This window comes from Spinacia oleracea, chromosome 2 (assembly GCF_020520425.1).
Source record: "Spinacia oleracea cultivar Varoflay chromosome 2, BTI_SOV_V1, whole genome shotgun sequence".
Lineage (NCBI taxonomy): Eukaryota > Viridiplantae > Streptophyta > Magnoliopsida > Caryophyllales > Amaranthaceae > Spinacia > Spinacia oleracea.
Window position 1 is genome coordinate 112,416,189 of NC_079488.1, and position 284,263 is coordinate 112,700,451.

General features: G+C 35.2%; 31 protein-coding genes and 2 long non-coding RNA genes across 51 annotated transcripts; 16 read left to right on the forward strand and 17 right to left on the reverse strand.

Moving 5' to 3' along the window:
* Positions 1–11,851: 11,851 nt before the first annotated feature.
* Positions 11,852–14,710, reverse strand: LOC110801366 (cyclin-D4-1). Of its 2 annotated transcripts, none has more exons than XM_022006815.2 (6): positions 13,881–14,710; positions 13,331–13,417; positions 13,139–13,234; positions 12,654–12,855; positions 12,380–12,525; positions 11,852–12,280 (listed from the first exon to the last, which is right to left on the reverse strand). In XM_022006815.2, the coding sequence occupies exons 1-6, from the start codon at positions 14,265–14,267 to the stop codon at positions 12,038–12,040; spliced, it is 1,161 nt and encodes a 386-aa protein (XP_021862507.1). In that variant the 5' UTR covers positions 14,268–14,710; the 3' UTR covers positions 11,852–12,037. The 2 variants fall into 2 exon arrangements, with proteins under 2 accessions (XP_021862507.1, XP_021862440.1); XM_022006748.2 differs by having other exon boundaries at positions 13,139–13,237; positions 13,881–14,709.
* Positions 14,711–37,451: 22,741 nt separating this feature from the next.
* LOC110801278 (protein CutA, chloroplastic) lies at positions 37,452–45,652 on the forward strand. Its single transcript, XM_022006648.2, has 6 exons — positions 37,452–37,679; positions 37,900–38,003; positions 38,975–39,037; positions 44,364–44,395; positions 44,632–44,726; positions 45,263–45,652. Exons 1-6 carry the CDS (start codon positions 37,480–37,482, stop codon positions 45,342–45,344), a joined length of 576 nt encoding a protein of 191 aa, XP_021862340.1. The 5' UTR covers positions 37,452–37,479; the 3' UTR covers positions 45,345–45,652.
* Positions 45,653–46,753: 1,101 nt separating this feature from the next.
* Positions 46,754–54,230, forward strand: LOC110801139 (phosphopantothenate--cysteine ligase 2). Of its 3 annotated transcripts, none has more exons than XM_022006495.2 (10): positions 46,754–46,913; positions 48,405–48,578; positions 48,672–48,798; positions 48,897–48,941; positions 49,329–49,414; positions 49,735–49,787; positions 49,928–49,987; positions 52,618–52,719; positions 53,293–53,412; positions 53,774–54,230. In XM_022006495.2, the coding sequence occupies exons 2-10, from the start codon at positions 48,431–48,433 to the stop codon at positions 54,023–54,025; spliced, it is 993 nt and encodes a 330-aa protein (XP_021862187.1). In that variant the 5' UTR covers positions 46,754–46,913; positions 48,405–48,430; the 3' UTR covers positions 54,026–54,230. The 3 variants fall into 3 exon arrangements, with proteins under 3 accessions (XP_021862187.1, XP_021862254.1, XP_056693865.1); XM_022006562.2 differs by lacking the exon at positions 46,754–46,913 and adding an exon at positions 47,367–47,522; XM_056837887.1 differs by lacking the exon at positions 46,754–46,913 and adding an exon at positions 47,512–47,648.
* Positions 54,231–55,059: 829 nt separating this feature from the next.
* Positions 55,060–78,439, reverse strand: LOC130468124 (uncharacterized). Of its 5 annotated transcripts, none has more exons than XR_008928529.1 (6): positions 78,186–78,439; positions 78,021–78,090; positions 77,853–77,938; positions 59,542–59,818; positions 59,201–59,465; positions 55,060–55,890 (listed from the first exon to the last, which is right to left on the reverse strand). It is a non-coding gene; the product is annotated as an uncharacterized lncRNA (long non-coding RNA). The 5 variants fall into 5 exon arrangements; XR_008928533.1 differs by lacking the exons at positions 55,060–55,890; positions 59,201–59,465; positions 59,542–59,818 and adding exons at positions 70,886–71,022; positions 71,128–71,229; positions 71,336–71,482 and having other exon boundaries at positions 78,186–78,432; XR_008928532.1 differs by lacking the exons at positions 55,060–55,890; positions 59,201–59,465; positions 59,542–59,818 and adding exons at positions 70,886–71,022; positions 71,128–71,482 and having other exon boundaries at positions 78,186–78,435.
* LOC110801052 (probable receptor-like protein kinase At5g24010) lies at positions 55,299–58,325 on the forward strand. Its single transcript, XM_022006398.2, has 2 exons — positions 55,299–57,495; positions 57,817–58,325. The coding sequence occupies exons 1-2, from the start codon at positions 55,299–55,301 to the stop codon at positions 58,134–58,136; spliced, it is 2,517 nt and encodes an 838-aa protein (XP_021862090.1). The 3' UTR covers positions 58,137–58,325.
* LOC110800964 (probable receptor-like protein kinase At2g23200) lies at positions 59,151–62,321 on the forward strand. The gene is made up of 2 exons (XM_022006301.2): positions 59,151–61,417; positions 61,759–62,321. The coding sequence occupies exons 1-2, from the start codon at positions 59,245–59,247 to the stop codon at positions 62,076–62,078; spliced, it is 2,493 nt and encodes an 830-aa protein (XP_021861993.1). The 5' UTR covers positions 59,151–59,244; the 3' UTR covers positions 62,079–62,321.
* Positions 66,689–70,814, forward strand: LOC110800877 (14-3-3 protein 1-like). The gene is made up of 4 exons (XM_022006230.2): positions 66,689–67,405; positions 68,803–68,925; positions 69,702–69,815; positions 70,639–70,814. Exons 1-4 carry the CDS (start codon positions 66,704–66,706, stop codon positions 70,657–70,659), a joined length of 960 nt encoding a protein of 319 aa, XP_021861922.2. The 5' UTR covers positions 66,689–66,703; the 3' UTR covers positions 70,660–70,814.
* LOC110784251 (agamous-like MADS-box protein AGL61) lies at positions 71,478–74,125 on the forward strand. The gene has a single exon (XM_056837888.1). It carries the CDS (start codon positions 73,178–73,180, stop codon positions 74,045–74,047), a length of 870 nt encoding a protein of 289 aa, XP_056693866.1. The 5' UTR covers positions 71,478–73,177; the 3' UTR covers positions 74,048–74,125.
* Positions 78,440–79,840: 1,401 nt separating the features above from the next.
* Positions 79,841–82,804, reverse strand: LOC110795971 (uncharacterized). Its single transcript, XM_022001310.2, has 5 exons — positions 82,456–82,804; positions 82,159–82,236; positions 81,932–82,007; positions 80,530–80,600; positions 79,841–80,437 (listed from the first exon to the last, which is right to left on the reverse strand). The coding sequence occupies exons 1-5, from the start codon at positions 82,558–82,560 to the stop codon at positions 80,366–80,368; spliced, it is 402 nt and encodes a 133-aa protein (XP_021857002.1). The 5' UTR covers positions 82,561–82,804; the 3' UTR covers positions 79,841–80,365.
* Positions 82,805–85,359: 2,555 nt separating this feature from the next.
* Positions 85,360–92,917, forward strand: LOC110800798 (glucose-6-phosphate isomerase 1, chloroplastic). The gene is made up of 14 exons (XM_022006147.2): positions 85,360–86,013; positions 87,233–87,349; positions 87,721–87,819; positions 87,914–87,997; positions 88,617–88,760; positions 88,838–88,903; positions 89,421–89,489; positions 89,596–89,703; positions 90,765–90,817; positions 90,932–91,070; positions 91,529–91,685; positions 91,810–91,888; positions 92,189–92,255; positions 92,623–92,917. The coding sequence occupies exons 1-14, from the start codon at positions 85,474–85,476 to the stop codon at positions 92,755–92,757; spliced, it is 1,857 nt and encodes a 618-aa protein (XP_021861839.1). The 5' UTR covers positions 85,360–85,473; the 3' UTR covers positions 92,758–92,917.
* A 3,382-nt stretch (positions 92,918–96,299) lies between these two features.
* On the forward strand, positions 96,300–107,785 carry LOC110800718 (uncharacterized). The gene is made up of 23 exons (XM_022006057.2): positions 96,300–96,593; positions 96,712–96,790; positions 97,211–97,825; positions 99,280–99,482; positions 99,577–99,648; positions 99,792–99,926; positions 100,548–100,666; positions 100,753–101,061; positions 101,264–101,351; positions 101,430–101,535; positions 101,624–101,737; positions 102,005–102,168; positions 102,273–102,393; positions 102,836–103,060; positions 103,275–103,465; positions 103,926–104,093; positions 104,175–104,280; positions 104,514–104,651; positions 104,866–105,027; positions 105,383–105,583; positions 105,905–106,099; positions 106,185–106,256; positions 107,189–107,785. Exons 2-23 carry the CDS (start codon positions 96,743–96,745, stop codon positions 107,339–107,341), a joined length of 3,705 nt encoding a protein of 1,234 aa, XP_021861749.1. The 5' UTR covers positions 96,300–96,593; positions 96,712–96,742; the 3' UTR covers positions 107,342–107,785.
* A 639-nt stretch (positions 107,786–108,424) lies between these two features.
* Positions 108,425–112,760, reverse strand: LOC110800579 (uncharacterized). The gene is made up of 6 exons (XM_022005976.2): positions 112,132–112,760; positions 111,475–111,565; positions 111,222–111,382; positions 109,606–109,633; positions 109,380–109,488; positions 108,425–108,725 (listed from the first exon to the last, which is right to left on the reverse strand). Exons 1-6 carry the CDS (start codon positions 112,384–112,386, stop codon positions 108,644–108,646), a joined length of 726 nt encoding a protein of 241 aa, XP_021861668.1. The 5' UTR covers positions 112,387–112,760; the 3' UTR covers positions 108,425–108,643.
* Positions 112,761–114,671: 1,911 nt separating this feature from the next.
* Positions 114,672–127,294, forward strand: LOC110800304 (rho GTPase-activating protein REN1). Of its 4 annotated transcripts, none has more exons than XM_022005760.2 (24): positions 114,672–114,883; positions 115,008–115,064; positions 115,280–115,363; positions 115,650–115,695; positions 115,946–116,022; positions 116,602–116,672; positions 116,920–116,998; positions 117,992–118,097; positions 118,722–118,841; positions 119,069–119,146; positions 120,078–120,133; positions 120,221–120,290; positions 120,537–120,621; positions 120,772–121,018; positions 121,572–121,805; positions 122,641–122,955; positions 123,097–123,146; positions 123,770–123,830; positions 123,925–124,008; positions 124,689–124,802; positions 124,915–125,078; positions 125,218–125,278; positions 125,806–125,979; positions 126,422–127,294. In XM_022005760.2, exons 2-24 carry the CDS (start codon positions 115,017–115,019, stop codon positions 126,950–126,952), a joined length of 2,955 nt encoding a protein of 984 aa, XP_021861452.1. In that variant the 5' UTR covers positions 114,672–114,883; positions 115,008–115,016; the 3' UTR covers positions 126,953–127,294. The 4 variants fall into 4 exon arrangements, with proteins under 4 accessions (XP_021861452.1, XP_056693867.1, XP_021861337.1 ...); XM_056837889.1 differs by having other exon boundaries at positions 114,674–114,883; positions 114,986–115,064; positions 117,992–118,136; XM_022005645.2 differs by having other exon boundaries at positions 114,674–114,883; positions 117,992–118,136.
* A 107-nt stretch (positions 127,295–127,401) lies between these two features.
* Positions 127,402–129,172, reverse strand: LOC110800503 (NAD(P)H-quinone oxidoreductase subunit N, chloroplastic). Its single transcript, XM_022005838.2, has 4 exons — positions 128,633–129,172; positions 128,176–128,292; positions 127,764–127,849; positions 127,402–127,673 (listed from the first exon to the last, which is right to left on the reverse strand). The coding sequence occupies exons 1-4, from the start codon at positions 129,050–129,052 to the stop codon at positions 127,610–127,612; spliced, it is 687 nt and encodes a 228-aa protein (XP_021861530.1). The 5' UTR covers positions 129,053–129,172; the 3' UTR covers positions 127,402–127,609.
* A 550-nt stretch (positions 129,173–129,722) lies between these two features.
* Positions 129,723–130,669, reverse strand: LOC110795154 (heme-binding-like protein At3g10130, chloroplastic). Its single transcript, XM_022000443.2, has one exon. It carries the CDS (start codon positions 130,442–130,444, stop codon positions 129,824–129,826), a length of 621 nt encoding a protein of 206 aa, XP_021856135.2. The 5' UTR covers positions 130,445–130,669; the 3' UTR covers positions 129,723–129,823.
* Positions 130,670–131,114: 445 nt separating this feature from the next.
* Positions 131,115–140,464, reverse strand: LOC110794259 (serine decarboxylase). Of its 2 annotated transcripts, XM_021999537.2 has the most exons (6): positions 140,321–140,464; positions 139,269–139,588; positions 138,149–138,380; positions 134,323–134,516; positions 133,254–133,390; positions 131,115–131,987 (listed from the first exon to the last, which is right to left on the reverse strand). In XM_021999537.2, the coding sequence occupies exons 2-6, from the start codon at positions 139,540–139,542 to the stop codon at positions 131,421–131,423; spliced, it is 1,404 nt and encodes a 467-aa protein (XP_021855229.2). In that variant the 5' UTR covers positions 139,543–139,588; positions 140,321–140,464; the 3' UTR covers positions 131,115–131,420. The 2 variants fall into 2 exon arrangements, with proteins under 2 accessions (XP_021855229.2, XP_056693868.1); XM_056837890.1 differs by lacking the exon at positions 140,321–140,464 and having other exon boundaries at positions 139,269–139,637.
* On the forward strand, positions 135,687–137,167 carry LOC130468125 (uncharacterized). Its single transcript, XR_008928534.1, has 2 exons — positions 135,687–135,901; positions 136,901–137,167. It is a non-coding gene; the product is annotated as an uncharacterized lncRNA (long non-coding RNA).
* Positions 140,465–141,210: 746 nt separating the features above from the next.
* Positions 141,211–147,197, reverse strand: LOC110784159 (serine decarboxylase). 3 transcript variants are annotated; one of them, XM_056835616.1, is made up of 5 exons: positions 147,088–147,197; positions 146,540–146,763; positions 144,358–144,551; positions 143,099–143,235; positions 141,213–141,852 (listed from the first exon to the last, which is right to left on the reverse strand). In XM_056835616.1, the coding sequence occupies exons 3-5, from the start codon at positions 144,476–144,478 to the stop codon at positions 141,523–141,525; spliced, it is 588 nt and encodes a 195-aa protein (XP_056691594.1). In that variant the 5' UTR covers positions 144,479–144,551; positions 146,540–146,763; positions 147,088–147,197; the 3' UTR covers positions 141,213–141,522. The 3 variants fall into 3 exon arrangements, with proteins under 3 accessions (XP_056691592.1, XP_056691593.1, XP_056691594.1); XM_056835614.1 differs by lacking the exon at positions 144,358–144,551 and having other exon boundaries at positions 141,211–141,852; XM_056835615.1 differs by lacking the exon at positions 144,358–144,551 and having other exon boundaries at positions 141,211–141,852; positions 147,108–147,195.
* Positions 147,198–150,914: 3,717 nt separating this feature from the next.
* Positions 150,915–159,047, reverse strand: LOC110800227 (serine decarboxylase). 2 transcript variants are annotated; one of them, XM_056837891.1, is made up of 6 exons: positions 158,721–159,047; positions 155,999–156,392; positions 154,567–154,801; positions 153,618–153,811; positions 152,265–152,401; positions 150,915–151,562 (listed from the first exon to the last, which is right to left on the reverse strand). In XM_056837891.1, exons 2-6 carry the CDS (start codon positions 156,381–156,383, stop codon positions 151,020–151,022), a joined length of 1,494 nt encoding a protein of 497 aa, XP_056693869.1. In that variant the 5' UTR covers positions 156,384–156,392; positions 158,721–159,047; the 3' UTR covers positions 150,915–151,019. The 2 variants fall into 2 exon arrangements, with proteins under 2 accessions (XP_056693869.1, XP_021861246.2); XM_022005554.2 differs by lacking the exon at positions 158,721–159,047 and adding an exon at positions 156,482–156,608.
* Positions 156,657–157,830, reverse strand: LOC110784068 (14-3-3-like protein). Its single transcript, XM_056837892.1, has one exon. It carries the CDS (start codon positions 157,426–157,428, stop codon positions 157,144–157,146), a length of 285 nt encoding a protein of 94 aa, XP_056693870.1. The 5' UTR covers positions 157,429–157,830; the 3' UTR covers positions 156,657–157,143.
* An 11,011-nt stretch (positions 159,048–170,058) lies between the features above and the next one.
* LOC110783987 (wax ester synthase/diacylglycerol acyltransferase 11-like) lies at positions 170,059–176,761 on the forward strand. The gene is made up of 7 exons (XM_056837893.1): positions 170,059–170,403; positions 171,534–172,148; positions 172,652–172,718; positions 173,154–173,263; positions 174,429–174,638; positions 175,297–175,434; positions 176,138–176,761. Exons 1-7 carry the CDS (start codon positions 170,155–170,157, stop codon positions 176,306–176,308), a joined length of 1,560 nt encoding a protein of 519 aa, XP_056693871.1. The 5' UTR covers positions 170,059–170,154; the 3' UTR covers positions 176,309–176,761.
* A 585-nt stretch (positions 176,762–177,346) lies between these two features.
* On the forward strand, positions 177,347–179,905 carry LOC110783905 (uncharacterized). 2 transcript variants are annotated; one of them, XM_056835617.1, is made up of 3 exons: positions 177,347–177,728; positions 177,886–178,669; positions 179,180–179,905. In XM_056835617.1, the coding sequence occupies exons 2-3, from the start codon at positions 178,009–178,011 to the stop codon at positions 179,749–179,751; spliced, it is 1,233 nt and encodes a 410-aa protein (XP_056691595.1). In that variant the 5' UTR covers positions 177,347–177,728; positions 177,886–178,008; the 3' UTR covers positions 179,752–179,905. The 2 variants fall into 2 exon arrangements, with proteins under 2 accessions (XP_056691595.1, XP_056691596.1); XM_056835618.1 differs by having other exon boundaries at positions 177,347–177,712.
* Positions 179,906–181,535: 1,630 nt separating this feature from the next.
* On the reverse strand, positions 181,536–183,109 carry LOC110800152 (aspartyl protease AED3). Its single transcript, XM_022005464.2, has one exon. The coding sequence runs from the start codon at positions 183,030–183,032 to the stop codon at positions 181,707–181,709; it is 1,326 nt and encodes a 441-aa protein (XP_021861156.1). The 5' UTR covers positions 183,033–183,109; the 3' UTR covers positions 181,536–181,706.
* A 2,666-nt stretch (positions 183,110–185,775) lies between these two features.
* LOC110799937 (pentatricopeptide repeat-containing protein At4g15720) lies at positions 185,776–188,506 on the forward strand. The gene is made up of 2 exons (XM_022005245.2): positions 185,776–186,873; positions 187,666–188,506. The coding sequence occupies exons 1-2, from the start codon at positions 186,066–186,068 to the stop codon at positions 188,316–188,318; spliced, it is 1,461 nt and encodes a 486-aa protein (XP_021860937.1). The 5' UTR covers positions 185,776–186,065; the 3' UTR covers positions 188,319–188,506.
* Positions 188,507–189,348: 842 nt separating this feature from the next.
* Positions 189,349–193,611, reverse strand: LOC110800014 (universal stress protein PHOS34). 2 transcript variants are annotated; one of them, XM_022005329.2, is made up of 6 exons: positions 193,298–193,611; positions 193,118–193,218; positions 191,262–191,380; positions 190,911–191,002; positions 189,847–189,938; positions 189,349–189,724 (listed from the first exon to the last, which is right to left on the reverse strand). In XM_022005329.2, the coding sequence occupies exons 1-5, from the start codon at positions 193,491–193,493 to the stop codon at positions 189,871–189,873; spliced, it is 576 nt and encodes a 191-aa protein (XP_021861021.1). In that variant the 5' UTR covers positions 193,494–193,611; the 3' UTR covers positions 189,349–189,724; positions 189,847–189,870. The 2 variants fall into 2 exon arrangements, with proteins under 2 accessions (XP_021861021.1, XP_021861083.1); XM_022005391.2 differs by lacking the exon at positions 189,847–189,938 and having other exon boundaries at positions 193,298–193,609.
* An 8,790-nt stretch (positions 193,612–202,401) lies between these two features.
* On the forward strand, positions 202,402–210,823 carry LOC130468126 (uncharacterized). Its single transcript, XM_056837895.1, has 2 exons — positions 202,402–204,816; positions 210,673–210,823. Exons 1-2 carry the CDS (start codon positions 203,643–203,645, stop codon positions 210,699–210,701), a joined length of 1,203 nt encoding a protein of 400 aa, XP_056693873.1. The 5' UTR covers positions 202,402–203,642; the 3' UTR covers positions 210,702–210,823.
* A 5,536-nt stretch (positions 210,824–216,359) lies between these two features.
* Positions 216,360–226,300, forward strand: LOC110799863 (ubiquitin carboxyl-terminal hydrolase 16). Its single transcript, XM_022005158.2, has 11 exons — positions 216,360–216,995; positions 218,734–219,988; positions 220,072–220,160; positions 221,724–221,809; positions 221,936–222,098; positions 222,204–222,324; positions 222,415–222,572; positions 223,174–223,258; positions 223,378–223,590; positions 224,074–224,135; positions 225,391–226,300. The coding sequence occupies exons 1-11, from the start codon at positions 216,658–216,660 to the stop codon at positions 226,103–226,105; spliced, it is 3,285 nt and encodes a 1,094-aa protein (XP_021860850.1). The 5' UTR covers positions 216,360–216,657; the 3' UTR covers positions 226,106–226,300.
* Positions 226,301–238,306: 12,006 nt separating this feature from the next.
* On the reverse strand, positions 238,307–240,137 carry LOC110799774 (AT-hook motif nuclear-localized protein 28-like). Its single transcript, XM_022005070.2, has one exon. The coding sequence runs from the start codon at positions 239,706–239,708 to the stop codon at positions 238,674–238,676; it is 1,035 nt and encodes a 344-aa protein (XP_021860762.1). The 5' UTR covers positions 239,709–240,137; the 3' UTR covers positions 238,307–238,673.
* Positions 240,138–246,926: 6,789 nt separating this feature from the next.
* LOC110799691 (AP-4 complex subunit mu) lies at positions 246,927–258,041 on the reverse strand. Of its 2 annotated transcripts, XM_022004996.2 has the most exons (13): positions 257,841–258,041; positions 253,777–253,871; positions 251,346–251,549; positions 250,936–251,052; positions 250,707–250,835; positions 250,202–250,328; positions 249,996–250,099; positions 249,790–249,894; positions 249,501–249,595; positions 249,158–249,245; positions 248,961–249,021; positions 248,778–248,851; positions 246,927–247,352 (listed from the first exon to the last, which is right to left on the reverse strand). In XM_022004996.2, exons 1-13 carry the CDS (start codon positions 257,896–257,898, stop codon positions 247,254–247,256), a joined length of 1,356 nt encoding a protein of 451 aa, XP_021860688.1. In that variant the 5' UTR covers positions 257,899–258,041; the 3' UTR covers positions 246,927–247,253. The 2 variants fall into 2 exon arrangements, with proteins under 2 accessions (XP_021860688.1, XP_056693874.1); XM_056837896.1 differs by lacking the exon at positions 257,841–258,041 and having other exon boundaries at positions 253,773–253,871.
* A 1,901-nt stretch (positions 258,042–259,942) lies between these two features.
* On the reverse strand, positions 259,943–262,505 carry LOC110799454 (basic endochitinase). The gene is made up of 3 exons (XM_022004750.2): positions 262,070–262,505; positions 261,097–261,247; positions 259,943–260,444 (listed from the first exon to the last, which is right to left on the reverse strand). Exons 1-3 carry the CDS (start codon positions 262,473–262,475, stop codon positions 260,033–260,035), a joined length of 969 nt encoding a protein of 322 aa, XP_021860442.1. The 5' UTR covers positions 262,476–262,505; the 3' UTR covers positions 259,943–260,032.
* A 1,994-nt stretch (positions 262,506–264,499) lies between these two features.
* LOC110799546 (PWWP domain-containing protein 5-like) lies at positions 264,500–270,102 on the reverse strand. 2 transcript variants are annotated; one of them, XM_022004904.2, is made up of 9 exons: positions 269,801–270,102; positions 268,262–268,573; positions 268,074–268,165; positions 267,957–267,999; positions 267,756–267,812; positions 267,611–267,665; positions 266,256–266,317; positions 265,450–265,594; positions 264,500–264,823 (listed from the first exon to the last, which is right to left on the reverse strand). In XM_022004904.2, exons 2-8 carry the CDS (start codon positions 268,406–268,408, stop codon positions 265,469–265,471), a joined length of 582 nt encoding a protein of 193 aa, XP_021860596.1. In that variant the 5' UTR covers positions 268,409–268,573; positions 269,801–270,102; the 3' UTR covers positions 264,500–264,823; positions 265,450–265,468. The 2 variants fall into 2 exon arrangements, with proteins under 2 accessions (XP_021860596.1, XP_021860538.1); XM_022004846.2 differs by having other exon boundaries at positions 269,797–270,102.
* A 2,570-nt stretch (positions 270,103–272,672) lies between these two features.
* Positions 272,673–274,626, forward strand: LOC110799368 (uncharacterized). Its single transcript, XM_022004657.2, has one exon. The coding sequence runs from the start codon at positions 272,846–272,848 to the stop codon at positions 274,211–274,213; it is 1,368 nt and encodes a 455-aa protein (XP_021860349.1). The 5' UTR covers positions 272,673–272,845; the 3' UTR covers positions 274,214–274,626.
* A 1,271-nt stretch (positions 274,627–275,897) lies between these two features.
* Positions 275,898–283,841, reverse strand: LOC110799295 (uncharacterized). Its single transcript, XM_022004559.2, has 8 exons — positions 283,823–283,841; positions 283,514–283,596; positions 279,972–280,031; positions 278,428–278,581; positions 277,437–277,505; positions 276,923–276,998; positions 276,751–276,815; positions 275,898–276,312 (listed from the first exon to the last, which is right to left on the reverse strand). The coding sequence occupies exons 4-8, from the start codon at positions 278,560–278,562 to the stop codon at positions 276,229–276,231; spliced, it is 429 nt and encodes a 142-aa protein (XP_021860251.1). The 5' UTR covers positions 278,563–278,581; positions 279,972–280,031; positions 283,514–283,596; positions 283,823–283,841; the 3' UTR covers positions 275,898–276,228.
* Positions 283,842–284,263: the final 422 nt, after the last annotated feature.

Consider the following 284,263-nt stretch of genomic DNA (forward strand, 5'->3'; position numbering starts at 1 on the left):
CTAACAGCTATGTTTTAGGCTACAATCTACGTTATTTCAACTCTTTTGTTTACGTCGTGTGCCCTTGTTTGACATTCGCCACGCTCACGGAGTTGCAACCCTTACAAGTACGTAGTATCTTCACTGCTTCCTCCGTTTACCAATAAGTGTAACACTTTAATTTTCTTATTCGGCCGCTTCAGAATGAGTGGAACACTTTCTATCATGTCAGCTTTAACTTTTTTTTTTTTATTTCTACTAATATAGAATTGAGCTAGTGGTTAATACTAAGAGTTTGTGTACAATATTTTATTGTTACTACCTATGACTTCATGTTGTGTATTACCATACTTTAACCTCGTTTTTGTTATGCCGTGCTTTTTTCGTGTCAAGCCTTGACAACTTTAATTTTGGTTGGGTCGAGCCCAGTCCCACGTCAAGCCACTATGTATCGGACCGGGCCAAAAAATTCAAGATATGTCATTGCCTCACATTCTGTCGTATCTAAGGTAAATTTACTAAATTTAGCCTGTTTTTCCAGGAAAAAAAAAATGAAACCCAAGCCCGGTCCATAACTTCGTACTCATGTCAGGCCGTGCTTCTTTTTGTGTGCTCGTGTCAGGCCGTGCTTTTTTTGTGTGCTCGTATCAAGCCGTGCTTTCTTCGTGACGGGTTGTATCTAAGACAATTTATAAAAAATAGAGGGTGTATTTAAAATAAGGAAATAGGGAGGGGGACATCTCCATATTATTTCTGGCGTATGATTCAGTTTTATTATTTTGATTGAAGTAATACATGTCACCAAATAGCTGGTGAACTCTGATCAACTTCCTATCGGAAGTCAGAGATCTTACATTATCCAAGACGTATACTAATTATTTACACTTTACACCCCCATATGGCCATACCCATAGCCAGCCCATATAAACTTCTCAACCAGCATGTGATCTGAATCCCAAAAACGATCGCTACAACGGCATAACTTTGCCGTTGTAGGCTTGTGGGGATCATAGCTTCACGTATATTATTGTATTGTTGGTGAATTGATTGTCTATGTTAAACCTTTTATGGACTAAGTCAAGTCAATATTGAAGGAGAATTTAACCACATATAATAAATACACCTGATCAAGTTATATGATAGTTTTGGATCGGGCCATAATAAAAATCATTTCATCATGTTGGGTCGGGTAGAACCAAACATTTGGGCACTTTTTTATGCAATAAACCTACTATTTCAAATAAAAAGTAGCGGGCTTTAAGGTTATTTTCGGACTAGATAAATTTTATAACTAAAATCCCTGCTTTGAGCTTCCCAAAAGCCGTCCCAAAATTATTAAAGCGGATTGGGTCTGTCCAAAAAAATTTGCCCAAAACCCGCTATTTTTTGAGTCGGCCCAATGGGTCATGATGATCAGGTACCGTATAACATATAAGTCTAAGAAAGTTTCATCCTAAAATCAATTGGAAGACGGGTTTGGACCACAACCGTCACCAAGAGAGAGATTCACCCAACAAATCAAGGCAGTTTCCTCTCAAAACTATATGGGCATATGTAAAGATGGTTGTGGGTCGGGCCAGGCCGGGTTCAGGCCGAGCCCACGCGCCGTGGGCCTAAATTGACCGGGCCCAAATCAGTCTCAATCTGTATCGCGTTGGGTCGGACCGGACCGGAAAGTTCAAAAAAGGGCCTAGGCCCGGCCCAAGCCCACGGGCTTTCGTGCCGGACTGTTCGGGTCGTCGTGCCTAAACCTAATTTTACTAAATTTAGCGTGCTTTATCGTGCTGGGTCGAGTCGTGTCGCGTCTAGTCGTGCTTTTTCCAAAAAAAATTCACCCACGGCCCACAACTTCGTGCACGTGTCCGGCCATGCTTTTTTCGTGAGGGGCTAGCTAAAATTAGAATTTGGTTGAAAATTCTAAGAAGGTACGATAGTTTTGGCCAAGTTGAGCCTTAAGAGATCTCTTAACGGTGAAAATTTGCAAAGTTGAGACCCCAATGTTGAGCTTAACTCAAGCTTTGGTCTTCAATAGTGTGCAATTAACTAGGAGACGAAACTTGTAAAGTTATGAAAATTTCAACGCATATTTTAGTACTCTTAGAACTTTTTAATTATGTTTTATATCATGAAAAAAATATTAAGGTTACAAATTTAGAAATACGCACATTTATTATCAGACGTCAAGGATTTAAAACTCGCAAAAACGCAAAATTACACCATAAATAAATAATTAAATTATACCACCAAGAGTATTGTTGAGCTTGTTATTCTGTTTTGACCAATTTCCACCACGACAATTCCATAATGAAAAATCATCTTAAAAAAACCAGCCTATATTAAAAATTACCAAATATTATTTGCTTCATAAAAGAAATATTATCAATGATATGCTGATGTGGAGATCGGACTGTCTCCTTTTGCATTCTTAATTACTTCGTACGTATTAAATATTGTTAATTAAAAAGATGAAATTTTAAATTCCAAAATTCTTAAATTAAAAAAGAAAAAAGGGCAATTATATAAAATTATTTCGACCTTCCCGCGAAATGTTGGTAGGTATTTATATAATTTTGTTGTCATCAGCTACCATGCACGTGTTTCCTCAACTTTATTCATAGAATCTTACTCTTAAGAATTTTAGCAAATTGTTTCTTAGTTATAAATTCGTTTCCTCTTTTGGTCATCAAATTGATTAATTAATTAGTTAGTATTATCTCCCATTTGCCCTTTTTGAGTGTCATTATGTCAATTATTCTCATCATTTAACATGCCTCACTTTGTTCATTTGGATCTTAATTACCTTCTGTGACTTCTACCATAAGCATCAAAGACCATTGATCATACATGATAATGTAAAAAAGATGAAACATGATTCTACTAGTAAAGTTATATTAAACGTAAAAATTACACTGGAGACAACGTTTGTACTTATCCTAACCTAAATCCCAAAATTTAGCGATATCTGCATCACTTTGCACTCGTACACTAATTAAAAACAAGGTTGTGACTTTTTCTGATGGTATATACTTTTATGACAATCTTATTTTGATATTTGATCAATTATAATAAGCTAAGAAAAACATAATGAAACTTTGCTTCCTTAAAAGAAAAAGAAATATAGAATCATTGTGGATTGTATATGGCTAATAAGTAATCTTGTTTCCCCATCAAATATTTATCCTAAAATTTTCATTATAGATTAAATTTTGTTATTTATCAACTTTTTTTTTTTCTTGACATTGATAATTTTCTTATTATTATATTGAAAATTGTATGGCCTACAAATTAAATAAAATATATATATATATGTGGGTATGATAAGAGCCCAAGTAATGTTGCAAAAGTACAATTAGTAAAGATCATGAATTGTAGAAATAATAAAGTGTAGTTGGGAGGTTAATTAATTAAGATTGGATCTACAAATAAGCATCACATCTATTATCACCTTTAAGAGACAGAAGCCTCAAATGCATCAAGTTGATGGTTTGGTGTGGCACGCGTACTTTGTATAACATTTTTAGCAACATTTCCTCAATTCAATTATGATTTGTATTTCCCTAGCTAGAGTTTTCTATTTACCTTGATGAACTTTTACTGGATCCGAAAACCCGATCCGATCATAACTCAAACAGGTGTTTTGATTTGACTCCCGAAATAATTGAAAAACAGTTAAACCCGATTTGATCATAACTCGAACAGGTGTTTTGAATTGACTCTCGAAATAATTGAAAAAACAGTTTTGACCTAAAAGGGAGATGAGAATCGAGAATCAACCAATTAACTTAAATATGTCCAACTTAGAACCAACCGGAAATTAATTTCTTCTTGACTAGAAAGTCATGTAATGGGGTCCACAACAAGTTAACAATTGAATTGAAACAATTAGCTATTTATTCTAACTCATCACGTGAACTCGTTATATCACCAGAAATTGATTTTCTGCGTATACTACATTGATTTTGATTTTTAACACCTCCTTGTTTGTAGAACACAACGATCATGATTTCAGAATGAGTGTGCCAACACTGCAGTATTTCCTATTTTCGAAATTATAAAAATGTGAATTGAAAATCTTAATATGAAATTCGAGAAAATAATCATGATTGATATGGTTTATTGATGGTTACATAGTTGCATTGACAAATTACTAGTCTCTAACCTAACAAAACCACCACATCTAAACCAAATTCTATAGTAAAGTAAATGAATTACTATTAGTAGTTTATGATTAGAGTTAAAATAGTAGCAAGACAGCAAAGCAAACATTTATGCCGACAAATTAAGGCACTAGCTAGGTGTGGAAATTCCATGGCAATAATAATGTAACCTTCCCTTTTCATTTGTTGTTTTATTCATTTTTTTTTTTTTTTTGGTTACAAAGCATAATGGACAGTTTATAGTTTCAAGAATGTATAAATACACAAATTCTATATGTATAATACTCCGTAATATACAATATAATGTATTAATGTGAATACATTTAAGTATTTAACCAAGCCCAAAGGGCTTTCATGTGAGGGGCGTGGTAGAGTATAACACTAATATTGGGATCAACCATCAGCTTAAGTTGTTGGTTGAGTTGTTCCTTTGACACAAACGTTGACCTGTATAACTACTAACTAGGTCAATTATAACTTATAAGTATCGGTTCAGTATGATCCTTCATCTTACCTTACTGTAAAAAAACAAAAACATAATGCATTTACCCTTCTTGTAACCGGTGTAAACCGTACACTTTATTTGCAAAATTGCACCAATTGAGGTTGGCATGAGTGGTTAAGGGTCTCTTGCTCCTTAACCAAGGTCTCGGGTTCGAGCCTGGGGAATGGAAAAAATCTCAACTGGGAGGGATGCTGCCCATCGAGGTACCCATGCAAACTCCCACGGGAAATTACCTCGCCGAAAACGGTGGGAACTCCTCGTAATAGAACCAAAAACTAGAGGTATCTTTTTAATTGGTTAATTAATTTTAATTTTCTAATCATTATCACAAAAACAAGCCGTTGGTGATTTAAGGATGTTATTTTATCACAAAACTACCTACGACTTTGAAAATTAAACAAAGTACACCCTCTACTGTCATTTTGTTTTCAAATGAGCCCTTGATTAATAAAAGTTTTCACTACTTGACATGTTCTTTTGTATTGTAGTCGGGCCATGGCTAAAATTATTTATAAAAGGTCTACACGTATCCGATGTACATTAAATTTATTGTATATCAGGGTAAATGTGTACCTAGTATTTGATAACTTTTAAGATATTTTGATTAACTTCATAGATCTCGTCGAAAAAGCAATGTTGCTTGGATGGTTCAATTAGATGGAGAAATTAAAGAAATGATAGGTTAATTTTGTTCAAAATATTAACAACATTAGGCTAGGGTTAAAATTTGTTATATAGAATTTGATTATCGAATTGATTTCATGATATTTTTGTTCCGAGAATACCTTACTAGTTTCCTCCCTAACACACTTAGGTTTTATGTATCGACACAATAAGAACACTTTCATTTAGTCAAAACTTCAACGGTGGAAAAAATCAACCTTATACGTATTCGGGTTTAGAAAACGATTTAGGTTTAGTAAGTTTTATTGATCTCAATTGAAACAAATTTGAGATTTCAGAGTTATGATACATTATTCATGACCTAATTAGGAGTTTATATATTACTCCCACAACAAGAATAAAATACAAATTAAAAGTAGTGAGATCCCCGTATTGAATGGTTTATAGGGGATATATAAATTCAAGGCATATTATAACAGTAATGTAGTTGGTCTTATGTTAAAAGGACGAGAAAATTTGTTGCCCATCAAGCCACCACCAATTAGTGTCGTTTGGAGTAAAATAAGTACGGGAAAACCATTAATGTATAGGGGATAATCTATCCCTATGTATTATGGATGAATTATAATCATACTAATCTTCCCTAAAAGAAATCATATACTTTTGTTTTCTCTAAACAAAATTTAAAAAGAAAGTCCCAAAATGAAAGGGTGGTGTAAAAAACAAAACATGTGCTCCTCTTTGAGTCCTTTCCTCTAGCCAAAGGCGCCATAGTTGACCTTTCCCAAACTTTAATAAGTGTGATTAATGAGTAGAAGTTTTTGTTAAAGAAAGAGAGCAAGATAATGAGGTGGATATGCATTCATCAAACAAAGAGGACAAAAGAATAACAAACTAAAATAGAACTATGAAATATTCTTTAAAAAATTGCTACACATCAAATAAAAGGAAATACAAAAAAAACTCACAATGTTCCATTATTTTTTAGACTTTTTGTTATCTTTAAGATTTTTTCAAAAGCCATCTTATTGTGTGGCTATAGAAAAACAAAGTTAGCTATCAATGTTGTAGTGTTTATCATGGTTATACAATTATGATCATCACCATGAAAAGCTTTTACTTTTACCTTTGTTGGTGAATTTTATGGTTCTTGATGAGTTTTTACTCATGTGTTTTCTCCAATGTTACCGTTTCCCCTGTAATCTAGATTAGATGTACCAAAATAACAAATTCGAGTGCTTAAGACATTTGTGATCATGTTGTAACATAATTGTTACCCTTATGGCAACATATAACACAATCGATTTTAATGTGGAATCTCCTTAAACTTATAAGTGGACCGAACTCTTTTTCTTATATGCGACTCTGAGATGTTTTAGGGTTTGTTTCTGATCAGTCGATCACATTAAAAACTTACTATATAATTTGTCTTTTTTCCTCACAAAGGGGATAAAATATTGTAATAGATCATTTCTAGACAAAAACACATACTAGAAGGAAAAAAATCAAGAAAAAATTGGATAGAAAATCTTGGTGTGGTTGATGAAATCATGGTGATGGGATCCCTATGGAGGAAACAAAAAATTTATAGCCGTTTTGTTTTTTTGACATAGGAGATCGGAGACTAATAAAAAAATACTCATATCAAGCTAATGTCTAAAAAAAATTCCTAAAAAAATTAAAAATCCCTAAACAATGACATATAACATGTTGAGTAAGAGACATAAATGTGTAGTGGTTTGATTGAGCCCACAATAAAACAGGTTATGCTGACAACAATTTAAACTTATGGTCCTTTACTCTTCTGTCTTTGCAAGATAATAGTCCATTTTATTTGTGGTGTAGTATTGTGAATTATCTAGGCATAGAGCATCCTATCTAGGAAAGAAATATACTTTTCTCTTTTCACAAATATTACACCATGTAAAGTTTTATGTTTCCCAATACACGCCTATGCCCGTTCGTATATATGATCCTCGATTCAGTTAGTTGGTTATGCGAATTTGCAAAGGGTATCATCATTCGTTACAGTATTAACGCATGAATTTTCTCAATTTTATGATTGAGTCACGTTCGTGATAAGTTGAATTGAGACAACGAATCGAGGCTGCATCAAATTATCAGGTTTATGCCATTGGACTCGGTTATTAAAATTGAATATATCGTAGATGTTGTATGACTTTGATTAATGAAATTTAGTGTTCCTTGAAACTCCCTTGAAAAAATAAAAACATAAATCGCTACAATTATCTTAAAATCTATGAAGATTATTGAAGAAAAACGTAATAGAAACACGTATTCTCTTCTTGATGATATTTTAACTTTGTTGTAAAATAGATTGAATAACACCATTTGAAGTTGAGTGCATCACTATTAATATATTGATTTAGCAGGAATATACTTTTATCACTACAAGAATTTGTATCTTTAACAACAACCTAATTACGACGGGTTAAAATCCCGTCACAAAAGCCTTTTACAACGGGGCTAACAACCAAACAAAGACGGGAACAACCGTCGCAAATGTCTTTTATGACGGGTTAACGACGGGATTTTCCATTACTACGGCCCTTTTTATGACGGGTTCACGACAAGAAATCTCGTCATTAATCAACGATTATTGGCCTTTAGCGATGGAATTTTTCGTCACTAATAGTACAATTTTTTATAGTGTATGATTATCCCGTGCATTAGCATGAACCCAAACTAGTTTTTCTTTATGGATAAATATTCATGGTGTAGTAACCATAAAGCAACATATAGGCAAAAAAAAAACAGAGAATATGTAGATATTTGATATTTGGGTGACTTTATCTTATTTCCTCCCGCCTTAATTTCCCGCTGGCGCGCACATGAAATTTTATGTACTTGTTAGGCATTTCCATTTCAAAAATAAAAATATAAATAAGAATGAAGTTTGTACATCAGGAATCTGTTGATTTTGAAAGTACCAACCCATCATATTGCACTAATTTCTTAGTTTGTTATAGGAAATGCTTAGTTGTTGGTGCTACTTTTGTTCTCATCTTTATAATATACTTATATAAAGAAATTATTAAAAAAAAAAAAAAGGAAATTGTAAAAAGGTAAGATATTTGGTATCAATTATATGGATCTAATCTATGTGTTAATAAACTTAGATTAGTGTAACTATGATCTAAATCTAATGCATTAATGTAGATCAATTTGCAGATTCCTTGTGTCTTGACCCTTCAATCGAGTTTAATCGAGTGAACTTGTGTTATTGCTCAATTATTTTTCACCTTGAACAATAAAGGTTCAACCTCGATAAGTTCATACAGAACAGACATGAATAATAATTTTAATGAAGCGTGGACATCAAATAAATTCTTATGGGTTTAGTTTTGAATTAATAAGTTTAGACAAGTTGAACTTTAGTTGAAGATCAAACTAAAAGTTATAGACAAGTTTAAAGTCAAAATAAGGCACGGCATCTTAAGTATCTTAAACATACATAGTAAATACGAAGAAGTAATTAACAAAATATTATCTTATGTTTTAGTTTTATGTCGTAAATTCTGGTAGCTAAATTAAAAAATTTAAAGTTATGGTATTTTGTATGCCTAGGATGCTCTTATATGTACAACTATAGTAGTAACATTTACATAACTAATAGTCCATGACAAATCATGTTATGAAGTAGGTTGTAATAATTCAAAAGCAAGGCAGAACTTCTACTAGTAAATCATTTTTTTAACATGGCAAGCTATACACTTTGTTTATACCCTTCAGTTGACAAAACTCTGGTTCGAATAATTTGGCTTAAAAGTAAATTCTACCTCAAAAAAGATTATTGATACGTACAAACGATTGTATCATGATCGCGGTAAAACTAAAGTTATTTCTTTGACCACATATTAGCTTGGATTTTTGAACACCTTGTCTGATGTCTCTAACAATAGTTCGGTTATATCTTGCAAGATACAACCAGTTATACGATGAAGATTTTTCAGATTTGTTTGACTTTGATGTAATAACTAATACTCCCTCAACTCCATCCTACTTTAAATTTTTAATCACTACATTTTGACATTTGCATTATTTATACATTATATTTGACCATTTCTGTTTGATGTGGTAAGGAGTACCAAAAAACAAAGGGGGTTTATTCGACGTCCTAATTTGCTAAAAACACGCACGTATTCCAGATTAAATTACACAATTACCCTTTATTATAAAGTTCACCCCCATCCCCAATCACCCATTCCCCTCCACCCCTTCCCCCGTTGGTGGACATACAACTCCTGTGGCGCCCCTGCCCGTGCTCCTGTACCCTCACCTCCCCTGCCCGCACCCGCACCGTACCGCACCTGGCCATTGCACCCAAACACCTCCCCGCACCGCCCCTGCCTCTGCACCCTCACCTCCCATCACAGCCGAATATCCTAACACCTCCACCTTTGCCTCGCGATCCAAAACAAGTCCACCAACAAGGGTATGCCGTTTCCCCTGCACCCACCCTGAAGAGAAGAGAAATTGAACAAGAGGAACGACGAAGAGGTAGTCGGAGATGCTGCTAAAGAGGTGGACAATGCCCTTGCCGTCCCAACCTCCGCCTGCGTTGTGGCTTCGAGTGGTAAGGATTCCATTTTTTTTTTGAAATTGACCGTGCCGCCCAGAATTGGCGTCAGGGGCCATGGTCGCACGCCCTGGAAAAGCGGCGGCGACCATGGTTCAGCCGCATATTTTGGGCGGGTGAATGTTTGTGGTAAAAAGTGAAGAGGTGGGGTAGATTTTATAAGTGCACAAATGTCTTTTCATGTAAAACACGCGGGCGTTTTTAGCAAACGAGGACGTCGAAATCCATTAGGTTGGTGTTTGTATCGAATTATGCGCTTCTTACACGAGTCAAATAACTTGATTTGAATCGAGCTTATACCTGAATAGACCCAACCAGAATCTAATGTTTGAATCAGTTATCCACACCAAGTTAATTCTTAATAGACCCATACACTTACCCCGTAAGTCTACTGACCTAATATTATCCGACGTGAATTACCCCCGACCTATATTGAATCTAACAACTAGTAATAAGGTTTGACCCAATCCCATTTGGGGATTTTCAATGGTTGTGTATTTTGTACTCCCTTCACCCCTTTTTGTTTGACCCAATCCCATTTGGGGATTTTCCTTTGAGATTGACTCATACTTAAATGGTAAGTTTTTCCACTTATTTTCTCTCTATCTTTTCCCACATAGGCTCACTTTATCAACTCACATGCGTATTTGACGGAGGAAGTATGTGTTATTTTTTTTTATTGGTAAGAGGAAGAACCCTAGCTGAACAAACACTTGTCTCAGTCATTCAACACAACTACGCTATACAGGTCAACACTTGAGAACACGGTGGATGGTAAGAGAATACTAACTCCCTAACATAAAACAGATGATGAACTTTCAAGGCGTGTTCGGCGGTAGCATTTGAGTTAGTGTGTAGCGTTTTGAACTAGTCAAGACGTTACTTTTAAAATTTGTAAGTGTTTGGCAAGGTAGCGATTTAGGTAGCAGTTAGCGGTAGAAGTAGCGGTTGGATAATTTTTGTCCAACATTAAAATTAGTAGCTCCTAAGGTAGAGGGTAAAGTTTTAAACAATATCCTCGCTTTTATTTTAATTTAATTATAGCTTTTATTTTATTTTACGATATTAACCGTTATTTTGACCAGTTACCCGATACTTTGACAGTTAACTGTTACTCCACTACCATTCACCGCTACCCACTACTCGACCGCTAACCTCTACCGCTAATTTCGCCCGAATAGGACCTCGAATTAATGAGTTTCAAGTCACAAGGTAATTTCTCCACCAACTCATTCGGATCCTACTACATGTACACCTGTACACGGCATACTTATCAGTTGAAATAACATATTTATTGTCTTTTATTTTTTCTAGTAGGTTTTTCCAATTCATTCAATTGTCCCCACGTGGCCATTGAAATTTGATGTGGGGCCCACAAAAATCAAAAGAAGGATCAAGTCCACCCAAAAAACGGGTCAACTAAAGGCAAGTGAAAAAAATAAAAACAAAGGAAGAGGCGCTCCACCAAGGTATTGTTGGTTGGTAACTTGGTATGACAAAATTTGATTGTATATTGCATTCCCAAAGTTCAAAGTTAATTTTTTTTTTTTTAGCAGGTTTTCTTATCACCACCAATCAATGGCTGATTTTAAATCACCTCCTAATTTTTAAACCCAAACTCATTTCTCTTCCCATGGACCAGACACACAGTCAAACACTGCCCTGCCTTCCGTATAAAGCAGCTACCCCCCACTGACATCCTTCTTCAATTTTTATTTTTCATTTTATTTTTCATTCTTTATATTTATTTTTACATTAATTCTGTTCACCATAACAGTTTTTTGTCCCATCTATTTTCATGTTTTTTCTGGTTCTGTAAAAGTACAAGTACTACTACACTCCTCCGTTCCTTAAAACGTTTCCTGCTTTTCTAATCGGGCGTTCCTAAAAACGTTTCTTGTTCAAAAAAGACTCGGTTAAAATTACTTTTAGTCTTGTTTTACTAATCGAGCGTTCCTAGAAACGTTTCTTGTTCAAAAAAAACTATGTTAAAATTATTTTTAGGTCAAAATTTTTATTAAAGCTCAACTCTCCTCTCTTTTTTTTTTGTCTATTTTCTTTGTACTAAATGTATTATCATCATAAACACACCCAAAAAGGAAAAAATATAAATTAAAAAAAAAAAAAAAAAAACTCAATTTTTGTGTTTTTTTTTCTTTTCATTTCTCTCTCCTAAAATTCTAATTGAGAGGTCCTGTCTAGCTTCCTTCTCTTGGGAGGTGGAGCAGAATTTGCACAAGATCCAGATGGTGTTGTTGTTGTTGATGATGTTTCATCACTCTTATAGCTTAAACATGCTGAAGCATCAAGCACACCAATTGGACTTTGTGGTACTGATGTTGAAGCTAATACACCGGTTGTTCTGTTCTCCGTTCTCATATCATTCACTATTTCCACACACTTCTTCAATCTCTCCTGCAAATTTCATTAACAAACCAATCAATTTTCCGTTGTATAAAGTATAAACCCTGTAATTAAGATTCTTAAAAGACAATTTAAAGGGGTAAGCTTTACCTTTTCTACAAGATCAGTAAGAAAAGAGAACGCTTTATCAGTGAGTTCAACTATTTGAGATTCTTGTTGTTGTTGTTGGTGTTGTGTTACAGAGATTGCTACTGCTGCAGCAATTTCTGAAGGTCTGAATTCCATCAACTCAATTACTGCATTCAATTCCCTCAACCAAATCAATACCACCAAACATTCAAACTAAATAAATTAATTTAATTTCACCAACTAATATTGAATTTATTATTAGTATTATTATTGTTGTTATTAATTATAGTAGTACCTTTGATTGTGCTTAGAATGAGTTGGATGGCTTGAAAAATTAGACTAATGTGTGGCATTTGATCCCCACTTAGTTTATAAAGGAAATAGTCTATGAATGAAAATGGTGTCACTGATTGCATTCTCCACTTCAATGTGCTCAACACTAAAAGTTCCATTCTTTGTATTGTTTTTGCTTCAAATACAAACTTGCTTTCTCCCACCTGCACATTTTTATTACCAATCAATCAATATGATCCATAAAAAGTCATCTAATCTTTGTGTTACATATACAAATTGGTCCAGGCCGATTCGGACCTGAAACCTATCGTACACAGGCAATCAGTCTTAACCACTAGGTCAATAACTCATTGGTACATTATCGATTTACATTAATTCTTAACAATTTCTAATTACACTATCAATCTCAAATTCTTAATCTAATATAGGTAGATCAAGGGTTGATTATGATTTATGTGTGTATGTAATTATGTTTGTATGACTCACTTGTAAATCCAAGATGAGAGGAACATCAGTCTCATCAACCTTGGCAGCTAGAGATAAACAAGCAACACCAAGCAATTGCATCATCCAAGCTTTGCTCTTCTTCAAAAACCAAACATATTGAAATTAGATTAATCAGATTTAATTAGTAACTAATCATTGATGATTAGTAGATTGGATTAGTAGATTGCTTACAGGAAGTTCATAGGCTGAAAGGAAGCGATCCAAGTAGTTTACAGAAAGATAAACACAAAGGGGTCCAAAATTGTAGTGGGATTGAACCTGTAAAGATCAAGATAATAGTGTGATTAGTGATCTAATCAACGATAATTAAGATAATCAGAGTGTTAATTAGCTCAATAATGGGTAAAAACATGACAATGTGGTTCATCATTTGCAAAAGAACATTACTTTCAAGGGAAGGTAAGAAATGCCAAACATGCTTAGCAAAAAGTTGTACCCCCATAAAAACAAGATTTTTATTAAAAAGTGGAATTTAATCAAACTTACAAGTAATTAGTCCCACTATAATAATTATAATAAAACCCCACCAAAAATAAACATTAAATAGTGAGAATAAAAAGGAAGAAAAATCCCATTTTTCATCGGAAATTAAAAAGGAAAAAAAGACATCCAATCAGAAATTTAGGGTGCGATGGTTTTTGATAATGGAATATCGGAAAATAAAATTAAAAAATCCAATAAATGAAGAAAAAATTGGAGAAAAAAATGGAGAAAAACCCACCTTATGAATCCAATCAACAACCAGATTTCTAGCACCCAAATCCAAATCACCATTTCTTAACCTCTTCAAGTAATCAAGACCCAGAAAATGTTGCCTTTCATTGTCAAACATGGAATCTAAACACTCCCGATTCGCCACAAAAAACCCAGAAAAGAAAGCTTCAAAGTTGTGTTCTTGATTATTGTTATTGTTATAACTAAGATGATGATGATGATTAATGTTAATATTATCCAAGTTTCGTAGATTCTCATGTTGGTGTTCTTGTTGTTGCAAGTTACAAATCTGGAAAACATCATCGTCAACAACAACCCCATAATAGTTATCATCAACTTCATCAAAGATACCAGAGTTATCCTCTGCACACAAAAGATCAAAACTTGGTGCCATTTTTTTTTTCTGCTGCCCCTCTGCTGTGCTTTAACTTTCTCTCTCTAGAAAACCCAGAAAAAACTCCCTCTTTCTCTCTCTAAAAAATCCTCAGAGAATCGATTTTTTCTGCATCTAACTGGAAATCTGAGTACAAAGATTACAACTTTTTTTGTTTTGGTTTTCTGGGTAGTTTGATAGATTGGGGGAAAAAATCGATTCTTGATTGAACAAACAAAAAGGGGAAACAAATGAATCAAAAAAATGGGTAAATTAAAAATAAAATTAACAAAAAAAATGCAAAATTTATATTACAGGGATGAAGAAGAAAGTAGTGTCTGGAAATGGGTTTTGTGGGTTGAAGAGACTGCTGAGGTGAGGAGAGTGGGGGGGTTATGTAGGAGGAGAAATGACTCTAGGGTAGTGTGGAGTGAAGAGAGAGAAAGAAATAGCGTTTTAGAGAGAGAAAAATGAAAATGGGTATAAATATTTTTGGTTGTATCATCAAAATATGGGGTGATTACACGTACTCTACTTGTTTGTATAAGTGGATACTGAAGAGTGTATTCTACATACATGGTATTGTATTCATTATACAAGTACGGAGTAATTACTTGTATTTTCCCGTAGTTTATATACGTTGCAATTAGACGTGTCAAATTAATTGGTTGAGTGACTCGAGTTTGATTAGGGTAAGTCAACTTGATTTTTTAGTTATTTTCCGGTAAAAAAAATTCACTCGAGTTTATACACGTTGCAATTAGACGTGTCGAATTAATTAGTTGAGTGACCTGAGTTTGATTAGGGTAGGTCAACTTGATTTTTTGAGTTATTTTCTAGTAAAAAAAATTCACTTAACTTTTGTCGAGTTTAGTATAGGTAGAGTAGATACTTCAGTTCAACGTTGGTCAATTGAAGTCGGTTACATTATACAAATCTAGAGTAATTACTTGCGTGTCAAATTAATTAGCCGAGTGACTCGAGTGTGATTCGGTAGGTCAACATAGTTTTTCGAGTTATATTCCGGTGAAAAAAAAAATATCCAGTTAACTTGTGTCGAGTTAAGCCTAGGTAGAGTAGATATTTCAGTTCAATGTGAGTCAACTATAGTCGGTTGCATTATATAAGTGCAGATTGCGGAGTAATTACTTGTATTTTCCCTAGTGTATAAACGTCTCCATTTTTTATTTGTTCCAATTAGACGTGTCTAATTAATTAGTCAAGTGACCGAGTCTGATTCGGGTAGGTCAACTTAAATTTTCAAGTTATTTTCCGGTGAAAAATAATGCAGTTAACTTTTGTCGAGTTTAGTCTAGGTAGAGTAGATATTCCATTTCAATGTGGGTCAATTATGATCGGTTGAAGTTTAGGTTTTGACTTTTGTTATGTCACAAATTTATATCTATATCTTTTACTGTTAATAATTTCACTAATCCGTGGGTTAATTATGGTCGTAGTAATTAATAAAGCGGCAATACGAGTATAAAATGTTGATTCTTCAAAAACATTATTTATTCGAACACAAACTCTACAATATTTCACGTTACTGTTTATTATTTCGATGCATAGTATATACTGTTCGGAATTATTGTTGAAATTTGTGAAGTTTGACTCCTAAAAGACTAATGTTGCAACTAATAAGAAGTCGGAGAATGTAATTGTTGGAAATGATTATGGAAATCTTTTAAAAAAATCTCAAAAATCATTGTAAATTTCATTTTCAACGGTAAAGTAGGAGTCTAATACCTCTAACCTGTCAAAATCATAATACACCTTTTTCTCATGTATTTTGTATGACTTTTCCTTAATTGAAATATATTTTTGGATGGTAAATTATAGGAAAATTTATCATATAAATGGTAAGTTTATATCTCCCAATAATAATGTACAAGATGCGACAAAGGATCAAGAGTAACATTGAATCTCAATTAAATGCACACGTTCGGTTCAACCCATCTAAGTGATTTAGCCGAATCGTTGCATAGATCTTTCGATCTCTTCATTTCAATTTTGCAATATATCAGATCATTTAAATATATAAATATAAATAAATAATCTATGTCAAAACTATTCTTTTTTATTTAATAAAATGGATGTCAAAATAAAATTATATAAAAGAACATAATTCAAGAGTCAAGATAAGTAAACATGGCACCATTTAGATTATTGTTGACCTCATCAATCTTGTTCATAAATCATAATACATATTTTAATTTTGCCACACATACGTAGTACGTGTTATGCAAAATAACAAAATGAATTTTGCACTACGTATTAGCAATGTTATCGATGCTACAAAAAAATGTGCTTGCACCATTTATCTATGATTCAACTTGCAATTTATCTTACAAATATTCATTTATTTTTGTAAAAGTAAAATTATTTACAAGCAAACCATGTCGTTTTCATGTAACAGGGACCCTCTTTCACATAAAAAATGCATATAATAGGAACGTAACATAATACGCCGTGTGAATATTTATCAAATTTGAATTATTTTGATTTTATAAAACTACAAGTCCTTAGTAAATAGTTATACTTTGTCTGGATGTTACTTAAAATGTACATTAAAAAGACGTCATAGTGATTTAAAGTTAATGTTATAAATAAATCATGTTCAAAATCTATGTCTTTCGACCAATTAAAACTTCTAAAATCAAGATTAGCGTCATTTCAAGACTATCCATGTTAAACTAGTCTATTGCTTCTATAGTTGTAGATGAGACATATACAACTTATATATATTATTCACACGTAAAGTAACATGTTCACTTAATGTATCATATGAAATGTTTTACAATTAGGGCTAAGCAAACTTACATTAATGTTGGTTAATTTAGTATCCAAATTATGGTGTTTCCAATTCACCTATTTTTCAATTGTCGACTTATTTAAACTTACTATAACTTATTAGAATTTATCTAAATTGCCTTTTTAATGTAATGAGTGAACATAAGGTTTACAAATAAGACATTATATTAAACTTCTTATATTTAACTCGCATTTTATAGCTCAAATTAGATCATATTTGGATCAAAAATTCAAAATATATAGTTATTTTAATCCAAATTTGTTTGGAAAAAATATTTAAGTGATGAGAATAACCAAATAACTAATGATAGGTTACATAAATTGATTTTGACTTTGATTATCATATATCAACATTGTTGCACTACAAGAATTTGTATCTTTAACGACAACCTAATTGCGACGGGTTAAAAGTCCCGTCGCAAAAAGCTTTTGCGACGGGGCTAAAAACCAAACAATGACGGGAATAACCGTCGCAAATGTCTTTTACGACGGGTTTACGATGGATTTACGACGGGCTTTTCTATTAACGACGGCCCCCTTTTATGACGGGTTCGCGACATGAAATCCCGTCGTTAATCAACGATTATTGGCCTTTCGCGACGGGATTTCCCGTCGTTAATAGTACAATTTCTTGTAGTGTTGTTCCATATTCAATATCATTTGATCGGGGTCAAAATATTATTCTGATTTTAGTGTGAGTCCAATCAAACCAAATTGAATATGGATCAACAATGTTGACGTACATCCAAAAATCAGAAATCAAATCCGAATTTTAAAATCAGTTTACACATCCAATTTCACTCACTTTGTAAATTCGATCAAATCAAATTGAATATGGATCCACAATTTTGATATCCAAATATTGGATAGCAAATTCGAATTTCAATAAGGGTTAGGATACCAAATTATAGAAAAAGCGATTTGATTGATCTACTAATAAGAACAAACATGGAAGAAAAAGGAAAAGACTATAGATCGTGGGAACGTGTCACTTGCGTAAAAATTGAAGTTCAAAGTTTTATCAATGCCAACTCTTTCAAGTTCCCACTCTATTGTCTTATTAAAATAAAGAAAAAGGGGTCACACACATTTATTAAAACATAAAAAAATAAAATGAGACATGACGAGGAGCTTGTACATTTTGGGAGTTGATCGAGTATGTACATAATGTATTTTTTTTTTACTAGAGTTACTCCGTAATTATTTAATACGAATTTTAATTAAAATCATATTACCAGTATAAAATTAACAGTGTATCTCATGTGTGACCAGTCACACCATCAACTTCATGGTGTGACGCACACAACTAATATGGAGAAAGTTATAGACGAGTGTTACTTGACTTCTATGCTGGTGTTACTCATACATTGTATTCGCAGTTACTTTTTTTTTGTTTTACTGCAGTTTCTTGAATTTCATGTTAGAGGTTGCTTGTATAGACGAGTGTTACTTGATACTCTATGCTGGTGTTACTTATACATTGTATTCGTTGTTATTTTTCTTATTTTATTGCAGTTTCTTGTAAGAGGTTTCTTGTATAGATTATTGTTACTTGACTTTCTATGGTGATGTTACTTGTACGTTGTATTCGTTGTTATTTTCTTGTGTTTACTACATTTTCTTGAATTTCATGTTCGAGGTTTCTTGTATAGACTGGTGTTAATTGATCTTTTATGCTGATGTTACTTTTAATTATTGCATTTTCTTCAATTTCATGTTAGAGGTTCCTTGTATAAACTAGTGTTATTTGAATTACTATGCTGATGTTACTTATACCTTTTATCCGCGGTTATTTTTTTTGTTTTATTGCAATTTCATGTAAGAGGTTCCTTGTATAGACTATTGTTACTTGATTTTCTATGGTGATGTTACTTGTACGTTGTATTCGCTGTTATTTTCTTGTGTTTACTACATTTTCTTGAATTTCATGTTCGAGCTTCCTTGTATAGACTGGTGTTACTTGACCTTTTTTGCTGATGTTACTTTTAGTTATTGCATTTTCTTCAATTTAATGTTAGAGGTTCCTTGTATAAATTGGTGTTACTTGAATTTCTATGCTGATGTTACTTATACCTTGTATTCGCGGTTACTCTTTTTGTTTTATTGCGTTTTCTTCAATTTCATGTTAGAGTTTCTTTGTATATACTGATGTTACTTTATTTTCTATGTTGATGTTACTTTATTTTCTATACTGATGTTACTTTATTTTCTATGCCGATGTTACTTTGTTTTATGCCTTTAACCACATTGGGTTTATTTATAAGTATGAACATGTCACACCATCAAGTTGATGGTGTGGCTGGTCTCATATAAGACTTGAGGTAAAATTACAGCTACACTCTATTATCAGTTCTATTTTATAGCACTCTTGTCAAATGGTAATGCTTTTTTTTTTTTTTTTTTAAATGTGTTATGTTTAGTTAGTTATCTTTTCTATAAAAAAAATGTTTAATGATAAGATTCTCGTTTTAATAGTTATAGTTTAGGGTAAATTTATGATTGTGTGTTATTAGTTATAAGTTTCGTGTAAACAGTTACGATATGTGTTAATAGTTATAGTTTTCTTGTTAATAGTTAAGTGTTATCATGTTGACATTAGTGGTCTCATGAAAATAAGACGGTTTACACAAAACTTATTCACCAATTGATATATGAACCAATGATGTTTTGGCCTAGTGGTTAAGACTGATGAGCTATGCACGATAAGTCTCAGATTCGAATCCCAACTCTCATTTGTTATTTGTATTGCTCTCTTGGCTTTGTCACCAGTTAAATAAGCACATAGCTAACTAGATATCAACTAGTTTCATTATGTTTCATAGTTTCAGGGATATTATTTATAACCTGTGATCATTCTCGTTTACGCGCGTCATTACTTTTGCGACTATCTCTATACCGTGGTACATTTTATTTTATTTTTTACACTAAGGGAGCGTTTGCTTCACCTTAAAAAAAAGTTTCAAGTCCCAATAAGTTAAGATATGTTGTAGTTAGATCAATATATAATTTTCAATCAGGTCTAATAAATTCTAATCAGATCCAAATTTCAATCAGATCTCATAAGTTTACTCTTTTCTAATCAGATGTAATCAGATTCAATCATATACTTTGCATACAATAAGGTTTAATAAATTCATATAAGCTCCGATCTTATCCAATGAGAAGAATGCCTCTTGAATAAGATTAATTCTTAAGTCATGGGCCTCATGGTTGTAAAATGAAAATAAAAAGGGATGTAGGAAGAGTCAAAAAAGTTTAACTGGGGCGCCAAAAACTAGACAAAACAGTGCGATGATGATTATAGTAAGCACAACATGGAAATTAGCGGTCCAAGATGCTTAAGGTAAGTGTATTACCACTAATATTCAGTCAAAACTAAAAACAGAGAAGTCTGTTAACTTGCTAAAAGCTGCATAATACGTTTCTTAATCTTATTTTGGATTTACGCTAACATCAACTAGTAACCGGTGTCTATTGTTTAAGCACGCTTATTAGTTATTATTATTTCATGTTACAAACAAACAATAAGAATAACTCTGTTTATGTAAACCCAATCATATGGTATTACTGTATTAGTGACCATGAATAAGGCCCAAATGATCATTTATTTAAGTACTACATACTTCATCCGTTCCATAGTTACAGATTTGTTTTTCTTATTAGTCGTTCTAAAATTATAATCTTGTTTCTATTTCTGGTCATTAAATTCTCCACTTTTTCAGATCCTATAGTAATTAAAAATGCACTAAAAACGCGCGCGCACACACACACACACAAAATGCCGTACAATATTCTATTTTCCCATGCACTATATTCTTCTTTCTCACGTACTACTCCATATTCAAACCCACATAAGTTGGTGGAATCAGGACCATCTCTAGAAATTTGAAGGCCTTGTTTTTTTTTTTTTTTTATTTTATTTTATGTGGAGGCCTTTTACTTAATAAAATGATTATTAACACTGAAAAAAAATGTACATATTGGGAGTTGATCTCATAACCTATGAAATATTAAGAGAAGGTTGTACCATTGATCCACAAATCAATTAAGTACTCCCTCGGTCCCGGAATACTTGACCTGTTTTCCTTATCGGGCCGTCCCTTAATACTTGACCTGTTTCTAAAAATGGAAATATTCTAACAATATTATATTATTTCTCACTCCACCCCTATTAACCCACCTACCCCCTACTCCATACAAAAAATAATTAAAAATTCAACCCCTACTCTCCCCCAACCCCACCTCTTAACCCACCTCCCACTAACTACATTAAAATAATACCCCACTATCAACTACTCCCTCCGTCCCGGAATACTCGACCCGGTTTGACCGGCACAGAGTTTAAGGGACTTGAATTGACTTATTTAATTTAATAGGTAGTAGTTGATAGTGGGGTATTATTTTAATGTAGTTAGTGGGAAATGTGTAAAGGGATGGGGTTGGGGGAGAGTAGGGGTTGAATTTTTAATTATTTTTTGTATGGATTAAGGGGTAGGTGGGTTAATAGGGGTGGAGTGAGAAATAATATAATATTGTTATAATATTTCCATTTTTAGAAACAGGTCAAGTATTAAGGGACGGCCCGATAAGGAAAACAGGTCAAGTATTCCGGGACGGAGGGAGTACTACCTATTAAATTAAATAAGTCAATTCAAGTTCCTTAAACTCTGTGCCGGTCAAACCGGGTCGAGTATTCCGGGACGGAGGGAGTATCTTCTATTTGCATGATTTATTATATAACCAATAATTGGGATGTATAAGTTACCACTAATTTTTTTGGGGCCCCAAAAATTTGGGGCCCCAAAAATTTGGGGCCCCTGTGTTGGAGGTCCTATCAGACCTCTCTATAGACGACCTTGCCGCCTTGGGTGGAATTGGTGGGGAACTCCATCAGCTGCGAAATGTTTTAGGAGTGGCTCAAGTGAAGACCTGCGTAATTGGGTTGAGTAACCTGTGTTAGGTGATGGTTGAGTAGGGTTCCTTCTTCTTACCTTTTTCTTTTTAAAAAAATGTAATATATTTTATTTTTTATGCAAACCAATCACTATCAAATACCAATATACTACTCCGTATATTCTCTATTCTTAAAATCCGTGTTTTTTATGTTAAACAATACAATAATTATAGGACGGAAGAAGTAACAAAGAAGTCGTAATACAAGTTAGTCATATGGTTGGATAGTAGTACGTAGTACTTCGTATAAGTTAGTTATATGGTTGGAATTTCAATAGTCGCGAGATAATATAGAAAAACAATTAAGGAGATAATGTAAGAAATTATAACGGGACTTTGCTTTGTCAGGCTTCTAATTGCATTTGTTATTAACTTATAATTGATATTTTATTCTAGATTTTAATTGGAAAATGAATTAGAATAATTATTAAAACTATGGGCATTCTTATTACTCCGTATGATTTTAAGATTTTTCGTGGAGATCGATACTTTTACAAACTAATTTAACAGTTTTTGTATCATAATTTATTTGTAGTATTAAAAAAATGGTAATTTGTTTGGCAATAATCTTAATTTAATTGTAGTACGAGTATTAATTACTTACTGAGTATAATAATAAACAATTGAAAGATATACTAATATACGAAGTATAAGTTTTTGTTATTTTCACCTAGTCTGATCTGATTTTTTTAGTTTATGGTATCTTCTAACCTGTTTTGGATTTTTTTATGAGTGTTTTTTGCTTTTTCTAGTCTGATTTGATCTGATTTTACTGGTCATATATAACAAACAATAAGAATAAGGTGAATAGAACAAATCATAATTGAACCACGTAGTATATGAGAAGAACGCAACTCTATTAATCATTATGTACAAATGTTTGATGGATGCAATATTATAGGGATGCCATTATAGGTGTGAATATTTGCTATACGTAGTACGGAATAGTTACTAATCAACTACACGACCATTGAAAATAACTCCATGATAATTTGATCATGTATTCTCCATTCTCCAATGGAGATTGAATAGTATTTAAAATCTCTTGTGAACTGGTGTAATGACAACAATGGTGAGCCTTGGATCGAGTAGATCGAGTTGCTTTCACTCTTAATTTCTTTTAATTTGTTAAATGGGATAATTGTAGCATAGGTTAAGCATTAACTAGTTAATTAAGTGTGTTGTTCATGGTTTGCATTTGGTTGAAACTTCATTCTAGTAAATTCAGGAAAAATGAGGGTTAACAATATTGGGTGATGATAAAGGTCACAAGTTGCGACAATATTTAGTTGTCGCAATCTTACGTGTCGGAGTTTAATTGGTGCATATAGGCGCCACGTAGGCTATGAGTCATCATAATATTTTTACTACCAATGCAAAAAATTTACTATGAAAATATGTAAATAAGGTAATCGGCATAAAGAAAGAAACAAATTAGAATATTAATATTTTCCTACCTTTATTTTAAACATGTATAATAAGATATATAAATTAAATATTTTAGATTCCAATTTAAATCATGACACATAAGCATGCCATGTCATCATTGTGACACGGCTTAAAGGTCGCATGTTGCGACCTTTATCATTTTCGAACAATATAATTAAGTGTGTTGTTCGTGGTTTGCATTTGTTAGGTACTTAGGTAGGCTATGTTATGTTTATTTAGATAATTCAGCTAACAGATAAAATAAATTCAGGAAAAATAAAGATTACCAATTATAATTTATACACCTAAAATAAGTTACGAAATATTATTAGTTTAGATATGATAAGTTCAGGAAAGTAAGTAAAAATTAGGTGAATATAAGACACTCGTATTCTTATTTTGCATTTAGCAAATGGTTTAATTAGTATTTCACCTCTCTGCCTCCGATCCTCCCTAATTACATTGCATATATCACATCCCATATGATATCTTAAACGTTCATTTTTCAAAAAATTGATCAATTAAAGCTCAAACTCTTAACTTGTCATTTGAAAAATAAATGCATTACCAATTGATACATGAAAAAATACTGTTAATTAATTTAATCAAAGTAACCTATAGTATCATCTACTCCGTAACATAATTATAATTTTGTCACTCATCAAACCATGCATTATGTCAAAAATTACTTCATACATGATACATTATACGGTTGCAAATATGCTACGAAGAATGACATGCATGGAAAATCGTTATATATGAAAATGACATGGAAAATCGTTCGAGACAGTAACTAATTATGAATTAATTAACCAACTACAAAACTTGAAGTACTTAATTATGGTGTTTAAAATAAACTCTGTAATTATAATTATTGTTGGAATTCTTATTAGTAAAATCAATTCCATTTATATATCAAATAAAAGAAAACATTAATTTATTGAGTTTATTTATTAGTAAAACCAACCAATTAAAGTCAATATAAATTCTCCACATGCAAATTCTCTCCAATTTTGACCTAATCATTTAATAATTTTTTTTTATTACAATTAGCAAGTAGCTACTCACTTTAATACCAAATAAATGTCATCCATGCTCAAAATTTAGATCAAATTACACCCATTCATTTCTACTCAAACACCATTACATTGATCACAAGTTATTAATTGATATCCTCTCAATCAAACAAGATGCATGTTTGTTGGCTAGTAACTTAATTACCTTGTATATACAACTATACAAGAGGGATAACATTATTATTACCCCGTTGAAGATCAAGGGTATCAACTATATTACTTGTGGTCCAACAAATTAATTAAAGAATTTGTGTTTTTTCTATTATTGCATTTTTACTATTTGCATGAACACATTCAAAATAAGAACATATATTACGTGTCCTAAAGCTGTAAAAATATTCCCACATAAACATATATTCCAACCTTTGCATCGTTGGCCTAGTAAAGATCGATATTATTCATCGTACATACACGTACGTACTTTTATTTGACGTAAAAACATCATCTATCGTATAATACCAATTAAGTACGTAGTATCAAAACATATACTCCGACCCGCTTGTACTTCATTTGTTTTGTTTTATTATTAATATTTGTAATAACGTTTCCCAACCAACTATTCCCCCGTTTCTTTTTGTTCTTTACGTTTGGCGTTTTGTATGTTTATTAACGATTAATTAATGTGCATTGAGATTCCTCTATTTTTTTTATTTAAACAAAGAAAATTACGTTTCTTTATAATGTTCCACTCTTATCAAAATTCTGATATTGGGGAAATGAGAAAAATTTAGTGTCTCAATAGAAAAGTGTGAGAGATTAAATGAATCAATGAATTTAATTGGTTAAAATAATTATTCGACACAAATTTTGATAGAATATTAAAGCATTTATGTGATAATATAAAAGGAAATGTAAAGAACATTTTGAGACAACAAAAAAAGAAAAACCTAAAGAACAAAAAGAGACGGGGGGAGTAATTTCCTATCGCACCGTCTGAGTCGTTCACATCTTTAACAAGAACCTGTATTATCTCCCATAAAAATAAAAAAGAATTTGTATTATCGACCCGCCTTATATTCTTTTAATCATCTGATGTTAAATTTGTTAACCATTAAAAAATTACCATTGCATAATAAATCGACTAGTCGAGTACCAGACTATCTGGATAAAGATGGTTGTGGACCGGGCCGTGGTCTTGAACAGACCCGGCCCACACCAAGCCCGCTCGTATCATGTCCAACCGGGTCAAAAAATTTAAGAATGGGGTTCAAGTCTCCGGACTGTCGTGTCTGAGCCTAACTTTACTTAATTTAGCGTGTTTTGTCGTGTCATATTATTTACAAAAAAAAACAAACTACCAAGACTCGGCCCGTTACAATTTGCTCGTGTTGGATCGGGTCGGGCCTCGACAAGGCCCACAACCGGAACGGGAGAGCAAAATGCATGACAGCAAGACCAATAAGTCAAGTTAGTGTGTGGTCTAAGTGAGGACTTCAAATCAAATGATGAGAGAAGAAAAATCTGAAAATGGCAGTAACTAAAACTATTTTTTTTGCATGGTAAAGACTAAAGAGGGTTCTTCTGTACCTCCTTGACAAAGAGAATCGCAAAGTAGAAGTTACACTTTTAACTTTTCAAGCTTTTGGGCCGGGTTTACCTCTTTTCAGACTTTTTTTAATATTTTATTGATTTATTATCCAAAAGTACAAATTCCCTCAGAATTGATTCGTTGATGATACTCCAGTATTTAGCACCAGTACAAATGTACAATCATGCAGTTTATACTTAACTAACTCTTTAATATAAGATAATCATGTGTTAATTAATAATGACCATTGTTATTTTTGTTTAATTAGCATAATAAGGCTGTGTGTAGAAGTATCTATATGTACAAATTAAGTACAAAACTATCAATTTTGGATGATTATGGTCGATCATGGTTGTGAATGCGATTTTTTTTTCCGGGTGTGAATTCGCCACAAGGGCGGCGGCGGATCATCTGTTTTACGAGAGACCGGTAGAATAATTAAACAATATAGTATGAAATTTATGCTTATCTTAAAATTTTAGGGGTCTAAAACTAAAAATACACTACGGAATTTTTCGCGCCATTGCACAAAGACAAATAAATGGGTACACAAACTCTCATTCTTAACCATTAAACCAAGACCTCATTAATAATCCTACGGTGAATATATGTTATTCTTTAAATTTAATTATTGTATTACACATACTTAGTTTTTGGTGTTGGCACCCGGTTCACCCTTAGTGGCTAATCCAAATTCGGGCGCGAGTTCTAGGTGGATAGGTTTCAGTCCCCTTTCAATTGTTGTTACGGAGGATCGAATACGAGTTCTCCCTACCAAGTTCAGGCCCAATCACCATTGACCGCTGAACCAACATGCAATTGCTTATTACACATACTTAGTAATCGTATGAGTTTTCGTTAATCTTGACACTAATTAACTTCATAGAGATTCCTGCTTATTGAACTATTAAATAATTAGTCAAACGTTAGTTCATGTTTTATACTCCATACAACAGTCCAATTCAAGGGAATATTGCAAAACGGGCAAATAATTAAACGTGTTAAAATAATAATCCTTCCGTTCTATAATGATATTCCAATTCAGAATTTTGACACTATTCACAATTAAAAATAATTTTCTAAATTCTTTTCAATATATAAGAAAAAATGTGTCCGTGTATAATTTTTTTATTAATGTAAAATTAGAGCTAAAATGATGTAAAATGTGCGCGTATAAGCATGCGGGAAAATTAAAAACCGAAACATTATTATGAAACTGAGGGAGTAATACACAATAATACAATATGCTTTAACAAAAAGATAATGATATAATTGTACCACCACTTTTTATACACTTGAATGACTTGATTCTTCATCGACCAGCAAATTCATCGGCACAAATAGTAATCCGTATTTGTTTCAACCTTTTTTTTCTTCATCTTTTCCGGATTTTGAGATCTATAAATGTAGCAGTAAAAATTAAATATAGTATCATCAAAATGTCAAAATACACAAAATTCAGTTAAAAAATTGTCAAATTATGGAATATACCGGCATATTACAAAGTACAAACCATTGAGTCTGATTTTTTATTTTATTTTATTATTACTAGTATCACATTTTATATTCTTGATTAGTCCATTGTAATGACATTACATATTTCCAACTTATAATCAGAAAACAGAAGCCAATTAATTTTATCCCTCGGATTATATATTGCACGTCCTCTCAAATTCAATTCTATAATACCTTTGTTTATTACTTGGAAAGTTGGACATGAAATTGTAGATTTTGAAGTTTCAATCATTTATTTAAACCTCGAATTCGTGTTTTAGCTTAATTAATTTTGTCTTAAGAAACAAGCATAAGTGTGTAGTTTCAAGCGAATGTAAGATATTGTTAGATTGGTCTCGGTATGTATTTTCTGAATATCAATTTTTTATAATTTTTTCACATACGAAATTTGATATATATGATGTTAAATATTGCATTGGAATCCTTGCAAATAGTAACTGTAGAAAACTTTCTGAAACGGAGGTAGTAATACGTACCTTTGTTTATTACTTGGACATGAAATTGTAGATTTCGAAGTCTCATTGATCGATCTTATTGTAGTACTAATTTTCAATCATTTATTTAAACCTCGAATTCGTGTTTTAGCTTAATTAATTTTGTCTTAAGAAGCAAGCATAAGTGTGCTAACTTGTGGAAACTCAGAGAATCAGAGAGGGATGTCAAGAAATTAATAGTCAATTTATAGTGTTTATCAACGACAATCGCATCGTAAAACATCAATAGTAAGTACTACTGAGGCAGGATTCATGCCACCTTTTAATCTAAATAAATTACTTGGATTTAACTAATGAAGATCCAAATTAAATTAATTATGTAATTATATATAGATGATACTTCTACTATAAATTAGTACGTCCTATGTTGTATTTTATTAAATTTAATATACTAGACATCGTATCTATGTTATATATGGTTTCTAGGGTTAAGGTCATTTCCAATTTCCATACATATATCATCGTACGTTTGTTGGAATTTGTTATATGCTTTTTTTAAATTATAAAACCTATGGTATGTTTATTACTACCCGTAAAACGCCAAATATTCAATAAACAATGAATGATTAAGGTAAAGCAACAATCAAATACAAAGTAGAAGTTTAAGGTAACTAGGTAAGTATATACAAAATACGTAATATATAGAACAAACACTTAATTAGACGTTGAACTTATATGTATGTCATAGGCAGCTAAACATAGTATATGCTGCCAAAAGCATTCACGGTTGTGAGACCCATTTAAATCATGATTTAAATGTTTCTCGCCTGTTTATAGAAACCTGCTTATTACCACAAATCAAATAAGCTAATTGTTAGATATTTTTTCTATTTCGAAATGTATCAAGACCGTGGGTAGTTGTGCTCATTACTTTGTTAATAATGTTAAATTACATTTGGCTGTCCTAAGATGCTATCTTCGATAGTAGCTAGCATACATAAAATAGATCAAATCATGGCATTTCCAAATAATTAGTCAAGTAATCCTTAATAAAGGGCCTATTAATATTGCCTATACATGTTTCATTAGTGTAATTATAAACTTGTAGCATTAAGTGAATAAGTTCAAGCATTATTGGTTAGGTAAAGTCATTTGACCTTATCTTGCTTACAATGCAATCATACCCTTAAATACAAGCAAATTACATTGTGGTTTTACCGTTTTGAAGTTGTAAGCTAAGGAAATCTTTTGATATTTTTCGGGTGCAAATTAACGAGTCATTGGGCTGAATACGAGGGATTTAAACACGTGGATCGTGACCTGTTGTACGCAAACTCTCAGTCTTGACAAATAGGCCATGACCTCATTGGTAAGGAAATCTTTCAATTCTTAACAATTTAGTTTTTCTTGGAACACATTATCAACATTTGTTTTACCATCTCAAGGGCAAATTTTATTAAACATTATTCCTAGTGAAAATGGACCACAATGCAAATAGTTTATGTTTTTTTTTTCCAATATTTATTGTGTTTTTTGAGAAGTATGAACATATAGAGATCATACATTGGATGCTTTTTCTTTGCATTCAAATTCATCAACATGCTTAAAATTTGTAGGCTTTGTGACTTGAAAAAAAAAGGAAGAGCTTTTAAAAGGGATACGTAGTATATATTTAAAATTGGCACAAAATTCAAATCCTTTTTTGGCAATATATTCCTTGAAATCCAACTTTTTTGTTCACCCCATCCGCTTCTTTATTCTCTTTTGCAGTTGTATATATTTGCTCAATATTTTCTGAGAGATGCATGCTTAATTATATAGTTTTATTTATATAATTAATTCCTCAAAGTTTCCATTTCACTCTTTTTTAAGGCAATGGCACGAGTGAGATGGCATGGTCCGACCCCTCTCTGCTCTTATTAGGACGAACTTTATCTTTTTGGCACAAAAGATGATGATCATAACTAGGAAAACTAATTAGTTAATTATCGGAGTACATTACCGATCATGAATACAAATTCTTATAAAAGATCTTCTAATAATTTATAGATTATAAATGTTCATACCAATTAAAGAAGTGTCGGGTGGTCTAATATGAGACTAGATGTCTACTTCGTATTAGAATAACAACAACCATGCATCATGAATTAATTCAATTTGCATATATATACTTAAATTTACTGGAAATAATAGCTAGTTAATTATTACATACAGATTACAGAGTACATATATGTATATGTATATATATACTACACATTATTTAAAGATGTCCGGGGAAAAATTCTAACATTTTCAAAACTATAATGATATAGTACGTGATTGGTTTTACTAACATATTCATAAGCTCGATGTTGTAAACAGGGTCATGTCAACATAGTACATGGAATGCAATTGAACACTAACAAGAATAGTATCTTCTTTACTGAAATTATACTATCAGAAAACCCCGATCACGACTCAGGATCGCTTAAGCATGGAATTCAAGTTTCAACTCTCAGCATCAGATCATTTTTTATAATGCGAATGAGCCATAGGGCAATAAAAATTACAAATGGGGGCGGGGAAATTCGAACCTGATACATATCGTACAAAAATTCTCAATCGTAACCATTATACGAATACCTCATTGGTTCAGAATCGATCACGAACATGGAGACTATTTGTTATTGATCAAATATTATGAAGACCATATTAATTGTGGATTAATTAACAAAATTTTACCGTACATATCCACATACTCCACAAGACAACACTATAGACTTTTCTAAGCATAGGTTTCATACACATAATTGTGAGATCCAAGCTCACTACCAATACAGAGTGTCCCTCAATAAAAAAAAATTAACCTTTTTCTTCTTTTTAGAGTTTTAGAGTTTTAGTTACTCAATTTACAAATAATTCCAAGATATCCTTTTTATTAAAATTATTATATTTGCCTAAAATAAGAGAAACACAACAGTAGTGTCGTTTACAAGTCCAATGCTAGAGCTAGACCCACCCACGGCCCACAAGGCCCACAACCAAAAGTCACGTGTTTGGCATGTGACCACTCCTTTGTATCTCACACATTACACATACGAAGTACGGAGTAGCTTTCTCTATCAAATCGTTTTCCTCTGAGGAAAAAGGCAGAAGAATCCAATTCCTCACACACCAAAACGAACCCACAACCCTTCGTGTGTCCGTGAATTTATTTATTGTTGGGGAATTGGGTGTTAGATTTCATTATTACTATTATTCCGCAATATAGTATATACTTTCTCTGTTCATTTTTACTCGTAACGTTTGTTATTTTTATGTACGTAAATACACAACTTTGATAATCAATATCTTTAATTCTCTTTTAAGCAAAAATTATAAAAAGTCCAGATTTAGAATATACACATTAAGACGAATCTAACAAGATCTCACATGACTATGTTTTATTTTACGTATAAATCATCAACAATGGTCAAAGTATAATATGTGAATAGTGTAGAAATTACAAACGTTGCGAGAATTAAAAATCGGAGGAAGTATCTCTTTTTGTTATGCTTATCAGCTTATGCAACATACTCCGTACTCCGTAGTATACTTTACCATATAGTTATACACAGACTTGGTAAACTGGCCGAATCCAAGAAGCATATTTGATTGATGCGATCTGTTATTCGATTTTGACCTGAAACCAACCCGTATCCCAAATTGATCTGAATAGAAACCGAAACTAACTTGAAATTGATTTAATTCGAAATGACCTGTTACTCGAATCGATCTACACCAAACTTAAATTTTAGTTTGAGGTGAATGTCAAACTAAAATTCCGAAGGAAAAAATGTCCAAAAGAATGGTCCCTAAAAACATTTGAGAAATTGTGAGGTGAATGTTTACAATTGACTATTCCCTCTGTCCCTTAATACTCGCACCGTTTTGACTTTTTGCACTATTCACATAATTCACTTTGACCCTATTTTATTTATAGTATATGAAAACAAATGTTAGTATAAAATATATTGTTGGCTTCATCTTGATATATATTTTCAAATTATTAATATTTTTATAAGTTTTTATAATGTGTAGTTAAAGATATTGGTGGTCAAAGTTGTACATTAGCAAACGTGTCCAGTCAAAATGGTGCGAGTATTAAGGGACAGAGGGAGTACATAACTTAAACTTCACATGTATAATACGAAGTATTAATTACATTACACTACGTTGCAAACAGAAAATCCAAATCCCAGGTCACACATTTTACATTTGTCTCCATCTGAATTTCTAACCCATTAACCTTTTCTATTCTCGTACTAACTTTAAAAATAATACGAAATTCAAGTACTTAATTGTATATACTATGCTCCACTATTATTTTACGTGTAACATAATACAAATATAATAACAAAATTATATCATAATAACAACAATATGTCAATATTTTCCACCAAAAAGTTATATAAGTATAGGTGTTTTGCATTTTGCATAATTGCGTCATTGTACGGGCAAACGCGACCGACGACCATGCTAAGCACCCGTGGTCCGCCACCAAAAGAACATCCGCCGTACTATCTTCAACGTCTTTTTGTTTAATTACTAATAAAATCTTTAATTAGAAGATTAACTTTAGGTGGAAGTTAATTAAGCCCACTAATAGTACTATATATATGGTCTACATCTAAATTGCAGTGGTGTTGTTGCAAGATCGTGGTTTATAAAAAACAAATACGAAGTAATACAAAATATTTTACTTTACCCAAAAAACATAGCTTATTGGACAGGCAAAAAATAGCTTGTTTTATGCTTAAGCTAACCTCTATTTATTTTTTAAATTTTAATAAATAATCCCTAGAGTTGGGCATGTGTCAGACCGTGTAGGCTCACATTTTAAGCCCGCATGCCTTGTATCTGGAATGGGCCAAGGGAAATCATGTCGTGACGAATTTATGTCTCAATTTTATAAATGAGGTTCATGCACGATCGAACCACATGCAGACTGGGTGGTGTCGTATCGGACTAGTAGCCACCTTTACTAATTTTGTTAACCGATTAAAAATAAGGGTGCCAATGTGCGAGGCGGTCCATCTTGCTCATAGCAGACTTGTGTTAAGTTTCTAAAATGATGCCATGAACGACTCATGCTTATCGGCACGTGTGCCTCTCGTGCTGTGTCGGATTTACAACGGGCTTACTTCGTGTCATTAAGGGCTCGGACAACCCGCGTACCAGCCCGTCATATGCTCATTTAGTCATATTTAATAATCCCCTTAAAAAATAACAAAAAAAATAAGTTAGTGTGTAGTGTGTTTGTGCTTTAGGGGGCTCAATTTTGGGCCTACCACTTAAGAGAGCACGAGACAAAGGTTATACTGCTCAGAATTTAGAAGTTATTATCTAATTTATTTGACAAAGATTTTTGTAGGTCTATGTCAAAATTTCAATACCTAATTTCTTAAATGCACCGTCTATATAGTATAAATGATGATTAATTGTAACACTTTAGAGTTTTGTGAATGATTATTTGTTTTTTAAGTTTTAGATTTGTTGTTTAGTGAGTGAGTGGTTCCTGCTAAACTCATGTTCCCCTATTATTTATGACTTTCTATACACTTTGCTAGGTTTTAGTGGTTAATTTATGATTTAATTATAACTTACCTTGAATAATGAAAGTAATGGCTTAATGATGCTCACAATAAATGTCATATTGTCATATTGTCATATTGATATCCATAAATTTTGGTATCAAAGATCTATTTGCTTTTCAAATTACTTTTTTTTTTTTTTAATTATGTGTTAGCTCATATATTGAAAATAAATAAACTAGAGTCGACACTTTTAACTCGGAAATCTGGATGGTTGATCGATTCTTAAGATAGTTAGCATTAAGGTCCAAAAAGCCCAATGAAACCCAACCCGTCTAAGGTTTGAAAATGAATCATGATCCATCGAACAAACTCCGTATTGTGCCAAAATTACAAAATAAATTTCAAAGTACAAATATACAATTACTCAGCTTGTTAAACAAGGGCTTGGACCGTGCACATCAGGATGAGTGAGAGCCCACCATCTTAAAATCATATGGCAATAAGCAAAGAGAATCACCCTTGGCCTTGTGACGTCTACGATTATGTCTTATTTTATCAACGTACGTGTGACACTCTAATATGATGTGTTACGGGCCAAATCTTAACATCACTTGCTAATTTTTTTAAAATTAGCTTTAAAGACCGAGCTAATGGGTTAGGGGGAGGGAGAGGGCCCATGGCTGTCAAATCGGGTCATCGGTCGGTTACAAGTCCGGTATAATCAGTTCGGGTATAGTCGGATAATGTAGTTATGATGGGTCATTGTGCTCATGCGGATTGAATGCGTGATTTTTTATTTTTTCTCGGATTAATTCGATTTTTGTTAGAAATCGGTTGAATCGGGTCAGTTTTGACAACCCTAAGATTTTTTATTTTTTTGGTTTATGTACTAGTCGTTGCTAAATAACAAGGATGCCAGAACATCGAGGATATCTTTTATGCCTTTTTTTCTACTTGTTGTTTGTGATAACAAGGATGCCCCCATTACAATATGAACATGGCAACTACTTTTGCAAACACTAGATCTTTTAAAACTAAAACATTAGTTACAACTGTTTAGTAGAAATAATTTTAGATTTAGTTACTTTGAGAATGTTAATAAATAATTTAGATAAGATTTGATCGCATGTCATAAATATCACCCTCTATAACTTTCACCAATTAACATAATTGACACCCATTTTCTTCTTCGTATAGTATAATAACATTACTTTTAACATTGACACGTAAAATTGTAAAATTATTTTTTTTCTTTGTTTCTTCGAACAGTATAATAACATTATTTTTAACATTGACACGTAAAATTGTAAAATTATTATTTTTCTTTGTAATGGAAAACCATTGCCAATAACATTCACAATAGTATAAAATTTGTACTATTGTGAATGTTAATTGGCAATAGTATAAATGATGGTTATTTCTCCATTGATTCTATTGAACGTGTTTGCGATTTATAAAGGCTAATCCAAATCTTGGATTATTTATGACTAGGGCTTAAATGTTAATGTTATTGATTAATAAACTAGTTCGCCTTTTCCCTCAAAAGGAAAATGACAATGTGATGACTATTGGAATTGTGATATAAGCAAAAACAATATTGCCTAATGGAGTTGTGTATCTAATTTATTGCAACTTAATTAGTAGAAATTGGTTACACTCACATAGTTGAAGTATTGTAGAAGACAATGACGCAATTGATAGACTAGCAAACATAGATCACGAAATCTTTCATCCACTTGAGCTGTCTTGTTAACGTTTTTTTGGATTGTGGACACATTCTTTTATTATGATACTCCCTCCGTCCCGGAATACTCGACCCGGTTTGACCGGCACAAAGTTTAAGGGACTTGAATTGACTTATTTAATTTAATAGGTAGTAGTTGATAGTGGGGTATTATTTTAATGTAGTTAGTGAGAGGTGGGTTAAGAGGTGGGGTTGGGGGAGAGTAGGGGTTGAATTTTTAATTATTTTTTGTATGGATTAGGGGTATGTGGGTTAATAGGGGTGGAGTGAGAAATAATATAATATTGTTATAATATTTCCATTTTTAAAAACAGGTCAAGTATTAAGGGAATACCCGATAAGGAAAACAGATCAAGTATTCCGGGACGGAGGGAGTATCTATGCTAGATAATGTATTGAGATAATAAAAATCCAATCTTTTGTTTTTCTACTAATTTTGTTAAGTTTTAATAAAGTTTTTTTTTTTTATTCTATTATGAGGAGTTCCCACCGCCTCTTATTAGTGGACTAATTTTTCGCGGATGTGCGCATGTGGTTTTATTTTGAACTAGCTTCACCAATCACCATGATTCAAAGAGATATTATAAATGAGATCAACGATACAGAGTTTTTGACAGTGAATTATTCAATTTCACTCTCACGGGTTAAAAGTAGGGGTGTACGTGGTCCAGATCTGGTGCGGTTTTGGTATATAACCCAAACTAAACCGTAATATTACGATTTAACGTTTTTTCAAATGAGAACAAACCATAATATATGTAAAACTGGACCAAACCAAACCGCATAAAAACAGTTTGGTGTCAGGTTGACGGACCATCTGATTATTGTCACTGTGGACCTCCTGTGTCACGACTAACTGCTTGGACTCATAAAAACCAAGGTCGGAAATTCATTATTTGCAATACTATGATCGAGAAACCGGAAACTAAGATATGCAAATATTTATGTTGCCTTGATTTGGATAGCACTACATGATAGAGGGATGTCATAAACCAACTGTTATAGGAAGAAAAATTGAGATGAATATTATGACGAACGAGATTGAAGAGTTGAGCTGTCAAAAAAAGGAGTTTGATACTTTGATGAATGAGGTGGAAAAGGGTAATAGGCATCGGTGGAAAATTTGCCAAAATGACCTTTTATAACTCAAATTTTGCGAGAAAGGATCTTGTATTTTATTTTTTTGTGAAATGATACCTTAATGTAATTTTTTTTGCGAAAGACAACCTAAGGGAAGTTTCCGACATTCGGCCATTGACTTGCACGTGAGCAATACGTGTGGCTTAAGTTGGCTAAAGACACTGATTTCCCCGAGTCTTGAATTTCCAAACTTGGGTTTTTTTTCGTTTTCTTTTCAACTTTAGGTTTTAAAGCTTTGGATTTTGGAGGAAAATTGGGCGTGGTTAGCAAAATAAAGCCACGTGCTTCTCACGAGCAAGTCAATGCCGAAAACTTCTTTTTGGTTGTCTTTCGCAAAAGAAAATTTACAAGGTGTGCTTTCACAAAATGAAAATTGTATAAGGTCCTTTCTCGCAATTTTTTTGTTATAAAAGATACTCCCTCCTTCCCATAATTATCGTCCCGTTTGACAAAAAACACGGATTTTAAGAAAAGTGGAATATAGTACATGAAAAAGTGGAATAAAGTACAAATGATGATTGAGTTGTATGGAAAAGTGGAATAAAGTACATGTGAAAGATAATATAGTACATAGTAAAGTGGAATCTAGTACATTGGTGGGGTTTTCAATTTATTTTTAATTAATATAGTACATGAAAAAGTTGAGACTTTGGTAGCCAAAATTAGAAACAGTACTATAATTTTGGACCGTCCGATTTAGAAAACAGGACAATAATTTTTGGACAGAGGAAGTACTTCCTCCGTCTTTTAATACTTGCAACGTTTGGACTTTTGTCACTATTCATATAATCTACTTTGACTATTTTTAGTGTCTTTTATATAAGATAAAACATAGTCATGTGAAATCTTGTTAGATTCGTCTCAATGTGTATTTTCAAAATATCAACTTTTTATAATTTTTGCATAAATAGAATTTAAGATATAAATGATCAAAGTTTTGCATTGGCATGCGTGAAACTAAGGAACGTTGCGAGTATTAAAAGACGGAGGAAGTATTTTTTTAACAAATTTGCCAAAACTTTATTCAATTTCAATGATAGAAAGTAGAGATGGTATCACCTCTTTGCTCCACCACTTCCAGACCCTCTTTCTCGTTGTCCTCGGTGGTGCGATCCTCTACACTACGGCGTAGGTTTCCAATCGTAGGCGCAATTTGTGTTCTCACTTTTGGCATCTCCAGTTTCTACCCTTCAATTTCATCTCCTCTCAGAACTAGCTTCGCTCACTCTCTCTCCTCCTCTTCCCCACGGTAAGCGGTAACAGTCTCTCCTCCCCCAATTTCATTTCCGATAGTGCCATTTTCATGTTAGTTAGTTGAATTATGAATTCCAGTTCACTGAATTTTTCGATTTTTTTGATTTCAATGCCTAATTCGATAATTATAGAAGAAGATTTTAGCAATTGATTGCGAGAAATTATGAAATTATGTTGATTTGGTTTTGATTTGATTTGTGTTGGTGGTGTTTCAGACAAAAGGAGCAATCAAGAAGCTTTCATTCTACTATAATGGCGGCAACTAGCAGCACTGTGCCTTGCATTGTTGTTTATGTCACTGTTCCTAACAAGGAAGCAGGTTTATTTTCGTGATCATCGAACCCTTGCTGTTTTCGTTTTCCCGATATTTTGTGATTTTTCATTCTTCTTATTGTCGTAGAGCATAATGCAGCTATTGCCTTTACTTTCATAGTTTCATTTTATGTATTGGATTGATTTTGTTTAGGTGAATGTTTTGGTGAAGGTAGATAACACATATTTTGAGTTGGAATTGCGAATTAACGACGTTTTTATAGTATGCGAATGGGGTGAATGCTACTTGATTAGGTTTTAATTTCCTAGCATATAATCAAATATATGACATAATCTTAGTTTAGTTCTACAGTTCTGCTTTCAATTAAAAAACATGTCTCCGTCGTGAAATATTGGTTTCTGTTGTTGTCAATCTCTTTCAAAATGTATTGATAGGAATTGTGCTTTGGAAAAGCGATTTTCAGAAGCAGATTGACATGAATCTGACATTATTTTAAAATTTGATTTCAAAAGCCAAATGTAGCAGTTATTCAAGAATAAAAAACGAAGGCAACATTTCTTATGTTTTACTGTATTTGTTTGCTCATATGCCTAGGGTGTGTTCTATTCACATGGTTTTTACTTATTTTTCCTTGTCTTATCTTAACTGGTTAGAACTTATCAACACGTATTTAAGTTATAAATTGTACTTTTGAACTTAACTTATCTGAACTTATGTTTCCTAAAATAAGTGAAAATAGGTGGAATAAGGTGAATAGAACAGGGACTTAATCCCATGCAATGTTGATCTACAAAAAGACTTGATATCAATATGTGTGGAAGTATATGATTGTTATGCAGAGTTGGAATGTTAGTCTCGAGAATCAATGAATCATAAATATTTTATTTCTATCTAAAAGGAGGCTGTTTTTGGTGCTTCTGCGTACAAGGCTGCTATGTTGTATGTTGCTTTGCATTTGAATGTAATAGGGATGCTTTGTATAAGAAATAATGACGGGATCTCTAATTTACACGCAGGAAAAAAGCTGGCAGAAAGCATAGTAAAAGCGAGACTTGCAGCATGTGTAAATCGTGTACCAGGTACATATTCATGTATTCGTAGCTCAAGCTCAACCCATTCTAATATTTTCCCTTAAGGCTACTTACTTGTAACTCTGTCCACATTAGCCATCTCTTTCCTGATCATGATGATGAGGGAATATAATTGACAACATACATTCTTACTGTTACCTGTGATATGTTTTATACACTTTGTTATAGTATCTGTTGTTACTAATGTGTAATGACAATTTTTTTTTGTAGTTTAAACTTTAAACACCATATTAGGGTCTGAAAACTGGCCATGTCTAGTTGGCTGCCACTGTATATTGTCATTTTGTTTTAATTTGCATGGAATGTGCTAGCTGATATGAAGTTATTATCTGTCACTACTACTGACTACTGATTTCTGGATAACTGTTTACAAGTTACTACAACAGCCAAGCCCTATAGAGGTGGAGGCTAAGCCACATTTGAGGATACTAATTTCTAGGTCAGACTATAGTAGCTTTTGCATTTTTGTTTGAGCAATTGAGCTTCCAATCCATGTTTATTTTCACGATTAGCAGATCTAGATTTCTTAAAAGAAGGATAGGCTGTCCTCATCGTATAACTACTTGCTGGCTGGTAGATAATGTAGCCATGTAAGTCTCACCATCCATTCTCATAGCTGTCCACAAAACCATTTTAGAAAGTCTACGTTGCTAACCACTATGTTGTTTCAATAAGTCGGCTAAAGGAAAAATGTAGCTTCATTGCAAGTAGACAATAAGACGGAAAGCATATATGATCAGCAATATAGCAATTAGTATAACTTCTGCATGTTGTGACTGAGAAATTGAATGTATTGCTGGAAAGTAAGAGGGGTTGATTACTATCCTGCTGGAAAAAAAAAAATGAAAGATTGCACTTTATTTAGTACTACTATTCTATCCGTTTCTTTAGATTTTTCTTTGCTGTTATATGTGTGACTACAAAGTTGAAGATACATGGATAAATGTTAAATTTCTCCAATGAAGTTACCCCATCCAATAATGCGAGTCCTTAAGTTTGTCTGTTTGGAGTCGTGTATGTGCTGCCATCGTAACGGAGAATGATGGGATAGCACAATCACAAATTTTCTTTTTGAATGCCATTAAGAATCTTGCATATGCTCTATCTTCATTTTCTTAAGTAAGGATGAATGTTTGTTTCTAGTAATGGCAAGAACTAATAAGTTTCTAAGGAAAGCTCAAGGATGTACTCTCAGGAATTCACTGCATTTATACGCTTCTTAGAAGATGCACCTCTAGGTATCATATTCCTTTTTTCCTTCAGCAATTCTCTAATTCCATGAATTCCTCTTTTCCCTTAGATCATGTTTTCCTACTGGTTTCCTAACAAGGTTTTTAACGAGGCAGTATATCAGAGCATATAATTATAAAAGTTGTACTGTTTTCCTTAGCTACGGTTTTTAATGAGCTAGAAAACTAGTACCCCGTTAAGGATGGACATTCAAAGGGGAGTGTTGCGATTGAACGGAGAATGTCCAGAGTAGTACTGCAATGTTGAAAATGTCTTTACATAACATTAAATGATTAACGTTCATTTTTCCACCACCTATGTTAGTATTTTAGTACTTCGTAATAAATACGAAGTAGTAAGAGTATTTGGTTCTATAAATACCAATTCATCATCTCGTATTTAACACGCACAATTAAACAACCCCGAAATATAAAGCAGAAGTTACGTGTATTGTTACATGACGTTATCGGGTAGTAAAACTTCCGTTCTTTCACATTACTTCACACAATACATTGTTTTTCTGTTTTGTTTTAGTTTTATTTTTTTTAGGGCGCATGTCCACCTGATTACTACGTTGGTAATAACTATAAAAGTATGTAAACATGTCACAATACACTACACGATTAAAACGATAATAATACCACTACACGAGAACACAAATAACTTCACCCAAAGGCTCAAACTCATCAAACCCTCTTCCCTTGTCACTTCAAAATCTATTTTTTTCTTATAAGAACTTATGTAAGGTCTTATGTATAAGACCAACTTATTACCAACTAGTTGTACTTTTAAATCAATTAGTTACACATTGTTATCAAATAGCTATGTTCTATTAATTTTAATTTCAATTTCAATCAAACTGTTATATCTTCTAATTAAACATTTATAATTTCTCTTCAAATAGTTTTATTTTGTCATCATATAGTTATATTTTTTAATGTGACATCAACATTTTTATGTGAGGCGGTCTCATAGAAGACTTATTCCTTTCTTCTTTCTTAGCATTCTCCATCGCATTTCCTCCATCTTTTCGCTATTTTTTATTCAATTGATCTATTGTGTGGGGTGAAGTTCTTTATTAGAAGCTGAGCATATTGTGCTACCACACGGAAAAATGATGGACGATGTTTTAGGTGCTCAAAACATCATCACAACAACACTGTCACCCCACCACTTCCCCCCAAAACTCCGCTTTATCGGCTTCATACCTTTTAAGGAAGTATTCTCTAAGATTCTAGAAAGTTCCCATATTGGGGAAGGAGAGAAGATTTGGTGTAATACGTTTGATTAAACTGTTTTAATTACTGGGGTTTTGCATAGAGAAGAGGGGACCAAAGAAGCACAACAGGTGTTTGATGAAATGTCGCATAGAAGTTAAGGTGATGTAATGTTTTAATTACTAGTGTTTTGAATAGAGAAGAGGGGATTAAGGAAGTGCTTTGATGAAATGTGCTATAGAAGTAGGCACTGCTGTGAAGCTTGGGGAATCGGGGAAAATGTTTAAATTTGTTGAGTTACTAGGAAGGAGAAAAGAGTTAGTGTAGGTGGGTGTGTTTGATTATTGGATTGAGGAGGACGAAATGCCTTGGAGAAATTTGTTTTTTGCAATGACTATATTTAACGGAGTGTTAGGTGAAGGTAAAATGAAAGTGGAAAATGGGAGTGATAGAGAGGTTTGATAACGGAGTGTTAGGTGAAGGTGAAATGGGAGTGATAGAGAAGGACGGAGGAATGGTTTTGATCGCTTTTTAGTTAAGGCAAGATGATAATGGAATGCCAAGGTTTCACCTGCTTCTTGCTATTGGGATCTTCAATACACGAGAAAGAGTTGATTGATTGGACTATTGGAGCTTGAATTCGAATTCCATTGGAATGACATTTCGAAGAGCTTTTAGATGACTTCTAGACCTTGCATCGGTCTCTAGCAGCAATAATGGGAAGAGTTTCAAGAAGTGTTGTCATTAGAGCAAGTTGTGGAGTATTTTGGGTTTGCTACAACTGAGAAAAGGGGATAAATTTGGGAACGAAGATAACAGTGGAAGAAAACTTGCACGAAGCTTTAGCACTCGAAATATAACACCCCAAATTCTTAAAACCAACACAAGTAAGAGAAACTTAGGGATATTGCCGCCATATGATTACGTTAATTGCTAAACAGAATCAACTAATGTAACGAAAATTACTTAAAAGTGCTTATCTGTATTAGTAAATAAATAATCGAAACATTATGGTATGTATCCGAAATATAATTCGAACCAAAACCCTAAAATCTGAAATACTTGAACAACTTAATTTAGAACGCTAGCGCTCTCCATTAGAATTGTTCAAGGGAAGTATGTAAAACATTAAATGGAATGAATTCGTGAGGGAAACCCAACCCACTCTGTTTAGGCCCATTATACTTGAATGTAGTTTTCATAAATCTTTTATTTCACAAACCTTTCATTTGGTTCAAACTTAATTTATTTTAAATCATAAAAGATTTATTTTCCAAGGAGAGGAACCTTCCACGAATAATAAGTTTTTCTCGAGTATACTCCTAAACTCTCTTTCCCTAAGTTCGATAAAACAGAAAGTTGACGGCTAATTGGCTTCTTAAAGCTGGGAAATGGGTTACTAGTGATTTGTCTGTTAAGAGGAAGATAGATTGACACGCCTAGGTTCAAAGATGTGAAAGGTATTAACACTGTTGAGTAGTTTAAGAAAGTGAAACGGGCTGACTCTATTGAGAGTTACTTAGATGAATTCGAGGATTTAAAATCAGATGTATTACAGACAAAATTTCTTCGTCTCCGTAATCTCCAAATTCAACTGTGAAACCATTCGTGGAAGCATTTAGACCAATCAATATCACTGAGTTAGTTGGAGAACAAATGATGACATTTACCCAAAAAACAAGTAGAGTAGGTTTGAGAGACTGGGTTTGGTTAAAACTACAACCATACATGCACGCATCAGTCCATCATCAAAGGTGCAACAACAAGATTTCTCCCAAGTATTTTGGACCGGCTACACATGTTTCTCAATAGCTCTATGGTCAAGATTCTACAACAAGGTAGACTCTTGTAGCAATTATGGGCAGAAGGGTTCGGAACCAAGCTCAAGTGCAATACTTGGTTAAATGGCTGATTTTCCAGATCACGAATCATCTTGGGAAACAACTACCCACTTTATTGTTGGCGCCAAAATCAAGCTCTTTGATCTTTATTTTTCTTTACTATAAATACTTATATTGATCATTGTACAAGGTATTCAATAATCAAACAAAATCTTCTACTTCTCTCTCGGTTCTATCTATATTTCTTATCTCCATGATTGCGAGTCAGCAAAGAGCTTTGAGCTCCTGCATCAGCCTATTTATAGGCCCCTTAGGCCTTAAAACATACTATATGAGAATATTCTACAACCTCCTACCCAAAGAGTGTTCAATAATAATTCTAGATTCTGCTCTAATCTAGAATGTTCCCGTAACCAAAGGAACTACATACAAGGAGGTTAAGTTTGTACAATATGGTTCTAGACAACTCCTAGACAAGACTCCACTAGAAGTGCCCAAGTGCTATCTGAAATACTCTTGAACTTTCCGGAGAGCACCACCTAAGAAGCTGCCAAACCAAGTCACATTTCCGATCTCAACTAGATCATTATTTTTATTGGGCCAAAATTTGATGGACGCAAAAAATCAGCCCGATATTAGCCCGCTTGGTCTTATTATTACGTTACTGCAACTTGGATGTTCACTAGGATTTTTTAGCCCAGCCAAAATATTCCTGTATAGGGAGAGGCCATGGCACACGCTCCTTTGAAAATTGAATAGGAATTGTGCTATTTGCAGGTAGAGGTTTAAATGACCTTCTTTAGGCCTATTGTATGAGATTTAAAATTATTTTACAAGGACGCCAAGGAATTTGGAATCAGTTTTCGAACTACAATGGTCATGTGGTGTAATTACATTTGAATTGAACATGGACTGGTACCCTAACCCCAAATTTTTGGGTGTCTGTTGCTACTCTGCTCTCTGCTCAAATGTTCAGCTGCTCATCCTTTTTGTAATTACTTACTAAGTCTCTATTCATGTATGCAGGTATTGAGTCTGTTTATGAGTGGAAAGGAGAGGTAAGGATCTTATCCTGTTTTATTAACAGCAGCAAAAATAAGAATTATATGTTGTTCCTGTACGTAAACAGAAAGTCGGAAACTAGTCTTCTGGTTGCTTTCACCTTTTCCAGCACGAATGTCGCATCATTTTTGTTTAGTTGCTAGGATTTTGGAACTTTTGTAGTGTTTGTGTTCACTCATTTTTCCCTCTCTTTTTCCTCTCTTAACCTAACATGGTTTTATTTCGATAACAGATACAGACTGATTCAGAGGAGCTACTTATAATTAAAACCAGGGAATCCCTCTTAGATGCTCTGACTGAACACGTTAAGGCGAACCATGAGTATGAGTAAGTTACCTCGCTTCGTCTTTCTAGTTTAATGAGCATCCTATTGTTATCAGATCACAACCTGCCATGTAAATATCTATCCCAGAAATACTGAGTATATAGGGTTTCTTCGACCACATAACATTTTGTTACTTACGTCATCCAAGTAATACTCTGGGTTCCTCAAGCAGCATAGTTTGAAAATTCGAGAATTTAGGCTCTCTTCTTTTCATCTTATTTCCACTTATTTTTAGGAAAAATAAGTTCAGAATAAGGTCTGATCAAGTACAATTTATAACTAAAATAAGTTTTGATAAGTTCACTTAAGTTCAGTTAAAAAATAAGTGAAAATCACGTGAATAGAACACACCTTAGAGACTATCTTTATTTTTGGTAAGTGATATAGTCTGAGATTCTAAATACAATTGCCTAATCAGACACGACTATCAATGAAATTCTTATGTTCGGTTGTTTGAAGCAATATTGCAACCAAATGTGATGCCTAATTTATTTAGGGCATGAAAGAGCTTATGTTTTCTCGTTTATTATTTGAGCAGGGTACCGGAAGTGATTGCTATGCCTATCATTGGCGGAAATGCCCCTTATCTTGAGTGGCTCAAGAACAGCACTAGGGACTGAATCTCTGCCATAGAGCTGAAACATTAACTACGTAACTTGATGATGGATCGTTCATTGTCAATAGAAACAATCCTGGTTTGGTTTAATGTTATCTCATGATCATTTACTTACACTGTCGATAGAATCTTAGATAGTCTTAAAGAATGGCCACCATCAAAGAGGCTCCTTGTTTAATAATTTGATGCATAATTGCGTTTAGTAGTATGCAAATGAAAATTATAGCACGAGTATGTGGATTGAAAAGAAAGTTTTTATGTACAACTTTGTGACAGATTTGTATCGATAAAAGATGTCATATTCTCTCTCAATGGCGGATTTTCCCTTTGCCTTAGGTGACCCCCCCCCCCCCCCCTAAAATTTGGTATAATAGTGTAAATTTCACTGTATTACTGTATTCTTCTACTGGTTCCTCTTACTCCGTAGCTCGTAAAGCTTTTTAAGATCAACCATTAGTTCTCTTGATCATCGCCACCAAATACTTCGATGACTGCTCTTACATAGGCCATTCAAGAGTTACATCTTTGTACTTATTGGATCTTAAAATGTGAGATCAATCTTACGAATACCACAAAAAAGGGTTCATATACAGTTACATTTTAGTTCGTAAATTGGGTAAACGCACTAGCAGACTAGCTCTGTGCTTATGTTGATTTATTTCAAACAAAATAAGTCTAGATAAGCTCAGTTAAGTTTAGATAATATAAGTTCAGAAAAAATAAGTTTTTTAAGACAATTTTACACATAAATAAGTTTATTTCAGACAAAATATGTTTTTTTCATATAAAATAAGTTCAAACAAAATAAGTCGAATAAAACGGAGCCTTAATCACCAACCATTAATATAACAATCAATTAAATGTTCTATTCACATGAGTTATTTGACATTTAAGTATTCTCTTTAAATATTTATTTTATATTTACTAACGTGTTAAAACTGCTAAAACAGAAGAAAGTAATTAATTCTACGCAGGACTAATATGGTATTTTAGTATAGAATACAGTACTCGACACTCGTAAGTTTTTTTAGGAGGCAAATTTACTTATTTTGGTTAAAAAATTACTCCCTTCGTTTCTAAATACGTGTCCAGTTCCCATTTATGGCGTTCCCTTTTATGTGTCCACTTTCCGTTTTTGGACATACACATTTCCCACTTTTCCCACTTTTCTATACATCATTATTACTTTTTCTTACACATTCTACACATTTCTCACTTTTCAATCACCACCTCCACTTTTATTTATACTTTATCAATAAACAATTATCTACTTTTTTTTCTTTCCCAAAAAAAATACATTTTCAATCATTACCTCTTATACACTATTTAATTTTATTAATTATCGTGTACATGTCCAAAGTGGACACGTATTTAGGAACGGAGGATTACTTATTTTGGTTAAAAAGTACAAGTAAATAAGTTCAGTGTCATAATAATATTCTCTCTCTTCAAACTCCAAACTTGTGCTCTGCATCTCCTTTCTTGTTCCTTCCTCCTCTTGTAGTTGCAGTTGTATTTACAGTCGTCGCCGCCTCTGCCAACCACCTCTCCTTCTCTTCTGCTGCTATTCTCGGTAATTATATAAATGTATTCTGTGTCGATTTTTCTGTTGATCTTTATTTGAATTTTGATTGATTCAAAGATGTAGTTTTCTAAATTGTCAAATATATTCTGTTGGGTTCTTTGTTATCTTTGTTTTGTTGTTGTGAAATTTGTATTATACGTTTTGATTTGTTTCCATTTTTCTGATATGATGGGTTTCAAATTGTTTAATCTATTCTGTTATTAGTCATTTATTATGAAAGCAATTAAGGTGGGTATATGATAATTTAGCTCATATTCCATGTTGAAACTTGAAATGGTAGGATTTGAAGGAACAAAGGTAGAGGAGAGAGAAAGTCAATAAAAAGTTATGAAAGCAATAACTTATTCTATTAGCATAATTTGATTCACTTTGTTCCACTTAAAAGTATATTGGAATTCTCCCACTTATCTCCCACTTATCTCCAGTTTTAATTCCTATTAGCATAATTTGATTCATTTTGTTCCATTTAAAAGTATATTGGAATTCTCCCACTTATCTCCAATTTAAATTCCTTGATTCCATTAGTACTTGGATGCAACAATTGTATTCCTAGCTAGTTCTTCAACAAGTTTTCATTTTGGAATTATTTATATTTGGGTAAAGATTACACCTTGTCGATTTTTCAAACTATCTTGAGAAATTCATGTGTGTGTTTTTCTGAAGTACAATCTATGCACATAGATCATGTCAAAAATCCACTGTGAATTATTGATATCGATGTTGGTAGGTGGTCATGTATTAATACATAAATATGGAGTTAGATTATGATCAGTTAGATATGTTTCCCCTTAGTCGCAGAAGTGTCGGTTTTTAAAATCATTGAGTTATGGCTTTTAATTGTTACATTTGGATTTTATCCACATTTATGTGATACTTTAATGAGTAGACATTATTCGACGTTTATAGCTTAAGTACTAGCAAATTAAATGGCTTCGATTTTTGAAGCTCTCTTTTAGTTGTAACTTGTAAGTTTCCGGATTACATACTTGTCTAGAAGCAGTGTATTGGCTCATAATAGCTGCTGCTACAAGATGGAGCTAGGAAGAAGTGATCTTCAAAGAAACTTTAGCTGGTTTAAGGCCTTGTTCTCTTCACCTGATCTGGTCTGATTTTTCTAGTTTCGGTCTAGTCTAATCTAAATGTTTTTTGTGAGTGTGTTTTTTGTTTTTCCTGGTTTGGTTTGATCTGATCTAATAAGCAACAAGAATAAGGTGAAAGAACAAAGCCTAAGTCAATTGATTCCCGTGAAAGCGTCTCTGGGAAAGGGCCTGATTTGTGTACCTACTCAGGTCCCTTGTGAAGTTGTCTACACTCTATCAGTTGCATGTAGTGTTTTAGTTTCTTGCTTATTGCTCGTGGACATGCTTACCGCTTACATCTATGTTGTTTTGATTTAAGTAGATTTTGATGTAAAGTTATGCCATCTTATTTCATGTTGTAAATTCAAGTGTCCTAAACTTTTCATTTCCATATCTACAGAGTGGCTGAAAAAAGATCAGAAGTTCATGTCTTCAAATAGCAGGTCTTATGACCCTGAAGAATCATTCATGACAGATGTTGCAAACTTTTTTGATACAGCACCGCCTCTCAAAGATCGTTCTGTCATAAGCAAAAAGTTAAAGGAATTTATTAACCACAATTCTCATACAGCAGGTGAATTCTTGTTTGTAGATTGGCATAATGGCATGTATTTGGTAAAATATGACTTCAGCTTTAGTAAATTGAGAATCTATATCGTCTTTTTAGGAAATGGAGCATCTATGAGAAAAATTGTTTGTGTAACATCTGGTGGTACAACTGTTCCCCTTGAGCAAAGATGTGTTCGTTATATTGATAACTTCAGTTCAGGCCATAGAGGGGCCGCATCAACAGAGTAATGATCTGCGTGCTTTACCATCTGCCTACTGTTTGGTGCTTTTGAGGGTTTTGTATCTGGTAATTGTTAGTGGTGACAGAATGTTTAGCGTACAGGTACTTTCTCAAGGCTGGATATGCTGTTATCTTCCTCCGCCGGAGGTAACTATTCATATTTCTTTCATGCATCCCGTTTGAATATGCTTTGAATCGGTCAAACCCCTACCCTCTAGGTCATAACCTAGTTGTAATTTTGTAATCTGTACTCCTCAAGATCAATAAAACTTTCCTCTCCACAAAGACATTGTTAGTGAACTACGTTAAATCTTTGTTATAACACATCCCATTGGTAGCTTTACTATATTGAAGCCATTTGTAATTCTGTAATTTGTAATTCTCTAGATCAATAAAATTTTCCTCTCCTCTGCCCGTGGACGTAGCTAACACATTGTTAGTGAACCACGTTAAATCTCTGTGTTATTTATTTATGTTATTTATAATCTTTCTTGCTTCCGTTATAACACATCTCATTTGTGAAAATTGGTACAGAGGAACCTGCCAGCCATACTGTAGATCACTTCCTGATGACCCTTTGCTTGAATGTTTTGAATCAACTAATGACTCAAATATCCGAGGTTAGTCTCTCCCCACTATAACTTTCTTCTTATAGCTGTTATTTGTGGCGGTTCCATTTTTGGTACAGCCACAAGAAAATAATTAATTAGTGCGAAACCATTTGCTGCTTGCCTGACATTTTGAAACGTTTCGGATTGGGTCATTTGATCAGCAAATTCTATCCCTCTAGATTTTCAGTTCACTTGTAAAGTAGGCCCCTGAAAAAAGCACACATTTAATATATTTTTTTACTTTGATCCTTATCCAACTTCATCACCATAAATCAGAATATATATGCTCTTTTGTGTTTGTTGTGTTTTACATCTCTGTTATTCTTCAGTGCAGCAATCACAAGCTGAGGCAGTAAAGAAGGCAATCTCTAGTCATCATGCAGTACGGACTGTTAATTTTGTTGCTTAGAGTTCGTATATACTATGCTAAAGCTTCGTTTTCCTTCCTTTTGCTAACTCTTGAAAGAGCAAAAGGTCAAGATTGATGGTTATTATTGACTTATTGCGGATTATGGATGGCAGGCACTGGAAGCAGGGGTCTTATTAAAACTTGAGTTCACAACCATATTCGAGTATCTCCAGGTTAGCTTCCTTATTTTTAACATTACCCTTTTATCATCTTCAAGTTATATACATCTTATACGAGCTTTTAAGGAAATACAGCACTAGTCTTTGATGTTTGGTTCTTTTAATGACATGCATATGAACTATCTTTGATGTATGGTTTTGTATTAGAACTTTGGGGGGTGGAGGAAAGGATATGCTTAGTTGCTCACCATTTTATGCAGTTGTACTAGTTAGTGTAAGGGGATCTTCATGTTGTCATGTTTGTTTTGACTTTTGAGTTAGGGAAAATCTTTTTGATTATGTTTGAACTTGGATAACTTTTACTCTCTGAGAATTTGTAGTTATAGTCCTTATAAATGAGATGATCATTTTGTAATAAGATCGATTTAATCACAGAAGTGGTAGTCTTACAATCATCTGTTGCCCAGTTCACTTTGTGTACCATACTCTACTGTCCCTTCGGTTGCAAACCAACATCTTGGTTTACCCTATGCCTTATAGATTGAAAATGATAGCTACAATCTATAAGGCACAGGGTAAATCAGAGCCTACACACTCAAAAAAAAAAAAGGAAAGAAAACTGAATGCATGCCAAACCAAATGAAAAGAAAATTTCATCAAAAATGAGATAAGGGTAGCAGAAAGCACCACAACAACCGGAGAACAATAAGTTATATAAGATTGACCGTTAGAAACAACAGTTTTTGCACATTCAAATATCTTATCCAGCATAATCTATGCCCAACAATTTTTTTAAAATTCTTCAAGTGTATCCACAATGTGGAAATTAGATTGAGGACCGAAATCATCTGATGGGGCGGAAACAAAAAAAACTTATCATGTGAAAAGAAAGCAATTTTCTATAATGAAGTTTTGCCTCCTTAGTGTTTATGGTCATATTATTAAAAACTAAAATCACGCTTGATTTGTGGACAACCCGTTTGGATTTAGTTTTTCCATTTACACAATTGTATCTCTCGTCAATGTTTTGAGCTTTTTTTTTCTTTTTTTCGTCGCCCATCATCAGAAATATATTTCTGGCACAAAGCAAAGTACCAAGAAGACATCCATAAATGACGACCTAGGGGGAGTGTTATTCTCTCCGCTCTCCCTTAACCTAGTAACTCCAGCTATATCAGTAACATCGAAATGAATTACTTTATCTTTTACTCTAAAAGACTTGTTATTGACATCATAGCACACAAGAAATCTGTGAACCAGGGAATTAGATGTGAACTTATCTTTTGCACCAAGTAGCGGATAAAACTATAAATCTGCCATTAGCCTTTTCTTATCATGCATATTTTCAAAATCTAATTCCTTTCATGTTGCAGCGGCAATCAAATTTCATCATGAAAAATAAATTCACATTGTATATTTATTTTCCAGGATGAAATTTGACTGCTGCTGCAACATGAAAGTCCTTACAGACTTAGATTTTGAAAATATGCCTGATAAGAAAAGCGGAGCCTAATGGCAGATTCACATTTTTATCCGTTACTTTGTGTAAAAGATAAGTTCGCATCTAATTCTCTGGTTTACAGATTTCTTGAGTGCTATAATGTGAATAACAAGACTTTTATAGTAAAAGATAAAATTATTCACTTCGATATTACTGATATAGCTAGAGTTACTAGGTTAAGGGAGAGCGGGGATGCTAGCACCCCCTGAGTCGTCATTTAAGGATACCTTCTTGGTACTTTGCTTTGTGCCAGATGATGGGCGACGGAAAAAAGAAAAAGGCTCAAAACATTGCCGAGAGATACACTTGTGCTAATGGAAAAACTAAATCTAAACGGGTTGTCCGCAGATCAAGCGTGATTTTAGTTCTTAATAATATGACCATAGATACTAAGGAGGCAAAACTTCATTCCAGAAAATTGCTATCTTTTTACTTGATAAGTTTCTGCCCCATCAGATGACTTCGGGCTTCAATCTAATTTCCACATTATGGATAAACTTGAAGAATTTGAAAAAATTTGTTGGGCACGGGTTTATGCTGGATAAGATATTTGAATGTGCAAAAAATGTTGTTTTTAACGGTCAATCTTATATAACTTGTTGTTCTCCGGTTGTTGAGGTGCTTTCTGCTACTCTTATCTCATTTTTGATGAAATTTTCTTTTCATTTGGTTTGGTGTGCATTCAGTTTTCTTTCCTTTTTTATTGAGTGTGTAGGCTCTGATTTACCCTATACCTTATAGATTGTAGCTATCATCTTCAATCTATAATTTTTCTTGTTAGTGTTGCAACCTATTGGCATAATTTTGTTAATCCCTACATGAGTTGCACTAGAAACTTTATTGGTCGATAGTCTATGATTCTACTTTGGCATATTGCATTTTTCTTCCATTTGTGTCATTTTACGGACATTTAATTCTTCAGATACCAAGACTGATTATAGAGCTTGAATTGGCAATTTCGCCAAGTAGCAAGTTTTACATTCTTGTTTTTGTGGTATAGCTCTTATTCACAACGTGTTTTTAGGGTCATGCACCATCTGTTTTCATTGTGAACATGAGGAACTGCTTCAGCGAGGGTGAAGCATTGTCATAATTTTAGTTGCATTTAGAGGTTGTCTACCTATTTTTGTTTCAGGTACTCATCATTCTTGCATGACTGAATTGATTCTTGCTTTAACCTCAGATGCTGCAGATGACCGCGGTTGCACTAAGGGATCTTGGGCCACGTGCTATGTTCTATCTTGCTGCTGCTGTTTCAGATTTTTATGTCCCTTGGGAGACCATGGTAAATACTGGTGTAATGAGCAATCGAAGTTCATCAATTTGTTACTTATGACAGAACACATTGGATAGCCAATCTGAAACCCCCCTTTTTTTTTTCCAGTATTTATAACCTTATCGAAACTCGATATACCCGTACCCCACAAAACTCAACAGTAAGACAGAGAATATGCAAAGGTGGTTATACTACCCCTTTGATGTGCTGTAGGCTATTTGATCTCATATAATTGTTAAATCATAGTATTATTGATTAGACTTCGCATTTGGGGAAAGATTACATGCACGTATAGTAGGAAAGTGAACTAAAATTCCTCGTATTCGGTCAACTAATTGATTGTTCAGTAAATGGTATAAGTGATGAGTCTGATCACAATACCAGTGAAAAGTTTCTGATATGTTTGATTCAAAGTATTTGCTGTTTTGTCTGTTTCATACTTGCATAATTCAAGTTTTTATTCCTAGGTGAATGGGTGCAGTGATTATCGAGTTTTGAATGCTAATAAAAAGGCTTTGTAATAAATTACCATCTCTTTTTTTTTCTTTCTCCATCCTTTACTCAGCAGAATACATTTTGCAGGCAGAACATAAAATTCAGTCCGCGGCAGGACCCCTTGATATGACTCTTGCTCAAGTGCCGAAGATGCTCTCTGTGCTAAGAAAGGATTGGGCTCCTCTGGCATTTTCCATTTCCTTTAAGGTTAGCCTTGTTCTATTGGACTTATTTTGTCTGAACTTATATTAGCTGAACTTATTTTGTCAAAAATTAACTTATTTATGTGTGAAAATGTATGAAAAAAACTTACTTTTTCTTAACTGAACTTATCTGAACTAGTCAAAATAAGTCGAACAGAACTCAAGTCTCACAATTTCGTACTCCGTAACAACTAATTATTTTTGTCCCTTGCTTGTATGATTTCTGCTCTGTAAAACAAAGTTCTTGCATCATATTGGTTTTTAAGATGATTCTATTTTTAGATACAGGGAAAAACGCGAAAATTGAGATTGAGCTATACATTCTAATTGCCTTTTTTTTTTCTTGTTTTCTGAAACATGATCAGTTAGAAACAGATTCTCAGATACTTTTGGATAAAGCTTCTTCAGCACTAAGTAAGTACAATATGCATGCTGTCGTAGCAAACGAACTTGCTACTCGCAAAGAAGAGGTCACGGTTGTCACTCTTCACGGGAAAACCTGTATTCGTCGTGAGCCCGGGACTGATATAGAGAATGCGATCATTCAACTTCTTGCAGAAAGACATGCAGCCCATATTCAGGATACCTTGCAAAATCAAGCAGTATCATGTCAATGATCATTGATATATTTACCAAAATGACCTCAGTTTCAAACTATTCTGAAAATTTTCATTTCTGTTGCCAGATTTGGTCCAATTGTCTGGAAATTTAAGTGTTTTTGTAAGGGTTTGATAAATGTATGCAGGAACTTCTATGTATCAAGGGAATGAACAGCTGACTTAGTGTATTAACTTGATTTTGCAAAAGAAACAATTACATGAATACTCCGTGCTTAGAGTGACATTTAGTGGATTCTGAGCTTAAGAGTTCCACATCAGCTTTTTATTAATTTTTAGTTTCTCAGATTCTAGTAAAGATCTTTTAGGCTGATGATTGAATTCGCTGCTTAAACATTTGAAACAGAGTCTTTATATATCAAGACTTTTGCTTAAACTTTTGTCATACTTACCACTCACTTAAATAGGAGGTCTTATTTTAATACTCAATGAGACTTTTGCTCGGACTTTTGCTTAAACTAGTGCTAATTTTGTTCTTATCCCTTTATTTTGATGTGCTCCTAGCCTCCTACTAACTTCTACTTGTATTATTATTTAAGGCCCTACAATTAATAATTTAACAAAAAACTTCTATTTATTTATTTTAAAGATAATAGTAGCCTGTTAAAGAATAAGCCTTTTGTTTTAAGTCCTTCCAAAACACTCTATAGTATATTACTTTCTAGATTCAATAGGTTAAAATTTGACCTTTCTCTAGAACCATTAATTATGTCCTTAACTAAAAATTCCAAAAAAGACGAACTTGGCATTGGTTTTACTCAATTTCTTTGAAAAATTAGATTTTTTTTTCTTAGAGAAGGTTTTTCTACTATGACGGCTAATAAAGAGAAAATTCAACTACGACCATTGGTTGATTCAATTTCAATGCATGAGAAGTTGGGTCACGTAACCGCACTTTGCAAAATAAATAAAATACAAAGTAGCTTAATTTTGGTCAAGTTTCATTTTGTTAAAGAAAAAAATACTAAATTTTAGTTGAATTTTCAGTCGTTATTAAATAGTGACCCGTGTACCCGTTACACATAATTTCTGTATTTGCCACTGACTACGACTGTTTTTCACCTTTTCATTACATAATTCTTAAAACATGGTTACAGACTTACAGTAAGTAGTTGTACAAATTAACTAACTTCCAAGTCAACAAAAGTCAACACAAACAAAAGTGTTAGTTATGCAGTCCTCTTCAAAAATAATTGCAATTTCTCACCAATCCACAACCACAGAAATACAGAAATCAAAATGAGCTGATCAAACTCCCCTCATCCATCCTTCCATGGAACTCATTCATTTCTCACTCTTCCAAATCTTACTTCCTCTTCTCCTCTTCTCCTCAGCTTATACTATCACTGCTCAACCACCTTACTTCATCAACTGCGGCTCCACCGCCGCCGCCGCCACCACCACCACCGGCCAAACCTTTGTCGGCGACAAAAACACCGACAAAGTCCGCTTCTCGGGTCACGGAACCAAAGCCGTCAAAGACACCAACCAATCAGAATCCTTGTACCAAACAGCAAGAGTTTTCAACAAACCATCAAGTTATGACTTTGACATCACACAAACCGGCACTTATTTTCTGCGCTTACATTTCTGTCCCTTCTCTTCTTCACTTTCTGCTGCAAAATTCAATGTTTCAGCATCAGGAATTATGCTGTTACCTGAATTCACCCCTGTTAGGAACAATGTTACAGATTGTTCAACCAATACTAAGGAGTTCATCCTCACAATAAGTAATGTTAAACAGAAGTTCAGAATCTATTTCGTGCCAAGTTCATCGTCATCTATAGCTTTCGTTAATGCGATAGAAATCTTCAACACAACTTCAAACATTACAGAGGGTGTTAGTACTAGTCCTCTTGTAACACCTGCAGGAAGATTGGGAAATTACAGGGGTAAAAAATCAGAAATTCTGGAAACATTTTACAGGATTAATGTTGGGGGTGAAGAGGTAAAACCATCAAGTTACAATCTTTGGAGAAATTGGATTCCAGATGATGAGTATCTCATAAACAAAGGTGATGCAGAAAATGCAGCTGATAGAACCAGTAGTATTAACTATGTTCCTGGTGAAGCTACAAGAGATGATGCTCCACCGTCAGTTTATGGGACCGCGAAAATACTAAAAACTCCTTTAAGTTCTACCTTGATGATTCCTAACCTTACTTGGCAATTCAGTGTGAAGAAAAGAACACGGTACTTTGTTCGGGTTCATCTTTGTGATATTATAAGTGATGCAATTGGAATTTATAATTTTACCTTCTACATTTACAGTAATTTTAGTGAGGTGATTGATCCGTTAGATATTACCGGGATTGATAATCCGTTTTACAAGGATTATGTTGTTGAGAGTGGTGATTTAGGGTTCCTGAACATTAGTGTAGGACCAAATAATGCATCAGTAAGTAGGACTTATCTTTTCCTGAATGGGTTAGAAATTATGCAGGTGAAGGATGAAACTGCTGTTGAGCCTCGAGTTGACAGTGGGTCCCCGTCCCGTCTAGTTCTTGTAATCAGCTTGGTTGCATCCATAGTTGCAGTTATGGTAGTTTTGGCAGTTGTTTTCTTGCTTCAACAGAAAAGGAATAGGAAAAAGTCTGCTGAACTGCCTGAATGGGAGGTTTTGCCATTAAGTTCTCGCAACAGGAACTCAGAAACTGCATCTTCCCATGCCTCAACTTTACAGAATCTGCAATTGGGTTTGAAGATACCCTTTGTTGAAATTCAACGATTAACGAACAATTTCGACCCAGATTTGATCATCGGAGAAGGCGGGTTCGGGAAGGTGTACAAAGGAACACTGAGAAGCGGGGTAAAAGTTGCAGTAAAGAGAGGAAGTTCTGATCATGGACAAGGAATACAAGAATTCCAAACAGAGATTATGATTTTATCAACGATTCGCCACCGTCATCTTGTTTCCTTGATGGGTTACTGCTATGAAAATGAGGAGATGATACTGGTTTATGAGTTCATGGAAAAGGGTACCCTAAGAAACCACCTTTATGAAAACTCAGAAAGCAGTTCATCTTCTTCCAAAGGGATGATGCTGTCATGGAAACAAAGGGTAGAGATATGTATAGGAGCTGCAAAGGGTATTCAGTACCTTCACACTGGTACAAGCAAGGGAATCATTCATCGCGATGTAAAATCCACGAATATATTGCTTGATGAAAATTTTGTGGCTAAAGTTGCAGATTTCGGGTTATCGAGATCGGGATATTTGGAAGAAACTCATGTCAGTATATCAGCTGTGAAGGGAACTCTTGGGTATCTAGATCCAGAGTATTTCATCTGTCTGCAGCTGACGGAAAAATCTGATGTTTACTCTTTCGGGGTGCTTCTTCTTGAAGTACTTTGTGCAAGAGCTGTTATAGATCAGTCACTTCCGAAGGAGCAAGTCAATTTAGCTGATTGGGCAATGGCGTGCTATGGAAGGGGACAGCTTCAGACAATAATCGATCCACTGATCGCAGGTAAAGATGGTTGTGGGGCGGGGCGGGCCGAGCTTACGGGCCGTCGGGCTTAAGCCTAATTTTACTAAATTTAGCGTGATTTGTCGTTTGTGCCTTGTCGTGCTTTTTCCAAAAAAAATATGTGACCCGGGCCCGGCCCACGACTTCGTGCACCTAACCCATGGGTCGTCGTGTCGGGCCGGACCGTCGTGTCTAAGCCTACTTTTACTAAATTTAGCGTTTTTTGTCCTATCGTGCCTTGTCGTGCCTTTTCCAAAAAAATGCGGCTCAGGCCCGGCCCACGACTTCGTGCTCCTGACCCACAACCATCTTTAATCGCAGGTGAAATCAACCCGAATTCCTTGAAGAAGTTCTGTGAGACAGCTGAGAGGTGTTTGAAAAAAGATCCATCAGAAAGACCTCCAATGTCAGATGTATGTTGGAATCTGGAATACACACTGCAGCTTCAGAAAGCGGCTTCTGAAGAAGTGCCGTTAGACGATACCATCACTGATGTTTCCTTGAACATGCCGTTACCAGCTGTTCGGCGTTTTCCTTCTCAGAGCATTGCTGATTACGAATATGACGATAATGGCTCATTTAACACTGGTACTCAAGAAGTATTCTCGCAGCTTGCATTTGATGGTGGCAATGGGAGATGATAATGATGTTGATTAAGGTGGGAGAAAAATTCTCTCAGCAAGTAGTAATTAACTAATTATTACTACTCTAAGTAGAAGTAACTAGCTTAAGTTTCTTTTTCAAGTTATCTTGCATGAACAAATAATGCTCAAAATGAATTCATTTATTTTATTTTTTTGTATAATAAAGCTGGCACTTTGGAAAAAAAAGAGTCGGGTTTGGGATTGGTTGAATATGCTTAAAATCTAATTCCTGTTACAAGTTATGTGAAATGCAGTATTACTTAATGAATAATGATAGATGAGTCGAATTCCAGTTCGCATTGTGTTAATATCCTCAAAAGAAGAAGCTAAGAATTAAGGAATTAAAATTCACAATTTCAAAGAAGAAAAAAAATTCCAAGAATGTATGTTACTGTTAGGTCTATCACTGTTATAATTGTGTGACAGCAGGAAATTATATAGAAAATTATGGATGTCTGCCTGTCTGGCCTATTTTCTTTGCACCATAAATGGTCATTATGTCTCTATTATCCACTTATGAGGCTGATAATAAACATGGTATACAAAAAAAGTTAAAAATTGTTCTACACATCTTAATTCTTATGCTAATGCAAGGAAGTTCCCAGAAAACAGAGAAGGGTCTTAGACTCTTAGGCCATGTTTAGGTCACCGTATTTCAGGACCTTATTACTATTTCAGATCACACCAGATCAGAAAAAACAAGTTCATATCAGAAAAAATAAGGTTCAATCAATCAGACCAAACCTAACCATATCAAATCAGGACTCAGAAGAAATAAGGTGAACTAGTCGGGGCCTTAGCTAGATATTTTTAACGGTTCAGGCGGCCCGCCCACTAGGGGGGTAGAGGACCATGAATGCTATGGCTTTGTTGTTTTAATAAAAACGACAACAACCTAAAACTGTGGCGGCTTAAAGACCATCACACAATTCTTTAAAACTTAGCAAGAAGACAGTACTATACTACTTTTCAAGTCAACTGAAGTCACCCAACAAGTCCAAACAAATGAATCATACTTGCATTTTACTACCAAATAATTACCATTCAAAACGTAAACTGACCTTCTACAGTGAGATGTGATCAAACTCCCCTCTTTCATCCCACCATGATGTTGCTTCACTTCCACACTGCAGCAGCTTCTCTTTTCCTTCCCCTTCTCCTCTTCTCCTCCTCACCTTGCACGGCTGATGTGAGGCACTTGATCAACTGCGGCTCCTCCTCCACCGCTGCCTCCACCACCACCGGCCAAACATTTGTCGGAGAAGATGCAGTCACCTTCTCTCGTCACAGGAGCCGTGTCGCCTCGTCAGCAGACCCGTCTGAACTCTTGTACAAGACAGCAAGAGTTTTCACAAAACCGTCAACCTATGATTTTAACTTGGCACCAGAATTCGACACTTACTTTGTAAGATTACATTTCTATGCTTTCTCTTCTTTACTTGCTAATGCAAAATTCAATGTCTCGGCATCTGGGCATATGCTGCTGCCTGGATTCAGCCTTGGGAATATATCAAGAAATTCTTCAACAATCAAGGAGTTCATCCTCAGAGTCAACCAAACAAGGAGCTTTAAAATTTATTTTTTCCCCAATCCATCAGCTTCAGCTTTTATCAATGCCATAGAAGTGTTATCCACAACTTCAAACATCACAAAAAGTAGAGTTCGACCTTCTGTAACACCTGCAGGAAGCATGAGAGAGTACAAGGGTCAAAACACTATAGCTCTTGAAACAATTTACAGGATTAATGTTGGAGGTAGGGAGGTAAAATCATCAAGTGATCACACCCTTTGGAGGACTTGGGAGGAAGATGATACGTATCTCATCAACAAGAGTGATGCACAAAATACAAGTAAAGATCATCTGGGTTCAACAAACCCAGATGATGATGCTCCACCCGCTGTTTACGAGACGGCAAAAACATTAAAAGCTTCTGCCAAGATTACCAACCTTACTTGGAAGTTCAGTGTGAAGAAAGGCACTCAGTACTTTGTTCGGGTGCATTTCTGTGATCTCCTAAGTTCTTCAGGTGTCCTTGATACTTTTAGATTATACATTTATAGAGATTTTAGTCAGGTGATAGATCCATTGGAAGTCGAACTGAATTCTCCTTTTCACAAGGATTATGTTGTAGAGTCAGATGATCTAGAGTTTCTGAACATAAGTGTAGGACCAAACAATGCAACATCAGAAAATAATAATTTTCTTTTCTTGAATGGGGTGGAAATTATGCAGGTGAAGAATGAAACTGCTTCAGAACCCCGGTTAGGTAATGATTCACACCGAAAGCTCATAGTATTAGTCAGTTTGGTTGCATCTGCATCTGTAGTTGCCTTGACAGTAGTTCTGGCAACTATTCTTGTCTGTCTTTGTCTGAGAAAGAGGAGAAAGAATCGTACTGAATCATTTGAATGGGGAAATTTACCACTGCATGGTGGAACAAGTTCTCACAACAGGGGCTCAGAAACCTCATCTTCCCATGCAACAACTTTTCAGAACCTACAGTTAGGTTTAAGGATACCCTTAATTGAGATTCAACGAGTAACTAACAATTTTGATGCAAGTTTAATCATTGGTGAAGGTGGGTTTGGGAAGGTATACAAAGGCACGCTGAAAAACGGGATAATAGTGGCAGTGAAACGAGGCAGCCTAGATCATGGGCAAGGAGTAGCCGAATTTCAGACAGAAATCATGATTCTGTCAACAATTCGCCACCGTCATCTTGTTTCCTTGATAGGTTACTGCAGTGAGAATGGTGAGATGATACTGGTTTACGAGTTTATGGCAAAAGGGACACTAAGATATCACCTGTATGACTCTAAAGAGGGTACCAGTTCATCTACCCGAGGAATGCTGACTTGGCAACAAAGGGTACAGATCTGCATAGAGGCTGCAAAGGGTATTCAGTACCTTCACACTGGTACAAACAAGGGAATCATTCATCGTGATGTAAAATCCACGAATATATTGCTTGATGACAATTATGTGGCTAAGGTTGCTGATTTTGGGCTATCAAGATCGGGGTATTTGGAAGAAACTCATGTAAGTGTATCAGATGTGAAGGGAACTTTTGGTTATCTAGATCCAGAGTATGCTATATGCCTGCAGCTGACAGAAAAATCTGATGTGTATGCTTTTGGTGTGGTTCTTTTTGAAGTACTCTGTGCAAGACCTGCTTTAGATCCGTCACTGCCGAAGAAGCAAGTCAATTTAGCTGATTGGGCAATGGCGTGCTATGAAAGGGGACAGCTTGAGACAATAATCGATCCACTGATCGCAGGTAAAGATAGCTGCGGGCCGGACGAGCCCACGGGTCGTCAGGTCGGGCCTATGCCTAATTTTACTAAACTTAGCGTGCTTTGTCGAGTCGTGATGTGCTTTGTCGTGCTTTTTCCAAAAAAAAAAAGGCCCAGCCCAGCCCACGGCTTCATGCTCCTGACCCACACATCTTAGGAGCAGTTGTCTGTCGCGCCGTCGGGCCTAAGACTAATTATACTAAATTTAGCTTGTTTTGTCGGGTCGAGTCATGCCGTGCCTTGTCGTGCTTTTACAAAAAAAAAATGCGACCCAGGCCCGGGCCACGACTTTGTGCTCCTGACCTACAACCATCTTTAATCGCAGGTGACATCGACCCTAATTCCCTGAAGAAGTTCTGTGAGATAACAGAAAGATGTTTGAAAAAAGATGCATCGGAGAGACCTCCAATGTCGGACGTATGTTGGGGTTTGGAATACGCCCTACAGCTTCAGAAAGCGGCTTCTGAAAGAGTGCTGTTAGATGATACCATCACAGATGTTTCCTTGAACATGCCATTACCAGCTGTACGGCGCTTTCCTTCTCAGAGCATTGCTGATGACGAATATGACGATGAGTTATTAGACACTAGTAATACTGGAGAAGTATTCTCGCAGTTGGCATTTGATGATGGCACTGCGAGATAGATAATATCAAATTGTTCAAGACTTCAAGCCTTCAAGGTGACTGTTTACTTCCAGATTTCCAAGCTTCAGCTCATAACTGATACTCCCTCCGTCCCATTTTCTTCTTTATGTATTCCGTTTAGGGCGTCCCATTTTGTTCTTTACATTGAGAATCTTCCTTTTATATTATCCATTTTGTTCTGCCAAAAGTTGTGCCTAAAGATTATTTTAACCAATTAAATCCATTGGCCAGTTAATTTCTCACACATTTCCATTGGGGCATTAAAAAATTTCAGATTTTCCCAATGTCATATTTTTATAAAAGTGAAAAGTTATAAATAAACGCAATTTGCATTGTTTAACTAAATAAATAAAGTATCTCAATCCATATAAATTATTTGTTAAATCACGGGCATGATACCAAACATAAATAACAGAGGGAGTACCTTATATAGTTATCTCCATTTCTTTCTGAACGAGAAGTTTGGGAATTAAAATAGCCTTCAATAAGCAGAGAATGTTGTTCCTAAATAGAAGGTAGCTAGCTTAAATATCCCTTTTGTCATCTTTTTGGCACTTCCCCAACTGTTGGTTGTTGCAGATACAATGCTATGATTATATTGGAAGTTGTCTTTAAGGGGAAAATGGTGATTTTTTTGCCTTATATTTTCAGATATATACTGATAACAAAATGCACTGCTTAGTGTTTCTCAGGAACTCACCAGCAGTATCAACTGCAACAAAAAAAAAAAACCTTGAACACAGAGTTTTAAGCAACCCTCAGTCTCCTATAACTACAAGTTCTGACCAACTTTGCCAGATATTTTATATGTTTGAGTTTGACAACTTAGCTTAGGCTCTTTAAGATGAGATACTCCATGAACTCCTATTGATTTAAACAACAGCAATTTTCAGAAGATCAGAAGATTTTGCTCATGATTCGCCTGCTCAACGCATGGCCTATAAAGGCTATGTTTCTACCATTACTGACTCTTCAGTCATATCTACTTCCTCATTACTGACTCTTTTACATTCGATAAACTGAATCAGTGATCTTAAAAAACACAAAACTCTCCTATACAGATCGAGGAAAGAAATAAAGCTTAGTTTCGGCTATGAAATTTGATAACACAAGAGTGTGATCCTAAGAACATGTTTTAACTTCCATTTTGCTTCAGGCAGGCAGAAGAAGAAGGCAAGACAGGATTTCTAAAAACCCTACTCAACAGATTAGTAAGTCACCACTATAATTACTTGTTTTTCTAGAACTTGTACATCAACCTAGAAATTCGAAACACCCAGTCCCATTAATTTCAATCGTCTTCTCCATAGTATCTTTTTCCAGTGTGATATTTATCTCTAAGACTCCAAATATCAATTACAGCTCCACTTTAGAATAGTATATACAGTTATACACCTATCAAACAGTCTGCTTATCATTTGCTCAAATTTAAGCTCTCCTAGTAACATTGCCAGCAGATAAACTATCGTGTTTTGGCGAGAGTTGAGTAAACCAATCGTGCAAAGTATACAGCTAAGGTTAACCATATGGGGATGCAGCCATAGTGCTAAAATTGTAGCCAAGGCGCCCCCTATTCCTTCGAACCCTATAAAGATCATATTAATCCAAATTTCTCCACTGCATGAAACCAATATCATCATATTCTGTTTCTCATGACAAGCAGCTAAGCTAAAGTAAATGTTAAGTGTCAATATCCATGCTACATTGCTACTCCCTCGGTCCTTCCATCCCACTTTAACAGGCCACAATTCTATTCTGGGATGTCCCTATCCAATAGATCCCTCTCCCTCCGTCCTTCCGTCCCACTTTAATAGGCCCCAATTCTATTTTGGGATGTTCCTATCCAATATATAGAACCCTCTCATATGTAATACCACTTTGACTTTCGCGTTTGCCAATGTAAAACTTTGACCGTTAATATCTTTAATTATCTATTAGTAAAAATAATTCTTCTTTTATGATTTGAAAAGTAGACCGTACGATTAATCCAACAAACTTTATATGATAACATTTATTTTTTATATATTTGGAAAAGGAGAATCAAAGTTAATACAATGCACAAAGTCAAAGTAGTGTAACTAGTCCTAAACTGGGGATGGAGGAAGTATGAAGTAGCTTGAATCATGAATTTTATGTATAACTCTACCTTTTTTCTAGGATTTGACTTATGGTATCATAATCAGATTTTTTTTTCAACAAATGTATAAATTACGATATTTCAATTTCTTACAAAAATCAAATGTGGCCTATTACAGTGGAGGAAGTTATAACCCTAAATAGTTCCAAGTCCAAAACGTCAAAATTGAATAAGCTCTTGGGACTTGCGAGTACTACTCTACTCGACTACTGTAGTTAGAGCAAATCAATATCCTGATTATCCTCCGTCCACCACAATTAAAAACTCAAATTTAGTACCCAAAAAAAAATCAGGAGCAGATTATCCAAAAACAATAACATAAAATTATTATGTTATATGTAATAAAAATGCAATAAGCGAAAAGAGAATGGGGAATTTTTGTGCATGAACAGAACGGAATTTATGTTGCAAGTTAGAAGAAGAAGATGAAAATAGGTAGAGACTTACATTCCAGTTTCCGCCATTCCCCGAAAGTTCTGGATTTTGCGAAAGTGACAGGAGAGGGGGCTTTGGATCCTCTAAGAGTTCTAAAATGGTAGAGTTTGAGCAATATTGTCCATTTGATGAAAAATCAATGGCTCATATATTATTTTTCTAAAATCCCCCTTATTTTTTCTCATTAATATTCACTTACTGATTTTTCATTTCCACGAATATGAGTCATTGATTATAAAATGAATGGTTTAAATACAACTCTACCTTGTAGAGTTTTATTAAAACTCTAGAGGATCCGGACTCGGAGGGGAGGGCCGGAGGGGTTGTTTGCCACTTTGCCGGTTAATTAGGTCCGGTTCCGTTTTAACTTATTTTGACTTATCCACCCATTCTTTTAGAATTTCAGGCAATACAAAAAAAATAAAAAAATAAAAAATTTAGACAAAGTATAGAATAAGTTCAGCATAATATTTTCAAACACTTTCATATAAGATATATTAAGACAGATAAGTTAGACTTTGTACGGGAAAATAAGTTGAATTAAACAAAATCTTGATTATAGATCGTTATTTTTATCACAAACATCTTAAAAATTGAAGCTCTCTCTTTTTCTTCTACTCCTGCATTTTAGCTTTAACCTCTCACCTCATCCATTCCCCTTGTTACCCAAAAAAAATGAATTTCTAAAGCAGTTGCAAGTTGCAACAGGGACAGAGTAAGTAAAATCAAACTCGAGCTTCGTTGGAATCGAAATCGTAAATAATAAGGGTAACTTTATAGTTTTATTTGGATAACTTTTGTAATTTTTATGGAGAATAAGGGTAATTTTTATAGAGAATAACATTAACTTTTTACTTTACGTCTAATAAGTCATGCTTCACAATAATATTACCGTAAATCGGGGTAAGAAAGTTGCAGGGAATGGTAAGGGTGAGATTATCGCTAGTGTGAAATGGAATCTACCGTGTCAAGTCTGGTGGAGGTCCGAAAATCCAAGGCTCCACTAAGACTCCATTTTTTTCTCCAACCAAATCAAATATTTACACATTATTACACTTTATCCTACTTATTTTTTTTGGAGTTTACATGAGTTTGAGTGGGAAGAGTCTTGTGTGAGTCTGGATAATGAAAAAATATGTAAAAATCAGTGAAAATGTGATGTAGCAAAATCTGTAGTTTGAGGTTGAATATGAGGGATAAACTCACCCTACGGAGAATCCCTCCCCCAAAAGTGTCTTTAATGGAATTGAACCCTAAATTTGTTGTTGGAAAGTGGAATTGAACAGCAAACTTCTCAACTATACAAGGGCTCTGTTCTATTCGTTTTATTTTGTGTAAATTTATATAATCTGAATTTAATTGAACTTAACTTATTTTATCTTGAAAAAACTTAATTTGTATGTCAAGGCTCCATTATATTCGCCTTATTTTGTATGAATTTATATAATATGAGTCTAACTGAACTTACTTGAACTTATTTTATCTTGAAAAAAACTTAATTTGACTGCATAAACTTATTCAAAAGGTCTTGCGCGCACTAGGTGTACAATAAATTTATTGTACACCAAGATAACTTTTACCCAATTTTTTGTAACTTTAACCTAGTTTTGATTAACTTTTATATTAATAATAAAAAAGTTGACAGATAAACTTTTTAAAAGGTTAAATGATTAATTTTATACATTATTTGTCATTTTAAAGAAATAAGTTTTACTAAAATTAAAAAAATTATCACTAAAAAATACATAACTTTTACATATATAAGCTTAACTTTTACTCCGGTATACAATATTTATTGTACACCCATTGTAAATAAGAATTTGTGAAACCTATTTATGTGTTATTTTTTTTCTAAACTGAACTTATAAACTTATTTTGTCTGAAACAATTCAAAATAATTTGAACAGAACATAGTCTGAGACGATACAAAAAACTTGTTACTTGTTCATCCATGTCTATTGGTTAAGAACCATAATCCGTTTATAATACTCCCTCCGTCCCTTAATCCTCGCACTATTTTCACAATTCACTTACCCCATTTTATTTCTAGCAATGAAAACAAATGTTAGCGACTTTTTAATTTTTTTCTCCACTCCGAGGCTCAAACTCCAAAGTGGCCCACAAATCAAGACTTTCCTCCCTCACAAAACCAAAACCATCCCCCCTTCCACTCTCGCCCCCCTTTTTTCTCGCCTTTGTCAATTTCCCCCCAAAAGACCCCCCATTTTCTCTCTCCTCCCCTTCCCGACCTCCGCAACAATGGCGATTCCCGACAACCTAACCAGAGACCAGTACGTCTACATGGCGAAGCTCGCCGAACAAGCCGAACGCTACGAAGAAATGGCGAAATTCATGGACAAGCTCGTCGTCACCACCACTTCTTCCGGCGGCGAACTCACAGTGGAAGAGAGAAACCTCCTCTCCGTCGCCTACAAAAACGTGATCGGATCTCTCCGCGCCGCTTGGCGCATCGTCTCCTCCATTGAGCAGAAAGAAGAAGGTCGCAAGAACGACGACCATGTCGTTTTGGTCAGAGACTACCGCACAAAAGTTGAATCTGAGCTCTCTGACATTTGCGCTTGTATTCTCAAGATTCTGGACTCCAACCTCATTCCTACTGCTTCTGTGAGTGAGTCCAGAGTGTTCTATTTGAAGATGAAGGGAGATTATCATCGTTATTTAGCTGAGTTTAAGTCTGGTGAGGAGAGGAAATCTGCTGCTGAGGATACTATGGAAGCTTACAAAAATGCTCAGGTTTGTGTGCTTTTCTCCTTTTGATTTTCTTCGATTTCCTTGATTTTGTTGTTTTAATTAAGGTATGGATTCAGTTTTGCGGAGATCTGTTGGTTTAAATTTTGACCTAATTATTTAAATTAAAAGTGTGACTTGGATTTTTTATGTGAGATTCATCAAATATCTGATTTTAGTACTGAATATGCTGATATGTGGAAGAATCATAGAGATTCGAGTTATTACTCTGATTTTGGTACTCTATAACAGTGTATGCTGATGTGTGGAAGAATCACTGAAATTCGAGTTAGTAGTGGCAGCATAAGTGGTTAATACTAACAGAATATATTGATGGAGTGACTTGAGATTTGATGATTGAATATGCCTGTTTGATTTTTGGATATTTGAAAAGATTCATGCAGTATGATATAAATATTGATGTGTTGTGCATACGATTTGTAGTCGGATTGTTGTAGATGAAGCTTGAAACGAGAATGAGAGAAGAAGAATAGCTTGAATTGATGGATTTGAGAGTGACTTTCAATCTTGACTTGGAAGTTGGAATGTCATGAGAGGTAGGATGGAGAGAGGTACTATTGAGGATTTGGACTGGATTTTTGCTTTTCTAGAATTGAATGGAGTTTAACTTGATGGCTGGTTTCGGTATCAATTACCGAAGTGTCGCTTGTTTCGGTACCTATTACCCGATTTACCCCAAATATTGCTCGATTAGTGGTTTAGGCTCGTTTCATTTAGAACGGGGAACATGATAAAGTGAGTTAGTATTAAGGAATAGGTTTGATTTTTTCTTTTCTGGAATAGTTGGTGTAATTTGAATAGAGTTTAATTTCAAGGCTCACACTAGTTTAGCTGTTTGTCTTTATTAAGATCAGCTAGAAGCCGATGTGGAGGATTTTGATGTTATGGACGGTGCTTGTTACCATGATAGCCTTGACACTTTAGATCTGTCAAAGAGCATGCAAAAACCATGAAAAGGAAACTTAACCAGTAGGAGAAATAGTTTCCTTTGGTTTCGGCTTGACAGATTTGTCTTGCACATGTCAAATTAATCTCTGCATTGTATAAATTTCAGGGGTTTGTAGAATTATGATATGTGATTTACCTTTGCGACTGGTTTATGTTGTTTTGATCTTAGATTCCCGTCTGTTGACACATTTCAATAGTCGAAATTTGCAGTTTTATATTTATAAATAATAACTGTGATCGCATCCTGACATTGGGACTCTAGAGATTGCTTCTGAAGATACAATCTGAACTAGGCAGTGTGGATTTCCTGTGGCTAAGTTTCTCTTGTATTTCAACCTGAGTGGTTTCGGCTTAGACATAATTTTGTAGTAGTAACTACTAACTAGTAAGTTTGGAGTTTAGTGTACCTTATAATTTTTTCATTTGTTTTTCAGGAAATTGCTGTTACTGATTTGCCACCAACACATCCCATCAGATTGGGTCTTGCTCTCAACTTCTCAGTGTTCTACTATGAGATACTCAATGCTGCTGATAAAGCTTGTAGTATGGCCAAACAGGTAATCAAGCCCAACTCAGTTGTATATAACTCTAATATTTGTTTTCTTGCATCATTTGTGAGTCCTTCTTTAATGGTCAAAGTACCCAAGATTGCCTAGACTGCTTACGATTAGAAGTTCAGAACTTCATATGAATATAAGTTGAACATGCTTCCCTCCCATTCCCACATTTCTGTAACTGCAAATTATATAACATTGAGTGTAGTTTCTGATTTTTTGCTGTCAAGATGGTATTGTGCTTTCCATTAGCTGGTTATTTTCTATGTAAATGAAGTTGTATAGGTTCATTTTGCATCCGGTACTACAGACTACTAGTATGGAGGAACATGCCAAAGTTTCTGATTTCATGACATGAAAAGAGCTTTTAACTTATTGAGATTCATGTTCTGTTTATTTGTCTATGAAATGTTTATGTGGGATTTGTTTGCGGAGTTGCTAGACTTGTTGAATTAACAACCTCGAATGTATTATTCTCTACGACCTGGAATTCTTTGCGTGTCATGATCATCATTAATTCACCAAATGGAAGGAGCCAATTGTGCAGAAAGTGATTCGATATACAGTTTTAGAATTTAGAAGTTCATCTTATATTAAGCAATATAAAGTGGCGATTTACCTGAATGTATCTCCAGCAAATATTAAGCTTGTGTGTGTTCCTTCAATCAACTTTGTTATATAAATATACCTTTTCATTCATATTGTGTACTTTCAAGTTGGCAGCTTTCATGTGGTAGGTTGTCCACTAACAATTTGCTAATTTATAATTATAATGACAGGCATTTGAGGAAGCCATAGCAGAGCTGGATACATTGGGTGAAGAATCTTACAAGGACAGCACTCTGATCATGCAACTTCTGAGAGACAACCTCACCTTGTGGACATCAGACCAGGTCTGTACAGCTATGCTAAAGTCCAAATTCACATGCATTCTAGAAAATAATGAACTTCATAATTGGTTATACTCTTATATATTACTCCCTCCGTCTCAGATTAGTTTTTTTACACTTTATATTTTCATTTGTCCCACATTAAATTTTTACACTTCTATTTTATGAAAATACCCCCACATTATTTAATACCTCTCTCTTCCCACTGCCAAAACGATAGGGCCCACACCCTCATATTCAATTAAAAAAAACTATGTACACCATACTTTTTCACATCTACTTTTCTAATAAAACAATATTTCGTATTTGATAACCAAATAACAACAAATTATCTCCTAAAACTTTGTGCGCTGATAAATGTCAAAACTAATTTGGGATAAAGATGGTCGTGACCCGGCCCGACCTGACCCAACCCGGAAAAAGCCCTGCCTGGGCACGGGCATGAAAAAAGCACGTCCCCGCACGAAGTCGTGGGCCGGGCCTGAGCTACATTTTTTGGAAAAAGCACGACAAGGCACGACTCGACACAGCACTCTAAATTTAGTAGAGGCTTAGCTGCCACAAAAGCCCGTGGGCATGGGTCCAGTTTTGAAATGTTTGGCCCGGCCTGATACAATGTGGGTTTCGCATGGGCCTTGCCGTTTAGACACACCGTCCATGGGCTCGGCCCGAAGCCCGACCCACGTCCATCTTTAATCTGGGATAGAGGGAGTACTCCGTAGTCTATTATTTCATCGGGCAGTCATTTTGTCATGCTAATAATTTGATTCTTTAAATAAGAGTTGAGTATCCTAGTTTGTTTAACCATTTCCCCATATTTCTGCAGGATCAATTGGACGAATCATAGAAGACGTAAAGCCCTGGTGAATGTGGTTAATAGGTTGCGTTAATTATTTTGTTTCTTGTTTGAAGATGTTGCCGTCTTGTTACATGGTATTCACGTATTGCACATGAAACTATGTTTCATTTTGGACCCCTTATAATGGATCTTCTGTTATTTTATTTGGTGTTTTTAACTTCTTGATATAACTTGAGAAGGTTTGGATAAAGTTTTTCGCCTTGAAGAGGCACATACCAAGCCCAGGTCCAGGTAGATGGCGGGTTGAATCTACTTCATATGTTGAGATGAGATCCACATCAATCGTCGATTGTCAATTTTACATGATCACACCTTTTTTCCCTTTCGCAATTTTTTCACACCTGCGCATGTCTGCAACCATGACCTTAATTCAGCATCTTCCAATCAAAATGTTTGACTAGTTATGACGATGAACTTCAACTCAGGATTTTCTCTTCCTTAGTTCTCCGTGTTTACCTTATCTCCTTTCTTTTGGCATTCTCTGGCAGCTTAAACCTCAAGAATTTTCTCTTCACTGATGATCGATCAACCTGTATATTGATTTACCTGATCTATCACCTGCTATGGGGTGTCCGAGGTACATATTTATTCTTGAATCTTGGTAAAAAATGAACTTGGATTCTGAATTTAGATATAAGTATTTGAATTTTTTGTCATTTAATACCTTAAAAAACCAGTTTTTTTGAAAAGATAAACAGAGAGATCTTGAACCCCTCTCGTCGCCGTTGCAACCAACCACCGAAGTCCTTCGTCTCCTTCTTCTACTTTCACTCCGGTGTTGCCGCAGAACCAATACCAACAACTGTGGTGGCTACAACAACCCAACGAAGTAATTAATTTGCCTAAAATTGTGGTATAATTGTCGTATGAAATTGCTAACTAAATCAAAATTAATACTTGCTAGTTTAAATTGTTTTAATGGTTGCATAAATCCAGATTAGTAGGAGTAATGGAGTATGAATTATTCTTGTAGTTGTTAATTGCTCCGCCGTTACCATCATCAAAAAAAATAAGCCTATGCATCACCATTACCATCAACAACAACAAGAAAAATCGTTTATCTGAAGACAGCTCCCCAAATGTAATTTTTTGGGGTTCATAGCTTGTCTAGTGTGAGTTTCTCCTTGTCAAAGGGGAGAGACTATGAGTATCCTTTTTTTTGGGTACGGAGTCATCTGTAGTGGCTCAGTTTGTGTGTGAGTTTTTTGCTCACAGTACCGGGTCAACCAGTTCGTGTTTTTACCACCCTTCTGTCTCTTTCTTCGTCTTATAAGTTCCACAAGGTTAAGGGGTATTCGAGGTGTTATTTGCCCAAGCCGCAACACAAGTGGAAAAGGGAATGGGACTGTGCAAGATAAGGCCATCATTCAACGGCCAACGGATAAGGAGGCTACTATCGTCGTAGTTTATCTTGGTTCTTGCAAGCAGTTTGTATTATGTAATAGAACTCATATAAGAAGCTTTGAATGTATGAGGGTCTTCTTCGGCCCCAAAACTTTGCTAATGAGTTTTAGGTTGTAATTTGTTACTCTTTGTTTTATGTAAGTTAAGCATATGTCAAACAACAAGAATAATCTCATAGTTGAGTAAGAGGGTGAAGCATAATAACTCGTTGACAACAATTACAATCAGGCATTTTGTCGAAGTATTGTCAATTTTGTCATAGACTCATATTTGTTCAAAATGAGAAATTGTTGTTGTGATGGGTTTTGGAGGTTATAATTTGATATTAGGTAATTTTCTTTTTATTTCAAAAAAAAATATTGGTAAAATATATATAAAATATTTCCACAATATTTCTCAATGAGTCCGCCAAAATATTCCCAAAGATTTCACCAAAAATTAGACAACTACTCGTTGCACATTTGAGTGAAGAGTCCTCCAATATCTTTGACTACTGATCTTTATAAGGAGAATAGAAACATCTAACAAAATTCTGAGGAAGAAGAAATAAATATTCACCCCCTACTTTTACTCATCTATCTACTCATCAAAATATCAAATCATTATTTTCTTAAGTAACTTTACTTAAAAACAAGATATTACAAAGAAAGTTTGTGGTAATCAAATCTTTTTCAAAAAAAAATCCTATACGAAATATATTACGTAATCAATAGCAGGATCTCACTAGTCATTACTGAAGCTCCTTATTCTATGTCGTGATCTTTTCTAAAGTGACTAGTTTTTTATGCTTGAAAATTAAAAGTGCACACACAATAATACTTAATTGTTTAATTATTTTTTACTCTGTAAATTAATATTTTTCCTAATTTTAACATTTAGAGATTTTGGCAAATGTCTTTTAAATTGATTTCCTTCTATATTGTAATATAAAATGGTTTTTTTTCTTTTCTGATTTAATTAAAAGGTAAAATAGAAAATCATTTTTGTGACGCCGCCTCAGGCGTTCCCTTATATAATAGAGATACATTATATTAAACGACATTGTAAGATTTTCACTCCGAAACAAACAATCCTCTCTCATTTCCATCATATCCTATCATCAATGGCCAATAACAACAACGAGACAGGGGATAATAGCAAGGAGGTAGTAATCAGGAAGCGAAGCAATGGGAGAAGGAAGATCCCTATAGAGAGAATAACAGACCCGAATAGGAAACACGTTACGTTCTCCAAACGGCGCATAGGGCTATTCAAGAAAGGCAGTGAGCTTTGTGCACTATGTGGGGTGGAAATGGCCATTTTGACTTTCTCTGAGAGGGGAAAGCTTTTCTGCTTTGGCCACCCTAACTCTGACAGTGTCATCCACCGTTACCTAACTTGTGGGTCCCGCTGTCTAAATGAACGAGATGAGTGTGAGTTGAATTTAATGTTGCAAGAGAAAAACAGACAACATAAGGAGATCAAGAGGAAGATTGATGAGAAAAAGAAGTTCAATGATCATTACAAAAAAAAGGAAGATTGTGGATTTTGGTGGGAGGAAGCTAATGTTAATGAAATGGGGTTGAATGAACTTGAACAGTTTAAGGGTTGTCTTATGGAACTTAGGAATAATGTTGCCAAGAAAGCCGATGAACTTACAAGGACATCTTTGGTATACTCATCAAGCCAAATAGGTAATAGTATTGTTTTTGATCAATTAGACACTAATCACAACAAGATAAGTAGTTTAGGTTGTAATCCTTTTGAATCTAGTATTCAGAATTTTGAGAATCCTATCATGATGAGCAATAGCAACCATCTCATAGCAATGGAGGATAGGGATGCCAATGCAGATGTTGTTTCCCAAAGCTTCAAATTTAGGTCCATGAATGAAATTAATATGGAAGAAAGTGGTCAAGATATTACCCATTTTTCCAATCTGTCTCAAAAAAGGATGGGGGGTTTGCAACTTTTCTGTGATGAATCAATATAATCAGGTGTCGGCGAAGGAGGATCACAAAGGTAGTTTTACCAGTCTAGGTGATGTGCAACTCTAAGGCCAAGGGTGTCTTTTGCTTTTCTTTTGACTAATTGAGGCTAAGGTACTAGAAGTATTATTATTACTATAAATCTTCAAATTTCAGTTGGTGGTACAGAAAGTATTTGATGCTCATAATTTATGTTTAAATAAGGATGTCAATTATTAGATAATTGCATTCCGAGTTTAGTGAACTTCTGTCAAAGTATTGAAATGTTACTATGTCTTTTGAATCATTTGAACTGTAGCTAGTATTTCATTTATTTTATTTTTTTAGTTGCAAAGCTAGTGGAGTATTTCATTTGTGATTGCATTATTGCTCATACATATATGTTACAATAAATATAGGCAGGTACACTACTTGTTTGGTTAACAGTAACAGAAGTTCAGAACAATACTACATGAGCTAGCCAGAAGATGAGAATGGTTTCATGCCTATCCAAGGGAAATATAATTATGATACTTCAGATACTAATAACAGAAAAAAGTCAGAAATTATAGTGGCTTGGTGTTTAGAGAGATCATCCGGGAATGAGACTTATGAGAGAGCAGTAATCAGTCAGGTGGTGAGGCAGATTGAACAGCAAGAGGAGCAGGGTTAAAGATGAGTTTTCTTCTTCTTCTTTACATGAAGAGTTAACTCTTAAAGATTTAAGTTAAAATGAGTTAGTATTTCAGAAGAAAACAGCATGGGTACTTTAATGAAATTCAGATACCAAATTTCAGGATTTTAAAAAAAAGGCAGCATATCAAATTTCAAGACTGCAGCATATTTTTGACTCCTTGCTTACTTTGATTCAAGCTTGATTTCTAAGATCTATTAATCTGTTTGTTTAAAATTTTATACCACTAATTTATTTTTGAGTTAATTTGACTATATGTAGGAGATTACAATTACCAAGAAATTGTACATTACAATAATCATTTCTTGGAAAGTCTGTTTAGGTGACTTGGAGTAGAAAACTAGACTTTGCATTAGGAAATTGTGTCTATAAGGTTAGTTGTTGTTTCTGTTTAGACATATGCACACATAAACTAAATCCAGGGGATGGAGGGGTGTAAGAACTGCGCCTCAGTGTCACGGTCCGAGTGTTTTGACACCGGATCCGTGCGGCGCGCTCTTGCCTATGGGACGGCAAGGGCGCAAGCCTTGTGCGGAAAGTGAATCTCAAGGCTCGGGGCACGAGCGGATGTCTGCCTTAGAATGGGCACTCTTGCCTATTAGCGACAAGAGCGAGGGTCGAGGGTCGATCGGGGCGCTTGTGTGCGCACAGCAGGCACAAGCGGGACCGACGACGAGAGTGTATCTGTTTTGCAAGGGATTTTGATGGGTCTTGGAAAGCTTAAAAGCATGCGACAGCACAATATCTATAAAGGCTAGCAACAACACATGAATTAAGCAAAGGCAACTTCTGATGAGAGGTATTGGTTCATACCCCTCATAGAGGTTTATTTTGAATTAGCTAAATTGTCCCAGTGAACACTGGAATTACAGTAACATAATAATTCTTCCTAAAGCCTAGAAAACTATTAGAAAGATCCTAGAAAGCAATAGAAAGGAGAAATACAAGTAAAGGAAGGTTGGATTCTAACACTCAGCGTCCTTTTGGAAGCGCATAAGTGCCCTCCCCTGCATCTCTTTGAAAGTGCCTCACCTAGACTAAAGATGGCTGTGGGCCTGGCCAGGTCTGGCCGTGGGCTTGATCGGGTCCGGCCCACGCCAATCCCATTCTACGCTGGGCCGGGTCGGACCGAAAGTTTCAAACCATGGCCCAAGCCCACGAGCCGTCGTGCCTAAGCCTAATTAGACTAAATTTAGCATGCATTGTCGTGCTTTTTTCAAAAAAAAATGAGGTCGGGCCGACCCACGACTTCGTGCTCATGTCGGGCCTGCTTTTTTCATGCCTGGGCCGGGCCGGCACACAACCATCTTTAACATAGACTAATAAAGGCGCTTGACACAAATCACCCTGCACCTCAGCTTCTAGGTGTGTCTTTATACACTCCTGATGATAGGAGTGAAGCCTATAATGACTAAAAGAAAAGGCTAACTAAAGAGCGGAGTTGTAGAAGCAGATAAAATTTATCTCTCACCTGTTAGGAAGAGTATAGGGAGTTCCATATCAGACGAGGAAAGCATAGCTTGCCTGTCACCTCTAGAAATACAAAAATGTCATCCTAAAATCTTACCAAGGACTAGAGTTTGACTGGTTTCAATATTCATGCTCCTTCTTAGAAGATCATAGTCACTTCTGATTTTCCCATCCTAACTCACCACCAAGTCCGGGCTGCTGAGAGTCCTCTTTCAAGGAAATTCTCTCAAACACAACTCCGACAAGCATGAATATGAACACATGTTTTACAGCCTAAAAGGCAGTTCGTAGAACACAGTCCAATATAGATAGCCCCAAACAAATAAACTAATCAAGTTACGTAATGCCTCAAAAACTTGCCTACACTAGGGTCAAAAGCTGGAAAACAAGTAGTGCAAAACAAGACTTGTAATCATCTACTCATATTATTTCGCCAAAACCTTACAAAGTACTTTGAACTGTACAGACAATGTACTAGCAGGGTAGCATCTCTGATTCTCAGGAAAAAAACCGAAACCTTTAACCCAGCTATCTAGTGCAACTACATCGTATCCTCCAATAATGCCACTTAAGGCACTGTTTTTATCTACCCGATTTATTTTCGCAAAACCTTTCAAACTACTTTGAACTGTACTGACAATGTATTAGCAGGATAATATCTCCGATTCTCGGGAAAAGGCCGACTCGTATCCAATTCTCTAATAACATCATACCCTTCCAATGTAATAATATTGGCAAAAATACATACAGATACACATGATTGTAAAATGCATACTGTCACAACTCACAACTCAGACGATTTGGAACAACATCAAAACCAAGTACGCAACAACTTCCATTTTGTGAAATAAGAATTCACACTAAGTATAATTTCGTGTGTTTTTGTCATCCAAACAACCTTCCAATCTACATGAAGTACACCCCTTCCCTTGTAGCTTACGGCCTCACGGCCAGGGTCATTGAATTTCCTCTTAATATTCATCGCAAATTCCCCTTGAAATAAGTATGATCCAGCTTCCTTTCGTGTGAGACTAAGCCAAGCATGTCTGATATTAAGGATAACTATCCAACCTCTAAAAACTCTAATGTCATAGCAATACTCCATCCATTTTTCTGATACCTGTGTCTTTTGATGTTGAACTTTACCTCTAATTTCTTTGGAAATACGGTAAATTGCTAGATACATATTGAAATGTGAGCTTTTCAAGAAGCCTAGGCGTCTTGTGTTATGAAGCCAAACACTCAGTTGGTTGAAGTCATAGATACAGCTAGAGTCCATAGTCTCTAGACCGCATTCATTTCGTGCACAATACTTCAATGCTCCCAAAAGGCACCATAGATTGCGCAATTGATATAGGTTCATACCGCCATCCATGAAACTCAACCTAAATTCTAACTATTCAGCCTAAATTCCAACTATTCAACCTAAATTCTCAGTATTCAACCTAAGTTCTAATTGCTTGAACATTATCCCTAACAAGAGTAATAAAATTTGAAGGAAAAAAATTGCAAAACAATTAACAATCAAAATTGTCAATAATTAGCACACCACACGCAATCTAGCTTCAACTCATTATATTCCAAGAAATCAATAACATTTTAACAAAATATTCTTAAAAATTAGCCGAAAATTTGTAAAATTTTAACTGAAAAACACTAAAAATTACCTGCTGCACCGCAAAATGAGGTTATTATTGCAGGATCACGCATTTTCTCTCTCCGTTCTCCCTTGATAATTATGCAATTCAGCTTCCTGTTCATCATTTTTGCACAAATTATTCAACAATCCAACGAAATCGTAAGAAAATTTGCTAAATATGGAAATGGAAGCATACCTCACTGTTGAGTAGCCAACTGTGTGATTTTCTCTCTCCGTTCTCCCTTGATAATTATGCAATCAGCTTCCTGTTCATTATGTTTGCACAAATTGTTCAACAATTCAACGAAATTATAAGAAAAATTGCTGAATGAAGTATGGAAATCGAACTATGGAAGCATACCTCAATGTTGAGTAGCGAACTGTGTGATTTTCTCTCTCCTCTTTCTGTAGAAAATTATCGCCATTTTTTCTCATTTCTGTGTCGTAGGAATTGCAGAGGAAAATATGGATTGAGAACTTTTACTCTCTTTTATTTCGTTTTTCAACTGGATTAATTAAGCAACAATTTTCCGCCTGTTGCGTGTTTCGTAACTAACTGAAAAACTGCTCCACAAAATTAACGAGGGGACCTAAATAGTAAATTTGTGAATACAGTTGGTTTCTAAATACAGATTCATTATGATTTATATCCTAATTTACCCCTATTAGCATAAAACATCCTAATTTACCAATGATTAATTGATTACCATACGAGTAGCTATATGATAAAAGGGTAACTATATGATAAAAAAAAAACCTACCTGCGTGTCGGATCCTCGACGCTCGGATAGCTAAGGTATGAACAACACTTTATTTTAGTCTAAAATCATGAATAATTTCACAATTTAGCCTAGTCAGACACTTAAATACATACTCGTGTCCGACTCTAGAAACCGAGTCTGAATAACATAGCTCCCTCACCAATTAAGACTAAACCTTTTAAGATTTCAATGATAAGCCAAAATCAACAACATTTACTTAATGGTAATTTTTTTCTCCCTAGTCAATTGATCAGACTCCTTTATTTTCAATTAAGCAATGAAGTCAGATTGATATCAAATATGTATGAGCATGGTTGCACAAGACAACGGAAGAATACATTTTCCTTTTTTATATCTTTAGATAAGTTAGGGTACAGTGTTTACAGAAGACTTTATATCTTTCCATAAAATTATAAATAAAATATAAATAAAAAGAGAGGTTGCTTTGTTTTCATTTCATTTCATCAATATGAAAACAACCCATAGATTATTCTCTTAGCACCTCAAATAGTGCGGCTAATAACAACAAATGCATCACCTAATCATTTAACTGGGACACGTAATAAGGACAACACACACAAGATGATAAAACAGTCATGTGCACATAATTACATGTTAATTCTCTTTGATTGTTGGAGCATTTGACGAGTACAGAATAGAATGGAGGCATGATTATTCTTTATGTCAACATGTAGAAAAAAAGAATTAGGTTTGCGGTAATTTTTCAAGAAAGCTCGAAAACTAATTGTAATTTATCAACATTACCAAAAGATAATTCCCTTAGTACTAACGGACAACCGGATATATTGTTCAGGTAGTGTTAGTAATGTTGAATGTCGATATACTACCTATTAGACCTAAGGGGGTGATCGTTATATTATGTGCTATATTTCTAATCAAATGGTTTATCCTATGTCGGGCCGGAATCCCGCATAGACCAACCTGGTCATGATTAACGGGGTAGACACTTTGAAAATGAGGGGTATAGTAAAGGAATCCCTCTCTCAAAATGCCTCTAGTAGGGATAGAACCCCTAAAGGTTAGAACTAGGTCGGGTCATTGCTTGGTTAGTCGAATGGTCATGATAGGCTACCGAAAAGCATGTACAGGAGTCCTAGTAGAATGGTCTTGAATCTCTTGATAGCCTACCATGTTACAAGAGCACCAATGGTCCATCAGAAATTCAGAACCATTTTGTTAGAATTCAAACATTTGCACTGGATTATGAAAATAAGAAAAGAAAAAAACTCAAAAATTTCAAAAGTGTGCTTCTTGAAAGGAACACAGGAAACCTATTCAGCAGAGTTCTTATTTGATGCAGCTGTCTGACAAGTTTACACTAAATGAGCACAAAAGACTGCTCATATACCTGATACCTGATACCTGATACCTGATATACCTGATAGGACTCGAACAAAATAACCAGTTGATACACAAAAGTACTTCATATAACAGCTCATACAAAAGGCCAAGCGCGAGATTGTTAGATGGAAAATGTTAAAGCTATACATGTATTTTCCGGTGCTGTTACAAAAATTTCAGACTTCTAACTCTCGAGGCTTCACCCATCTCAGCAAAAGGGTTGCATTTTGATCAGCTACATCGGGAAGTGGAACCACATCACCTGATCTCCATGCTTTATTATGTTTGCTTTAGGTCCGTTCGGTATCGACTATTTTTTAAGTTCATGATTCAATCTAAATCATATGATTTTAAAAACCAAAAACTGGAAACTGGCAGTGATACTGAATGAGCCCTTAGTTAGCAGGGTTTAGGAGATCTACCATATAGAATGCTTCATGCCAAGGCCATTGCAAGTTAATATCAGTCCCTTATAACGATTTAGATAGTCCTGCAGCACAAATATATGCTCATAAGAAAGCTTTTCAATGGAAAGTGGGTGGATGAATTGAAACACAGAGCAAAAGAACAGAGGATTCTTACAATAACATTGTAGTCATAGGTCATCATCCCTTTCATGTCATATTCTTGTCGCTTTATCGGATCGCTCAAGACTGGCATAAACCATTCAAGAAAAATTCCTGATAGAATCAGTACGAGTGTACGACTACTGACAGATATAACTGAAGTCAATCAAGTCATCAAGCTTTATTTTTATGCTCTTTCAAATGACTTTCCCCATTTTCAAGATAAAACCAAAAAGTTGTTGTAGGCACGAAAAAATCGTTATTGTGCCACGTGGGTTATTACTCATGTCAAAAGTCAAAGTATTGACTTAGTAATTATTCGACAGTGAATGAAATTAATTAATATGGGTTCATAAATAATTTAACTCATTTTAGTTATTTATCCCCGTTTATTTAATGGTGAAACCCCGACAAAATGGGTTAAAATGTTATAAATGGGTCTTGACTACCAAGTCCAAGAAAAAGGCCCAATGCACATCAAAACACTAAAGGACTCTCCATTTTATAAATAGAGCTTTTTACTTCATTTGGAGAAGAGGAGAAAATAAAACAGACAGCAAAACTTAAAACTCTCAAATACTTTTCCTACCAGTCAAGTAGGAGAAATATTAGAGATTGTAACTCAAATACAGAAAAATCAATAAAATTATATTTTGTTCACATATTTTGGCTTTGTTATTTGTTTAGTTGAAATTTGTGTTTGCAGCTATATCATTCAATGCCAATAGATTTTATAATTCACCAACAGCTCCAGAAATTATAATGGACAAAAGCTCCAAATACAAGAACAGAAGAACTCAAACAGCTAAAAATAACTGACATTACTACAACAAGAGGCCATTCCAGAACTACATGCAACCATACTACTGCTCTATCGCTCACCGGATAACGGAAACAAAGAGACTCTATAACACCCCAAACCCTCCAACCATAACATGCAAGGAATGCAAAATTCAGGGAACACCGAAGAAGTTACCAATAATAATCATGCAAATAAAGTTCAATGGTAATTTACACACTCCCACGTATGTTTATGGTTCAAGCGAATCAGCATTCCAACTTCCAAGGTAATCAACATAGCACTCCAAGGTCTCCAACATGAATGAAGCGAATCAGCGATTGTCTAAGAAGTATGCTAAGTCATTCTATGTTAATTGTTAAATTTTCTCCAATTCAGCCTACAAAGAAATTAAGGGTGCGTTCTATTCACCTGATTTTCACTTATTTTCATGAACCTGTATTATCTGAACTTAACTAAACTTATTTTAGTTATAAATTGTACTGGTAATCCTTATTTTTCTTGAATTTATCTTATTTGAACCTATAACATATTTGAAATGAAATAAGTGGAAATAAGGTGAATAAAATATGGCCTAACTAGAATGAAAGACATGATCACCCTACCAAGAAACACTAACCTTGGTAAGCCTCATTTATCTCTTGAAACTTTGATGTAGACCCATCTTCCCCCTTTTGTTTATCTGGGTGCCATTTCTACAATGCAATTGACCATAAAACTTTGTCAAAACATTCAACTTTGATTTGCCATAAAACTAAAGAAAATCTCCATTATTCTTAAGAACAAAGTTCAAAAAAACATTGATTGATTAAGCTGTAGAATCCGAAACCAAAATTAAACACTAACCAAGGCTAAGCGAATGTAATTAGACCGAATTGAATCCTCTGTTGCATCATAATCCACTTCCAATATTCTATAATAGTCCTACACAACATCAATTTCATCCCAAAAACAGTAAGTCAGTACAAAAATCAGCTCAACCCACAAAACCCCATTACCAAAAATGATAAACTACTAAAATTTTCAGATAAATAAACAATATAATGATTGGATTTAAACAACATATCTCCAATAATAATATATTAGGGGAAATGGGGGATTAAAAGAAAGAATCAATGGTTGCTGAAAATATCAGCAACATACCTTGGGTTTGGCAATAAGAGAGAGAAAGTCGAAATTGAAGGGAGATTCTTGATGTTGTTCATCATTGTTGCTGTTTTGGTCGAACCAATTCTCGTCCCACATCATCTCGCCCAAAATTTGCTGTTTTTTATGCTTCTGGTTTAATTTTGGGATTATCCTAATTTCTGGAATACTGCAAAGTGGAGTGTATAAAACCAGAATCTGCAAATCCTTTGTTGTGTGATTAGGGGTTTTTGAGTTGCACCAAAGTTTGTCTAGGGTTTATGAGATTGAGCGGATAATTTTGCTTTGCAATTCTGGGAAAACCAGAGTGTACGTGTACACTGTAAATGGATTGTCCTCAAAAATAAGGAAATTTAAAGTCTTTTAGATATAAGGAGTAGATAAAAACATTAAAGTAAAACAACCCATTTTTATCTTATCTGTTTTTATTCCCTCAAAGGTTTTTTAAAAAAAAAACTCAAAGTAAAAAAATATTACTCCTTATGGGAGTATATCTACTTTAATTTATTTTTCTTGATTATAATTACTTTTGTAAAAGATTGTATTAGAGTTTATGAACTGTCAGATCATATGTCATGTCATTAATATTTTATATCTCTGTCTATTTGTCATACAATTAGTCAGTTATGAAAGAAGTGGGTGTAAGACAACGTCTATAGTGGACAAAAATTAACAACCGACACCGACTCGATTATATGGATATATTAACTAAAAAGTAATTCAACGACGAAGACGAACGGGAAATCTACCCCCCGCATAGAAAAAGGCTTCGTAAAGGATAAGTGTGCTTAAGCACAGGCGTTAGGATCGGAGATGATGTCCTTGTGTTCACACAGTTAACCAAATGTGTAAGGACACCGGTCACCAATAATTAAGACATGAATGCACGCGGCTTAAAATTCAAAAACATGTACATATTAGTAAAAGTAATGACATTTAGATATTTTAGTTGGATATACATCAAATTGTTCAAGAGTTGACTTACATAATGGAGTTAGAAAAAAGTAGTAGAGCTTAATAAGAATAACTTGTAACCTTAATAACTTGACCCTTCCCGGCCTATTATATTTGTCGGCGTGTTAAAGTTATTTAAATTAAGTTATATACTTATATTTTTCTAGCTTAGATGAACACAATGCATTATTTCAATTTCGAAAAATATGTATGACAATCATTTCAAAAAAAAAAAAAAAATAGTAATTGTGAACTAATTTTGTCAAAACTTTTTTGAATTATCTTGTTTGAAATTGGAATTTTCTATTGGAATTGATTTTGTTTAAATTTATCAAAATTTAATTTTGTTTAACTTAATTCAAATAAGTTCTATAAAAGCTTGAAATTCACTTACGGAGTACTAAGTTTATAAAGTGGCATATTGTGTTGGGATGAACAATAATATACACGCACCCTATTATTACTAATAGGGTTAGTATATACAATCATAGTCTTTAACTCTTCTATATACCAATTTGATAATTTAACTAGAAGCAACTCGAACTCTCGAAGCACGACAATACATAGAAGAGTTGGCTACAAATCAAAAATTGGGAGAGATATTTAGGTGTAATTCTCACCAGCTTCACCCCTTAAGAGTATTCCCTTCAGTCTCTTATAACCTAAAGATACCATGACACATATGCAACATACAACGAACTTGCGTGCGTGGTAGAGGGCCACACGTGAGATGTTTTTTTTATGGGAAATCACAACATGACATGAATTACACAATGTGCAAAAAATATGTGAAATTTCATTTGATGTCCAACGATCATGCTCGAAAGACATGTGGAAGCTAGACAACCCGTGGGTCATGCTATCCAACCCAAGATAAACGGGCTTAGCACGATCTCTATGCGCACAGGGCGCCCCACAACTTGAGGGTAAAGAAACCACTTCAGATTGATAAAGACTTTGTTCTCTTCACTTGATCTGGTATGATTTTTGTAGTTTCTGGTTTGAATGTCATATATAAATGTTTTTTGTGTTTTTGGGCTGGTATAGTCCGATAAAAAACAGAGGCTTGAGGTTAAAGAATCACTCTAGATTGATGAAGAAAGGGGAAAGAAAATCATAATTGACCATAAAGAAAGCATAAAGGAATCAAAGTCAGTATCTTACATGATAGGCTGATTGCTACATTAACAACCATTAATAGCTTGAAAACAATCACCAAATTCAGCCCTCCATTTTTATTATATTCAAAAAACAACAAACCTTTCATCTTCACAAGCAGCCAGAGAATCTCCAACCTCCTTTGAAAGCCACAAACCCATTATTTCTTTGCCCCTTCACTCTCTCTGTCTCTCATTATACACCCGAATATATCTAGAGTTACCTACACGAATAATATTTCCTCCCTTATTTGCTTATTAAACGAATATGTTTTTTTTATTTTTTATAAAAGAGTATAATTAATTTATCACACACATCGTACACTTTTATACATAGTACGTATTGTTCGAATCGTATTTTACTTTCAGTTTCCAGTTTTCTAAAATCCAAAAAAAGAAAAGCCATCAAAAATAGTTTTCTGTTTTTTGTTGAGAGTTTTCAAAATTAACATGATGTACTATAGGTATAGCTATGACTACTATTTAGTACACAATTCACTATAAATCATTTGACTTACAAAATAAATAAATAAAAATAAAAACGGACAATGATACCGAACTAGTAATTTTCAGCTTTTTGATAGTATCAATTTTTATAATCAATATAATACGGAGTAATTATTATTATTTCTTAATTCGTGATTTAATTTGAATCAGATTCTGTATTTCACATATAACTTTCGAAACGAAAAACCAAAAACTGAAAACTAGCCGTGATATCGAACTCAAACAAAGACATTAAAAAAAAAACAGTTTTTAAGTTTCCACATCACATATAAGTATACAACAATATCAACCTACTCACCAACCAACCCAATGGCCTAAAAAGCCTCACTTTCTCTTTCCTCCTTCCCTCGTTTACATCACTCTATATTCCTTCAACAGTCAACAACAATTCTCAACAATGGCTTCTTCCCTCTCAAATCTCTACTCATCAACATCCCTAAAACCCAAGATTTCTCACCTACCCACAATCACCAAAAACCCGATTTCAGGCCCGAAATCTCTCTCCTTCAAACCCATCTCCTCAGTGGCCCGAGACACACCCGCTGATCTCTCAACTTCATCTTCCTCCTCAACCAACAATCTCCCTTCTCTACAGAAGAAGAAGGCAGATGGTTCTTTGGAGAAGGACCCACGGGCTTTGTGGGCCCGATATGTGGAGTGGTTGTACCAGCACAAGGATTTGGGGCTGTATTTGGATGTGAGTAGAATCGGGTTTAGTGATGAGTTTGTTAAGGAAATGGAGCCCCGTTTTGAGAAAGCTTTTAAGCATATGGAGGGGATCGAAAAGGGCGCCATTGCTAACCCTGATGAAGGAAGAATGGTGGGCCATTATTGGTTGAGGAACTCTAGTCTTGCTCCCACTACGTTTTTGAAGAATCAGATTGATGTTACTCTTGATCGTGTTTGGCAGTTTGCAAATGATGTTATTTCTGGAAAGGTATTGTCTTTTTTGTAACAATTTTTTTATGGTGAATTATAATGAGCACATTTTATTGTAGACAAGATTTGATTTCAGGTGTTCTTATTGGGTACTAGTGTACTCCTTTTAATGGCTTTAACTAACTAAGCTAGTTAGCATCCATTTTTTTTTCCTGGACCCAAGTTCAGTAGTAATTGAATGTAGAAGCTTTGAATGTATTTATTTGGTAGACAGTATTGGTCTCTGTGGGTACTAGTGTACTCCTTGTGATGACTTTAACTAACTAAGCTAGTTAGCATCCACTTTTTTCCGGAGCCGAATTTAGTAGTTTAATTGAATGTAGAAGCTGTGAATGGATTTATTAGGTAGATAGTATTGGTCTTATTGGGTACTAGTGAACTCCTTTTGGTGACTTTAACAAAGTAAGCTAGTTAGCAACTTAGCATCCATTTTTTTTCCCGGAGCAGAGTTAGCCGACCCCAAATCATTTTGGGACTAAGGCTTTGTTGTTGTTGTTGTAGCAGAGTTCAGTAGTTCAATTGAATGTAGAAGCTTTGAGTGGATTTATTAGGTAGATAGTATTTGGTTATTTAAATGTATCTGGTTATTTGGAGGTGATTAAGAAAGGTTTTAGTTTTGGTAGAGTAATTTGATTGGAGGGAAATTTGTGATTTGATGAAAATTTTGCGGCTCTAATTGGATTTTGGTTGAATTTGGTCAAATAAGTTTACGAGATTGTTGAAGAGGATAAGACTGTGATTACTGATTAGTGATTACTGATTAGTGATTACTTTTGATCAAGCATATGTGAAATTGAGGTTTTGCACCAAAGGAAATGAAATTATGCTTGGGTTGATTTAGTTACTTTAGTAGCTTGCATAAACTAGTAAGGGGATTAATGTTATCGTGTAGCAATGAATTTTGTAGGTTGATAGAAGTTTGAGCGGAAAACAATGAATCACGGTAGTTGACTGGGAAGTGCTAGTGATCAATGTCTAGATTGTACAAGTGTTACAGATGTGCATCAAATGAATATGCTAGTTGAAGAGTTTCGTTGTTGATTTGTTGTCCTTATGTTGATAAAGAATGATTGAGAATAGGTGTGACTATTTGTATGAACTCCAATCTTTTTGTGTTGTGTAAGACAAAAAGTTGCCTTGTGGCGTCGTGTTTAGTTATTGTCACCATCATGGATGAGTATTTATGGTTCATGTATGTTCTATTTGGACCTTTGCAGATCAAGGCCCCAACTGGAGAACGATTTACCCACATACTTTCTGTTGGAATTGGAGGTTCAGCGCTCGGGCCTCAGTTTGTTGCAGAGGCGTTGGCTCCTGACAATCCTCCCCTCAAGGTATCTTCTGATACTATGTTGTTCATGTAGTTAATTTTTTTCATAAGTTCTTATTAGGGCTTGCAATCCCTGACCCAACCCGATAAGCCGACTCAAACCCAACCTGAACCGAACATGAATGACCTGAAATAGACCCTATTTGACCCATATATCATATTTTGTAGTAATATTAAGTTTTACAATATTTCTGATATTTTTTGACACAACACGAACCTGACCCATTGACCCGAATGGCCACCCCTAGTTCTTATCTGCTCAATTATTTTATAATCCTCATCCATTGAGAGTGAAACTTTTGTTGCCGAATGTTTTCTTCTCGTAATTTCTTTGCACCTTCTCGCTTAATCATGAACTTGTGACGCTCTATGCAGATAAGATTTATTGATAATACAGACCCAGCTGGAATCGATCATCAAATTGCACAACTTGGTCCTGAGCTAGCTACAACACTTGTAATGGTTATTTCAAAGGTTTGTTGAAAATCTTCTGCTTTTAGAGTGCACTGGAATTCTATCAATGTCAACAATCTCAACTAGCTGCCTTAAATGATTTTGTGATCATCAGAGTGGCGGTACACCAGAAACAAGAAATGGTTTATTGGAAGTACAAAAGGCCTTCCGTGATGCTGGATTAGTATTCGCAAAACAGGTTTTGATCTCAGGTCCTTGTTTTCAACTTATTGTCATAAATGTCTGCCAAAAACACGTGTTTCTTATTGGTATTTGCTTTCGCAGTGGCCATTAAATTCAAGAAATCTTATGTTACATGATTAGAAAGACTTTGACATCTCCTTCTATAATTTCCTCTTCGCAAACTTTAATATACTTCCTTTGTCCTTATTTACATGACACAAGTGGGTTATGAACGCTATTCACACAAGCTCCTTTGACTTTCTTTTGTGATTTATACTTAAGAAAAAACATATTTGTGAGAGACCTTATTTGATTCATCTCAATACATATTTTTTAAATATCAACATTTTATAAGTTTTTCTTATCCATAATTGATATTAATGTTTGAATTTTGAAATTGTGCACTGACAAATGTGCCTAAATAATTGTGCCACCTTAAAAAGAACAGAAGAAGTATGATGTTTATTGGCATTAGCAGAGGGCGTAGGTGGGATGATGATTTCCTGTTATGCTAGGTTTAATTGCCATTGGGTTATGAGTATTATTATGATGATTTTTTCATCTTGTAAAAATGCATTGACTTCACTTACACTAGATGATGGAATTTGTTTTGGTACTGAAATTGTTTCTCCCAGGGTGTTGCTATAACACAAGAAAACTCATTGTTAGATAATACTGCACGAATTGAAGGCTGGATAGATAGATTTCCCATGTTCGATTGGGTGGGTGGTAGAACTTCTGAAATGTCTGCTGTTGGTCTACTTCCAGCTGCCCTTCAGGTCTGTCTTCTCATTGAGGGTTTTTAAAAAAGCCTCTTGTAGAATAAGTACGCAGTCTGATGCCCACTGTTTTGCAGGGAATTGACATAAAAGAGATGCTCGCTGGTGCAGCTTTAATGGATGAGGCAACTAAGATTCCCGTGGTAAGTTCTCGTGATTGTCATGCTGGTCATAAGATTCCAATACTTGTATTGTTGTATGCAATTATATGTTGTAATATAACTACTTCCTCTGTTCCTTAAATATTGCACCATGATTGACTTTACCCTTTCCAATTCATTCTGACTCTTAATATCTCGAATTATGTATAAGTAAAAATAATATTAAGTTGATATTTAGAAAATATACATTGAAACAAATCTCACAAGATCCCACATGACTACAAGTCTACAATTTTTCTTAGATATGAATCACAAATGATCAAAGATCTAGTGTGAATAGTGTAAAAAACAAGATGGTGCGACATTTATGAAACGGAGTAACTATAAGTATTGTCCTCCTCTTGCACCTCAATGGAACCCAACCTATGATCCTATTCTTTTGTTGATGAAGAATTCTAAAACGACATTCTGTTATTACTCGATAACTGGGGTCAAGATCCTTGGGTTGCTTCCTATAAGAATGTTGCTTACTTTGTTGAGATGTTGGTTTTCTTTGCAGCTGAGAAGTAATCCTGCGGCATTGCTAGCAATGTCCTGGTACTGGGCTTCAGATGGTGTCGGTTCCAAGGTATCTATTGTTATCAAAATTCCATGCTATCTGAAAAAATTGGATTTTATTGCAGTTTGATTCTATTAATTGGTGTTCCTTCTGACTTCCTCTTTTTATTCTGCAGGATATGGTTGTCCTTCCTTACAAGGACAGTCTATTACTCTTTAGCCGCTACCTGCAACAGCTGGTCATGGAATCACTTGGGAAAGAGTTTGACCTCGATGGTAACAAGGTATGCATATGTTGGATAGTGTATAAAATTATAATTTCTGATGTTTAAACTTCAATTCTCATCTCATAATAGCTCGTAACTGAGGGATTACTTGCAATCTTATCTCCATTCAGTTTAGCGTGCGTTCTATTCACCTGATTATCACTTATTTTCTTGAACTTATCTGAACTTAATTGAACTTATTAAAACTTATTAGAACTTTATTTTACTTTTAAATTGTACTTGGGTAACCTTTATTTTTCCTGAATTTATCTTATTTGAACTTATTTGAACTTCTATGAACTTTTTTTTGCCAAATAAGTGAAAATAAGGTGAACAAAAAAGAGGCTTAGTGTTATGTCCACTTGCCTGAAACTCTGAAAGTTATGCCAATTGGACAGACTTTGAGAAGTGGCAGTAGGAAACTTGTCTATAGCTGTATTTTGGCAACTACTCCGTAGTCTATAGCTTCATAAACTAAACACAACTTGGTTGCTTTTAGGCTGTTTGTCATTACGGGTTACCTAGCGAGATTAGTTGTATGTTTCTTTGTTTTTTTACACAGCTTGAAAAGATTTTTGTTAGACAAACAATAACAATCAATATGGCAAATTAGCAATAGTTGCATGTTCTCTTACCAATTAATTAGTGACTGTATGAACCAGAACAATAAATAGGATGACTGAACCCGAAAGCGACAATTATGGATATCACTTTCTTTCTGTAAAACCAAGATAATGAATAAGAAGATAAAATTTATATCCAAACACATATCTGTATAGGAAGCACATTCCAAGTGTTTGGATTATGGAGAAATGGAGAATTCTTTTAGCATGGCCTGGAAGTTTGACTTAGAGGTTGCATTTTTCATGCTCCTTCCATTTTCAATTATGTCTCCCTTACTTTTATAGTCAAAGTTTTACCATTCACTTTTATAAAGAAATAATGGTCAAATTATGAATATATTATTTAACACAAAAAATGCAATTCTCTAATCAAGGTTTTTATTTAATATATTGATGATCAGTCTTACATGAATATAAAAAATGCCTTATTCATGACTGTATTTTCTATTGTGACAGGTGAACCAGGGGCTTACTGTCTATGGAAATAAAGGAAGCACAGACCAGCATGCGTAGGTTTTTGCAAATTTGTTATTATGTATGAATGAGCCTTCTATAATATGGCAACATTTAGTCTCGGGGATGCATAGCCTGAATTGTTTTTTTTGTTCTTCCTATTTTTGCAGCTACATTCAACAACTGAGGGATGGTGTTCATAACTTCTTTGCCACATTTATCGAAGTATTGCGTGATAGACCTCCAGGTCATGACTGGGAGCTAGAACCAGGTGTGACATGTGGTGACTATCTCTTTGGAATGTTACAGGTTATCTTCTGAAATTGAACTTATTATGCATATTTTATGTCTGATATTGCATATAAACTGTTGTACTTGGGCTCCGTTTGGTATGGTGTAAAACTTTCTTCATGGAAAACGATTCTCCCCTTTTCAAAAATATTGTTTGGTTTGACATGAAAAACAACTTTCCATTTGAAAAGCAGGGAAACCACTTTTCCACCTTTTCTCCTCACCTCCCTTTCCCTTCTTCCCCTCAATCTTCACCATCTTCTCCCATTTTCTTTTAAGGAACCAAACAAAGGACAACTAGTTTGGAATTGTGTTTTTCGTTGGAAAATATTTTCCATGGAAAATCATTTTACACTGAAAACGTTTTACACCAAACCAAACGGAGTCTTAGCCACGAGGGCTATTTCCTTGAGAATAGCTTTTTTCGCTTAATAAAATGGGTACATTTTGCAAAATAAATAATTGGTGCTTTGCAGGGGACAAGATCAGCTCTATATGCAAATAACCGTGAATCTATTTCCGTCACCGTGCAAGAAGTAACACCTAGGTCAGTCGGCGCAATGGTAGCCCTATATGAACGAGCTGTTGGGCTATACGCCTCACTTGTCAACATAAATGCGTATCATCAACCAGGTACCTCGTGTTAACGACTAGAATGAGTTTACTGTGCAGTACAATGTGTTAGGAATCTGTTTAGTTTTCTTAACATCCTTATCGTGTTTCTTATCTGCGTGCTTTATGGATCCAAATTTACCAGGTGTGGAGGCAGGTAAAAAAGCTGCAGCAGAGGTATTAGCTCTTCAGAAACGAGTTCTGGCTGTGCTCAACGAGGCCAGGTGTGTTAGTTTGCCTAGGATCTTCATTTCTTTTGCTTGTACAACTAGTCATAGTTATTTTGTTGGCGTCACTGTACTGCTGCTAGTACGAACACAAGTGGGTTGGAGTTGGTGGGGAACTCACCTTGTGACCTTCAAGTCAAAGGGTCGAGCCTCATCAGCTGCGAAATGCTTGGGAGTGACTCAAGCGAAGACCTGTGTAGCTGGACTGGTTAACCTGTTTAGTAGGGTCTCTTCTTCTTACCTAATGAAACAAACTATACTTAGTTGCTTATAGTCAAGGTGTTTACCTATTTTTAGCTGCAAGGATCCCGTTGAGCCATTGACGATTGAAGAAGTGGCTGACCATTGTCATTGCCCCGATGATGTAAGTCGGTTCTTTCTCACTCTCCAAAAGAGATATAATTCGGTTTTGTATCCTACTTCCTCTGTTTCTTTTTAGTTGGCACAATTTGATTTTTTCACTATTCACACACAAATTCATTTGACTTTCTTTTGCGGTTTATACTACAGTAAAAACAAAACAACTCACAGAGTTATGTGGGGTCTTATTAGATTAATCTCAATGAATATTCTCCATATATAAACTTTTATACTATTCATAGCTTCGTCTTAATGTTTGAAATCGTGCATTGGAAAACGTGCCTAAAAAATTGTGTCAACTACAATAGAACAGGAGGAAGTACTTGACAGTGAAATCTAATTTGGACTTTTGTTTTCCCGGTGTTGTGCAGATCGAAATGATTTACAAAATAATCGCTCACATGGCAGCCAACGACAGAGTGATTCTAGCAGAGGGCGACTGTGGTTCTCCTCGGAGCATCAAGGCCTTCCTTGGAGAATGTAACGTCGATGAACTATATGCCTAGTTATATTTATTTATTTATATTAAAAGAGAAGCAAATAAAGAGCATAAAAGGGAGAAAAAGAACACATTTTTCGAATGTTGGACTGTGTTTTGTTAGTGATAATGTATCTGGCAATTCTTGTTGGATACTGGTATTCTTTCTAATAACTTCTTTCACTCAACTTGAACCAAATTAGTATGGCATTGACTGCATAATTACAGCTAAACTGTGTCACTGGCTCACTGCGTGGGAATAGGTAAAGATGGCCGTGAGTCGGTTCGGGTCAGACTTCGGGCTGAGTACATGAGCTGTGGGCTTAAACGGGCTGGGCCCAAGACATGCCCACTTTAAATAGTGCCGGGCCGAGCTGAAAAATTACAAATATGACCGAGCCCACGGGCTGCCATGTTGAGCCGGCCAATTCAGCGTGCTTTGTCGAGTCGTGTCGTGTCTTATCTTGTTTTTTCTAAAAAAAATTGCGGCCTCAGCCTGGCCCATGACTTCGTGCCTGGGCCGGGCTTTTCCATGTCGGGCCGGGCCTCATCCATCTTTAACTAGAATAGGAGAGGTCTTTTGATAGCTTTACTCCCAAAATTCCAACCCAAAGATTTGTTATTTTTTTGGTGTGATTAACTTTGTATCTGTATCAAAACATGCACCTTTTGATGATTTTTTATGACTTTGTTGGAGAGAGACATGTTAATAATTGCCCTTGCTCACAGTTAGGTAACTAACTAGATTAAATCCCGTGCACGCACGGATTTTGACAAATTTTTCACAAAATATTTAACTGAATATCTCCCAAACTATTGCATAGTTATAACATTTTTAACATACTCGTTTAAATTTATTCATCTAATATGCATATTTAAAATGCTAATATGGTAATTTGATCAAAATATTGAGTGATATATTTTCTATTATTAATATAGCGATTTGACTAAAATATTACTAATTTAGAATAATTATCATTACGTCGTAGCTATTATTGCCATAATTTATAAACTTAATTTTGGTTTCCATACATAAATAATTAATAAAAAAAGGAAGAGTATAAAAATAAAATAAAATAGATACACTTTTGGGAAAGTGGTTTTTGGCGGGAAAAAATCGCACCAGAAATTGACACGTGTCATTCCTGGTGTCTCTTTTAGTATATAGTAATAGATAATAGATATGGGGAGACCTCGTTGATGTGGCAACTCATCAGACTTCCAGCATATAGTGCATTTTGTGTTGTCCACATCAAGAGTTGCAGACGGGCCCTCAATTCATGTAAAGATGGTTGTTGGCTGGGTTGGGCTGGGATCTGGCCTTATAAATCCAAAATGAGTCAAGGCCTGGCCCGTGTGCTCTCATGTCTGGCCGGGCTAGGTTGTTGTGTATAAGCCTATCCTTTGTCGTGCTTTTTCAAAAACAAAAATGCGGCCCGGCCTAGCCCACGACTATATATCAGTGTAGGATTGTGCTTTTTTCATGCTCGTCTTGGTCCGGGCTTTACGTGTCAGGTCGGACTGGGCCCTATACTGGCTCATCCCGACCCACAACCATCTTCAATTTCATGTATGAGATTCGAACATAAGAGAAGAAATTTCACTAATACATACTCTGAAAATATAAAGTTTGTCATAAAAATTATGTCAAGAACAAAATAAATTTGTATCATAAATTCATAATGGTAAATCTTTATGTTCAAGATTGTTACACGGTGGAGTACGATAAATAAAAAATTAAGGTGAAAGTCATACGAGTAGTACACGCTTTATTTCATTTTAGAGTAGGTAACAACCGTTAATCAACTCATCAAAGACACTAAGAACTTCTCGTAGTAGAACATAAAAAAAACATAAAAAATGATCCATTTTGGTGATCATTTTCGTATAGTCGTAATATTTAATTATGCAATTATTCCATGGCTCCATGCTGATAATTATGCGGATAATATAAAAACTTAGTTGTAAGCTTACAATGAGAGTAAAATATATGATTACTGTTTTCAAATTAAAGTTCCTTTACCTACTAGACACAAAAGCCTTCTTTAAAATAAACTGATTTTGTAAATTTGGTTTTTTTTTTTAAAAGCTTCACTTTTTTCCAATTTTGTGATTAGTAAATTAGTTAGAACCGGTGTTTATGTCTAGATGTATGCGTGCCATTTTATGTAAATATTGTGACTTTGTGCTGTTAAATTTAGGATATTCTGTCACCATATGTCACACCTGGTACTCTAATCACATGTATCATAATGTTAAAATATTTATGAGCCTTTTTTGAGATAATTAAAAGAAAAATATTTAATGCTTATACTTAACCCTTAGAACTGCATATATCATAACTTCAAAATAATAATAATGTAACCATACATTCTTTTAATTTTCGTTGTCAAATTCTACTAATGTTGACCAATTAATACTTTAATTGCATTAACAACTATTGCTCCATACATTAATACTAATTCAATATAATAATAATAATAATTCTTAAAATGGCAATATCACATCATAACTCTCTTTTTCTTCAAATAGCATGCATAATTTACATGGTTAACATCAAATTGTCATACCAAATTAGCAATTAATTTATTATCTTTACATAAACAAATTCACATTTATTTTATTTCCATGTTAAAACAAGACAAAATATTTGGCAGAACAACTCGAGGAAAAAAAACAGAATGAAGGTTTTATTGTGGGGGTGTAAAATGTGGGTCCCACAATCCATGTGACATCCATGAATATTTTTAAATAAAACGTAGAAAATTTCCAAGGGAAGAGAAGCTTGAGTTCCCACTCCAACGTTCGACTGTTAGATAAGTTTACTCCGTCACCCTCACGTTATTTTATCATACCGCTCCATCACTCCACCTCTTCACTTTCGTGCTCCCTCTATTTTCGCCACTTTCTTGCTCTTTTTTCTCTTTTCCTTTTTTTTTTACATAAATTAATTAAAATTCTCTCTTTTTGTTCACTTTCTCACTAATTATTTTTATTTTAGGTTCTGTTTTTTCCTAAATAATAATAAGCTTTGCTAAAAAAGAAACAAAAATGTATTGCTCCTTCAATGTTTCATATATTTTCTCCTATGTGTACATAAGTCAAGAATGCATTCATTTCGTCTAAATTTTTTTCTGAAGACAAACTTATTACGGGATATTTTTTTATATATTTGAATAGATAAGTTAGTGTCCTTGGAAAAATTAAAATAATTAGGCGAATAAAATAGAGCCTAAATTTAGGAAACTGATTTTTGACACGCTAAGAAATTATTTTGACACACCATCTTGTGAGTAAAGCAAGAAAACTGATGTCCCATTCCTCATTCGCAGAAAAACAAAAATCAATTGAGTGTCAAAATTAATTTCTGATGTGTCAAAATCATTTGCCCTAAATTTATCTTCAAACATTTTGTGACATCAAACGACATAATTGATTAAATTATTTTTAAAACACAAAAATAACTAAATTTAGGGTCGAATCTCGTCTACTTCGTTTCTATTTTATTGCCTCTCTTAACCATTCCAAATTTCCAATAAAAATTCCCTCAACAAAAGAATTTCCATTAAAAAAATCACACACTAAACAACATTAATTGGTACTCTTCCTTGCTAAGCAAGCACCGCTCCCCCTCACTCTCTCTCTTTTCTTTCATTCTTTTTCTGGGAATACTAATCTCGTACACTTGATTTGAGTATGTCATTTTAAAAACTTGATCTTTCTCTCTCTAAAAGAACCCACTATACTCAAATACTGTAACCCTTCATCTTCGTCTTCTTCTTTAAATTCCAGTTCAACTTTCTCTCTCTACGAAATTCTTTGTGGAAGCTTCTCTGCTCCTGTGGCTCAACTCAAGCTTTCTATGTGAGTTAACTGCCATTTTCTGCATTTCAAATATTCCCCCATTTCCAAATTTGCCTTTTTTCTGTGTACATTTAATTGTTTATTGCAAATATAAATCTGGGTTTCTTTTTGCTGTTAGGTGAACTCAGTTGAATCATCTTCCTGCAAAAATGTTCACTGATGGCCTCGATAACAGTGCCCTTCAATGGGTTCGTGAGGTATTCTTCTTCTTCCTCCTCCCCTTTTTTCTCTTTTTTTCCTTTTCTTTTTAATTCTTTGTGTTATTTTTTGTGGGTCTGATTTAAGTTTTTGAATAGTATTGCTAATTTTGCATTTTACGGGTTGAGAGTCTGATTTGAATTTTGGTGAAGTTTTTAATTTTGAACTTTATACTTTTTGGTGTTTTTCTTTAAAAAATAAATAAATTGTGGGTATGATTTGAATTTTGGTAATGTAGCTCAATTTGCATTTTATATTTTGAATTTCAGTTTTTTATTTGGGGTTCATAGTATTCTGGATTAAATTTTGATTTTTATATGGTAATGCTTGGATATCTGAATGTGATTTAAGTGGATTCTGCTGATGCTGTCAACTTGGCTAAGCTTGGTGAATTTATTTATTTTGCGTGTGATTTTTAGGGTTCTAAGAATGGTAAGAAGGAAGAACCATTGTCAGTGTTAAACCATAGAACAACAAGGATTGACCCTATTCTAAACAGAAGCAGCAGCCGAGGTTTCGGGCTGCCGCCACCTGGCAAGTTCCGAAGTGGGCATTTACCACCCACTGCAATTTCAGGGTCTAGAGTAATTCCTGGGGATGACTCTGCTTCAGTTTCTGGCAATGACATTACCTCAGAATCCGAGGAAGATGATGATGTTTATGGTGGGAGGTATTCAGTGGATTCGTCCCCACAGGATGACCGTGCACCTCCTTCTATTAATAGTAGTTACAGATACTCCAACACGAGATCGTTACCGCCAACTCGGATGAGTTATGGAAGTGATTATCTGTCTTCTGATGTGTATTCGTCCGTGGAGTTGAGTGGGAAGAGGGGTGAGAGATTACTTAATGGGAATAAGAGGTACTCAGTTGGGAAAAATGGTTATGCAGAGGATGAGTCTGAAGATTCAGCTGGTAGTTCTGAGTTTTCTTCTTCCCAAGTTGATAGCAACATTCGTACGGCATCTCGTTCACAAGCTCATGTTTCAGAAGGCTATGCATCGAGCGTAACGTCGAAAGTGAATGTTGGGAAGGTATGTTAATTCCGAACCCTATTGTGTTTTTCTAGGCTTTGCATGCATGTCACTGCGTTTTTGGATAATTCACTTGATTTTCTCTTACATTGTGTGTATTTGTATTAGTTAAAAGTGAATGTTGGGAAGGTATGTTAGACTATTGTGTCTTTGTAGGGTTAGCATGCATGTCACTGTGTTTTTAATAACTCACTTGATTTTCTCTTACATTTTGTGTGTACTTGTATTAGTTAGTCTTACAAAGGGTTAGAAGTTTCAAACTTTGCATGTCATATTCAACCATGTAGTAGATGTAGGTTAATCCTTTCAAAAGTAATTTCCTGCATCATATAGGGTTTGCATTAGTGCGTAATTGAACTAGTATGCAAGAAGTTCATTTCTAGATTTTTAAATGTGAATCGGATGCCATGCCACTGTCTAGTTTATAAACAAGAAGCCATTGTCTGTAGTGGCATTAGATGTTATTCAAGTATATCGATATGAAGATATGGGGGTAATGAAGTTTGGTCTGTCAGCAACATGAGGGTGACTAACTTTGTTGCCAAGTAGGTTCTTATCCTTAAAACAGGGAAATTTTCTATATTTTACTGATTATGCAGGCGAGTGAGATCCAACATGTGAGAAGCTTTTAGGGACTTGATTGTTATTTTGTTTGTCTGTTAGCTCTGGTTTGCCATGGCGGACGGGGTTCAAATATTGAATCTATTGATAGGTAATTGGAAAAGTCTTTCACTATTTGCATAGGTATTTGAAGATACTTCTTTTGGTAGTATCTTGACAAAAGAATCTGGATCATTTCAATGAATACCAAATAAATCTGACCTCATTCTTAAGCAACCTCAGTAGAGAACTCCAGGAGACTGAATCTTTTTGCTTTTATTTTTATTTTTTGATGTCTTTCTGAACACATGCTCATGTTATAATGTGGCGAATGATTCATATAGATGCATTTTATTATAGCTGATGTCTATTTCTTAGATTATCCTTCCTAAATTGCTTGTAATTTACTTTTAAGAAACCCTTTTAAGAGTTCTTATTTTGGAAAGGGAAAGTCTAATTAATTAATGATCCTAGTAATGATGATTCTCATGGCCTTCTTTGCTGGTTGAAATATTCATTTTTTTTAATCATCAACGTAATGGGGAGTTTCGTGGGATTTCAGTGTTTCATTGCTTTGAGCAAGTAATTAATGATCCTAGTAATGATGATTCTCATGGCCTTCTTTGCTGGTTGAATTTTTTTTTTTTTTTAATCATCAACATAATGGAGAGTTTCGTGGGATTTCAGTGCTTCATTGCTTTGAGCAAGTAAATTTTCCACGTCGTAGTTGATTTGTTATGCCTCTTCCCCCCCCCCCCCCCCCCCCCCCTCCTGCATTCTTGCTATACTCTTTACTCTTTATTTGTCATTCTATCTATTGAATTGGCTTTGGACTCAATGCGTCTTTCGCGTAGGATGATTGTGATACTCCAAGTGCACCTCCAGTTTGCCACCCCGGTCAGGACAACAGCCAAGATGTGCTTGGAATCCATAACGAAGCATCTGCTGATTCTCATGCTGCTTCTGACAAAAATGAGCCAACTGTTCCTAACGTCGTGCCATCTGGTGCCAGTCAAGTGGATAGTATTGAAAATAAGGTTCCTGGTCAACAAGCAAGGTTAGTGTGCCTATCCTTGGTTGATGTTTGATGTTTGATTTTTCAGATTTATGTTTGATGAATAAAGACTTTTTTTTAATAAACTTTTTTACAGAACCGCAGCCCGTGCAGAATCAGCAGGGTCTTCTGGTTCACATGCTGCTCGTCTACCTACTTTCCATGCAAGGTAATTTTCACTAATATCGGAATGGTTATCCATTATTTGATCATTTTAGCTTCTCTGACTTTTACGGTTTTACCTCTATCCTTAATGATACCTTACAAGATTAAGATGTTTTCCCCTTTGTTTTATTGTGGTAAATAATTCAGTACTCAAGGACCATGGCATTCAGTGGTTGCATATGATGCTTGTGTTCGTCTTTGTCTCAATGCCTGGGCAAGGAGTTGCATGGAAGCTCCTGTTTTTCTTGAAAATGAGTGTGCTTTATTGCGGAGTGCATTTGGGTAAGTTTATTCACCCTTAAGTCTTTCATTATTGCTACATACTCCATATAGTATCTTTTTAGCACTTTCAAGATTAGAAGGTTTACAAATTACAACTCTCATAATGTTTGACTGCAAGTATTTTGGCGATCATGATGTCCACTCTTTATTTAACATGTAGACATAGTTGTTTGCATGGCGCCTAATGGCTCTATCTATTGGAACATTGTGCTATGTTTTATTTATTAACTGAAGTACTTTGATTCTTGCTCATTTGCACTAAGGTTACCTCCAAACAAGCTTCTTTGTAGCTAATAGCCTGATGAGCATGTTATGAATTATCTGGAATTGTTATTCATGCTTGATCTGTCTCTCACTTAGGCTCATGGAAATTGTTTCTTGTCATTTTTTATCCATGATTTCAGTCACTTGTTCTCTTTCTTATAGTTTAAGATTGTTCCATAAGTTGACATTTACTTAAAAAACCCATGTTGGGAAAACTTTCCGAGCTTCTTGGTTTAGAAGTTGGTCTTTATTTCTTAAAGTATCCTATTACAAGGATGGAGCATTGTAACTTTCAAGTTTTTTTTCCTTCCCGTAACTACAATGTTTCGTAGCTTATATCTGTTCTTTGTATTACAGTTTGCAGCAACTATTATTACAGTCCGAAGAGGAAATTCTGGCTAAGCGTGGTTCCGAACTTGCAGTTGAAGGAGCACCACAGAAACCAAAGAAAATGGTCGGGAAGATGAAGGTCCAAGGTATTATTTTGTAACCTGTTCATTTGACTTGTATCTGTTAAACACTAAAACTACCCAAAATGGTCCTGAGATTTTTTTAATTGCAGTTCGTAAAGCGAGGATGGGACTGGACCCACCTACTGGCTGTAGTTTTGGATCTGTAAAGGCACCAGTTATAAACATGGAGTCTGCTCGGTTGCAGTTATCCAAAGTGCAAAGGTCAGTTTTGTCTGGATGGCACGCCCTTCGAAGAGTGCGTTTTGTGCTCCATAAGCCTGCGGAAGGTTCTTTGTCAAAGAAGAGTTTGGCGTATGTTCAAGCCAGTAGTCAGTACTTAAAGCAAGTTTCAGGTCTATTAAAAGTTGGTGTTGTGACCACATTGCGTAACAGCGCATCATCGTATGAACCTGCACAAGGTATGATTCTTGGCATGAAGCTATATCTGATAATCTTTCTCTCTCTCTCCACCATAACGCATTTTATCCATGTTGTGAATGTTTTATACAACTTTGATCATATATTTAGCTGTAATATCTTGGAGAATCATTAAATTCTGTAAAGAACTTGTCAAGAATACTCTTCTAATCTATGATCTCTTTTCCCTTCTGAAACTTCCAGAGAGTCATTCCTGTTTGTTAAGATTAAAAAGTTCACCTGAGGATGATGTTGTTCGGATGCAAGCTGGTTCGGGTGAAACTCATGTATTGTAAGTCTTGTAAATGATTAAAACTCCACCAGTTTCTATTTTGTTGCTGCCATTGGGAAATTATTGATTACTTTACAGCTTTCCAGATGGCCTAGGAGATGATTTGATTGTTGAAGTTCAGGATTCTAAAGGAAAAACCTGCGGTCGTGTTGTTGCTCAAGTGGCAACTGTTGCTGATGACCCGGTAATCTTTCTGATCCTTGTATAGTCTATTATTTGTAACAGTGAAGATTCTCATTTCAACTGCAATAACGTTATTGATTTCCTTGAAGAATGACAAGCTGCGCTGGTGGTCAATATTTCACGAGCCAGAGCATGAGCTTGTTGGTAAAGTACAACTTTATATCAACTTCTCGACGAGCACGGAGGAGAACAATAATAATAAGGTAAGGTATCTTGATAGTGGTGCTATCTAGGTTTTTAGTCATTTGATGCATATACAAAATGAGTGACCTTGACATTTCTGTTCATCTTTTTGTTTTGCAAATACTGTTATGTGTTTTCTATTCTGTATAGTATTTCCTCAAATTCTCTATTGTTATGTAATTTAGTGGATCGATGCCTTGCACCAGTTAAGCTTGTATGTTTTTGACGATTTTCTGGAATTTGTTTTCAACACTTTTGTCAACTTATTATTTGCATGGTGTTACTAGTGCGGCTCTGTGGCAGAGACTGTAGCCTACGACTTGGTTCTAGAAGTTGCAATGAAAGTTCAACAGTTTCAACAAAGACATCTTCTGCTGCATGGCGAGTGGAAATGGTTATTGGGAGAATTTGCAACCTATTATGGGGTTTCTGATGCATACACAAAATTAAGGTAAGCCAACCTTATTCCGTTATTTATTCTCTTATTCATTGCCTTTGACATCTCGAATATGTCGTGCCATCAGATAACCACAACTCAATTTGTTATTATGACAGATACCTTTCATATGTCATGGATGTTGCTACTCCTACAGCTGACTGTCTTACTCTCGTGCATGATTTGCTTTATCCTGTGATAATGAAGGGCCACACAAAAAGCACATTAAGTCATCAAGAGGTATAGTTTTTTTTTTTTTTTTGACATGTATCAAGATCCAAGAGGTATAGTTGTTGATGCGTAAAGTTGTTTTTTTGGATACATGCATCCCTCCTTGCTTTTAACACTATTTATTTGTGTGGTGTCATACATTATACTCCCTTCGTTTCGAAATAATAAGGACAATGAACCAAAAGCTTGCCAATGTAAATGTTTGGACATTAATATCTCTAATTTTGTATTTCGTAAAAATTATAAAAAGTTGATATTCTGAAAGTACACATCGAGACGAATCAAACAAGACCCCACACGACCATATTTTTCCTTACCCATAAATAAAAAATGATAGTCAAATTGAAATTTGTGAATAGTGTTAAAAGTCAAAGTGCCTCTATTATGTCGAAACGGAGGGAATTTGAATTTATGCTTGTCCTTGATGAACTGTTTGTCGGCTGCTCATCAGAACCGCATCTTAGGAGAAGTGGAGGACCAAATTGAACAGATACTTGCTCTGGCATTTGAGAACTACAAATCCTTGGATGAATCATTACCTTCTGGAATCATAGATGTCTTTAAGCCTGCAAGTGGGAACGCAGCTCCTGCTTTGCAACCTGCTGTCAAACTTTACACTCTTCTTCACGATATATTGTCTCCTGAGGCGCAGAATAAGCTATGCAGACATTTCCAGGTTAAGCACCATCCATTTGGTTGTGTACTGTACATTGGAGGTAGACCTGATCAAAAGGCGGGCTGGGCTGGTTCGAAAGCCCAAAAATTGGGCCTAAAAATTCTGCCCATACCCGCCAAATTTCGGGCCGGCGGCCCGGGCTCATATTGATCCGGTCTAATTGGAGGTTCATTTTTTACTTGGATTGTTTTGCTGAATGTTCATCATATTTCAGGCTGCTGCGAAAAAGAGGTCAAAGAGACATTTGGCCGAGACAGATGAGTATGTTAGTAACACTGGGGAAGGAAACATGTTTGATCATATTACCATATCCATTGCGTACCAGAAAATGAGAACTCTTTGCTTGAACATCAGTAATGAAGTCTCCACTGATATTGAAATCCACAACCAGCACGTACTTCCCAGGTAACATATCACTTAATTCATGTGCAAATTTAAGGTCTTTGTTCTACTGTTACATTATGTGGTATTAATAACTCCAAATGCTACAACCACCCGTACCAAACTATCACCAAAGGCGTTGTATGGTGTGTCAACAACTTAACTTGTAGCCATATATATGCCTTTTGAGTTGGGTGCAGAAGCTGTTTGCCATGTTTTTAAAGAACACAAGGGGCCATCTAGTAAAAAGGATACAACTTAGTAAACATGTACATACATGTGGGCAGAGGGGTTCAGATGCACCACCTATATATCTCGATTTGGACTTTGGTGGGCCCCCTGCTTGGGGTCTGCTACATGAAATGTGAAGCAAAAAAAATCTTCATTAAGGGTCAATGTCGTCTAATCATGCGAAATCTTCCCCTCCCAGGGAAAAAAAGAAGAAAATATCAGTTACTGATAGTTGCTTTGATTTCTTTTGCAGTTTTGTCGATCTCCCAAATCTTGCTTCATCAATATATAGTGTAGAACTTTGCAACCGGATACGTGAGTTCCTCATTGCATGCCCTCCTTCTGGTCCTTCACAACCAGTGGCAGAGCTTGTGATAGCAACCGCAGATTTCCAAAGAGATCTCGTCAATTGGAATATCAAGTAAGTTCTTTGCTCTATTTTCCTCTTTTCATTTTATTTTTTAATATAAAAGTTGATTCTCACTTGTTGTTTCATATGTAGTCCCATCAAAGGTGGAGTTGATGCAAAGGAATTGTTCCACCTGTATATAGTTGTCTGGATACAGGATAGGCGTCTGGCTTTACTTGAGACCTGCAAACTTGACAAGGTAATGATACTAATCTAATCGGGTATATACTATAATGTGTTTTGTCCTACCATTTGAGATGACAGCCTCGTTTGTTTGTGGATTTTAGCAATGTTGATAATGTAAAAGCATGTTAACTTTACTATTAGTGTGCTCTGGTCTTGCTCAAAATGTTTAACAATATTTATGAATACTAATTCTTTAATATTAGGGATTTTTCCAGTGGAATTAGTCTTAACAATTTCCTTTTGCAGGTCAAATGGTCTGGTGTCAGAACACAACATTCCACTACCCCTTTCGTTGATGAAATGTATGATAGACTGAAAGATACATTGAAGGATTATGAAGTCATCATTAGCCGCTGGCCAGAATATAGCTTTGCATTGGAAAATGTATGTCTTTTAGATCTCTTTTGCACAATTTAGCTGGATTTTTTTTTACTGAAGATCCTTGTTTCACTAATTTGCTTTCTGTACCATTAAGAAACAATAATCACGGTTTTGAGATTCTGATAAGTATTTTCTATATCATATTATTACTAATTCTGAAACTGGCTAGATTTATATATCAATTTGATGTACTAATATTAAGAAATCATGTTTTTAGGCCGTTGCTGATGTAGAAAAGTCCATAATAGAGGCTCTAGACAGGCAATATTCTGATGTGTTGGCTCCTTTGAAGGAAAATCTTGCACCAAAGAAGTTCGGTTTCAAGTATGTGCAGAAACTGACCAAGCGAACAGTGACTCCCTACGTGGTTCCCGATGAGGTACTATGTTAATTCAGGTTCTAATGAAGAGTACTCCCTCCGTCCCTAAAAGATTTTCCCGTTGCAATATTTCGGGTCAAATTTTGAAAACTTTGACCACACATTCTCATTAGCCTATAAGAAATAATATAGTCATGTGGGGTCTTGCTAGATTCGTTTCAATATATATTTTTGGAATATCAAATTTTTATAATTTTTACGCGTGTAGAATTAGAAAGGTTTACATTTTGAGTCGTGTCTTGGAGACCGTGAAAAGTCAAATGGGGCTATCTTTTAGGGACGGAGGGAGTATGAATCCTTTTTGGCATGAATGCATGATAGCTTATTCTCTTTACATGCCCTTTCGGTATTGCAGGTTGGGATCCTTCTAAATTCTGTCAAGAGAATGCTTGATGTTCTTCGGCCCAAGATAGAAACACAGTTCAAGTCATGGGGCTCGTGTATCGCCAACATTGGCAACCAGATACCCGGAGAGCGTTTAAGCGAGGTGACAGTCATGTTAAGGGCCAAGTTCAGAAACTACTTGCAAGCCATTGTTGAGAAGCTGGTCGAAAATGTGAGTATTTCTTAAACCTGATCACATTGCAGGCCGGGTTCGGGTCGGGTCATTGCTTAAAATTATGGCCATTATGTTGGGCCGGTCCCAGGCAAACTTTGGGCCGAAATTTTCTGTCTTTTCGGGCCGGCCATATTTATAAATAAATGTGCAATTTTGAGTTGCCCAAAACCCACTCTAATTTTTTTTTAAAACCGGACCGGGCCTAAAAATTCTGCCCAAAACCCGCTATTTTCGGGTCGGGCCGTGCATTACACCTGTGGCTGAGAAATGTCTTTTTGGCTTCTGCGAATTCACCCTTTGAATTTATTTTTCCTGTAGACGAGGCTGCAAAATGCTACGAAAATTAAGAAGATTCTCCAAGATTCCAAAGAAAGCGTTGGGGAACCTGATGTTAGAAATAGAATGCAGCCTCTAAAAGAACAGCTGACTAGCACAATGAATCAGTTACACACCATCTTTGAAACTCATGTTTTCATTGCTATATGCCGAGGTTACTGGGACCGAATTGGTCAGGTGGGTGGAACTAAACTCTAGATGTAGAATATCCAAGATGCCTAATTGAAGTTATTCTTATTAACTGTTTTTACTTCTGATGCAGGATGTTCTAAGTTTCTTGGAGAACCGGAAAGAAAATAAAGCATGGTACAAGGGTTCAACAATTGCTGTTTCTGTGAGTATTATGAGTTTTTGTTATTATTTTAACAACTTTTTGGTAAAATTGTCAAAAAGTACCTTGTTTTTAGGCTAGTTTGTGTTACACACACTTTTTTTGGAGGGAAAGTAAAGTCAATGATGGAATGTTGACTGTTTGGCCGGAATGCTGGCCAAAGGTTCCGTTCAAGGTAGTTTTTTGACAAAATCAAACCAACAAGGTACTAGTTCACAAATTAACCTAAAATATAAGGTAGTTTTTGACAATTTTGCCTAATTTTTTAAACCAAAAAATCTACCCCTACGTCTGGAAAAACTGTCGCACGCCCTAACTCATAGAAGAGATGATTTAGCAAAATACCTTAATGATAGTTGTGCGGTGGTGCCACTTTCATCATCTTCTTCATTATTTCATTGTTTAGGAAATGTGAATATTTTCTACTGACATTTTAACAACATAGTGTGTATGCATAGACTTATCAAAAAATTTTAAAAAAATTAAAAATTAAAAAGGATGGAGGGAGGGAGGATGGATTCTAGAGGTTGTGGGAGACAGGGAGGCATTATGGTAGTCTTAAATATTAGAAACCTCTTTCATCTTTGTTATTTGGCCACTTCATTTTACCTTTACCTCAAGTACCCGACTACCCGTGTTGGATCCCCGGATATGGGTATGGATAACGGATGCTTCATTTTGGACCAAATCCATGGAGGTTTTTCACAAAATAGTCAAGTCGGACACTTGGACATATACCCATGTCCGACATGGGTGCCCGATTCTGAGTACCATAGCTTTTAATCGATTGTATTGGTTATTGGGTACTAGAATATAAAGTTTTGCTCTTCATTTTATTATTTTTTTCGCATGCAGAAGAAAAGACTGTAACAACCTATAAAGAACTTGATTTGGTTGTATTAAGATGTAACTAACCAGGTCTGCAATAATGGCAGGTTCTTGATGATACATTTGCATCACAGATGCAGCAGCTTTTAGGGAACGCCTTACAAGACAAGGACATCGAGCCGCCTCGGTCGATGATGGAGGTCCGATCAATGTTGTGTAAAGATGCCCAAATTCACAAGAGTAACACGTTTTATTACTGAAATAATGTAGTATAGTAGTAGTGTAGATAAGTCGGTGATCAGTAGCAAATTCTCCGTAGTTTCGTGAAATGAGGAAATGTACTTCTAGTACTCTTATGAAAATAGCACATTCTAAAAGAAGAGTAAGGAAAAGGCATTCAATAGAAATTCTTTTTTGTCAATAAAACTATATCCTAGATCCATTCTTTGTTTTTGGTCCTTGTGGAAGAATTTACCCAGTAAGCTCTGAAAAGGCGAAAATGGTGCATTTGTTGGGCCTTTTTAGACATGTAAATCACAATTTTTTTTTTGTTTTTTTTGGTGGTAGAATAAATCAGAATTGTTACTTGGAACATTTTAGGTTGTAATTTTCCAAGATGTAAATCCCACTTTGTATACTCTGTGAAGATTACTGCACGATACTTCCTCTGTTCCATAATGATATTCTTGTTTCTGTTTTTCACATTTGCCATTGTACTTTTAAATCACTTTTATCTCTAAGTACACTATATTACAAATTATTAAGGTCTAATATGCTCAAAGTACTCGTTGAAATAAATCAAACAAGATCCCACATTGATATATTTTTATATTGCAAAAGATTTAGAAGATTCTATTCAATTGTGAGTAATATCAAAATTTAAACTGGAAAATCACAATGGAACAGAGGAGAAAAGCTTAAAAATATATCACCTTTGTAATCCTACTGTTATGTGATATTCCGTACCTTAAAGTATGTTTTTTACATATCTTTCGTTTCTTAATCGTTAAATACAGGTTAGCAAAGTTACCATGTAAAAAAGAGGTTTATGTCATTCCAAAACTTTAAAGACTACAACACCATCAAAATAAAATAAACTATACAGGCTATATTGAGTGCACCATGCAGGCGTGCACGGCATAAATAACTGCCAATTACGCTGAGGCCTCAATGATAAGTTGACAGCTACACTTATACATGAAATCATTTTCATGTCACGCAAATAAGTTCAAAAAAGAAAAAAGAAAAAAGAAACAATTACATTCCAAAAAGAATGAAATTGCTTTTAGAACTGATAACGAATTGCTTTCAGAACTGATAACAGCAGGATTGTGATTGAGATATACTGTTAAGCACCCTGAAACTGATGAATTAAATTTAAATAGAGATATTTACATGATCTGTTGTTTCTGCTGAGAAATCTATCAATCCAGCACACAAAAGAATGAAATTGCTTTTCTACAGAATTGTGTGAAACGTGAAAAGGATTGTACACATTGTAACAGAAAACATGAACCACGCTCGGCCCTTTCGTGAGCTTTTTTGACTGAAATTTTAACAATTCAGAAAAGCCTTGATATGACACGGCATGAGGTCCAGAAGGCTGTTGTAGCGACTCTAAGAAGGGCGGGATTTTGGTATATTCTGTCATCCAAAAAAACGCACAATAGAATCAGCTAACATTTCAACTAGTATGACAAATCTAGACTTAACATTCTGCTAAAAACTGGAAATTCCAAGCAAAGATTTAGCAGTGTAAAGAAAAAGAAATACTGGATAACAATAATATTGCACAAAAACACATTATTATGGCAAAAATGCAACATTGGTAGACAGGTCTGTGTCAAATCATATTCCTTCTAGAAGTAAACATAAGTAACATGACGTAGCAATTCAGTAACACACTTTGATTACTCGTAATTGAATGTCGGACTACAGCTCATCATACTAAGCACAAATGATACTCCCTCCGTCCCATTTTTATAGTTTTGCTTCTAGTTTGAGCGTCCCGAAATTATAGTACTGTTTCTATTTTTGGCCATTAATTAAAAATGCATTGAAAACCCAATAACGGTTCCCCCATGTACTATATCATATTTCCCCATATACTATATATATTCCACTTTCTCATACAAATCAATCATCAATGTACTATATTCCAATTTCTCATGTACTTTAACTTTTCTTAAAACCCGTGTTTTAGTCAAACGAGACTAAAAATATGGGACGGAGGGAGTATCTGTGATTCTGAAGAACTCATTCAGAAAGATAAAAAACATCACGAGTTAATCAACCTACCCGACTGCAGTGGCACTCCAGGATGCAACATTGTAAATGACTTTCGTTCCATCCAATGCTTTTCTTAGCTTCCCCTTTCTCTTTTTTATAGAGAATGTTTTGCTAAGAGCTGTTGAAAAGTTAACTGTATAGTTAGTTACATCTCCAGTGACACAAAGACAACACCCAAATACATTACAAAAAAATAAATATGCCAAAGAATATAAAGAAAATTTCACAATCTTACCGTCTTGAAGTTTGTTAGGACTCAGGTCCTGCAAAATGAAAACCAAGAAGTCAAGCTCAGTTTTCTGTTAATTAATCAATTATAAAATGTGTTTATTCATTCCTTGTTCTTAGTTGTTGAATTATTATCAATCTTTATCAAGCTATTAGTATGTAATTGCTTGGTTATTGTTGCGATTACTTCAATTTCCATGGACTGTGAGTAGTAATTTTCTAGGGTCCGGGGTGCCTCTTTTTAGTCATAAACAATTGATTTATGCATGTGGGATTAAAGTAGTTGTGGGATGTTTATTAGTAGATAAAAAGGGAGTTAATTGCTAGTCTTCATGTTTGATCATCATTTGGACTTATTTTTAGTCACCTCACCCAAGGATCCCCTCCAATCAAAAACCAGTACCACTTCTTTATTTCATCCCTTTAAATTAATAGGAAAGGAAACAAATTTCTATAATTCTATTCTATAGTGGTATGCAGGACATGCACTCCTCAAAATTCATTCATTAGGAAAACAAAGCAAAGTCACATGGTAAAGTGGCTGTGTCTTCCTGTTTTATAGGGAATAGTGCACTGGTTGAAAGATTGGAGAAATTATGCAACTATAGACTAACAGTAAAATCATACTTCACTGTATAACACATTGTATTGGAACAAATTTATGAATTCTCAACAACAGAACAGGAGCAAGTAGGAGCGAGTCTGTCTTGTTCTCAAGGAGCTGATGATGTTTCCAGTTATATTTGGAAAGTTCCTTTCTACATAAAACTTAATAGGAGGTGATTTTATCCTAATATACAACAAAATGTATATTTTGAAATCTCTATTGTGGGCATAAGCCGCAGTTACTCCCTTCATACAATGGGTAGCTTCAATAGGAATAAATTTAGGCTTCAAAAAGTTAGAGAACATTTCCTTCCTTGCTCTTCATTATTAGATTTGTCCACAGCTTATATTCTAATGATAAAATCTAATGTTCAAATACAGGTTAAGTGACCCCTAAACATGCAATACACACACAACCGGCCAATTTAAACATGTCTTCGGACCAAAATTCTTTATGTCACTTGTCATCCAGTTTGGAATGAGATTCAGCCTCCTATATATCCCACCTCACCCCCAAACAGGAGGGAAAGAAAAAGAGAAGATATATGGGTGTTTGACTAGTTTGGCAGCTTATGACCAAAGAAAATGACCATAAATAATTGGAGAAAGTGAAGAAATGCAAGTTACTAAGACTATGCTCAGTAATTCATTCGTCCAGCTATACAATTCACTAGCAATGTAGCAAAGGTTCCTTTAAATTTACCTTAAGAGAGAGATACTTCCTCAGTTCTTATTTACATGAGCAGTTCCTATTAGGGAAATTCCTTTTTAGTTGACACAATTCTATTATGGGAAAGTTTTATATGATAGAATTGTCATCTTTCCCTCACTTTTAAAGAGGTGAAAGTGATGGTTGGTTGTTGTTGTTAAGGGGCACTTTTGTCCTTTAACTTTCTCTTTTACCTATCAGTAAATATGTGTGCCAAATTCAGTTGTGTCATGTAAATAAGATTGCAGGAAGTCTAAGAAAAAGAGGATATTGCAAAAACTAAAATCGGCATCAGTTTGCCTATATACCTTCGTTTGTTTAAGAGACAACAGATAAGCAGCCATAAAGCACGCAATCCCGTCGACAATGTCTTCTTGTCGAACAACAACATAGTCTTCTTGATCATCCTCAACATCCCCACCTTCCCATAAATCATTATCACTCACCATATCCCAAGAATTACCTTCTTCTGCTGCCACAAAGTATTTATTCAATTAATAAGCTGAAATAACACACCGAATTTGCATTCGAACATTAACACTAAATGGAATCACACCATACCTGGGTTTTTCTGTTGAACTGAGAGCTGAGCACTCTGAATTCTTTCAAGAAATTCTGGGCCTTCTAACCTAGACTTGATCAAATCACAGAGCTGCAATCATAACACACAACCACCCAAATAAATAGACATCCAAATAATGCATAACACCTAGTATAGATCGGAAGAGTATATATCACTAACGGGTGATTCCAAATCAATAACTGTTATTGATTAATAGTACAAATCACATTGCAAAATCGTAAATAAATAGGCTTTCAACATATACAATTAACTTCAATTTTTATTCATTTGAGCTCACGTTTTATTCTGTTAACCTCATGTTTTATTCATTTAATTCACTTTTTTCGTTTCTTTTTTTATTTCCACTATTCTTTAGTTTTCCTACCAATTTATCTGTGAAAATGCCATGATATTTGCACTATTCACAAATAACAGTTAATGATAAGATCATCCCATAGCAATCACCAACAAAAGCAACCATAATTCGGCCGAATATCAATCAAGTCAACTAATTTCCTGCCCCAACTAGCTAGCTTAGTTGATACAATCTTCTGAATAATATCCAGGACTCGCAATCAAATCCCGTCTACATCACTATCATTTGGGGTTCCAATCATAGCTAAATTATCAATAAAAACGAAATAAAAGCAGTTTACCTCCTCTGTTTCATAATCTGGGGTACAGGAAGAAGAAGATCGAGCACAAGTTTCTCTTTCAACAACTTTGCTACCATCATCATCGTCTTCATCATCGTTATCATCAGAATTATCGTCATCGTCGTGTAAACCATCGGCGTTGAGAGATTCAAGAGCTCTTTGACACTGTTCCATAACTGCTTTCAATGTTTTCAACTTCACTTTCACTTCTTCTCTCTCTTTCCTCCCTCTCTCACTGCTCTCCGCCATCTCCATAACCCTAATTTCTACTTATCTACAATCAACTTAACCTTAAAAGAATCAAAATTTAACAACCAGAATATTCAAATCGAATAAAAAATTAAACCTTAATTTCCCGATTATCGCTATTCTAGCTAAATCTAATTAATTATCTACTGTACAATAAATTTAGCAACGAAATTCGAAAGTTGCTTACTTTGCTCTCTCTAACAAGATACAATAAGCAAATTTAGGGTTGCAATTTGGAGAATTCTTCTGTTTCCATGGAAGTGCAAAGTTCCACCATGGATTTTAGGGATTAGAGATTAGGGTAATGAGATTGAAGTTCTGGGTTTTTGTTTCTTGTTTTTCCCCCTTTTGTTGGGGTATGAAAAAAGTGGGGATTTTCTATTTTATTTATATTTATATTTATTGGATTTTATTAACCAGCGTGAAAAAGAAATACTCGTATGAATAATTACAGAATAATTGAATTTGGGAATTGTTGTTGTTGTTGTTGATACGTCTAGTTTGGTCACATGTTTTAGATTTGTGGTTTTTGGCAAGTTGGTTGGAAGGAAGTAAAATCAACTTGACCACTTGACTTTTCTTCTATGTTCTAAATGGCCCGAGTTGACGTTGACCCATCGCATTCGAATAATCAATAAAATGTTTTTGTCAGGAAAAAACGTGAAAACATATATTCGCATTGAAAAAATAAACGTATCAAAGATGACCGACATTGTACACGATAAGTATATTTGTATTTATCACATATATAAGTACACGTTTTTTTTCAGGGAGACGTTAGGCAGAGATAGTATGTAAATCAAGGTCCACCAAAGTTGCAAGTACATTTATAAGTACCCAATGATATTTCATTTACATTGGTAAATCAAAGATATATTTATATGAGATCACCTAAATTTTGAGTTCCTTGCAGATAGACTGGTGCATGAAAGTACTAGGTAGGGTCGACTTCACAATATTATCGGTTGTGCATGAGCCACATATTTGTGGGAAAACACATGACGCAATATGGCGTGACACGACCCATCACAACAAAGCACATCGAAATAAATGAATTATTTTCATGGCCACGTAAACACACGACACAAGGAGCATGTCGTTCTAAGTTATGTTTGAGCCGCTCTTTTACCAGTTGCGTCATGACATGGTGACATGGCGCATGACTAGTGGGCTCCGACAAGGAACTAGTCTGGATAACCACATGCATGTGATTTTGGCATGAGGAAAAATTCAACGACTGCACGTCATTTTTCACTACAAGAATTTAACGTCTGATTTTACGACCGCTCTTAAATTAGTCGGTAAAGGTTTACCGTCATGCATCCGCAAAAAGTAGTCGGTAAATAATCCTATGAGATTAACATTGACACCAAGGTTACAAATTGCCAACTCGAAGTTCATTTATATATGGATCGACAATACATGAATTGCACTCTTCAATAAGGGACAATTTAGTACCAGTAACTCCTTTCAACTTTAGCTTTTATTTGTTTGACATATTATTAAGAAAGTTTAGTGTCTATCAACAACTTTCCTTCCTTAATTCTTCAAAGACTTATCTGATTTATTTATATCCTTTAGAATTTTTACACCATTAGCATGACATCCATTACACGAAATGTTCCATTGCTCCAACCCCCTTTTGGCGTTTTCATTTCACAAAATAACCTTATGTTTTTCGTGGCTCGATTCCCATAGATACGTTTGTCGTATATGAAATATTTTTGAGATATAAAAAAAGTTAAAGTAGAAACAAACAAGAACGAAAGAGGCAAATTCTAACACATCTACTACTTTTCGTATCCAAATATTTAAATTACAATAATATAAATATCATTAACTTGATAATCACAAACAAATAATTGGACTCTACGAAAGAATAATTAGATTGCATGTAAAATGATTGATTGAATTGGGCAAAGAATGATACAAGAATCTCCCTATTCAAGATTCCAATCCATAAGCTAATCATTACTATAAACCACTATTAGGATAAACCTATTATTATTATTAACTAATCATCCAATGATCAAGGTGTACTTAATCAAGGGTCTCAATTAAATCTCAATATCAAACCCACCTAGATTCCTGCCACGTGGATACAATCCCAACCAATCTCATACTTAAAGAAAACAGAGGATTATTTCCATAGTTGGATTAATTAATTAATAATTAAGTGGGTTGTATAAATATAGAAACTCAAGGGAATATAATTACAATTACTGACTTCCACGTTCTTATTAACTCAAGAACTCCTACGATTGCCACGTGTATAACTGCCGTATTACACGGGCCCGCTCAAATTGGGTCACCAACGGGGTTTCCGTTGAAGACGAAAAACCAAAAAAAACCTCCATTTTTTTCCCACCTCCATCTTCTTTCTTCATTTTCTCTCTCTAATTTTTTTTCCTTCTGAAAATTGATTTCACCCCATTTTTTATTTTTAATTGTTCTTGTGATTTTTATCGTCTTTTACCATTTCTCGAATGATGAAATTTCAAAGGTAAACCCACATTGTGGAATAATTTGTACCTATTTTCTTAATATTTTTATTGAAGAATTTTTTGGGGTTATAAATTGTGGGTTTGATTTGATTTATTTATAGTTTTTGATTTTGAGCTCAATAGGATGTTGCAATGAAGGAGCAAACAATGACGAGCAAATCCGGTGAATTTAATTCCCAGGTAATCAATTTAATTAGGAAATGTGCAAGTTTTCATTTATTGTTGAATTTGGGGTTGTTATGTTTAGCTGTATGAACCCTTGTTATTGATTATTGGGTATTTTGAATCTGAAATTCCATTAATTTTGAATATGATCATGGGGTTTAATTTGATAATGTTAAAATATTGTGAAGATTTTAATGAGTAATGGTGTTATGCCATTGTGTTGATTTTAGGGATCAACACAGGGAGATAATGCAGCTGTTGCTTCTCCTCAAGCGGGCCCGCCGGATCATCAGTCGTCACGGTCCCGGAATCAGGTATTGAGCCTCATTTTGCTAGGAATAATGGTTGGCTGTGTATGTTTGTTGTTGTTGAATGTGTTTATGTAATTCTTTGTTTTATTGAAATGCTGCTCTATTTGTTTATGAATTCGGGCGTTGCATTTGATTAGTTGTTTCTTGTTGAAGTGGTTCTTGAAATGCCACACAATTTATGTTTAGTCATATGATGATTAATGGTACTATAGTTTGTTTATTGGTTCTTAATGAAGTAGTTTATATTTCTTGTGATTGCGGAAGAAGTATTAAGCTTAATCACTTCAAGTGTTTGCAGGTGTTCAAGAGTGGGCCTCTATTTATATCATCCAAAGGTGAGCTTTTACTCCTTGTTGTTTTTTGCACTCTAAAACAAAGGTATGTTTCAGTTACTTGTATTGCAAGGTTGCCTTAATCTCCTTATATTGATTAGCATGAGAAATATGGAATGAAGTGAACTAAGCTTGCTTATTTTTTGTTGCATATGTTCGAACTGTCGAAGTGAGGCTAAATCACTACAAGATAACGCAATATAGTCATAACACATTTATATTGCGAGCTAATATTGTTCATTGTTTCATCTAGGAATTGGATGGACATCTTGGAAAAAAAGATGGTTTATTCTAACACGTACATCTCTAGTCTTTTTCAGAAGTGATCCTGTAAGTTTTGTGTCTTCTCTGATAAAATTTCTACTATGCATTTCTACTATCCACTTCCCATCTTTTCTTTTACTGCTTGTCTATGTGTTGGGCACAGGACTCCCTATGTTCCATTCAAGGTATATCTGTCAAGTATCCTTGAAATGATAGACTTCAAAACTATGCAAACATTATTGCTGTAAACTGGGAACAGGAAAATGATTGTTGCAGATAATGACATCTCTGAATGGAACATTAGGGATATATTGTAGGATTGTTTCAACTTATGCTCGTTGCCAGAAAATCAATGTTCACTAATCAGACATGTTAGAAAAATGTAGTAATAGATGACTATTGTAGCATATTTTACTCATAATCTTTCTAGTAACTAATCTCCCTAAATTTCATTAATGTTTAATTCAGACATAAGATTGACTTAAGAGCTAACAAAGTTCAAAGCCTGTTTCTTTTAGTTTTACATCAATGCAGCCAGTGTGTTTCAGTATCCGTAGTCTTCCTTTCTCCAACACCTTCTACTGTTTGTGTGAATGAAAAGAGGAGAACCAAACCTTAAAATTATGCTTATTGTCTTAATTTCAGAGTGCAGCTCCTCAAAAAGGCGGTGAGGTGAATCTAACCCTTGGGGGCATTGACCTCAACAACTCAGCAAGGTTAGTATGTTGTTTTTACTTTCGTATTTCTTTTACTTCTCAATATTATTGAACTCATGGATCTTATGAAACCAACACCTATACGATTTCGCTGACTATGGTAAGTTTTCTTGTTTCTGGACCTTACAAGGCCTTAACAGTGTCGGGAATTCGGGATCCATGTTGGATTGTTGGCTGGTATTGTTGAGATTCATGCTGTTCCATGAAGACACCTGCCTGATGTTTTATACTTTTTATGTTTTGTTAGTGTGGAAGTCAAACCCGAGAAGAAGCTATTGACAGTGTTCTTTCCTGACGGACGGGATGGTCGAGCTTTTACACTTAAGGTTGTGTCTTTGTGCCCATGTCTTTTAGCCACTGAACGTACATTGAAAGCACAGTTTATCAACTTTCTGTTTCATGGAGAATAATTTGTGTACCTTTCCTTTTGTTTCACCGCTTTCCAAGTTCCATTCCTGTTACCATTAAAAGGCTGTCAATTGACATTTATGTTACTCGGACTCGGGTACCCATGTTGGACACGGGTACGTGACTACGTGTCCGACTCGGCTATTTTGGTCCAAAATGAAGTGTCCAGTGTCCAGTGTCTAGTGTCCATACCCATATCCGAGTGTCGAGATCCGACACGGGTACTTGAGATAAAGTCCAAGTAACTGTGATCTATGAACTTGTTCATTTCGTGTCTAGTCCTGTTTTCAATCATTGATATTATTGTACATGACCTTTTTTCATAAAATAAAATTATGTGGTTAAGGTACTTCAGAAACAAAATTCATGTGCAATTGTTGATAGAGAGCCATGTGAAGGATCCCACCCTTTCAAAGATGGAGCTCAACTGCCCAAAACATTACCAGACAACTGTAACTTATTTCTATTCAACTTGTCATCAAAGCCTCTCTTTCTTAAGAAGGTCAATTTGTTGAAAATGCATGAGGCTAACAAGTCAATGATTATGCGGCTTAGAAATATTGTAGAAACCAGATTACCAGAGGATCTATTAAAGTAATGAGAAAATTCATGACATACTTTCAGAGGGTTATTAACTTCAGAAATTGAAGCAAAATAACACTTTTAGTTGTTGCAACGAAGATTGAATGCATGTTTATTTCCTTCTTAGGAGACAAGATTCTCATCCAGTGCATCTGATTCAGTTGAAATTAACTTTGAGAAGTTGCAACTTTATGTCATGAAATGATTGAACAAATTAATATACGTAGTATCATTTTTGTTTCTCTTTACCCCTATAGTGAAGAAACGGAGAAAAGAGATTGTCTAAAACTGATGTTAGTCAATCCTGTGCCTTTCATATGTTGCTGCAGGCTGAAACTTTAGAGGATTTACAAGAGTGGAAGACTGCACTTGAGAATGCATTGGCACTGGCACCACATGCAACCCACTGCGCAGGACAAAATGGGATTCTTAAAAGTGAGCAAGTTGATGATGTTAATGGTGCTGCTGATCAACGTATGCTTTTATTTTGTCGTCATAGTCGGCTTGTCCGCCCCACTTTTGTTTTTACTTAGTTTATTCTTCACTGTGTGTATGTTTTTGCGTGTATATGTTTACATTTGTATGTGTAGACTCATTACTTCTTATGGATGAGTCTTGAGTTCCTGGTGTCAAAATGCTTGTTGACTTCGTTAACGTCAAGAATGTGGAGTGTGCTACAATGGTGTCTTTTGTATTTACTGGAAAAGAAAAACAAGAACTTAAACTGTTTTGGGATTTAGGTATTCATGGCTTTTAGTTTACTAGTGAGATGGGGTATCTGAAAGAAATACCTAATGTTTCGTAGTAGAACTTTAGATGTATGATAAGAGCTCCCTATGAAGTTCTTTCGGCGGCGTTCAAGTTAGAAAAAACTGTCACTTTTGTCTGAATGTTTTTGAGATTTTATTTCCTGATTTTGCATTTCTTATCATCAAGTTGATTTTCAAGTTAAATTTTGACCTTCAGTTTTGAATTAAAATTTCCCTTGTCTGCAATTGTTTAAGCTTCTAAATTTTATTACGAGAAGAGGTGTTGGGCTAATGTTGTTGTATTTAACAGGCACGGACGGGCCGCCTGGGAAATCTATGGTAATTGGTAGGCCAATTTTACTCGCTTTGGAAGATATTGATGGTTCACCTTCTTTCTTGGAGAAAGCCCTCAGATTCATTGAAGACCATGGTATAATATATTTTCTTGTGAAGTCCTTCAACACTCATAGATTGCTTCTGCCGTATGATGACTAATACAAGCATCTTATGTAGTTTTACTTATGCATATAAATCAGTTTGAACATCTTTTAAGGGAAGTACATTGATGTTTTTATCTTGTTGAAAAGTTACCGCCTTACCGGTAAAATGAAGTTATTCGTTTTTGTTAACCTGCTTAAAATTTGAATTATGGTGCAGGAGTCAGGGTTGAAGGAGTTTTGAGGCAAGCTGCAGATGTGGATGAAGTTTACCGCCGTGTTCGAGAATACGAACAAGGTTTGTTTAACTATACTCTCTATCAGAAAAAAATATTCCATTAGTAAAAAAAAGTTCTACCCTTTAATGTACACAGAAGAGTCTTGCGGTCTTGCCCCATTCAGCAGTGAAAAATATTTGTACCAACATTCAGCTTTACCCTTTAATTCTTTATGGTGTGCAAATGAATTAGGTCTCTGTAGTCAACGCGCATTCGCACTTTGCCATCTTTCTTGCGGAAACCAAATATTTTTACAATTTTTTGTTAGTCAATTTGGTAACTAATGTGGTTTTCTTCATGAAACCCAAAAAGCATGTGCATTAAGTTTTTTTTATTGTTTGTCTTTACTGGTCAAGGTCTTACTCAAACGTGTGAAGGATAATAAATTAATAAATGATACAAACTGTGGGGTACCTCAAAGAATTTATTAAGAAACCATCACAGATTAAGGAACCAAACGGCAAAACCCCCTTAATGAGAAACCAAATAAGATTTACAAAGTTCCCCATGCGCACTGAGGAACTTTTCAGTCAAATTTCTAAATTTTGTCTTTGAAGTTCTGTTTCCTGATATCACATATTGTGGTACATGCTTGCTGGGAATGTGGACTTATAATAGTCAATAATGTATACTCTTATGTTCTAAGTCAATTTTTCTTTTCAATCAAATACAATTAAATCATAGTTATCTTAACTCAGGCTGTGTGATTAATTAACTACTTAAAACAAAATGGTTGCACCAAGTTAGTCATGTATTCCTTTCACTTGTATTTATTGGTCTTTATCTCAACTACAATTACTTTGGACTATTTGTTTAGGCAAAAGGGTAATACGACCCAGGGTTGTTATTAGGCTTATAAAATATTTACAGGATCCTGTGTTCCGTTTACTTTGACAAAGAACACTGTAACTTTTATTTGTTGGCTTATGTTCTAATTTCATATCTACACAGGAAAAAATGAATTCTCTCCGGACGAGGATGCTCATGTCATTGGCGACTGTATTAAGGTATATCTTCTGACCATCTATGCTAGTATTTTTAGTAACATGTCTCACATCTTTTGCTGATATTCTATCTTTTGGTGCAATCTTCAGTATATCTTAAGAGAATTACCATCTTCCCCAGTTCCAGCATCTTGTTGCAATGCACTACTAGAAGCATTTCGTAAGTTGCCACAGTAACTTCTGTTTCTGTAATAAACAATTTGTTGTTGTTGGCACGGTTACTGATAACGGTCTAAATGAATAACAATCATGACACTTGTGCCATTGAAAAATTTCTTGGAGCATTTGACATGCCCACATTACTTCATTTCATTGCAGATTCTTTAGATAATCAATTTATATCTAATGTCCAAGTAAATTTTTCTTTGGCTGTTGTAATTTTACAAATATGGACTGTCATTTGTAGGAAGTGATCGTAACAACAGACTTAATGCCATGCGCACAGCAATACTTGAAACATTTCCAGAGCCTAACAGACAATTACTGCAAAGGTATGTGGTACAAGTACTTTTCACTGCATTTCATGTGAGATGTTTTTACCATAAGGTACATATTTTTCACTGCAATGGAATGATGAAGTCTATTTTTCCCCTTTCAAATTACATTTCAGCATAGCTTAATCCTTTTGTCTGTATCTTCAGGATTCTCTTGATGATGCAAACTGTGGCTTCCAATAAGTCAGTGAATCGAATGAGCACATCAGCGGTGGCAGCTTGCATGTCTCCTTTGCTTCTGCGACCCCTTCTCGCTGGTGATTGTGAACTTGGAGATACACATATGGATGTGGCTGGAGATGGTTCTTTCCAACTTCTTCAAGCAGCAGCAGCAGCAAACCACGCTCAAGCTATCATCATTACGCTACTAGATGAATATGAGAAAATTTTTGGGGTAAACTTCAAATTCCCTCTTCATCTTTTTCTCTGAGGATGAATCAGCGTTTCTGTGTGCAAGTTATCTTTTCCTTTTATTGGATAGATGCATCTTATAAATCGAACTTCCAGGATCTCTTTCCTTACCAAGTTACCATATTATATACTCCCTCTGTCCCTAAAAGATTGCCCCATAGGAAATATTTACTTTATTAAGAATTGGGTATAATCAAAAGCAAATGGGTAGGTAGATTTGTCTTTTAGTTAGATTAAACAATAGCGTGTGAGGAGAGACATGTGGGGACCACAAACTAAATAAGGTATGGGGCAAACAAATAGGGACATCCATTTATGGTATATGGGACAATCTTTTAGGGACGGAGGGAGTAACTCAGTGTTCCCTGCATGAAGTTCTGGTCTAGTCGTCATATGCCTCTCCTTAGTCATATTGTTCAAGTATCTACGTGTTATATTGTTCAAGTTCATGAAGTTGCATTTTTAGGATTAATCACCACATTCATCTTATACATTTGTCTTGGTTTGCGCTTCATGGCCATTAAAATTCATTCCAGGAAGGTTCGATGTCGGATAGTGGATTATTCTCCGACTCAGATGAGAGTGGAAGTGGGACAGAGGAGGCCAGTGATGAAGATATGTACGAGGATGATGATGATGATTCTCTTGAAGATGACGATCATGAGGATGCATCAGATCATGATGAAACAGATGATGATTATGAACATTCAGTAACTGAGACGTGTAGTGGCAGTGGTGACCATGAAGAGAGTGATTATTGCGATGATAAGGCTAGTACTTTATTAGGTTCTAGTAACTACATGCATATAATTCTTGGCTATTATGTTATGTTTTGTTTCATACTTTAACCTTGCTATAACCGAAAGGCTGTTTCAATTGACCCCTTGACCTCAAAGGCTCAAACCATACCACCAACTACTACTCCCTCCGTTCCTAAATAAGTGTCCACTATTCTATTTTGGGCGTTCCCTAATAAAGTGTCCACTTTCTATATTCGGACATACACTTTTCACACTTTTCCATAAATCATGATTGTTTTTTCTTACACATTCTACACTTTTCCCACTTTTCCATCCCCACGTCCACTTTTATTTGTAGTTTATCAATAAAAAATTATCTACTTTATCCCCTTCCCCATAAAAACACTCACAATAATTGTTTTCTTATACACTTTTCATTTTCCTTAGTTACCGTGAATTCCTCCAAAGTGGACACTTATTTAGGAACGGAGGGAGTACTTCACAATAGGAAATTGTACTTTAAAGTCTTTCTTCAGGAAGTCTGCCTATCCAATCTACAATAGAAATAGCCTTCTGATATGTCATTGCAGGTTCAGACTCCATACATCCCAGCAACCCCGTACTATGCCATAGGTAAGCACCTCATTAAGAGGCTCTGGGGTCAGACGCAATGGTATATTACAGTTGCAAACCCCAAAAAAAGAAGGAAAATAAATTGCATCTTGTAAACAATTTTTTTGTTAATCAGCCTCAGCTTCAATAGCCGATTAATTTTCGTTTTCTTATAATGCATAAGATTGCATTCTGAGTTACTTGTCCGTCTCTTTTTACTAACTTCTTACACTATACTCTCTCCGACTTGCAGCATAGTGAAAGGTCCAGCTCATTTTCCAAGTCTCCTGAAAAAGTTCTTAGTTTTCTCCAGAGATCATTCTCAGCTTCACCTCGTACTCCAGAATCTCGGAAAAGTCATCTCCAGAGTTTTGACAATAAAATGAAGATAACTAATGATACATTGGTAGCTAAAGTTGACTTAACTAAATTGCATAGAGATATTCCAGCAGAGACAAGTACCATAAAAGAATATGGTAGTTTCGGTCCACAAATAAGCAGCAAAACATCAGCAGTTAAGTTCCTTGAGTCCTCGCAATTCAGACGTCAAAGGTGGGGAAGAACATCGGTAAGTCTGTTATTTCTTTTGTACCCCTCTTAAAGTTTTTTTTTCCTCAAATGTTTACTCGTTCAAGTTATAGGCTTTCAAATAATTGATTCAATAGTTTTTTTTTCTTCTTTTAACGTATCTGTGTAAACTACAACACAGGCAAAAAAGAATCTGTCCATGGAATCCATAGATTTCTCACTTGAAGATGAGTAAGTTTTTCTTCGGCCATTCTGAATGATAGGATATTAACCTATTTAATTTATCACTAAAGAATTTGTTTCAGTGCTCAATCCTGGATCCTAATGTCCTGATATCTAATAATCTTACATACATGATAACTTAACAATTTTAGATTTTAGTTTTGCAAAATATATTTTTAGCGCATTGACTCATGATTCACTGGTTGTTCAAGAAATTAAAATTTGTCAGCTTTGAAGTTATGGTTCTAGAGTCTAGAATCTCAGATTACTCGAATGAATGAAGTTAGAAATTGCCGAGTTCAGTGAGTTGTAGCCTAAAAATTGTCAACTAGAAGATATGCCAAGACATTAGGAACCCTATCAAGATAATAAATGTTAAGCTTAATGTTATGTTCTAAAAGGTGGCTAGTGTGCATCCTTCCTGTTAAAATATTGATTTCTTTTAATCTACGCGTAGCAATTTTTGATGGTATCACATTTGCTGGATAGACAAGATTATACAAAACTTACTAAGTCTATTAAGGTGCAATGTTGGATGTGAAAGGGGGGTTATAAGAACATGCGTATTTATGTCAGTTTTTCATCACATTGACCGTGATATGGCCTTTGCTGATTTTTTAGTTCTTTTGTAGGGACGAAATCCAAAGACTTGAGGACACCAAACTTGAACTGGAAAATCGAATTGAAGAAGAGGTAGAAGCTCTCTTGTTTTAGCAATGTATTTCTTGATAATGTTTAGACATTTTATTTAATGATATTTATCCATGTACTTCGTTCCTCATTTTAGGCTAACGGTAATACAATTCTACAAGCAAGTTTGGAGAGACGAAAGAAAGCCCTAAATGAGCGCCGCCTAGCTCTTGAGAAAGACGTATGTTTTACAGTTCTTCCATTGTTTTTATTTGGGGTGGGGATGAGGGTGTAGTTCTCTAGTTTCCGTTCCAACTTATGTGGAAGATACAAGACTATAATTTTTTTTTTGTAGTTTTGTGTGTTTTAAGAAAAGTAAATTAATTACGAAGTTATTGCTCCGAAATACAGTTCCTCTTCTGTTGCAACAACATTCTTAGTCATAGTGCAGATCATATGACAAATTTAGTCACATTGCTTGGCTTTGTCTAGTTATGACACTCTTGGCTTATGACCTTGAGGTCAGTGGCGGATTTTCCTTATGAGTGGGTGGGCCCGGTCCCCCGGGGGGAAAATTCCGTAGTGCACTTTTAGATACCCCCCTAAAATTTGTGTAGAATTGTATAACTTACCTACTATATTGCTTAATTTTTCAACTGGCCTCCCTGTAAAACTGTTCAAGATCCGCCACTGCTTGAGGTCATGGGATCGAGTCCACTATGGCCACTTTGGGGGTGGGATTCCCTTACCCTGCACCCCACCCCCAAGGAGCTTGGTCTGTTGTGATGGGTGGGATATTTCTTGAGATAGAAGGCCCGCCCAAAGGCCCCTATCTGTACTTGACCAAAATATTTGACAAAATTGGTCATATGGTTCATGTTTTGACAAAGGCATAATTCTTTTTGGATTGATGGTGCACAGGTGACTAGGTTGCAAGAACAACTACAAAAGGAAAGAGATTTACGAGTATCACTGGAAGTTGGATCTGGATTTGACATGTCTCAAGTGCATGTCTCGGCAAGTATCAATGACAAGGTCAGTTTAAGAATAAAAATGTTGATGATGATGCAAGTCATGCAACCTGTATCTTGATTCTTGATGTTCCTTTATTTCTGTTCTGTGATTCTGATAAGTTTTCCTATTCAAGACAAAGGTTGAGCTTCATAAGATTGCTATAGCGGAGGAATGTTTTAGTAACTTGAAGCAGAGGCTTGATGATATTGATGCAGAGCTTATTCATCAACATGAGCAGACCGCATCGCTTTTGCAGGGTAGTAATAAAGTACAAGATTCTTCAAGTCAAGGGACTATGTAAGAAAACTCATGCCATCCTCATCTTTTTTGTATCTTTCCATGAAAGTTTAAAATTTGGACATTCAGTAACAATTTCGAGTTACACGTTAGAATTCAGTAACAATATCCAGTAATTGTTGTTTTTTTGACATGACAGGATATATAACAAGGACCATGAGATGAAAGATCATCATGTCGAAAGATCGAGTAAAAATGAGGTATGTAACCTTTTACCATCAGTAAATTTGAGGTCAAGAAGTGGCCAACACGGTAAGTACTATGCAGCTCTAAGTGTTGGGATACCTATATTAGAAGGGGTTTTTTTTTCTGCATAGACCATATTCAACTGATTTATGTCATGATTATTTTGTCTGATTCATATTTTGTGTGGAATGTTTATCTACCATTAGTTAATTGATCAGCTTATTGAAGATTGGTTTTCCAGGGAATACAGAATAATAGAAAACTCATTTTTGTGTGGAATGTTTATCCTACCATTAGTTAATTAATCATGAGAATGATCGGAAAAATGAACCAGCAAAGGTAGTTAAAAGTAGTTAATGGAGTTGGCCAGAGTGCCGAACTATTTTTTAGTCTTTAAGTGGGATGCTTATTTATAATTAGTTGTTTGATAAGCTTGTTGAATAGGGTAGTCTATGGTTGATTATGTGATTCTAAATTTCTAATACTATCCCTGCCTATCTTGTTTTCTGCCATTTTGCCAAGCTTAAGATTGATTTTACAGGGACAACGGAACTATAAATCAGAAGGAGCAGATCGTGATAATAGTCGAAAAAATGAATTATCAAGCAGTAATCAGAATGAAACAAATGATGTAGCAAGAGGCGGTTCTTCCAAATCAACGGAAGCCCACATCCCCAAGTCTTCCACTTCAAGGAGGTCAAGTTCAAAGGGAGAGGTAGGTCTATTCTTCTTTGCACTTGACTTCAATTTGGACCAAAGACGTGCTTTTTTTTGTTTTGTTTTGTTTAAATAGCCGAGCATGATACTCAAAAGTCATAACACATACCCATGCCTGACACCAGTTCCTAAGCCCGAGTTATATAGGGTTCAAATGAAATGTTAGTTCCATATTTATGTTGCAAAGCATGTGGCACAAGTACTTAGATTTTGTTCTCTTCACCTTATTCTTATTGCTTATTAGACCAGACCAGAAAAATCTGACCAGGCCAGGCCAGAAAAAATAAAAACACTCATACAAAACATTCAGATCAAACCAGACCAAACTAGAAAAATCAGAACAGACCAGGCGAAGAGAACAAAGCCTTACATACACAGAAGTGAATGGTTGAAAGCTGAAATTGAAGTTTCTAAAGGAAATATCTACATGTGCATAACAGGGAAGTAACTCTACAAGCTCTGCACTGTCCAAACTCACAACCCGGCTCAACTTCTTGAAAGAAAGGCGTACTCAAATTGCGTCTGAGCTCCAAAGCATTGACAAAGGACGAGGATCATCATTAACCCAACCCATCATAAGCCCCGGTAAGGGAAAAGGTCACGAACCTCCTACCCCTATACCCCACAACCCCGACAAAAATCAAGGTCTTGATGAAGATCGTGTTTATCAATCATCACATAGTTCATGCAAACAGGGTTCATCAACAGAAGTTGATAACAAAAAGATTGATAATAATAAGGATAGTAATAAAAAGGGTTCTAGCTCAAAATCGGATGCTTCAAAGTCAGAGAATCAGCAACAAGTTGACAGTAATAAAAAGGGTTCTAGCTCAAAGTCCGATGTTTCACAGAATCAGCAACAACTTGATAGAGTAAAGTCAGAAGGAGGACAACCATCAACAAAAAACTTAGATAAAGGTCGAAGACAAGATGGTCAACATTCTAGTACTTCTAGGACACAATCCAGATGATTAGTAGTCCAGAATTGTGCAAGTTTTTTCTGATTCTTTGACAGTTATATATATAACAGGGAATTTTTCTTTACTGTGAACTACATGCTTATGTTATTAGAACCAGATTCACAGATTTAGTCTTATAGTGGTGACTTCGATACACATGTCGTGACCTTATTGGCTCATTGAACTGAACCCTCTTTGTACAGAACCACAGGTGGCTGTTTTCTCTTACAGTAAAAATAGGGAATTTCTGACATTCTTTCGTTCGAAAATCTAATCGAATTTTTACAAAAATTATGACTGGTTATGTAATCTCTTTACTCGAGCAAAATATATCCAGCTATCTGTTTTGTTCTACTTATTTTGACTCATTTCAGTTTAGATAAGTTCAGATAAGTTATTTTCAGACATTTTCACACACAAATAAGTTTATTTCAGACAAAATAAGTTAAATAAGTTGAATATATCGGAAACTTAATCCTCTAGTTTCTGCATCAACATAGCATTATTTCAACCGCATTTTTTGTATATTTTCACATGTTATTGTTTACAATGCTGTACAAATTAATCACAAACCTTTTGAAGATCACTGCTTCTAGAGAAATTCTTTTCATAAATTTTCTTAATATTCTCAAGAACAGCTATATTTTCCTTACAGTAGCTTCGCGTTTTTCATGCTTCCTGCAGAGGAACTAGTCCTGCAATCTCTTTGAGAGGTTTCCACATGACTTTCCTCCTGTTTGCATATACACCAATATTGAAGATAATCTAATGTTAACAACTGATTTCCAGAGTTCTTTTTTTGTATGAACAATATTCAACATACCAGTTGCCACATTCTGCTATTACTCTGACTTTAGGTCGAAGGGATGGAAGCATTGCCAGAAATTGCAGTTCAGCTTTTGATAGAACCTGGACAGAATCACACAATGCAGAAAATAGTATCACTACTTTTTCTCAGCCTAATAACAACCCCCTTTCCTGATTGCTCGGCATTACTGTCAGTTTTTTGTTATTTATTTATTTATTTTGAAAGTCATACGAAGTTTGATTTAGATTGAATCATGAACCAAAATATAGTCATACATATAGTAATCATGTTAATTTTGAAAACTGACAACAAAAAACTGGAAACTACTTTTTGTGTTTTTTATATTTTGGTTTTTAGTTTTATAAAAACCAGAAAAGTGAAAAAAAAAAAAAAAGATACTGAACGAGCCTTTAATAATTTGATTTACCTTGGCTTCAATGACCCAGACAACAAGGCCCTTAGCATCTGAGGGAAGAGCTTCAAGCCTATAATCAACTTCTGGAGGAAACCACCACCTCGCTATCGGCTGCTTTCCTACATGAGGCTGCAATTCAAACCACCAATTAGTAGTTGAAAGAAGAAATTTCAGCTACAGATCCATGAAATGGGGTTTGTCCTTTGTCAGACTATGATACTCGGACTCTTAATTTCATCTCAAATTCCCGTGTCAGACCCTTAACACTTCATTTTGGACTAAAATCATGAAACTTTACACGCGATAGACAGTTGTGTGTGCAAGTACCCTTGCCTTGAGTAACTGAGTCCGAGTAACATAGTTTACCAGCAGTAAAAAAAGTCATCTCTGAAGTCTGACAGAAGCAATGAAACAGTAAAAAAAAGTGCTGATAGATCAGAGCATGCAGGGTTATTAATTCCAGACTCACAGGACAAACAGGGTGAACTTTTGTAAGGGTGGTTTCCGGGTCACCAAGCCCACGAGCCGAGACGTCGAGAAAATGGTAACCCTGGTACCGAAGGCGGTTCAAGTACCGGCCCTCGTATCCACCCTCATGTGGGCTGTACATAGCAATAGCCTTATGTTCCTCCACATCGGATAACCATGTTCCTAAATCAAACTTCACAAGATCACCTCCTATGAAATCCCTTATACCAATTCCATTGTTACTGCTACACCTGACTACACTCCCGGGTTTCTTTTGCAGCCCGTTTCGGGTTTCCGGGCTGTTTTTTATCACACCATTTGGGTTGGTGATGCAGTGGAATAGGTTGCTTGATAAATGCAGTTTTTTCTGTTGGAAATTGAGGGATGGCATCCCATATTGTAAAGAAGTCATGGTAGCCATACTAATTTTTTGTTTTCCTTTGTTTTATCTTGTGAAATATAAGTGTGTAAGGGAGAATTTGGTTAAGAATTTGTATGGTGGGAAAGGAAGATAAGGGAGAGTTTGGCTAAAGCAATAGTTTTCTTTGTTGTTATTGTAAAATATTTTACTGAAATAGATAGTTTCAAAATGTTCAATCTTTATATATTTTGGAAACAATAGCAGGTACAATCTTCATGTTTGCAATATTTGAATAGTCCCGGGAAATGATTTTGGCACACCGACTGTGAGATCACAAATTTCCTTGCGCTACTCGCTTAAAGGTGTGCCATAAGCCCATAACCGACTAAGTGGTGTGCCGAAAGCAGTTTTTCCCTTCATTCCACCATTATTGGGTAGTAAAGAAAAGAATGTTTCAGCTAGAAATGTTGATTTTTCGGACCCGCAGTTCATACCGAGGGAGCCAGATCTCGCCGGAAGTGGGTATCGAGACTTGGTGGACGGTTGACTAACATATAAAACTAACGGTTTATTCATTTATCACCAATTGATTTTAAGATGAAACCTTGTCTTGTTGTTTAGATTGAGTTCAATTTTGGAGTCAAAGTCACATTAATGAATCATACGGTTTCTATAGGGTGGTTTTTTATAATGAAATCAAGCAAAAGATACAAATTTATACAAAAAATCATTAATTACCAAAAGTAAATCATTGATTTATAACAAAATTCTCTAGTATCACAAAACACACACAAGTACAAAACTAAATTACAAAAGACAACCTAAAAAACCTCACTCAACTGGTAAAAAAACTTCATTAGTCCTTAGAAAAGGCAAAGTAAAAGGTGGATTATATCTAGCCAACAAATACTCCCCAATCACCTTAAACCCATCTTTATCCAATGCAATTCTCAACCCCTCAACCTTATCCTTCACCACACCATCACTCGCCACCCCACTAAACTTCACCACCCCATACTTCCTCTCCCCTTCCTGCTTAATCACCACCCTCTCATCCACCGGCTTCGGCGCCTCCTCCGCCTTCTTATACTTTTCCGGCAATATAAACTGCATTGTCACCTCCTCCTTTTCCCCTTCCCGCCCTTTCGTAATCACCGGCGCCGTCATAGCTATCGCCTCCGCCGCCGCCGCGGCGTTACTGGATTGTGTTACGACTGGGGCTGTCATGGACACTTTTTCCGACGTGGTGTTTTGGGGTTTTCCGATGGCGCCAATATAATTGGCTAAAATGGTGAATCCACCATCTTTATTGCCGCCTTTCATTTGGGATGGATCATAGGTTACCTCTGCAATTACTGATGCTGGGTATTTGCGGATTTCATACTCGTTTGTTGATTTTATGACCTCGTATTTTGGGGTTTCTACTGTGATTTTGCCTAAGATCATACCCATTTTTTTGATTTTTTTTGGGGTATTTGAATTGGGTTTGTTATGATTTTATGAAAAGTTTTGTAGATTGATTGGGGATTTTATTGGGAATTTTTGGAATCTGGAATGTTCTTCGTTACTTGGGGAAGGGGGTAAGCAATGTTTAATTTGTTTTTGTTTTTAGATTAGATGACAACTTGGTGTTCTATTTGTGGATGGTGTGAGAGGTAAGAGTTGCGCACTTTATTTCTCCACGTATCCTGAAAAATAATTTGCGCGATCTGATAGGGGTGGTGAATATAATAGTGTTGTGCATGGATCGGACGAGGGGCAGGCACGAGCAGCACGACGGCACGACATGCATGACAAGGTGTGTCTCGGGCCGAGGGCCCGTTAAGGCACGACCCAATGGTCGGCCTGGCACGAGACCCGCATAATTTTTGACCAAAAACAAAAATTGGATAAAAAAATTATCATAGGGTTTACGATTTATATGGTTGAGCTCGACATGACACAACTCGGTTTTTATGTTTAAAAATGTCTCACCCACTAACGTACGAGGTCCGTCATGCTCTAAACTGAATTGAGTAGAGTAGGCAGTGCGAGGTCCGTTAGTATGACCCGAATTGATTAAAAGTGAAAATACAGAGGGACATAAGAAAAATCCCTATTATATAATGGAACGTTGGAGGTGTTTGTCTTTCTGGTGTCCTCTTGTGAAATAGATCTGTTTATATAAAACAAAACTTTAATGTATCTTCTAGAGAAAAAATTACTTCAAAAAAATAAATAAATACAACCTTCACATGTATCTAAACAACACTGCATACTCTATATGATAAATTTTACAATATTGATATAAACACTAGTTATTGAGGATGACAACCAACGATGATAAAAACAATACATATTTTTTTATGGGGAGAAAAAAAATGTAGGTGGATATGTGTGGTTTGTGCAAAATTAACCATAGGAATATGAGTAAATTGCTAGCAAATTCTCACTTGTGTTGAGGACAAACACAATTCTCCTTCCCAATCTCAAAAGCAACACAAGTAGGCAATTTACCATCAACTTTAAACCAAATCAAACGCTTCTTAACAATCTCATCCACAAAACTATTAAGCTTATCAATTGTAACATTAGGCATCACAACCACATGAGTTATGTTCCCTTCACATGGAAGTTGCCAATGCCGTATAAATTCCTCATCTTTTGGACGTTCAAAGACAACGGTGTTGCTAAACTCATTAAGCATCACACTAACCCCAACCTCGACAAGGCGGTCTCTTAGGTAACGGGCATTTTGCATACATTTTTGAACCTCTTTTCGAAATCCATTGTACCCTTTGCAATACAATGCGTACCATAAGAAGATGGGATTGTGACCGTTTCTACTACCCATGATTGTAACATCTTTTGAAGATATGTACTCTACATTCCTAGATAGGAGATTGATGTGGTTTGTTCTTACTATTTGGACACCACAAGGCATTGGACATCCTATGAATTTGTGGCCGGAAATGCTTATACTGTCGATTGGTTTTTTAAATGTGACACGAGGTGCCTGTATACAATAGAATGTATGAGAGTCAAAAAAAATGAAAATATGTATAACAAAGAAAAAGTGAAATGATTCTAACACACAAGAAATTAATTAGTTAGGGAGACTAGAGGCACAAATGTAATTTAAACACGATTACACGAGCATGGATGGTAATTAGGATCTCGAGAGTTTAGAAAATGTATAAAATGATTACTTTATAAGCAGTGAGTGTTTGGTTACCAGAGGTTTGGAATAAAAAAAAAGAGACCAGCGTGTCTCATGTGTGACCAGCCACACCATCAACTTGATGGTGTGACGCGCGTAGCTAATATGGACAAAGTTATTGACGGGTGTTACTTGACTTTCTATGTTGGTGTTACTTATACATTGTATTCGCTGTTACTTTTCTTGTTTTTCTGCAGTTTCTTGAATTTCATGTTAGAGGTTCCTTGTATAGACTGGTATTACTTGATTTTCTATGTTGGTGTTACTTATACATTGCATTCATTGTTACTTTTCTTGTTCTACTGCAGTTTCATGTTAGAGGTTCCTTGTATGTAGACAGGTGTTACTTGACTTTTTATGATAATGTTACTTATATATTGTATTCGTTGTTACTTTTTTTACTACAATTTCTTGAATTTCTTGTCCGGGGTTCCTTATATAGACTGGTGTTACTTGACTTTTTATGTTGGTGTTACCTTTTAGTTATTGCAGTTTATTCAATTTCATGTTAGAGGTTTATTATATAACTGATGTTACTTGACTTTCTATGCTAGTGTTACTTATACATTGTTTTCACTGTTACTTTTCTTGTTTTATTGCATTTTCTTTATTTTCTAGGTTTTAAACACGTTGGGCTTTTATAAGTGTAAACTTGTCACACCATTAAGTTGATGGTGTGACTGGTCACATATAAGACTTGAGGAAGAGAGACATAACTCAAACTTGCTATAGGTGTCTTTTATGAGTGAGGATTGTAAGAGAGTTTCGGGTCCGAAAAACTAATTTTGAAAAGCTACTAATAGAAGCTTCTCGATGAGAGAGTTTTGACTTTGCTATCCTAAAGTTGATCAAATTATTTAATATCCTTATTTGTCACGAATTTACACAATAACTACTCTGTAACTAACAACTACGGAGTCCCTAGTAGTATTTTTCAAACAATTTTATACAAACAACTACTCCGTAATAATCAGCTAGTCAAATCAGCTAGTGCAGTAAATTAGTCAAACCAGTTATATAAACCCGCTAACAACTTAAAACAAAATAGGACCAATTGCTTACTTGATCAAGAAATGGTAGCATAACACCAAACAAGGCTCCATCACAATGGATGTAGAATCGGTTGCGTGGGAAGCCACACTCTTCAAGAGTTTGTATTACAAGATCAACATCATCAACACCACCTTTTATCGTAGTCCCTGAAACAACAACAACAACAACAACAACATGAACTAATTAATCTAATTACTTGTAACTCTTAATTAATCTAATTAACTACTACGAAGTACGTATCAATTAATCAGGAAATTAATTATGAATTTAGATATTGAAAAAGGTCTAGAGGCACGACGGTCTAAGTTAATTAAGTCAATAGTACGTACAGTTGTAAAAATTCTTCCGATATACTTCGTACCGTGGTAACTTTTAACAGCACAAATTCTGGTTAACTTTTATATTATGAAAAAAATTATTGATGGAGAAATATTTTAAAGCGTTAAATTATTACCTTTATACGTAATAATTTATTATTATAATGTAGTGATTTTACCTTTAAATTATTGATGTAGTGATTTTAAAAGAATAACTTTATTATAATGAAAAATATTATTACTAAAAAATAGATAATTTTACGTACTCTGTAGTACATTTTATCCGAATAACTTTTACGCATTTTAATTTAATTTTTAGGATTTTTTGTCATTTAACACCTTACTTAATTTTTATTATATTTAAACACCTTAAAAAAACAATTTTTTTTGAAATCGACACCACTTAACGTTTTCCATAAGAAAAAACGTTAGTTTTTAACCATGATATAGCTCCCAAAGTATAATTTGATGGTAGAAGTAGTTGTTTACCACCAAATCATACCTTGGGAACTTTAGCATAGTTAAAAGCTAACGTTTTTTTCTAACGAAAATCGTGAAGTGGTGTCGATTTCTAATTTTTTTTGTTTTTTAAGGTGTTTAAAAATAATAAAAGTTAAATAAGGTGTTAAATTACGAAAACTTATTTTTTAAGGTGTTAAATGACAAAAAAATCCTAATTTTTACTCCTATGTATAATATTTATCCTACACCACGTTTAAGTAACAACTTTTGTAAAGATATTGTTGAATTGAAATGATTACCTATGGTGATATTGATGATGGCAGGTTTATTTTTGTTTCGGAGGAGATTGGCCTTTAGATCGCCACAATTAATTTCCCCCGAAATTAATGTGTCAATCTTAATGCACTCCATTCTATACATATGCGCGGCTTTAAAGACCGAATAATGCGATTCACTAGAAGTATACAAAATTCCATCGGGAAACATCTCTCTCCTGAAAATAAAATCGAACATAAAATAATTGAATTTTTGCGAGAAATTATCTTATAAAACGAATTTTTAAACATGATTTATACCGGGTTTTAATTTCGATTGATTGAAACGAAAATTTGTGAATTTAGGGCGTGTTCTATTCACCTGATTATAACTTATTTTTCCTGAACTTATCTTTATCTGAATTTATCTGAACTTATTAGAGCTTAGCAAAATTTATTTTAGTTATAAGTTGTACTTGGTCAACCATTATTTTTCCTGAATTTCACTTTTCTGAACTTATTTTTTCTGAAATAAGTGAAAATAAAATGAGCAGAATATAACCTTAAATTGACTTTCGCTTGTTTCTACTTGTTTCATATCCCCCCCCCCCCGGTTTCTTAATGGATGCATCATATTGACTTTTCACATTATTCATTTACTAATTTTGAGCATATTTATTACTACCTCCGTTTCGCAATATTTGCATCGTTTCTCATTTGTGCACTATTCATCAACCAATTTTGACAATTATTTTTTCACCATTATGTAAGAATAAACATAGTCAAGTGAGATGTTATTAAATTCATATTAATTAGAGGATTCAAAATATCAACTTTTTATAGTTTTAACTTATACGCAATTAGAGATATTAACATCCAAAGAAGCGCATTGAAATACGTGAAAAAAGAAATGTTGCAAGTATTGTGAAACAGTGGTTAGTCGTATGTAAAAGAAGAATTGTAATTTTAATTGTTATTGACTTATTCTCAATATATTTTTTCAAAATATTTAACTTTTATGCTTTCTCTGCTCCTTAAATATTGCACCATGTAAACTTTACGCTCTCCAACCCATGATCTCGACTCTTAATCTCTCAAACTATGCATACGTAAAAATCATATATTAAAAAATTGATATTTAAAAAGTATGTATAGATATGAATCTAACAAAATTTTACGTGATTGCATTTTTTTTACATATATCCACTTATTTCCATAAAAAAGGAAATAAATCATCTCCATTTAGAAACAGATCAAACAGAATAGGTGATAAACTCTTTTATAATATAAAGTTCCTAATGAAATAAATCAAAGAAGGAAATAAATCCTCTTCATTTTAAAACAGAGTTTATATAGGTGATAAACTCTTTTATAATATAAAGTTCCTAATGAAAGAAATCAAATAATAACTAAAAAGGTAAGAAATCTCTCTCGATTTGAGCCTTTTACCTATATTTATGGACATAAACTCATGGAAAATGCTTCTGAAATTCTATAAATATCCCTTATTTAACCAACTAAAATGAACAACAACACATAATTAATTAACATTTGCTCACAAAAAAAATTAACATTTGCTCACATATTGGAGAGGTTGAGGCGACAATGTCTATATTATGTCCAGGTGGGTAGCTCATTACTTAATTTTGCTCAATATATTAGTAATTTAATTTTCATGTTTTTTTTTATTCATGAGCAAACAAATGTTAATTGAGTTCTTTTCTTAAGTCTTATGAAAGTTAAATCATGTTTATATCTCGTAATTATAACTTCCCTCTTTTTTAATGTTAGTCTCATTCCCTTAATGAGTTGTTATTTTTTTATTAGAGCAAGATCAAGGGGTCTTGTCTTAAGATTTTTTTTCAATTGTCATGTCAACATTTCATTAATATTATATAATTAAATTATTGTTAAGACTCCTTAAGATTCAATCAAATTTAGCTCTTCACCCATTAAATCATTTAAGACTTGTAAATTTATGTAAAATATCATTTTTTAATTTAATTTAAATCACATACTAAGTCTTAAGTTGAGTCTTAATTTTTCAAGACTCACTTTAAGACTTTGATAAGACTCATCTACTTCAATGCTGCAATTTCTATATGTCTGATCTTAAGACTGAGAATCATATGCCATGTCAGCACAACTCAAGTCTTAAGACTTGGGGCTGATCATGCTCTTAGCTTATTTTGGAATATTTTCTTATTTGCCCACCATTTATCATTTTTTACCCTTATAGTTTCATCCATTTCATAAAAATTGCAACACTTTTAGTTTTGTCATTATTCATATATCAACTTTGACTATAAATTGTTACTAAGTTATTAAAAAAAATGTTGTCAAGTAAAATGGCGATCAATTGATTTAATTATATACTTTCATAATATTAAATTTTAAAATTTTTTAGAAAAAAAAATAATTGGAGATAATTATAATCAAAGTTGTATTTTGACAAATGTGCTAGTCAAAGTGTTCTAATTATTTTGAAACAGATAAAGTAATTTTCTCTCCTACGACACGCTGTGCCTTAGCATCGGGAAAATGTCAACACGTGACAACATGTTGTCTTAGATTCTATTGATTAATAAAAATGATTAATGGTAAGTTAATTAAATTGATGCAGGAAAGCAAGAATGGCCAGAATTACTAGGAAAAGATGTTGAATTTGCTAAAAAGGTGATATTGAAAGAGAATGAAAATGTGACTTGGGTGCTCATTGCGAAGAAAGGAGATTATGTGATTCCGGATTATTTTTGCTATAGAGTTATTCTTTGGATTGATGAACATGCAATTGTTTTCCAAGTGCCTCTAATTGGCTAATTAACTCCTTATTTGAACAATATGAAGTGTTATAAACCTTCATCAATAAAATTATAATATTATGTTACTATTTATTTGTTGGGTCTTTTATCGTCACATACATTTTTTTTTCTCTTCCATATTAGTACTCTCGACATCTCCTAAGGATAATGTGGTGATAAGTACTTACTCCGTCCCGAAATACTCGCACCGCTTTTCCTATAAAGTCGTCTGGAAATATTTAAATAGCATATTTTTATAATTTTATATTGTTTATGTCACTTACTTAAGGTTCCACTTGTATTCCTAACCTCTACAAAAACAATAAAAAAAATCACTCCTATCCCCCACCACCCTTAAAAAGTTGACACATTTCCCACTAACTTTATTGAAAAACAAAATACTTCGTAGTCAATATCAACTACCACCCAATTAAATAATAAGTCAATTAAATTGCCTTAAATTAAGTGTCGGTCAAACCGGTGCGAGCATTTCAGGACGGAGGGAGTATAACTTGCATGTGTTGAAAGTTCTAATATTACAAAATATGGTCAATCACGACGTGAAGAGTGTAAAAGCTAAAATTGTGCGATATTAGCACAATATTTTTTAAAAGTATGATGGTATTGGGTTATGCAGCTCTTTTAGGCGGATCATTATTATCTATAACACTTCTAATTATTATATTTCAAAAAGATTTAATACAGGTTTTTGATAATCGAAAACATTTTTTAAATGAGTCATTTTTCTTCGGTGAGATTCAATACATAAATGAAAAAAGCAATATAGTACAAAATGCTTCGCCCTTTTGTGTTCGAAATTATTACAGGTCCCAATTGATTGAACAACTGGATCATTGGAGTTATCGGGTTATTAGTCTAGGATTTATCTTTTTAACCATAGGTATTCTTCCAGGGGCAGTATGGGCCAATGAGGGATATGTAATTAAAGATATTGATGGTCAAAGTTATTATATAATCAGTGTAAAAAGAAAAAAATATGCATCTATTGTGAAACAGAAGAAATATGCGTTGCTGGATTTTACTGACTAAAACTTGATTTGTGTGCTTACCCAACAAGTAGTCCATGAAAGTTTCCTTCAGTTCCACCGTTTGTAATATATCCCCAATACTCATCCTTTTTAATCTCCCAAAGATTTGCAAACCAATCTAAAACAGCTACTTCAAAGTCCCTTGAGTTCACACCATAGTTGCCCTCAATAAATGGATCGCCACAGTTGTTAATTAAAAATTGTTGAAATTGATCAAGATCATCATAGTTAAAGTCCAAATTTGCTGGATATCCTGTATATATGTTAATATCAATATTTGCATCTAAATTAATAAATGAGTTTTACAATTTTATACAATTACAATCAAAATGGAGTTGGTCAAAATAAAATAAAATTGGAACATACGAGGGATTGCTCTTGTGACTCATCCGTACCATTAAGGGAAAAAATATTAATGTGGTTGACTGGTAAGGGTCCGGATGGACCGTGTTTCGTGCTAAGTCCACGTGACTTTGGGCCTGAACGAGCCTAATCCACTTGTTTGTGTCGGGTCGAACCGTGTCAAAAAGTTCAAAATGGCGGTCTAGGCACGACCCAAACAGTAGCGAATTCATAAAGTATAGATAGTGAGTCATTACTTAAAAATTAATGAAAATTAATTGAAATTAAGCATTGTTTTAAGAAAAATAATTAAAATTAGATTTTTTTGACAAGTGGGGTCACGTAAACCACTTAAACTCCCTCCCTTCGCCATTAGGCCCAAGCACAAGTTTCTCGGTCGAGCCTTTATACATGCCTAATAATTTCATTTAATTTAACGTGTTTTATCGTGTAAAATTAACTAAATACGAGCCCACCCCACAACTTCGTGTTGGATTGGGTGGTGCTTTTTCGTGTTGGGCAGTTGGGCCGTACCGTGCCTCAAGTCGGTCCCGCCCCGTGCCATATTTTCTTAATGCTACTTCGTAGTTCGTACACGTTGCAATGATTTGTCCCAACAAAAAGTTATGAAATTATAGTTTTGCTTTTTTAAAATTGTAATACAGGGTCAGAAGACTCAGAACCCTGCTCGAATAAGAATTAAAAATTAAAAATATTAACAATCAATAAAAACATAAAATATTAAAAATTAAAGATATTAACGACCAAAGTTGTAAAAACATAAAATATTTATAATTACCGAGATGGTGTTTGGACCTCTCATGCCATCTCCGTGTGTATCTTTCCAAAACAGTCGCTACATACGCCTTCTTTTCTCCGGTGATCTCGCCGTTAGCCCCGTATTCCTCGATGTCGAGGCACGACGACGTGACCGTGCCATTGCCACTTTCCTTACCTTCTTCGCCGTTGACGGTGCACGTAACAACCGTAGTATTAGCTGATTCTGAAAACAAACGTTTGCTATTCTGGCTTAACTCCTGGTGCAATGCTTTCTTTTCAGCATATACCACCATTTTTGTTTATTATCTCTCGTTCAAAGAAGGAAGAACTAATTAATGCCTGTTTAATTAATTGAATAGGTTAGTAATCGTATCCAAAATTAAAAGTTTTTAGTTAGTCATATAGAAATGTTACTATATATAATAGGTGCATGTAATTAAAGGAGATTATGAAGCACAACAATAAAGAATGCACAAATTTTTGTGGTGGAGTACAATAATAGTATGTTATCTACGTCCATAAGCAGGGAATGGTTTCTCGAAATAATGCTAAACGATGCCTAAATTCTAAAAATACACGCCTTTTACAAAAAAAAAGTGTTTTTTTACCGCTAATTCAATTAGTTTAATTTAATTAGTTCTGAACAACATACGTACGCACATCAATACAATTCAAAATCAACCATGAAAATTGTGACACTTGTGAACACAAAATATCATAAGAAGAAAATTCCCTTGCCCGTCACCATTTTACAAACAATTATAAGAATTGTATTATACACATATTTACGAAAATGAAAAGAACCAAATATAAAAGAGATAAATTGACATTGTTCACTAAAACAATATTTGATTTTTTAACCTTTTTTTTTTTAACAATAATAAGTTTTTTCTACAAGCCTCCAAAATACAATACAAGCTTGTTATTGTTATTGCTCACAATACGATAGCTACCTCGTAAGCAAGAAGAGAGAAATAATTAAAAGAAAAAGAATACAACACGCATTTTTTCCGGTGGAAATGAGGCAGGAGGGCAATACAAATACGAAATGCATACTACGATATTTATTACCTGAAACGTACGATTGTCAAAACAAAGATTTGCGAGCAAAATAACACTCCGTATAGTAGATTACACATTTTTGATATTATATGTATATGGCTATTTATAGACCTTATTTGTATTGCAGAATATGTAGTAAATAATGTTGGACAAAATATGCAAGTAATGGTTTAGACTTTAGATAGTTGCCTAGTTGGGTACCTCCTAACAAGTAACAACTACTAGTACGTATTAATTTTTCTAATTATTGATGCTATTTATGGCTACCACTACCTCCATAAATTTATTATTGCGAGCAGTCTTCAATTGTGCTTGGAAGACATGAATCAAGTGATGGTGCTGTTTTCATTAATTCGAAATATAAGATGTTTATGTGCCGGCCCGGCCCGGCCATATTTTGGAACAACCCTGACGGCACGGGCACAAAAAAGCCCAACCCGGCACGGGCACAAAAAAGCCCAACCCGACACGGGTACGAAGTTGTGCGTCGTGGTCCAGGCTGGGCTGCATTTGTTTGGAAAAGAACGACAAGGTACGGCCCGACTCGACATGAAACAACACGACACGATAAAACACGCTAAATTTAGTAAAATTAGGATTAGGAAAGACGACCAGGTCACATTCGACACGACATGACACAAGAGGACACTTGGGCCTGGGCCCTGTTTAGGAAATTTTCAACCCCATCCATTATAAGTGGGCTTGGCATGAGCCAGTCACGTTTAGGCTCATGATGTGGACTCAGCCTAGCCCACAACCATCTTTACCTCACGATGAAAAACTAGAATACCCCGATCGATCGTTTATAACACGACATGTTGTACATAACGAATAATGTTTTTTTTAATGCATAGTGAACAACATCGTACGTACATATATTCACAAACCACCAATATCTAAATTGCAGTGTTCAATTACCCTTTAATTAACCCTAAAGAGCTCTATTCCAATTTTGAAAAAATTAGTACGGCCAAAATCGTTAACATTGAAATCAAAAGGGTATAAATACAAATATCATTATTCATTATTGAGGACGACATCAACAATAACGTAAAGTACTATTTTACAATTATCAAACCAAAATCAGAAACAATTGAAAAAACAGCCAATACCAATTGTCTGTTGGTTCAGTGGTGATAACTGATAGGGGCTGAATTTGGTAGGGCTGCACCCATAAGAGTAGAAAGGGCAGGAACATTATGGCTTTAAAATTAGATCTCACAGAGGCTTACGACGCCAACACCAACCTCGCTAAGGCGGTCTTTTAGGTAACGGGCATTTTGCACGCACTTTTCGACCTCTTTCTTAAGCCCGTTATAGCCTTTACGGCTCAAGGCGTGCCATAGGAAGACGGGGGTTAGCCCGTTTCTACTCCCCATGATTGTAACATCCCTTGAAGCTATGTACTCTACATCCCTAGATACAACTTTTATGTGATCTTTCCTTACCATTTGAACACCACAAGGCATTGGACATCCCACGAATTTGTGGCCGGAGATCGTGACACTGTCGATTGGCTTCTTGAATGTGACCTGGGACGCCTGTATAGTGTAGCCAAAGAAAATGAAAATATGTACAATAGCAGGGGAAAAATTTATACGTATCATTATCATTATCATTATCATTAACCCATTGCCTCAAAGAGTTGAGGGAAAAAAATTATACGTAAAGTAACAAGAAATTAAGGTGGGTCATTAATTAACCCATTGCCTTCAAAGAGGTACCGCGACAAGCCGGGTAAGGGGGCTGATGTACGCAACATTACCCTTCCAATTGATAAGAGCAACTCTAGTGGTAGGCTACAAGACGTTGTAGCTAAGTTTGCCACATCAAATTTCTAGCTGCAATTGATTAAAACTACAAATTTTCACATTGTCGTGCTACAATACTTTGTAGCTCCCTATAAAATTTAATTTAAATAATTTATTTCTTTGAGCTATATTTTTTTTGAGCTATTTGCCAAAAATAGTTACAAGGTTTTAACAGCTGCTATGTCATTGTTGTGGTGGGCTACCTGCCCACATGTTCATTTTTTTGTGAACAAGTCCCTTTGTAACCACTGGAGTTGCTCTAAGAGGTTGTTTTCAATTGACTCATAAATGATAACGTACATGACGACTATTTTTTATTTCATGGAAAAGAATCGAATAGGTTTTTTTTAAATAAAATAGGGTTTTAAGACAAAAGAGCAAGAGTGTTTAAAAATATGAGTGAATATAATAAAATAAGAATAAAGTAAGAGAAATGAGTAAAATGTGGTGGGTGTAACTAAAAAATGAATAAAGTAAGAGAAATTGAGTGCGAAGTTGTAAATGTTATGGGGTACGCCCTCCGTCCCGGAATACTCGATCCGATTTGACCGGCACAGAGTTCAAGGGACTTAAATTGACTTATTTAATTTAATAGGTAGTAGTTGATAGTGGGGTATTATTTTAATGTAGTTAGTGGGAAATGTGTAAAGGGGTGGGGTTGGGGAGAGTAGAGGTTGAATTTTTAATTATTTTTTGTATGGAGTAGGGGTAGGTGGGTTAATAGAGGTGGAGTGAGAAATAATATAATATTGTTAGAATATTTCCCTTTTTAGAAACAGGTCAAGTATTAAGGGACGACCCGATAAGGAAAACAGGTCAAGTATTCCGGGACGGAGGGAGTAATTAGTAGGGTAAGATAGTAAAGTTTCATGTCCAAAAATAGTATAAAATGTAGTGTAAAGAACATTATAAAACAGACTAAAACTAAATAGATAAAGATCATTTTTCAAACGGAGTTAGTACTATAGTTACTTACTTGATGCAGGAATGGAAGCATACCACCAAACAAGGCTCCATCACAATGGATATAGAAACGATTGCGTGGGAAGCCACACTCTTCGAGAGTCTGGATCACAAGGTCTAGATCATCCACACCGCCTTTTACCGTAGTCCCTGCCACGTACAAAACCAACAATATTAACGAGTAGTAGCGGATTCAGAAATTTTAGGTAACTAGCGAGGTCACTATTTAAATATCGATGAAACTTTAACTATAATATTGTGTGTTTTAAAAAAATTATTCAAAAGTTAACTAACAATAAGTTTCTATTTGGCCAAGTGGGGCCAAGGAACCCTCTCCTTATGCAACACATCTAGGACTGAGCAAAACTATCCGAAATTAAAAACCCGAAATCCGAACCGGTATCCGATTTGAAAAAGTGGGTGCTCGAACTGATATGGTTGTTGGTTCGGGTACTTGATCCGAAATTCGGGTATTGGATATGGTTACGATATCGTTTTAAAAATAACGGGTATCCGATAACGATCCAATAAGCTTTTTTTAAAAAAGTTTTTCAAATTTAAATATTATTCCCCATGAGCTCAAAATCTTAAATGTTGATAACCAATGTATAATTTGAGTAATTGTAACTTTATTAGTAATGTGGTCAAAATCATGCATTAATGTTGGTATTTAACGTTGAATGATATTACAATAACGTAGTCTATTTTTTCCAAATTGGATATCATAACGGGAAACCGGTATCCGATCAAAGTTTAGGTACTCGAAATACGGGTATCCGAACTTAACAGTTTGATTCATGCATATCAATTTTAAGATTATTGGTTATGGATTACCCGATTCGATAATACTATTGGTTCGAGTATTTGGCCCATGCTCACCACTAGCTGCATCCACCACCGTTAACAAGAGAAAAGGTATTAAAATCTTCTGTCTCACCATTTGTGTCCCACTTTCTTCTTTATCTAAAGACCGAAAAAGTTCTTATAAGATTTGAGTGTAACTAGAATTTTGGCCCGTGCGACGCATGGTACGTATTTTTTAATCAAATTAAATAATATGTTAATATAAAAGTTAAAGGGTAATGAACTAAATAATCAAGCATTGATTAACTGAGAGTTTTAAGAATGTTAAAAGTTTTTCTATTAAATATTTAGGGAGAGTTGTACGGAATACAAAACAAGTTAAAATATAAAAAAATAAAAGAGATTTTAAGGTGGTGACAAGTGGCATGTAAATCTTCCAGTTTTAAAATAATGGAAACGGATTATTACCTATAGTAATATTCATGATAGCAGGTTTATCTTTGTTCTGGAGGAGATTAGCCTTTAGATTAACACAATCAATCTCCCCGGAGACTAATGTCTCAATTTGAATGCACTTCATTCTATACATACGAGCCGCTTTAAAAACCGAATAATGTGACTCTTTAGAAGTGTACAAAATTCCATCTGGAAACGTCTCTCTCCTGAAGAAAGGGGAAAAAAATAATTTGTGTGACGCTGTTAGTAAAAAATAATTTGATGAGTCACTGTCTATGTAACACTTATGTGGTACAATACATTAAACGAGTGATACGTATAATTGTGACATACGTGTCATTTATTTAATTGTCGCAACTTGCAACCTTTATCATCACCTCAAGTTGATTTATACTTCGATTGATCAAAATTGAATTTTACGTATTACTAATTTAACCAGATTTTGGTAATTCGATCACTCGTATTACATGTATCGTGTTTTTTCCAAAAAAAAAAAAATCAAGGCAAGCTCGGACCACGACTTCGTGTCCGTGCAGAGCTAAGTATTTTTCATGGTCGGGTTGGGCCGGACTGGGCTAGCTTTTTCGTGCTTGGTCAGGGCTAAAGATGGTTGTGGGACAGCACGACCCAAAGCCCGACCCGAGCACGAAAAAAGCGCGGCTCGACAAGGGCACGAAGTCGGGGGACTAAAATTTTTGGAAAAAAACGAAGAGGCACGGCACGACTCGTTCCGTTACGACAAAGCACGCTAAATTTAGTAAAATTAGCCTTAGACACGACGGGTCGGCACGTAAGTCCATGGGCCTAGCCCCTGTTTTGAACTTTTCGGCTCGACCCGACCGATACAATGTGGGCATTCATGAGCCCGACCCGGTTAGGCCCACTCGGCCCGAATCACGGCCCGACGTGACATACAACCATCTTTATCAATGTTGTGTGGGCTTACCCAACAAGTAGGCCATGAAGGTTTCCTTCGGTTCCACCATTTGTAATATATCCCCAATATTCATCCTTTTTAATCTCCCAAAGATTTGCAAACCAATCTAAAACAGCTACTTCAAAGTCCCTGGAGTGTACACCGTAGTTGCCCTCAATTAGACCTGGTTATTGGGCGGGGCGGGTCAGGGTCGGTGCGGGTCAAAATAGGATCGGGTATTGAAACGGTCATTTTTAGCGGGTCGATAATGGGCGGGTTAAAAGCGGGTCGCGGGTCATTAGTGGGCGGGTCAATAAACGAGCAATGAAAAATGAAAAACAAAAGAGCCATGTGCAAGTACAAGTAAATACGAAGCTATACACGTAATTTTTTGTATAATTACGATTTTAATTTTCAAAATAATTGTAGTATAAGTTTGACCCTATAATGACCCTGTCCAATAAAGGCCCTGTCCAATAAGAGCCCTGCCCAATAAAAGCCCTATTAACTTGACCCTAACCCTATATCCATTGGATTACCCTGTTCAATAACCAGGTCTACCCTCAATAAATGGATCGCCGAAGTTGTTAATTGAAAATTGTTGCAATTGAGCAAGAGCGTGGTAGTTGAAGTCCAAATTTAACTGATAGCCTACAGTAAAACGTATATTTATAGCAGATAGATGCGTTAGAAAAATTACACACATACGAAAGTTGGCCACGTTGAAATAGTAGATGAAGGATGACCAAGTTATAATACCAGTGGGCTACCCCTTGGCCAGGGGCGGTTCTCGGGGTGTGTGTAGTGAGCAATGTTACCGGCCCTAAATTTATGATACAAAAAATTCTTAGTTGAAAATATATTCACCATATTTCCCCAAATCTATTTTGGATTTTGTTGAAAAACAATTATGATAATAATTTAACCGAGTTGTAAAACTTAAGGTGTTAAAAAAAAACAAAAAAAAAACAAAGGAAAGGTTACTCCATATTAAAACAAACAAGGAAAGGATTCAGAGCTTACATGGCGTCTATAACTCTATATATACCAATTAAACTCCGACACGTAAGATTGCGACAACTAAATGTTATCGTAAATTGCGACCTTTATGATTCACATTTTTAGACCTAATTTCTCAATCCGTGCCTGACCCGGATTTTGATCACCTCCACGCATGATATATAGGTTATATAATCATATTACACATGACAGTTTGTGGATTAATTAGGATTGATTAACTTGAAATCATTAAAGGGCGTTTAGAGAAAATATGATCACCTAATTGGTTTTTGCTCCTCTCAAGCCATATATGCGTGTATCTCGCAACTATAGTCGCCATAAACGCCTCCTTTTCTCGGGTCAGCTCGTCGTTTGCCTCGGGTTCCTTGATTTCAAGGCCCGAAGCGAGCCCATTATTGCCACTTCCCCGGTGCAATGCTTGCGAATCAGCATATACCACCATTTTCGATCTCGATCTCTAAGGAGTTAGCGACAACCAACTCCTGTAAATTTACGGGAGGAAAATATTATAACAGATTCAAGAAAGATTGACAAAAAAAGGTAGAACAACAATAATTAAATAACAACATATATATTTAGTGTGGTTCACTTATTAACAATGTGTTATAAGTTACGTCTTCATGCATAGAAGATAAAATTTTATTGGCATTGAGGAAAAAGTGGTAGCAATTCAGACACCCGTGTTAGGTAAGTCGGAATGAGATCGAGAAAGATCTCCGGTTTGGAAAAAAAAATAAAAAATTCGAGAAAGACATAATTAATTGAATATTTGAAGACATAATTAATCAACAGAAAAATTTACTTACGACGTCGTACGAGTACTCACTCTGTAATTGTAGTCGATTAATTAAAGACAAAGAATTGCAGGCAAATAGCACTCTGATTTGTAGTAGATTACAAATAATATTGATAGCTATTTATAGCTTTATTTAATTTTAAAGTTTTGTAGGCATCAGTACAATAAATTTATAGTAAACTTTTATCCGACTTTTAGTTATTTTTAAATTTTAATTAACATGTTTTGATTAACTTTTATACTATATTTTTTTTTATGGATAAACATTTTAGAAGGTCAAATAGTTACCTATATACTTCCTCCTTTGCAAAATTATATTTACACTTTTCGTTTTTCATAATGTTTTTTACGCTTTGTTTTATTCTATTTTCGGACATAACAATTCACTATTTTACTCTTCTTACCCCCACAACATTTACAATTTTCACTCACTTTATTCATATTTTCTTTCAATCACTCACTTTTTTACCCATCTACCATACTTTATCCATATTTTATTATATCCACCCACTTTTTACGCACTTTCACTATTAAATAGTAACCGTAAAGATCATTTGGAAACGGAGATAATTCAATTTTGATGAGATAATTTTTGTTAAAGCGACAAATTTTATCACTAAAAAATATCTAATTTTTGCATTATATCGAAATAACTCTTATACATTTTGACTTAAATTTTATTTCAATGCACAATATTCATTGTACACCGGCTTTAAATAAAAATGTGTGATTTAATTTCTATTGTGTAGAATATGGTAGAATATGAACATAATATGTAAGTAATCTTTTGGATAGTTGCTTTCTAACAACTACGTAATAATTCAAATAATGGTAATGGCCGTAAAACATGCATGAATCAGGTGTATTATGAATTTATGATACATAATGTTCAAGTAAAAACAATTTCGTGCAAAATTCTACATAAATTAATTGAATTGGTTGAGATTTTGCACCAACTAATATTCACTATTGAACTATGTTTATTTTATTTTATTTGACATGTGCTTAAAGAAAACTAAAAAACATTAGCAAAAGAAATTAATTAGAGAAGATGTCCCGGCCCCTTAGCCAGCAAATGTGCGCTATCTATGTACTATTTGACGCTCCAGTATGTGAACACGTACTGTCCCAAATAAGGTTCCGTTCTATTCGACTTATTTTAACTGAACTTATATTATCTGTATCTATCTGAAATTATATGAACTTAACTGAACTTATTTTATCTGAACAAAACTTATTTTGTCCGAAATAAACTTATATGTGTGTGAAAATGTCTGAAAAAAACTTATTTTTGCTGAACTTATATTATCTGAACTTATTTTGTCTGAAATAAGTCAAAATAAGTTGAAACCAGCTCTTGTGGGCAATCCAAAAGATTAAGCATTTGAGCCAATCCTTTAGGCTAGAAGCGGGTTCAAAGTTTATAATTAACGTATAATCAATAGCGAGCTTACTCGTTTTGTTTCGTATCGAGTCGTATCGAAAATTTCGAAAAGGTTGCTCAGGCACGACTCAAACGCACGCGTCACGATAGGTCGTGTTAGATATACTCCCTCCGTCCCTTAATACTTGCACCGCTTTCCTTTTCGGGTCGTCCCTTAATACTTGCACCGCTTCTATAAATGGAAATCTTTACCAATATTATATTATTTCTCACACTTACCTACTATACCCCACCTACACCCCTATTCTCTACAAAAAATCATTTAAAAATCAACACCCCTCACCACCCCTTACACATTTCCCACTAACTATATTAAAAAAATACACACTATCAACAAACATCCATTAAATTAACAAGTCAATTCAAATATCTTAAACTCCGCACCGGTCAAACCGGTGCGAGTATTAAGGGACGGAGGGAGTAATAGTCTTCACTTTGTTATGTGGGAGTTTTCTCCCACATGGAAGAAATATGAACCTTTGCATATCTTTAAATATACCCATGTGCTTGACTTATTAAATATGTTGTGGCTAGAGTCATTGGGCCAAGTGGGGCATTGGGCTTGTTTGCTAGTATTGGGTTAATAATATGGCTATATATTATTAATCAAGACTTAGCACGGCTTATTTAAGGATCTAATTAACGGTTAACCTTTTTGCGGTTATTAAATATTAATTAATTATTTAATTAAATAGGATAATATCAGAGATGGTTATTTTTGTAACTGCCATATTATTTTCCTATTTAACCTAAGGCAGAAGGTTAATGTTAATTACGTTCTGATTCATACTTCTGAAAAAACACATGTTCTTGAGAATGGATGATCTTGCTGTAATTCGTTCATATGATTAGGGAATCATGGGGGTAGATTAGCTTTGAATCCCATCAGCAATTATAGTGGGGGCTAATATTATCCTAAGGACAGAGATTATCTCGTCCTAATCTAGTTTCTGTAATTTCGCTTTTCATATTTCAAAGTACAGTTTCTAACAGGTCATGCCTTAGTGCCTAAGGATAACTTCACTTAATTTAACGTGATTTTTCGTGCTGGGTTGTGTCATGTCGTACCTTATCGTTTTTTTCCAAAAAAATACGGCCCGAGTCCAGCCCACAACCCGAGACCCGTGCTTGTGTCTGGCCGTGTTCTTCCGTCATCGTGTTAGGCCGTGCCGTGCCTCAACCCAGCCCGACCCGACCCAATGTCATAGTTAAGTACGTACCATAAATTTGCCAGCTAAAACTTTTAATAATGCAAATTTGTTCATTAATAAGACTTAATTTGTTCTATGTGTTAGTTAAACGTCATTTATCAGCCTATACCACAGCTCATTGTTAACCAAATCCTCACACGATTCTACACAACGAGTTCACGTTATTTTTCAAAAATATGGCCAATTACCATTTTCAACACATGTTATTGCCCGTAATTCAGAATTTAAATTTTGCTTGAGCAAGCAAGAGTTGGATAGCGACGCTGGAGGGAAAGTAGGGGTTACCGTATCAAGATCTCGTTCTCTTCACCTGATAAGATTTGGTCTGAATAGTTTTTGTGAGTGTGTTTTTTTTATATTTTTTCCGGTATTTTATGATCCAATATATGTGTCTTACACTAGAGGTGATCAAAATTCAGGCCGGTCCAGACATTAACATAAAAAATCATGCCCAAACCCATAAATCTGGTGCAGACTTTTCGGACTTTGGCCTATAATGTGTTTTTGAGGTTGCCCAAACCCGTACTTTTTCGGGTCGGGCCAACGGGCCAGGTTATAGATGATCAGGTCTATCTCACACGTAATGTAAGGGGTATGATTTAGGTAGCTACACTGCACTTGGATGTAGCTATTAGCTTATTACTTATAGGAAGTATTTTATTTTTTTGAAGGTACGTAAGATAAAGTGTCATACCGGACTGAAACCTCGTACGGGTCAACCAGATCCCGTTTAGTGGGCAAGACACTTTGAGATTGGGGGCATGATAAAGGAAACCCTCTCTCAAAGTGTCCGTATTGAGGATCGAACCCCACCATTTTAGTCGAAAGGTGCAATCATTTTCACTAGACTAAGACATTACTTATTTAATACAAAGTACGAGTATCATATAATGCATATTTAACACTCAAAGTTGAACATATTGTTAATTTCATTTTATTTTTTTGACATAGGATAATTGAACAAAAATATAAGCAGAAATCCTACAAGAAAAAAGAAAACAACAATTTAATCGGGTTCCAGCGGGTGCGGAGTCGGAACAATTCCGTTCATAACCGCAGACTTGGCACATAGATGAGCTTGGTGTATTTGAGATCGAGCTCTCCACCTTATAAATGATACATTTGTGAAAAGATTTGTCTTGACGAAGAATGTGTACTTTCATTAATGTATAGGTAAAAGTATTTCCCAAATCACAATAATATACACAATTAAAAAGAATTGAAAAACATAATTAAGTAATTCACCTTAATACAAAACAATCCAATTAATCATCAAATAAACTCACATCAATGCAAAGAACAAACACAATTTTCTTTACCAATCTCAAAAGCTACACATGGAGGTTGGCTTAAACGCTTCTCAACCATCTCATCAACGAACATATCAAGCTTATCTACCGTTACATTAGGCATCACAACCACATGAGCTATATTCCCTTGACAAGAAAGTTGCCAATGTTGTATAAATTCCTCGTTTTTTGGACGTTCAAAGACAACGGTGTTGCTAAGCTCATTAAGCATCACACTAACTCCAACTTCGATAAGGCGGTCTCTTAGGTAACGAGCATTTTGCATACACTTTTGTACCTCTTTTCGAAATCCATTATAACCTTTGCGATTCAAAGCGTACCATAAAAAGATTGGTGCTTGACCATTTCTACTACCCATGATTGTAATATCCCTTGAAGCTATGTATTCTACGTTCTTAGCTAGAACGTTAATGTGTTGTTTTCTTACTATTTGAATTCCACATGTTATTGGGCATCCCACAAATTTGTGGCCTGAAATTGTGACACTGTCGATTGGCTTCTTGAATGTGACCTGAGGGGCCTGTTTAGACAACGTATTCATGAAAATTGAAACACGGTAGGTGAAAAAAGAATATGATAGATACAAAAAGTGAATACTGGAGGAAACTGATTCTGGCACACCTTTTGTTATTAGAGAAACTGCGTCTCATGCTGGTGTGCCAAAATCATTTTTTTTTCCTGTGCTTAAATCATTTCCCATACTAGATCGACTATTAGCACTACAAGAATTTGTGTCTTTAACGACAACCTAATTACGACGGGTCAAAAATCCCGTCGCAAAAGCCTTTTACGACGGGGTTATCAACCAAACAAAGACGGGAACAACCGTCGCAAATGTCTTTTACAATGGATTAACGACCGGATTTTCTATTAATGACGGTCCCCTTTTATGGCGGGTTCGCGACATAAAACCCCTTTGTTAATCAATGATTATTGATCTTTCGCGACGGAATTTCCCGTCGTTAATGGTACAATTTCTTGTAGTGTAGTTACGTAGTCCTACTTATTATATAATTAAAAGAAATGATAGAAAAGAGGAAGCCTGAAGTGGGCATTAAAGACAGTTACCGAGTTAATGATGACCACGATCCAAATGAACCACAATTATACAAGACTTTATAATTAAAAGTTGTAGACGGAAAGGAGAATTTAAACCTGTGATTTATCATACACAGATTCTCAGTCTTTACAAACTACATTTGAGATCAGAGTAGGTACTTACTCGATTTATGAAAGGGAGCATAAGACCAAACAAGGCTCCATCACAGTGAATATAGAACCGATTGCGTGGGATGCCGCACTCTTTAAGTGTCTTTATAACAAGATCGATGTTATCAACACCCCCTTTTACCGTAGTCCCTGCAACAACAACATACTAATTTTCTTAGGGCCTTAAAAGACGAGTTCGGATCCTCTCGATGTAACAGCGATTGAGAATTTATTTCCCAACTTGTCAATTTCGATTGTTTGGTTAAGGGGAACGGGTCCATTAGCCAAACCCCAACCTACTTTTATAGAAAATTTGCGATAAATCTGTAGTGTCAATGTGTCACTCCTTGAAAACGACTTTTAATTTCATGTTCACCTTTCTCTTTCCATTTTACATTGAATATATAACTCCTTCATTTCCGTGTTTTTCTAATTTAATGATTTGTTCCCTATCTTTTTCTCATCAACTCACTATTCAGACTAGTTGTGGACTTGTGGGTCAAGTCGGTCGAACGAAAAAAAGCCCGGCGAGACATGGAGTCACGGACAAAAAAAAAAAAAAACGCGACCCAACACAGATAAATGGTTGTGGGTTATGGGTCGGGCCTATACCACAATTTCTTTAGAAAAAGCCTGACACGGCTCGATACGACAAATTATGCTAAGTATAGTAAAATTAGGCTTAGCCACAATGACCCATGGGTATGGGTGTTATTGAGCCGAGCCGAGCCGAGCCGAGACCGAGCCTTTATAGGCTCGGCTCGAGCTCGAAACTCGTGAGCACAAGCTCGGCTCGAGCTCGAAGCTCGCCGAGCATGGGAAATTAGGCTCGAGCTCGAATTATGAAAACCGAACTCGGTTCGGCTCGAAGCTCGATAGGCTCGTTGAGGCTCGATATGCTCGCTCGAGATTGATCATCAAATGTTTAATTAACTAACATGTTTATCAATTTTTTCATGTTTTATATGTTAAAAATAAATATTTATTAAAGTTAATTTATGCAAAATTTTATTTTATACAAAATACAAATATTAAAAAGAACTCGAGCTTGTTCACGAACTTTTGAGCCGATCCATTGATAGCTCAGGCTTTACTCATTAAGTACACGAGCCGAACCCGAGCTCGAGCCGAGCTTTGTCGAGCCGAACATCGAATAATTTGCGAGCAAGCTCAACTCATTAACACCCCTACCCATGGGCATGAACCCCATTCTTCATTACAATCGGCCCGACCTGGTCCGATACGTACAAACGAGTTTGACATGGGCTCGGCCCCAAGCCCGGCCGCCCCGTTCGGTCTACAGCCACATTTTAGACTCAACATTATGTATTTAAAGATGCTCTTTAAAAAAAAGTGAAAGAATTACCTATCGTGAGGGTGATGATAGCTGGTTTATCTTTGTTCTCAAGAAGCCTAGTCTTTAAATCGCCATAATCAATCTCTCCGGAAACTAATGTATCAACCTTAATGCAGTCCATTCTGTACATATGCGCGGCTTTGAAAACCGAGTAGTGTGATTCTTTAGAGGTATACAGAATTCCATCAGGAAACATCTCTCTCCTGAATTGAATATTCATGGTTAATAAATAAGTTTTAGAACATGTCACAGATCTATTGACTTGAGAGTAATGGATAACTCAGTTGGTTAGAACTTCTATTTCGATTCCAGGTGATCTTGGAATCGATTCTCATCCCCGTCCTTGTGGCTCATTCACACTCAAAAAAAACCCAGATCTATTGACTTTGTGCTTGTTTGGCAATTGGTGGTTGGCTGGTGGCTGTTTGTTTGGTTATTTGTATAGGTCCTTTTACGTTGGTTGTTTGAGTGTAAATTTTCTAAAAATGTGTTTGGTATAGTTGGTTGTTGGCTACTAGTTGTTTTGTACAAATGTAATTAGTAAAATGAAAAGCCAACGGCGAATGTAAAACGCTATTCTTACTAGTTTTTAGATTGGTAGAAAAGTCGTCAATAAAAGCCAATAAAAAGGCCAACAAAAAGCAGTTGCCAAACAAGCCCAAAATGCAATTACCAAAATGAAAAGCCAGCAACCAATGTAAAAACTATTCTTACTAGCTTTTGAATTTTTGGCAGAAAAGCTTACTTTTTAGCCAAGAAAAAGTCATTTACTTAACATATATTTTTGTTGTTTGACCACATAAAAGAGCCAAAAGACAATGAGAAAGCCAGCAAAAAGCCCGCTACCAAACAGACTCATATATTAGTTGTTTAACCACTTAAAAAATCCAAAATAAAAAGACAAATGCTAAATTAACATGCGTTTTTACTGATTAAAACTGATATTGAGTGCACCTACCCAATCAATAGGCCATGAAAGTTTCCTTCTGTTCCTCCATTTGTAACATAACCCCAATATTGATCCTTCTCAATCTCCCAAAGACTAGCAAACCAATCTAAAACAGCCACTTCAAAGTCCTTAGTGTGCATACCATAGTTTCCCTCAATAAATGGATCACCACAATTGTTAAGTAAAAATTGTTGCAATCGATCACCAAGATCATCAAAGTTAAAGTCCAAATTGCCGGGATATCCTGCGTTAAGAATATTCATCCTCAAGTTAGGCCCTGTTTTTTTTGGCGTAATTTCAGTTTTATGACTTATTTTGCAGTTCAGTTCAGTTCAGCTCTAAAGAAGAGGGCCTTAATTTAGGTTCCACTTTGTCAAATTAAAGCTTGATTATCAAATATACTTGTAAATAATAAAGCATGTTCTTATAATTGTCACACCACATGCCACGTCAGTACTTCACTTACCTTCTATCCACCTAACATATAATTAAATAAGTGTCAGTTTTGATAGAAGCTAAACTAGCTAGAAATTAAAAGAGAAAGTGAAACCACAAAATCAAGCTTAATTTATACTATAAAATTACAAATAAAGGTGGGGGTATTTGAACCTAAGATCTATCATGCAAAGGCACATCAACTCAGGTTCTCTGTCTTAACCATTAGGCCAAGATTTTACTAGTGGGCATGCATGGCTCGTATGGCTGTATGTGTACGTAGGCACTTGGGTAGTTATAGCTAGTATGTGTGTCAAACTCAAGTGATAAAGCCAATACTTAAATAGACTAATTGAGATAGATTGTCATTATGTTCGTGGTGGCATTCGGGAGGGCGTCATTACTACGAGACATGTTCCTACAAATTAACAAGTAGGTTATGCATTTACTAAGGCATTGGGCAATTAAATGAAAGTTGTTATACTTAGTTCACAAGTTGGGTATTTATGATTAAATTTATACCTTACCAAAATTTTATGTTGTAAGATACTTCGTACTATATTTTTCCGATTTATGAACGTTGACAACTTGTTAAAATTTCGAGATGGACATTACCAATGCATCTCACGTGTCATATGATTACCGACACTAAATAATTACCGACACTTTCCATTGAGATGTCACATGAGATGCACCTATTAAAATCAACCTCGTAATTTTGAATCAATATTATAATCCAACCAATTAAGGTATTATTTAACAACGTACATAACTTTTTTATGAGGTAATAAATTACAACATTTTTCCTCATAAGATAGCTTCTCGTAAAAACCTAAATTTTATATGACATACAGAAAGATGAGGATTTTATCAATCTTGGAGAAATGATAGAGATTAAGAGAGGAGATCACATGTCATTAGTAATTAATATTATAAAATACTGAAATATTGTACACCTGTTACGTGCAAGACCTTATAAGTGAGTATTATCGTCACACACACTCACCTAGATGGTATTTGGTTTTGTCCATCCATGTCTCTATGTGTTTCACCAACACATCCTCCATATACGCCTCCTTTTCTCCGATCAAGTTTCCGTTCGCCGCCCCGGGTTGTTCCTTGATTTCAAGGTCCGTTCGCGTTACAACAATCTCTCTTTTTCCATTAACGTCACAACTCTTCTTCGCCTCACCGTTCGCCCCGAATTGTTCGTTGATTTCAAGGTCCGTGGTGTGCACTCTCCGTCTTTGTCTTACAACAATCTCTCTTTCTCCATTGTTGTCAATTAGGTGCTTCCTCGCCTCACCAGAAGTATCACCGTTGCTCGTGATGTGAGCAACGGCGAGAAAATCTTGGTGGATCTCCTGAGGCAATGCATGACATCCCGCCATTTTAATTACCTGTTTGATTAGCTCACGGGTTAGTTAATTAATTAACCAAAAATTATTCTTAATATATACGTACATTACAAATAGGGGAAATTGTTTACCTGAAATGTAATTCAATTAAGATTACAAAAAAAAAAAACGTAACCCAAAAGAAGAACAAAATTATTGAAGTGTGAGCAATATAGTAGAGCAAATATTTGGCATTTTATAGCCTTGTTTCTTTCATATGATTACTGTTCAAGGAGGGTGACGTTCTTACTCTAACTTAAGATCGAATAATCGAAGAAACAACTTGTATACAGTATACTATTTCCATTTTTTTTTATTTGACACGTTTTTCAGGCATGTTTGTCCAACACTCATTTTTTACCGTTAATATATTTAACGGATATTTCATGAAATACCCCCGAGTTTTAGCGTAATTCACCAAACGCCCATCAAGTTTCAGAAATACATAAAATACCCCTCACAAATGACTTAATACCCCAAATATCCTTTCATGACGTCATCATCCTCATAATCAACCAATTACGATCTAATTACCCACTTAATTCCTAATTAACCTCCCTAATCCCTAATTACCCCCTAATCCCCATTAACCCATTGACCCACACTTCACCCACCCTTTTTTTCTCTCTCCCCTTCCTTCTTCCATTAACCCACCTCAAGGATTCTACCGGATTTTGATTTTCCGGCGAGAGAGATGGTTTTTTCATGGCTGCCCCCCTTGCTCACTGCCATTCTCGTCTCCTTCCCACCTCCCCTACAACACCTTGGAATCACCGGAACTTGCAGCAGAAACAAGCTTAGTATCTGGAAGCTTCAAGATTCCATCGCAAATGTCAGAGAGCTCCTTCTCGATGCGAGATCTGTAGTCGCGAACGACAGAGATGTGGTTTTCGTTGCCGTGACTCTCCTCCTTCTGCTCGATCAAACGACGAGCTCCGATGACATTTTTGTAGGCGACGGAGAGGAGGTTTCGCTCCTCCACCGTGAGCTCCTCCCCTTCCGAAGCCGCGGTAACCACCTTCTCCATGAACTCAACCATCTCCTCGTAAAGCTCGAATTGTTATGCGAGTTTCGCTATGTAAACGCTCTCTTCCAGAGCTGAGGACGCCATTGTTGGTTGTTGTTTTGGAGAGAGGTAGTGGCGACGAGTTTCCTGGGTTTTCCGTTGTCGCCCAATTCTTCCATTTAGGAAAAGGGGATAGTTCGATTTTTTGAAACTTCAATTTGATTTTGCCTTTGAATTGAAGAACTTACCGTGTATGTAGAATGAATTTCTGCGAATGATTTAGGGTTCTGATTTCTGCAATGGCGAGGTTGTGGCGGTGGTTGCGGAGGAAAGGGAAAGCATTTGCAGGGAAGAAGAAGGGGAAAGCATTTGCAGCGAAGAAGAAGGGCATTTGCAGGGAAGAAGAAGGGGGGAAGAGAAAAAAAAAAAAGGAAAATTCGGAAAAAAAAATTGGGTTAATGGGTTAAAAGTTGGGTTAATGGGTTAATTGAGTTGATTAAGGGCTGATGACGTCATCAAGGGTATGTGGTGTATTAAGTTTTGAAATAGGGGTATTTTTATGTATTATTGAAACTTGAGGAGATTTGGTGAATTTTCTGAAAACTCGGGGGTATTTCATGAAATATCCGTATATTTAATCATGTAAAAGAAAAAAATTATAAAAAGATAATATTTTGAAATTATTTATCAAGATTCATTTAACAGGATTTCATATTACTGTATTTTAACTTTCGCATTAATAACAAAATCCATTCAAGAAAAATGACTGAATAATGCTAAACTCAAACTGCGTCAATTAAATAAGAACGGATGAAAAATATAGGATGATACGCACAAAAATTAAAGAAGTTGGAGTAAGGCTTTGTTCTATTCACTTTATCCTTATTGCTTGTTAAATTAGACCAGAAAAATCAGATCAGACCAAACCAGAAAAAGGAGTCACATATAACATTGAGATTAGACATTACCATATCAAAACAGACCATACCAGAAACTAGAAAAAATCATATCAGATCATGTGAAGAGAAACAAGGCCTAAAGATGGCCAGTTGAGATTTACTCCCACTGTCCCTTAATACTCGACCTGTTTTGATTGGATACGTTTGCCGATGCACAACTTTGACCACCAATTTCTTTAACTACATATTATAAAAACTTATAAAATTATTAATATTTTGAAAATATGTATTAAGATGAATCCAACAATATATTATATACTAACATTTATTTTCATATACTATAAATAAAATAGGGTCAAAATGAATTATGTGAATAGTGCAAAAAGTCAAAACAAGTCAAGTATTAAGGGACGGAGGGAGTATTACCTGGTTTATGCAATCACCTTGGAACCTGTGAATATGTGACCACTAGTGTATGTATCACTTGATCCTTGTATCACTAGTGTTTAGGAACATGATGCTCTGAACCACTATGAACAATGCTTGGGTGACCTAGAGGTGCACCTAAGAGTTCTTATTTTTTTTTTCCTCTTTTGTGCTCTTTGAATGTTTTGAAATGAGTAAAAGTTTTTAAATGCATAAAAGAATTCTTTTGGTCACACCAATCTTTAGATACACTCATGGACATGTAACAATTTTCATGGAATAACTTTCACGGAATATGTGTGCTTGAAATTTGAGATGATAAACTATAATCATACTTCTAGAGTTATGTTGCTTACATTGATAAGATATTATTGTTTAATGTGATAATATCAGTGTTATTCCGTATTTATCTTTGCAGCAATCCGGTATAACATCAATGCACCAAACATGTCAAGATGGACATACACTTCATTTGGAAAAATGTTTCATTAAGTCAAATACGCATTTTGCATGTTCCTAGTTTCAAGGTGGAATAACAGTTTGCGGCCATTTTCACAAAGGGTCTTCCGCGACAATTATTCTTGGATTTCAGATTCATTCTTAACGTACGGCCTCCTCCCGCTAGGACTGCGGGGTGTGATATATAATCTCTTAGGGTTTTTTATTACAAATAAACTTCTAATCGATCAACATTAGAATTCCTAATATAATTAGAACTAGTGTTATAAACCACTATAAGTATTTGATTAATGGTAACACTCCAATTCAAAGAGTTTCACTTAATCTATCATTCAAGTAATGTTCATAAATATTTAATCAATCGTATTTGAATTAGTAAAATGTAGGTAGTACATATTAATTAGCTCCAATAATTAATAACTCCATGGTCCCATGGATCCACAAATATATTTGGTGTGTTCATTTTTTTATATTCAAAAAAATATCTACTGTAAATGAAAATTCAACATACCAGCTGAACACATTAATTGACATATAAAATTAAAGTTGGCTGCGTAGCAACTTTGACATGGAAAGTTAGCACCCTAGCAACTGTCATCGAGGTTGGCGAGGCGCATGTCTGACATGCACCCCAAATACATATCCGGGGGTAATATTGTCATTTTACAGGATTTTTAAAATTGCTGAGGTAGTAAGTGGAGTCCCTGTAGGATTTTGGAATGGCAAAGACTTATTCCAGTGTGGCTTAAACTCTCACTTTCTCGCCTTGTGTTCTCCGCCATCCTCTCTCCTCTCTCTCATCCCCCTTCTTCCTGGTGTAAATTGTTCGTTCAACTTGGTCAAGTTTGGTTCGATTTCGGCTTCGAGAGTTACTTGGATCTTCCATACGAGTCATGTATTTTTGTTAATTCGAAATATGTATTGTTTTTATTCTAGTTTGGAAGTGATTTATGTTTTGTAAGCCTAATTCCTTGGATCGGAAGTTCAAGAAATCAAAATTGTATATAAAATTAGTTAATTTGGTGAAATCTATGGCAAATTAGTTATATATTTTCGTGTTTAATGTCTCGGCATATAATTGTTTAATGTTAGATGTGTTGGTTTCTTCCCAAAAATACCGTAATTTGAATGGTAGTTTCTTAATAAGAAATGGTATTTTCTTTACTCGAAATGGTTCTTTCTTAATTAGAAATGGTACTTCGTAAATAAGAATGGTACTTGTCTAATGGCTTGTTAAAAAGGGGGTCAGTATTAAATGCCATCATATTACCTTGTTCAGATCTTCTTCATCATCAGAAGATAGAGGTTCCCACCTCCATTCGAACTCCCCCTAGCCTCTTGCTCGTTTAGTAATCGTCCAGTTTCAACATCTATTTCCTCGAACTCATCGCAAAAACATTAATCTGTCTACAAATCGGAAGATAATTTGATTGTGTTCGTGGTTGAACTTAATTCGTTTGTTTTTGTTCATCAGTATGTTTGAATTGAAGAAGAAGAGGTGAATTTGGGAAGAAGAAGACGAATTGGGGGAAAGCATAATTTGTTTTGGGGTGAAGCTCCCTTCTTTCCACGTGACATGGTCCAATTTGGCAGAGATACCATATGTGTTACACTACTCATTTTCATCTCCCCCCCCCCCAAAATCACTTTACTTTTTAATTTATCTTTTCTTTTGAGTCTGATATGTGTTGGGTTACACATATCAGATATGTGTAAATACTTCCTCACTATCATCAACAACTTCTTTTAAACATGACATGCTTTAAAAGAAAGAACATACTTCATACTTCCTCTGTTTTTGTCGCACTATTTAATTAACGAAGTGATCAAGGAACCTAAACAACCGAATTAATTAAGATAAGTTATAATTGTAATAACTAAATACATAACCTAACTATTTTCCCTTATCGGTGAAAAAATTATTTTGATTAAATTAATTTGTCCGTTTACCTTTTATGTTCTCTTTTCTTAAACTACGTGTCACATAGATATATTGCAAATAACTGAAATAAGAAATGAAAGTATATGGTTATAGGTTTTGGATCCTCTAGAGTTCAAAAATAACTCTACAACGTAGAGTTTGAGCATATCAACCATTGAATGAAAAATCAATGGTTCATATATTATCTTTTCAAAATTCCCCCTATTTTTTCTCATCAATATGAGCCATTAATTTAAAAATGTATGGTTTAGATACAACTCTACCTTTCAATGAATTTTTATATTGTCTCCCATTTACGAACAATTGATTAATTTTTTAAGTCAATAGTCGTGAATGCATAAAGAAAGAAATTAGGGAAGATTTTCGGAAAGTTATTTTGTACTACGCCTTGTTAGTTTAGGTTATTACATCATTTTAATTTTTAAGATAGGAAATATAAATAATTAGAGAGGAACCTAACTCCATCTTCCCCCTTTCAATCAACAGAAAAATAAATCAAATCGTTGAATAGTCTTGAATAATGGAGAGCTTTAAATCTTTGCCTAACAATTTTAATGCAATTGGTGGCTGTTTTTTGTAGGAAGTTAATTTTGTGTCACAAATTCACAATAATGCAAATTATGGTTGTTTGTTGTAAGAAATTAATTTCTTTCTTTCGTATCACAACAATGCAAATGATGGAACAGTTTGTAGTAGATAGTATCAATGTAGGGATCAATACAAAGATGCGCATTTAATTATCCTAAAAAATTATAAAATACGGACTATAGTAGAGTCTGAGTTTAAGACTTCTACATCAGTTTTTATTTATTTTAATTTTTCATTTCTTGTCAAGACACTTTTAGACTTACCAAAATTTTCGCTTCACCCTATACTCATTTGAGACTTGTTAAAATTATAAAATAAAAATAAATAAAAATTACTGAAATTGAATTTGTTGCTTAATCTTCTGAAATAAAGTATCCATATTTTAATGGATTTACTCAGACTTTTGTCATACTCCTACTTCAATAGGAGGTCCACGTTGCTAGTGAATAGTGGCACTGCCGTGTATATGTTGCATAGGACCATGTGTCATCTCTTTTACGCTTCAAATTCGTAGTCGTGCACGGCCGTGCAAGATTTAGCACGCCCGTGCAAGTGAGGTAGCATGGCCGTGCAGGTGAGGTAGCATGGCCGTTGTTGGATGATGAACGGCCGTGCATCCATATGGTCCGGATTTTATCCAAAATTGTTTACACGATTTCACAAGGGATGGCAATGCATAGAGTCTGGCCATAACTTGTTTCCTTGGGCCAAAATGGCAACAGACCTTGGACTTATTTTGCTTGCATTATTGCTGCACAATCCTCGTAATTTTCCATTGTCGCTTTATTTTCGTGCCTTATAATTATCTTTTGTTCATATAATCTTGTTTTTTTTTGCGTTTTGATTATTCTATTCCTAAGAGCATCAATTATAGATGACTCTTACCCCCCTCTTAAGGAGAGAGGAATTGTAAGAGTTACCTCTTAGCAAAAACAAGGTAACTCTTAGCTCCCTCTTATTTAGAGGTTGATGGAGACATCCTCTAAATAAGAGGTAGCTCTTAGAAAATAAGAGGGGGTTGAGGTGGCACATTGTGGGAGTATCATGCTTAATTTTTGGTATTTTTGTTATAAAATTAAATTTAAAATGTGAAAAAGTTAAATAAGAGGTAGTGTATAAGAGTTAGTGTATTTCTTGGAATTTTTAATAGCTAACTCTTAATAAGAGTGGTAATGAGGTGGATGAGGAGAGAGACTAAGAGTTGGAAAATAAGAGATAGCACCACTATTGATGCTCTAACCCCATTAAACAGTACTTCCCCAATTAAAAAATAAAAAAAAAATTGCAACACTTTTAGTTTTGTCAATATTCATATATTAATTTTGACCATATATTTTTTATAGTTTACTAAAAGTGAATATAATAAGTAAAGGGGCTTACTATTTACCGCCCCATATTACTCAAAACCGCCCTAATATTTTACCCATATACCCCCTTTATTTACCCCCTCATTTTAGCATTTACCATTATCCTTTACCTTTTCCCTTTTTATCGCCCACCCTAAACATAATGTGAAATAATTTTTACATGGCCGAGACTACCGGTGGAACATCAAATTCACAAGAGGACTTTTTTCGGAAAAAAATATTCAGAAACTTATGCATTTCTAGTTTGTACCATGGTACAGACTTATGAAGTTTAAGCCTGTACCATGGTACAGACTTATGAGTTTTGAGCTCCGACCATGGTATAGACTTATGTAGTTTAAGCTCGTACCATGGAAGGAGCTTAAACTTCATAAGTGTATACCATGGTCGGAGTCTCGGAGATCAAAACTCATAAGTCTATACTATTTAATGTTTTGATTTGTTGTTGAATTTGATGTAATTTGTTTCGGAGAAAATATTAAGAGACTTATGCATCTTAAGCTTGTACCATGGTACAGACTTATGAATTTTAAGCTCGTACCATGGCAGGAGTTTAAAATGCATAAGTCTATGCCATGGTGTGAGCTTAAAATGCATAAGTCTATGCCATGGTGTGAGCTTAAAATGCATAAGTCTCTACCATGGTGTAAACTTAAAATGCATAAGTTTGTGGAATCAAAATTAAATTAGTATTTTTTTAATTTATTGATTAATGTACTTATTGACAAATAAAATTGCTTGGTTTAAATAATTTTTTTTTATGGGTGTATGGTGGTGGTTTGGATGAAGATACTTTCTCTCTTCAAAATAGATGGGGTAATTAATTTGGGAGAAAAGTTTCATTATATAAGGATATTAAAGTAAAATAGTGGGGCGATTTTGAGTAATGTGGGGCGGCTTTTAGCGCTCCACTAAGTGAAATATAGGTAGGATGTCATTATATATTTTCATAATATTAAATTTTAAAATTTACAAAACAAATTTTTTTATTGATATTAACGGTTAAAGTTGTCTTTTGACAACGTGATAATTATAGTGTAATTTTTTTATGATCAAAAGAAGTACAACGTAACATATAGGGAGTCCACACGTAGTACTAGAAGCATTAAACATATGTTTGATAAAGGGCTCAGCTACTTCCGAAGTTCCGAATATCCCTCCGACACCAATCCCCGTCATCGCTTCTCCGTTGTCCTACCACCGTACAAAAATTATTGTAAAACTGACATATATAAATGAAGAACAAATCGATGGTCTAAACAATTGAGAAGCAATGAGAGAAATGATGATGAGGTAGACCTAATCAAAAGGCGAGTCGGGCCGGGTTAGGCCGAGCCGAAGATATAAAAATATGCCCATTATGTCGGGTCGGGTCAAGCTTCGGACTAATTTTGTGTGACCAAATTTTTTTTATTCCGGGCCAAAAAATCGGGCTTTTCGGGTCAATTTCGAGCCGGGCCAAATTTATAACTAAAATTGTTGTTTTGCGTTTCCCAAAGTCCGCAAATTTCTTAAAAAGTTCGGGCCGGGCCTGGGCCGAAAATCGGAGCGAAATGTTCTGTCCATAATCCGGTAATTTTAGGATCGGGTCGGACCAGCGGGTCGGACCCATGTTGATTAGCTATATGATGAGGATAGGTATTAAATTTATAGATGATTGATCGAGCAATGTGGGATACAAAGTTTTTTTTATGTTATCGAGGAAATTAAAAGGACAGTATGCGAACCAAGTTAAACGATACTCCGTATGTACTTATGTGCTTACAGGGATTTATTTATCAGACGGGGATTGCACCAGAAAGTGACACGTGTATATTGTTTTAATATAATGTAAAAGATGGGTGATGAGATACCCGTCAAAGAGTGTTACACGTATGTTATTCAAGTATTCAACCTTGTATTTGATGATTGAATAACACATACTTAGCAGTTAGCATGATAGATTTAGTTATTTTTGGCAATTTATAGGGACCGATTGATCATTTACATTAAAATGCCGAGCTTAAATTTTTAACATAACGATGTGGTACGTCTGTCAGTCCTATTTCATAAGTACGCAGTATCTGTCTATGAAAAACTGATGTGTTGGAAATTCTCATTGGGAAACACAAAGGGAAAAAAGTGAGTGAAAATAAAAGAGTCCCACATGGAAAAAAAACTCTTCATATTCTCCTTGTTTATTAATTGGGGAATGAGTGTCTGAAAATCTTGTAAACAATCTTGTACTGCTATGCCTCGGGCCGTGGGCCGTGGGCCTTGGGCCTTGATACTTGGGACTTGGGAATGCGGTTCGCGGGCGTGGGGTGGGTTTTGTGGGTCAACCCTATTCTTTTTGGTAACTGGACCGTTTTTGTTAAGTTTTACGGGAATCTGTATTGATTACGTAACCGTTGGATTAATTACCATTAATTACGTCCGTTACTACATTCAATGTTTCTGACCGTTTTTGGCTGTTGCAATATTCATTCCCTCAGCCGTTTTTGTCTGTTGAGTTGCTCTCCTTCTGATTACTTAAATCAGAGTTTCAGTTTCCTTCAAACACAGAAAATCATTCACACAAATACGAAAACACATTCTTTCTCTCACACAAAATTGCTCTCGGTTTTGGGCATATGTTCTGACTCCATCCGGCCTTGTGAGTGCACACAACGTCGGAGTTGCGCTAATCCTGGAGGGCGACCGCATTCTGTTCTACTGCACCGGGAGGTAGCGCGGAATCGTCTTTTAGGACAGTGGGTGTCCACGACGCAACAATTGTTCTACGTTCAGTTCATCGAATCAGATAAGTTTGTTCTAATTTTTGGTTTAGTCGCAACAGTCTAGAGTTGAACTTGGGGGATAAATCACCCAAAGTCGCACTCTTAATATAGCAATGCAAATGTATGGTGATTGAACTTTCCATTTCTTGTGTTTTTTTTTTTTTGACATACACTCACTATAACAAATTGAATCATTAATGACGGGAAATCCCCTCGTTAAAGGCTAATAATCGTTTATTAATGGCGGGATTTCCTGTCGTGAACCCGTCATATAAGAGGGTCGTCATTAATGAAAAATTTCGTCGTTAATCTGACGTAAAAGACATTTGCGACGGTTTTTCCCGTTTTTGTTTGATTGTTAGCCCCGTCGCAAAAGAATTTTACAACGGAAATTTTTGACTCGTCGTAATAAGGTTGTCATTAAAGATACAAACTCTTTGTAGTCATTATTTTTTCCTGTGACGACATTTGGGCAACATTTAATTTCCATGTCTCATGCGGCTATAATATGATAGGCAAAATGAGTGCAAATTTCAACACTTCTATATTTTGAAAGGGTAATTGGGTAAAACAGGCCTCTAGCTAGCTTCAAATAGATTCGTGGCCAATATATAGAGAACGAATCCATATATGGTCTAAACGATTGAGAAGCAATGAGTGAAAGGATGATTTTTTTTAAAGGAAAGGTACACGGTTCTAAGGTCTCCCTATCTCAGGAAAGACCAAAGAATCTAAAAGCCTCCCTATCTCAGAGAAAGACTAATAGATTAGAACATAAAAAGACATAAAAAAAGAAAATAAAAAACTAAAACTAAAGCTTCTCAAGGAAGCCAAATAAACAAAGCTTCTCAATAAAGCTAATACAAGAGAGGTGTCGATTTGTCAAAGTAACTAGGAGTTCAACTCAGCCTGTGTCGATCTGATTGATGTCGAAAAGAAAATCTTCATAGTTGTCTCCGAAGACAAGTATGGCGGCGCCTGATGTTCACCGATAACGAAGAGGCAAAGGGTATTGTGCTAGCCAAGGAAAAGAAGCGGTCGAGAAGCGAGAACATCTTACTTAAAATTTCTGAGAAATAAAAAATAAACAGATGGAACGATGCTGTAAAAAGAGATCATCGTCTATGGGCATGGCCAAGAGAAGAACCAGAAAATAATCTAAAAATGATTGAAATTAAAAAAACCTATAAGAACTTCTTTACATAACAGATGACATAAATTGACCGGGAAAATGCCATAATTTCTGAAAAACAAAGAAGGCAAGCAAAGATTTGGCCTTATTAAGTTTCTGTGTCTGACGAGGCAGGGAAGAGAACATAAAATTCAATGTAAGCCTCATAAGCAGAGGAAGTCATTTCGGCATGCTGTGATGTGTTTCAAAACACATTACAGGGGCATTTCTGTAAATAAATTGAATTTCAATGGTACATGTTTTTATCGTAATGGTACATGTTTTTATCGTAATGGTACATGTTTTTATCGTAATGGTACTCCGTTTAACGAAATGGTATGGTCATAGGCATCTTGTGATGCAGGGCCAAAAACCGAGGAAGTAAAAATCCCATGCTGTGATGTATCACCAAAAACATAACACCAACAAAGAGACAAAATAGAGAAAAGACAAAACTGCTTGCTGTCATATTTTTTTGGACCGATTATGGATCGAACAAATGATGTAATGGTACAAAAAATGAAATGAAATGGTATTTTTTAAGTAAGAATGGCATTTTGTAAAAAACAAATGGTGTTTTGTTAAAAAATGGTACTTGTTTTTTAAAGAATGGTACATTTTAAAAGAAAATGGTACTTGTTTTTTAAAGAATGGTACATTGTAAAAGAGAAATGGTAGTTCATGTCACTTTCTCTCTCCTCTTTTTCTGTCATTCTCTTCTCTTTTATTTATTAATTTTGTCCTTTTCCTATTATCCTACTCATTTTGTCATATTCCTAATTTGTTTGATGTTGGTGTAAATTTACGAAAATACACTGCCGCTATGCCAACCTCCCAAAAACCAAGACAAAAGCTTGATTAATTTCGGAAGAAACATAACATATATATTTGTTTAAACCATTTAGAAGGAGATCAACATCATGTAGATATTTCCATATGCATCATAAGATGCTGGGTCAAGAAGCAAAGAATATTGCTTGCTTCAATTTCGAAATAAATTGGGCCAAATTAAAATCAAAAAATAACATGAGTGAAAGGATGATGAGGATGGGACCATGGGTATTAAATTTTTAGATCATTAATCGAGCAATGTGGTCTACATTTTATCAATATGGGATGCAAAGTTTTTTTTATTTGTTCGAGGGAAATTAAAAAGGCGGTATTTGAAGTTAAATGTTACGTACTAGTAGCTTGTTTGGTACGTATAGAGTTTTAAAGTGATAGTAACGTGTAAAAGAAATCACTTAACTATTTCAATTACGTATACCTAATACTCCATCCATATTCGTTATGGAAGATGTAATAGCCCGGAACAATTTAGAAGGCCGACCAAGGTGCATAGTAAACATAGTACATTCAGCACCCAAATAATATAAGTACGTATTATCACGTTTCAAAATGACGTTCACATTTCAAAATGATATTTGCTCAAATATAAAGACTAACATAGAGAAAGTGTGAAAATAGATGAGTGAATATAATAAAATATGTATAAAGCAAGAAAAATTTGTAAAAATGTGAGTGGCTGTAAGAAAAAAATGAATAAAGTGATGGAAAGCTGTAAATGTTGTGGGATAAGAGGGATAAGGTAGTGAATTATCATGTTCAAAATTAGAATAAAGCACTGTGTAAAGAACACTATGCATGAAACAGGCTAATTAAAACGAAAAGTGTAAAGATAATTATGAAAAGAACGTAGTAGTATGTACGTAGTACATAGCTAAAAGAACAGTATCTTATGTGAAAATAACATGATCATATTTGTTATTTATACTTTTAATTAAAAAAAAATAAGCAAGAGTATATAGTGCAAATTCCATTGATTGGATAATTCAACCCATTTCCTTAGACCATTGTTAACCATGTGCAAAAAAAATCACCATCCATCTCTCTCTATCTACTTTCTCACTCATCATTTTAAATTTTTCCCATTAGCAGAAAAAATCCCCCATCCCTCTCTTATTCATGAGCAAAAAAAAAACTCCTCTTCCCTCTTTCTCTACCCCTACTTCTTCTCTAATAACAACAATAATAAAAATAAATAAAAAATTAGAAAATGAGTAATTAAGTTTTTTGTACATATAGTTGTAAATAAGCAAATTAGAGAGAAAAATGGTGAAAAAAATTGTGTTAAATTATATCAAAATGGATGCCTATTTGTAGATCTTGAATTTTTATGAATGATGGTAAATTTATTTTATTTTTTTACGAATCAGAAATATAAACAAATTTCCATTGAAAAATTATCTTTACATGAATTTTTTATGTAATGCCACATGGCGGATTTAGATTGGGTGGATTTCCTCACTTCATATCTAAAAAATCCCCATGCAAAGGGGTTTTTGATTTTGCACTCCCCACGTGCAAAATTTTGCACACCATTAAGCCTTTAAATTTGACATTTTCCCCTTATTTTTCCCCAAGTGTAAAAATTTTGCACACCATTAACAATGCTCTTAGGGTAAATGGGTAACCAACTAACTATTACCACCATTCACTACATTCCTCAACAGGTAATGGCATATCTTAGTTTGGGTTGTGGTGGGTCTGGCCCCCCGTGTATTTTTAGTTACGTCCCCCTAAAATTTGTGTATAATTGTATAGTTATACAGTATGCTAAAAAAAATTCAATCGGCCCCCTCGTAAAACTGTTCAAAATCCGCCCCTAGTCAACCCTACTGTAAAAAAAATTGTTATCCTCCTCAATCCTAGACCAATTTGGTACAAGTAATTCCTTAATTTCCCTTTCTTATTTTGTTTCCATTTCATTTTCTTTCCTAAATTAAAAACCAAACGTACTCAATAAGTCAACTTTGAAGCAAAGGAGCCGTAAACAAAACACAACACATTCCACATTAATGGAGCCCCATATTGATACAACCCATATTCTTATCTTGTATTAATGGATCCGATCCCAAATCAATAATCCAACTAGCCTAGTAGACAACCCATTTGGTGGATGTAATTTCCCCCCCAATTAAATCAATAGTTTCCCAACAATACATGTTCAATTAAATACTAACCCAAAAATAAACAACCACATATACTTAAATACTTGAATTAATCCTTCTCCATTATAAGTTGCACTCGAAATCTACGTACATTATTATCGAGTCATACTTATACGTAATTAAGTTCGAGTATTATTATGGAGAGTGTGATTAGGAGGAGGAAGAAAGGGGTGGTGAAACCAGTAAAGGTTAATAAAGGAAGAGCGATAATGGAAGAAGACGACGACGACGAGCCACTAAGTCCGTCGTCGGCGGCGTTTCATACGGCGAACTTTAATGTACATGTGTTAGCTATTATGGGGTCCACCACTCCTGCTAATGTTGAGCTTATTAAGGCTAAGTTCCCCAACACCCTTCTTAAGCATCCTCGTTTCTCAAGTGTTGTGGTAATGCCTTTTCCCCTCATTAGTTATTACTATATGATATGATGTAATTTCCATAGATGCATCATACTGATTTTTCACACTGTTTATTTACTAACGTTGGCCATGTGTGCATGATATACTGAATACATGTATATCATGCACACATGTATATATGTGGTGCAAATAGGTTGTGCACATCAGTGTACATGTGGTACTAATGAGGTCTTGGCCTATTGGTTAAGACTGAGGAATTTGTGTACAATAGGTCTCAAGTTTGAATTCCACCGCCCCATTAATAATTTGTATTATATTGCCTTTGTTGCTCACTTTCTCTCTCTCACACACACTATAAATAACATGTTGGATGCAAAAATAATCAAACAAAGAAAATGTTACTATAATAGAACCCTACGAGAGGGCGGTGAATTGTATTAGGAACTTATAACCAAAATGATTGCGAAAATTAAAAATAAAATTGAAAAGAATTGAGGGGAATATGTTTTCTTTGTTGTAATTTGGCGTCCCGTACAATGACAATCAACCTTTATGTGATATGTTCGTTCATGAAACTAACACTGAGTTATGCACGATGTGCAAAACATAATTTATCGTCATAAAATAGGTTCACAACCCAAGGATGATCAACGCCAATACTCCGAAGAAGTGTTTTGAGCCACTTTAACTCAGAAATTATCAATCTAAGAATTTAAGCAGAAAGGCGATCGAATTAATCGACGATGTTGCTCTGATACCATGAAAAGATCAAGAGATAAATATGGTTCTGAAAGATCGATATGAGAGAATGAAGGAGAGTGAAATATTGCATTAATTAATTAATTAATTAACTACAATATTATTGAAACTCTAAGGCAAGACATGATATACTGCCATATGTCGAGTATGTTTTCTAAACATGACATGAAACTACATAAGCGAATGTATGACATTGTACTTTCAATTGAATTAATAATCAAATCCTATTACCAATGGCGTCTTGGTCAACTGGTTAATAGTCTTGCATACAATAAGCCGCAGTTTTGAATTCCCTCTCCCCCATTTGTAATTTGTATTGTTATTATGACTCATTCGCACCCAAAAAAAAAAAATTAATCAGATCTTATTTATCCACGTACCTTGCTCTTTTATTACAGATAGGAGATCCAAGTAAAGGAGAAGAGCTGAGATGGAAGAGAACAGAAGTAGACATAGACAAACACATAATAATCCCAAAAATAAACCTTGAAAACTTAGAGTCGTCGTCGTCACCAGACAAGTTTGTCGAAGACTACATATACAACCTCAGCAAAACAACCTTAGACAAATCAAGACCACTTTGGGAACTCCATATTCTCCAACTTGAGATCTCTAAGGAAGTAAAATCCCTAGGAATATTCCGGATTCATCACTCACTCGGAGATGGCACGTCTCTAATCTCTCTACTTTTAGCCCTAACGCGCAAGACCTCTGATCCCGAGGCCTTGCCTACAATTCCTGTCCAAAAAGTAAATAACAATAACAATAACAATAATAATCGTCGAGGATTATTTTTTTGGAGATGGATAATAATGGCCATATGGTTTGTTCTACGATTGTTTTGGAACACTTTGATCGACACATCGTTGTTTGTGGCAACCTCCCTGTTTTTGAAGGATAGTTCTGTTCTTCAGAGTTCTAGTGGAGGTGCAAATATAAACACCCGTAGGCGCATGGTTTACAAGAGTTTTAGCCTTGATGATATGAAATTGGTGAAGAATGCTATTGGTGGAGTAAGTTATCAATAATTAATTGTTATTTTCATGCACTACATCCGTTTCAAAATGATCTTTATACTTTTCGTTTTAATCTGTTTTATAATGTGTTTTATATTGTTCTTTAAACTATTTTTGGACATAAAAATTTACTATCTTACTCATTTTACCACAAAACTTTTACAATTTTTTACTCATTTTCTCTTACTTTATTCATTTTTATTTCTTACACCACCCACCTTTTTACACATTCACTCTTTCTTAATATTGTGCAAATATATATAGTAACTGTAAAGATTATTATGAAAGGGAAGTAGTTCTTTACTCGTACTCATTTTCTCTTACTTTATTCATTTTTATTTCTTACACCACCCACCTTTTTACACATTCACTCTTTCTTAATATTGTGCAAATATATATAGTAACTGTAAAGATTATTATGAAAGGGAAGTAGTTCTTTACTCGTCATCTTATTAGCTACCGTAATTTTGTCAAATTTGATTTGTTGATTACATTTACAGACGATCAATGATGTCGCTCTAGGGATTACACAAGGTGGTTTATCTCAATATCTTAGCAGAAAATATGGTAATTTTCTTGCCTTCATCAACACAATATATAATTTTGCTTGGACTATAAATTAAGTGGTACTCGATCGATCCATCGTATAGGCTTTGTTCACTCCACCATGTTTGATTGGATTTTCTAGTATCTGATCTGGTCTGATTTGAATGTTTTCTGTGAGTATTTTTATTTTTTGATATGATATGGTCTGGTCTGACCTGATCTAATAAGTGTTAAGAATAATATAAAGAGAACAAAGTCATATTCTTGCCTTATGTTTAGAGTCATATAAGAATATTATGATATGATTTACCCTAATACATATATATTGAACTCATATATTTATATATAATAATATCGTACAATAGTATAATTATAAATAGATCATTAACATCTTCTATAAAAATATTGTGAAGGGGATGTAACATTTAATTAGATCGGATTTTCTTTGTATTTTAGATGATGGAAACAATCATGAAGACACCAAAGAAAAAAAGAAAGGACTTGCTAAGAATATTCTCCTTAGATCACTGCTTTTGATCAACTTACGACCATCTGGAGGAATACAGGTGAGCCATTTAAGTATTAAAATGAAAATGTTTCTATGTTTTGTGGAATTTTTTTCAAGAAACGACCTTAATTATAATTATAAGAACGCGTTTCTATTTTTAAAAGCACATTTTTACAGGGGGTGAATATAGTTTGATGAAAATCTATCTATAATATACTATCTCTGTTTTATAAAGATATTTACGGTTACTATTTACACAAATATTAAGATAAAAGTAGAAAAGTTGGTTGAATGTAATAAAATATGGATAAAATAAGAAAATTTTGTAAAAAGGTCGGTGGGTGTAAGAAAAAAAATAATAAAGTATAATTGAAAAATTGTAAATGTTGTGGGGTAAGAAGGATAATTAAGGTAGTAATTTTTTATGTCAAAAAACCGAATAAAACAAATTGTAAAGATAATTTTAAAACTGATGTAGTATATTATTAAAGCTTCAAGGCGCGACATGTCATATAACCAATTAACCATGTGTCATCATTTTATTCGAATAAAGAGTATGTGCTTTTAGTAGAACTTTAGTCCTGTTACGTTATATGACTATATCGCATGTCAATTCATGGTGACAAATGGAGAGATACATGTTGTTTTAATAATATACATTCGAGGAAGTAAAAACCAATATCAGATACGTATTGCCAAAGTACATATTTGCCAACAACAAGACAAAATAGGAAAACAACAAACACTAAAGGACAAAGCATTAAACACAACAATCAAAATGGCTTTTTAATGTGAAAAATAGCCTTTTGTATGTGAAAAATGACGTTTATATCTATAAAATGGCGTTTTCATGTCTCTGAAATAAGCGTGAAATGACCAACATGTCCTTGGATATATATATTTGTTGGCACATACTTCCTCCATTCTTTTTTAAATGACACAATTGTACTTTTGGCACTATTCATATAATATACTTTGACCATCAATTGAGATTTATACTTAACAAAAAATATAGTCATGTGAGGTCTTGTTATAATCGTCTCATCCTATAGTTTTATAATATCAAACTTTTATAATTTTTAACCATTGATAATAAAAGGTATTAATGGTTGAAATATTGCATTGGCAAACGTGACAAAAAAAATTGTGTCATTTAATAAAGAATGGAGGAAGTATCTGATATTGACCTCGGCATTCTCATGTAACGTTGTCGTTTGTTGTAGGCATTAGCTGATATGATGGAGAAAGATTCAGAGGCAAAATGGGGAAATCCAGTAGGATACGTTCTTCTTCCATTCATCATTGGTTTACGCAATGATCCTTTGGATTACATCCGAGAAGCCAAGAACACAGTTGATAGAAAGAAGCACTCGTTAGAGGCCTTCTTCTCGCATTTCATGGCTCAAATTGTTTTGAAGTTATTTGGTACCAAGGCACGTAACATATACTTCACTCTTTATCATTTTTTTGTGATTTATAAGGACTTGTATTTGTATAGTTATGTGTACAAACTGGATGTGGGTCAGGTCGGGCTTTGGGCCGAGCCCATGGACCTGAATGGGCCTGGCCACGCCATCCGGGCTGAAAATTTCAAAAAATGGGGATCAGTCACACGTGCCCTTGTGTCGGGCCGCCCGTCGTGCTTGAGCCTAATTTACTAAATTTATCGTGGTTTGTCATGTTTGGTCATCCCGTGTTTTATCTTGCTTTTTCAAAAAAACGGTGGTACAAACCTTACCCACGACTTTGTGCTCGTGTGGGGCGATCCGAAGTTTTTCGTGTCGTGCCGGCCCGACCCATAGCCATCTTTAGTCATATGTTATATTGTTAGATTTGTCTCATTATATATTTTCAAAATATGAACTTTTTTATAATTTTAACTAATGTGTGATAAGAGATACTAGTGACTAAAGTTTTGTATTGACAAGAGTGAAACATCAAATGCTGCAATAATTATATTAAAAAATAAATAAATAAAAAATAAATAAATAAATAAAAAGCAGATGAAGTACTTCGTATTGTTTATTTATTTGATTCTTCGTAATCAAATCATTGTTTGGGCATAATCCATTTATCACTCTGTGTTTGCAGGTTGCAAGTTCTATATCTGATAGATTATTTTCTCATGTAACAATCGCCTTCTCCAATTTACCTGGACCTTTGGAAGAGATTAGCTTATGTGGTCATCCTGTCTCTTTAATGGCCGGATCTTCCTATGGTCAACCAAATGTACGTTAACCTATTAGCATTTTCCATTTCATTATGTTTTTGGTAAATATGGTTGTGAGCCGGCAGGCCTGAGGCCCAACCCGACTCAGCACGGACACGAAGCCGTGGGTCGTGGGTCAGGCCATATTTTTTTTAGAAAAAATATGACAACGCCTGACACGACAAAACACGCTAAATTTAGTAAAAGTAGGGTCAGGCTGGCACGAAAGCACGTGGGCGGCCCACGACAGTCCCACGTTGTATCGGGCCGGACCTGGCCGTCGTGCTTAAGTCTAATTTTACTAAATTTAGCGTGCCTTGTCATGCTTTTCCAAAAAAAATAAGGCCCACGACTTCGTGCCCGTGCCGGGCCGGGCTTTTTTGTGCTCGTGTCGGGCCAGACTTTTCGTGTCGGATCGGTCGGGCCGGACTTTTTCGTGTCAGGTCGGTCGGGCTTCGGGTCGGGTCAGCCCACAACCATCTTTGCGTGGGCTTGGAATGAGTCTGGACCGCTTTTTTGTCACAAGCCAAGTCCACGACCATTGGGTTTGGCACAAAGCCTGACCGGCTCGGCCCACAACCATCTTTAGTTTTTAGTACAATACATGATACTTCGTTTTTTACTTCCTTTTAGACGTGAAAATTTATTATCTTTTTCCTCTTACCCACACATATTTTATCCTTGATGTTAATTAACTAACAAATTGTCACGTTCATTCTACAGCCTGTGATGATAAATTTCCAGAGTTATAGTGACAAGATGACATTAACCCTAGCAGTTGATGAATACGCAGTTCCTGATCCTCATCAATTGTGTGATGACATTGTTCAAACTCTCAAACTAGTCAAGGAAGCTGTGATTACACAAGCCACCCTTGTCAATAAAAACTCTTAATATCAAAATATTTACCCTTTGTACGTACTCGTCTCACGTCGAAGGATAGAAAGAATGACATACATATAATACTGATATTATTTACCGCATTTGTTAAGGTAAAAATCGTCGAAAATCCTGTCAAAACAAAAAAATCGTCGAAAATATTGTTCAAAATTAGTGGATCAGTGGTCCTTAATTCAAGGGACATAGTTTAAGTCTATTGATTATTTTATTTTTTTGGTGTACTTAAGTCTATTGATTATGGGTTAGTTGGTTAGTTGGTTTTTACATTAGGCCACTAACTTAGTCATGGGGTTATTCTTAGTTATTGTTATGTTTATTTTTTTGATAATGTGTTGTTAACATTGTTATGCTTATATAAAGCTTATACGTAGTACTCCGTATTTGTGAATTGTGATATTGTTAATTGAACTAAAGCAATATAAATATCCTATGTTCTTTGTTGTTTTCTTTCCCATCTCTCATTAATATTAAAACTTCAACATCAACCACAATGTTATTGAAGGATAATAATTCTTCTTTTTAGAGTTCCGTAGAAGGGCGTAAAATTGTTGTAGTCAGTGTAAAATCATCTTATTTTTAATTTTAAAATTTAGTAAGTCAGTATATACTGCCTCTGTTTCTAAATTGTTGCATTATTATATACGTTTCTATTTTGAAACGTACATCGATATAGTCATACCTTGATCACTTCCTCATTTCAACAAGTTTTCTACGGATATCATACTATCATACACTTATTTAATCGTAGGATCTTACCTAATACTACGCGAGGAGGACATGGATTGAATAAGTGGTATGTCATGTGGTCAATCTGACAGCTAAATAAATGTAAGGTAGACTTTCATAAGAATTCCTATATTTTATAATCAGAGCTGGCATAACATCTTAAGCCAAAGAATCAAGGAGAATTAAAAGGATGCACGTCCGAAATCCATGCTTCTTCTAGATTGTCTCACCCTAAAATTTCGTTTTCCAACTATTTCTCCCAACATTTAACTTGAATTAGCCTCTCTAATTCTAACACCCTAATATCTCTCTTAAAACAAAAAATTATCACAACAACAACAACACCAACACCAACAAAGAAGGAATACAATATCTCTCCTCAAAAATTCTTTCATTCTTCAATTCAACTGCTGACTCAAAACCTTCTTGATCTTCATTGAATCAAAATCTCTTAGGGGATTAATTCAAAACTAAGATCTCTCTCGCAATACTTAATTAGCTTGTTAATTAAGTGTAATTTAATCATGTCAACGTGATTAGAGATATATGTCAAACTGGGTCAGCTAAATAATTTTTAATGGAGGTGGAAAGAATGCTACAATTGTTATTTTTGAAGCATAAAGGCCAAAATTCACGTGTCTCCCTCGTGGGTGGAAATCATACCGCTTCCAGGTTTTGTACTCGTTAGGTTCTTTTCTCTCCTTCTAGCCATACAAATTCCAATTTTTTCATTTTTTTGCCTAGAACATTTTTCTCTTAGACATTTTATCCTACAACTTCCTTTATATTAAGCCCTTTCTAGCTTCAACATCTTAAATTTTGGCTTGTGTTTTTTTTCTCGTCAGCAATCGTTCTCCCATCGTTGATCAGCAAGCTCCAACACCCGTCAACCCCCCACCATTGTCGCGCTTTCGTGCTTAAAACACCCATACATATATACATACCGAAAACAAACTAACAAAAAGAACATGAACATGGAGTTACCTTACGTGTACGACAAGCACGAAAATGTACATCTATTACATGGAAACTCTTCTAGGTTATTTGTCATAATACGAGACTCAGAATCAAGAGCACTCTTGAAAATCCTAGCTCAAGCCTTATTACTTGCCCTCTTAATCATGGTATTAGCTGGAGTTTGTGGAGAAGCCAATTCTAAAGAGAACAACAACATTAAGTTGATCAACCCTAAGGAAAACGACAACGACAACGAGAACAACTTGGTTTTTCAAGATCTAGTTAATGAAGGATTATGGACAACGAAGGACAAATCCGTCTTTGTTAGTGACATCAGAGAACAATTGGTTCAGGCGTTTACCCTAATAATTTCACCATCCATTGACAAAGATAAAAAACACAGTTCAATACAGAACGAGACATTCGATTTCTCTTTCACTGATAGCTTTCGAGAAGCAAGTTTCCCAGACCGAACCCTAAAGATAAACGGTGTCATTGTTGTAAAACTGAGTCGTGACTCGTTCGAGGTACCGTCGAATTACAAGATTGTCTATTTTAGGAAATTCTCGAATTCTTCCACATTTATTGCATTGAGGAAGATGGCCGCGGCAAATATTAATAATACCTCACGATCACGATCAGGCACCATAGGCGATTCTTGGGGTGTGCGAGGTGAGCAACGTTACAGGCCCCGAATTTCGTATATAATATACTCCCTCCGTCCCAGAATACTGTATTCTGTGACATAGGGATTAATTTTTTTCTAAGTATTAACAAAAACAAAATTAAACTAGTGATTAACGTGTTCTAGACCTGATCAAGATGTGCCCGGCCCGTCGGCCCGACCGAAATTTTGCGGGTTTTGCCAGAATTTTCCGGCCCGGTATTCGGGCCCAACTCGAAATTTTAAATTTTTTAGGCGGGTTTGGGAAACATAAAACTATATTTTGTAGTTATAAATTTGGCCCGACCCGAAAAGCCCGATATTTTAGGCCCGCCATAGCAGATTTGGGCAAAAAATTCTGGCTCGGCCCGGCCCGCCATAACGGGCTGATTTTTTATGTCGGCTCGGCCCGCCATTTGATCAGGTCTAACGTGTTCTTATTTGATACCCATGGTTATGAGTTCGATTCTTAATTCTTAACAAGTCTTTTATTTATCATTCTCTTTCCATTTGCACAGGAAGGAAGTTATTACAGTTCTTATCAGAGGAAAAGAAGGCATTGTTAGGCCACCTAGAGGACGTCCTCCTAGAACCACCGCGCTCGGCCACCGGAAAATCAAAAACATACCTAAGAAAAACCAAGTTCCTCCCTGACCTCTTAAACGACTCCCTAGAAGGCTACTCCAGAAGAGTCTACATCGACGTGGGCGGGCGTGGTCACGGGTCAACCCGGTGGTTCGAACAAAACTACCCGACCCGAAACAAGGATTTCGACATGTATAGGATCGAGACGGTGCCGGAAACGGAGGTGGATTCCGACGACGCGTGGGAGGGGCCGCCGACACAGATGGGGATTTCCGACTGGTTGTGGCGGAATGTCAAGGCGGAGGAGTATGTGGTGATGAAAGCCGACGCCGAAGTGGTGGAGGAGATGTTGAAAAGTAAAGCTATTGCACTTGTGGATGAGTTGTTTTTGGAGTGTAAGCCGATTGGGAAAGGTGGGAATAGTAAAAGGGCATATTGGGAATGTTTGGCTTTGTATGGAAGGTTGAGGGATTTTGGTGTTGCTGTTCATCAATGGTGGGGATGATAATAATTAATAATTTGATTAATTAATTAATTAATTAATTAAGTTGGTTGATTGTAATTAGACAACAATGTTATACATGTATATTCAATTTTTATCAATATTTGTAATTTATTTATTCAATTCTTTAACCATTTTTGCGAGTTTATGTACCCAAGTATTCATCTGTTTTGTTCGACTTATTTTGCCTTAAAATAAGTTCAGTTAGTATTATGTTTTTACATACTCGATTAATACATGTACTATGTGGAAAAAATACAGATTTTCAGTTTTTTTTTTAACTAACTCTACTCGGCCAAGTCGAGCCCATCATCAGAGAAGATTCTGACCACACAAGTCTAATAAGGTTTCATCATAAAATCAACTAGCTTTTAAGCCCGTTCTTCGTAAAGTGGTAATTTAGTCATCTTTAAAATTGCTAATTTTATTGAGAGTTTGTGATTTTAGTGGGAATATATGATTAGAAAGGTAAAAGTTGAAAAAAATATTAAATGATGAATTAATATTGAGTGTTAAGGAGGAAGATGAAATGGATTGTAGAAGAGGTGTTGAAGTTGCAAAATATAAAAAATAAAAATAAATGTACGGATGAAAGATGGGGGTGACAGTGTCATCCAATTTTCTATGGTTATCCTTTTTATAGACTATGTATAGATGTATAGTCGTATAGATGTATAGATTGGTTAGTCACTTAGGGGGCGTTTGGTTGGGGGTAATAATCAAAGGGAATGAGAATGAGAGGATATCATTCCCTTTGTTGTTGTTTGTTATGCCTATTTCTTCATTCCCTTTACCCCTTTACATTATTAAGTTTACCCCAAAACCCTCAACACTCATTCCCCCCCCCCCCCCCTACACTTTCCCATTCCTTTCCCCCTTCACTTCCCCATCCCCTCTCTCCCTCCTCCAACCCTAGACTTTCAACCCACCAGACCACTACCACCTCCGCCGCCGGACTGTTCACCGCCGCCACCCCTTCCACCGCCGCTTCCACTTCCTGTTCCGAAACCTCCACCACCTCCGTCGTTGCTTCGATCTCCTGCTCCGAAACCTCCACCACCTCCGCCACCGCTTCGATCTTCATCCAAAAGCTCCATAATCATGGCTTTAAATAGTCAAATTCGACCATAAAAACTCCAGATCTGGAATTTTCATGGTCGAATTAGACCATTAAAACCTCAAATTTGCCCATAAAAATGTGAGAAAATGTGAGAAAAGGAAGAGGAAGGAGGAGGCGGGTGTGAGAAAAGGAAGGGGAAGGAGGCGGCTGCAAGGGAGAAGCGACGGCGAGGGAGAAGCGGCGGCGCCGCCGTTGGTTTTTCTTTGGTTTCTCCTTTGCTGGGTTTAATTTCCTTCCTTCGGTTTTTTCTCTGCATTCTTGTCATTCTCTTTGTTCCACCCAAACAATATTCTAAATCAAAGGGATTCATTCCCATTCTCTTTCTTTCCCTTTGTTGATTCCATTCCCTTTACCCTCTACGAACCAAACGCCCCCTTACTATTTCTTCAACGTGGGATACTAGTCTAATATTCACATGTGGATTAATCCATTCTATTCAACCTTTTTTTTTTGACGGGTCATTCTATTCAACTTAATTTGTCTAAACTTATATTATCTTAATTTATTTGAGCTTATTTTATATGAGAAAAAACATATTTTGTCTGAAATAATTTATATACGAAAATGTATGAAAAAACTAATTTTCTCATAACTTATCTTAACTGAAATTTTCTTAGCTAAACTTATTTTGTCTAAAATAAGTCAAAATGAGTTTAACATAAGTACATAACTCCTCAACATTTTTAGTAAACAACCATTGACTTTAATTTGTTTTCACATAATCACAACAAAATGAAGCAAAAAATGCAAATTGAATTCCTAATGCCATCCATCCATCCACATTTGGTACTTTTAATGTGGTACACTACCAAAATGTAACAACATAAATTTAATTTAATTAGTTACATAGCTCACGAGCAATTCCTAGGCGAGAATTGGCGGTATCATAGAGAATCCTAAGGTTTTGTTGTTGCCAACTTGCTATTATATTTATCACAGAATTCGGGCTATTTGCCGCCATTGCTAAGCAAGCTTGGTTGCCATAACTACTATGGATCAAAGTGTTCTCCATTGGTAATTTTAAGTCCATCCCTTCAAAATGTAGGGTCACTATTGGGGACACTTGTTCATGCGTCACGGGGAAACAAGTGTCGAACGACCCGAGCGAGCTAAACGGGCCTTGGACTTGCTTCTTGTACTCGTCTCGGATCGCATAGTAAGCGGGCCCGACGAACCGGGTGAGGAGCGTGCCCGAATCGATGATTGTACCGACGCCGGTGGACGGGTCGAATTTGAGGTATTGTTGTGGGATGGGTACTTGGACCCGGCCCACACTCACTGCGACTAGGTTCACGTAGTAGAGTGAGGGTCGGTACGGGTTTTGGAGGAGCGGGGTGGTTTTGATTGATTGGGGTTGGCCCGTTGGGCCGAGTTTGAGTGACCCGGAGAAATAGTAGGACTTGAAGCTTGGGAGGCAATAGGAGAACACTCCATCGTAAAGGGATTTTGATTGGGAGACTAGTGATAAGGGCCCCCGGCCCAGGCCCAATAAGCCTTGTGGTGGGATTGAGTTACCCGAGACAGAATTGATGCATCCAAATGCATAGTTAGGGATGACATCTTTGTCAAATGACAAGGAGTCATGTGATAGGGTAGCCAAAAGTGATGAATCTCCACCATAGGATTGGTTAAATAGACAAGACCCGGGCCCGGGCCCAGACCCGGTTGTAGGGCATGAGATAAGCCCATGGGTTTGGCTACATAGAGCCGAACCGCAATCCATTGACCCGAAAGTGGATGAAGAATTGGGGGCGAATATGTTAGATGAGCACCCTTGGCAACCCGAGCATGGGACCCATGCGGTATCCAAACTCGTGTCCAAGACCATGAACATAAGTTGGCCCGGCGTGCCAATCTTGGTCCGGACCAAGTAGTTGCCTATATTAAGGACTTGTTGGCCCGAAGCTATTGGGGCGGAAGTCTTTTGGGCCGCTAGACTATCCAAATATGCAACCCTTGTTGGGTCTTTTGCCGCCATGTCAAGGACAGTGTTGGGCCATGGTTCGGGCTTTCGGCCCTTAAAAGGCGAGCAACCACCGTATATGTGAAAAACGGATAGATCGGACGTATCGGGTTTAGAAGAAGAGCATAATGATGGGTTAAGACCTTGTGTGTTTGTGATGAGAAGGGTAAAGAAGAGGATTGTAGTAGCCAAGTACTCCATGAGTGACTTGAGTTGGCAAATGTTTCACTCTTAAGTTTCTTGTGTTTTGGATAAGATGTTTTTTTGCTCAAGTGTGCATGGGAAAACAGCCAATATATATTGAGTTTTTGGCATGGGAAATTACTAAAATGCCCACACATCATTATGAATTAGTAATAATGTTAGTAAAATAATTAAAAATGTATATGTAAAATAAAAGGAATGAAATTTGGATGACCAATGGAAAGGGAGGAATATATCGGTACAAAGATAGAGTAAGAGACAGGGTTTAAAATCGGAGGAAAGACCAACTAAAAGACGAAGCAACAAATTATAAATCCATTGAGAGTTGAGAATTGAGATAAAGCAAAATGCCAAAATCGTTTAATGATTAATTTTAAAGGACGATGTATATCACATGTGAAGTATACATAATAGTACCTTTTTTATACTCGAAAAGAAAAATAGATTCTACTGTATCAACATCTATCATAGATTAGTCACTAAAGTTTCGCAGGTAAATGTTCAAGTTACTTTCAAACACATACCAACTGATAGGGTTCGACCCTGTGACAAGGTGAGTTTCTCACCAACTCCACCAATTCGTATCACATGTTTACTCTATTGATTTACGAGTATTATCTTAATGTGTACGGAAATTATTATAATGCTGATTATGTACTTGCATTGTACAAGTCTCATGCACATTTTTAAATGAGAGTAAAGAACAACAAGGTTAATAAGGGTGAAAACTTAGGTATGTATATTGGTGACTTGATTGGACTTTTAAGGTTATTTTCTAGGGAATAGAGATCAACGTTAACAACCACTTGGCAAAGAGATGATTAGTTTTTGTAGTAACTTTTTGTTTAAAAAATACAATAAACAACACCGGTTGTATACAGAGCATGCATTTGTACATACAATCAAGGCTATTTGCCTATTTCTTTGTCGATGTGGTTGTGGCTATAAGCAAATGAACAAATTAACCGGTTGCGCGTAATAGATAGATCTCTTTCCCGTAAAGGGAATAGCTTATCTTAAGAATTCGTACTGTGAAAATACTCGTTAAAAGTTTTAATCAAGATACCTAACATGATTTTCATTAGAACATATATACCTAGCAAAATTGAATGGTACCCTAACCATCAATACACGACCGAACCTATAAACAAAACTAAATAACTTGATTTTTTATTTTTTTATTTTGTAGTAGATTTACCTGAATAGACCCAATCTGACTCGACCTAACAGAATCGGGACCAAATAAATTAAATCATTTTGAATATTATACTTGACACTTGGTATCAATTATTCAAAACACAGAAAAGAGGCAATTAATTGATTAAGGGGGACATAACACATTAAAAAAAAAAGCAATAGGGCAAAAGAGGCTAACTCGTGAATTAATTTGGGGTTTGTTTAGAAAGTGGAATGAAGCTGGAATTTTTTTGTCCTTAAAGAAGAACAATCCACGAGATTGAGGGGTCAGTTTTATCACGGGCTTGTAGTACTAATTCACTTGTGATTTTGTGATCGATCCACTCAATTTTTCCTTTATTATTATTCAATTTAAAACGGTCCCAAAAAAAAAATCTGCAACTCTTTAATTTAATTCCTGATTTATTTGACTGTAAAGTCTATAATCAGATTTGAACTTCGGATCCTCCAAGAGGTTTTTGGCCAATTAGTCAAATTCAAAGCGTAGATCATCTATTGTAAACACAGGGTGACAGCATATATATGGAGAATTACTGAAAGTACGAGAATATATGGTGGGTTTTGTAACTTTTAGGAGCATTGTTTGGTTATGTGACGCAAATTGAATGGTGGATGAGGTATGATGTTACCTGGCCCGCTATGATGGCCCGACCAGCTAACCCGTCCAAGCCTGCAATGATGGCCCGACTCGCTACATGTCCAAACCTGCCCATTTTTTTCAAAATTGTTGTCCAAGCCGTTATTTGAACGGGCCGGATAAACCGAGCTTAGCCGGTGGTCCCGTTCATGATCAGCTCTATATACAATCACCTTGTGGCAAAATAACAAGTCAATCACAATGTTATCTTCTTAAAGCGTCTCATAATTAATGACCACTTCCCTTCTATTCTGCTTAAAAATCAAAGTTTCATAAATTTAAAAAAACTTTATAAAAAATTAAAGCAAGATGATAGTTACTCCGATATCATCCTTTTTGTTTGGCTTTTTTTTCATAAAAAGAGGTTAGAGTATTTATGTATCCAGTCTAACCTTTTGACAACCTAAGACTTGAGTAAAAACACTCCTAATTCCTAAATCCAAGGAAAAACAAGTTAAACAAAACTCAACTTTCAAGTTTGATAACCAACTATCAATCGGTCCAATCCTCATATCCAGGGAGTTTAATAAAAACATTTAACGAAGTTTTGGCTCACCCTATAAATAATATGGTACCATCCTGAATCTGCCGTTGCTTACATCGTGCTGTTTGTTTTGACAAAAGCCTGAACCTGACCAGAAAAGACCCGAACCAAATTTATGAATTTGGACATAGATTTTTGTGTTAAAGACTAGTCCGACCCGAATTTTGATAACCTCTAAGTTAAACTTTTTACAACCCTGCGCAGCTACACCAAGGTCTAAAGATGGTTGTGGGTCGGGCCGATCCGAAACCCAACCCGACCCGACCCGGCACGAAAAAAGCCCAGTCAACCCGAGCACGAAAAAAGCACAGTCAGGCACGGGCACGAAGTCGTGGGCCGAATTTGGGCGTTAGTTTTTTGAAAAAAAGACGACAAAGCACGACACGACTCGACCCAGCACGACAAAACACGCTAAATTTAGTAAAATTAACCTTAGGCACGACGAGCGTCCCGACCCGACACGAAAGCATGTGGGGCTTGGGCCAGACATGGGCCTTGTTTTAAACTTTTCAACCTGGCCCGTTACAATGTGGACCAGCCATGGACTCAGCCCAAAGTCCGACCCGGCCCACGACCATCTTTACCAAGGTCACCACGCGGCCGAGAAACAGGGTCATTAGTCCGTTTATTCCGTTACACATTAGTCATAACCATGAGGAAACCAACAGGCCAAAACCTCCTCAAACTCAACATTTCCCGCCTTTCACAGCGACGAAAACTCTCAACTTTTCATACTGATGAACCCTATAAAACCATCCAACAATTCCAACACTCAAAAGATTTAAACCTCGTGTTATACTCCCATTCAAAGCTCCTCAAATCTGGGTTTTTAACCCAAACATTCCCCACCAATCACCTCATCAACGCATACATTAGATGTCACTTAATCAAGAACGCACACAAACTGTTCGACGAAATGCATGAACCAAACACCATTTCTTGGACTTCCCTAATGGGGGGTTACAATTCAGCAGCTAAACAACCCCAAATAGCTCTTTCCCTCTTTGCAAAAATGCCCAAAAACACAGTTTTTCCAAACGCGTTTACACTGTCAACTGTCATAAACGCTTGTTCTGCAATTGCTGATGTAAAAACAGGGGAAATTATCCATGCTTATGTTGAATTGTATGGGTATCAGAGAAACCTTATTGTATGTACTTCATTGGTTGACATGTATGGGAAATCGAATGATCTTGTTTCTGCTAGACGTGTTTTTGATTCGATGGTTGAGAGGAATGTTGTTTCTTGGACATCGATGATTGTGGGTTATGCACAAAGTGGTCAAGGGTACGAAGCATTGATGCTTTTTAAGGAGTTTAACAGGGTTGAAGATGATTATCCGAATCAGTATATGTTGTCTAGTGTTGTTAATGCTTGTGCGAGTTTGGGGAGGCTGGTTTGTGGGAAGGTGATGCATGCTGTTGTGGTTAACAGAGGGCATGAATCGAATGAGATTGTAGGTAGGTGTGAGTACAACATGGTAGCCGGTTAAAGTTTCCGGAACCGGTTGTAACGGGTTCCTAAAAATGGGGGATCGGAACCGGAACCTGTTACAACAGGTTCCGACTCCGGTTTAGGAACCTGATGCAACAGGTTTCGATTCCGGTTCAGGAACCTGTTGCAACAAGTTCCTAGAAATGAGAACCCGAATCGAAACCTGCTGCCGGAATCGGAACTTGTTTCAAGATACTTGTCATTTTAAAAATTTAAATAAATTATTGTTATTTTATGGCAAATTTGCTAAAAATGACTTTTAAGTTTAAAATTTGCGAGAAATGACCTTATAAAACAATTTGGGTGAAATAAGACCTTAAAGTAAAAAATTCTTTGCGAAAGACAACCTGTTCCTACTATCCGACATTGATTTTGATTTTCTGGCCTTTGACCATCACGTATTGTCGAAGTTGGCTACGTTCACCCTTTTTCCCCTCTGTCTCTTCCCCACAAAACCAGAAAATCGATTTATTTGTTTTTAGCTTTTATATGGAGGAAAAGGGTGAGAATAGCCAAAAGTGAGGCCACGTGCCCTGCACATGTTGGTCAACAGCCGATAAACGAAAATCAATGTCGGAAAGTGCTCTCAGGTTGTCTCTCGCAAACAATATTTAAGTTTAAAGTCTAACTTCACCCAAAATTTTATATAAGATCATTTCTCGCAAATTTTGATCTATAAAATGTTGTTTATATACAATAGGTTCCGTTTCCGGTCCCGATTTAGTACACCTTAACTTTTTGCTCACCCCTAATTGCAGGTACTGCACTTGCTGATATGTATGCTAAATGCGGAACCTTCAAATCCTCCCTAAAAGTATTCAGAAACATGCTCAACTCTTCCCTAATATCATACACTTCCATGATCATCTCTGCTGCAAAACACGGCCACGCAGAACTCTCAATTCAGCTCTTTGAAGAGATGATTCACAAACAAATAACACCAACAGACGTAACATACCTCGGCGTCTTGTACGCCTGTAGCCATTCAGGACTCGTTGAAAGAGGTCTCGAACTCTTCAACACGATGCAAGAAAAAGACGGTGTTGCCCCTGACGTGAAGCACTACACTTGTGTTGTTGACATGTTAGGAAGAAGAGGTCGTTTAGATGAAGCATATAAACTGGCAAAGACAATAGAGTTACGAAATAGTAACGAGGGTGCTATGTTATGGGGGTCTCTGCTTTCGGCTAGTAGGCTTCATGGAAGAGTTGATATAGCAGAAGAAGCTAGTAAATGGTTGGTTGAAGCTACAGAACAAGTTGATTCTGCTTATGTTTCAATGTCGAATGTTCATGTTTTGGCTGGGAATTGGGATGATGCAGAGAGTGTTCGTGAAGAAATGAAGCGTGTAGGAGTAAGGAAAGAGCATGGGTGTAGCTGGGTCGAGATTAAAGACTCGGTTTATCAATAATCAATCAATCAATAACTATATATTAAAAGACACATCAGAAATAACATGTGTCATCTTCTGGTGTGTCCTGATTGAGAGACATTTTGTTGTGATGTAAATAGATTTCATCATTTCAAACATGGATCTTGTAGTTGGGGAGATTATTGGTAATAATAGTGATAGTACGTGCGTGTGGGGTTATGCCTCAATGTTGAACTGAGTATGTCTCCTATGAGATTGTCATATGCGTAAGACCGCCATATGTGAAGATTATTGGTAAGAATGATGCTCCCTGCGTGGTTACCCCTCGAATTTCCTATTCGAAACACCCCGGAAAAGTTTCTCATTTCATTTACAAGTATTTCTTTCCTTTCAATCACATCTACGCTTGTTTTCTCTCAATTCTAGTTAAAGATGGCACTAGGTTGGGCCAGGCCGAGGTACGGCAAGACACTACACCATTAAAAAAAACACGTCTTGTCACAAAGCACAGTCGTGGGCAAGGCTCGGACCGTATGTTTTTGGGAAAAGCATGACACGGCCCGTCAAGACAAAACACGCTAAATTGAGTGATATTAGGCTTACACACAAAGATACAGCCGGTACGAGGGCACAAGGGCTTGGGTCATGCCCATGACGCCTTCTTTAAAAATTTAACTGTCCCAGTGCAAAATAAGTGGGTTTAGCATAGACATGGCCCGTTCAGGTCTAAGGCCCGTGGAGTTGACACGAATAACAGCCCAGCCCGGCCTGGCCATAGCCATCTTTAGTTCTGGCACTTCCTCAGTCTACTGAGCACTTCCAAATTTTCATTCTACAAGTGTCATTTTCCATAATCTTTGTGTCATTTTCATAATTTACACTTAGGCTCCGTTTGGTAGGACGTAAAACGTTTTCATCGTAAAATTGAGGGGAGTTTTCCATCCCTTACTCAACCAAACAACGTAAAATGATTGAAAAGGGGGAAATCGTTTTCCATGAAAACGTTTTACGCCCTACCAAACGGAGCCTTAGTTTGAGCAAACAGTAAAAGAAAGAGTTCACGAAGCAGTAATCGGAATGGGGCATTGCGGCCTCTATCTTATTTCCCACAAGACAACTCTGATCATACTATACAAAGTTACAACATTACAAACTTCGTCAAATTTTACGATACAAACATCATCGAACACAACATGGTACGGAATACTCCGTAGCATGGAACTTTTAACCCAGTGACAGGGAGCTTATAAAGGCCTGTCACGAACAATCAATTTAATCATTATGATCAGAACTAATGACAGGCAGAATAGAATAAAAGAGAAACCTCACAACAGCAAACATCCCCAAGAACAGCCATAGATAAGCAGCATTTCCAGCATATCCAACAAGGGTAGAAGGAAAGCAAACCAGTAAGAAGTTGCAAATGTGTCATTGATCACCAAATGCTGCAGAAGATAAACAAAAGATAGATAATTTTAGGATTTTTTTCATATTTCCCACATTTTAAGTTACAGGTTTTTGTATTTACCACCTTATAAAATATAATATCATACGAAGTATTTACCACCTTAATTTTAGGAAACGTTTGTATTCACCATTTTTTAACGAATTTCATCCAATTTTCCGTCCATGTGGTAAATATCTGGGCACCGGCATCAGCTAAAAGGTGGAAAATTTTGGCACCGGCATCAGCTAAATATCTAAATGACTAATCATAGAGATGTTTGTAGCCAACAGATGCACATAAAAGGACCTGTGTTAATTCAGACTTTTCATTTCATCTCAAATTCTCAAGAGTATTGGATTGAACATTGACACTTCATTTTGGACTAGAACATGAAAAGTTATCAAAAATAACCGAGTCTGACAGTAGGACATCATCCTAGTAAAATAGGAAGACAACCAAAGAAGGTGCTATAGCCTATAAGTATTGGGTTAGCTTGTTAGTATATGTAATGAACTAAATAGTAAAGGTTATAATGGGTAGTGCAAGTAGTATTAATACTAGTATCCTTAGGGAGAAGACAAATTAAGTAGTTAGAGTAAAGAGGATATAAATAAGGGCACATTAGGTTATGAGAGTCATGTTGAGAATTTGGTAAAGCTTAGGCTTTGGAGAGTGGTGACCTCAAGTCGCTAAACCTAGAGATTGGTGGCCTCAAGTCACTACTTTTATCCCCTTTTGTGTTTTTCATCCATCAAGCAAATTAAATACTTCGTATATTTTAATCATTAATTTTCTGCTCAAATTTATCAGTTCATTTCAGTATAACGAGGATTTGACGTGAATCATCCAGAAATAATAACATAGCCGGAGGTTCTCCACAAAATCTTAAAGCATGTACAAGTGTACAACTGTTAACAACATTAGTTCAACTACAGAGTTATTGGTTAGCTCGTTGTGCAATGTGCTTTGGCTAGGAGCAAGCTACTAATGTCTAATGATGCCAATGTAGTAGTATAATAGCACAGCACCAATAACACAATGCATATCTCATGTATAGTCAATTAACATTATGCCTATAAGGGGGGGAAACATTGGCAAAACAACATATCTTCCTAAGAATATCACGTAAATATACCAATAATCACATGATAAAGGCCTTTTTTCCTTGCTGCTTTGGCACATACCTGGTAAATGTTCTTCAGCTGGGTCCTTCACTATCACAACAGGGCAAGATGCGTGGTTGCTGCAATACTTGCTCACACTTCCCAAAAACATTCTGCCAGAACACAGAATTCTCAAGTTTAGCAAGCAGTATGAATAACTATTAGCCTACACATGTCAGATTTTCATGACTCGTGCAAACACAATTATCAAAAGAGAAGATATGTATGCTTTGAATGCTCACATCCTGTTTAAACCATATTGCAGCCTGTTGAATATGACTAAAAGAACAATCAACAATGGGCTGATGTACATGAACAGAATATGAAAGAAGAGGGTGCAACTGAGAATATCACTGCATTTGAGAAAATTACCTCTTGATGGGTCCAAAAGCACGGTTTCCCATCACCAGCAAATCAGCATGCATTTCATCAACAACTTCGCATATCTTATCCTTTGGATCTCCAACAACTATATGGGTTTTGACATCAACCTAAATGAAAGTTTCCAATGAGAAAAAAGTTTAATCCTGAGTAAAAACAATGATATAAATGTAAATACAAATTCAAGGCAAGACATTAGCTAAACTGCAGGTATGTAGTGAACTGATATAAGAAGAGAGCTAAACAAGCTGTGTTCAAGCCAGGGACACACAGTGACACAGGAGAAGCAAGATGAAGGGAACTAGAAGTAAACATCCCTCGTACAATTACGAACTATCTTTGCCTTTCTTTCTTTTTTCTTCTGCACGAGGGGTTAATCAATTGTCAACAACCAAAAGATAGTAAGTCGGGAATGCTAAGGATAAGTGTGTTGGTAGCATAGCAGACTCAACTCTTTAACCACATATGTTCATATCAAAAGTAGCTTTACAATCTACCTTTTTAGTAACTGAAAAATAACAACACAATAAGGCTCCGTCTGGTAGGTGAAAAAATAATTCTCCTTTTCAATCATTTTACGTTGTTTGGTTGGGCAAGGGATGGAAAACAATTTTTAATAACTCCCTCAAAGATGGAAAAAACTTTTCCTTTTGAAAGGGAGGGAACCCGCTTTTTCTCCTTACCTCACTCTCCTTTCTTCCCCTCAATCTTCACCATCTTCTCCCATTTTCTTTCAAGGAACTAAACGAAGAAAAACTAGTTTGCAATTGCGTTTTCCCTTGAAAAATATTTTCCATGAAAAATCATTTTGCAATAAAAATGTTTTACACCAAACCAAACGGAGCCTAAATCCATGTATTTCCCTAGAATAAACCATTTCAGTGATTGTGGATATGTAGGAGGGTAGGGCATTGGACAATAAAGAACACAGCAAGCATATAACAGGAGCCAAGATAAGTGGGAAGGAAGCAGTCACACTGATAATTCAAAGAACAAGCAATGTCCTCAACAATGTACCAAAGTTATTTTGCTTGATTGATCAGTTACCTTTGAATGGTCACGTCAAAACTATTCACACGAAGCAAACCACAATAACTGCTTACCAACCTTGTTTATGGTCTCTCTCACAATTTACACTATAGCTCCTTGTGTTTCAGGCCAGAAACCTGGCTACTCAAATGAGCATATCCTAGTAAAAGTCAATCGGTTCAAGCACTCGTGTCCATTTCCGATAACCATTCGGAAAATCAACAATCCATAATACCACTCTCCAAAACTCCACCAATTGACAAAATTTCTTATATTGATCAAAAGAAGATCATTCATGAAAAACCGATCTTATATCAGAAACCGGGTAAAGGGAACTTCCAACTTCAAGTCCATCAATTAACAACGAAATTAAGAATCAATTTCCTCCTCATCTAAATTGTAATATCATAGCTGAAACTAACTCTTCTCTGACCAAATTCCAGACTAAACCATCATTAGCCTTAACTAATACACACTAATTGAGTTTTTTCCACTCAAAATTCATCATAAACCAATCTATCATGCATCTAATACGCAAACTTCATCAAATTATCCTCAATTTAGCATCGGACAATCAATCACTCCATCTTTTCAATATATGATCACTTTTATCAAAAAAAAAAAAAAAAAAAACACTCTAAAACCTCAAAAAAGATCATATTCAACAAAAAACAAAAAAATTAAATACGCAAATTTCATCAATTTATCCTCAATTTAGCATCAAACAAACTATTACTCCATCGTTTTCAATACATGATCATTTTTATTATTTACTCTAAAACCTCAAAAAATATCAATATTCCAAACAAAAAACTCACATTATTTTGGGTAGTAATTTCCAGAGCATGCTTAATAATAGCGTCAGTAATACGCTTCTGATGCGCTGCTACCGCCGCCGCAAAAGCCGGCACCTCCAAACCTAATTCCCCAAAATCAAAATCAAAATCCTAAAAAATCAAAAATCAATAAACTGTAATCAAAGTTTCTAAGAACTTAACTGGGACCACCAAAAGGAATAGAACCAGGATTAATCCCGACAGCAATAGACGGCGGTGACTGAACATGGAGAACAACAAATGATCCGCCGTCTTCCGCTGATCGGAGAGTGACGTTATCAATGGCCCACTTCAAGGCGTTCATGCTCTCATCGCTACCGTCCACCGCAACCACCACGCAGTTCAGAGTTCCGGTCATGGCTGGGTCGTCGTGAAGCTCTAGAAAAATGTCAGCAAAAACTAATTCTTTTTCTTTTTCTTTTTATGCTGAAGATATTTAGTGAAAAAGTTGAATTTGTATTTGTGAGTGTCTTATTCGTAGTGGGAAAAGTCAGTTGTCAATAATATAGACCTGAGCAAACGGCGGACCGAATTCGGGTCGGGTCGAGACATAAATCAGCCCGTGAGTTGGGCCGTGTTAAGATTCAAGTCGGTTTTTTTGTTTTCAAATCCGCTACCCCCCTAAAATATCAGGCTTTGGGTTATTTTCCGACCGGGTCATTTATGTTGTCCAAAACCCGTTACATTTGTTAAATTACAGGGGTAAAAGTTTTACCTTCGGTAGAGTAGGTCTACTTAGCGAACTGGAAGGACGCGGAAATAGATTGATTCAGCAGGTGCCACACAGCTTTATGCATCAGCGGCATCTTCGCTCTAGACGAATCAAGATGTACCTCTGTAAACGAGAAGAAAATATAGGTTTCTCTTTTTCTGTGAAAATGACTAATGCAGCAGGTCAAAACAGTGTTTGCCCAAACCCGTCAAATTTCAGACCGGGTCGGTGGACCGGGCTCATGGAAATAGATATTTATTTTTAAAAGGTAAATGTCTTTTGCGTTCCGCCAATGGGTGGCGATATATTCAAGTTTAAGGAGATTGTTTTAGTTTAGTAGTTTGAGCAAGTTGGCAAACCGTCATGCAGTACACTAATATACCCATGGTTTTCATCTACTACCAATATACTACAAAATCTATGAGATCATGAGAGTAGGGGTAGCAATTGGATATTATGGGACCTAATATTATTATTTTTTAATTAATTTATTTTATTTTTAGTTAGGTGGGATTAAAATGTGTTTTAATTAGCGGGTATTCTAAGAAAATTGTTTCAAGTAGGTTTTAATAAGAGTGCGTTTTATTTACCTAATTTTCAATTTTTTTTAAACTTATATGCATTTGTTAAAACTTACTCCGTATTTTGGATATGAATTGTACTTGGTCATCTCTTATTTTTTCTGAACTTATTTTTTCTGAAATAAGTGGTTGTAGCTAAGTTTGCCACATCAAATTTCTAACTCTAATGGTGAGCTACAAGATGTTGTAGCTAAGTTTGTCACATCAAATTTCTAACTACAATTGATTAAAACTAAAAAAAAAATCACATTGGTGGGCTACAAAACTTTGTAGCTCCCTATAATATTTAATTTAAATAATTTATTTATTTGAACTATATTTTTTTTGAGCTACGTAGCCCAAAGTTACAAGGTTTTAACAGATGCTTATATCATTGTTGTACCAATAGTGAGTTACCTGCTCAAATGCTCATTTTTTGTGAGCATGTCCTTTTTATAACCATTGGAGTTGCTCTAAGTGGGAATCAAATAATATAACATACCCATAATTTTAAAGTGTGACACGCATTGATTAATGGTAAAGTTAATAAATTTATTTTGTTTAATATTTCTTTAGGATCTATTATGTTCGGGTTATTTTAACTTATTTTGACAAAATAAGTTTAGATAAATTCAGTTAACTTCGGAAAATAAGTTTTTTTAAAGACATTTTCACACAAAAATAATTTTATTTCAGACTAAATACATTTTTCCAGACAAATTAAGTTCAGATAAGTTTAGTTAAGTTCAGATAATAGAGCGGAGCCTAATTTTACTTCATAACTCCTTAAAATTATTGTACGTGGATATTTATCATTTTCTTTAAAATAATTATGTTCGTGTATTTATATTTATATTTTGTATAACAAGTGTATTAAAGTATTTGTAATATATGGGTTGTATACTTGTATATATCTTGTTCATTTCCATTATCGTTGACTTAAAGTTGAGGTAGTTTGCACCATGTTTTTGTGGTGTGATTGGGAGGTTTTACTCTTTTCAATTCATGTTAGCAAACAAAAGAAGCCTGGCCCAATAGTGAGGATTTGTGAAGGCCAAGGCCCAAGGGAGAAACACAGAAAAGGGAGGAGGAATCATATTCATAGCCATCATAGCCCATTCCATCTTCAAGCCCACCATAAAGAGGCCCAATAAGAGAAGTGCAAGAAAGAAAAGTGGAAGAAGAAAGTAGGAAAATGCATGTTTACTTGTTTTCATAAGGATGTAAATGTGTTATACTTACTGGCCGAATTTGCATGATTTTACCTTCGGACGTATTGAAAGCTCATTTCAGAAGCCTTGAAAAGAATATGAATTATAGTCAAGAACTACTAATCGGTTATGTTGTTCTGCATAAGCTAAATTTCGTGGGGGTAGGTGATACGTTTTTTAACTACTCGAGAAAAATTTCGATCAAACTCGTTTATTAACTTAAACAAGGCTCAAAACAAAATATTTGAACTCGTAGAGTAAATGAGTCAAGCTCAGACACTTTCATGTCTTCTTCGTTACGTTCATGAACAATTCATTTACGTTCTTTTGTAAGCTTGTTCTTATATATTCAAGTATAATTCATGGAAAGTTCGTTCGAACTAAAATAAATATCTAACATTTTCAAAATACTCTTTGTTATATTTGTGTATCTTTTACATGAAGTCAAGTTTACGTTACACATGAAAAATTGTTCGGAGTTTTTTTCTTATAGAAAGATTAAGAAAACTTGAATTATATATACGAAGTAAATATTAAATACGTAAAGAAAAATTAATATTTTTATTTAGAAAAGTATAGCCTTATTTATTCGTTCAAATCTGAAGTACAAACGAGCATGTTCGCGTACAAAGCTTAAACAAGCTAGATTCTTAACAAGTCGGTCGAGCCAAAAAAAATTAAAAGCTCATTCGAGCTCGAGTTATATCAACTCGAACGAAACGTACACTAATAATTCTTATCAAGCTTAGTTCGAACAAACTAAAACTCGACTCGGCTTGACTGATTTGCAACTTTACGGTTATGTAAATTTGTCCCCCATATTTTCTTATGTTGTTGTTGATAGAAAGAGTCGTAAGGATCCTAATTAATGAAGTTTTGGCCTAGTGGCTAAGATTGAGGGTATGTGTATAATAGATCTCGGATTCGAATCTCGTCTCCTGCATTTGTACTTTATACTGCCCATATTATTCGTTCACACCCCAAAAAAAAAAAAACCACACAAAATAATGATGTACACAAAATTCGATCTTATATATTCAGTACCACGGACATACCTTTTAAGAATTTAACGAACTAAACTAGTTTGACTAAAAATCAACAGATTTGTATTTCCACTATAACGGATTTATGGGTGTGCTAATAATCCAAAGATGAAAGGCATGTAGCATGTGAGATTGATTCGTTAATCCAAAAATTGTAGGAACATAATATTCGTAGCTAACTTACAAGCCAACAAATTAATACAAATTCCAATCTGACAAACTTTGTCTTGATTTTTCGAGGTAATTAAAAGGCAATACGTACATGATCGATCTTAGTATATCATTGTGTTACATATACTCTCTCTAATTTACTTACGTTTTCTTCTAAGTTACGTATATTCTCATCTTTCCTATCTGAGCATGGAGAAGAGTAGAGGACATCACTTGCGAGATTCTCTTTGGAGTATCTCAATCAGTAGCGGATTCAGAAATTCGAGATAGTAGGATCACAATTTGAAAATTGATACTCCGTAAAATTTTCACTAAAATTATGTACTTTTTAACTTTAAAAAAGTTAAAAAATTGTTTCAAGTGGGGTCAAGGATCCCCCTAAACCTCCCGGGCTCCGCCACTGATCCCTAACGTATGTAGTAATCGTCTTAAGTAGACCTGGTTATTGATAGGGTAAGATAACCTAATAGGTATAGGGATATTATAGTCAAGTTAATAAGATTTTTATTGGCAGGGCCCTTATTGGAAAGGACGTTTATTGGACTTATGTGTATGGCTTCGTATTTACTTGTATTCGCATACAACTCTCTTTTTTCACTTTTTCTTGTTTGTTTATTGACCTGCCATGGCCCACTATTGACCCACGACCTACTTTGACCCACTAAAAATACCTCTTTCATTACCCGACCCGCTTTAAACTAGCACAATCACCAAGTTTAGTCTCAAGTTTAGAATCCACAATTTTATTGCATTATGATCGAACGGTGATAATTTAAAGGCGTATAAGTTACTAAGTACTCCGTACTACGTATGCCTTAGCCCCCTCCTCGTCCTCGGCTTCGATCATCACTATCCAAAATTCCAAACCTCACTTTGCGTCTAACTTATTCGTATGTTACAAAGTAGATTATCATTACTATTTTTTTTTAAAAAGGTAAGATAAAGCGCTCTATCAAATCGGAATTTCACACGGGTCAAGCTGGCTCGGGTTAAGGGGCTATGCACTTTAAAAGTTGGGAAATGGTTAGAAAACCCTCACTAATGATGGCCATGTTACCTTACTAAAACTTGTGAGTTAAATATGTCAGTCCAAAGTCCATGCAATTAAACTTACTCTTGGTAACTTTAAGACAAAATCAAATCAATAGAAAGAAAATCTTAATTAATTAAGAGGCTCTCTTCATGCCATTTTTTCACATCATATTATTATAACCAGATTTTTTATGAAATACCCTTAATTTTGGCGTAATTCACCAAATACCCCTCGACTTTTAGAAATTCAAAAAATACCTATATTTTATGAAAAATCCGTATTATAAAACTTTGTCTTCTTTTGTTTTTTTAAAGGAAAGCAATTGTGTCTTCTTTTAACAAAATATTTAAAATAACTTTCCTAGGCAATTACTTCTTTCAAGCTTACGCATCAACAAGACAACAATACTAAGACATGCACCAAGAATTCTAGTAACATGCATATACATAGTATTACGTAATACATATAGGCCTTAAAGTCCTAACATAAAAAGTAATACGAAGTACATGTCTAATTTCACTCCAACATCATCTATACCCAAACCCATTATAATCAAAATTATATTCAATTTGTTAACCTAATCACACCCCTTTTAATTTTAAAATTGCTTAATTAAGTATTTTCCTAATGGTCAAATTTTTTCATAATTAAAATTCACAATATATTATTTGCCAAAAAAAGACTACTAATAACATCATCTATACCCAAACCCATTATAATCAAAATTATATTCAATTTGTTAACCTAATCACACCCCTTTTAATTTTAAAATTGCCTAATCAAGTATTTTCCAAATGGTCAATTTTTTTTCATAATTAAAATTCACAATATATTATTTGCCAAAAAAAGACTATTAATAAAGACAAGAAGAAAGAAGCGAAGGGCCAATTTAACGTAGTTAAGAAACTCCACAAATTATATTAAAATTGAAATTAAATAGTGCGTAATTAAGAAGTCATTCTTTACGACCAAAATAGAAAGTTTTTATTGAAGAAGCTCCCTAATTTGCTAATAATAGAAATAAATTAGTAGAAAAAAGTGGCGTGTTAAAGGGGTTAGCTAGGAAACCAATAGCTAAACATGGCAAGTAAAGAACCCGTAGTCGTTTTCGTCACGGCCGTCATACAAATACACTTTAATATTTGTTATTATTATGCTTTTCCTAAGGACAAAGTTTTTAATTTCCTCTCTTCCAAGGTTAAGACAAAAATAAAATTTGAAGTAGGTGTTATAAGGTTTAATATTATATTATTATATTAATATATAGTCATACAATTTCTACGTACCAAGTTTTATTGAAATAATTTCTTTATATTTGTAGTTTTGTACGTACGCGTATGGTACTCGGTTTCTTTGCCATAAAGCAACAACCTCTACTAATAATGGGCAAATGGACAATATAAGTACAACTGGTTAATCGGCATAAGTTAGTGGAGTTGGTGGGGAGTCGGCTGAGCCTCATCAGTACCGAAATGTTTGGGAGTGGCTGAGTATTTTTCTATTTAATTAATAAGATCAAGATATATATGTATAATTCATCATGATCGGTGATGGGGGAGAATTGTGTTGCGCGGTCTTTTTTTAACTTTTTGATCTAAACATAATAATTTTTTTAAGGGAATTCGAATTAACCTAGTAATTCATCCTAATTTAATCCCACTTTTTACTTTATAGAGTCATTATAGTGAATTTTGGTACATTTATGAATTAATTGTTATTTCCATTAGGGTTAAGTATAGTCATTTTATACATTTACTAAATACAAGTTTTTTTTTTGTTTTTTTTTTTTAAAGAAATGAAAGGTACACATAATCTATGGTCCCCTTATTTCAGGGATAGACCAATAAATAGGCTAAAGAAATATTAAGTACGTCTAAAGAAAAATAAAGGCTACTAATTAAATACAGTTTAGAACTAATAATAATAATAATTTTAGAGAAAAGTTTGGATTAAAATCAGGTGAATGTAACGAACCTGTAATTTTTAAAGTGTGTGACAAAATCATCACGCGTTAATAGATACTCATATAATCTTCGATTTAGTTTAATATTTCTAATTACTTCTTAACTCCTTAAATTAAATAACACTACTCACATAACTAACATTTTCATGCAATGCATGCACCGATTATGGGAAGCTTCCTCAATATCCTATCATATCATGCATGGTACCGATTATGAGAAGCTTCCTAACTTCATGTCAATTAGTACGTGTTTAGGGAAGCTAATCGATTTATCGATGTCAAATACGTGTTTGGGGAAGCTAATCAGGCAGCTGGTTAGATCGCAAAATGTTGTACACCTTGATACTTCTCATATGCATGTATATCGCTCAATCCAGTCATACTAATTCTAAACTGTAATTAAAAAAAAGTGTGAGAATTTGAGAGATGTTGGACCATTAGAGATTAAGAGGAAGCTACTATTCGAATTTCCACGACCCAAATTGGTTGATGCAAAAATTCTCACCCAATTTATACACTTAAGATGTAAATCTAGTCATCCTCTCACTAAAAAAGGTTAAAATAATAGCCACATGACTAGGAATAAAAATTTCATTCAATTAATTATGGTTGTCAATTTGTCATAGGTCCCAAATGTCCATCAATCTACATCTAACATAACATCTACTCCACTTTTATTTTCTTCTAATACTAATAATTATAATTATAGAATAAAATTGCTTATTTTCTTCTTTGCTCTCAAATCTAGTCTCAATTATTAACCTTTGGGGACTATAAACGGATACCACAATCTTGTCAACATAATGTTTATTTGTTTTTTGGACCTAATTTGCACTTTTTAGGAGCTACTTATTCAAACTTGAACAATTATGTTAGTACAACGTAAATAACACGTAATATTAAAATTAGAACTTGGCCTTTGTGAAAGGATATCTTTTGATCGAGTTTTTTTTTTTTTTTCACCTCTTAATAATGCAGAGTATGTAGTTGTAATACCCCGAAATTTTAAATTCGATTTATTAAAATTGAAAATATTTATTAACTTAATTTCGTTTTAATTAAATTACGAATAATCGAATTTCGTTATTTTAATCATTTTTACGAATTATTTTAAACGATAAATTTATAAACCGAAATTATTTAATTTCGTTAACGATAATTTATTTATTTTTAAGGGATTATTTTAATTAAACATTTTATTACAAATTCTGAATTTTTGCCAAATATTGTGAATTTACTATTAAAAAAAAAAAAAAAAAAAAAAAAAAAAAAAAAAAATGAAAATGTCAGCTTTATTTTCTTGCTCCCCACGCTCAAACCAGGAAGTCAATACTTCCTTCCTTCCCTCAAAATTCAGTCCAAATTCAATCCTTGGACCCCAAGTATACCTACTTACAAATTCAGAAATTTAAAGTGAAATTTCAATAACAAAAACAAAACACAATTTCAGTTTCAATCTCAAAAACCAAATTCAATTTCATTTTTTTTCTCCTCTTTTGTTCCCTGATTCGGACCAACCACCACCACCACCTCCGGCAGCCACCGCGCACCACCATCCTCACCACCACTCCACCACCCAGCATCTCCCGAGCACCCAGAACCACCGAACACCACCACGCCACCACCACAACTCCCTCCCCTTCTCTCCCCTGCTCTCGCGTCCCCTGCCTCCTTCTTCTTCCTCCTCTTTCGCCCCACGCAACCACCGCACCACCATCACCACCTTATCCCTCCGATAACCACTAGCAACCGCGCCAAACCACCGAGCCACCCAGCCACCTCCCTCCTCTTTCTCCTCCTCCCCGTTCGCTCCCTTCCCCCTCCCCTGTTTCGCAAATCACCACCCCCATCCCCTTAACTGCTCCGCCGCGAACCACCGCCCACCATCACCGTCGCGTCAGACCGCGTCGCCCAGCCGCCCCCTTTCCTCCTTCCTCCTCGTGCCCTCCTTGCTCCGCCTCCCCTGTTTCATCCCCTCCCCTTGCCCTGTTCGTGCGCTATTCAAAAAAAAAAAAGGGGAATCAGTTTCTTTGTGAAACCTGACTCTTATCCTCCCTCAAACCCACAAAATCAATTGGGCCAAATTAATTTGGGCCTTGGGTAAGAAACCAACTCATGATTTCAGATTTTCCTAATTTATTAGTTTCATGTTTTAATTTATTTCTATGATATAAATATTTACTAATAAAATTATTTATTATTTTTCAGGTTTAATTATCAATTTTAATAAAGGAAATTACTAGTTTTATTTAACAAAAATGGAATTTAAATAATATTCATGACAAACAATTTATAAAATAAATATATATACATATATATATATATATATATATATATATATATATATATATATATATATATATATATATATATATATATATATATTTTGATTGAAAATTAGATTAATAATATTTTCATCAAATTTCGAAATTATATTAAAATTCGTTATTTATAAATTCGCTACTTATAAAATTTATAATTTTATAAAATATTGATTTTAAATTAATCATCGATCTAGTACTAATTCAATGATTTATTATTTTGAAAGAAATTGGACTCGGAGCTCAGGACGAACGAACCAACGAAAACCCTTAGCAAATCGCGGAAGTGAGGTAACGGCTATTGCTAGTACCCGCAATTCCCTTATAAATGTGATTATGAAATTACAACATATGATTGATTTATCAAATGAATGTTTTGACATGTTTTATGAATTGCGGGAAATGAAATATGATTTTATTGAATAATTTATTATAATATGATTTGATGGAATTATTCCTTATTTTATGATTGATTATAAAATGCTATGATGATTGATTGAATTTCTTATAAAATGCTGGTTATAAGAAACCAGGAAAGAAAGGATGTTTGATCTTATGATCCAAAGGAATTATGTTACTTCAACTGAAGTAAAAAGACTAAAATGTAAAATTAAACGAAACATGATAAATGAAAGTGAAATTCCTAGTCCGTTTGGCAGTATATGTTCACAGGTTACGATTCTCGGTCATGCATGTACCCATGGGGCATTCGCCCATTGAGCCAAGGCTCTCATGTTTTCGGGCCAAGGCCCCATGTTTATGGACAGCGGTCCATCGTGGAAGACGTTCCACCATGTCATACTTGCCACGACTAGCATGTGCACCCTAAAGTTATGAATGAATTAAATAAAGGACTTTATAAAATGTTTTACATTATTCTATTCTCCCTGTGTTATTAAATAAAACGAATTGAAATGAATTTACGTTGCTAGAATAGTTCGTTACTGAGTCTTCGGCTCACCGTTATTTTGTTTTCTGTTTTAGGTACCGCTGGGATCGATGGGAACGAGTAGTGGCGAGGATTTCACTTTAATAATTCCCACCTAGTTTATGCCTTAAGTTTTAATAGTTTAATTACAGACTTTTAGTAATTTATGTACCTTTATTTTGGTAATATAAAAGATTATTATATTGATTTTTGGGATTTAATATCTTATGATTGAAGGTTGCCTTGTAATTCCCAAGAGGGAGTTACGGCAGGTAATGCCCCGACCAATTAGGTTAATTCCGCTGCTAATTATGCTTTAATAATGTAATTAGAGGTCGGGGTGTTACAGTTTGGTATCAAGAGCAAAGGTTCTGGACCATAAGTGCTAAACCTTACGGGTTTTCGCACGAATAGAATTCATTAGGCTTTAAGTAAAGAATTTTAAGGAATGAGTTAAAAAGAATGTTCTAAAATCTTGCTGAGTTAAAATGAATATGAGTGTGAGTGTAGGAACGGGATCAAAGGGTTTATTTTATATTATTATTTCGCTTCAACCTGATAAGATATGTTATGCAGAATGTCGACCATCGATGCTATCAACGATGTTACCAACGGAGCTCGCAACGAGCATCATGTTCACGATGATAACGACATCACTCATGAAGAGTATGTCCATGTTAATGGCCACGAGGAAAGGATGGAACGATTGGAAAATGTGAGTTCAATGTTGGCCGAATTAGTCCATGATTCTCGGAAAAAGAAAGATGTTAGTGGAAACGGGAGCGCAACGATGTTCAAGAACTTTTCGTCACTCAACCCACCATCCTATGATGGCAAGCCTGATCCAGTTGAGTTCGAGGATTGGATAAATCGCATTGATCAGTTGTTTGAAACCCTGCAGTGCCCTGAGAAATGGAGAGTTGATTTCGCAGTGTTCTACTTGTCAGGCCAAGCAGGATTATGGTGGAAAGTTATCAAGGAACGAAAGAATGGGCCTGGATTTGGTTGGAACGAACTACAGAAGTTAATGAGAGACAAGTTTTATCCACCATCCTTGAGGAAACAAAAAGAAGATGAATTTCTACACTTGCAACAAGGAACGATGAGCGTGTTGGAATACGCAAATAAGTTTATGGAGTTGTCAAGGTTTGCACCAGACTTGGTGTCGACAGAGCAGTCCAGGATGAACCGTTTTGAACGAGGTCTGCACCTTAAGTACCAGGATAGGTTGTCCACTCAGAGGTTTACTTCATACCAGGATATGGTTGATATTGCGGCTAATGTGGAGCGAGTGGTACTACTTCGAGAAGCGAAGAATGTTGGGTATAAAAGGAGAAATGATAACCAAAGTCAAGGAGGAGCAAAGAAGCCCAACCAAAGTTACCAGGGAAATCAAAGGAGGAATGATGGTAATCAAGGAAATAATAGGGGACAAGGATTTCAAGGAAGGAACAATCGGTCGCAAGGATGTGCCAAATGTGGAAAAAGGAGTCATGTGGAGAGTGAATGTCGTGTTGGCACGAATGCTTGCTATCGATGTGGAAGCCATGATCATTACGTCAGAGATTGCCCAAATCAAGTGACGCCAACCATGAGAGGACCAGTTTCAACTAACAACGATCGTGGTCGGAACAACAATGTAGGAGGTCCAAACCGCAACCCACCTCGACCACCGCCAACTGGAAGAGTTTTTGTGATGAGACAAGATGAAGCAGATGAGGATGATAATGTTATCACCGGTACCTTTTCTATCCATTCGTTACCTGCCCATGTTCTTTTTGATTCTGGAGCTTCACATTCCTTTATTTCACCATTGTTTGCTAAATGTTTAAGTTTGAAACCATGTTGTGACTTTCATGCTATGAGTGTTTCCCTTCCTAGTGGAGAAATAGTGAAATGTAGAACCATGTATAGAGATTGTCCCATTGTAATAGAAAAAGTAGAGTTTCTAGCAGACTTAGTAGCCTTTGACCTATCTGAATTTGATGTAATCTTGGGAATGAATTGGTTGACTAAGTATGAAGCTAACCTTAATTGTTCGAGGCAGAGTGTGACCCTTAGAACACCAAGTGGAGATAGAGTTTCATTCCATAAGTTAGTAAGAAAACCAACGATTCAAATTGTCCATGCTTTGAGAGCACGTAAAATGATTGAGAGTGGGTTATCTGGTTACCTATGTAGTGTTGTTGACCTAAATACCCCTGTACCTTCCATTACTGACATACCTGTTGTTTGTGAATACCCACATGTTTTTCCAGAAGAAATACCTAGTATGCCCCCACCAAGAGAGTTAGATTTCAGCATTGAATTAATTCCCGGATCCACCCCTATTTCTAAGGCACCATATAGAATGGCACCAGCTGAGTTACAAGAATTAAAGAAACAATTAGATGAGTTACTTGAAAAAGGATATGTTCGACCTAGTGTTTGACCTTGGGGAGCCCCTGTCTTATTTGTGAAGAAAAAGGACGGAACTATGAGGTTATGCATAGATTATCGAGAGTTAAACAAGATTACCATTAAGAATAAGTATCCTTTACCCCGTATTGATGATTTGTTTGACCAACTTCGAGGTGCAAAGGTGTTTTCTAAGATTGATTTGAGGTCAGGTTACCATCAACTTCGAATTAAACCTGAGGATATTCCAAAGACAGCCTTTAGAACTAGATATGGTCACTATGAGTTTGTTGTGATGCCTTTTGGATTAACCAATGCGCCAGCTGTATTTATGGATTTGATGAACCGTATTTTTAAACCATACCTTGATAAGTTTGTAGTTGTTTTCATTGATGATATTTTGATATATTCTAAGAGTAATGAGGAACACGAGGAGCACCTGAGAAAAGTGTTAGATATGTTGATTGAAAACCAGTTATATGCTAAGTTGTCGAAATGTGAATTCTGGCTTAAGGAAATATCATTTTTAGGACATATTATCTCTGAGAAAGGTGTATCTGTTGATCCTGAGAAAATAAAAGCAATTGTGGAATGGTCTAGACCAACTAATGTACCCGAAGTACGGAGTTTTATGGGTTTAGCTGGATACTATCGAAGATTTGTTCAAGATTTCTCTAAGGTTGCCTTACCCATAACCCGATTAGTTAGAAAGAATACCAAATTCGTGTGGAATGATGATTGTGAATGTGCATTTCAAGAACTTAAGAAACGTCTCACCACTGCCCCTATTCTTACCCTTCCATCTGGAACTGACGGATTTGTAATCTATAGTGATGCTTCTAAAAATGGGTTAGGATGTGTCTTAATGCAAAACGGAAAAGTTATAGCTTATGCTTCACGCCAACTCAAAGTTCATGAACAAAATTACCCTACCCATGACCTCGAACTTGCAGCTGTTGTTTTCGCCCTTAAGATTTGGAGACATTATTTGTATGGAGTTTCGTGTCAAATTTTCACCGACCATAAGAGTCTTAAGTACATTTTCACCCAAAAAGAACTCAACATGAGACAACGTAGGTGGTTAGAACTTCTTAAAGATTATGACCTTGATATTCAATACCATCCCGGAAAGGCTAACGTTGTTGCGGATGCATTAAGTCGAAAGTCTCACTTAAATTCTATCCTAACTTTCTCCCGAGTCAACCAAGATGATCTACAAAAGATGGAAATTGAGTTTATCAAAGGAGATGCTTGCTTGAATGTGTTGGTAATGAAACCAACTTTGATTGATGAGATTAAGGAAGCGCAATGTAAGGACTTGCAATTGGAAAGAATAAGGAGTGAAGTGGAAAACGGGAAGTCACCTGGTTTTGTCATTCAAGAAGATGGCACGTTAAGGTTTCAGGGAAGATTATGTGTGCCTAATGATGAGAAGTTGAAAAAGAGAATTTTAGAAGAAGCTCATAGTTCACCATACTCGATTCACCCTGGAGGAAATAAGATGTATAAGGATTTAAGGCAGGTGTATTGGTGGAGCAACATGAAGCAAGAAGTGGCAGAATATGTGGCTAAATGTTTGACGTGTCAGAGAATCAAGATCGAGCATCAAAGACCAGCAGGTTTGTTGCAACCTCTGGATGTGCCAGAATGGAAATGGGATTCAGTTTCAATGGATTTTATCATAGGTTTACCAAGATCAACCAAGGGAATGAATGCTATTTGGGTTATTGTTGATCGATTAACGAAGTCAGCACATTTCTTAGCAATGAAGAGTAATTCGAGTTTAGATCAACTGGCCGAGCTATATGTGAACACTATTGTGCGATTGCATGGAGTGCCTAGTTCGATTGTTTCTGATCGTGACACGAGGTATCAATCAACCTACTGGAAAGAATTGCAGAAAGCCCTTGGGACGAAACTTAACTTTAGTACCGCATTTCACCCAACGACTGATGGACAAACAGAACGTACCAATCAAATTGTCGAGGATATGTTGAGAGCATGTATTTTGGATTTTCAAGGAACCTGGGAGAAGTTTCTACCTATGGTTGAATTTTCGTACAACAACAGTTATCAGGCCACCATTGGTATGGCACCTTACGAAGCACTTTATGGAAGGAAATGTCGAACACCATTATGTTGGAGTGATATCGATGAGGTGCGTGTTATAGGACCAGAATTGATTCAAGAAACTACTGACAAGATTCGTTTAATCCAATCAAGAATGATGGCAGCGCAAAGTAGGCAAAAGAGTTATGCAGACCAACGAAGAAGACCTCTAGAGTTTGAGGTCGGAGATCACGTGTTCTTGAAAATTTCGCCAACGAAAGGAATAATGAGATTTGGTCAAACGGGAAAGTTGAGCCCAAGATACATCGGGCCATATGAGATACTAGAAAGAGTAGGTGCAGTAGCATATCGACTAGCTTTACCAACCGACTTGGAAAAGGTGCATAATGTATTCCACGTGTCGATGTTAAGAAAATATGTTCCTGATCCTAGCCATGTGATTACGCACGAACCCTTGCTATTGCGAAACGATTTAACTTACGAGGAGAAGCCAATTGAAATTCTAGAACGAAGAGAGAAACGACTTAGAAGCAAAGTAATTCCAATGGTTAAAGTCTTGTGGGCCAATCACTTGACATCTGAAGCCACATGGGAAGTCGAAGCGCAAATGAGAGCGAAATATCCCCAGTTATTCGTTTAGAAACGATAAGATGTATGCATGTTAATATATTATTTGAATGATTATGTTATAATGTTATTCCGCCATGTTTGTATAGCAAATAGAACGATTAAGTATGAATGGCTAGTTCGACTGAGCTCCAGTTTCGAGGACGAAACTTTTTCTAAGGGGGTAAGAATGTAATACCCCGAAATTTTAAATTCGATTTATTAAAATTGAAAATATTTATTAACTTAATTTCGTTTTAATTAAATTACGAATAATCGAATTTCGTTATTTTAATCATTTTTACGAATTATTTTAAACGATAAATTTATAAACCGAAATTATTTAATTTCGTTAACGATAATTTATTTATTTTTAAGGGATTATTTTAATTAAACATTTTATTACAAATTCTGAATTTTTGCCAAATATTGTGAATTTACTATTAAAAAAAAAAAAAAAAAAAAAAAAAAAAAAAAAAAAAAAAAATGAAAATGTCAGCTTTATTTTCTTGCTCCCCACGCTCAAACCAGGAAGTCAATACTTCCTTCCTTCCCTCAAAATTCAGTCCAAATTCAATCCTTGGACCCCAAGTATACCTACTTACAAATTCAGAAATTTAAAGTGAAATTTCAATAACAAAAACAAAACACAATTTCAGTTTCAATCTCAAAAACCAAATTCAATTTCATTTTTTTTCTCCTCTTTTGTTCCCTGATTCGGACCAACCACCACCACCACCTCCGGCAGCCACCGCGCACCACCATCCTCACCACCACTCCACCACCCAGCATCTCCCGAGCACCCAGAACCACCGAACACCACCACGCCACCACCACAACTCCCTCCCCTTCTCTCCCCTGCTCTCGCGTCCCCTGCCTCCTTCTTCTTCCTCCTCTTTCGCCCCACGCAACCACCGCACCACCATCACCACCTTATCCCTCCGATAACCACTAGCAACCGCGCCAAACCACCGAGCCACCCAGCCACCTCCCTCCTCTTTCTCCTCCTCCCCGTTCGCTCCCTTCCCCCTCCCCTGTTTCGCAAATCACCACCCCCATCCCCTTAACTGCTCCGCCGCGAACCACCGCCCACCATCACCGTCGCGTCAGACCGCGTCGCCCAGCCGCCCCCTTTCCTCCTTCCTCCTCGTGCCCTCCTTGCTCCGCCTCCCCTGTTTCATCCCCTCCCCTTGCCCTGTTCGTGCGCTATTCAAAAAAAAAAAAGGGGAATCAGTTTCTTTGTGAAACCTGACTCTTATCCTCCCTCAAACCCACAAAATCAATTGGGCCAAATTAATTTGGGCCTTGGGTAAGAAACCAACTCATGATTTCAGATTTTCCTAATTTATTAGTTTCATGTTTTAATTTATTTCTATGATATAAATATTTACTAATAAAATTATTTATTATTTTTCAGGTTTAATTATCAATTTTAATAAAGGAAATTACTAGTTTTATTTAACAAAAATGGAATTTAAATAATATTCATGACAAACAATTTATAAAATAAATATATATACATATATATATATATATATATATATATATATATATATATATATATATATATATATATATATATATATATATATATATATATATTTTGATTGAAAATTAGATTAATAATATTTTCATCAAATTTCGAAATTATATTAAAATTCGTTATTTATAAATTCGCTACTTATAAAATTTATAATTTTATAAAATATTGATTTTAAATTAATCATCGATCTAGTACTAATTCAATGATTTATTATTTTGAAAGAAATTGGACTCGGAGCTCAGGACGAACGAACCAACGAAAACCCTTAGCAAATCGCGGAAGTGAGGTAACGGCTATTGCTAGTACCCGCAATTCCCTTATAAATGTGATTATGAAATTACAACATATGATTGATTTATCAAATGAATGTTTTGACATGTTTTATGAATTGCGGGAAATGAAATATGATTTTATTGAATAATTTATTATAATATGATTTGATGGAATTATTCCTTATTTTATGATTGATTATAAAATGCTATGATGATTGATTGAATTTCTTATAAAATGCTGGTTATAAGAAACCAGGAAAGAAAGGATGTTTGATCTTATGATCCAAAGGAATTATGTTACTTCAACTGAAGTAAAAAGACTAAAATGTAAAATTAAACGAAACATGATAAATGAAAGTGAAATTCCTAGTCCGTTTGGCAGTATATGTTCACAGGTTACGATTCTCGGTCATGCATGTACCCATGGGGCATTCGCCCATTGAGCCAAGGCTCTCATGTTTTCGGGCCAAGGCCCCATGTTTATGGACAGCGGTCCATCGTGGAAGACGTTCCACCATGTCATACTTGCCACGACTAGCATGTGCACCCTAAAGTTATGAATGAATTAAATAAAGGACTTTATAAAATGTTTTACATTATTCTATTCTCCCTGTGTTATTAAATAAAACGAATTGAAATGAATTTACGTTGCTAGAATAGTTCGTTACTGAGTCTTCGGCTCACCGTTATTTTGTTTTCTGTTTTAGGTACCGCTGGGATCGATGGGAACGAGTAGTGGCGAGGATTTCACTTTAATAATTCCCACCTAGTTTATGCCTTAAGTTTTAATAGTTTAATTACAGACTTTTAGTAATTTATGTACCTTTATTTTGGTAATATAAAAGATTATTATATTGATTTTTGGGATTTAATATCTTATGATTGAAGGTTGCCTTGTAATTCCCAAGAGGGAGTTACGGCAGGTAATGCCCCGACCAATTAGGTTAATTCCGCTGCTAATTATGCTTTAATAATGTAATTAGAGGTCGGGGTGTTACAGTAGTATTTCGTTTTCTTGAGATGGATGATATTGTTATTTACTCAATCTTGTGCAAAATTATATACACTCTCTCTAGGTCTATTGCTTTTTATTTGTCCTATTTGGTGTCATATGTCTAATTGAAGAAATATTCTTTTTGGCTTTTAAGTATCGTCAATTTGTATAAGAAAAAAATACTATAAAATGTTCATGTAAGACTCTTTAAGTACGTACTTCCTAATGCAAAACAACCATGGTACGATACAAAGTACTTCGTAGTAATTCATTATTATTTTCTAAATAACACTTATGGAGTACTACGTATTATACAGAGTAATTTGAATTAAGAAGAATTACGGAGTATCATAAATGAATTTGTATTCATGTTAGTCATGTATAGATAGATGGTATCATCTACTCCAACTAACCATTTTGTTAGTTTCATTTGAAATATCGTCATATTCATTAACATAATGTTATTTGCTTATTTCAATATATTCTTCTAAAGCAAAATAACAATGCCTGGATTCATTTCTTTCATAATCTTTAAAAAAAAAAAACACTTGAGACTTTAGTGTCCATGTAAAATATATATTATACCCTTATTAAGACTTAAAGTGTTTCCTTCAAAAAAAGATTTTAAATTGTTAAAATATATTTTTGAAGTGTAAAAACATTGCTTGCGTATAAATTAGAGTTTTTGTTCGCATGCATCGGTTAACCAAGTGCTAGTTTTAATATTATTTATATTTTTAATTTGGATTCGGACGACGCCCCGAATAATTATTTGGATAATTGTGACTATTTATGATTGTAAAAACATAAATAAACATAGTAATTAAATCCTACTATACTTTTATTAAAACAATTCTTCTTTATTTTATTATCACCTATTTATTTCACTTGCAAAAGATGATGTATAACATGCCGTAGTGTAGTGATAAGTCATTATTCCTGTTCTGTTCGATCACCTTATTTCCACTAACTTCAGAAAAAATAAGTTCAGATAAGTTCAGTTAAGTTCAGATAAGATAAGTTCAGGAAAAATAAGGGTTGGCCAAGTACAATTTATAACTAAAATAAGTTCTAATAAGTTCAGATAAGTTCAATTAAGTTCAGATAAGATAAATTCAAGAAAAATAAGTGAAAAATCAGGTGAATAGAACACAGCCTTATAATTCAATTCATGGACAAATATTAATCACATTGAAATTATTTATCAACTCTTCAATTGGAGTACTTATATTATTAAAACATTTAATTCACCACTACTATTTCATGCATGGAACTCCTTTTCCAAACATTTATGTATGCATAAAAGTCTTAACTTGCTACCTTATTTTCCCCAATATGCAATTAATTTGCTACCTTATTTTGCCCACAAGAGGCACAAAGTCAACAAAGATTTTACAAAATAAAAATTAAGGTCGAAACAATGAACCATGAACCTTTTGTTAAATCCTTATAACCCCAACAAAGACATTATTGGTGGTAATAGAGTAATACATAATGATCCAATCTTTAAAATTAGTGGTCACTTCACTTGTCATGTTCTAACTTACTTCGTACAATAATTCAAAAATATGACATGATGTCACTTATATAGTTTTTTAAATAATTGGGTTTTTCTATTAGATATGATTGTATCATCGCGTTTAATAAGTTAATATAAGTATGGGTTATTAGTTAATTTGAAAATCCAGTCATAAACGATGAATATCAGAAATAGTGAAGTGACAACTTTTTCGAACATCCTAACACCACAACAAATCCGACTACTCCGTATTTATCTAAGTAAGAGAATTAGAGTCTTTTTACCAACGAAAAACACTTGAATTGAAACAAACTCTTACTATATATCGTATTCATACCTATATCATCAACATATCTACGGAGTTATAAAAAATATGTAACAATTGACATATTTTGAATAACTTACAAAAACTTAGAGCAACTTTGTATTGATTGTTTTTTTTTTGGTTGCAAATGAGCCACAATGGCGGGGATGAGAATCGATCTCATGATCACCTGAAACCGAGAGGCAAGCTCTAACCAACTGAATTATCCGCCACTCTCGATCAGTTTGTATTGATTGTCGATTTGTAATGGTCTACATTCAATGGTTTACATCCAATTAACAAACAAAACTTTAACACTTCCAACAATATATTTAGCAACATCCATACTAATCATCTAATGTTTTATCTCATGGTAAAACCGCAGATCATATTATATGTATCCGGGTACGCGTGCACTCTCTCACATTTTTTACTTACATGTAAGGATAAAATATAGTAGGAACCACCAATTGACATAAAAATACCCTTAAATGTACCTAATAATTTTCAGTAAAATCGGCCACATGTACATATCCTATTATATACTCGGGGACATCTAGAGACAAGTACATCTAACTATACCCTTGAATAATTGAGTTGTATGCACCTTTTTTTTAATGTAAATTCACTAAATTGTTACACTATACTCCGCATTAACCTAATTACTACGGAGTAATTAGTTTTCCATATATATCGTCACTATTAATTTCAGTCACCTAATCGGATAAAGTAGTACAAATATAGTACTCGTACTAGAAGGGTAGATGATGTTGAATTTGACTAAACTAAAGTTATCTAGATGCCCACCAAATGAATTTAATTGCTTACGTTATCGAATCATAGTTTTTTTTTTTACCGTTTATATCAAATAAATCAAATGGTAAAAGATCGAGTCTGAAATGCGACAATTACCCATTTAAGGGATACTCTCTCAGTCCCTTTTTATTCTTTACGTATTCAGCTTTTAGTGTCTCATTTTTTGAATATACTATAATAAAAATGTCCCTAATATTCTGTCAAAATTGCGAAGTATGTTAAATCTCTCACATTTTCCCAATGGTAGATTTTGACAAGAGTGAAAACATTATAAATATTTAGTATTTTGTATTATTTAAATAATAATACAGAGTAAAAAATTCACTCCACATTTAACTACTCATTTCATCTCTTTTTATTCTTTACGTATTCTATTTTGGGTATCCCATTTTAATCTTTACGTTTGAGATATTTCCTTTCATATTATAACATAAATACCCTTAATATTCTGCCAAAAATTGTGCCAAGCTAAATGATTATATTAATCAATTAAATTCATTTCGAAAATATTTTTTAAATAGACTTTTTTGAAGGTATAAATAAACGGAATTTACATTGTTTAAATAAGAAATTAAGAAATGTCAATCCACATTAAGTAATCGTTAAATCGCGTGTATGATATCAAACGTAAATAATAAAAATGAATGGAGGTAATACGGAGTCACCGCTAAATAGGGTACATGATACAAAACGTAAAGATTAGATAGAGGAAGTAATAATATTCTCACATCAAAGTACAAAACTTACAAGTTACAAGGTAAGGAATATGAGAATGACCTTTCATCTATCTATCCCCTCTTTAATTTTTGTGTTTTCCAAAAATATCAATATCAATCGTGACCGTTGATTTTATTCAGATTGTCAAATTGCAAGTACTCCAAAAGTCCAAAGTCAGTTATTCTGATCACAACAACTACCATACGACAAACTACATTTTTCTTACATGCCGTAAAATTCAGTCAACCCGCGTGCGATTGATTTTTTTACTGTTTTCGGGATTTTTTTAACCGAGTCTTTTACTCCGGTTTGAACCGGTGTGTGTCTAACTGTCTACGAATCTATGAACCACCGACCACGAGTCTAGAGGTGATTAAAATTGGGGCAGGTCCGGTCTTTAACACAAAAAAATCATGTCCAAATTCATAAAATTTGTGCTGCCTTTGCGGGTCAAAACGGGTTTTTCGAATTGGGCTCGAATTTTGGTCTAAAAACGCATATTTTGGGGTGCCCAATGCCGTATTTTTCGGATCGGGTCAGGCGGGCTATAGTTGATCAGGTCTACATGAGTCCATGACCCTATTCTAGTACTTGTACGAGCAAATACTCTTTAGCGATAATTTATTTAGAGTTAGGGTACAATATTGAGAGAAAATTATTCTAACTAATTGTGTATATTTTCTCTAGAAAATAAAAAATGCCGTGTACAAGTGATCAATGACACAATAACTCGTAAGCAATGAGTTTAACTTATATGAAGTACTTCGACACTATTATGTCCGACTTATTTTAATTTATTTCAAAGAAAACGAGTTAAGTTAAGTTTAAATAAGTTCTGAAACATTTTTTTTCCCATACATTTTCATACACAAATAAGTTTATTTTAGATAAAATAAGTTTGTTTTTTGAATTTATCATTTTAATAACGTACGACTTACTGTTAAAGTATTGATCGACCTGATAATTAATACTGAACATTTTGTAAAATGAAGCTCAAATTCAAATCCCACATCCATTTTATAATTTATATTGCTCATATGACGTATTCATAATAAAATAATGTACATATTTTAAATACTTGTATGTCATATAAACACACATAAGACAAACCGTTATTCGATTTTTATATAAACATTCAAGTTTTCCTTTTGATTGTTTTACATGCTAGAGAGATCGAATTCGACGGGTCGTAATAAGACAAAAAAATAAAATGATACACTAATCCAATTGTTTAAAACCCGGTCCAAATAATTGATGTGGTCACACTTTCCAACTTTCTCCCAAACCAATTCAAAAAAGCAAAACAAATAAATAAAAAAATAAAAAATAAAAGGATCTATTAAATTTATTCCGGACAAAATAAGTTTAATACAAGGCCGTCTGCGGCAATTTGGAGGTCCTATGCTAAACTCCGATAGTGGGTACCTGTAAATTTTTACGGCCAATTATTTAATGTAAAACAGTTAATTATTATATTAATATTTTTTTATATATACAAAATATAGAGTCAAATTAATAATATGGTTTAATATTTTATGTGCGATGGTTTGAGAAAATTGATGGACATGAAAAAATTGGCAGACGAAAAATCGAATCCTGGTCTCAACTACCACACTTATGAGTCCTTACCAGTAAGGACAAATATTACATAACAATAACAAAGCAATTGTTAAATATACAACTTTTTTTTGGTTTTGAGGGGGAATAAGTTGATATAAGTTCGATCACTCAATAAAGTTTTTTGCCATAATTTTCCACACACAAATAAATTTATTAATATTAAATATTTCTTTTTTCAGATAAAATAAATTTAGATAATTTAAGATAAGTTCTGATAAAAACAAAATATAAATTCAAATACGTTAAGACAAGTTTAGATAACATAAGTTCAGACCAAATAATTTTTAGATAAGTTTAGATAATTCAAGTTCATACTCCGTACAAAATAAATCAAATAAAACGGACAACAAAAATAATACTCCGTAGAAAAAGAATTAAAAAAGAAAAAGGGAAAATGAAAAATACCACCAAACTAAACAAAGAATCACATTCACAACACAAACCCAAACACATTACACACGCTCTCTCTCTCTTCTCTACTTTCTCTCTCCTCTCGCTCTTTCCTTCACTCCAAACGACATTCCACCCTTTTTTTACATCCCTGCATGCAAATTTTCATCAAAATTCATCACCATCATCTTCATTGTTGCTGCTATTGTAACCATTTTTCGAATTGTAGAAAAGTCAAGGAGCAAAAAATTGGGGAAAAAGTTTATAATTTAGGGTTTTGTTGGAGCTATGTGATTTGTGATGTCATTAATTCTATTAATTTTAGTGTATAAATGCTCTTTCCCGGGGATCTAGGGTTTCGCTTTGCCGTGTTCTTCATTTTCGGAGTTTTTCCGGCGGGTTTCTTCATCCTCCGCCGGAAATGGCGGGTTGCTGTGGCCAGACAAGAGGAGATCAACCGTTTGCTTGTTTTGGCTTCTGAAGAGGCTGCTCGAGCTGAACTTGAGGCTAATTTTGGGTATAATTATACACCTTATACTAGTTCTTCTGCTTATACTAGTTCTTCTGTACCGGTACCGGTTCCGGTTCCGGCTCCGGCACAGCGGCTTTGTGCTGTTTGTTTCACTCCAACACCTAATCGATGTGCCAGATGCAAGTCAGTCAATTACTGGTATGTTTGTTCCTCTCCCCCCTTTCTAATTTTGTCAATTTGTTGGATTTTTTGTGTGTTTTTTAGTGCTGGAATTTTTGGTCAATTTGAGAATTTGTGGATTTTATCGGTATGAAAGTTTATAGAATTAGTCAAAATTACCGGTTAATTTGATAGGATTTGGTCAGAGTACTAGTGATTGGTCATAAAATTGGATGAATCTAATAGTGAATTAGGGGTAATGAGGGCATTTTAGGCTATTTGACATTTTGACTGCTTTCTTTCCACATGAGAAACCGATTCGGATTTGAAGAATGATGAGATTTGGGTTTTAGTTTTCATCAATTAGAAAGTGGGACTGGTTACTGGTTAAAGAGTAATATTGAAGTTAATTGGAAAAACGGAGGCATTTTTAGTTTATTTGATTGCAGGGTTTTGCCAAGAGAAAATGATTCGGATTTGAAGGATATTGAGATTCGGGTGTCAGTTCACGTTTATTGGAAATTGGACTGACTACTGATTAGCAAAGAGTGTCATTGAAGTTTAAATAAAATGTATCTTCTTCAAAATTTCTGTCCGAAACTTGGTTGAAGATGAAGTAGACAAGTTTTATGTAGTCAAAGTTTGTCGTTATCCTGCCAAATTTAGCATTTTGTTCAGCCTGCAGTTTTATCTATCAGCAGAAAATCTTTCTGGTTTCAGATATGTTGGCATTCGCCCCATTTGTCCGTTAGATTACATCATTCACCCCATTTGTTCGTTAGTTTCTCATAGAAGGTAAGCTGAAGAGTGATCATTATAGAAATTTCTGGTGGTTGAATTGTGTTAATGAAGTTTAGCAACTGCTGGTGTTAGAATTGATAAACGCAATGTCTCTAGTTAGGGGTTTGAGGAAATGAGGGAACTTTAGTTTATTTGATAGCGATTTTTTTCGATAGAAAATGGTTCGTGTTTGAAGAATGTTGAGGTGGCCTTGATCCTTATTGCAGTTAGGTGGCCTTGATCCTTTAAAAGACTGTTAGTTATGACCTTGGGAAATCCGACTCATTGCCGTTCCTAGAGTGATGAATAGCGAATTATGTTATGTTTATCTTATATGGATTTGCCTGTGCTTGATGCTATATATATCTGTATTCTTCATATTCTAGCTGTATATGATGGGTTGGAATTTGGTTTGCGAGAGTTGAAGAGGTTAATTGATCACTGGAGTTTGAACTAGGTAACTAGGTTACCTTTATTTTCTACTTCCTCTGTTCTGAAATAGTTGCAACGTTTTTGGTTCATCTTGATTTTTCCATTGCAAGTGGATACAAGGGAATTTACATATTTGCCCCACTTTTAGAAATAATTAACTAGAGAAAGTGAGGGATATGAGTAATGCAAGTGGGTAGGTTAATGAAAACAAGTGAGGGCATTTTGATAAAATGGGGTAGCAAAAGTTAGCAAAAATAGAAAGGTTGCAATTAATAAGAAATGACCAAAAATAGAAACGTTGCAACTAAAAGAGAACGGATGAAGTATATAGCATTAGGCATTAGCTTTGCTTCTTACTGAATTTAGCTCACTTGTTGCCTTGTTGGTATAAGTTGGTGTCTTGTTTGGATGTTCTCTTGTGTGATTTTATCTCCACATATTTCTTTTTGTTATTGCTGTAACTCATCATTCAAAATCAAATTAGAAAGTACGAAAGTGTAGACCTTTAAAAATTCTATGATAAACATTACATTACAGCGTCCACTTATCAATTTGATAATTCCAGCTCTGGCAAGTGTCAAATAGTTCATTGGAGACAAGGTCACAAGGATGAGTGTCATCCATCGGTGAACAATTCTGAGATCAGTGATGAGGAAGTCAGTTTTGTGGGCGATAATCAGCTTTATTCTCACGGCAATATTCCCATCACTGAGAATGGTGGAATACAATTTGAGGAACAAGTGGAAGCTGCACAGAAAAAACCTGGATTCATCCCTCCTGCACACTTACCTACTGATTTGTCCGTGAAGGACAACAAGGATGCAACTCAAGCTGAACTTCATGGCACATCAGAACAGCCAGAAGTGTCTCAGCTTCATGCATCTTCTTCTAGTGATAGCATGTGCATTGATGATTCCATCTCAGATATTGATAGTTTGCACGATCTTGATTCTGATTCATATGATTCGTGTTCCATGCTTGACAACCCTGAGACAGTTTCAAGTGATCAGAATTTGGAGCAAACGAAGCAGCTGGAGGAGAAATCTCATTTGAGAGTGTCATCCAATGGTAATTTATATGTTTCCAGTGAACCAAAGGAAGAAGAAGCATCAAGCAAAATAACTGGCTCTTTAGGTTTGAGCATCAATCGCTCAGACAAGAACTTAGCTAAGCCATCAACAGCCACACCTGGTTTCTGGGATGGTTCTCTTGACTATTGCAGAACTAAAAAATACATGCAAAGTGCTGATGCCAAGCCAATTATTGGTGGATTTGGTGATCTCTCATCAGATATGCATTCGAAAGGGCCAGAAACATCAGTTGAGTCCCGTCCTGGAATTTTAAGAACTGATAAGGTTGTTGCTGTGTCCACAATGCCAGAAGAGAAGTCTACATTTGTGGGTTCCAAAGAGCCTGTCGCTAGGGTTAAGATGATGAACAAGGATAGAGATTCGGTAAAGTCTGGAGAAGTTGGAGCTACACATAAAAATTTAAAGGACAATACCTTACCATTCCGTGCTTCAGCGAAGGCTGATGATTTGGGCAGATACTCAATAGATGCTCAGAATTCACCAGTGTCAAAGAAAGCTGGATTGTCACCAAAATCTCTTAATGGTCCCCCATCTGCCATGAAGGAGCCTACTTCCACAATTATAAAGTCTGTTAAAGCTGGTGCAAAGGCTTCCCTGCCCACTCAGGTAGCCAGACCTGCCCCAAGTGCTGCTGCTGGCTTGAAAACGTCTGTGCTTAAAGTTGTAGAGCAATTTAGAGTTCCAAAGTCGTCGAAGCAAAGTGATGATGTGGGAAGAAAAAGTGAGAAGGTTGGTGTGCAGGTCTTTTATTTTTATATGTCCAATATGATTCTGCAATGTTGACTACTGAGATGACCTTATTGATATTGCAGGCTGTTTTCCCGTATGAATCGTTCGTTAAGCTTTATAATTGGAATAGAGTGGAGCTTCGTCCATGTGGCCTGATAAATTGTGGGAACAGGTGAATACTTAATCATTTTCAGTTTTCTTCTACATGATGCAAGACTATTATCATGACACCATACAGGCTTGTACAGGATTGGAACACTGCAATGTCGTTTGGCAAATTAGGCCAAGACATTACACTCGGAATCAGATATTAGCAATTTAAAGTCTTTGAGTTTTGGTGGGATTTGAATTATAACACAGATTTCTGTTGCCAAAAAGATCAATGCAGGAAATTTACGTATGCAGATTTAAGTATCAGTAATAGAAAGATTGATAAAAGTATAAGAAGGGACAGAGAAAATGGTGACTATTAAGTATTGGGAGATGAAGGAGAAAACATATACTTCCTCTGTTCTTATTTAAATGACACAATTATTTAGTCACTTTTGCCAATGCACGATTTCAAACATTAATATCTTCAATTTTGGATAAGAAAAAATTATACTCCCTCCGTCCCGGAATACTTGACCTGTTTTCCTTATCGGGCCGTCCCTTAATACTTGACCTGTTTCTAAAAATGGAAATATTCTAACAATATTATATGATTTCTCACTCCACCCCTATTAACCCACCTATCCCCTACTCCATACAAAAAATAATTAAAAATTCAACCCCTACTCTCCCCCAACCCCACCCCTTTACACATTTCCCACTAACTACATTAAAATAATACCCCACTATCAACTACTACCTATTAAATTAAATAAGTCAATTCAAGTCCCTTAAACTCTGTGCCGGTCAAACCGGGTCGAGTATTCCGGGACGGAGGGAGTAAAAAATTGATATTTATAAAATATTTATTAAGATGAATCTAACAAAATCCCACACGACTGTGTTTTTACTTAAGTATAAACTACAAAAGGAAGTCAAAGGAGATTGTGTGAATAGTGTCCAAAATCCTATTGTGTCATATAAATAAGAATGGAGGAAGTATGAGATAGGACTCATAGTGATTGATCTTAGGTACCTTGTTTTTGGGTGGGACGAGGAAGGACTTAGTTTGCAGTATGATAAAGATACATGGTGCATAGATTTATCTATGTGAACCGATTACTAATAATTTCATAGTAGTGATGATGAAATAATGGGTGAAGGAGAAAGATTTTGAGCCTGCATATTAGGTTTTAGGATCTTGTTTTTCATATTTTGCTGATATAATTTTAAGTCAGTGTGTGAGGGATTAAGGGCTTGTCATTGTAGCATTACTTGGAAGAAGTGCTGCTTGCTTCGGGACAACTATGATAATTGCTCGTTGCTCCTTTTTATCTTAGTTGGAACGTTGTGCAATTCAAGGATTCTGTCTGTCACTCTCAATGTGTATGTTGCGTGATTGTGCGGGGTCTCTCGAATAAAAAGCATTAACCTTTGGTGCTTTAGAGATTAAATTTGTAGGAAGCTTGCTCTTATGTCTGCAAAAATAAATAGAATTTTCCGTCATTTGTAATTTCGACATACACCGACCTTGGGAACTGTGTGCCTCGTCTTTTTACCCTTTCCTCATCTCATCTCCTTTCCATCTCTTCTCTGTTTTAGTTTCTTTTTCTCGTTTCTGATATGATTTCTTTTCACTTTCTAGCTGTTATGCCAACGTAATTCTTCAGTGCTTGGCATTTACCCCACCACTTACTGCTTATCTTCTTCAAGGACTTCATTCTAAAACATGTAAGTTTCTTATACAACGTCTACTGTTTGACTGTTTTTCAACATTATTTTCCATCTATTGTATTTGTTATTTTCCAGAACACAATTCCTAATTTTCCTATCTAAGATCTGAGTTTTATATTTCAGGTACAAAGAAAGAATGGTGCTTCACATGCGAGTTTGAAAGGTTGATCTTAAAGGCAAAGGAAGGGGGTGCTCCGCTTTCTCCAATAAGTATATTGTCCCAGATAAAGAAGATTGGCAGCCATCTTTCTAATGGGAGAGAAGAAGATGCACATGAGTTTCTGAGGTGGGCTATTTTCTATATGTACATATTTCATATTTGTCTTCGCTTTAAAATGTAGCTGGATATAAGGTTTTTTATTTTTTGTTGACGGTTTAATGATATTGATAGGTATGCTATTGACACAATGCAATCTATCTGCCTTCAAGAAGCTGGGGTGAATTCTTCTGTCTCTTTACATGAAGAAACAACTCTCTTGGGTCTTACTTTTGGAGGCTATCTTCGCTCAAAGGTAGGATACAACTTTCCAAGAAAATCTTATGACCTATAAAGGATGCAATTGAGAAATTATGTTTTGAATATACTCCCTTTTCTTTTGCAGATAAAGTGTGCAAGATGCCATGTAAAGTCAGAGAAACATGAAAGAATGATGGATCTTACCGTAGAGATAGGAGGAGATATAGAGACTTTGGAGGATGCTTTACGGCAATTCACTGGAACCGAGCTTCTTGATGGGGAAAATAAATATCACTGTGGCAGGTTGGTTTTTTTGCTTTATGCTGGCACACTTGTCTGATATCCATAGACTGAGACAATCTCTGTAGAGTAAAGAATGAACACATCATGCTTTTTTATTTCTGCCTTCTCCCTCGGTCTCTCCTGACTGCAAGAAGATATACCCGTTTCGGCCCGAAAAGCCGGCACCAAATTTATGGGTTTGGGCATGAACAGTCTTAAAGCCTGGTCCATCCCGAATTTTGGACACCTCTAAGATATGGTCATTTCCTGATTGACATTTTGCCATGTTTGAGTTATGGATGTTTTATATGAGGGGAAGTTAAGTGTATTAGGTGATCGGGATATTCCACTTTACACCCATCATGATTATTTTCTCCTCACTTGTAGAGTTATAGTTTTAAGTACAAAGTTCTGTACATATCTGTGTGAAGAGTATTGTGTTATTGGGTATTTGGGTGTACTCATGGTTTGTTGGCCTTTTCCATATAAGCATTTGAGCAAATACAAGTTCCCTTTCTGATATGCCGGAAAGAGGAGGAATATTAGAATTTATTCCTTTGCTAATTAGTTGTTTCCGTGTCATAGTCAAAATTACATCCAGGCTACTTCTTTCTTTTGGCAGGTGCAAATCTTATGAGAAAGCAAAGAAGAAATTAAATATAGTAGAGGCTCCAAATATCCTTACAATTGCATTGAAGCGGTTTCAGGTAAGCTTCAAGTGTAGAATGAGAATTACTAGGTTATTCTTTCACATGCTAAATAGTAATTACTATGTTATTCTTCTGAATGCGAATTTTGAACTCCGATTTTCTTTCAATTGATTCAGTCTGGTAAGTTTGGCAAGCTCAACAAGACAATTCGGTTCCCGGAGATTTTAAACCTAGCCCCATATATGAGGGGAGGAAGTGACAAGTCACCAATATACAGACTTTATGGGGTCGTTGTTCACTTGGATATTATGAATGCTGCTTTTTCAGGACACTATGTTAGTTATGTCCGTAACGCACAGAACAAGTGGTACAAGACTGATGACAGCATGGTATATACTATTCTTATATATATTTATATATATATATATATTTTATTTTTTAAAAAAAGTTGCATTAGTATCAAGAAAGTGTTCTGGTTTACTGAAGATGGTTGGCTCGTGTGTTTGTTGGAGGGGGGTGCGACTTGGGATCTTGGAAAGATGACCGTCAAAAAAAAATTATTCCTTTCATTTCTGGAATTTGAGTCCAGTTTTGTTACTGATTTATGCACTTTAGCTTTTGTTGTGAGCCACGAGAAGTCCTCGATGCTACCTTTGAGAGCATTGTGTAGTTTAGTTCGTTTAGAAAACTCACGGACTGTGTTTGCAATTTTGGCTGCCAAGTACTTGCTCAATTTTAGCTTATTGATAGAGCAACTTTTGTTGTCTTTACAGGCCATTTTAATTCCAGCATCTGTTAGGAGTCTTATGACATTATAAGATACTTTTTAGAAACCTTGTAGCTCCTTATTGATGTGGAACTCGGTTGAACAGGTCAAGGCTGTGGAACTGGAGAGAGTGCTTAACAAGGGAGCATACATGCTTTTCTACTCAAGGTATTTTTATTATATCTGGTCTTTTAATTGCTTCACCGTTTAGATACATAGGTTATTTGTGGTGTTCGTAGATTGAGGCTGATATTCTTCTGGTGATGTGTTTAGCAGTTAGTACGGGAGTTCTTAGATGAACTATTTACATGTTGAATTTGATTGATGTCGTCTCTGCTTTCTTACATTTGAATTCTACTAAGAAACATGTCGTCTCTGCTTGAATACTTGAACTCACATGCTAATTTGAAAAAAAAAAGGAATTGATAAGAAAAGAGATTAAAGTAACAATAGGAAAAAAGGAGAACAAACAATGAGGACAAGCTGTCCTCTGAATCTCTAATTTGGAAAACAAAATTACAGATTGCCCCATTTTCTTTGTACCTCTCCAACCAAGTGCTGACAAAGATGCTAAATATGTGACCTTGTCCAACAATAACCGTGAAGGAACTCGTGTAAAGACCCTCGAGTTTCTCTCCAACCACACATACCACACAATTGTCATGAAAGCATCACACCATAACAATCTCTTCTCCTTACCCTACCAAACGGCCTGAAGAAAATTTGCTGCCTATCCTTTACCTTGGTGGTTAAACCCAAGATTCCTCATGAAGCACAAACAATCTCCTCTAAAGGTATCTCGCAATTTCATAATTTAAGAAAACAAGTGAACATGACTATCTACTAGCACGGGAAATCAAGCACATATCCGGTTAAAATAATCACCTACGATAACAGGGGTGAATGTTGATCATTATGTTGGTATTTGGGGTTCTTCGCTCCGAGGGAGGCGAAAGTATAATTAAATTGAATTTTAGTACTTTGTAGCAGTCATCACTTACCAGCAAATACTGGTCATTTCCCCTTTTCAAGTGTTGGTAATTTTCTGGGTCTAAAATAGGGGTTGTTTTGCTGACAATATTTATCTTTTCAACTATGTTAGATTTCTAATATTACGTTAATAGGGGTGCTAGATTTCATTTTATATATTATCCTTAATTCCTGTGCACAATGCTAAAACAGCATATCAAATGCATTTAATGTTGTGTGTTTTATACTTTGTGGATGATCTCTAAATCAAATGCTAGTTTCTTAGACTTTAGTTAACTCTATATCCTAATTTAATGTGGGTAGTTTTTTTTTTTTTTTTGGGTGAAAGACAATTTAGGTAGGATGAATTGAAAATTTGAGTCTAAACAAATTTGTTTTTAGGCCCCTCTGGTTTTTTCTTCATGATTTAAAGATTTTGTATACTGAATTGCAGAATCTCACCACGTGCTCCAAAATCTATAAGAAGTGCCATAGTCTCTCGTGATTTGCCAAGTAAGCTTAAAATTCCCGAGGTTGATGCTTCTCGAATCAACGGGAGAACTACTACGACGACTTCAAGACCGAGAGATCATCCGCCTTTGCACGGCAATCGTAGTCCCGATATCGGTTACATTCACCAAAGTGGAACAACAAACCTCCCACCACCAGTGCGGAACATTCTAGATTTCGACTCTTCTAGTGATAATTCATCCCTGTTTAGCCACTCAGATGAAGTCTCAAGCAGCACAGACAGCAACAGCAGGGAGTCTATTAGTGCAGATGACTTTTCCGAGTATATTTTTGGTTACAACGCCTTTTTTAGGCATTCTTCGGATTCAGACACTTCTTCTTCTTCCTCCTCTTCTTCCTCGTCTTCTCCTCAATACACAACAAACCATTCACCCCTTTCCAATACAGAGAGGTACGCGTCTGCTCTTCCTAATGATAATGCTCATTCAGTTATAATGGAGGATTCCAGACCTGAAAATTTAGGTTCATCATTTTTGAATTCTAACAGTAGTATTAGTAGTAGTAAGCAAGATAGGAAGATAGTAAATATTAGTGGTAGTAGAGAGGCGGATGCCGAGAAATTAGGACGGGCTAACCCTTTGGATAATGGAAAATCTGGTGTACTTCTGAGAAGATCTTGGAGAAAAAGAACAGATTAAGTAATTCCATCATATAATGTTATGTTAATGAGTTGGGAAAATAAGTGTTTAATTTTAGTAATTCCTTTTTCCCCCACAATTTTTTTCATGTTTTTTTGAGGGGGGAAGGGGTCCGGAAATATTTGTATGTATGTAATTTTGTTACATTTGTATTTAATGAGAAGGTATAAAGAAAAAATGAAAGTTTAAATTTCACTTGTACCAAGTCTTACTTTCTGATGACCAGATTCATGTGTCATGATTGTATGTTTATTTTGAGGCAACTTTAATTAAGCAACATGTTTTCTGTTTTGCAAGTACTAGTAAATTGATACGAATGAGGTTATGGCCTAGTGGTGTGTACGATAGAACACAGGTTCAAATCCCTTATTTCCCATTTGTAATTTGTATTGCCTTTGTGGCTCATTTTTAGGAAAACTATGGAGTAGTAAATTGATGAAATATGTCCTTGATACATTTATTTGTAATTTGTAGTTACATCTCCCTCCGTTCTTGATTATTAGTCCATTTTGAAATCTTGAAATATTTACAATTGAGGAGAAGCTTCTGATTTCTTTCCAATACGTATTTTAAAATATATTCATGTGAGATCTTGTTTTGTTCGTTACAATGTGCAGTTTAACAATATCAAATTTTTTTTGTTTCTTTAACCTACGTATTTGGAGATAGGTTTAAAAATTGAGTTGAAACTTATAAAAAATCAAAAGGGGACTTACATTTAAGAACGGAGGGAGTACCTAGTTCCTGCAACAACATTACTTGGGGAATTGGCACAGATATTGTGGCCTACTGGCCTTGTCATTAAAGATGGTTGTTGGTTGGGCTTGCTTCGGGTTGAGACCATGGGCCTGAATGGGGTTGACCCACACCAAACCCTCTTGTGACGGGTTGGGCCATTTAAAAAAAAAGTGGCTTGGGGCTGGTTTAGGCCCATGTGCCCTCTTGTCGGGTCAGGTTGGGTTATTGTGCCTATGCTTAATTTTACAAAATTTAGCGTACTTTGTTGTGTCTTGCCTTGTGGTCTTTCCAATAAACGTGGCTTAGCCCAACCTACGACTTTTTTGTGCCCGGGCTGGGCCGACCCGTCCCGATCCACAACCATCTGTACTCTTCATCTGGTATATGTTGTATTGAGGGATTTTAGCACATCTCAACACCCTTCTATCTTTCGAGGCTTAACCCGGCCCACAATCATCTTTATTTGTCATATGGTATATAAAATGTATATCAATTTGTTCACAACGAAGTCAAGCCTATGAGCATGCTTCGTTCTCAACCAAGACTGAGATTACGCTCAGCACTTAGTTGGGCCGGGCTTCAGAGTCGGTTAAGCCTGACCTAGCATGCTTCGTTCTCAACCGAGACTGAGTACGCTCAGCACTTAGTTGGGCCGGGCTTCAGAGTTTGTTAAGCTTGACCTTGCATGCTTCGTTTCTCAACCGAGACTGAGTATGCTCAGCACTTGGTCGGGTCGGGCTTTGGAGTTTGTTAAGCTTGACCGAGCATGCCTACGTTCTCAACTAAGACTCGTTCTCGACCAAAACTGAGTACGCTCAGCACTTCATCGGGCCAGGCTTAGAGTCAGTTAAGCGGGCCTGGCCTAGACCAGGCATGAAAATTTGTCCTGTGCTTTGTTGGGTTATGTATTAGAATTGGCTATTCCAAAAACAGTTTTGTGCTGGCCATTCCCAATACCAAAGCGTAGGCAAAAGAGAAATGAGAGAACGACAAAATTGAGCTAATATCTTAGTCTTTGCGCACCTAAGAATTCAATTAACTACCCTTAATAAAGGAGTTCAAAAGAAATTAGAGCGCTACAAAATCCAACGCTTAACAGTAAGAAGAAAGGTAAGAGAATCCCCACTCCCAATCACAAGCATATGACAAGACTCGAATTTGTGACATTGTAGTCATAAGGTGAGTTCCAACCACCATTTTCCCAAACTTGTTTGGGTTAGGTTTTAGTTTATGGTAACAATGTCTATAAGAATTAAGATGAAACTGTATACACGAAGGTAAGAGATCGAAGAGCTTGTACTAGCGAAGTAGCGTAGCTTGGTTGTGTTTACGGAGGCAACTAAGGTTGTGCATCTGTCTAAACTTGGCTTGGGTTAGACGACTATAATCGTCTATTTTGGCAGACTGTGTATTGAATCGACTTAATTAATCCACTTGATCCATACGAAATTCAAGTCTAAATGAACATAATACAAGCTACATAAAACAAATCTCGCATAATTATGACAAGACCCTTAAACTAATACAGGAAAGGCATAGAAAGTTTATAATAGAAATTAAAAGGGGATGTCGTGTCACGGTGTCAGGTTTGGTTTAAAACTTGCTCAACAAATCATTTAAGAAATGGGTCGTATTAGGTCAACCAAACTACTTTTGAAAATCTAAGCAAATTTGTGAGGAGAACGATTCATATAAGCTATTCACACAGACAAACAGGTAGACTCGAATAGCCGAGCAATGGAGTCTATCATTTTTGAGAATAATGCTATAAATAGTATATAAAAAACTTTGTTTGTGACTTGTGAGTGAATTTCCATTCATCACCCAACTTGTTTGAACTACCCCCAAAAAATAAATTTGTACCCTCCCCAACAAACACTATTGGTAGGGCACAATTTATAGCCAAAACTTGAGGTTTGTACTTTGAACAAACAAATAAATTTCTAGCCAAAAAAATTAAGATGGTGAAAGGTCTCTTCCTAAACCGTTGGCGAAAACAACCCTACAAAAAAAAAACAAAAAAAAAAAAAAACAAACTACCGACGAGAGAAGGTGAGAGGTCCCCATTAAGCCACTTGGATAACATGGACAAATTGTCAAAGTTTATAGTACATTATAAACCCATTGAATTCAGAAAATAGAGGTCAGTTTCTCAACGACAAGACAACTATCCCAAAATTTGTAGGGTACCCTATTCATTTTTTGGATAACAAATTATGAATTATGATTGCTTATACTATAAGGCCCATACCCTCTTCTTCCCACCCCTTGTTTGGACCAACAAAAAAATGTTTTAGGAAACAAACATGATTTCTACACATTGTGTGCATAACATGTACTTCCTCTCTATGTTGTTGGATGTGGGCCTTTGAAGGAAAAAAATGTGTTCTACCCAACTTTATTACCTTCGGATTAGATAATGTTCTCTTCAATCTATTCAGTCCGGATCAGAAAAATCAGACTTAAATCATACTAGAAAAAACTAAAAACACTAAAAACACTATCAGAAAACATTCATATCAGATCATATCATACCAGAAACTAGAAAAATCAGACCAGGCAAGGTGAAGAAAACACACTTATTGTTACGAATAACTTGTACTTGTTCAAATTACATTATTAATTAACATAATACGAAGTATAAAGGTTTTGTTTTTAGACCTAAATTTGGGAATTATACTAAGAGACCATTTCATGGTCACGAGCTCGGCCACGACTTGGTGAACTTACTACCATTTACTCCTATTTTGGGAATTTGACTACTCGTGTTTGTTTAGTTGCAAACAAATGGATGAGTACTTCCTATGAATTGAGTATTTGTCAAACTGTTATGTTGACATAATATAGATGAAACAAGGAAAATAGAAATTCTTTGAGAATTTAGAATTCCTATGTAAATGGCTTATACTGACTCATCCACGAGAATTTAATTTTTATACGAAACAAGCGCCAAGTCTAATCATACTATCAACATCATTATTTACTGTGAATATAGAAAGTATATTTTTCTTCAAAAATAAAAATAGTTGAACTAGCTTCCTTTTTTTTCTTTTTTTTTCCAATGGTACAATGAAGTTTTAGGCTCCAATAGACAAACTAACAACCACATTAAATCATGTTTAGTAAAGCTAATATGGAATTATTATTTGAACAAAGGATGCATGAATTGACTTTTGTTACACGAGGTAGTGCTAGATTCGTTGTACTTTGAGTCATTTCAACTTGGTCTCATGGACTATGCATCAACTAGCTAGGTACACCGTACACATCTTGTCTGCCATCTACTCCATACTATTGAAGCTAATTCACCTCTTATTGACATTGTAGCTTCTTGGAATCTCATTGGATTCATAAATTCTCCAAATATATATATATATATATATATATATATATATATATATATATATATATATATATATATATATAAAAATTTACTAATGTGCAAATAAAGATATTAATTGTCAAAGTATTGCACAAGATATCGCACATAATGAAAAAGTGAGAAACTTTATGGAACAGGGGGGATTTTTTTCCTTCCGTCCCTAATTGTTTGCCCAATTGTGTTTTCGGGGTCAAACTTTAAAAAGAAATAATATAGTTACGTGAGATCTTGTTAGACTCGGTTCAATTATAATTTTAGAATATCAACTTTTTATAATTGTTATGCTTATATAATTGAAGATATTAACGTTTCAAATCGCGTTTTTAAGACCGTGAAAATTCAAATGTAACAATCATTTTGGGACAAAGTGAGTACGTAATAAATACGGAGTATTACGCAGTAATAAAATAACGATTGATGTATGACGTTGGCATTCATTCCTAAATTAGTCCTGATTTAAGAGATACATTAAATATTTATTTACGGCCCTAAAGGCTGCATATATGATTAGCCAAACGAATTATAACTTGCATTAAAAAAATCAATTTTCTTATGTCATAATACTAATCATTTGAGTAAACTATACTGAAGGTCCCTAAACTTTGGCAAAAGGAGCAGTTAAGTCCCTCAAGTTTCAAAAGGAGCATTTTAGTCCCTCAAAATGGATGGAATCAGCTACTTTTGTTAACACCGTTTCATTTTCTGTTAAGTTCAATAAAATAATAATAAAACCGCTTTAAAGAAAAGGAAAATTAATTTACACGTGTATAAATAAATGAAAACAGCTGATTTTAATTATGACTTAGCTTTTTCAACTTACTTAGCTTTTTCATATGGCTTTTTCTCCATTTACACGTTTCACCCTTTATATTCCCCTTTTCTAGGTTTTTCCACAACTCTTCCTAATCAAATCGAATTTAGTGAGTAACCCAAGCAAATTTACTCCAAATTTTCAGCAATTATCGCCATAAACTTCAGCTAATTGTTGTTCTTCCACAACTCTAAAGTTTCAAATTCTCTTCTCCCAGATGTCTGCTACTACCACTAGTTCTTCTTCTATCTTATTTCTCTCTCTATCTCTCTCATCTTTTATTATGGATTCTCCTCAATCTGCTTCTCTTTCTTAATTTCTGGATTTCTCCAACAATTCCATTGTAATTTCACATTTGTCATTGCCCTCAATGCCTAAGCCTAAAAAACGGAGACAAGGCAAACCCACAATAGAAATAAATTTGCAAAATTAAACAGATTATATTGAAGGGTGTGATGCCAACACTCAGAGGCTCATTATCTTTTTCTCCTACCAATCTATGATACCAAATGTGATAGCAAGTATTAGCTCCTTATATACAGCCCATAAGGGTGTTGCATTATCCTAAAATTAAGTACGACATATTGACATGGTGGAGATGCAAATCCTTACGGCCTTACAAAGCTCCCAAAACACACCTTAGTTGTAAAGTATCACATTTTACACTAACTCTAAGACAAATTGACACTCATTAGACTGTAGAAAAACGGAAGTACCTAATATTGCCTCATTAGTCGTAGGCTCGTTAGATTTCATGTATGAGTTGCTGACTTGCTGATTAAACATGAGATTGAAGATGATGATGATGCATGGAGTTTATGGGTTTGAGCTCGGATGAATTTTATCGGAAATGTAAGTTACTTGGGTGTGCACACAAGGTGTTTGATAAATTGTCTCTGAGAAATGTTGTTGATTAACCTATGCTTGTTGGGTGTGTTAATTTGGGGGATTTGATTAGTAGGAAGCGTTGATCCTTTATTTTATTTTATTAAGTGTTGAATAATTTGGGTACAAATGGCCTTGTTAAATACTTTGAACTGCTAGTTTTTTTGTAAAAAGCTAACTTAAAAGGGTTTCCCTTTATTTAATTATTGTTAATATGTAAAAGTAACTGTTATTTTGTCCTTTTCTGCCCTTTATATTAATTTGCCTTTATTTTTAATTCATTTAACAGACGTTAGTAACAGAAGTCAAAAAGCAGCGGTTTCCATCCATTTTGAGGGACCTAAATGCTCCTTTTGAAACTTGAGGGACCTAACTGCTCCTTTTGGCAAAGTTTAGGGACCTCCAAACCTATTTACTCCTAATCATTTTATAGATTGACAATTTCCCAAAGAAAATGAGAATGAAAGTCATGCATAAACAAAGCCGAAGTGAACAAGTCCTTTTTGTCGAAGTTGTAGTAAAAAGCACCAACACCTTGTTGGAGGGTGCATATATGAAATATGTACCTTAAGAAAAACATTAGTATACAAATATGCATGCTTTTAAAGTTTTGTAAAAAGAAAAAAAAAAAGATACTACTCCGTATATAATTTATTATACGAAGAAATATGAAATATTATCAACTTTGTATGAACTTTGAATTCCACTTTTCGGCTATGTATGACTAAATGAGAAAGCCAAAATCATCTTGATTACACATTTGAAGTACAATCGAATTGAGCCAAATCCCCATCATTTTCAGTCACTCACACTAGATCATATCTTTATTCATAATTATGTTTCTGGATCAACAAGTTGTATCAATAATTACTGCTACTTCCGTTTTAAAAATGATCTTTACACTTTATGTTTTAGTCCGTTTTATAACGTTCTTCAAAAAGTTGTGCTTGTAGATGTACCTGACCGATAGTTGGTGTTGTTCCAGACAATTTTGTCGAAATAATTGTTTTAAGTAAAATATTAGGAATATCGAGATAACTGAAATTCTACAAATTTCGACTTAGAACATATTGTGTATTTGTGTGAACAGTACACTCCCCGAGTAGTAGCCGGTTTTACAAGTGGCGGATTATGAACAGTTTTACGAGGGGACCAATAAAAGAATTAAGAAATATAGTATACAATTATATACGAAGTATATTAGAAATTTAACGGGAGCGGGCCCACCACGGCCATCAAGAAGATCCAGCATAATTACAAGTGAAGTATCAATTTTGATATGAGTATTTTCTGTGAGGATTTTTGGTACATATCTATACGAGACTACAACTAACAAGTGATATGGAAGAATATAAGTTAAAGAGCATATTCTTCATACAAGGTTTAACTTAGAAGAAAAGAAAATTGATTTTCGCACACTACGTACATACATAGTGGATTTAGACACATTTCTACGGAAATAGTGCACAGACTATACTTTTACAGTCGGTGTGTCAAAATCACTTACCGCTACTACCGCCTTGAATGTTGTTAATAATAACCAAATTAAGGCATCCTTAAACAAATTTGGCGCTCATTTATTTATCTGAAAAGACACAATTAATAAGCATCTTACTATTCATCATATATATGTAGAAAAAGTGAAATTACCCAAAACAAACAAAAATAAAACCCCCAATAAAAGAAAGGGAATAAATAGCAAATTAAATCCATAGACAAAAATAGATGATTCTCGAGATATTTAACAAAACAACAAAAAAGGGGATGGGATAGGGAGATAGGGAAATAATGGGGTCATCTTCAAAGTTGGGAGCATTCGGTGCACCATTTCTATCATATTTATGTCACGTCCCTTATTCCCCTATTCATTACTAAGTACTCCCCATCCATATATAATACTCCTAGAATCTTCTAATTATTGCTTATTAATAAGGCATATTAATGCCTACGTGTCAATTGTGTTTTCGGGTACACTTAGATCTGTAACGTACGAGTAAAATTGTATTGGATATTATCATCTAAGTTTATACCAGCTAAGTTAGTTGTCTTACACGATCCTGTCATTTTTAACCTATGACACAAGATGTGTCAGACCCTACTTAATTTACCTTGTTTTTTTACTGATTAAAACTTAATTTTACTGATTTTTTGTGGTCCATGTAATATGTATTGAGATGGGTCAAGATAATCATTGATTCTTCAAATTAGAACATATTAGGGTTAATCCTAATTAGACAAGCGGGGGGAAAATCATAAACTCTAAGACGTACTATATGATTATATGATAGAGTTATCATGACTCAAGTCTACTTCAGTCTCTAATTTCTGGGAACATTTAGTATGAGGGATAAGGATAAAAAGAAAGAACAAGAATAGAGAATTAGTGAGTGTGATAAGAATAAAATAAATGTTTCATATATTTGGTATGGGTGAGAATAAGATTGGAATAAAATGCTAAATTATTAATAAAAAAAAAAAATACTTACTATCTTTTTCCAAACATCTCTTTCCATTTCATTAAGGGTAAATGTGTCTTTTCCAACCCATGTTCTTATTATCTCTTCCTTATATCACCCCTCCTTAGGTATAGAATCAACCAATCACCCCTCTAGGTTTACAATAAACTCACATGCATGGACTAAGAGATGCTATGAGTGCCCTAAAAGTAAATTTAGGAACATAATGCATAGTACTATTATGTGAGCATGTACTAAAACAACTTGGAACATGATGAAATTGTACAAATAATAGTAGTAGGAATCAAATTTTGAGTAATTACTAGTAATGTGCACAAGTAGCTAGCTGTAAACTTATTGAGTTATAGCCAACTTGGAAGAGTAAAAAAAAAAAGAGTACAAGTGGTAGTGTAATACACAAGGGATGAACCTCAAACAGTCTTTTTACCCAATTCAAGAAAGGAGTAAAGAAAGAAGAAGACAAGGCAAAGTACAAATAATAGCTAAAAAGAAGAAAATGAAAGGAGAACAACCCAACAACAAAATTGAGATAAGCCTAAAATAGAAATGCAAGATATAAAGATAGAGGACTCGAATGTACTAGTAGTACTCGTATTTTATGAGTACGTGTCTAAGTGTTAAGACACTGCTATATACGGAGTACTCCATAAAAGCATTAATGGCTGATGAGTACGTGTTCGTATAAAGATGGTTGTGTGCCGAACTGTGCATTGGTTCTGAACGATCCCGACACACACCAAACCTGTTTGTACATGGGCCGAGCCGGGCCAGGCTGGAATTTTCAAACAATGCCGAGCCGGGCCAGGCTGGAATTTTCAAAAAATGTCAACCACGACCCAAGCCCATGTGCACTCGTGACGGGTCAGACTATCATGGCTAAAGCCTAATTTCACTCAATATAACGTGCTTTTATCCAAAAAAAAAGTAGCCCTGGTCCAAACAACAATCCACGACTTTGTGCTCGTGTTTCGACCGTGTTTTTTCGCACCGGTCTCAGGCCGTAGTTTCTTTTTTGTGATAAGTCCTGCCGTGCTGTGCGTCGGGCCAGCCCAATGTCGTCTTTAGGTCTAAACTCAACTACTCGTGTTTGAATGTCTTGACATTTTCCCAATGTTAAGGTCCAGCGTGCCCCATATGAGGCAACTCACATGAGCCCATGTGCCTATACTGATGCATAATCTTACTACAGGTTAGAATCACTACGTGTTGTTTCCTCTGTTATTGACGTATTCGACGCTTGTTGCGCATATAGTGTAGGCTGACCCTGGAACAAGCCTCGGGAATTCAAGTGTCATGCGGGCGGTCAAAAGGCACGTCCGTGACACGTAGCTCAAGTCATGTTAAACAACTACCCAAGACATCTTTGGTTCTCCATATAGAAGGTAGGGGTAAAAAGGGCGGGGGCTAATAATAGTACTCCATCTGATGTCTGTATAAGGGGGACTGCAAATGCATGGTTAAATTCACATCAGAAAGTCAGAATTATCACAACACCACACTTTTCTATTTTCCTTCAACTCTTTCTTCAAAGCACTGCCATCTTCTTCACACCTACACTGCTGTTTTTCTCTCTCTTCTTTCACTTTTTTTTTTCTCAGACTTCAATGCAATTCCCAAATACCCAATCAGATAATTATTTCACCATACTCGTTATTAATGACAAGCTTACTCGTATTTAACACACCTGTATGAGTAGATCATATATAAATTGTACGCTCATGGCGGATGTGCCAGTATCATTTTCCGCCGTATGCATGATCATTAATCATTACTACTAGTAGTAATGTTTTAAACGAGTATAGATTTTAAAATGTTTTGACTTAAAAAGTGGAATTAGTGAGAGAATTAAGTTAAGTTCATCAAATAAGTATAAAGAAAAACGATCAAAGTTTACTCTATTTAACACACCTCTGTATGAGTAAAGCATATATATACTGTACGCTCACGACGGATGTACCAGTATCATTTCCCGTCGTATGCATGATCATTAATCATTACTACTAGTAATAATGTTTAAAACGAGTATAGATTTTAAAATGTTTTGAGTTAAAAAGTGGAATTAGTGAGAGAATTAAGTTAAGTTAATCAAATAAGTATAAAGGAAAACGATCAAAGTTTACTCTATTTAACACACCTCTGTATGAGTAGAGCACACAGAAATTGTACGCTCACAGCGGATGTGCCAGTATCATTTCCCGTCGTATGCATGATCATCAATCGTTACTACTAGTACTCTAGTAGTAATGTTTTAAACGAGTACAGATTTTTAAATGATTTGAGTTAAAAGTGGGATTAGTGAGAGAATTAAGTTAAGTTCATCAAATAAGTATAAAGAAAAACGATCAAAGTTTACTCTATTTAACACACCTCTGTATGAGTAGAGCATATATATACTGTACGCTCACGACGGATGTACCAGTATCATTTCCCGTCGTATGCATGATCATTAATCATTACTACTAGTAGTAATGTTTAAAACGAGTATAGATTTTAAAATGTTTTGAGTTAAAAAGTGGAATTAGTGAGTGAATTAAGTTAAGTTAATCAAATAAGTATAAAGGAAAACGATCAAAGTTTACTCTATTTAACACACCTCTGTATGAGTAGAGCACACAGAAATTGTACGCTCACAGCGGATGTGCCAGTATCATTTCCCGTTGTATGCATGATCATCAATAGTTACTACTAGTACTCTAGTAGTAATGTTTTAAACGAGTGTAGATTTTAAAATGGTTTGAGTTAAAAAGTGGGATTAGTGAGAGAATTAAGTTAAGTTATTCAAACAAGTATAAAGGAAAACGATCAAAGTTTACTCTATTCAACACACCTCTGTATGAGTAGAGCACACATAAACTATACGCTCACGGTGTATGTGCCAGTATCATTTCCCGCCTTATGCATGATCATTAATCATTACTACTAGTAGTAATGTTTTAAACTAGTATAGATTTTAATATGATTTGAGTTAAAAGGTGGGATTAGTGAGAGAATAAAGTTAAGTTAATCAAATAAGTATAAAGGAAAACGATCAAAGTTTACTCTATTTAACACACCATTGTATGAGTAGAGCACACAGAAACTATACGCTCACGGTGGATGTGCCAGTATCATTTCCCGTCGTATGCATGATCATTAATCATTACTACTAGTAGTAATGTTTAAAATGAGTATAGATTTTAAAATGATTTGAGTTAACAAGTGGGATTAGTGAGAGAATTAAGTTAAGTTAATCAAATAAGTATAAAGGAAAACGATCAAAGTAATACGAAATACTACATTCCAAAGATGAAAACATGGGAATACTTTCAAGAGTTTTTATGTCATGTCAAACAGTTTTAAACAAAAGCAAAAGGAGGAAATATTGTGAGAACAACATGGAATTTCAGTACATAGCTTTGAGCAAGGTTGAATTAATGAACAACGAAAGTTACTTACAATAGTTATAGTTTGTAATCTTTTATTTTAATGCAAATTAAGCTATGTAAAAAGTTAAAAAAAAAAAAAAAAAAAAGTTACTTTGATTAAACATGCAAAATCTATCCCACATTATTCAAAGTTTGAATGAACGATAAGCCTATATTCACTTCACGTTATTCTTATTAAGTACCCCGTAATATATCAGATCGGACTAGAAATTAGAAAAATCAAATCAGGTGAAGAAAACAAACCCTAAGACAGTAGTAAGACTACATGCACTAAATTTTCCGTAGAAATTAGTGCATCATACTCTTTCATAAGAGTCGTATATACAACAAGGTCAGTCATCCCAAATTTCATATTATAGTAAAAACACGGATTTTGCGCAATAAAGATTTAATTTGAATTAATATAAGAATACAATTAAACAAGTTTCACGTTCGTTAAAGACTTAAAGCTCATCATATATGGTACAAGTTTTTGCAAGGAACTAAAGATAAACTAAGTTCTACATTTGATATATTTTTTTCATTACAAATTTCTAACAATCTAACATACAAACATGCATGACTAAATATCTAATTAATTCAACTCCTTTCTAAATAGGATGAGAATTGAAAAAAAAATCACATCAACAAAAACTACAAGTGGGTTTTCATCCATCATTTTGAACACAACAAACTTCTCAAAATAAATTAAAAAATTTAACTCAATATTTTCCATAATCATTCCATAAATCTCCCACTAATTAATAATAACCTCACAAAATGAAGAAATTAAAAAAAAAAGAAAAAAAACACTAACCTAAAACATGAAACCATGATGTTTTGTAGTAATGAACAAGATATACCATATCACTTAGTAAGGCGGTCTAGAGGCGGTGGGAGTAGCCCAAATAACACCACCACCAGAAGCGGCGGCGGAAGTAGGAGTACCCAAATGACCGCTATACAAGCTCATCGTCCCACCACCGTCTCCACCGCCCGACACGGCGGGGGAATTCTGTTGATCATCATCTTCTTGTTGTTGTTGTTGTTGACATTGATTATGTTGGGCCTCTTGTTCATCAAGCGGCAGCCTACAGTAAGACGGGTTGTTAAACGACGCCGCTATGACAAACACCGTACCGGAGCAAACCAAGCTTCCGACCACCTTGCCGCCTACAATTTGCCCTTGTGGGCCCGCCAACGATATCGTAAACCCGCCACCACCGTGAAACGGCACCGTATTAACCACCACAGCGGATAAGGATAATATATCAAACCGCCCATGAAACGTCACCGTTCCACCCGGTGTGGTGGTCGAGGGTTGTTTGAGTGTAACGTTGGCCACCGCCCCAGAAGCGGTTAAAACACAAAGACCAACACCACGACGGCGCGTGAAGCGCGTGAGTGAGTCGACAACGTCAGCTCCGCTAGGGAGTTCGAGTATGTAAGGTGACATAGCGGGTTCGGGTTCACGGGTTATCACAATTGGGGGTTTTGGTTTGTTTTTTGACCCGGGTGGTCTGCCACGTGGACGGCGGGAGACTTCGATGGTCCCACCGTCTTCATTGCTAGTAGTGGTGGTTTGAGTAGAAAGAGGGGTGGTTTTGGGTTTTTTGGAAGAAGATTGAAGATGTAATAGTTGTTGTTGTTGTTGTTGATGATGATGTTGTTGTGGCGTTGGAGTGGTGGTGGTGGTGGCGGAGTCGGCTTCTTCGGAAGGTTGAGAGAAAAGGTGGTGAGGGTGGTGGAGGTGTGGTGGTGGGAAGTGTTGTTGGTGGTGGAGTTGATGAAGATGAGGAGGAGGAGGTTGGAATTTGGAAGGATGAGAGAATTTTGTGAACATGTTGTTGTGTGCATTGTTTTGAGCATTGTTATCATTTTCTTCTTCTACATACTCTCCTTTCATTTTATTTTTTTAATAATTTTTGAAAAATTTTAAGTTGATGGAGATGGGATTTTCTATATTATTTCTCCTAAATTAATGGATAATATTAAAAAAAAAAACAATTTTTTTAAAGAAATTTGAGTGGGGTTGAATAGAATTTGAAGAGAATGAACTAGTTTTGAGGAGGTTGAAGAAGAGAGATAATTTTTTTAAAAAAATTAAGTTGATGGAGATGGGATTTTCTATAATATTTCTCCTAAAATAGTGGATAATATTAAAAATTAAAATTGGATTTGGTTATTTTTTAAGAAATTTGAGTGGGGGTTGAATAGAAAATGAGTTTTTTTTGAAGAGAAATTGAGTTTAGAGGAGGTTGAAGAAGAGAGATATAATGAGGAGAGAGAAAGGAAGAAAGGGAGGTGGGTGAGCTTTGAAACTAAGTAAAGGGGGCGCCGCTGGTTAGAAAGAAAGGATGGGGTAATGGCCGTATGGGGGAGAGTGGGTCCCACAAGTGAGCACAGATACAGACAGTGTGTGCCTGTGTGGGCGTGACTCTGGGTGTTTGAATCAGAGCAAGTCGTTAGCTATAATGACACCTTTTGCAATTGGGTTCTGTATTCAATTTCGACTGGTTTACTTGGCTGGTTTGATCACTCAAGTACGTGTGTATTGAATGCTATGTTAGAGATATGGTTTATCTACGATTTTAGTATGTTTAGGAAATTAGAGTTGTGTTAGTTTAAAAATCTAATAGAGTCCTAAATCTAATAGAGTTAGAGCAATATGAAATGGGTTTGGGCAACCCAATAAGGAGGAGGAAAGTTCGGTCCACTTAAAAGTCTAATAATGGAGGTTCCACACTAAAACCAATTGACAATAGTGGGAGTGACTCCACGAGTTTATAAGTTGATATTTTATCTCAATGTGGGACAACTCACATGTGGACAACATAGGGTCTCAACACCCCCCTCACATGTGAGTGTTCTTAGAATTTAGAGCACACCAGAAGGTATTATATACCTCATTGGGAATGAACATCCAATAGAGGTCCCTTAACCATTGGCTTAGAAAGGCCCAGTTATGAAAGGCCCAACAAACATGGGCTATAACACCATGTTAAAACTACCGGGGAATAATATTGATTGACAATAATATAGTTTAATGGCTTAATCATGACTTGGTTACATCAGGGTTTATATAGAAAATCATAACATAACTCTATTAGGTTTATGACTCTATTAAAATCCTAAACTAACACAACTTTAGTTTCCTAAACATACTAAAACCCTAAATACGATACCTTCTTCCCTCCATTAAAAGGGATCATCAACTCTGTCACCAGCATCAAAATACAAAATTGAGGTCTCTGACTAGGGCCAGGAACCAATTCTTATCATTTCAGATCATAAATATTTATTTTACCGTTATTGGTTATAAGGTTACCCGATTCAATAATGATATCGGTCGGGCATTCGAGTCATGCTCACCCCTGTATGGCCAAATATGAAGTGGCATGACAAAAGTATGGGTTGACACTCTTGGCCGGACATGTTACTGTGTGAAATTATGTTTATATTGTCATATAATTATTTTTTGTATAGAGTCATGATAAAATAAATTCAAATATATCTAGATAAAAAATAAAGTACTTTCAGACAACTTACCCATGAATAAAGTCAATTGCATATATAATTTATTAATTTTTTATGACAAAATAAGTCCAAATAAGTTTAAAAAGTATAATAATTTCTGAAAAAAATAACTTAGAATAAATCGGATCAATGGGAAGAAACTCTTAATGAAGCAAGGGTATTGCCAAATTTATGAGTGTCAATTTGTCGGCTGATTTCCTCGGTCAATCTCCCATTCCTCGCACCCTTTTTTAACACAATAATTTAGTGAATTGTAATTTGTAAGTGCCTATTACAAAGTCAAATACCGTTCCTCAGTTTGTCAACAAAATATAAACCACCATTCCAAAGCTAAAATCCCCATTTGTAGGGTGTGTTATCTTCGGCCGATTTGGTCTGAAGGTTTTCTGTGAGCGTTTTTGTCGTTTTTGGTGTGATCTGATATGACATGGTCTGATCTTATAAGTAATAAGAATAAGTTGAAAAAAACAGAGCTTCCACGAGTCTTATTTGAGTTGAACAGGAATTACAAACTTAAAATGGATGTCGGTTTTGATTTTTAAAATTTTAAGCAGGTATCACGTGTATTTAGATCCGTAATACGTTAATTCCAATTTACTCCGTATTAGACTAGATTTTATCTAAACATATTGGAGATGATTGAAGCTGGTTAGAACTTATTAGTAACTTTATTGAAACGGTTTGTAAGAGAGTGAACTTTATAAAATATACTGTACATGATTTGAAACTTATTTAATTGAGTGAATTTGATTAGAACTTAGGGTGATGATAAAGGTCGCAAGTTGCGACAACATTTAGTTGTCGCAATCTTACATGTCGGAGTTTAATTGGTACATATAGGCGCCACGTAGGATATGAGTCATCATAATATTTTTACTATCAATGCAAAAAATTTACTATGAAAATATGTAAATAAGGTAATCGATATAAAAAAAGAAACAAATTAGAATATTAAGATTTTCCTACTTTTATTTTAAACATGTATAATAGGATATATAAGTTAAATATTTTAGATTCCAATTTAAATCATGACACATAATCATGACATGTTATCATTGTGACACGGCTTAAAGGTCGCATGTTGCGACCTTTATCATTTTCGTAGAACTTATCTGAATGGTTACTCACCTTCAGGGGCGAAGCATAGTGAGGGCCTAGGTAGGCCATAGCTCCCCCTGAAAGCCCAACCACACCTATTTAAATTAAAGACTAACGAGTTAACATTAGATGGTTTTCTATTGGACTGCCCCCCCTAAGCGGCTAAGCCTACTTGCTTAATTAGTTTTCGGCCCCTCTTGATAACCGAGTCTGGCTTCGCCCCTGCTCACCTTTTAAGGTAAAGAGAATGCATCTTTATGAAAACGGACGATGAAACAAGCCACAAGTCACAACCACCACCTAATGGTAATGGGTAGCGCTTACCCAAAACGCAGCTGACTGCCTTTGACAACAAGGTTAGGCATGTGTTAAAAAGGTGGGCGGTTCCATGCTCTAAATCATTTTGCTTACATGCACCCCCCCATCAATTTTGGGCTAAAATAATCTCAACGTCACAAAGTTCAATCATATGATTCTCACTTTCAAACGTTTTCCATTTAAAATGTGAAACACTCATTTTTATTTTGATAACAAAAACACTATACTTTAACATTTATAGATAAATTAAATTGCCACACTCTAGAAAATTTAGCAAATTTTAAACAAAAACAAACTCATCTATGTGCTTTTCTATTATATCGTCTTACACTTAATTAATTGTCAGATTGAGAATAGTATGCAAGGTAAATAAAAAAATTGGTGACATAACGTATGATTTGACAATTAAGTAAGTGTTAAAGGTTTTTAATTGACAAGAATTTGTAAAAAATATTTAAATAAATTGTAGATAATTCATAAAGTCGAATAGAATAGAGCGAGCTCATTATCAATTATTCAACTAAGAGTCACCAAGCGTAAAATTTATTACATTGGTTCACATCTTCAGATGATTCCCTATCTTTTATCATCCGCAAAAATGCCTTAATATGACACACCTAATTTACCCTCCTAATAAGTAAACACAAATTCTTATTTACAATGGGTGTACAATAAATATTGTACACCAAAGTAAAAGTTAACTCAAAATGCTTAAAAGTTAAGCTTATATATGTAAAAGTTAGGTATTTTAGTGATAAATTTTTTAATTTTAGTAAAACTTATTTCTTTAAAATGACAAATAATGTATAAAATCAAACATTTAACCCTTTAAAATGTTTATCTATCAACTTTTTTATTACTAATATAAAAGTTAATCAAAACTAGGTTAAAGTTACAAAAAATTGGGTAAAAATTATCTTGGTGTACAATAAATTTATTGTACACCTAGTGCGCGCAAGACCTTTTGATAAATAAATAAATAAAAACCAACTACTTAGTCGTTGCTCACCAGAACTAGCTTAGAACTACTATACAAGTAACAACCTTTTACGTGGAGGTTATGGTTAGATCACCTCCAAATCTCCAATGGTCCCGGTGAAGCTTCTAGAAAGAGTATGTTTCTTAATTAAATAGTCAGCTTTGAATGTTTATTTTAACCCTAAAATAACTAGGTTGTTGCTCAACTATGATAGGGAAATATTAATGAGGGAATAAAATGCATGTTTTTTTAATAAAAAAAACCTTAGAACATTGACATGTTTTGAACACGACTTCAATTCCTCATCTTGGTTTAGAGTTTCGTTATTCATTTTTAGTATGCTAATTTATATGCACGCGTTTAAAGGGTCACTTATATAAGAAACTATTTGCTACCGATTGTCTGTTGGTTTAATAGTGATTGGAGCTGAACTTGGTAGGGAGAACTCATGTTCGATCCCCCGCAACGCTAATTAGGAGGGGACTGAAACCTATCCACCCAAAACTCGCTCCGATTCCGGATTAACCCCAAGGGTGAACCGGGTGCTAACACCAAAAAAAATATAAGAAACTATTTACTCTTTTTTCTTTTGTATTTTATGGCTTGTATGAACATACATGCCATATTTGGCGGAGGGTGAGTCATGAGTGATGATATTATATTTTTGAAAAAGTATGATACACTTTTTTTTAGGCAAAGCACACCCGGTTCACCGAAACTTAGCTCCGACTACATCCAGATCCGACCTGGATCGCACACCTTGCTTATGGTGGCATCAAGCTTCTTACCACTTGATCACCCAACTCTATGTTAGGTGTATGATACACTTGAAATAGTTATTTAATCACGTATTCTCTTAAGATTAAGGCTGTGTACAAATGTAAGTTGTATCATTTTGTTAACTAAAATGGTAAAAAGTTTCGTCTAGCTTATGGTGAAAGTAAAGAATGGATGAAATAGAAGAATGGAAAAAGGAATAAGCTTTATTAACAAGTGTTTTCACTCACTACCAAGTTGCCAACTTTGAAGAAGTTGTAGTGGTCACTCACTACCATGAACTAAGTTTTCATCTTGCTAGTAAAAGTGGGAAAAAAAATAGTAATTTCATGATTTGATTGATTTATATCTAATCATGTAATTATGGATGCACCACCACTAATTAAATCAAGTTTGGTTATATTGGTTTAGACAAAGAAATTTCTTAGATAAGATGTTTTAGTCCATAATGACAAACCACCATTTTGTTTCTTTTATTCTTTGTCTATATTGGATTGGACCTTTAGGTGAATATATATTGTCATGTTGAGATTAAGTTAATCTATTCGGTAGTGTTTTAAGGCACTGTTCTGTTCGACTTATTTTGACTTATTTCAGGAAAAAGTAAGTTATGTTAAGTTCTGATAAGTTCAGTTAAGTTAAGATAATATAAGTTCAGCAAAAATAAGTATTTTCAGACTTTTTCAGACATTTTCACTCACAAATAAGTTTATTTCAGACAAAATAATTTTTTTTCCAGATAAAATAAGTTCAGTTAAGTTCAGATAATATAAATTCAGTCACAAAAAGTCCAATAGAACGGAGCCTAAACTATTTTTTTCTTCTATAAAGCTTTACACAAGTTGTTTATGACATAATTGATATCAAATAATTAAGATTTCACTTGTTAAAAATTCAATAATAGCTAGATAATTAAAATAATAAAGAGAATACAATTGTTTTTAGAAGAAGAACAAAAAAACAATTAGGATACGGAGTTGTATTAAGATTGGTCAAAATTTCCCTTTGTATTTGTATAATTTGGACAATCAATTTAGAGATATTAAAGGTTTATAAAATGGTTTCGTTTTTTAATAATCTAGAAAATACAATTATGACTTATGTTATGAGGTATAAACTCTGTTTAGGTGGAAGTAACAAAATAAAATTACTCCTAATTTTATGAATCTCAACCTTCTAAATAGGAATATCTAGAAGAGCATACCTCCCTCTTGGTGTTGTGGCCTATGTATTTTTGTTACCTTTGAACTTTGAAGTATGTGTAATGGTCTATAAAGACCTTAGTGGTTTAGTAATTGTAGTATATAGTTTGTAAAACCTTTTGAATTATGCAAATTTAAGCCTATGTTAAAAAAAAAAAAAAGAATATCAAACATAGAGGTTATTGTGAAATTTTGTCCAACCTAATATACTCAAAATAGTTGCATAGTTATCTTCTAAAGATGGATAAAACACTATACCTTTGGACAATTGACAAGTTGAAAACAAAATCTAACTTTCTATGTGACATATTAACTACGGAGTACTTTTTTTATTTAAACCGTATTGGTGGTTATTCAATCAGATTAGCTCCCTTTATTCCTAAAAGATTGGATCAATGTATTTTTCGTTAATCCTCATTATTCTATAAGAAAAGGTAGGTCATATTAGATTTTTTTAGATTCAGTTTGCTATATATACTTCTATAAAAAAAATTAAATAATATTCATGCATATAAAAGGTTAAAAATATTATTACTCCGTATATTTTAAGGCTTATCTTAAAGACCGTGAGAAGTCAGGTCAACTGAAAATTCACTCCCGAAAACGGGATTGGTTATTGGTAACCATACTTTACCCTTGCCATACACTTTGAAAATTGATAAAGTTAAGTTGACTCTGTAAAAGTCAATTGTGCATCGAAATTACTGAGTAGTCCGTACTCAATATTTCAATTCAAAGCAGTTGAAAAACGGCAGATTAATTGTAGCTTAAACCATACTAGGGACTGTTTAGCCTGTACCCAGAAATTTGCAGGTTTTGAAAATCTACATTATAGTTGACTTATCCTACAGCTATAGTTGACTTATCTATAGAGCAGGTGAATTGCTGAATATAGTACTAGACCTAATCAAGACTAGCCCGACCCAACCCGGCCCAAAAATTTAATTTTTAGGCGGGTTTGGAAAACACGAAAATACACTTTTCAGTTATAAATTTGGCAGCCCGGTATTTTAGGCCCGAAAATAGCGGAGTTGGACACAAAAGTTTGGCCCGAAATTTGGCCCGGCCCGGCCAGACACACCGGGATGTATTTTATGCCCAGGCCCAGCCCGGCCCGTCGTTTGATCAGGTCTATTGCTGATGTATGAATCTGAAGAGCAGGTTACCATTTCTTACCTCTCAAAGCATTCCTTATTTTGCGCTACATCAAAACTTCCAAGTGCAAATGTGCAATATCTCTTGTCAAAGTATCCCAAGAAAATACAGATATTTTAAATCAAAATGAAAAATGTCAAGTTACTTCATAATGGGTTTTCGACCGACTCTAACTGCAGTTCTTATGCTATGTCACTAATTCACTATGCACACAAAACATGTACAATGTCTTAGAAATAAACAAATTTGCCCAAAGCGATTAATTGAACGTGTGTTTCCTAGACAAATTCTACCTCATTTCTCGACTTACAAGGCAAGGGGTGGATGAGCCTTCAAACGGGAAGATTCTGTGCAATTGACTTTTGAACATTGAAACACATATTGATCACATACGAGCTACATAGGAATTGGCCTGGGTAACATATCTCACCCAGCGATAGGGATTGTAGGTTTTCGATTTCTTTGCAATTTGCAGGTATTTTACCTGAAAAAAATGGGGAGAAACTATCAAAAAAAGGAATTGAACAAAAAGTAAATCCCCCGGGTAGTCCTACCGAACCTAAAAGTTAACCCAAACAATACAGGGACAAAAAAACTTCTTCTAAAGGCAGTAAAATTAGTCAATTATTTGCAAATTGGATACTTTTTTTAGGTGAATTTTCTGTCTTTGGGTTCGACTTGTATATAGACTTCTTCTATTAACTACAGAGAGCCTTTCCGATGGTTCTGGTTTAGCATATTTCTGCGTGTGGTGACACATAGGTAATTTGCTGTATCATCCACTCCTTGGTTGGTATGGAAATGGTTAGGGACTAACAGCCTGTTTGGTAGTCGGTCATAAAATGGAGTCAATGGGAATGAATTTGTATGTAAATTTGCAAGGAAAATCAATATCCATTCCCATAGTAATGCTAGTTCACTCAAAATTATCTCTTTCTCTTCATAAATTTTTATTACCATTTGGGGAGTGGTATTAGGTGGGAATGCAAATTTATGAAGAAAAACACCAAGTTTGAGACAAAATTTCATTACCATGGACATCAATGTTATTTTCTTGCCAAATAACACTTAAATTAATTTACATCCCAACCATTTATTACCGGCTACCAAACGGTCAGTAAGGGCTTTGGCTTGTTTTTTTTTCCAGAGCTCTTTGGATGATAATCATAATTCAGATAGACTTCTTTCAAGCCTCTGATTGTTACAGGCTTTTCATGGAAGCTCTCACTATGTTGGATTCCTTTACCATTGCATCCGTGCAGCAAATTTCTAGTTTCTTTGTTAAGATTTTTTTTTTCTCATGTTCTTTGGACAGTGACACTTTCAACTATGAGAAAACAATTCCCATGATTCAGCCTGTGATCTCTTGGTGTTCGATGGTGTTTGGGATTTTGGCAGATTTTAGGTTTGTTCGATAGTGCAAGTTTGATCCTCAACAGTCTATACTCTATCCTCATAAGTTGTCTAGAGTCATAGTTGAAATTAACTATTAACTTCAGACGATCTTAAAGCTTCTAAGAAACACCGTCAGGCCTGACAGGAAGAACTTGCCTAATACTCGTATTAGGCAGATGTTAAGCACAACAGTAAGACAGTTTGTAAGGAGAAAATCTTAGGTAAGTCTATCTCAGGGACTCAGGGTACTTGAGATGTAAAGAAAAGATAAAAAGTTCCCCCATCTCACATTTACTTAGTACGGGAATATATAGCTAAAAATCCAACAGCAGGAATAAACAACATTAGTACGGGACTCTATAGCTAAAAATCCAACAGCAGGAATAAACAACATTAGTACGGGACTATATAGCTAAAAATCCAACAGCAGGAATAAACAACAAATGAAATATAGCAGAAAAGTTAAAACTTTGTGCATGGAAACAACTCTCAAACACATGAACATAAGTGTTACCTGAAGCCTTGAAGCATTGTACATGGGAATTGTGAAATTCATACTAACAGGTCCAGCTTCCTTTGTTAGATTCCCTGAAGTGAAAAGAAGGCAACTCATGATATTAGCAAACATAAGATGCATATTAGAGGACATAAGACCATTCAAAGTCAAAGAGAGCAACTAAAAGAGAAATTTTCCTACCGTGTGTTTCCTGTGAAAATGTCAGTTTCGCACGTAATGTATGTTCAGCTCCACCAACAATCTGTTGACATTATTTGATTAGCAACTGGCCAAAGGTTTAAATAGACGTTCTAAACATTGCAACTTTCCATTTGCTACAGTTCAGTAGTCCATAAATATCTGGACAAGGAATTAAGGGCTTAAGGCAATAACTTCACCTTTTTCAGACTCCATTCCAATCTTTTGTTAGCTTCCTTGAAATCAGCCAACTGTCCAACCGCACCGGGTTCCACATCAAAACTGACTCTGAAAAGTTGTCAAATCACCAAACAGTCAGGTAGAGCCTTACATAAAAAAAGAAAAAAGAAAAGAAAAAAAATAATCTAATTTGGCCATTGTATGACATGCCACATTTTCGTAGTTAAGAAAACGAAGTATGCTTGTATAGTAAGTAGTAACTGAGCTTCAGAAATCGGGTCATTCCATAAATCAGAAACGAAAAAACACCATCTGAAATACTGCATTGTTCTGTGCTGGAGAAGATCAGAGCAAGAGTGCTACCTTGAGGTGTAACTTGGCAGAGGCATTTGAACTAGAATAGTATTTGCAGTGGCACTAGACGGAAATTCAGCACGTATTTTGATAATTACTTCAGCCTGTTCAACAACAACAAAAAAAAGGCAAACTTTAACACCATACAGATATGAAGTAGATAATCACAAATAGATGTAAAAACAATCTTTCATCCATCAAAGGTAGAGGGCATCATAGTATACACTACTTTAAGGGTTATCATGTCAGGGGAGGGGAATATGATAGAATTTTTACACGTCAGAATAGTATACACTACCTTAAGGGCTCCAGCTTCTTCTATCAGAGCAGTAACACGGAAAGGGGGTTTGAACTCCTGTGTCATGCGATAATTCATAACTGAGAATTCACCGTCTGAAGGAACCTACAAAAAAGTAGAGCGGAATTGTATCCTGGTAAAATGAGAAACAAAAACAAAACAAGTTTTAGAAACAAAGCTGCATAAATCTTTCAAACTTCACTAACCAGACTTAATGTTCTGTCTAAATCAAAATTATCAAGGTGCACAGATTCGTGAAAGTTGCAGTCGTCAAGTATCACTGCACCAGAACCAACAGAACTACCATATCCTGTAAAATAAGAAAAGGGAGGGTTTTTAGCCTCTACTATTATGTGAGGTTAACCAACCACAAATTTCACCCTAAAAAAATCTTAGAGAAAGTAATAGATACCATATGCTGAACTTCCTCCTCTTCCAATCGTTACATCCTCATTTAAAGCTAATTTGATTTCAGGATTACCGGTAAGGTAACTTTTCATCTGAATTGTCCCGTCGATTTCTGAAGTTAGAATATATCCCTGCAAAACCAACATTGAAGTTAAACTCAAAAACAAGCAGGCCCAAAAAAACACTTAGACAGGTGAAAGCTTTCAACGACTGTATTTATTTTGATGGCCCAATGCCCCAACATATAAAATCCACTTTAGAAGGGGGAAAAGTTGATGGGAACAAAACCCAGAATGGGCTTGAGCATTTTGTTGTCTCTTCACTTTCCAAATTCAGATTGAGATAATCCCAATTTGAGACTAGCTACAGACCCGCAAACAAGCTAGCAGCTATCGGGTATCTTTTTAACTTCATTATCATGCCCCACACAACTCGGAAGAGTATTATTTAGCAGTGCCAAAAGGATGAAAGATTAAGTTGAAATTAGATTAAAAGGGTTAAATGCTTACACTGGAACTGAAAGTAACACTTATCTTCTCAATGATATCAACAAAAATTTCCTCTCTCTTCCTACCTCCAGGCTCATTTGCAACCACAGATTTCGTCACAGCAGTGCCAGGCATTCTTTTATTCCCTTGCTACAAACATCAAAACTTATGAGCCAAAACCAACAATAGGTGCATTTTCAATTTTTAAAATTCATTTTCAGAACACATGACCCTTTGATTTGCACCATACCATGAAAAGAGAAGCAGGACCAAGTGCAGGAACTCGTGCCGCGTCCACCACAATTGGTTCATTGAATATATAGGATTTCAATACTTCTGTTGATGTTGTTTGTACATAACCAAAATCCTATAAAGTGAGACGCAAATTAGATACATAGAAGCACATAGCTGGTAGCATAATTTCATGGAATCTGACCCAATATCTTTATAAATAGGATTCCATAGCTATTTCACTTTAAGTACATGCCAGAAGAATCAGAATCTCATTTACATCAGAAGGAAGATAAAAATAGATGTTATATTTTTGCATATTCAGACACAAACGTTTGGCAAAAGATTAAATAGCACATCACGAGGTTCGGTTAGGGTTGAAACAGGAAGTAGTGAGTACATCATAAAAAGTAAGTCTGGGATACTTACTATGACTTCATCGAGCAACTCGTAAACAAGTACAAAATTTCTTCTTAGAGATTCTTCACTTAGAATACCGAGGTAATCCTTAGTAACACGGGAAATACGTTGAAGGAGTTCCATTATAAGAGAAGGTGATACATTAGCTCTTGTGGTTGCCACAAATAGTAGTCCGACAATCTTCACGTGGAAATAATTCACTCCGTCTACATTCTGTTGATGGTATCGCATGATGAGATTAGATAATGACAAATACAAATAGCTCATTCAATGGTAGTCACACTTATTGAATCTCAACTAAAGGGCTATAAGCCATTAAAAGGAAGGGAAACAAAAAGAGGTATATTGAGGGTTTTTACAAAGAGAAGACTATAACAGTGTACTTTCACAGGTAAAATTTTCATTGTGAAATTGATATTAAAGGAAAGGACTATAATCCATTAAAAATTAAGCACAAGGACAGTATGTTTAATTTAAATAGGGTTAAGAGTAAAAACAAATAGAAAAATATGGTCCACAATGGTCAATAAATATGACACTGGACTACTGGAGTCAAAACAATATCAATATTTGCAATGGCTTTGAGAAGCTTCTCAAAAATCATCACAACTCTCATATCCATGTTACTCTAACATTGATAAATACATTTGACATTTCATTTAGGACCAAAATCATGCATAGTCTTGGCACCTAGACATGTAAGTGGCGTAACCTTGTCCAACAATGGTATCAAGTCTGAGTAAAATAGTTCTCAACAGTGCAGTTTAAAAGGCTAACAAGCGTTGACTTTCAATTTCACTAGATGAATTGTCCTCTGCAAATTACTAATCTAAAACATTAGTAATTTCCTTATCCTCCACTACCATAACTCAATTCTTCTATATCGATTGACCTAAGCAGGAATGATAGAATGTATCCGATATAGGTGATTACCACCTCCCAAAAACTTGACCTAAATAACTGTAAAATCTAACTTATCACGGGTTCACCAAAACACTCACAAACCTTGAAGGCTTTAATATACATATGGTAGCATAAAGTTGAGCGCACTTTAAGCAGTGCACGCTAGCCTGTGTGTGATTCCATTATAATGGCACAAAGGGACAAGAATTCAAACATTAAAAAGACTGTATATAGCTCGGATGAAGGAGTGTAGGTGTATCTGAAAATAAATATCCCCAGATCAAACAAAGGATAAAAGATTCACCGGATAACATTCTCAGTGAGAACAAGTTTGCAGCGAAAGGAATGGGGCTGAATTAGATAGCATCTGATTCGAAAGACTGGAACCCAATAGGTACAAAGTCTGACTTTGTACCTATTGGGTTCCAGTCTTTCGAATCAGAGACTGAAGAGCAGAGCGCTGAACTGATTTATGGCTGGTAACATATTCCTGCTATTCTTAACTCAATCAGTCTGACTATGCATTTCATATGGAAGTTTGTAGCAAAATCCATCGTTCTTTTAATTCATCGTTTGAATTGGTGCATTATTATGTGAAACCATCATGCTGAGATTTCTGTTCTTGGTTTATTGTCACTTATTAACACTTGGATGAGTATTTGGTGGACTGGTGGGTTGGGTGATGAAATGACCCAACTACCCAAGATTGCTAGAGGGGACTTTAAAATCGTGTTATCTCTTAATGATCAAGGGTGCTAAAAATTTTGAATATAAGAAAGACAGATTTTCACAACTTAAGAAACAACTGTTTGAATGAAATAAGAACCAAGTACAGTTTCATCTATGCTCGAATAAAAATGGGTGGGAATGTCCTACTTATGGTAATAGGGAATGTGGGGTGGATGGAGTATGGAGGGCATAGACTGATTTTTTTACTTCTGAATCTGATTTGTTCCTGTCTTGAGTTAATTGTGTGAAGAAACATGCACAAGGTAAAAGGCCATTTAGATTTAACAATGTGATGGGGACACGCCCTAATTTATCTCCACATTGTTGTAAATGTATTAATACGGGCATACAGCAGTTATAGAGGTCTAAAACAGAATGATTGTTGTGTCTTGTGTGGAAGAAATTAAAGATGATAAAGAAGGCCAATGGGAGTAATAAACAGTTAGAAGTGGGTCACAAGCAGAAAGGCAAAGGAAGCTAAAAAGTTTCAAGCTGACTTGAATAATAGATACTTGCTGGAGAACGCATTCCCTCTGGAAAAAGTGGCACAGGGGAAGAATTAATGGCTAAAATTTTGTCAATAGAGGTTGGAAAAATGCTGATGTTCCCATATGTTTCTGTGTATGAGTGCACACTCACACACACATAGTTTGAAGTTATCATAGAGAAATCATGACGAATCTGTATCTAAGAATACAGACGATGTCCTCACTAAAACTTGACACCCTCTATATGATGCAATGCAGTTATTCACAATGTCCATTGGGGAGCGGGAAGGGGGGGGGGGGGTAGGGAAAGGAATACCTACAAAGACAGGTGGTGCTTCCTCTTCTCCATCTTCCTTCCAAAATTTAACCTTACGGAAGAAGATCTCAGTACTTCCCTTTTGCACATCCCCACGATCTGTGGTAACATACACATGAAAAAACATAAATAAGTATCAATAAAACCTGTCAAGCAAAGGTTTTTCCACATGCCACCAATGTCGCACAATAACAGTATTTGTTACAAGTAAGCAAAGTTAATCTTATCTAGGATGAAAAAAACAATTATTAGTCTTTCTGTCCCAAAAGAACATCCCTATTAATCATTTTGCCGATTTGGTCTGCGATCTGCCTTCTTCCTGCACGCCCTGCTCTTCCTACTTTTTCTCTGCCCATCCCATCAAGCCCATTTTACTATTTTTTCCTTTTTATGCACTTCAAAAAGTTCCACATCTCACATGCAAATGCCCCACTCCTTCGTGATGATCCCCATAAGATTTTTTGAGGTGGAGCAAGTAATAATATTTCAGGGGGAGAAAATCAACGAGAAGACAAGAGTTCTCCAAAATAAAGTAAATGGAACACATAAAGTACACAAATCTCGTCATACATCTCTTAAACCTGATCCAGGAAACTCCTATAGAAGAACACCACAAAGAAGCATAAATAGGAATCTAACCCAACAAGATCTGCCCAGGACACCCAATTATTTCTTCCCCCCACCACACCAAGGGGATGGCCAAACATGCTGACACAGTTTCTTTACCCTTGTGACTCCCCAATTAATCCAATAAGCCAGCAAATATTCCACAAGTTTAAGAAAGGATGCCCAACTGATTCTCGTAATGCCAAACAGCCTATTCCACAAGAAACTCGTCCCCTGCAAGACACTGAACCTACATTATACGAGAAAGACACTTATTGGGTCTTCATTTCTCTGAATTTCTGAAAGTGTCGAGCCTATCTAATTTATAATATAAAGTCCACATAAAAGCCTTGATTGTCTTAGAGAGCTCAGCGTTCCAAACAAATTACAGAGTGAAAAGGAGTAGCAAGAGACAAGGTCAATAGGAGTTTGTACAAGGAATTAAGTGGAAAGCTACCATAACGAGACACTCAGATGGAAGGTCAGAAAAGCTACGACAAACTGTTGTATCCTCTGACATTTGAAAGATACTCGATATACAAACTTATGCACTACAAATTTATATCCAGACTGAGGCAATGGGGTAATGATAACTGATAAATCAGAAGCCACATGCACTCAACCAAAGTATATTCATCTAATCATTGACAAATTAGCATCATAGAACCCAAGATCAAGCAAAGAAAAGCTTAAGCCGCTATTACATGGAGCACCTAACTGCAATAGCCATAGCTTCTGATTTATACTTTTCGAGCATGTATGGATCTTCATGCACATTGATGCAAAGATCATGTCCAAATTACTTGATTGCAATTCTTTTTTTCTTTTCAGAATTCATCAGTGTCAACAAAATTACACTGTTGGAGGATAAAAAAACAGAAAGCCCGTGGAGAAACTTGATTTCTAAAAACCTTGTGCCATTCGTCTCCAAGAAACGCATAACAAAATCACCAAAATTCTGACAGGCACCTTGGCTTATCTACTTCTGGAAAAACTGATCAACCGTGATTGTTCAACCCAAAAAAGCTCAACCATACCCGAACTGAACGTGAAACTAGATAACCCGATTAGGATCTAGTTTGTTTGGCGAGTGTTTATAGAAAGAATAAGAAAGCACTGAAAGAATATACCAACTGTAAACCAAAATCTTCATTGTGAAGAACCGGAAGATAAGGTGAATTCATGAATATGCAAGTATGCAACAGAGTAATCAATGCACATCCATTACCAACCATCAACTTTGATATTCGAGCATGAAGAGCTGTGAAAAGATTTCCAACTTTCAGCCTTACACTTGATCAAGAAAACGAAGAAACTTGTGGTGGGAGTATTACCATCCTAACAAATAGTTATCAAGCCCAGGTGCAGAGCGCATGCCCTACCATAACACTATCCATAAAGAGAGCATGTTTCTTAGTTAATATATCTCCTTATGCAATTCAATGAGAAAATAGGTTGAGTTTGCTATCAAGGTCCTTAAATTGCGTTGATGTGACCATATTCTTGTCTAGGTATACACTCTCTCCATCCCAGTAATATAGGAGAGAAAGATTTCAATGGAAAAACTAGGCAACAAATAAAAGAGCAAAATTATCCCAAGTCACACAATGCACCAGCATTTACACAACAATGAATAAACCAGCAAACTTACTGGTTGGTAAGAGCAAAAGCCTAACTGTCACACCATCTACTCTCAGACTGTTGCAAACAAAACCTTACATTTGCCACAAACTTAAGCCAAATCCTGTTTTTCCAGATCACTGAATAATTCATGAAAGAATATCAATAAAACTTCAACAAGAAAGGTGTATTGAGCATCATTGACCAACCAAATCACTAGGGGGAACGAACTGAAAGGGAGAACTTATGTTTCCACAAACTTAACCCATATGATTGTTTGCAAAGAGCCTGTTTTCCTTGTAACCTTGATCAGAAGCTCAACTGACTACTTCACCATTCATAACCAACACTTTAATGTTCTCCATAGCACATTCAGTATTTAACAAAATCCAAACAATTCACTCGCAAAATACTTTTTACTAGCGGCACTTCTGACCTTCTATACAATCATCTGAAATCACATTCTTGTATCGTACTATAGTCAATAATCGATGATAGGGAAGTTGCTGACAACATCACATTGAAATCAATTTCGTATAACCACTTTACTTATCTACTGAACAACAAAACGATCAACTACATTCGAGCAATTCATCTCCATTAAACATCATTAATCAACGCAAATTACTTTAAACACAGTGCAGAAGTATAAAAACTCCATAGCACATTCAGTATTTAACAAAATCCAAACAATTCACTCGCGAAACACTCTTTACTAGTGGCACTTCTAACCTTCTATACAATCATCTGAAATCACCTTCTTGCATCGTACTATAGTCATTAGTTGATGATAAGGGAGCTGCTGACAGCATCACACAGAAATCTATTTCGTATAACCATTTAACTAATCTACTGAAAGACAGTGCAATCAACTACATTCGAGCAATTCATCTTCATCAAACATCACTGATCAACGCCAAGTTACCAGCTTAAACAGAATGCAGAAGTGTAAAAACTCCATATCACATTCAGTATTTGACAAAATCCAAACAATTCACTCGCGAAACACTTTTTACTAGCGGCGCTTCTAACCTTCTATACAATCATCTGAAATCACCTTCTTGCATCGTACTATAGTCATTGGTTGATGATAAGGAAGCAAATGAGGAAGCTACTGACAACATCACATTGAAATCTATTTCGTATAACCACTTAACTTATTTACTGAATGATAGAAATTTGAGGATGCACGCGGAAGTTTTGATGGGCCTGGATAATCTAACAAAATTGCATTGTTATCATTGATTATATTAATAAGAATTGTACAACAATATTTGCTTTGGTAGAACACTTGTTTCTACCCCTCATATTTTGTGTGGGAGCTCTCTTAATTCGCTCATCCTAAACTTATGCAAATACAACTTATTTATAGTTGTTGTTTTATGGTATCTAGATTATTCTACTCCCCTCGTCATCTAGATTTTTCTATTAGGATAATTCTAGACATTTTAGTTACTAGATTTTTCTGGATTATAATTTACAATTATATTTCAAGATTTATCTACCCAATACATTTCACTATTATATTTTTTTTACAAGTGTATTATCTAGATTTTTCTAAATTAAAAAAAACGCAGAAGTGTAAAAACTACACAGCGCAATTGCAGAAATCAATATCAATTATAAATCACCAAAATTTCGAATTACACCAAGCAATCAACACTATTTGCATTCAAAAAATCCAGCAGAAATCGATTAGGTAAATAGAAATTGAGAATGATAAAAGCATACAAATTCCAATTCTATCATCAAAGATCTTTGATTGAATCAATGGAAAATTTAAGTAATCGAATTGAATTGAGAGAGTAGTTGATAGATCTAGACGAAGAGAGAGAAACTTACAGTCTCGGAAGACGATGTTGTCGCCTCGCTGAGAGAGGACGAAGAACTGGGAGATCATTTTCGTCGCCCGAATCTCAACAACAATGTCGAACTGTGCTGTTTAAGACTGTAATTGAGTTCTGTAAGGTAAAGACTAATTGTAAGAAATTGAATTTGATTAGAGAAAAATATGTGAAACGAAAGTAATTTGATACTCCCTGAAATTTATTACTTTATCCTAATAATTTTTTCTTTACAGGAATTTTTAATTTTTTTTTACAAAAAAATTATTTCTTTTTTTAAAAAGAAAAAAAGGGACGACGAAGAGGAAGTAAATAAAAAAAATAAAAAATAAGAGTAATATTTTTTGGGTTTTGGATCCTCTAGAGTTTTAAAATATGTCAAACTCTACCTTGTAGAGTTTGACTATATCAACCATTGAATGAAAAATCAATGGTTCATATACTACCTTGTAGAGTTTTATTAAAAATCGAGAGGATCCGGACTTTAGATTTTGGTTTATTAAAATTGTTATTGCCTTTTATAATCTTTAACTTTTTTTTAATCTAAAGTAACTCGAAATTGAATACTCACTAACGATTATGCCTATCATTTTATTATTAGTGATATTTAAGATCTTAAAAAATGATACTCCAGTACGCATCTTTGAAAAAACTACTCCGTGTATTTTTCATTCTTTGAAAAGATAATAGATAGTGGAATTGGAAACAAAGATATCGCCATGACATTGAATTTCTTACTCGGTAGTCCGTACCTCTTATCAATCATATACCATAATTTTAGAGTGCTTCATTGCTTCATACTCCCTCCATTCCCTTTTTAATTGCCGTTTTATCTAACTTTCCATATTTCTTTTTAATTATTGTTTTTGGATTATCGATGTAACTAGGAGAAATGTTATTTCTAGGAGAATTTCAACTTGTACAAAGTATTAGAATTAATATCCTTAATGAATGATGTGAGGAATATAAGACAAACATGAGTCATCTAGTTTTTCTCTTACTAAATTACCACATCAATAAATAGCGACAATTATTTAGAAACAGATAGAGTATATCTACAACATGTTACGTACTGTAGTATGTTTTGATTCTTTTGAAACCCTTTTTGCTACATTAGAAGAAGTAAATGTAGCGGTTGGTTGTTTGGAATTGCACCCACTTTAAATTAAAGAGAGAAGTACAATCGTTGAACGATTTCCCTAAAAATAGCTAAAACAAAAACTAATTCCCAATTTGCATTGGTTTAAAAACTAATTCCCATAGTACCGTTCACGTAGGATTGGGTAAGAGCTTCGTGTAATTTTTAAAAAAAAAATTAACATAAAACAGCTAAAGGTGTTAGCGGTTCTAATAAGGTGTTAACGGTTCATATATTAGAAACGCTAACACTAGTAGCGGTTTATTCTAAAGAACCGCTACCACTGTTAGCGGTTCATATTATTATGTCTTTGTGTTAGCGGTTTAACATAAAGAACGCTACCACTGTTAGTGGTTCTTTAGAATAAACCGCTAATGGTCTTAGCGGTTATAATATATGAACCGATAATACCGTTAGCGGTTTTATGTTGAATTTTTTTAAAAAAAAATATACGAAGCTCTTACCCGATCCTACGTAGACGGTACCATGGGAATTAGTTTTTAAACCAATGCAAATTGGAAAATAGTTTTCGATTTAGCTATTTTCAGAGAAAGCGTTCTACAATCGTTACTCTGACATGAATTATTTCAACCATTAGAAAAATTCAAAGATTGTAAATTTGAACATATTAAGTTTTAGATGACAGACTTACAACAATTTATGAACGATGCCTTTAAATTAAAAGAATACAAAGTCATGTAGCTTCACCTTTTCTATATTTATTTGTCCACTATAATGTAAATAAAGGAGTATTATTGTACTAATTGATCATTAGTATTTCGAGCTTCTATATGAGCAAACTTTCAATAAATTATGTAATTACAATTGTTTTTTTTTTTTTTAACGAAAAAGTTGCATTGCCTTATACGGAGTATTACTTTATTTTGACTTTTATTATTAACTTGTCTATAAGTGCATACCCTTACAGATACTTGTTCTCCCAAATTTGTTCCACGCCAAAAGACACTAAACGAGCAAGATTATAACTTATTGAGTAGGTTTATTACACTGAAACACACCAACTTTATTTTTCATGATACTATTACATAGTATTACATTTGTTCGGTATAACCATACAGATCCAATTTTAGCCCGTTACCAAAAGGTTGTTGTGAATAACAATCTAAGTTGTTTCCATAGCTTACTCCCAATATATCACAATACCTCTTATAAAACCCAATTCGATCAGCCACCTTAGCGTTTTGACCTTTCCCACATTCAATCCCTCCGTTAATGATGTTTGTAATCACGCCGAAACCCGGGACCCGGCCCGCCGCCCGGTCGGCCGCCGACGGGTTCCACCCTCCACCAATGACATTATGGCATGAAGGCTTGTTGCCTTGTGGGGTCATCCAAAACCATATGGCTGTTTTGAATGATATGGTTGGATCAGTGGCTACTAAGTCTGGGTTGTTTATAAGGTCAACGCCAATAGCTTGACCTGCTGGCCCATAGTTGTAGTTGCTGCACAAAGTCAAACAATAATGTTACACACCTAGCTATATATAATATTTATGTTTTGCATTATTACATACTTTTCCAAAAAGGATATCCTAATATTGTCCTCTTTTATATACTACTCCCTTTGTTTGAAAATAATACTCTGTACTCCCTAAGTTATCATTTGAAATGTTGAGGAAGCATTACAGATTAACCAACTCAGTTATACTGGTCTACACTTTAGTCATTTCCAAGCATTTCGCATCTGGCGGGGCTCGACCATATGACCTCCAAGACATAAGGTGAAATTTTCATCAACTCCATCAAGTTATGTTGGTATTGGCAGGGTATTAGTGTGGTATATACTTCCTCCGCTCTAGTTGACAAATCTTGACTTTTGATAATATTAATATTTTAATACTTAAGAGAAAAATATACAGTCATGTATCTTATTATAATAGTCTCATTTTATAGATTTAGGATTCGTTTTATTCACCATATTTTCACTTCTAATTTTCTAACCAATCTTATCTAACCTTGTCTACTTATTTTAGTTATAAATTGTACTTATACTTCATTTTATTCTACTTATTTTGTTACTCATATTATCTCAGTTGAAAGGTAAAAAAAAAAGCTAATTGGATAGGTAAAGTAAAAAAAAAGCTAAGAAACTTACTGAGTTAATTGGATGGGGCCTCGACCGTAGTACATTTTACCAGGAGGGCATGGCCAACTAGGCGAATCACAATAAGCTGGTGGATTGCCCTGTTCTCTCAGGAAACAATATCCCCATGAATATGGCCCATCTGGTGCTGTGGCCCATCCTCCTGCAATTATACACGGCCCAATTAAATATACGATTCATATAGTGCTATTTTTTAAAAGGTAAGAAAAAAAAACCTTTTTTTTTTGATAATATAAGAAAAAAAAACCCTATTATTATAACTTTATAGGGTATCTCACTTCCCGGTCTAACTTCACTAACTGTATTCACCGCTTTTAGATCTCGGAACTATATCTACTTTATTATCGGCCCTATTATAAATAGCTAGCTACCGCAGCAAAAACAGGTCTATGCTTGAGCCACTTTTAACACGGCTTTTAAGATTCCACCTTGTGATCTCTAAATCTGACATGTTTCCCACCAATATGCGTCCATATGATTTTAAGTTTTAACATTTCACATAAAAATAATATTACATACTAGTAGCTCATTCGCAAGGAAAAAAAGAAAGGTATGAAATTCAGTTGTATTCATTCCAAGTAATCAAAAATTTCAAGTTCCACCATCTAACAATAAAATACTCCATAATAGGAGATGAATATGATAGTTAGTCAAACTAAATACTCCCTTTGTATATTCTTTTAAAAGTTATAAATTGATCGACACAATTATTAAGAAAATATAATCGAGTGAAATACTTTACGTATAATAACGAAACAAGTAAGAGGTAAAATTATTATTTTTTAAATGAAATTATTTATGATTTCAGTGAGCTTATAAAGAAAGTAGAAAATACGAGTAATAAACAATTGGAGTATGGTCATGAAAGTTACTAAAAATGGATTTATAACTCCTAATAAAATATGAATTTATAACAATCTTTTATAAAAAAAATATACATGGGGAGTATAAGTGTAAAACTAACCAGTAGTTTCATGTGAGGTTTGAGCCAAAAAAGCAGCAAGTTCTCTCTTACGGGTCGAATCATCTCCAGTAGTACCAAACCCGTTAAAAGAACGGGCAGCAGCAATGAAAGCATTGTAAGTGTAAAACCCATGACCGGGGCAGCTATTTTCGTTGCGATGTTTAAGCATTTGGTCAAAAAGGGCAGGAGTTATGATGGACCCCACATCGCCGGAGCTACTAGGGGTACACTGGCTTTGACAACCGGGTCCGCAATAATCGGTGGTTGACCCGCACCACCCGTATTGGCTACAACACGCGCCGTTGGGGCATAACGCGCCACCAGCTTGTCTCCCACACTGCTCAGCTGAAATGATTGCTAGAAAGCATGGTAAGAAGATGAGAAAATATGGTACATGAGATTTCATGTTTGTGTATTTGTTGAGAGTGGAGGGTGTTATTGTTATATACTATACTCCTCCTTCATAAAAGATTGTTGCATTTGATTTTTTTTTTTTTTTTATTTTTTTATTTTTTTTTGTAGTCGATATACCTCCGTTTTGGAAAGTTCTTACGCTTTGGAAAATGTGTCCAGAGTATGAAAACTCTGACCTTAAATTCCCACTATTATATACATCAAAACGTTACATGTAAGATCTGGTTAGATTGGTCTCGGTATGTACTTTCAGAATATCAACTTTTTATAATTTTTCCACGTACGAAATTGGATTTATTAGTAGTTAAATACTGCATTGGAGTTCGTGCAAATAGTAACTGTAAAGAACTTTCTGAAACGGAGGTAGTACTAAATATCTCCAATTCTATACGCGTAAACATTATAACAAAATTGATATTTTAAAAATATATCTTGAAGTAAATATAATAATATTCTACATTACTATATTACTATGTACTCACTCGTCCCTTAATACTCGCACCGTTTTGACTGGACACGATTGTCAATGCACAACTTTGACCACCAGTATTACATATTATAAAAACTTATAAAAATATTAATATTTTGAAAATATATATTAAGTTGAAGCCAACAATATATTATATACTAACATTTATTTTCATATACTAAAAATAAAATAGGGTCAAAGTGAATTATGTGAATAGTGCAAAAAAACTCAAAACGGTGCGAGTATGAAGGGACATATGAAGTATTTCTTATTGGCTAATGAAATTTCATAGTCAAAGTTTTCAAAGTTTGAATCAAAAAATTAGAACGGACAATCTTTTAAGGACAAAATGAGTAATAAGTAGGCAGGTTTATTATCAAACAATGACTTAGCTTCGTATAAAAAATTGCACTTTCCAATTAAAAGATTGGGAGTTCAATCCCTCTATGGACACTTTAAAAATTTCTTAAACACTTCCTCACATTTAAAGTGTCTAATCTATTAACTCGGGACAAGTTGACTCGTGTAGGATTCTAATTCAATAAAACTTTAGTAAAACACTTCATTTTTCTTTTGAAAAAAGAAAGTAGGCAGATTTGTTGAATGGGTTGTCTTTGGTTATGAAATGTTGAAATTGTCAAACTCGAGTGGCTGCTTAACTATTCACGAATTAAAGTAATCTTGGTTGTGGAAGAGTGTACACAATTACGTAACACGAAATGATGTCACCTAATATAGGCCCATTGTTTATGTATACAGGTTGCTACAATTTGAAGTATATGCTTACTTGAGTTATGCCCAATGGATAAGCACAATTCACCTACCAATAACATTTTGGTCTAGTGATTAACACTGAATATCTATATACGATATGTCTCGACCAATTGCTTTTTGGTTCAGTGGTGATTGGGGCTGAACTTAGTAGGGAGAACCCGTGTTCGATCCCTCGCAACAACAATTGGGAGAGGACTGGAACCTAACCACCCAAAACTCGCCCCGAATCCAAATTAGCTCTGAGGGTGAACCGGGTACTAACACCAAAAAAAATATACGATATATATCAAGTCAGGTCATTGGTCCTGTTTCTGTAAGAAAAAAGAATGTTGCATCCCACATTCACACTCTATAAACTAGTTCATTCCACTGATTTTCTCAAGTCACTTTAATGGTACTTGTTCCCCCAGCGGGATCAAAAAAGGTTGTAGGTTGTATTAAAGTTTCGAGCCGCTGCTTGCAGAAGCTTCACCGCCGAACGTTCTGACTCTTTCAGAAAGATTCTAATAAGTGGAGAAATCATCAATTCAATGAGATTCCAAGTATTACAAAGTTCGCGGATGTACAAGCCAGATAGCCCCGATCTTTCACGCGTAACCATGGGCAGAGATAGGGGGGCGGCGGCCACCCCACCAACAACGGAGTAGAAATGTACAATATACGATGCAATTTCACGCGTAACTATGCAATTTCTTTTCTTTTTCTCGCCCCCTTACATTAAATTTCTGGCTCCACCACTGCAAGTAACTGACATTGTGCTAGGAAAAATGATGTACTGAGTAAATGAATGAGATTACACAGTGAAAGTACGAAAGATCAACCGGGGTTCAACAACGGAAGCATTCCCATCCTTTTCGTTTGTTCTACAACAAAAAGCTGCTAAAAGAATAGAACAACAACATAGCTCAAATTCCAGAGCAGCCATGAGCAAGCAACACCCAGTTCATCATACATGTTTTCATCTACTACTATCTACTTCTAAATTATCATCACTATGAAGGGCAAGACCGTAAAGATGCAAGTTTGTTAGCCAAAAGAAAGCATGGAAGAAGATGAGAAATGGTCCAAGATTTTCACAATGGTTATACAACAAAACCCTGCAATTTCAAGAGCCATGGCAGAAAAGAGTAAATCATTATTCATGAAATATGATACTGTAAAGTGTAAATAGATGCATCATACTAACTTTAGACACTATCCATTTATTAACTTTGACCACGTTTTTAATACGCAAAAGACTAATTTTGTATTTTTAATGGTTATTGGGTTAATCTCGATATATATTTTCAAAATAGCTAACTTTTATAATTTTTAATTAATATGTAATTTTTATAATTTTGTATTTTTAAAGGATTTGTCCATTTCCTATGGAGCCAAAGATTCATTTGTTCTTTTGGTTGTGAGATGTAATGGACTAAACCAAAATGGCTCTTAAAACCTCTTCGCTTCCTTTCCATGAATTAGAAAATGGTCGTCCCATTGTCGTCCCGTTATCGCTTTTAGGTCAATTGGCAACAACCTCTCTGCAATTGCAGGGGTAAGGTTGCATACACCCGAACCCTCCTTACCCCGCTTCTTGCGGGAGCCTTTTTGAGGCAATGGGGTAATGATAATGAATGTAATTAAAGGATATTGCTATCAAAGTTGGTATATAAACAGCGTAGAAAGTCAGAATGATGCATCTACTGGAAACGGTTGAAGTATGGTTTTGGGGCAAACGTACCTAGGTTGCAATTACTTATTCACTGCACAACAGATAAAAGCTGCCCATTTTTCAGAAAAGGTGACCCAGAAGGCCCTGTGAGGCCAAGATCCTGCATCACTTTCAATCTCCGCGCACTTCCTTCAGCCTTTTTAGGAGTTTCATCCTGAAACATCAAGGTAACATATAAACCACAACTCAAGGAGCAAAATGAAAACTGGTAGGAATAATAGAAAGTTAGAAACTGCATTTTTAAGTTTTTGGACATCGCAGAGCTATGTTACTCAGACTCGGGTACCCATGTCGGACACGGGTACGCGTCCAAGTTTCGGACTCGGGTACCATGTAGGACACAGGTACGTGTCCAAGTGTCCGACTCGGCTATTTTGTGAAAAACATTCATGATTTGGTCCAAAATGAAGTGTCTAGGACTCCAGTGTCCAGTGTCCATACCCATGTCCGAGTGTGAAAGATCAGACACAGCCACACAGGTACTTGAGGTAAAATGAAGAATTCAAGTAACATAGTCGCAGAGCATTTTGGTTTGTACTTTTTCCTTACATCAACCCCAATACTTGACTCACACAAACATCTTAGAATAGACAATTTTCATTAGCTATATTCAGCATGATCCAAGAAGCTCGCTATAATCACATTATCTATCAATTTTGTTATCCATAAATTCAGATATTGTCTCAGAAATAATTAACCTTTGCATTAGCCGACAGTTTGTTGACACTTTGTCATGCTTCTTTAGCAGCAATAAGTCAAGAAGTTTAAATATGAAAAACTGTTCAAGTTTCAAAAGAAAGATAAATTGTACTCACCTCGTGCTCTTCAAATCCTCTTTTAGAAGGTACTGATTTCTCTTTCTGTGCACTGTCATTCCCTGCATTAGTTTACCACGTATTGAAATTTATCAACATATCATATAGAACACAAAGCTTTTCTTAAACACGCTAACATGCAGTTATTTCAAAGTTATAATGGGTACAACTAGTAACAAAAATATCAACTTAATACTGCTGATAACACACTTGCAAACAATGAAGCATTTGTGATCGCTAATTTGTCAATAACTCAGTAATTTCTAATACATAATGAAAAATTGTGCATTATCTCGGCCTTTCTTCTTGTCAGTAATCACGTAGTATTTCGGTGCTGTTCAAAATTAAGTCAGGATACTCAATAAGGGCAGACATACAAGTCAACATTTAACTGAGAAAAGCAACTAGGCCAACTGCAAAGGACAGTTGTAAAAAATACTGAGATATCTTTCATCAAAATGTCTATAATCAGACAAAAATTTAAAATGATGAATTTTTAAACTGTAGTTATTGCACCCTGTTTGCAACAATCTAGGGACTATTAGAAAAATATAGGAGGGGACATGAATGTACTCTTGGCTTTTGCACATGTAGACACTACACTATTTAAGGGGAGAGAAGGAAGAAAAGGCAAGAATATCTTATTGCTCAAATTATATGCAAATATAACATCATGCCCTTGGATAGCCTCAAGGTTGAGCCAACTTTGAAGGCTCCCTTTACCAAAAACCATTGAAACTAAACTAAACAACCATCACAAAAACACATTTCCGAGGAATCTTTCAAGTTTAATACCAATCTATTACAATGTTTTCCCAACTAATACCAAAGAAGAGTACCAAATCTAACTTTAATTTCATACTGAATATTCCACAACATTGTTTCTGAGTTCTGACAATAACTCGGCATTCTTTCCAGGCAATACTTGATTACTTACCCTTACGCCTCGTTTGGTAGCCGGCCATAAAGGGTGTCAATGGGAATAAATTTGTATGTAAATTTTGTAAGGAAAATCAATATCCATTCCCATGGTAATGTTAATTCACTCAAAATTATCTCTTTTCTTTATAAATTTCCAAATTTATGAAGAAAAACACCAAGTTTGAGACAAAATTTCATTACCATGGACATCATGATGCTAATTTCTTGCCAAATAACACTAGGATGTATTCTCATTTCCATCGTTTATTACCAGCTACTAAACGGGCCTTTAAGGATACAATCATGCAGGGAATTCAATCAAACAACGTAATCCAGAAATTTTACAAATTGGTCACAGAAGACAACCCAAAGAAAACCACTAACATTTGACATTGCATGACAAAAGAAACATAATCTGATTCAGCTAACCTAACCTTTGGCTTTGGTCCTTCGTCTGTTGGTTTTTCCAGATTGTATATCAGAGAGGTCCTATAATCACATCCAATTGACAAATAAGTTCCAATTATAGAATAACATATTTGATAATTCACCTAAGCATGCATTAATTACAGTAACTACCTTATCCAAAGCCATTCTAAAAATCTCCCTTTGAGTATTCTTACTTTGCTTTAGCACCTGATTTAGAATAACAAACATCACAGAGTAATGACCATATGATTGAGTGAAATTTGGTGGATGCTATTGACTATTAAGTAGTCAAGAGCCAAAAAAATATCAACTTTAACCCTATAACAAATACAAATAGGAATTAAAACTCACATTATTAAACTCCAGGAGACTTGTCATGGGATCCATGTACAAGCTGCCAAAACAGTCAAATAGAGGTTTAGTTTAATTAGAGGTGTTTCAAGAAATGCATCACAAAAAACCACTTACTACTTATATGTTCCATAAAGGCGCACAAGAACTTCTCCACTTTTTCCTTTACGAGGTTTATGATTACCACTTACTGCATTCTTGTCCACAATCTACACAAAAGCATGTAGAAGAAGCATTAAATTTGGCTATGATATCATCTTTCCTTTTTCTCGGCAAAAAAGAATCACAGAGACAAGCAAATGCACCTGTGCAGGCCACCATGAGGTGCCACGAAGCTTGATCCACGTCATATCTCCCAGTTTGAACTCTGCATTGGACTTCTTATCTAGAGCTCCATCTTTTCCACTTTCATCAACATCTCCCTTGCCATTTGCAAGACCTTCCTTTCCCATTATTAACCTCAGAATGCAAAATTATTTGGCTAGAAAAAACTAACTTGTACACAGTTCACTAGAAAGTACAACAGTATTCCTGCTTAAAATGACCTATATAGATTACAAGAGGAGTAATTGAGCACTGTTTACTCTATATTAGACACCTGTCTCCTAAAAGGATCCCTGCATTTCAGACAAATCATATTAACATTAACAGATGCTAATCCAACAAAATATTCTACGAAGTATATGAATTTATTAAATCCTCATAAGGTTGAAGGAGAATACAGAGAGTCAGCAAAGATTAGATATTGTTAGAAAAATGTTGAGGTGCACAACAAAGATTAGATATTTTTACTTACTCGAAACAACAAAACATGTAATGCACGGATTATTATCGTTATGAAAACACAATGGTCATTCTACTCACCAACATCATTAAAAAAGATGAAACTGGGAAAGAAAAAAGGAACAAGTACTGTGGTGAGCAAAAGGTCAGTAACATACTTGATTTTCAAACCCTACTAAATATCGTCTTTATCAAACAAAAGTGGTGCAAGTGTGCAACGGTCAACCAAACACCACATAAGTCGGTTCTTTCTCAAGCATTAAACAATTAAACTCAAGACTCTCTTTGGATTAAAATCATATTATTACATTGGACATTGCTCCAATCTACTAGGAGAATTTAGAAGCTAATTAAGATATGGCAAAACCAAACAGATTCCCAATTAAGTATTATTAAATTTTGACCAGAATTGAGCCCACCGCCTAGTAGTTTAACCAAGTAATGATACAACAAACATTTCTTAAGTTTTGGCCTAAGATTTGATAAACACGCGAGAAATGAGTCACTCGGTTTTTGTTTTTTTCTTGGTACGAATGAGCCACTAGGTCAATACAAATTACAAACGGGGGCTGGAGATTCGAACATCGGTACACCACTAGGCCAAGACCTCGTTGGTAGAAAGGAGCCCTAAACAATCAGTGCTGTAATTGTAAACTTAAACTGTCTCAATTCTTCCATTATATAAACCAGAATTTCACAAAATATCTCATCAAAGCAAGAATCTTTCGATCTATTTTCATAAATTGGCGAATTAAGTGTACTTCACCTACTAGAATGCTTCCAAATTCAAAAGAAATAGTAAAGCACAAACAGGAGCACGCGCGCACAATTCAAAAGAACTCAAAGCACACAAAAATTAACATAATCCAAAGAAAAAATCACAAAACAAAACTCCCCAATTACTTAGAATCATAGCTTTCTGATAATAAGAATAATCCCATTAAGCTTGTTCGACTTTAGGGTATACCCTTTTTCTGGGAAATTCAAACAATAAAACTAAACCCAGAAAAAATTATTACAAGAGCAAATAATTAAAATCGAAGAAAAGGGTGCTTACCAACCAGTAAATGGAGAATCCCCAGGTGAAAAGAGAGAAATAAGGAGGAGAGAGAACGAGAGTGAGTGAGTTTAATTAGAAAGGCGAAGAAGAAGAAGGAGAAGAAGCATTGTAGAAGGGAATCTTGAAGGTGTTTGGTTGTTGAGAAATGAGAAATGAGAAATGAGAAATGGGGGGTTTACTGATTACTGTGATTAGTGATTACCAGAGTAAAGGAACCTCTGCTGAAATTCCCCAGTGGATTGTCGCATCGTTGAATTATGTCATTCGGAGAAGAAGACTAGAAAAGACCACACCACTCTCTTTGCGGAAATCAACCGGTTTTCTAGGTGTACCAAAATTGGCTCGTATTTGATTATTATTTTTATTTTTAATGCAAATTACTCGATTAGAGTATTCTCCATCTATTCCTTAATACTCGTACTATTTTGACTGGACACGGTTATCAATGCATAATTTTGACCAGCAATATATTTAACTATATATTATAAAAACTTATAAAAAATATTAATGTTTTGAAAATATATATTAAGATAAAGCCAACAATATATTATATACTAACATTTATTTTCATGTACTATAAATAAAATAGAGCCAAATTAAATTAAGTGAATAGTGCAAAAAGTTAAACGGTGCGAGTATTAAGGGACAGAGGAAGTACTAGAATATGGACTAGACCTAAATCACCTGATCAACTATAGTCTGGTCTGCTGGCTCAGTCTGACCCGGTTCGAGAAAATACGAGTTTGGGTATCCTATATTATGCAATTTAGACTAAACCCTGAGCCCGGCCCGGAGAGGCCCATTTTGGCTCGAAAAGCCCACATCAAATCTATGGGTTTGGGCATGTATTTTTGTGTTAAAGTTCGGCGTAGCTCGAATTTTGATCACCTCTAATATGGACTTAGGAGATAAATTTCTAAACAATCTCTTTGATCGGCGAAATCTGACAATCAAGACTCATGTGGCATTATCATAGATATAATGAAATATTATACGATCTAAAAATTGTAACGGTCTAACTGATACTTTTAAAAATAGAAATAAAAGAAAATGATTTTATTATAAAAGACATTGTATACTAATTTGAGTTATTTTGACAATTTAATTAATTACAAAGATACTCTTTGATATATTTTGCTGACCAATCAGTGAGATTGACTGGGCGGAGCTCGAGCCCTACTGGTGCATTTTCTTGCCTAAAACAATAAATTTTTGATCTAGTGAGTTTAGATAAGTTCTGGTAATTTTCAATAAGTTTACTATTGTGTTTCAGATTTACTTTCTTGTAATCAAGTCTAATAAGTTCAAATAAAATTTCACGCAAGTAATAAAAAGCAATCTATACATATCGAAATATTAGTAAAGGGATCCCGTCAATATTTATTTATACAAACAAAAGAAATCAAAATCTTTTGATTAATGTGTTTTGTTAGGAAAGAAATAGAGTTTTGATCTCTTTCAATTCCATAGTGTTTAACTCGTCAAAACAACAAATGTTGAACCTTGTTTTTGAAATCAAAATTGTGACGATTTATTTGGTAAATTTTTGCACTCATTCCGTTATTAAATGATTCATATTTATTGTAGCAGTAGATACTAATAAAAACAGTGTGTAAAGTGCTATCTTTAATATGTTTTGATAAGGGTTTGTTGGACCGATATTTCCTTAATAAAATATAATACTTTGTATAAACTATTCAAAAATATAATTCTCTCATCTACTATGTTGTTAATATTACTATATCGTGATATATTTTATTTTATCTTATTAAAAAAGCCTTAAACAATTGGTTTTTTTTTATATATTCTTTCTTTTTTTACCATAATTTGTAAAAAAATAAAAAATATATAGAAATAGGTCTACAACCGGCCCAATCACGATTTTGGACCGATATTTTCGGTAAGCATGATCAATCCGGTCTTCAGGTTTTAAATATCAAAATTTCGATCTTCGATCCGGATTTGGACCGATGAACACTCCTGAAATACGTGTCATAATTGATGTTTTCTACCATAGAAAATTGTGTAATTGATTGTTTATTCAACAACTCTTATCTCTCCTCCATACCTTTATTATTTTTTGTTTAAAAAATAAAATAAATTGTGTACTTTTATAGTAAATTATTGAAAGTACTTAGAGCATGAGCATCAATAATGGTTGCCAACAAGGGCATGCTTGTAACTTTCTAATAGTTGGAACTACAAGCTCAACCAATGCTAAACATGCAAACTTGTAGAGCTACAAGGTTTGTAACTCTCAAATGGTCCCAAACAACCTCGTTAGAGAGTAAAATTTGATTCGCAAACCAAAGCTAAAAAGGTTATAGTTTACCGTTGCGAGAATTTGTAGCTTGGTTGGACAAGTTGATGTGGTAAAGCAAGACAAAAAAAGGTTGTAGTTTTCCAATGCTCGTGTTCTTACTGAGTATGTGGACAAACAAATAAGGACGAAGGGAATAATAAGATAAAGAGTACATGAGCTAATGCTTTAGAACATATAGGTGCATTCGGGTGCATGGTGCACCCTTTCACATGTGAGGAGAAAATGTGAGAAGAGAGTAGGAGACCACCCATGTGCATAAAAATACTATTGGGTGCACAGTGCACCTATATTTTTACTATTGTTTAATTCTTTTCACCTTATACTTATTGTTTATTAGACCAGACTAGAAAAATCAAATCAGATCAAAACATCTTTTACCAGACCGAAAAAAACAAAAAACTCACAGAAAATATTACAATCAAACTAAATCAGACAAGATCAGACCACATCAAATTATACCAAATCAGACCACAAACTAGAAAAATCATACCATATCAGATGAACAAAACCAATCTTAAGTTAAAACGATCAAACACTCACTTCTTGAAAGTACTTTTTTTTTTGACCGTTTTCAACCATCAAATGAATCAAACTATACTTACATTTCCATTTTCAATCTCAATCACACTCCTATCTCACTTAATAAAAACACGTTCACTGTTTTAAAAATTTACTCTTACGATTATCCCCAATTTCCATTTTCATTCTCTCTCCTCAAATAAAATGGACCTCCACCACCTCCACCACGACCACCACCACAGCGACACCACCACCACCTATCAAAACTTAAATCCGAGCCGCGCTGAAGCAGAACGCCTCCTAGGAATAGCCGAGAAGCTCCTCCAAACCCGAGATCTAACCGGGTCACGAGAATTCGCCCTTTTAGCCCAAGAAACCGAACCTCTCCTCGAAGGATCCGACCAGATCTTGGCCATCACCGACGTTTTACTCGCGTCGGAGCACCGCGTGGTTAACAACCGCCACCATGATTGGTACAACATCCTCCAAATCAACCGCCACTCTCTCTCCTCCGAACCCGATCTCCTCAAGAAGAATTACCGCCGTCTCGCCCTCCTCCTCCACCCGGATAAAAACCGTTACCCGCTTTCCGATTCCGCATTCAAGCTCGTCGCCGATGCGTGGGCCCTACTCTCGGATCCTTCTAGAAAAGCGATTTACGATCACGAGCTGACGGTGTACTCGAAGGTCGAGCTCCGCCATCAACCACCTCACTCGCAACAATACCACCACCCCCAACCCCAAACAGCCGCCGGAGTTGGAGCTGGGGCGGAGAAGGATAAGCTTCCAGTGAGGAGGAGTCCTCGAAAAGGGTTTGCAGATGGCGGCGATGGAGGAGGAAACGGATTGGATTCATCTGATCCATCGCCGCCACCGGGCGCCTTCCAACCCCGAGGCAGCACCGTGGGCGGAGGACGTGGTGGTGGAGCAGCCGGCAAAACCAATTTCTGGACAGCTTGCCCGTATTGTTACGTTCTATACGAATTTCCCAGAGCTTACGAAGATTGCTGTCTTCGTTGCCAGAATTGCGAACGCGCTTACCATGCGAGTGTAATAAACTCACTGCCGCCGGTGGTCCCCGGAAAAGAGGCTTACTACTGCTGTTGGGGTTTCTTCCCACTAGGGTTCTCACTTGACACCGCCACCACCGCCGCCACCGCCGCCACCAAGGGGAAGAAGAAGGTGGTTGGGTCTGATACTAATCACGACGGCGTCACAAACAATGTGAATGGTAATAATCATCCTAACAATGATAATGCCAATAATAACAACAACAATAATCCGAATTCGGGTTTTCCGAATTGGATGCCAGCGGGCATCTTTTCAACGCCGCCTGTGGCAGCCGCTGCCGTGCCTCAAGGAGGCGGCGGCGTTCCCAATGTGAATAATGCTGCTTCTGTAGGTGGTGGTGTTGATATATCAGATGGCAGTGCCTCAGCTGGTTTTGGTAATAATAATATTAACAACAATAACAATAATATCTCAGCTGGGTACGGTGGTGCACCGCCGGGGATGGGTTCTCAGGCGGCCAAGAAACGCGGCCGTCCCCGGAAAAACCCCTTGCCTTTGTAGTAAGTCTGTGGTGGTTTCTGTGGTTGTTGTTGGAATTAGTTGTTGAGTTTGTGTAGTCATAATGTAGGATGGCTAATGAACTATTCAATGGCTATTTTTATTTTAGATTTCCGGGGCGAAAATAGACTAACACCATTTTTCAAAAGAAATAATGGAAAAATGGTGTTAGTCACCATGAATTTGGTATGGCGAAAATAGACTAACACCATTTTTCAAAAGAAATAAGGGAAAAATGGTGTTAGTCACCATGAATTTGGTATGGAGAAGTGAAGAATTTTGAAGATGAAGCTGGTTTATTACTTTTATTATGATTTGTGTTTAGATTCTGTAGTGTAGATTTTTTAAGTCAGAAGATGTATTGATAGTTTGTACTTTGTAGAACTAACTTACATAATCAAACAGTTGTTTATTTATGCTGTATTTTGTAGTTGAATTTGTAAACTAGGGTTTTAATTTTTGCTGGTTTTGGAGGGGTTGATGTATTTATGTTTGTTTGCAGCATTTTTATTCTGTTTGAGAATGAAATGAAAGCTGAAAATAGACATTTTTTGTTGTTCTAGTTTTATCAGTTTGACTATAATGTTGACGTCATTTTGTTCTTCTAGTTTAATCTGTTGTTGACGTCATTTACTGGTAAGACTGGTGACAGCCGTATACTGGTAAGGTTTCAGACAATCTTTTGTATGCAGGAAAAGATTTAGAACTGGATTTTGTTTTTAATGGAAAGTAAGTACTTTGTACATTGTATTAAACCTAGTTTTGCTTTGTTTGGTTTATTGGTTAAATGGTTGGAATAAGTTCTTTCTAGGTTTTAGTCTAGATAGAACTAGATAGAACAACTACTCTAGATAAGTTCTTTCTAGGTTTTACTCTAGATAGAACAACTACTCTGCGAAAGGAAATCATTTTCGCCCTTTTACAAAACAATCAAAGGAAAATTAGAAATCAATTCTTGTCAGCCAAAAACATCTTACAGAGTAGTTGTTCTTTTGCGTTGAACTGAATATAGTCGTTTGTTTAATCTCTCAAAAGATTTACGCATGTTGATAGTATCATTTTTCTGAAGTGCACAATCCAAACGAGTAAAGGTATAAAATCAAATCATGGTAGAAGTACATTGAATTTGGATAAAACCGGTATTAACAATCACGAAAGACTAGAAATCAGTTCTTGTCAGCCAAAAATATGTTACAGAGTACTTTGTACAAAGACCTGTTCTTTTGAGCGGAACTGTTCTTGTCATCTAAAATCATCTTACAGAGTACTTCGTATAAGAACCTGTTCTTTTGAGCGGAACTGATTAGTGTAATCTTTTAACCTATTAAAAGATTTACTCATATTGATATCATTTTTCTTAAGTAAGTAAAGAGAAATGCTAAACCTCGAGTGGTTTGTATCCATATGGACACAATTAGTGACCCAAATACAACTATTTTTAGTACCAACACAACATATGTACTTCTTAACAATGTATTGGTATACCAATAGTCGAATACCATACTAGTCTTAGTACCAATGCCAAATTAACAGGTACCGATATGAGTAAATTGTGTCCACATAGACACAAACCACTTGAGACCAATACTTCCTCAACGAGTAAAGGCATTAAAACAAATCATGGTAGAAATACACTGAATTTGGACAAATCTGGTATTCATCCCAAGTTCAGTAGATTATTCTGATATGACAAATGAACAATAATATTAATGTATGTAAGACTATCAGTCGTCTGACCATGACAGCAGGTTAGTATTCAATTCAATTCAGTTTCTTTCTCTAATTGGAAGATTCTAAACCAATTCCATAATTCCATACTATTCCTAATCAATTACTCAGCTTCATCACAAGAACACAAGAACATCAATTAATTTCACACAGAAGCAGGAATCAACTACTCCTAATCAATTACCGCGCTTCATCCACCTGTAACTGCCACGTCCTCGAAAAGTTGTCGTTGTCGAGGATGTCATGCATAAGAGGGTTTCTCAGGTCTCTAGAAATGCAGACCCGTGTTTTTATGCTCGAGGTTGATCTTTGGATCTTGGTTTTGTGTATCCCAAACTGATTAATTTTTCTAACAGCTTCTTCTCAGCACCAATCTACAAATTTTAAAAGAAAATCTTTTAAAATGGAACACAAAGGCACCGTTTGGTTTGGCGTTAAAACGTTTTCAGTGAAAAATGATTTTCCGTGGAAAACTTTTTTAAGGAAAAACCTAACTCCAAACTATTTTCCTTTGTTTGGTTCCTTACTAGAAAAGTAATAGAAAATTAAAATTGGAGAAAATGAGTGAAGATTGATGGAAGAAGGCCAAGGAAGATGGAGGTAAGATGGAAAAGTGGTTTCATTTCCTTTCAAATGGATTTTTTTTCCCATCCGTTGCCAAACCAAACAACGTAAAATGATTGAAAAGGGGAAAATCATTTTCCAAGAAAACATTTTATGCCCTACCAAACGGAGCCGAAAAGTTGAACTTTCATCATGCAGTATAGTTTTGTCAACATAAATGTTTAAATTTTAATGAAATGCGGGAAAACCTCCAGCATCGGGTCATTCTTTGGGAGATTGCAAGCCAGTATTATATTTAGTCCAGTCCGAAGCACTACAATCCATCACATCAGTGGGGTAAAAAAGGCGCGTTATTTCTGGATAAACAAGATGAAATAAAGAAAAAAATATCAGATTATCAGAGGTAGAAGAGAAGAATACCTAACCGGCGAGCAATGCCAACACCAGTATTATCCGAAGTGCCCCCAAGTATTGAAGTCACACTCACTGTATTCGTCTGCATACCATTTAGAAGACATTCCGATTCAGTTGGCAACAAAGAAAAACAAGGTTATGGTGAAAATATGGTGATAAACAAGAAGAGAAAGGCCAAAGGCTCCATATACAAAAGGAAAACTAGGGTGCGTACTATTCACCTGATTTTCACTTATCTTATCTGAACTTATTAGAACTTACCAAAACTTAATTTAGTTATAAATTGTAATTGGTCAACCAATATCTTATTTGAACTTATTTTTTTTTTCCTGAAATAAGTGGAAATAAGGTGAACATAACAGAGCCTTAATACAAAGACTACTCTCATTAAGCAAGGTCGCAATTTCAAGTTTTGGAACAAGAGATCTCCCTGGCATTTAACACTTTGTATAGGATGCAAAACAGATAAAGTCATAAGAAAACAGAAGACCATAAATTTAACTCATAGTTTGTAGCTTACAGGTCGTGTGGGGGCAGCAGCATGAAGATGCCCGAGTTTAGCAGAGCCGCAACCAATCCATGCATAAATCTAAATAAACCATCAAGAATTTAGTAAGGTAAAATGTACAATAAGAGATACTCCGTAAGTAAAATAACCTTGATTAGAAGCTTCAGGGCCACACTTACTGTGGTCTGCAAATATTTATATCAGCAAGCGCTAATCAAGCACAGGAAAGTACGTATACTGAACAGACATGCAACAGTCCACATTTTTTTTATTGGCACAGTGCCAAACTTGCATAATGTTTGGATATATGTAGAGAAGACGACTTATAACTTCACACAAAATAGTACTCCCTCTGTCCCTTATTGTTTGCCCCATGAAGCAAGTATGCTTTATTAAGAAATGGATGAGTGAAATTGAGAAAGAGACAAAAGTGGTGGGCCAAATGCATTTTATGTGAGTTTGTGAGAGCAAAGTTGTGGTCCCATGAACAATTATGGTAAAGGGGGCAATCTTTTAGGGACAGACTAAAATGGCAAATGGAGCAAACAAATAAGGACCGTGGGAGTAGGTGCGAACATGAACCATTAAACAAGAAGGCGACCACATAACAAAAAACAGCAGTTGGCAACTAGCCTTTTAGTCGTGGAGAAAGGATGTGATAAAATCAATTGAACAACGAAAGCTGTGTGTTTTTGGATGCCTCGGGAGTTGCATCACTGGCTAGGTTATAAAGCCATGTCTTTACAATAGATCAAATCATCAAGTCAAGCAATCTGTAATTTTCCTGTTGAGGTTTAAAGCCTACAAAGACAACCTAGAATATGAAGCACTTGCCAAAGTTGCCACTTCTATAAATCTCAGCTGACTTAGAATTCACTATCACTAGGCAAGACTAGGTCAAACACTCAAACTCGATGTCAAGACCTCAAAAATTAATATATTGTAAATGACTAATACTTCGTGATAAATTGATTACAACATTACTACTAAACAATCATACTACCTGTTTGTTAAGGCGTATTATCTGAAAATGAATAGAGGTCTCATTGTGTACATCCGTAAAGCATGTGATTTCCAGACCTCCATCGTTGCTAACACCATCCTGACAAGATGCCTCTACCACTTCTGATTGATCCATCACCAAAATTGATATGTATCTGTAAATGTCATGATGCTCAAGGTAAAAAAATCCCAGTATATAACGTCATGCTCTTTTTGTCCTTGAAATTGGACAAATGAAAGAACACATAAAAGGGATATAGAAGATATTCTGGATAGAGGGAAGTGACTAATGGTCTACTTGGCCAAGCTTCAACTTGTCAGAGACGTCGTCTTAGACGTAACTGTAAGAAATTGGGGTCCACACATTGTGCAATCAACAAGTATAATAACGCACAAATAACAGATAGGAAATATCAAGAACAAAGGACACAAGACTATTCTATGGGGAAACCCGTTAACAAGGGTCCGGGAGAAAGACTACAAACTTGCACTAGTACTTGTAAGACGTGATCCCAGGATTTTAATATGTATGACGTGATTTATAAGATCTTGATCTACTATAATACTATCATTGTAATAAAAAATATCTCTTGATCTAACCTAATAACTTAAGCCGATGTGACAGTGACTTACAAGGATCTCAAAATCACCCTCGATCCCACAAATATTCCAGATCTAAACCTAGTTACCAAAGGCACCCGATCCTCCCTCTAATAGGTCCTTACACGTGTTTACCCCAAACACTCACGTCTTGGATCTATTGTTTCTCCATCGTTTACAATGACATATAACGTCCTATATATAAGACAAACACACTACGTGTTTACCCCGAACACTCACTTCCTGGTTTTTTCACGGTTTTCTCCACCTTTACAATGACATATAACGTCTTCATATAAGAATAAAACCCTAAACTCACATTATAAACTTTAGTAAAATGAAACAACCAATATACTCCCTAATTAGTACTCTATATCCCTTTGGACTAGAGGTGACTAGAGGCATCTCGTGTTTCTTTGTGTAGTCCTTTTGAAAACAAGTTGCAAACCCCTTTCATTTGTTCTCTCCATTCAACATTTATTTCATAAGTTAAGTTAGATCATATTCAACTTAAAATTAGAATAAACCTTTAAACCATCCATAACAAGAATTCATCTTTATATGGCGTCAATTCCAGAACCCCAATAACAATAACACCAAAATAACCTCAACAACTACCATACAATCATGCCACACACACCTGAAACTATTACCATGAAGTTGGCCACGAAAGCAGCCAATTGAACCACTTACGTAGTATTAGTTTAATAACATGTTAATTTAACAACAAAACAACTATAGTTTAGACATTTACTACATAAATAGTCATCGAAGTAAGTTTAGCTTACTGTAATACAGCTCAAGAGCTTATCAAACTATACATTCTCAGTCTCTTAGATAACAAGCTTTTAACGACAAAAGAAAACATGCCAATGTCCAATATACAACCTGCTCATCTCAAACATGGAACTGCATGACAAATGTAAAATATAAAGCAGAGGATACCTTTTTCACGTCAAATGTTTTTCTAACCACTATGAGTGCTGCAGTAGGCAATGAACCAACCTGCAAATGAGGGTAGAAGTAAAACATTATTAAATAAACATCATCAGATTACAATGAAAAGGGTAAAATCTACAAATTCAAGCCCGGAAAGATTTCTGCACCAATATATTCTAAAATCTCAATTTTCAGCACATAAACAAACTTTTGAATTCACTATAAACTATGCAGTCAATAAAATATAAACCCCAGCAGCATCTCAAATTAGTAGTAAATTTCACAAATAAAAACACAAGGAGTAACTTTGCACCCAAGATGGCATTTCCTCTCATTTTAAAGCTTATAAAGAAACACATTTTTTATGGACTAAGGTATACGAAGTATATTAAAAATGTTGGTAACACAAGATTTTCTGTCAATTTGTTCAAGGAGACAATCTCAATGCATAAGAATAAGCTGCCAACTCTAATCAATTTCAACCTAAATCTGATAAAGTAAACCAAGCCTCATATAGGTCAAATCACATCAAGACAGGGCATATGTTTTGCACCTTATGCCTTGTACCTTTACTTATACAGTGCTACTATAGTACTATGTAACAAGTAATCTGGTTGGCTGGTTCACATGCTTTAGAATTACATTCATAGATTTACAATCTGGAATGATGGTGCTTCCTTCAGAACGACCGTCAAATTTCATGTTTAACTTGCTGGTGAAAAAATTTCCAGCCATCCTCAGTTCCATTTACATAAAATTTCAGCTTCTTGGCTTATTATAGAAACCCATGTGGCCATGTCATACAATACCTTTTTTTTTAATTTGACACAAGTCATACAGTAATATCAGTGACTTCCTCTTTTTTCAGTGACTAGTGACTTCTAAATACATAAGCCTTGCAAATTTCAAATTCTGTAGCAACAAGCAACTATAACGACTATGCTAAACTGGCCAAGTCAGAAAAGATAAACTCTCGGCCGGAACATCAAAAAATCATATTAGTACGGCTCATTTGGTTAGTGATGAATTTATGTATAAGTTTGTAAGGAAAGCTCATGTTCATTACCACGGTAATGCAACTTCATCCCAAAACACGTGGTTTTCTTCATAAATTTCCATTACCACAGTGGACCACCTCTAAAATAGTAATGGATGGTAATGAAAAATAAGAATTTGAGGTGTTTGGAAATGGACTAGCATTACAATTGATATAGCAGGAGAATACTTCACAAGATTACACATATAATCATTACCATGACCCCATTTTGTCACCAACTATCAAATGGGCCGTTAGAGTACCTCATCGATCTGACACGTCACCACTTCCAAGCAGCAATCTAGGGCGGAAAACAAAATATGATAAAAAAAAAAAAAAAAAACAGAGACAAGGTGGGAAGTGATCACTCGGGAAATAAACACGGGAAAGTATGTTTCAACTTTAAAGTCTCTTAGTCAATTTCAAATGCCCTATTCCCATATAATATCACATATGTCGATATCTATTTGTCACTTATGAGTTAGCAAAGGAGTACTGACATAAGTACATAACTATTGATCACGAATCTGCCTTGGGCTTAACCTCCATCTTAAGGGAGAGGAGCCTAAATAACTTTTTCTCACTCGTTTCCAATTTTAGTATTGGATGTGAATGAAGGAGAATGACTTTATATGAACTCCAATTATTCACATCCAATCTCTCAAAATTTTGCTCCACTGACATGGGTGGCAATGGAAGGGAAGAATGTTTTCCAAACAGAACAAAAGTTTTCTCCTGCACACTTTCCTTCCTGAACTCCCAAACTGGTTATGAACTCCTAGTTCATAGCTATATGGCTCCATTACATCGTTACATGTATTTTACTTAAACACGGGCGTCACCAAAAGCCAAAAACTCTACAAAGGAACAACTAAATCACAAAGGGTTCAATTCCAACTCTCACCCATGACCCTCAATACGAACTCGAAACTTTCCAACGACCACCTTAAATTCTTACTCCCATTAACGCTCTTCTAAGGGAAATAATAGAGCTTCAAAGTGTCCATAGCTGAAACCAAAACACGAACATAAGGAATTCCAATCCCCTCACATCAGTTATCCAGATGTAATGAACATTAACCTTCATTGTTCATCATTTTCACTGAAATGGAAATAAACTCTTCAAAGGAACAACTAACACTCGGTCACAAAGAGTTCAAATCCCATTCTCATCCATGAACAATACGATCTCAAACTTTCCAACCACTTAAAATTCTAAACTCCCATTAACACTCTTCTAAAGCAAAATAATAGAGCTTCAAATTGTCCATAGCTGACACCAAAACAAAGAACATAAGGAATTCTAACACCCTCACATCAATTATCCCAATGTAATGAACATTGACCTTCTTTGTTCATCATTTTCACTCAAACAGAAATAAAATCTTCAAAGAAACAACTAAGACTTGGCCACAAAGAGTTCACTTCTCACTCCCATCCATGAACAACACAAACTTGAACTCTTCAACGACCACCAAAAATTCTCAACTCCCATTAATCCTCTTCTAAGGCAAATAATAGAACTTCAAAGTCTCCATAGCTGAAACCAAAACACGAACATAAGGAATTCCAAACCCCTCACATCAATTATCCCAATGTAATGAACATTTACCTTAATTGTTCATCATTTTCACTCTAAAGCCAAAAACTCTACAAAGGAACAACTAAGACTTGGTCACAAAGAGTTCAATTCCCATTTTCATCCATGAACAATACGAACTCAAAACTTCCCAACGACCACCTAAAATTCTAACCCACACTAACTCTCTTCTAAATCAAATAATAGAGCTTCATAGTGTCCATAGCTGAAACCAAAACACAAACATAAGGAATTCGAACCCCCTCACATCAATTATCCCGAATGAACATTAACCTTTATTGTTCATCATTTCCCCTAAAATGGAAATAAACTCTTCAAAGGAACAATTAAGACTTGATCACAAAGAGTTCAATTCCCATTCTCATTCATGAACAATACGAACTCGGAACTCTCCAACGAACACCTAAAATTCTAAACTCCCATTAACGCTCTTCTAAGTCAAATAATAGAGCTTCAAAGTGTCCATAGTGGAAACTAAAACACGAACATAAGGAATCCCAACCCCCTCACATCCATTATCCCGATGTAATGAACATTAACCTTCATTATTCATCATTTTCACTCAAATTGAAATAAACTCTTCATCAATCTCGGATTCGCCTACAATAATTCATAGTTACGCTACATTGCTACCAGCATAGCCTCACTGATAAATTACACAGTATCAAGTATAAACTGCCAATAATTAAGCACCTAAAATTGGAGTACCAATTGAATAATCAATGTCACATAATTCAAATTCAAGAGAAAACTAAAATCCATTGGAAACCCTAAACAATTTAACAATCATAAAAAATAATTAAAAGTAGTACCAATTTCCTAAACTTGCATAACAATCAACGGCGTGAAAAAAATCAATTTGAATTCGGAAGATTTAAGCAATGGAAGTGTATAAGACAATCTATTACTTACCTAGAGAGTGATTGAATTCGATTTCTGGGAAATTTTGAAAATGCTCCAAATCCTTTCCTCTAATTTGCTAAGTGTCTTTGAAGCTGTCGAATTTGAAAAATAGAAGTTGCTTATGGCTTATTTACCCTCAACAAAAATGTTTATTGCTTATTAGATCCGACCAGAAAAATAAAATCAGACTAGATCATATAAAAATAATAAAATATATATAGAGAATATATTTTAATTAGATCAGCTCAGATCAGATCAACTATTATATCAGAAATTAGAAAAATCAAATCATGCTAAGTGAAAAGAACAAAGTCTAACTTTAAATTTTGTGATCGATTTAAAGGGGAGGGATTCCCTTTCGACAGCGCTCATAAGGCACAAACTGATAATAGTCAAATGTTCATTTTAGATACAAATCACTTTTGACGAAGTGTTGTTGAGGATTATCGAAGTGTTGAATGATTTTTTAAAAGGTTAGTGATATAGCTATTGCCTTAATAAAGTATGATAATGTCTTTATTGGTCATTTCACACAAGAAGGTACTCCGTACTCTTTGCCAGAGAACATTTACACAAAAAGATAATACAATGAGCTAGCCAAATCAGCTAATACAATTAACAATTGATGTAAAGAAATTTATATCATAAAAAACGGCTACAGTTTGACGTTTTGATGAGCTCTAAAAGGTTTGTTAACAACATCTTGTATTCGGAATATTTTTTAGTCATTTCAACTTTTTCAAGTGTACGCTGGATTTT

Bases quoted from the DNA above. Each gene is read 5' to 3' on its own strand.
- LOC110801366 (XM_022006748.2), bottom strand. From the start codon at position 14,267: ATGGCACCAAGTTTTGATCTTTTGTGTGCAGAGGATAACTCTGGTATC. The intron at 13,418-13,880 runs GTGGGTTTTTCT...TGATCTTTACAG, and splicing joins TTGTTGATTGGATTCATAAG to GTTCAATCCCACTACAATTT. The intron at 12,281-12,379 runs GTAAAGCTTACC...TGAAATTTGCAG, and splicing joins TTACTGATCTTGTAGAAAAG to GAGAGATTGAAGAAGTGTGT.
- LOC110801278 (XM_022006648.2), top strand. From the start codon at position 37,480: ATGGTATCACCTCTTTGCTCCACCACTTCCAGACCCTCTTTCTCGTTG. The intron at 37,680-37,899 runs GTAAGCGGTAAC...GTGGTGTTTCAG, and splicing joins CTCTCCTCCTCTTCCCCACG to ACAAAAGGAGCAATCAAGAA. The intron at 44,727-45,262 runs GTAAGTTACCTC...TTATTTGAGCAG, and splicing joins AAGGCGAACCATGAGTATGA to GGTACCGGAAGTGATTGCTA.
- LOC110801139 (XM_022006495.2), top strand. From the start codon at position 48,431: ATGTCTTCAAATAGCAGGTCTTATGACCCTGAAGAATCATTCATGACA. The intron at 48,942-49,328 runs GTAACTATTCAT...AAATTGGTACAG, and splicing joins GTTATCTTCCTCCGCCGGAG to AGGAACCTGCCAGCCATACT. The intron at 53,413-53,773 runs GTTAGCCTTGTT...AAACATGATCAG, and splicing joins CATTTTCCATTTCCTTTAAG to TTAGAAACAGATTCTCAGAT.
- LOC110801052 (XM_022006398.2), top strand. From the start codon at position 55,299: ATGGAACTCATTCATTTCTCACTCTTCCAAATCTTACTTCCTCTTCTC. The intron at 57,496-57,816 runs GTAAAGATGGTT...CTTTAATCGCAG, and splicing joins AATCGATCCACTGATCGCAG to GTGAAATCAACCCGAATTCC.
- LOC110800964 (XM_022006301.2), top strand. From the start codon at position 59,245: ATGATGTTGCTTCACTTCCACACTGCAGCAGCTTCTCTTTTCCTTCCC. The intron at 61,418-61,758 runs GTAAAGATAGCT...CTTTAATCGCAG, and splicing joins AATCGATCCACTGATCGCAG to GTGACATCGACCCTAATTCC.
- LOC110800877 (XM_022006230.2), top strand. From the start codon at position 66,704: ATGAAAACAAATGTTAGCGACTTTTTAATTTTTTTCTCCACTCCGAGG. The intron at 67,406-68,802 runs GTTTGTGTGCTT...TTTGTTTTTCAG, and splicing joins AAGCTTACAAAAATGCTCAG to GAAATTGCTGTTACTGATTT. The intron at 68,926-69,701 runs GTAATCAAGCCC...TTATAATGACAG, and splicing joins CTTGTAGTATGGCCAAACAG to GCATTTGAGGAAGCCATAGC.
- LOC110784251 (XM_056837888.1), top strand. From the start codon at position 73,178: ATGGCCAATAACAACAACGAGACAGGGGATAATAGCAAGGAGGTAGTA.
- LOC110795971 (XM_022001310.2), bottom strand. From the start codon at position 82,560: ATGATGTGGGACGAGAATTGGTTCGACCAAAACAGCAACAATGATGAA. The intron at 82,237-82,455 runs GTATGTTGCTGA...GATGTTGTGTAG, and splicing joins CTCTTATTGCCAAACCCAAG to GACTATTATAGAATATTGGA. The intron at 80,438-80,529 runs GTAAGAATCCTC...TTTGTGCTGCAG, and splicing joins CCTATGACTACAATGTTATT to GACTATCTAAATCGTTATAA.
- LOC110800798 (XM_022006147.2), top strand. From the start codon at position 85,474: ATGGCTTCTTCCCTCTCAAATCTCTACTCATCAACATCCCTAAAACCC. The intron at 87,998-88,616 runs GTTTTGATCTCA...TGTTTCTCCCAG, and splicing joins GATTAGTATTCGCAAAACAG to GGTGTTGCTATAACACAAGA. The intron at 88,904-89,420 runs GTAAGTTCTCGT...TTTTCTTTGCAG, and splicing joins AGGCAACTAAGATTCCCGTG to CTGAGAAGTAATCCTGCGGC.
- LOC110800718 (XM_022006057.2), top strand. From the start codon at position 96,743: ATGTTCACTGATGGCCTCGATAACAGTGCCCTTCAATGGGTTCGTGAG. The intron at 101,062-101,263 runs GTATGATTCTTG...TGAAACTTCCAG, and splicing joins ATCGTATGAACCTGCACAAG to AGAGTCATTCCTGTTTGTTA. The intron at 103,061-103,274 runs GTTAAGCACCAT...ATCATATTTCAG, and splicing joins AGCTATGCAGACATTTCCAG to GCTGCTGCGAAAAAGAGGTC.
- LOC110800579 (XM_022005976.2), bottom strand. From the start codon at position 112,386: ATGGAGATGGCGGAGAGCAGTGAGAGAGGGAGGAAAGAGAGAGAAGAA. The intron at 111,383-111,474 runs GTATGGTGTGAT...TTGTGGCAGCAG, and splicing joins AGTTCAACAGAAAAACCCAG to AAGAAGGTAATTCTTGGGAT. The intron at 108,726-109,379 runs GTAGGTTGATTA...TTTGGATGACAG, and splicing joins TGGAGTGCCACTGCAGTCGG to AATATACCAAAATCCCGCCC.
- LOC110800304 (XM_056837889.1), top strand. From the start codon at position 115,017: ATGAAGGAGCAAACAATGACGAGCAAATCCGGTGAATTTAATTCCCAG. The intron at 124,009-124,688 runs GTATGTTTTACA...GATGGTGCACAG, and splicing joins GCCTAGCTCTTGAGAAAGAC to GTGACTAGGTTGCAAGAACA. The intron at 125,980-126,421 runs GTAGGTCTATTC...TGTGCATAACAG, and splicing joins GGTCAAGTTCAAAGGGAGAG to GGAAGTAACTCTACAAGCTC.
- LOC110800503 (XM_022005838.2), bottom strand. From the start codon at position 129,052: ATGGCTACCATGACTTCTTTACAATATGGGATGCCATCCCTCAATTTC. The intron at 128,293-128,632 runs GTGAGTCTGGAA...TTTGAATTGCAG, and splicing joins AAGTTCACCCTGTTTGTCCT to CCTCATGTAGGAAAGCAGCC. The intron at 127,850-128,175 runs GTAAATCAAATT...GATTCTGTCCAG, and splicing joins TCTGGGTCATTGAAGCCAAG to GTTCTATCAAAAGCTGAACT.
- LOC110795154 (XM_022000443.2), bottom strand. From the start codon at position 130,444: ATGGGTATGATCTTAGGCAAAATCACAGTAGAAACCCCAAAATACGAG.
- LOC110794259 (XM_021999537.2), bottom strand. From the start codon at position 139,542: ATGGTGGTATATGCTGAAAAGAAAGCATTGCACCAGGAGTTAAGCCAG. The intron at 133,391-134,322 runs GTAATCATTTCA...TTGTTGTTTCAG, and splicing joins CATCATCAATATCACCATAG to GGACTACGATAAAAGGTGGT. The intron at 131,988-133,253 runs GTAAGCAATTGG...TATTGTATACAG, and splicing joins TGCTACCATTTCTTGATCAA to GCACCTCGTGTCACATTTAA.
- LOC110784159 (XM_056835614.1), bottom strand. From the start codon at position 146,723: ATGGTGGTATATGCTGATTCGCAAGCATTGCACCGGGGAAGTGGCAAT. The intron at 143,236-146,539 runs GTGATCATATTT...TGTACGTGGCAG, and splicing joins GAGGAGCAAAAACCAATTAG to GGACTACGGTAAAAGGCGGT. The intron at 141,853-143,098 runs GTAAGTAACTAT...TACACTATACAG, and splicing joins TGCTTCCATTCCTGCATCAA to GCGTCCCAGGTCACATTCAA.
- LOC110800227 (XM_056837891.1), bottom strand. From the start codon at position 156,383: ATGGCGGGATGTCATGCATTGCCTCAGGAGATCCACCAAGATTTTCTC. The intron at 153,812-154,566 runs GTAGGTGCACTC...TATTCAATTCAG, and splicing joins TTTCATGGCCTATTGATTGG to GAGAGAGATGTTTCCTGATG. The intron at 151,563-152,264 runs GTAAGTACCTAC...TTGTCTAAACAG, and splicing joins TGCTCCCTTTCATAAATCGA to GCCCCTCAGGTCACATTCAA.
- LOC110784068 (XM_056837892.1), bottom strand. From the start codon at position 157,428: ATGGTTGAGTTCATGGAGAAGGTGGTTACCGCGGCTTCGGAAGGGGAG.
- LOC110783987 (XM_056837893.1), top strand. From the start codon at position 170,155: ATGGAGAGTGTGATTAGGAGGAGGAAGAAAGGGGTGGTGAAACCAGTA. The intron at 172,149-172,651 runs GTAAGTTATCAA...TTACATTTACAG, and splicing joins TGAAGAATGCTATTGGTGGA to ACGATCAATGATGTCGCTCT. The intron at 172,719-173,153 runs GTAATTTTCTTG...TTTGTATTTTAG, and splicing joins ATATCTTAGCAGAAAATATG to ATGATGGAAACAATCATGAA.
- LOC110783905 (XM_056835617.1), top strand. From the start codon at position 178,009: ATGAACATGGAGTTACCTTACGTGTACGACAAGCACGAAAATGTACAT. The intron at 178,670-179,179 runs GTGAGCAACGTT...CCATTTGCACAG, and splicing joins CGATTCTTGGGGTGTGCGAG to GAAGGAAGTTATTACAGTTC.
- LOC110800152 (XM_022005464.2), bottom strand. From the start codon at position 183,032: ATGGAGTACTTGGCTACTACAATCCTCTTCTTTACCCTTCTCATCACA.
- LOC110799937 (XM_022005245.2), top strand. From the start codon at position 186,066: ATGAGGAAACCAACAGGCCAAAACCTCCTCAAACTCAACATTTCCCGC. The intron at 186,874-187,665 runs GTAGGTGTGAGT...CCCTAATTGCAG, and splicing joins TGAATCGAATGAGATTGTAG to GTACTGCACTTGCTGATATG.
- LOC110800014 (XM_022005329.2), bottom strand. From the start codon at position 193,493: ATGACCGGAACTCTGAACTGCGTGGTGGTTGCGGTGGACGGTAGCGAT. The intron at 191,381-193,117 runs GTGAGTTTTTTG...ACTTTCATTTAG, and splicing joins AAATTACTACCCAAAATAAT to GTTGATGTCAAAACCCATAT. The intron at 189,939-190,910 runs GTATGTGCCAAA...TCCACCTTTTAG, and splicing joins AGCTGAAGAACATTTACCAG to CTGATGCCGGTGCCCAGATA.
- LOC130468126 (XM_056837895.1), top strand. From the start codon at position 203,643: ATGTTATGCAGAATGTCGACCATCGATGCTATCAACGATGTTACCAAC. The intron at 204,817-210,672 runs GTACCTTTTCTA...TTTCTGTTTTAG, and splicing joins GGATGATAATGTTATCACCG to GTACCGCTGGGATCGATGGG.
- LOC110799863 (XM_022005158.2), top strand. From the start codon at position 216,658: ATGCTCTTTCCCGGGGATCTAGGGTTTCGCTTTGCCGTGTTCTTCATT. The intron at 221,810-221,935 runs GTAAGTTTCTTA...TTTATATTTCAG, and splicing joins AGGACTTCATTCTAAAACAT to GTACAAAGAAAGAATGGTGC. The intron at 223,259-223,377 runs GTAAGCTTCAAG...CAATTGATTCAG, and splicing joins TTGCATTGAAGCGGTTTCAG to TCTGGTAAGTTTGGCAAGCT.
- LOC110799774 (XM_022005070.2), bottom strand. From the start codon at position 239,708: ATGAAAGGAGAGTATGTAGAAGAAGAAAATGATAACAATGCTCAAAAC.
- LOC110799691 (XM_022004996.2), bottom strand. From the start codon at position 257,898: ATGATCTCCCAGTTCTTCGTCCTCTCTCAGCGAGGCGACAACATCGTC. The intron at 249,895-249,995 runs GTTAGTGAAGTT...ACTTTTTTGTAG, and splicing joins TAGACAGAACATTAAGTCTG to GTTCCTTCAGACGGTGAATT. The intron at 249,246-249,500 runs GTAGCACTCTTG...ACAACTTTTCAG, and splicing joins CTGCCAAGTTACACCTCAAG to AGTCAGTTTTGATGTGGAAC.
- LOC110799454 (XM_022004750.2), bottom strand. From the start codon at position 262,475: ATGAAATCTCATGTACCATATTTTCTCATCTTCTTACCATGCTTTCTA. The intron at 261,248-262,069 runs GTTAGTTTTACA...GTATAATTGCAG, and splicing joins AACCTCACATGAAACTACTG to GAGGATGGGCCACAGCACCA. The intron at 260,445-261,096 runs GTAAGTTTCTTA...GACTTTGTGCAG, and splicing joins GGCCCCATCCAATTAACTCA to CAACTACAACTATGGGCCAG.
- LOC110799546 (XM_022004904.2), bottom strand. From the start codon at position 268,408: ATGGGAAAGGAAGGTCTTGCAAATGGCAAGGGAGATGTTGATGAAAGT. The intron at 268,000-268,073 runs GTAAGTGGTTTT...CTGTTTTGGCAG, and splicing joins CTTTATGGAACATATAAGTA to CTTGTACATGGATCCCATGA. The intron at 266,318-267,610 runs GTTAGGTTAGCT...AAACTAATGCAG, and splicing joins ACGAAGGACCAAAGCCAAAG to GGAATGACAGTGCACAGAAA.
- LOC110799368 (XM_022004657.2), top strand. From the start codon at position 272,846: ATGGACCTCCACCACCTCCACCACGACCACCACCACAGCGACACCACC.
- LOC110799295 (XM_022004559.2), bottom strand. From the start codon at position 278,562: ATGGATCAATCAGAAGTGGTAGAGGCATCTTGTCAGGATGGTGTTAGC. The intron at 276,816-276,922 runs GTATTCTTCTCT...GATGGATTGTAG, and splicing joins TGGCATTGCTCGCCGGTTAG to TGCTTCGGACTGGACTAAAT. The intron at 276,313-276,750 runs GTTTTCCCGCAT...TAAAATTTGTAG, and splicing joins AGAATGACCCGATGCTGGAG to ATTGGTGCTGAGAAGAAGCT.